This window comes from Cupressus sempervirens, chromosome 5 (assembly GCF_028749045.1).
Source record: "Cupressus sempervirens isolate cs-2001-9-10 chromosome 5, ASM2874904v1, whole genome shotgun sequence".
Taxonomy (NCBI): Eukaryota; Viridiplantae; Streptophyta; class Pinopsida; order Cupressales; family Cupressaceae; genus Cupressus; species Cupressus sempervirens.
Genome location: NC_143122.1, coordinates 562478923 through 562767280, shown reverse-complemented (window position 1 = coordinate 562767280; position 288358 = coordinate 562478923). Strand labels below are relative to the sequence as shown.

Below are 288358 nucleotides of genomic sequence, written 5' to 3'. Positions count from 1 at the left end.
CTGGATGGTAAATTTCATACAAACCATTAGGATAGGAAGGATAAAAATGTATTGGGCTATGATCGTTAGTGACAACTTGGATGAGAATCTCATCTCGGTAAAGAATGACCCATGATTCTACATGATCTCCTATGTCATGTACCCCCTAGCCAAAAGGAAAACAAACTATCTTGGTTTGGTTAAGAGAATGTCAATGGAAGTAGAAACTTAAATATTAAAAATGGGAGATTCCTTCATTTAATTTAGCACACAGGGATATTCAAGAAATAAAGAATAAAGCTCAAAAGTAATTTTTAGAAGCGGATAAGTACTATAACATTGCTAGCGTAGAGATATTTGAGGATGAGTCAAGAACTTATCTTTCTTTAGTGGAAACAATAGTGCAACAATTCAAAGCACTACTTGAGGTAGCTTCATCTAAATATGATATTAGAGAGATCTTCAAAATGGAAGAAGCATTAATGAGGTTAGATTCTAGGTTAGAAGATTTTGCAGATACAAGGTTAGTGATTAGTAATTACCACCAAGTAGTGCATAATAAGTATGAGTCCTTAGATTTCTCAAAAACTCAGGAAATCATGGCTATAATCTAAAATTTTAAAATAGAAAATCCAAACATCATTTTGGTCTAGATGGAAGAAAACCCTAGTGTTGGAAATTGAGTTTTGACAATTAAGAAAATTCTGGCAATTTTGGTCCTATCACCCAAAGGTGTACTTTTTACAAGGTCTGCTTTTTTAGAGGTGCACTTTCTACAAGGTGTGCCAAATCAAGAGGTACATGTTGACACAAAATTTTTCAGCCCTACTTGAGCTGTGATCCTCCAGCAACCTTGATAACATGGAAATAATCTCATAAGTGTGGGACTTTGCAATCAGTGATTGAATCTCCAGAGAAGGTTGGCTTCCTCACAATCTGGATGTACCTAACTAAGTCTAGGAAGGAAAAGGGAAGGAGGAAATAGAAAAATAAAATTTTGAACGAGAAAAGTGGTGATGCACCAAATAGATTGTTGATCTACTTCTTTCCAATAACTATACTAAAATCCAATAGACCTCACAAGACATACCAGTATCTGTATTCCTTCAATCTTAACACCATAGAAAAGCCAAGAAATAAAATAACCATGCAAGAAATATAAAAAATTCACTTAACATATTAGTTAATTGAAATTAACATAATCATACAGTGTTGCAATTGCTAAAATACGTCCAAGAAAATGAGGTATAAAAAGTTACACAAATTTAACTGGCTGAGAATGGATATAATATCAATAATTTATATTTAACAAGAGGTAAGAGAATTTATAGAAGAAATCTATTAAAGACTAGAAAAATAAGAAAACTTGCCTTTATAGGGTGTAGGCATAACCTAGATACAACTTTGAGTTTAAACTTCAACGACCATGGGGGTGGATTGCAGATGAAAGCAATAAGTTATAACTAGGAATCAGAAGAGAAATATAATCATGAAGTACAATTTCCTATGGAAGTGACAGGATAAGACAAAATGAGTGCACCTAACTACAAGAGATAAAATCACCAAAAATTTAATCATTTCATGCATTAAAGAGGCATGGAGTGCATTGGCATTATGCCAATCAAGCCCAAGAAGTAGTTGGACATTTAAAAAACTGGCCCTAATGGCATGCTATGGTAGAAGAAAACTATGTAGAGGGAAACATGCAGAGTTGACCATGGTGGGAATCTAGTTTTTTAAAATTTAATGCTTACTGTTAATGAAGGTTGTCTCTTTGAAATGGATGGCCAAATGTTGTGGTAAATCTCCCTAATGAGAGAGTAAGTCCTAGTCATCATTGTAGATCTCCTCTGCCACATGGCACCATTCTAGATTCTAGAGCATCAAAGAAGCATTGTAGTGTGAAGAAATTTTGAAATGGAGACACATGGCAACCTCTTATGTAACTTGTTTGATAGAATGGTCAGTGATCCATTAACCCTTTGTGGAATCTCTACTATCGATGTGTGTATATGCATGTTAGGCCAACTTAAGTTAGAGATAGGACCCTCCACCATGTGGTGCAATCTCATGTTTCTATGATAATTAGTAGGTATATTGCAAAAACATGAGGGTCATTGATCCTTTACTACATGGCACAATCTTACACAATTCTGGGCTTTAGAGTCTCGCACAGGTATTGTGATAGGAGGAAGTGTCAAAATGGTGACACATGGCAACATCACTTCAGATGATGTGTTGAGCCAACCACCTACACAAAAGAATGGATGTGACATAGATAATGTAGGAAGTGGAACCCTTTTCCACGTAGCAAGATTATATAGTTTGGATCCCTAAATAAACATTGCAGTGTGTGGAAAAGCCATAATTTTTACACGTAGAAGCATCTCATGTATCCAGTTTGATGGGTTGGTAGCCCATGAAAGAATAAAAATCTTTAGATCTCAAAATAAAGAAAACAGCCCAACAAAGAACAATATGAGCTAATCATGAAATGTTAGCTGCCAACTTTAGCCCCATATTATCCCCTACAAGGAACCAAGCTCATTGAAGGTTTCTCTAATGGAATATTAGTGATGGGTTGAATGGAGGGAAAAAGAACCAACATTCTTGGTAAAAAAATAGGATACTTTCTTACTAAGCAAAGACCAGTGGCCTTAAGCAATCCATTGGACATGGAATCACCAAAAGAAAGACATGTGATCCCACCTACAACTTCACCAAAATTCTGCAACCAGCAAAAACAAAATTCTAAGGAGCTCAGGAAAGCTCCAAAAAAGGGAGTGAATATGCTTGTGCACTTCTTGGAAAATAAGAAAACTATTCTAATATGTACAAAAAGAAACTTTTAACCTCCTCTAGAAGCAAGATTTAAGGTGAGCCCCATTGACTAGGATTGGAATAACTTCACCATTAGGCCTAGATAGATGAAAAGAATTGGCCTCTTTGTAGTTGGTGATAATATATGGGCCACTCCACATAGTATCAAATTTGGAGTGCCTAACAGGCTTGGCTCTATCAGCATCCCACTTGAGAATAAGATCTCCCTCTTTGAAGATTCTAGCCTTAGCCTTCTTGTCAAAACTCCTTTTGACATATTGTTGATGTACCTCAAGTGTATACATAGCTTGTTGTCTTTTTTCTTCTAGTTCCATTACTTCAACCAACATGATTGTCATAGCATCATTCTTAACTAGCTCTAGTTGATGAGCCAATTTAAGAGAGGGGAACTCAAGAAAAATAGGAATCCTTGCTTCTCGTCTATATACCAACATGAAGGGTGAGTTCCCAATTTCTCTCTTAGGTGTAATTCTATTAGCCTAAAGGGCAGTCCTCAACTTGGCATGCCAACACCTCTAATTATCTTCAATTGTCCTCTTTATTGTTTTTAATGAGGTTCTTATTGGATGATTCAACCAAGCCATTCCCTTGTGGATAATAATTTGAGGAAGTGCTCAACTACATCCCATGTTCAATAACCCAAGAGCATATATGAGTCCCAACAAAAGACTTAGCATTATCTAATATGATAGTTGAAGGAACACCAAATCTAGTCACAATTCCATCAAGGAACTCAACCACTAAAGCCTCTGTTGCATCTCTCAAAGCTACTACTTCTGTCCATGTCGGTGAAGTAATTTATGGCTGCCAAGATCCATTTATGACTAAAACTAGAGGGTGGTTTTATTGGACCAATGAAATCCAAACCACTTTGAGAAAAGGGTCAATCCACCTAAATAGGATGAAGAGGAAGGGCAACCAATCTTTGTTTCTTGAGAAGAAGGCACATTTCTCACACTTCCTTAACCAATTATGAGAATCATTGAATAAGTTTGGCCAATAATAACTGACCCTCATAATCTTCATTGATGTAACCCTAGCTAGGAAATGACCACTAGCAGAGCCATCATGGAACTTTGTTAACAACCTACTAATTTGATCTATTTTGATACACCTCAATAGGACTCCATTAGTATCCTTCCTAAACAATATTTCATCCACCAAGACAAGAGGAATAGACTAATCTAAATTGTCTTCTCTTGTCTCTATTTAGACCTTGGGGATATCTTCCTTCTACCAAGAAGGTAGTCATGTCGTGCAACCAATCATTCTTATTTTCATTCTCCATTGGTTTCTCACCTTGTATTAAGAGGGTAGCATCCTCAAGTGTCTCAAAAGATGCGACCATTTTCTCACACTCACAAGCTTGGTGATTTTAATATCGATAGCATACTCCATGACCTTGGTGATCCATCCAACTCTCTTTTCATCGATATCCTTGTTCAAAAGGAAATCCTTTACACTTGCATGTGCAACCAAGAGCTAGACCTTGTTATGGGATAGAAGATGTCTGAACTTTTTGAGAGCCCTTACGATAGCAAGAACTTTCTTCTCTACATAGCTATATTTTCTCTCATAATCTTTAATCCCTTCACTAAAGAAAGAAATGGGCTGCTCCAAATTCTCTACATTTAACTATGTTAGAATAGTTGATATACTTGACTCTCCTCCAAGAGAGTAAAGGATGAAATCCCTATCAAAGTTGGGATTAACAAGAGTGGGATTTGATGCAATTAATTTCTTGATCTCCTCAAAACTAGCCTTCCCTTCCTTGGTCCAAGTGAACATCATATTCTTCTTCAACATGGTTGTGAGAGGTTTCACCATGGAAGCAAGATTAGGGATGGACCTTCTCACAAAGTTGATTGTACCAAGAAAACTATGGTTTAACTATATAGTATGCTAGAATAGGCTTGGGTCAAAACCCATTAAGTCCTCAAATGTCCAAGCAATAACATCACTGAATTCTTGACATAAATTAATGAAAACTTCTTGTTTAGTCTCAGTGCATACCTTTCCAATTTAAGAGTCTTTCCATCAGTAATGGTGATAAGCATGTAATCATCCCTCCTTGTAGTTAGGTTTGAAACCGTGCTTCTCACTCAATCAGTAGAGTTGAATATGACCTCTAAAATGTCTATACCTTTAGGCAATTTGTTGGAATTAAGATTCACAATCTAATCTCCATACTAACTTTATAGCTTAGACTAATTTTTAGCAGAGAACTCTATTTCATTTTACAGGAAATTAATAATTTGTAAATTAGAATCAAATACTTTCCAATTTGTGCAATTATATGGGATAGTAGACCTTACAACAAGTTCGATCTATTGTTCCTTTACATTAGCAACATGTTCTAGTATGTCATAATGAGCACCAATTGTTGCAAGTCTATCAACATGTTTATTTTTATTCCTGGGAACACTCTAATATTGAATGCTTGGAAGCCTTCAAGTAGATCCCAAACTTTGTGTTTGTATGACTTGAGAAGGTTGTTCTTTATGACATTCTAATTTATGATTTGATTGACAACCAACTCATTGTCCCCAAATAATTTCAAGAGCTTTATACCTCTTCTTTGTACAAGTTGGAGACCTTGAATCAAGGCTTCATACTCGGCCACATTATTAGTGCAGCTGAATTAGAGTCTATATGAAGAGTAATATTTCTCCAAACTAGGGGAAACAAGCATTACACCAGCACCTCAACCATTTTTGTTCCTTGAGCCGTCAAAGAACATATTCCACAATTCATTTATATCTTCTTTTTCTTTTATGAGATTGGGAATGGGAGCACCCTCCTCAAATATACAATAAGTTCCAAGGCCTATCTCTTTAGCTTCTTGTATTGGGTCAAGTTGGAAAGCATCAACCCATTCATCTCAAAGATAGTCAGGAACCTCTATTAAGAGTGTAGCATGTTCATGAGTTATGCATTCTTCATCTTCTTCATGGATTGTGCAATTCATATTTATGGGGCTAGGAGTATAAGTTTCTATGTGATTAAGGGCCAATGGTTTAGCCTTTATGGAAGTCTTTGTTCTATATCTTGTCCTAACAAACATGTTGTACCAATCAGACACATTATAACCACTAATTTGTGTAGTAAAGTCCCTAGATAGGCAAATAGCAAAATGTGGAGGGAGCTCAATAACTAATATGTCTCGTATGACAGTAAAACCAGAACATGCATATAATGTCATCTTTATATTTTTAAACACTCCTACTATTGGAATAGAGATACCATCCAATTGAACAACTCCCTTAGACATTGGCTCATATTTAATACCAAGAAGATAAGCTATACACCTTGGCATCACTAAGCTACTAGCTCCAAAGTTTATCATGCAATTTTAAACCAACTTCTCTCCTATAATAAAAGAGAGGTAAAAGGGGGAAGGCTTAATTTTCTTACTTGTCTCTTCCTCCCTTCTAGGTTGCACAAAGTTTGTTGCTCCATCCATGGTAGCCGGTCTGTTCTGCACTTTGATAGTCTTTAATTCTTGTTGTAACAATTCCAATTGAGATGACATTGCAAGAACACACCACATGAACACTGATATTGGTCCTCTTCATTTGATCTAAAATGTTGAGAGGAGTGTGTTTTGACTTGGTTGAAACCTTGGTGACTATAGGTTCTGGTATGTGAATGGGAGCAGCATGTAGCTCTTTAATCTTCTTGTTGTTCTAAGTTTGCAATGGAGCAACAACATTATGTTGTACATTTTCACTTGCGGCATGTGGAATAGTCTTCAAAGTTTTAGCTTGATTTGATGACCAAGATGGAGCCTTTTCTACAACTCTCCTTTCACTTCTAATTTTATGAGGAATTCCATAATTACCATCATGATTTACATGGCAGTAATCTTTAGGTTGATAATTCATGAAAGTCCAGTCCCCTTGTTGTTGGGATTGAAAACCAATAGTGGGATGATTAGTGTCATATTGGCACCTTGTTGCTTGTTCTTGTGTAGCCAAGACTTGAGAAGGTTCCACTCTATGGCAAATACATTTCTCATATGAAAAGCTACAAACTAAATAATATTCTTTTTCTTGAGCTAGATTATTTTGAGCAACTACCATCCTTACTAGATTTGCACTTGTAACTATAGAGGTTGTATTACCCATGAGTCCATTTTAGTTTTATGGAGCTTGACCAGGATTTGGCTACCTATTGAATGAGTTATTGTGATAATTGGGCTGAAAAGGCATGCTACCTTGAGCTTGTTGTCTCTCCCAAGTCACTAGCTTGTTGCTCATTTTTTGCATTACTACATTTTGATCTCGAAATCTTTTATCCATATCTTGCATTAGTACCAACATCATGGCCTTGATTTTATCTATTTTCACTCAAAGATGTAGAAGTTGGAGTAGCAACAAAAGGATGGCTTGTATTTGTAGTTATGATGGGAGCCATTGTGGGTTGGTGTATAGGCATGTTAGGAAATAGTGGCATTGAAGTAGAGTGTTCTCTACCCTTATAGCAATTTTATATGTGGCTGGAAAAGTGTCTGTTGCCATGCTTTGCAGTGTGGTAGAAATATCACTATTAAAAGCTCTAAGGTAATGCAAGAAAGCATTACCAAGAGTAGGCTTCACTGCAACAAGGATTATATCCCATATTTTTTGGAAACTATAATTGAAATCAGTCATAAACTCATGAGCCACTCTTTTAATTGTAGTTAGTTATTCTAAAAGTGATAGATGATCACTCTTTTAATTATAGTTTGCACAATCTTTCTCCTAGCTCATCCCAGTTATTAATGGAGTTATGTGGCAATCCTCTATACCATTGTAAGGATTTCACCTTTAGTAATGAAGCTAACAATCTAACAACAATATCACCTTTTGTAATACCATGTATATTGCAAATATTTGAGACTTCCTAAATGTGTTCTATTGGAGAAATTGAAGTTTCACTTGTAAAATTTGGTAGACTTTTAACAGTAGATACTAGGATATCATGTCTTTGGGATAAAATACGAAGATCGCCACCATTAAAGGTAGCAAACACCTAATTTTTAGGGAGGGCCATGTGGAATAATGATATTCAAATGAAAAGATGTTACCCTAGGTTGTGACCTATCAACTAGAGGAGTAGAAAGAGATCTAGGAGGTGTATGTGCTACCTCTAAACTCCTAACTAGAGATAGAGAAAGTCTACTTCTTTTTCTTCTAGGGTTTGAAAATGAAATTTTAGTAAACTAAAAGTTACCTCTAGAAGATGCCCTTATTTGAACATTGGGCATGAATTGCTATAGTTCTGGTCTGAGAACCAAGATGTAGAGATGGAGTCTCTAGGTGCTTGAATGTGAACCTCTCGAAGGTCAAAATGCTAAGAGCAACACTATCTTCTTAGCATAGAAGTTGAAGTCCTTTAATTGACACCAACAATCTAGTAGACTTCTTCGTAAGCTTGAACGTAGTCCCACCGGATGTGCCAAAAACTATTGACACAAAAGTATACACCCCTACTTAAGCTGTGATCCTCAAGTGACCTTGTGTAACATGGAAACAATCTCAAAAGTGTGGGAGTTTGCATTCAAATATTGAATCTCTAGAGAAGGTCGGCTTCCTCACAATCTAGATGCACCTAAGTAAGTCTGGGAAGGAAAAGGGAAGGAGGAAATACAAAAATAAAATGCTGAAGGGAAAAAGCGGTGATGCACCAAATAGATTGTTGATATACTTCTTTCCAATAACTACACTAAAATCCAATATACCTTACAAGACATACCACTATCTATATTCCTTCAATCTTAAAACCATAGAAAAGCCAAGAAATACCATAACCATGCAAGGAATACAATAGATTCACTTTAAAAATTAGTTAATTGAAATAAACATAATCATATAGTGTTGAAATTGTTAAAATACATCTAGGAAAATGAGGTATAATAGGTTACACAAATTTAATTGGTTGAGAATGGATGTAACATAAGCAATTTCTATTGAATAAGAGGCAAGAGCATTTATAGAAGAAATCTACAAAATACTAGAAAAAAAAAAGATCCCAAGAAAAATAACAAAACTTGCCTTTATAGGGTGCAAGCATAAACCAGATACAACCTTGAGTTTAAACTCCAACAACCATTGGGTTCGATTGTAGATGAGAGCAACAACTAGGAATCATAAAGGAAATTTGATCATGAAGTACAATTTCCCATGGAAATGATAGGATGAGACAAAATGAGTGCACCCAATCGCAAGAGATCAAATCACCAAATTTTTTATCATTTCATGTATTAAAGAGGCATGGAGTGCATTCGCGTCATGCCAATCAAAGCCCAAGAAGTAGCTAGGCATTTTTTAAAATGGCCTTGATAGCATGCCATGGAAGAAAAAAATTGTGTAGCAGGAAACATGCAGAGTTGACCGCAAGGGGAATTTGGTTTTCTCAAATTGAATGTTGACTGTCAATGAAGGTCATCTCTTTAAAATGGATAGCCAGATGTTGCAAGAAATCTCCCCAATGAGAGATTAAGTCATAGTCATCGATGTAGATCTCCTCTACCACGTAGCACCATTCCTAATTTCAGAGTGTCAAAAAAGTATTGCAATGTGTAGAAACTCAAAAATGGAGATGTGTGGCAACCTCTTACATACTTCTTTGATAGAATAGATAGTGATCTATTAACCCTTTGTAGAATCTCCATCGTCGATCTGTACATACGCATGTTAGGTCAGCTTAAGTCAGAGATGGGACCCTACACCATGTGGTGTAATCTCGCATTTCTGTGATGACGAGCAGGTATATTGCAAAAATATGAGGGTCATTGATCCTTTGCTACGTGGTGTAATCTTGCATAATTTTATGCTTCAGAGTCTCATGGAGGCATTGTAGTAGGAGGAAGCATCAGAATGGTGATGCATGACAACATTGCATTGGATGACACGTCAAGCCAACTACCCATGTAAAATCATGGATGTAACATAGATAATGTGGGAAGTGAGACCCTCCACTAGGTGGCAGGATTCAAGACTTTCAAGCCCTTGGGAAACACTGCAATGCATAGAAAAGTTGGAATTCTAACATGTGGAAGCATCTCATATATCTGGGAAGAAGGGTGGTTAGCCCGCAAAATAATAAGAGCCGTCAAATCTCAAAATAAAGAAAACAACCCAACAAAGAACAACATGAGCTAATCATGAAATGTTAGCCACAAACTTTAGCATGATATTATCCCCTGCAAGGAACCAAGCCCATTGAAGGTTTCTTTGATCGAATATCAGTGATGGGTTGAATGGGGGCAAAAAAGGCCAATAATACATCAAAAATTTTGGAGATGAAGTAGAACACCAACAATTAACTATCAGTTGCTATTTTTGAGCATTCCATGAAACAAAAACACATTTTAACAGTCGTTCAACTCCCAAAAAGCTTCCATTTTTTGCACTTTCAGTGGTTCCTAGATCAACTCATAGATTTTATCTTCTTATCTTCTTATTCTTTTATTGTTTTTAAGTCATGTAAAGGCTCATGCACCCATTAATTGATATAAATAATGGTAGAGACCTACTTAGCACCAACTAGAGAGTTAATTTGTCTATAATTAGCTTTATTTTATTAATTAGCATAATATTTTCATTAGAAGAGCTCTCGCTCCTAACATAAAACAATGAGAGGGTTTCTTATAAATATATGGATGTAATATGTACTCCTGGCCAATATTTTGAATCAATAATAATTCCATTGGTGCTCTCATTCTAAGTGTAGTAAATCTTGTTGTAGTGTGTTATTTTTTCATGGATTCACATTCATGAATAGTAATGGAACCAATGTTTTATTGTGTTGTGATAATTGTGTAATCTCTTAATTTTGTTGTTTGCCTTATGTTAACAAATTTCATTGTTGTGAGAAATTGGAGAAAGGATCACTATTGTTCTTGCATAGCATTTTGTCTCATGTGTGTGCACTTTTTGTGGCTGCATAATTTGATGAGCCATGAAAAAGTTTTCAGTTTTCATTGAAGTTCTCATTGACAATTGCATCAATGGAGTTGAGGAGGCATTGCTCCAAATTTCATTAGTTTCCTACTAGAATCTTTTGATAGTTTAATTCGCAGATGTGTTGTTGTTTTGGCTTATGTCCGTTAGGAATTTCCCTTTTAGTAATTCACTTTAAACCTCTTGTTACTTTATCTTTTTTAATTTTATTTGCAACACATGGTTAAAATAGGAATTCATATAGTTCCATTAATAAGAAATTACATTCATCATAAAATATAAAATACAAAAAATAAAAATAAAAAATAATTGTGCTTATGTTTCAGCAAAGTTGTGCAAAATTGGTAGATACTAGAAAATGCCTTCTTGAGAAAATTCACATTTATCTTTGTTTGAGCTACCCAACAGGTTGAAAAATAGCCATCCAGAAAGTTAGAGTTGATCAGTTTTTTAGGACAGAGGTTCATAAGGATTTTTATTGTTAGCATCATACAAAATGATCACTCAACACAAGGTATAATATGGCAGTTTGGCATGCATGTTGTACATGATGGACATGCAAATTCCTACACACTAACAAAGGATGGGATGAAACATAAGTTGAATCCATTGAAGGATACAGATGAAAAGGTATGTAGTGCTTCTAGAATGTGTTGTTGATGGAAGATAGTTTCTTGAGGGAATGAGTTAAGAGCATATGTGTTTTTCTCTAATTCCAAATGACGCTGAAGAAGAAGTAGAGGAGGTCCCCACAAAAGTTATAGATTTGATGGAAGAGTTTCCAAATATTGTTTTAGATAATGTACTAGTGTAGAAGATTAGTCACCATATGGACTTGATTCCAGTAGCTAGCTTCCAAAATAAGCAACGCACAGAATGACACTAGTAGAAAGTAAGGAGTTAAACAAACAAGTGCATGAGTTGTTGCAGAAGGGGTTGATTTGGGAGAGTCTGAGTCCGTGTGTTTTACTAGGAGTATTGGCACCAAAGAAGAATGGAGAATGGAGGATGTGTACAGATTCTTAAGCTATCATAAAGAAATAACAAATACATCATCTCATAAGAAAATGTATGAACACAACTAATACAATGAGAATACATCAAATGAATAGCATCCACTGTATATGTCACAGGGTATGTGAGAATAGATACAAGTACATTAGAATACAAGATACATGATAACATGCATACATCAAATGAATAGAAGTCTCTGAGATATGCATAAGAATGATAATGGTACATTTGCATCCATGAACATCGAACATCTATCAAACTGAGGGGGACTCAAATGGTAAGAAGACACTACCTCCCGATCGATGGGTCACCTAATCAGGCTCTCACTCCTAATGTGTAGGGAAGATAATGTAAAATCCACACACAAATAATCAAATCATAAAACAAATAGCCAAATCTAACTCAAGGGCACGCAAACTACTGATAAATAAAAATAACCAAAGTCAAACAAGATGCTCAACCAATCATACACCACATACCAAGGTTAACGTCAAACATCAAGTATAAATCAAGTCTCAAAATAAAGAGATTTAACACTAAATATCCATTCCTAAACCAAGAGTCAAATGTAAAAAGCACAATAACTGACAAATAACCAATTGTCATCAATGAAAATAAATCACTAACAATAAGTAATATCTGACAATAAACACCACACATGAATAGCTAACACTCATCAATAGAAAGTCAACTATCAACAATAAATGACATCCAATCAATAACTAATAACTCATAATAAATACACAATAAAAAGTAATATCCAATAACTACACCAATAGAGGCAAATATTTTTAAAAAAACCATGAAGGAGACTCATGCTACATACTAGGGAGTGTCATCACATGGTTAATTACTTGAGTTACCCTGGCCTGGTCTCTCATTAGACCTCTAACCCTCAAGCATTGAGTTACCCTAGACTAGTCACTATGGACCTCAAACCCTCAACATGACACATATAGAACCAAAATATGCTCTCATGAAGATGATGAAAACTAGTCATACCTCTCACTAGGTATCATCTCATTCCCATCATTAGCCTATACAAGCACTCAAGGAATGAGTGAGGCAATATCTCTAACTTATCTTTTAATGTGTATCTAAATATTTTAAATTACTATGTTATCACTTATTACACAATTTACAATGAGTTACCTTGGCAACTACTTTGGGCCTCAACCCCCATTTCAAGCCACTCCCATAGACATGCACCTAAACCACCTTCTCAAAACTCACAAACCACAATTGTATCCCATACCACAAAAGAAATACTAATCAAATTAATTTTCTTAATAGGCAACTCAAAAATAACATTGGTTCTCAAAACCCAAGTTCTTATAAATGCTCATCAAAAGAAATCTCATAAAATAAATCTTAATTTGAAACATAAAATACATCATGAGATATAGTCAAATAATCATTAAAAAAAAATTCAAAAACATGTCTAGGGCACATCCTAACTTGGCCAACTCAACAACCCATAAATAAAACCATCACAAAAATAAACATCACAAGACTATAAACATAATATCTAAGAAAATACATAGTTTACAGCTATATGATTTAATTCTATTGTGATGTGGAGCCTAATTAGACTCAAAGGTTTATTCGACATGGTTTCCCTCCAAATTATTTTGACAAGTTCAAGGGGTAGCACCCTTGCAGGGTCCTAGGGCAGCGCCCCAGGTGTGCTCCCTCATGCAGTACAAAGTGGGGTTGAGGGGCAATGCTCCGGCGAGGGTTTTCAAGGGTAACACCCCCAAAGCCAAAAATGACCTTATTATATAAAAGGCATTGGCTACTATTTTTCTATTATTCTAACCCTAATTTTGTAAGTGGCAAAAGGTTTGTATAAAAAGGGTTAGGGTTTTTATAAGGTATGATGCAAAAATTAGTTCTTGCAACAGTATTGAGTTGTAAGGGATTACAGATTGTAATCAAGTTGTAATCAATAGATCATAATAATAATATTGGACTTGTTGTTGGTAGATGTAGCCTAGGAATTGGGTGAACCATGTTAAATCTTAGTGTCTTGTGTTCTCTTATGTATGATCTATTATTTTCTAATATTGGTTATATTTGCATGTAACTATTATTTCTATCCGAGGTTAATCCTAACAAGTGGTATCAGAGCTAGACAGTCATCATTTTTTTTTTTTAGCCAGACCATTGTCATTTTTTTTAGCAATCCTTTACAAGAAGGTCTCATGGTTGAGTGGAAGTCTCATAGTTGAGTGGGAGCAATGGTAGACAAGGGTAAGCTGAGGGTTGACAAGTTTAATGGGTAGAACTTTTAGTTATAGAAGGTGCAAATGGAGGACTATCTCTATCAGAAGGATTTATGGAAGTCGTTGGAAGGAAAAACTAAGAACCAGGGAACTATGACAAATGAGGAATGGGAGATTTTAGATAGAAAAATAGTTGGAAGCATTGGGTTATGCTTGGCACCATCAGTAACATTTAACATTACAAAAGTGAAGACGATAGAAAAGTTGATGGAAACCCTAGCGAAATTGTATGAAAAGCCCTCTACTTCAAATAAGGTATTTCTCATGAAGCATTTATATAATATGAAAATGGTAGAAGGTGGATCTATTGCAAACCAATTTAAATGAGTTTAATACTATTACTAGTCAATTATCTTTTATGGGTATTAATTTTGATGAATAAATTAGGGCTCTCTTGATTTTGTGTTCTTTGCCCAAAAGCTGGAATGGCTTGGTAATGGTTGCGAGTAATTATATTTTTAGATCTAATACCCTATAATATGATGATGTAATCAGTGTTATTTTGAGTGAGGAAACTCGTAGGAAAACCTTAGGTGGATCTACATCAAGATGTGTTTTGAATGCATAAAGAAAAGATAGAACGAATAAGAGAGGAAATAATTCCAAAAATTATGAGAAATAAAGAGGAAAGTCAAAGGGGAGGAGGTCTCAATCCAGAGGACCAAGAGATTGTTGGTACTATGGTAAAACAAGGCATAAGAAGAAAGATTGTTGGACTCGAAAGAACAATGAAGGAAATAAACCATAAGGGAACAAGGAGGCAAATGTGGCAAGTAATAAATCCAAATAGGATGTTTTGCTTCTATCTTTAGAAAGTGTTGATGATTCATGGGTTTTAGATTCTAGTGCTTCATTTCATGCTACACCTCATAGAGTTTATTTCATTGATTATGTCAAACAGGATTTTGGGCTTGTCTATTTGGGAAATAATGAACCCTATCTTGTTGGAAAGGGAAAAGTTAAGATTAAGTTGTAGAATGAGAATCATTGGCTACTACATGTGGTAAGATATGTTCCAAGGCTGAGTAGGAATCTAATTTCAGCAAGAAAACTTGGTGATGAGGGTTGTGTAGTTACTTGTAATGATAAAAAAAGACAGGTTCCAAAAGGTTCCCTTGTATTAGAAAAAGGTGTGGAAGTAGGCACATTATATCTTTGTACATGTCATATTGTTCCTTCTACTTTGATTTTTTCAAAGAAAAAAGAACGTTCAGGAATAGTTACTGCAGTTGAGCGGGGATAGAAAATAGTTGTTATAAATTACAATACAACATTTTGGCACAATAGACTTGGGCATATGAGTGAGAAAGGTATAAAAGTACTTCATTCAAAGCAAGTTTTACCAGGTTTAAAAGGTTTCAATATGGATTTCTATGAAAGTTGTGTGAATGGGGAAAAAAAAAAAAAAAAGTGTGTGTTTTGTGAAGACTGTAAAGGAAAATAAAAATAAGAAATTAGAGCTTGTGCATACAGATGTATGGGGACTAGCTCAGGAATATTCCCTTGGTGGCTCTCATTATTATGTTACATTTATTGATGATGCAACTAGGAAAGTATGGGTTTATTTCCTTAGATAGAAATCTGATGTGTTTCAAACTTTTAAGAAATGGAAATGCTTGGTTGAAAATGAGACTAGTAAAATAATAAAATATCTCAGATCTAATAATGGTAGTGAGTATTACAGCAAAGAATTTGAAAATTATTGCTCTACTAGTGGTATCCATAGACAAAAAATTGTTTCAAGGACTCCATAGGAAAATGGAGTGGTTGAACGTATGAATAGGACTATAATGGAGTGTGCAAGAAGCATGAGGTTACATACAGGGTTGCCCTTAAACATGTGGGCAAAGGCTATCAATACTGTTGTATATTTGATTAATAGACATCCCTCTACTCCTTTGGGTTGTGGTATTCTAGAGGAAGCATGAACTGGTAAGAAGGTGAGTTATTCTTTTCTCAAAACCTTCAATTGTGAAGAATTTGTTCATATAGATTCTAAAAATAGAACCAAGTTGGAAGCTAAGTCAAAGAAATGTGTATTTTTTGGACATGACATTAATGAATTTGTTTATAGGCTTTGGGATTTTGAAAATTGTAAAATTGTAAAAAGTAGGGATGTCATATTCAATTAGAAAGTGTTGTACAAAGATTTGTTGTAGCAACATGAGAAGAAAGAAGATGATTATGTAGTGTTGGATGATACTCCAAAAGCTAATGTTCCAATAATTCCTCATGATATGCAACAACCACAACAAAAAATACCACACACCCCAGTGAATGTTAGATGGTCAACAAGGCTAAGTAGACCTCCAGAAATATTTTTTCCCTCTTTGTATTCTATTTTACTTACTAATGTTGGTGAACCTAAATGTTATGATGACGTTGTGCAGGTGGATACAAAGATTTAGTGGGAGTCTACAATGAAAGAATAAATGGACTCTTTGCTGAAAAATAGGACATGAGATTTATGCAAGTTGCCTATAGGTAAAAGGTCTTTACAAAATAAATGAGTTTATAGGTTAAAAGTAGATGATGGAGATAAGAAAATATTTAAAGCTAAGTTAGTGGTAAAATAATTTGCATAGAAAAAAGGCATTGATTTTGATGAGATATTCTCTTCTATTGTTAAAAAGACTTCTATTCACATTGTTTTAAGTATTGTAGCTACTAAAGATTTGTATTTGGAGTAGCTTGATGTTAAAATAGCCTTCCTTTATGGTGATTCGGATGAAGCAATCTATATGGCACAGCCACAATGATTTGAGGTCAAAGGTAAGGAGAACTTAGTGTGTAGATTGAAGAAAAGTTTATATGGCATGAAGCAAGCACCTTAGCAATAGTATCTAAAATTTAACAAGTTTATGCATGAACATGGATACAATAGGTGTCATTTAGATCATTGTATTTATTTTAGAGGTTGTATGATGAAAGCTACATTATTTAATGTTTATATGTTGATGATATGCTTATAGCTAGGTCTAACATGGATCACATTAAGGTATTGAAATGTCAATTAGCACATGCATTTACTATGAAGATTTGGAGGTAACAAAACAAATCCTTGGTATGAAAATTTGTAGAGATAGGAAGAATAGGAAATTGATGCTATCTTAGGCTGATTATATTGAGGTGTTGCAATGTTTCTCTATGAAGAATGCTAAAGCTATCAGCACACCTTTACCTAGTCATTTGAAGTTGACTAAGGAGATGTGTCCTAAGACACAAGAAGAGGAGGAAAAAATGTCTAAGATACCTTATGCTTCAGCTATAGGCAGCTTGATGTATGTTATGATATGTATGAGGCCAGATATTGCACATGCAATAAGAGTCATTAGCAGGTATACGAGTCATCCAAGAATTGAGCATTGGAATCCAGTTAAATGGATTCTCAGATATTTGAGAGGTACATCCAAATAAGTGTTTACACTTTGGGGGCTCTACTACTGATTTAAAGGGCTATGTTGACTCAGATTTGGTAGGAGATATTGATACCAGACAGAGTATTATAGGTTATGTATTTACTATTGGTGGGGCAATCGTGAGTTGGGTTTCTAGGTTACAAAAGTTTACTGCTTTATCCACTATAGAGGCAAAGTATGTTGCTACTATAGAGGTACCCAAGGAGATGATATGGCTTCAATTCTTTATGGAAGAATTGAGACATCCTCAGAAGGATAATTATTTGTTCACAGATAGCCAAAGTGTCATTCATCTTGCAAAGAATTCAACTCTACATTCAAAGATAAAACACATACACTTGTGATACCATTTCATTTGGTTAATTTTGGATGATGCACAATTAAAGCTAGAGAAGACATATATATATATATATATATATATATATATATATATATGATCCAATAGATATGTTTACCAAGGTAGTAACAAAGGAGAAGTTGAACTCCTCTTCAACCTCGGTTGGTTTTCTAGACTAAACAAAATAAAAGAATAGCAGAGTCAAGGGTGGTTTGATATATTCCAATGGGAGCTATAGGTTTAGTAGTGCTATGATCAATCTCCAAGTGAGAGGTTATTACTATGGAGTCTGATCAATGTCCAAGTGGGAGATTATTGTGATGTGGAGCCTAATCAGACTCAAAAGTTTATTTGGTGTGGTTTCCCTCCAAATTATTTCTACAGGGGTTTGGGGGTAGTGCCCCCAAGATGGGGTCAAGGGTAGTACCCCTGTGGGGTCCTAGGGCAATGCCCCAGGTATGCTCCTTGTCACAGTATAGGGTGGGGTCAAGGGACAATGCCACCATAGGGATTTTTGGGGGCAATGCCCCTGAAGCTAAAAATGACCTTATATTGTCAAAGGCATTGGCTACTATTTTTTTATTATTCTAGCCCTAATTTTGTAAGTGGAAAAAGGGTTGTATAAAAAGGTTTAGGGTTAGGGATTTTCATAAGGTGTGATGCGAAAATCGATTCTTGCAGCGGTATTGAGATGTAAGGGATTATAGATTGTAATCAAATTATAATCACTAGATCATAATAATAATATTGGACTTGTTGTTGGTGGACATAGCCCAGGGATTGGGTGAACCATGCTAAATCTTGGTGTTTTGTGTTCTCTTATGTGCAATCTATAATTTTCTAATATTGGTTATATTTGCATGTAACTGTTATTTCCATCTGAGATTAATCCTAACAAATTTCATCAATATTTTTGGTTTAGTTTGGGTCATAAGGATGTGTTCAGAAATAAAGTAAGAATATACATATTAATATAAATTGTTACACTAATACACTTATTTAAATCAAAAAATATTTAAATATCAAATCTCTTTGTGCATATAAAATATCATGCAATATTATCATGTTATTAATTTAAATAATCTCAAATCATGAATGATTTAATTAAAAATGTAAATGCATATTATTAGATTAAATATTAATATCAATTTCATTTCGAAAATATTAATTTGACTTCTTTTTAAGTCTAGTATTGATATTTACTTTTTCTTTAATTCATAATGCAACTAGAGACATCTCAAACTTGAAATTATAATTATAATTAAGTTATTTACAATTTCTCTCATAATATTGAATATTTGTAACTAGATGATTATAGAGTGAGCTCCACTATAACTTCTCTTAAAATATAACTACATCATAAATATATATTTATTAACTTATAACTATACTTGCATTAATAAATATATAACAAGTTATAACCCACAAAGAGTTTTTTGCAATTAAATTATTTTATATATAAATAGAATAATTATCTTTATTTAAAAAATTCATGATAATCACATGGTTCTAATGAAAATTTTAGAGTTGAAACAATAGATGTCCAATTTGTTGTTTTCTTCAAATTTTATATAATCTAATTTTTCATATATTATAAAGGGTTTTAAAAGAGTACAGTCATAATAATTTTCTAAATTTTTCTACAGTTTTCGTTAGTCAAGTTTTATTGATCAATAAGTTTTCCTTTTCAAAATCTACAACATAATTCTTTATCCAAAAATTAATACAATAAATGAATAAACATTATGCAAGCACCCAGAAAGATATGAAGTAGATAGACCTTTCAATAAAATTCTACAATGGATTTTCAAACCCTACTTCAAAACAATAGCTAAAATCTGATACAATATGCGAATGCATGCAAATCCAAACCCTCTAAAATTTTCAACAATTCTTTTACTCCAATTTTAAATTTTTCTCACAAAAACTTGTGTGCTGTTCAAATAAACTACTAGCCCCTAATAAAGAACCATAACCCTAACTTGTTCTCCCATATTTCAAAAGCCACTAACTATATTAAATAATAATTAGTTCAATTAAATAATCCTTTCATGCACACTTAAAGAACTTTTTAATTAAAATATTCTTTTCTTTTCCTCCACTTTATTAATTAGTGCAACTAGGGAAGAGCCTACAACACAATGGTAACTTGTGAGCTTCTCATGTGGGAAGTCTTGGGTTCAAATCTACTCGAGCTTAACACATCATAATAATTAATTACAACAAATAATAGCAATAACTAATATAGGCTTTGGCCCATTAAGAAAGATATTAGGTAAGAGCCTACAACACAACGATAAATTATGAACCAAGGGTAGTGATGACTCAGATGAGTTAGGAGAGGACTATACTCCTTCGGATACTAAGGACAACCAAGAGATGCATTCAAACATGGAGGAGGATGCTACCCCACAGTACAATATTGTTAAAAAGAGTATCAAAAAGAAGAGAAAGGAGAAAAAAGTGAATCCTGAACCTAAATAGGGTTTTTAGATTTCATCTAACAGGGACTACAATGAAGGAGTGGAGAGCATGGACATGGAGAGCGGCAGTGTTAAGGGAGAAGAGGAGACCAATCTCAAAGAGAGGGGAGACAAAAAGAGGACAAGTGGTAAGAGAAACATCACCATTATCATGATGGCCAAAAAAGAGGAGGATTTTGAGGACAAGACTTATAGGAGTGAGAAAAGAGGGAGAGATTTTGAATCTAATGAGGAAAACCAAGAGGTGGGGAAGGATAGGGATGAGGATGATTAGAAATAGGGGTATGGGGATGAGCATGAGCAGGATTATGAGGAGTTGGGTTCCAGCCATTACAAATGCATGATTACGAGCAAAGACAAGAATGTGGTGTGGAGGAACTTTGACATTATTTATACAAAGATGGGGATCAACAAAAGATTTGATAAGAACTATGGTCAAGGAGACTAAAGAGGGAAAAATACAAATGGAGTTGATCAACCTAGTGTAAGGAAACTTGCAAGAAAGAATATAATTATTTCCACATTACCCATAATAGATCTGAAACAAATATGCAATTGAAATCCACATGCAAGAGAATAGACAACATACCCACAGAAAATGTGACACAAGATATACCCTAGAAAACCCTCATTGAGGGAAAAAAAACCCCAAAAGCATCCATCACCATGTATTATTTAGCAAAAGCACTATCACAATGCAACCATGGAAGCCTGCAATGCCATAGCCACAACCAAGCAATCCATGCGAACAAGCATGAATCCACACATTCCATGTCATGCTTCCAACCTTCACAAATGCTCCCTTGGCTAGCCTATCAAACCTTGTCTCACTCGACTCTTGCATTTTTTCCTTCTATCTTCTCACTCCAACAACTACCCTTGCGGTTTCTTATATAGTAGCAAGTCCCACAAAACCATAATGTGATATTACATAAACCATGTGCTAAGATCATGTGCTACCTAATCCATTGACCCCATATTTAATATTGGAAATTTAATTTTTTTTTCCCTAATATTAAATAATTGCATGAAATATTACCACAATGTTACAATACAACTCATCAAATATATCCCATGGGAATATTTACGTGTTGCACATCCATCTAGATGCAACATTACATATTAAAATAAAATAAGACAATAAAGCAATATTATGCAATGTTTGCAACACCCATTATCTCAACAATCTCCCACTTTTTGTATACATTGTATAGGGTCAATTCATAGCCACATAAATGAACAAGGAAATAATCCCTCCTAGCACATCCACCATCATGGATCAAAGTACATGAAGTGCTCCATCCTAGTACCCGCACCAAAATCAATGTATCCAACATCTCAAACATGAATGATCTCACCTCCTATTATGCCACTACCACCAAACATATATAGAATCCATCTAAAGAGAAAGCCACCCAACCTATCACATTAGAAGATCATAAAATCTTGTACCAAATGAAATGCAAAGCACAAAAAATCTAATCCAAAGGTAATCACATGTATCTATAGTTGCTAAAATATCCATAATTGAAATAACACCCATAGCAAGTGTCAAACCCATCCAACTATCCATACCTCCAAAGGTATACCAAGTGAATCTCACATTATCAACATATCCAATCTGTAACCTACAATCACAAGCCTCAAGAGCAATACTTGCCACATATATACCAAGAAGCTCTCACTAAAAAATATAATGTGAAATCTATAACCAATCCACTCACAACATCTCAAAGAAGTGAATCCATGTAGTATCAAGGACATCCAAAACACATAAACCAATAACCTGCAAGACCAACTCTCATAACCAATCTCCAATGCTCTCCCAAGTTCTCCAAAACTAATAGAGGAAAGAAATAAAGGAATAACCATGTCATCTCTCACATGACATACATGAGCACAAACCAGTGATCACAATCTCTAACCAATCTCAAATCCAATGTAAGTGAAACTAAACATCTAGGAAGATAACCAAGACTAGAGAGAAACCATGCCAATCATAACTTGTATCAAGTCCTTCTACACACACCTCTAGATGTAAACTATGCAAGTATGATCTCCTCTATAAAACCCCAACAACAAGCTTCAACAACACCCAAACCATACCATATAACTAATCATGGATGTAGGCCTCTCACAAGAAGATCAAACTCATAAACCATTCCTAATCCAAAGAATATGTCCAATATAAAACCATCTCCCAAATTTAATCAGCATAACAATATATGTAAATGGAGATAACCAATGCTAAACCATCTTTCAAATGAACCCTCTAGAACTAACTCATGTACCATAGCTCAAGATCCATATCCATGAAAGACAAGCATAAATAAAATGCACCTAAGAGAAACAAAGGGCTATACCTCTCAAGTAGAAAATTGCTGAGTATACCAAAAGTGGGGAATGAAAATGCTCACCAAGATATCGAAGTCTCAAACCAAGACTCATCTAAGAACAATCTCCTCTCAAGTCCATATCAGGTGAATGCCCCTCAGCTTTATGGTTGAAACCATCAACTATCCCAACAAATACTTCTCTAATCCAAGAGAAACCAACATCACCATTGTCTCTAAGTATCCATGAGCACCTGTAACCAATCAATCCATGCCAACTCCAAATGTAATATAGCAATATCATGAAGTATCTAACTTATGTTCAATGTAATCAATACCAAGAAACTAAACCAAGATCATTGTCAACATTCCAATCATGGCCTCAAGAACATAAAAATGACAATATGATTGTACCATCTCAACCAAAGAGATAACATGCTCCATATGAACACACTATAACATGTCACAACTCTAAACATGTATCAAGAGTATACTATGACATAAAAATGAAACCATTCTCACACCAAGGATAACATGCCAAATGAAAGCATAAACCACACCTTTACCAAGAACCCCATTAGTCCTCAAGATGCAACCATCTCCACATACCATGAAGAACCATCTCCACAAACCTCCAACATTTGCAAACACTCAATAAATATATCAATACCAAAAAAAATCCCACTCAACCATGGTACCAAGTAACCTATAACATCATAAAATCCATCTCTTACGTGAAGATCCTCCAGGTCTACACTCACATAACCAAAGTGTTAGTACCAAGTGAGACCAAGATCTCCAAACCCAAGAAGATACAAACCAAACTAGAAACTAATCTTGCACTACCACCTAATCACTGTCACAAGCTCCCACTAAACTGTGTATCCAAGCTATCCATGTTATCATGATGAAAAAACTATCCTCTAACCATTAGAATCAACCAAGGCATCAAACCATCAAAGAATTCAAAGTGCACATCATTAGCTCCTCAAAAGAAATCAAATAATCATGATCCTCAACCAAGAATATATACCACCATAACCAAATCATGAATCCAAACCAATGAAAATTAAGGATGTACATGTATATCCAATCATGCCATGACAAAATCTATGGCACCATGATCACATCCATTAATCGAGAACCTAACTCTCAAAGTGTTCAACCTGTCAACATAAAATAGCTAACCACAATTCTCCACCATGATTATGGTAACAACATCTCATCCCTTCTATATGAAGAAAAAATTAGCAAATCATGTGACTTAGAGCATAGACAACCCAAATCCAAGCCCCCAATATGAATATGCATCAATAATGAAAGATCAATGGGCAAAGACAACCCATAACCAAACCATATATGCAACCTATAAGTATAGACTGATTAGAAAAATGCACAACTTGTAGACCCAACAAGTCATCATACATATCCAAACCAAACATTGATAACCATATCATCATGAGACCAATTTGAAATGTGAACTGAGTATACAATGATGTCAAATCCAAATCTCCAAACATACAATGTCATAAACTCACAATGTTACCATGGTCAATATATATCATAAATTGTTCAAATTAATATATCACCAAATTAACCATGCCAAATCTACATCAAATCTAAACCAATCTATAGAACTTTCCAAGAGCTTTTCGTTGACTACTCGAAGTCCAAAATCTGACTCCATATGTCCAAGTTATGCCCTAATTTGTGCTCAAAATAAATACCATGTGACTTTTAGGATCTTAAAACCTAACAAAATGTCAAAATCATAGAACCAAACCTACACCAAGTTGTAGTGCTCTAAATTAGCTTTCCAATTCCTATAAGAAGTCTAAAATCTGATATCCTGAGAGAAGGTTATGGTCATTTTACTAAGATAGTCTTTTTACCATTTTAACTGCAAATTTTATTTTTTATGTGATGAAAATTCTCACAGAATTAAATTTGACAGCCATCATGGGTTGAAACTAGAAAACTCTTTCATTTCCTCTGAATATGGCCAAACTAAGGTCATATTATATATCAAAATTCATGAAAATGTTGACCCAGATCCAATGGTGAGGTATGTTTTTACCCAAGAGGTTATTTTTGTAAGCTCCCCCCCCCCCCCAAAAAAAAAAAACCCTCATTTAAATGAAACATCTAAAAAAACCTTTTGTCCAATAATTTTACATGCCCAAAATCTACCAACATCCCATCGTAATAGCAAACCCAAAACCCTCAGATCTACAATAAACAACACATATATCTTTTCCTTTCATTTATCCTCTCATGCATTCTCATGGATTCAATCTAAGGTTACAATAATGAAACTAGGCTCTGATACCACTTGTAAGGAAACTTGAAAGAAAGAATATAACCATTTCCACATAACCCATAATAGATTTGAAACAAATATGCAATTGAAATCCACATGCAAGAGAATAGACAACACACCCACAAAAAATGTGACACAAGATATACCCTAGGAAACTCTCATTGAAGGAAAAAAAAATCCCCAAAAGCATCCATCACCATGTATTATTCAACAAAAATACCATTGCAATACAACCATGGAAGCCTTTAAAGCCACAGCCACAACCAAGAAATCTATGTGAACAAGCATGAATCTACACATCACATGTCATGCTTCCAACCTTCACAAATGCTCCATTGGCTAACTTGTCAAACCTTGTCTCGCTCGACTCTTGCCTTTTTTCCCTTCTATCTTCTCACTCCAACAACTACCCTTGTGGCTACTTATATAGAAGCAAGTCCCAAAAAATCATAAATTGGTATTACATAAACCATGTTCTATCTAACCCATTGACCCCACATTAATATTGGAAATTTAATTTATTTTTCTCCAATATTACATAATTACATGAAATATTACTACAATGTTACAATACAACTCATCAAGTATATCCCATTAGAATCTTTACATGTTACACATCCATCTAGATGCAACATTACATAATAAAATGAAATAATACAATATAGCAATATTATGCAATGTGTACAACATCCATCATCTCACCACCCAGCCCTAGTGATTTTAAGAGATTCCACTAAGGAAAACCCTCAAATGGATGTTCTCAACAAAGCTAAAAATAGTGTGATGGATAGTTATCATACCACTAAGTGGATATTCTATGAAATTTAGGAGCTCAAATATAGAGTGAGCCATTTGGAGAGGGAGAATTTCAACTTGAAGAATAGGAAAACAGAGGAGGAAAAGGACATGGATAACAAAGTGGAGGAAGTAAAAAGTAGGGTTCAAAACATGGAGGACTCTATGAAAACTATTGTTGAGCAAAGCTACAACATCCCCAAAGAGACTAATGAGAACATAAAGGTGCTCATTAACAAAATTGAAGAACACTGGCTCAGCAAAGAGGATGATCTTTCTTCTAGCAATGCCAAAGATAGGTCTCTTGAGGATGGCTCGAGGAAGAGAACCAGATCCAGCATAAAGAAGAAGGATATCTAAGAACCTGATGAAGATCTATCTAACATGAAAGAGGCAGTTGGAAGAATGTCAGAGCAAGAAATTTGTGCTATGGAAATACTCAAAGAAATTATCTAAGTAGCCTTCCTAGCTTTTGGGCCTCTCCTAGTTTTTTGTTCTACTATCCTATTTTTATATGGTTTATATATTTTCCTTGTGGCGGGTTGTTTCATCTTAATGCTTTTAGTTTATCTGATACGATAAATGTTTTATTTATGTTATACTATTAGAAGTGTAAGGGTTTTAGGGCCCCATTAAAACCTATTTTCCTTAATAAATAATAATAAATTGTGAACCTCTCATCCGGGAGGTCATGGGTTCGAATCTATTTGAAATTAACACATAATAATAATTAATCTTAACAATAATAATAAATAAATAATAAATAATCGAGGCTTCAACCAATTACCTATCAAAAAAAGAAATAGTACAAACACTATTTAAAATGTAAGTAATTATTTAAATTAATAATAATAATTAGAACTCACTATTTAAATGCAACCCGAATTTAATTATTATTTATTTAATAACTATAATAAACCAATATTAAATATTTAACCTTTTAATATTCTAATTCTTTTTTAATCCAACTTCTTAAATTAGACGTTAAAATTAATTCTTTTAAACTAAAGTACATATTTAATTGATTTCTAATAAATTAAATATCACCATATTTTAAATTTCTCTTTAACCAATTTTCCAAATTAAGTATTTTAAATTAAAACACATATTTAAATAGTTTTTAATTAATTAAATATTTTCATATTTTTACATTTTCTTTTTAATCAAATAATATTTAATAATTCTCAATATTATATGATTAACTCAAATATTACAATTAAATCATTTACCAAATAAATCACATAGTCAAATCCACATAAAAGCAACATTACCAAAATCCTAAATTAAATGACTCGGGCAAAGATAAACTTATGGGTTTTAAAAGGGTGGAAAGTCAAATACGTGTCCTCCTTCTTAGGACAAGTAATGAGGTTATGGTTGGGATTGGACCTGAACATTATCTCCCATTCTTACCATTGAGTTATTGTGATAGGGCACACTCATCTTAAAAATTCATGGAAGTTGATGCTCAATACCTCCAAATATGTATAAAAGATGAGCATGTACATGGGTGCACACACAGAAGCTAAACTGACAATGGCAGGGAGTGGTACATTGTGTAGATATTGACTAGTTGGTGACTACAACTTCCTCCCCCAACCATATTAGGTACATCAAACATATATGTAAAATAGACACAAACACCATACACATGCAAGTATGGGGTAAGTATAATAGTAAATCATAGATATAAATAATATCATATTCTAACATGAATATCTCATTATCATGATGACATAATAAACATCTTTGTGAGACATGCTATATGACATCATCATAAAAGTAATTGCATTGACTAACTAAGAGAAATTAAAGCATCATCACTACAAGTAGGAAACTGTTACAACTTAACATAATCAATTACTCAACATATCAAAGTATTGTATTTCAAATATCAAATAAGGGCTAACACATCTATATAAGAGTCATAAATACTTTTTAACAACTAAGTCTACAATGTACCTTGTACTATCGATTCCAGGTCCTTGTAAAACCTGGGTACTTTATCTGGACTTTTTTAGTGGTTTCAGGTCCCTGTAAAACCTGATTTTGGTTCTACGTTTCAATAGGTTTATGGGCTCTTTCCTGTTGGATGGCTTGTTTTTTCCTTTTTTGAGGATGTGAAAGGGTTTCAGGGTCCCTTCAAAACCTGTTTTTACCGTAATCTAAAACTAAGTCTACAATGATAGAAAAGGAGTATTACATCCTCATCACCTTAAAATAGGCTTACTCCTAGAAATCGACTATTGTTAATAAGATAACAAAGATGAAATATGCATTCAAAACCTAGCATTTAAAACACCAAGTGTTATGAACCCAAGTTTTAGTTTGATAGTTCTATTGTTTCCAATTTTGTTGTTTATATCTTTTTGTTGACAAGTCTTGGTTAATCTTTTTGCAAGTTTAACTAATTGTTAACTGATGGCACACAATATGCCCAGATTTCCCAATGTTCAAACTCGGGCTCTAATACTAGATATAACAGCCTGCTCCAGAACCTAAGAGAAATAACCTATCATGATTTAATATTTACTAAACTATATATATTTTTAAATTTAAACAACACAATATAACAATGTCGGAGCAATATACACATGCACATCAAGTACACATTAGAAATTATAGATACAATTTTCCATTCCTCAAGGGTTACTTCACGCTGAGTTACATTTAAGAAGTTTATTTTCATTAGTTTAAGTCTCAAGTACATTTTCATGATCATAAAGAAATAACAGATACATCATCCTATATGAAAATGCATGAATACAACTAATAAAATGAGAACACATCAAATGAATAACATCCATTGCAATGTCACATGGTATACAAGAATAGATCCAAGTACATCAAAATATAAGATACATGATAACATACATACATCAATTGAATAGAAGTTTCTAAGATAAGAATAAGAATGATAATGGTACAACTGCATCCATGAACATTCAACATTAGTTAGATTGAGGGGGACTCAAATAGAAAGAACACACTACCTCTTGACCATGTGGTCACCTAATCAGGCTTCCACTCCCACCGTACAAAAGAGATAATGTACAATCCAGACACAAAATAATCAAATCATAAAATAATCCTAGGCAAGGAATCCTGATAGCCAAATCTTTCTCAAGGGTACATAAAATATTGATAAAGAAAGATAACCAAAGTCAAAGAAGATGCTCAACCAATCATACACCACATACCAAGGTCAACATCAAACACCAAGTCTCAAAATAAAGAGATATAACATTGAAAGAATATTCATCCCCAAACCAAGTGTCAAATGGAAAAAAACACAATAACTAACAGATAACCAATTGCCATCAATGAAAGTAAATCATGAACAATAAATAACATTCGACAATAAAATACCACCCATAAATAGCTAACACTCATCAATAAAAGTCAACTATCAACAATAAATGGTAGCCAATCAATAAGTAACAATTCACAATAAATACACCATCAAAAGTAATATCCAACAACTAAACCACTAGAGACAAATATAAAAAAATGATGGAGACCCATGATACATACTAGTGAGTGTCATCACATGGTCAACTACTTGAGTTACCCTAGACTGGTCTCTCATTAGACTCCAAACCCTCAAGCATTGAGTTATCGTGGACTAGTCACTCTAGACTCTAGACCCTCAACATGACACATGCGAAACAAGAGTACCCTGTCATGAAGATGAGGAAAACTAGTCATACCTCTCACTATTTATCATCCCATTCCCATCCTTAGCCTATACAAGCACTCAAGACATGAGCGAGGCAATATCTCTAACTTATCTTTTTGACGTGTGTCTAAAGATTTTAAATTACTATGTTATCACTTATTACACAACTTACAATGAGTTACCTGGCCGTTGCTTTGGGCCCTAACCTCCATTGCAAACCACTCCCATAGACCTACACCTAGACTACCTTCCCAAAATCATAAACCACAATTGTGTCCCATACCACAAAAGTAATATTAATCAAATTGAGTTCTTTAATAGGTAACCCAAAAATAACATTGGTTCTCAAAGCTCAAGTTCTCATAAATGTTCATAAAAATAAACTTATAAAGAAAATCTCAGTTGGAATCATAAAATACATCATGACATCCAGTCAAATAATCATAAAAGAAATCTCAAAAATGCCTCTGGTGCACACACTAACTTGGCCAACTCAACAACCCACAAAGAAAACCATCACAAAAGTAATCAACACAAGACTATCAATAGAATATTTAAGAAAACACGTTTTCAGCCATATAATTTAATTTCATCAAATTTTCTTGTTGAGTTTGGGTCATAAGGATTTGTTTGGAAATAAAGTAAGAATATAGATGTTAATATAAATTATTATACTAATAGACTTATTTAAATCAATAAGTATTTAAATGTCAAATCTCTTTGTGCATATAGAATGTCATGCAATATTATCATGTTATTAATTTGAATAATCATAAATCATGAATGATTTAATTAATAATATAAACATATATTATTAGATTAAATATTAATATCAATTTCATTTCTAAAATATTAATTTGACTTCTATGTAAGTTTAATATTAATATTTACTTTTTCTTTAATTCATAAGGCAACTAGAGATAACTCAAACTTGAAATTTTAATTTTATTTAAGTTGCTTACAATTTCTCTCATAATATAAAATATTTGTAACTAGATGATTATATAGTGAACTCCACTATCACTTCTGTTAAAATATAACTACGTCACAAATATATATATTTATTAACCTATAACTCCACTTGTATTAATAAATATATAACAAGTTATAACCCACTAAGAGTTTTATAAAAATAATTAATATTAAAAACTCACTAATAAGAAAATAAATAGTATTTATTTATTTAATTTTCAAAATAAATAAATATATTTTTTATATAATTTTTTTAATTTATGAAATTAATAATGAATCATAAAAAAATGTTTTAAAAAAATTAAAAATCCAAAATTTAAAATATATGTTTATAGAATAAAAATAAACATGAAATTAATATTTTTGCATGCCTTTGATCTATCAAATCATGCACCCATAATATACTCTGTTTTCTATCTTTAGTATATTTGTGTTGACATGAAAGTTTGCACCCTTGCCTAAAGTTTTATGTAAAGGCAACCTCGTGTAACATGGAAACAATCTTGAAAGTGTCAAACTTTGCAATCAGAGATTGAGTCTCTAGAGAAGGTCAACTTCCTTACTATCAGGGTACACCTAACTACTGTTGAGAGGAAAAAGGAGAAGGAAATGCATGAAAATCAAAATACCTAATCTAATCTAAAGGGGTGATATACCAAAATAGTTTGTTTAGTCTTATCTTTGCCTAATAATGCATTATTCACCAATATAGTCTCAAAATACACTGATTCAACCCTTGCCTTAATTCAACAATCATATGCAGATCAAGGACCAAATGAGATGCTATAAGGAAGGAACTTCATTATATATTATTCAAGGCAAAATAGAAACATTCATACAAATTAAAGAATGGAAGCAATACACTAACAAGGCAATGAGGTTTTGCACTTATATTAATGGGAGAATGAGGTAGAATAGAGAAATACATTCACTCATAGGCAAAATGAAATTACAATAGTAGAGCATATGATACAACTGTTATAGAATCAGACAAAAAAGATTGACCCTTGAAAGGGTTACAAAACTTTCTTTTATAGTTCAAGCATAACTGAGACAACTTCAACTAGAAGCCAAAGCCAACTACTACCATTAAAATTGCAGAGAATAATCACTGCAAACGTAGCAAAGATTTGATCAAGGTACACATCCATATGCAGGAAATTTGATCTTTTGTGCAAATCTAAGCCTCTAGGCCTTGAGAAGATAGAAATAGCAGCCATAACCATTCTAATTGGGTAGATGGATAAGCAAGTGGCAGGAGGAAGAAAACTACATTAAATAGGCATGGAGAACAATTAAGAGTGGTTACAAATGATCAAAAGGATCTGATTGCCATCAACAAGCTCCTTCTCTTTGTTCTCATCATATAAAGTCAGCCATGTCATCAAGTCAAAATGAGTCCACCATCAAACTTGCCACATGGTCCAATGTCCTTTCAGCATCCTGCCATCTCACCAAGCCTTCTATCTTATGTTGAGCTTGTATCTTTGTTTTATGCTTGATCGTTTCATCGCATCTCTTTAACACTTTAACCCATTAACCACAATGACCCAACAATGCCATGATCCCTACTTCAAGGTCAATTTATACCTTTAGCTTCTAAAACTAGCAACTAGGTGAACAAGCATCACCTTAGGTGTTCTTAATTATTTAATACAAAAAACATCTAGGCACTTTACTACCATGACTCGGTGACAAAAGAAAAAATTGCCTTTTTCACTGGGTTGCAGCATAAGATGTTGCAGTTAAGAGGAATGACTCGACCATGCGATCAACATGAAATTGACCCTTCGCAACATCGCCACGGTTAGGGCTTTAACATTCATTTTATCTACAAATGTGAAGCCTCCATCATGATCGCCATCACCTAGTCACAAGCTTAACTTAGGTTTGTATTCAACTCCTTGTGACACTGCAAATAAGAGGATTGCCAATTCATTGCCCTAACTTTGAGTTAATCTTAACCCTTTGTTGTGGTGTCCACAACACATGCCCCATTCCTCACTAGGAATGGGGACCCCCTACTTTTTTTGACTCTAGGACTCATAGTTTGGGAGTCGGGAGAAGAAAATTTGATTAAATAAGTTAGAGTAAAAAACAAAACAAAAAAAAAAAATTTAAAATAAAAAGCCTTGTGCGCACGCATATCGAGGGATGCATGCTTTGCAAAGGCAAAACAAGAAGGGAGGTTATAAAACCCCCTCCCCCCCCCCCCTTTTTTTCACCTCATTATTTTTTTTAGTTGTATTTGAAGGAGTAGAGTTGAGGAGACAAAGGTATGGAAACCTTCCCCCCTCCACCTTCCATGCAGACCTAGCACTGGCGCACGCACGCGCCATCGTGGCGCCCTTCTCGGCCATGCACGTTGCGTAGCCATGGCACCCTTCTGGGTCATACGTGATGCACCACTACGCACATCCTCTGGGCCGAGCAGCACGACCGCCGTCGTTGTGCCCTTTTGGGGTGCGCGATGCGGCCCTTCCACATGCCCTTTTAGACAAGTGGTAGCGCAACACTACGTGCGCCTTCTGGGCTGCGCGCGGACCGCTGCGCACCCTTCTGGATGAGCGCACACAGCCACTGTCGCTCCCTCTTGAGCGCGCGGCCACCACGACATTTTTTCCCTCATTTTGTTTTTTTTAAATTAGTTTTTTTTTATATATATAAGATCAAAAAACCCAAAGTAAAATAATAATAATAAAATAAAATCACAACAAATTAAATAAGTTCTAGGAGATCTTTTTTTTAATGTTTTATATATATCCAATAATTAATCATTCTTTCTCTCTTTGTGATGTGCAGATAATATAATCAAATGGCATCCACATTCAGATCAACAACAAAGCTAGTTGTGTACAAGTTCCAAGGCATAACCTCGAAGTCACGATTGCACGATGAACACTCTGATATCAAAGACATAGAACTTGGACACACAGACTTGGGAGAGTTTTTGAGGGTTTGTAACAACCCAACTGAAAGATCTTCTTTGAGATTTGCCTTAATTCGGTCTGAATTGGTAAATGTAGCATCACATCCTAGGACTATTCAGTCAACTGAATTGATTATGACCTTATCTCGACATTTTGTTCCTGAGGAAAGGGTGGTAAAGAGCATCACTAGGGAAGTGGTCTTAGATCTACAACCTGATAATATCGAGAGGGTTTTGCACCTACCTAGAGTTGATTAGTTTATTAGGCTTTCATATGAAGCAGCTGAGAGGTGGTATAAGGATCATCACCAGGATGCCATCGACATCATATATTCCTCATACTTCATTGAGAAGCCATCTCGAGGAAAGACAATAAGTAAAGTAGATATGACTCAAGCATACATGAAGGATGACATTAGATATTCAATCATTCTCCTAAGCAAAGTTATGGGATTGCCTACAACAGGTCATCTCGCTCCATTCATGGTTAACTTCATTGAGACCATCAGACATGCAAAGATGCCACTGGATTGGGCCACCACACTTAGTGAGAGTGTGTGTGATCAGTTGCAGATAGTAAAGAACAAGAAGAAGTTCTACATGACTTCTTATGTGGTATATCTACTTGCAGCAAGAGCCACTGACTATCTCGAGTTGTACAAGAAGGGAAGTATGCAGGATCTGAATGCATGGCCATATATAGTTTATCCTTAGCTAGTTAAGAAGAAGCTCTCGCCACAAAGCAAAGAGTACAGGATTATGAATGATGCCTTCATCTTTACCATCATTTGATTCATCGAAGGAGATAATGGGAAGAGATTTTCTGATGAGGCCAAGGTATAGATCACAGCTCTTGGTGCATATTTCATCCAGTTCCAAACATTCACATACATTCAGGTTGGTGGTGCATCCATCCATCCAAAGAAGCTCCCAAGGTACCCAAGTGACAAGTTGGTTCTAATGGAAATTTCTCAGCAGATTGAGTTAGCTTATGAGAGGATCAAGAAACAACGAAGGCCTTGTTGGGATTGGCCATTTGTAATAGGAGCATACTAGGTAAAGAGAAAGTAGGATATCCTGACTTTCGAGTGGGAATGGGAGAATTATCCTCTCAAAGAATATAACTCTCCCTGGCCGTTCTTTGACAATATTGGTAAAGTGGAAAATCTGGCAAGAAAAGAGTTCTACCATGAAGACGTCGTTGAAGATCATTGGATGAATGCCACAAATGACTATGATGTTTGTATTAGGACTATTGTAGAATGACTTTGTATTTAGCAGAGAAGGCTCTCCATTTGACCATCCCAGATGAGATAAGGTTACAAGATTTGCAAGAGCTATTGGATCCCTTATTAAATACAGATAAAGTTGGTGAAAGGCCTATCCTAAATGCAAAAATTGATAGAAAGGAAGGAGATGATATTAATCATCAAGCAAGACATGTCATCAGAATGACAAAGAGTTGGATCAAGAAACCCTTTCCATTTGATCTAATTTCGGACATAGTGATATTCCATGCACATGCTCACCCAGAAAGGGTAAAGGGGAGGAAAGTCACAGTTCCTATCTTTGCGCTCTAGTCTCCTATTAGGCCAGAAATAGTCTACCAGCTTGATCGCCCAGTGGGATACTACCATCCTTTAGAGAAGAAGAAAGAAAAGAGGAAGAGAGCCTCTCCTTAGAGGATCCAGATAGAGCATGTTGAAGAATAGGCCCCTTTGCAGCAACATGAATCTACTCCCCAAGACCCCCCAGACCTTGGAATTTCTCATATCCAGGTTGATTTTTCATTGCCTCCTATTTTGTCAAGCCAATAAGAAGAGGGAGAGATTCCAGAGACATCCATTCATCCGATGCATGAAGAGCTCGCTTCTTCTATGGTTCCACAAAAGCAAAGGAGGGTTAAGGTTAGAATGAACAAGAGACAGAGAGTTCATAAAATATTAGTGCCTAATCCATCTGTTCCTGAAACCATTCCCAAGGAAGAATCAGATGAGGATGAAATAGAGTCAGATGGGGAGGAAGAGCAAGTGCCTCTACAAGGGAGAACTCGACTGGCCAAAGCCATGAAATTGGAAAGAAAGAAGAATGTCACAAATACCCCACCACCCACCCAAGCTGAAATAGTAGAACTCTCTTCTTCGAAAGACAAAGTACAACAATGGGTGAATGAGCAAAGGGAGCTAGGTGATGATATTCTCTCCATTCCAAATTTTGATTTCATGCCAGTAGGTACAGAATTGGTTGGAGATAAGATTAGAGATACTCCTACAGGTGAATTTCAACAACAAGATTGGACGCAGATGCCACCTGAGACACAAGGTCCTCATCCAACTCCCTCATCTTCACCTCAGGTTATGATGGTAGATAAGGTTTCAGTGACACCTCCACCTCCGAGTTTAGAGGAACATGTTCAGAAGGAATCATCATTACAAGGAGAACCAGAACCAAGGGCTACTAGTGAGCCATCAAAAGAGGCATAGGTAATGGAATGTATACAATAGCCTTCCCAGGAAGTTGAGGATCAAACTATGGGATCTATAGAAATTGAGACTACAAAAGAAGAACCCTCACAACAAGAGACTCCAAGCAAGAGTGAAAAAGGGAAGGAGGTAGTTGAACACATCCCTTCATCATCTAGAGCCAAGGTTACAGAAAGACGTATCCTGAGATGGTTCTAGAAGGAAATAATGAGAAGTGCTAAGCATCAATTCCTTGCTTCAGAGGATGATATTTGTGACATTGCAGAGATTTTGAACAAGCCTGACTCTCCATTACATGATGCAACACCATTTGCATTCATTAATACTACTTGGAACCAAGACTTATTTGCACAGGTGGCTCACCCTCTAAAAGGTACAGATGAAGAAGCCCTCAACCTTTAGGACTATGAAATGAAGGATATCATGTTAGGAAAGCCTACACGGGATACTTCTTGACAGATGATGACTATGGGAGTCAAAGAGGTTCTTAACCATATGGAACATGATGAGATTGAAATCAGAACACTTCGAAGGCAAGTTGAGATCTTGAAACGATATCTAGCTGAAGTTATTGGTCCTCTTGATTCTGAATGCCTTGAGGAGACTTTGACTACCATTCTTAAAGAAAGGGAAGGTGTACAGCTCAGTCCATTCTTGAGAGTTTGTCAGGATTAGCGACACAACCTTGAGGATAGGGGTGTCACTATAATTACAAGAAGTCTGAAGTTATTACATGCTACACAAGACAATGTTGATAAGATCATGGCAATTTTGAGGCAAGACTTCAGTATTATGAATGAGGTACGGGTTTGGAGCAAGGATTTGCAAATTCTACAGGCCATAAAAGGACAAAGGTACCGCATTCTGATTGATGTATATACTGGAGAAGAGCTAGACATGATAGATGATTGGATAGAAAAGATTGTAGAGGGAAATAAAGTGATGGAAACATTGCATGATGAGATACATAGACTCAAGGACCAAGCCCAAGAGCGAATTTTGGAAGCAGAAAAGTTATATAGTGATGCATGCTTGGATATTTTGGAAGATGAAGAATGAGAGAAGCTTTTACCAGTTGAGGTAGTTGTGGAAAACTTTAGAAAGACTTTAGAGGAAGCATCCAATGATGAAGACATCAGACAAGCCTTCAGGATAGAAGAAGCATTGTTAGAGTTGGATACCAAGCTCGAAGATTTTGCAGAAACTCGAATTGAGGTGGACAACTATAAACAAAAGGTCAAAGATAAGTATGAGGCTTTAGATCTTCCGGATGCTACTAAGATTACTAAGATTATAGAGAAATTCAAGGGCAAACATCCAAACATATTTTTAGGATAGAGATGAGCAAAAACCAGATGCCAGAATTTCAATTTTGACACTTAGTAAAATTTTGAGATTTTGACCCAGTTGAGGTCCGTAGCTCTGCAGCTCCATAGCTCTACAATTCAGAGGTGCTCTGACAGTTGACTGCCAGTTCCAAAAATAGCACTTTCCATGCATTGGGAACGCATTCTGATGGCAAGTTAACTCCGACACACATCAAGTGAAGGGCCAGCTTCTATTTTTTGTGTCTCTATGCACTTCTACTTTGACTGATGGCTTCCTCCTACTTTCTCTCTCATGCTTTCATTGTTTTCAACATGTAAAGGGCTCATGCATCCAATTAATGAATAAAATATGGATGGAGTCCCTCTAAGCACCAGTTAGATTGTTAGTTTGTATATATTTAGTTTGTTTAAATGTTTTAATAGCATTTTATTGCATCAAGATATCTCTCACTCTCAACACAAATTGAGGAGACGATTTCTTATAAATGCCCCATTGTAAAATGTAACAAGGGCTGCCGTTATTATGCAATAAAGATATGCTTTTGGTGCTAGCATTCAGAGTGTAGTTATTCTTGCCTGAATGTGTCATTGTTTTGTGAATTTTATTCATGAGATTGTGATTGAGCCAAAGGTTTATTGCGTTGTTTCTGGTTGTGTGATCTTTTAGTTTTGGTGTTTGCTATAGATATATGAATTTTGTTGATGTAACGAGCTTGAGAAGAGATCACCCGATTGTGTCTACATAGCTTTTTGTCTCGCATGAGCGCACTTTCCGTGGCCTTGTGATTTGATGAAGAGTGAAACATCATTCAATTTTTTAAAGATTCTCACCAATGATTGCATCAGTGGATTCTAGGAAGCGTTGCTCCTATTTTCATTGGTTTCCTACTGATTTCTTTGAAGGTTTAACTCGCAACGTGTTGTGTTCTGTAACTTATGTCTGTTTAGGAATTTCAATTTCAAGTTATTTGATTCCATGTTATTTACTTTCAGTTTCGTTATTTTCTTTGTGCTGCATTGTTAGAGTTGCATACATTGAAAAACAAAAAATACAAAAAAAAAAAAATTTTGGTGTGATATTTTGAGACAGCAAACAGATTTTACTTGATTCCAAGGTAAAAGAGTTTTTGGAACTAGCAAGGCCTCCTCGTGAACATTCATATTTATCTTCTACTGAGCAAATTTTGGTACGTCGCAAGATAAACACTGAACCTTGGAGTAGATCCTTAAAAAGATTTGCTTTTCAAGAGAGGAATTACACTATGGATTCCTATTGTTGACCTTGTGCAAAATGAACGCCCAACACCTTCCATAACCAATTGATCAAGATTATTTTACATCATCGCCAATCTTACCATAGTTTATCCTTAATCCTTTGTGATGATGCTTTGAGCTAAAATTGACTGTGGCCTATTGACTTTTTCACATAGTCACAACTTAAAGCTCTAAATCTCTTCGATGGATTGCATCGATTCAATTGATTTTCTTTCATTTGATGAACAATACCTTCAACATTGATTCTTGCAATGCTACAACTAAAGGAGTCCTCATGTGCACCTAGCCCACAATGACATGCGTCATCACATCATATTCCTACAATGGCTAAACATAGCACATCTTCAAAAAGTACACATACACCAACCATCAATCTAACAAGATCTGATGGTCGTGAAAATCATGAGCCCCCTGATGTATTCTTAATGCAAAACATTACCTGCGACAATGCAAATAGAGTATAAAATAAATTGCTAGATTTTGATTTCACACGGTTGTAGCTTGAGACTACCTAAACTCAAAGTTGCCTGTGATCATGTGACTAAAGGTTAATCACATGGTCACCACTGAAATTTGATTGTTGGTCTTTCAAGTTGTTGCACTAACATTGAGGTGACCATTTCACACATTTGCAACCTCCCTAATGGTTAAGTCTTGACTACCTGTGATCATGTGAACAAGGATAATCACACCGTTGTAACTTACAATCTTCATATGATGTAAAAGTTCTCAAAAGACTTAGGGCTAAAAAGGGAAAAGTCAAAGCCCTTTGTCATATCCCCATTGGCTTGCATGGAAAAATGAATAGTTCAACAAACATGCACATGGTTGCCACCCTGAATATTCAAATTTTGGAAGGGTGGCAAAAATGGTGAACATTTTTGGTGACTCAAAAGGGATGCTTGTTTGCTAAGCATGGACCAGTGGCCTTTGAGAAATCCATTGGGCTAGAGTCACAAAAAATGAACTCTGTATGCTACCTAAAACATCACCAAATTATGCCTTCTTTGTAATTGTAAAACCTCAAAACTTTTCATCTCATAGGGAAACTACTTGTGCTCATGCACTTCTTGGAAAAATAGGAAGAAATGAAAAAAAAACACCTACTCTAATATATATAAGAATTTACAAAGAAAATAAGTCAAACAATGCCATTGACTAGCTTGTTGAAGTAGCTTCCCTTCTTTTTTACTTTAGAATGCTTGACATGTTCAAACATCATCCTCTTATCATCATGTGGATGACTATAATACCACACTCCACCAGAATCTAACATAAGAGGTGGCTCACCCTTGTATTCATATCTCTCACCTTGATGAATTAAACCATCTTTTATATCTTTGAAGACAAAAATATCATCATCAAATCCTTGAGAGAATAATATTTCCTCTAGTCGGTCTATTTGTTCTTGTTGCTCAAATAATTTAGCTAGTGTTGACTCAAGTAGAACCACCTCATTTTCAGTTGTAAGGGTAGGGAGCTTATTGAAGAGAGCATTTTCCATTTCATCATTTTCATGCACTAACAAAATATTTTGCCCCTGCTCCTCCTTCATTCCTTGGATCAAACTTGGGACAACAACATCTCATTCATGGATAAAATAGGCTTTTGGTTCAGCTTCATCCACATGCTTGAATGGATCCAAATGGTCTTCATCTCTATTGAAGAGAGCATAATTCATGTATGTAGGGGCAACCATGTAAGGGTCAACATGATTAGCATTGAATGCCTCTACCATGATGAAGATCTCTGAAAAACATTTGGGACCAATCAGTAGAAATACACCCACCACTAATCTTAGCAGTGAAATCTACAAATAAGCAAATGGTAGATTGTGTAGGGAGATCTATAATAGTTATATCCTGCAACATAGTGTATCCAAGACATGCATGTAGGGTCACTTTTAAATCTTTGAATACCCCTACTACTCTACAAGAATTGTCATCCAATTGAGTAAATCCCATTAGTCATAGGCTCATTCTTTATGCCTAGCTAATCAACAATCCTCTTAGGCATGATTGAGGTACTAGCACTAGAGTCTATCATGTAATTATGAACTATTTTATCTCCTATGACTAAAAAGATATAAAAGGGAGGAGGCTTCATTTTCTTACTTTGACTTTCCTCCTTGTAGGGTTGTGCATGGATGGCTGAATTTGAAGATCCACCCTTTATTGATATAGGAGCAACCTTAGATTCTTCCTCCTTCTTATGTCAACTCAGTGACTATGTTGTTCATGTTGATGAAAAAGATGTTGATGAGGAAGAGGATGTAGAAATAAAAGATGATGAGTTAGATGGTGTCAATCTAGATGATGATGACGAGGAACAAGAAGTTACTAGAGGAAATCTTCCAGAGATACAAGGTATTGAGGAAATTGATGCAAAGAAGATTGCAGCAATAGTCATGGCCTCATTCCCTCACTCTCTGAGCATAACCTTAGTGCAATCTGGCTCCAAGAAGGCTTATACCAAGTTGATTGTGGATACCACTACTATAGCAAGCACCCAACCAAGCTTTAAATCAGTTCGACTGAATATTTCATTGACTAAAGTGCCCAACACTTCATCTATTGAGCAACAAGTCCCTCCATCATCAGGCTTGACCTATTTATGTTTCAACATTTGTTGTTAGTCCACCATTTTCCACTATTGTTTCCATTCCAAGAATATCCATAGCTAGTACAATGATAGTTGAGAACCAGTCTCAACCAAGTACTGAAGTCTTAGACAAGGAAAAATAAATCATTTCCACCATTTTGAAAGAAAAAGCCAAATAAGCAGAAGTTATTGATTATATGAGGAATAGTTATTCCAAATTGGGATATCTCTACCCTCACTCCTAATCAAATGGACACCATAGGTGAATTACTGAAGAAGAGAGCTAAGCAGCAACATCTCAAAGAAGAAAAGAAGAAAGAAAATCAAGTTTTTAAAGACATCAAGAGCATATTTGTTGATGCTCTAACTATTGAGGTTGATAGTACTCAACCCATTCTTATTAGCTAGTAGAAATTATTCACAAATTCAATGAAGACTTGAATGGACAAGAGAAGCTACTTTAAAGAATAGAAAGGAAATTTGAGATCAAAGTGTTAGAACAAGTTGCACAAAGAATTGCAGTAGATCAAGTAGAGTTAGCTACTATTCTTGGTTCATTAGAAACCTCTGTCAATAATGTTGTATCATTATTTATCAAGCGATACATCTATCTTTACAAAGGATATCAAGGAGAAATTTTCCAAGATAGATAAAGACATGAAGGCAAGTGCACACCAATTGTCACTTGACCCAAGCCATAATTTTGCACATTGCACAAAGATAAGATATTTGACAAACTCTCAGGAAAAATTATTGAAGGAAGAAGCTAGGATGAGGGCCATACTTGTAGAAATCCAGGGCATGATTCTTCCAAACATAGATACAATGTAATAAACAACATACCTACTTGTGAGGGAAAAAAATGGGAGCGCATGTTCAAAATTCAAATCTAGAGATAAGCGGGAAGTCACAAGGAAGCAGATCTTGGACACCAGGCACGCAGGAGGGGATCCAACCAGGCAACGAAGAGGAGTCAGGGGATGGGGACCCATGTGAGGACATACCAGGGAATCTCCCAAAAAAATGGGCCTCACTCTTTGGTGTCAAGCCATCTGGTAAGTCCTCTTTCCCTCTGGTTAAGGTTGTGTCAGGTCTAGAACAGGGTTCTTGCACGATTGTTATTCCAGATGAGATTGTTGACCACAGTATTGCCTCTATGGCCTCAACACTCATCGAGAAGTTTATTAGCCCAAGACCAAATATTGATGTTGTTCGGGCCTACACTTTGAAAAAATGGAGCTTGAAAGGTCAGGTCAGTGTCACTACAATGGCTAAGGGTTTTCTCTCTTTTGAGTTCACCTGTCAAGAGGACATGGCTGACATTCTGTGTGAAGGCCCCTGGAGCTTTGGGAGGGCCACCCTGGTGCTTCAAAAATGGTTGTCTAAACTGTACTTAAATAAATCCTTCTTTCAGCAAGCTCCAGTATGGGTCAGATTCCTTGACCTGTCATTGGAGTTCCGGAATGAGGATGTCTATAAGGGAGTGGCCAACTCTTTTGGAGAGCTTCTCTCCATCGACCCTATTATAGCTTCTAAGAGTAGGCTGACCTATGCAAGGATCTGCGTAGGTGTAAGGGAAGGGGATGATATGCCTGAAGTGGTATGTTTTCAGTCCAAACTTGGCACTCATATCTAGCAGATGGACTATGAGAGTGTCCCTTTTGGGTGTTTTCATTGTCTTAAAACAAGTCATAAGGCTTTTTAGTGCACGAAAGCTAAGACTGCTAGGAAGAAGAATCCTCCTTCTTCTTCTCAAATGAGGGTGAAGAAAGTTTGGAAAAAGAAGCCCTCTAAACAAGGCTAGAAGGGCCTTTCTCCGATGACCTAGAAAGCAACAGATGCTCCAAAGATGACTAACCAAGAGCCTCAGGGCATGGTAAGAAAAGAAGGGGAGTTAGTCAAGTCAGGACTGAGTTCCTCTTTATCTTTAGATGCCTCTCAACAGATTGAGGATGACCAGGTTGAGGAAAGGATCCTCATGCTTGGAGAAGTGGAAGGTAAGGCTACCTCACAGAAAGGTTTTCAAGAGTCTAGGATGGACAATTTCCCTAGTGAGGAAGAGCCTGAACTGGGTTCCACAGAGGAGGAAAAGGAGAGAGAAGATAAGGAAATTATCATCTTTTAGGACCCAGAGGAAAACTTGGTTTCCACCAGAGAAGGAGCGACCAGAACAAGAAAAAAGGAGGACTTGGTGAAGATCTGGACCAAAGGGTAGATCTTCTCAATGCCCCAAAGAATGGTCACAAGGCTTCTAGATCCTTGAAGTTTGAAAAGAAGGGAGAGACACCCAGGAAGAAACAAATCAGAGATCCATCTACGGCTTCTCCTGTGGCGACCAGGAGCAGCTGCAAACTAGATGTGGGCTCTACTACCAAAGTAGGTAGAAAATCAAAGAGGGAGTCCAGAGAGGAGGAGACCAAAAGATGCTTGGTGAATGGGCGCCAAAGCACTCTGAAAGATTTTCCTAAGAATAAAAAATGAAGATCATCTCATGGAACATTAGGGGCCTAAATGGTGCCCATAAATAGGAAATAATTAGGAATCTGATTAGAGACCAGAGACCTGACATTTTGATGATCCAAGAAACAAAAACGAAAAAGGATTCATTGAGAAATATTAAGTTTAGTAACCTGATGAGGGGGGAGGCATGGGACTCTGATGGAGCCTCTAGGGGTCTACTGACATTATTCAAGATCAAACTTTTTAGGGTGGAATCAGTCTTCAATGTAGGTAACATTCTTTTTTGTAAAGTGTCCCATATCCATTCCAATGAATTTTGGTTTTTGCTCAATATATATGCTCCCAATAACAAGAGAGATAGAAAGTCCTATTGGTCTAGAGCATAAGGGCTGGTACAAAATAGCAACATGAAGAAAGGAATCATTATGGGAGACTTCAATACTCCTCTTTTGGACAAGGAAAAGAAGCATGGTCTGCCTTAGGACTGGGATAACAAGCATGACCTTTCTAACTTCATCAATGGATTGGCTTTTTTGGATCTGGACCTAATGGGAGGTGACTTCACTTAGTCCAATAAATGCATAGACAAAGATTGTATTTAGGTTAGACTGGATAGAGCTCTCATTTATCCTTATTGGCTAAGGTCTTCCTCTTGCAAGTTAGCTCTTTTGCCTAGAGTTGGGTCTGACCACTCCCCTATCTCCCTCTCAATTGTTCCTTCTGATCCCTTTAGACCTCCTCCCTTCCATTTTGAGAAAATGTGGACTTCCCACCCTGACCTTTTAGAAAGAATTAAGGTCTAGTGGAGTATAGAAGTGGAAGGCACTGCAATGTTTAGGGTTGCTAGAAAACTCAGCAATGTTAAAAGGATGGTAAAAGCTTGGAATAAGTCATATTTTGGTCACATATTCCCTCTTAAAGAGGATCTCTCTAAAAATCCCTCTTCTATCCAAGCCTCCATTCAGGAAAATGGGTATGATGCCTCGAATAGGGAAGAAGAGCTATCCATCCTATCTGATTTACATGACATCATTAGCAAAGAGGAAAAGTTCTGGAGGCAAAGATCTAGAATCAACTGGCTCAAGGAAGGAGAACAGAACACAAACTTTTTCCATTTAACTACTCTTAAACATAGAGCAAATAACAAGATTTCTAGCTTGAAGAAAGACCAGCGTGTGCTGACAAAGGAAGTAGATATATCAAATGAAGCTATTTTTTTTTCTCCTCCCTGCTATCTTGGGATCCTTTTCTCTCTAAAGTGGACCAAGATGATATTGTTTCTTGTATTCCTCAAATCCTCCAACCGCACCATAATAATTTGCTCCTGGCCATTCCTTCTGATTCTAAAGTAAGAGAAGCTCTTTTTTCTCTTCTGAGGGATAAATAGCTTGGCCCTGATGGTTTTCCCACCTTCTTTTTCCAAATGTACTGGCCTATCATTATGAATGATGTTGTGAAGGAAGTTCAAGAATTCTTTGGAGTCATAAGTATTCTGAAGGAAATAAACTCTACATTCTTAGTTCTTATTTCCAAAGTGCCAGGAGTAGACACTTTGGATAAGTTCAAACCCATCAGTCTATGCAACTCTTTTTATAAAATCATCTCGAAGGTGCTCACTTCGAGGCTGCTTAAGATTCTCCCCCTAATTATTTCTTAGCAACAATCTGGTTTTGTTCTGGGCAGACAGATTTTAGATTCGATTATTATGGTGCATGAAGTGATTCACTCTATGGAAGCTAGAAAGAGAGAAGGGATGTTACTCAAACTAGACATGTCCAAAGCTTATGATCGGGTTGATTGGTCTTTTTTGGATTTGGTGTTGAAGGATTTTGGCTTTGATGTCAAATCGTGTAAGCTAATCTCCCAGCTAGTCACCACTTCCTCTCTAGTTGTTTTAGTTAATAGATCCCCCTCTGATTTTTTCAAAGCTACCAGAGGCCTATGTCAAGGGCATCCTCTATCGCCTATTCTCTTTATTATCCTAGTGGAATGCATTGGCAAACTCATGGAGAAGAAAAAGAAAGAAGGGAGGATCAAATGTTTTAAACCTTCTTCCAAATGCACCCCCTTTATGCATCAGTAATTTGTTGATGACACTATTATGGGTGGAGAGGCCTCGATCAAGGAGGCAAAGGCTATGAAAGACACTTTGGACACCTTTTCTAGAGGGTCAGGGCAACTCGTCAATTGGGACAAAAGTTCTATTTTCTTTATCAATACTTCGGAGGAAAGACAAAAGAGAATCTCTAGAATCCTAGGATGTTAGGTGGGGAAGCTTCCTTCTACCTACCTTGGTCTCCCCTTGGGAACGACCCCTTCAGATTCCTTCTAGAATGGCATCATGGAAAGGTTCAGTAAGAAACTAATAGGCTGGAAAGGAGCCATTTTTAGCCAAGCTGAAAAATGTCAACTAGTTAAATCCATCCTTCAAAACTTACCGACATATGCTCTGAGCCTTTTTACCATACTAGTGAAATACGCTGAGAGGATGGAGAAAATTCAGAGGGATTTTTTGTGGACAAGAGCTGAAAGGAATAAAAGGTACCCCCTTGTTGCATGGGACAAAGTTTGCTTCCCCACGAAGAATGGAGGTCTGGGAATCAGGAAGCTCATTCACCTCAATAAGGCCCTCCTGGAAAAGAAAATCTGGTGCATCTTTAGTAGCATGGGGGAATGGAGAGACACTATAGTAAATAGGTATATAAAGAGGCCCTCTATTCAGTTCACCCTCTTCAATGAGGATATCCCAAGAGGTTCTGTTGTTTGGAATGGTTTCTTAAAAGCTAGGGACTTGGCTAACTCAAAAGTCTCCTTGAAGCTAGGTAATGGGGAGGACATTTTGTTCTGGTCTAACAGTTGGCTTTCCTAGGGCCCCCTTATGAACAACCCTAGCTATGGGTTTTGGGCTAATGATTGCATCAACCTTTATGGGCACAAAGTCAATAATTATAGGACCGAACAAGGTTGGAGGGACCTTTCCATTATCTCAGATGACCTCACACCAATCATGATCATGCTTAATTCCTTGTCCCTTAGCAAAAATAAGGATGTACTAGTTTGGAGGGATAATGCCAATGGGCTCTATTCGGTTGCCTCTGGGTACTTAGCTTTTTGGAGCTTAATAGAATCTCCCCCTTGGTTAAGGGCTTGGATCCTTGGCCTCACGCCAAAAGTCAATATTTTTTTTGGTTAGCTCTTCAGCACAAAACTCTAACCCAGGAAAATCTCATCAAAAGAGGTTACATCATGCCTAGCAGTTGTGTTTTGTGTAAAGAAGAGTCAGAGACAGGCAACCATATTTTCATTCACTATTCTTTCTCCAGGACAGTTTGGGGCATCCTCACCCAGGACTTAGGCCACAGCTGGTGCTTTCCTTCTAACCTTATGGACTTTTTTTGTCAATGACATGGCTTGTTCAATGGATTTGTCTTGCAGGAAATTAGCTCCTGGATCCTTCCCCGTTTTTGTTGGAGCATATGGAAGGAAAGAAACAATCAAATTTTCAAAGATAGGGAGGAGCCGACTTTAGTTTTTGGGAGAAAGATTTTCAGTAACATAAAGGAAAACTTTTCTGTGAGGAAGAGGGGAGAATTTGAGATAGGAGGCAGAAAAAAGGAGAAGGTAAAAGATAGATTGAGGAAAAGACAGGAAGCCAAGTGGCTCCTCCCCCCTAAAAGCTAGCACAAAGCCAACTTCGACGGAGCCTCCAAGGGCAACCTTGGCTCCTCGAGTAGTGGAGGTGTGATAAGGAATGAAAATGGAGATAGTATTGCGGCTTTTTCTCTCCCACTGGGATTTCAAACCAATCATTTTGCGGAAGCGAATGCCACATGCAATGTTGTTAAACTAGCTTTTGAAATTGGTGTTACCAATTTATGGCTCGAAGGGGATTCGACTAACATTATAAAGTGCATCATTGGCAACTCACATCCATCATGGATGATTGCAAATCTAATTGATGAGACACATGGGACCCTTGCCAAATTTAATAGAATCTATGTCACTCATATTTTTTGGGAAGCAAACCCGATTGCCGACAGGTTTGCGAACATTGGGGTCAGCACAGACCAAAAAATGACTTGGCATCCCAAAATTTTGCTAGCGGACGTTAAAAGTTTAATCGACTTGGACAAGATCCTAGGAAGTATGGAGAAAATCAAGCTATAATTATGATTATAAAGGTTTTAAGAAATAAGGGTACTTTTCAAAATGGAAGCATGGGAAATCATAACTGCAGTGATTCATTTTTGATTAATCGACATGCTTTGTGGGTTGCTTTTCACACTCACTTATGGAGCAATAGTAGGGCTATTTTTCTCTATTTATTGCTTGCTCTCAAAGGTCCCTTTCAGTCACACAGTGAGGAGCACATGAGCAAAGAGGGTGTGTAGTGTGCAGAAATGGTAGGCGAAAGGTGCAGAAAGGAGCCGATGGGAGATTTTGAGAAATGGAGAAGTAGGGAGAAAGTGTGGGAAAAGCTAGAAGAGGGTGGGGTTACCAATTTTATCATGAATTTGCATAGATTCAATCAAGAGGTGACCAAAAGTATGGTGGGGTCCTGGAAGGATGGCAGGGTGAAGGTGAACGGGGTCTACTTCTAGATAATGGAGGAGGTGATTGCGACTGTCACCGAAATCCCTATCGAGGGTTTTGAATTCTTCAGGGATAAGAACCTCTTGGCCAATGTAGTTAGGGACTTTGTGGAGAGTGAGAAGGAACTAAAGGTGCTGAGAAAGATTGACACCTACTATGTCCTTGACTCCATGAACAAGCGGTGGAGGTATGTTCTAAGAGTTGTTATCGAGTACATCATGTTGGACCCTAGGTTTGATAAAGTTCGTACCCACCACTTTGTTATATTGAATCATTTTCGGCATAATGCTAATATTTCCTTTCCATATTATCTGTTAAACTCTATGAGCAAGGTGGTGGATAGCTTCAAAAAGAATCCCACCACAAACCCAGCTCTGCACGACGGGCTGCTGCTACTTATCCATGAGCACTTCAAGGCTTACTCTATAAGCATCGCTCCCCCTCAAGAAGAGAATGTGGAGTCTGGTAGTTCTAGTTACTCCTCTGACTTAGATGAAATCTAGAGCTTTAGCTCTGAGGAAGGAGGGATCTCTTCTTCGAGGAAATTAGCGACTCACCAAGCTAAAAAATTGCCCTCCCCCATAACCCCTAACAGAAAAAGCCCTAGGGATCTTGGGTAGAAGCCTCCTGAGAAGGATGAGGAGGGAGATAGCGATGATGAGGAGGAGCTAGAGTCTAAGGAGGTGGTTAAGGAGATGTAGGAGGAAATTAAGGATGAAAGTGGAAGGAAGAAACACAAGAGGGAGAGTTTGGAGGAAGTACGCTCTTAGTTTGAGGAGGCATTTGTGCTGCCCCTAACTCCTATCCGCCTCCAAGCCCAACCTGAGGAGCAAAAAGATGAGAATGTAGGGTATGTGAAAGGGGAAGTGCAGGTCAATGATAGGAGGAAAGCTTGGATAAACTTTAATGTCAAGACTTCAAAGACGAGCATCTTCAAGGAGGCCATGAATCCCCAAATTCTCGTGGAAAATCAAGAGGAACAGCAGCTGTAAGAACTCATTGACCTGGTGATAGTGGCTATTTCAGACAGAGCCAGGGAGATAGGGATGAACCTGTTGAATAATGCTCGTAACAGTAAGATTGACAATTTTAGATCAATCAAATGGCTTTTCCATGAGCTGGAGGAGGTCAAAGAACAAGTGAGACATATTGAGGCAATAAGGAATGGGATGGATGCTAATAGGAGGACGGATTTGGATGATAGGCTTAGTCTGGCAGAAAGAAGGATACACAACCTGGAGAATTACAATCACAACCTTGCAAATCAGATGTTCTCTTTGTTAAGCTCCATTAAAAACAACATCATCTCTCTTATGGGCTAGATCAAAGACAGAGAAATGCAGGATGATGAGGAAGGAAAAGACAGGGATGAAGCCAGAATGGAGGATGACTCTGCAAAGGACAACATCATTCCTGATCAGGACCAGGGGGACCAAAGGACACAACAGCTAGAAGCAGAGGAGGATCAACTGGCCTTCGAGGCTGCTCAGGTTATGCAAGAGCTACAGCGAAAGAGTGAGGAATAACTCTCGCCTATTCTTTTGTTTTTCTTTGTCTTTTGGCTTTTGTTCTGGCTTTAGGCCGTGGTATTACTTGTCTTTTTTCTTGGTCTTTTCTCAAAACTCTACTTTTTGGCTGGGCTCTATGCTTATTATCAGCCTCTAAACTTATACTTTTTTGGCTGGGCTTTCACGCTTATTATCAGCCTTATATGTTTTAACTATTGGGTTTCAGGATCCCTGTAAAACCTGTTTATCTAATCAAAAACATGGATGCATTGTAGAAACACATTGCTCATGCAAAGACACTCATCCATGATAACAAATTCTCCATTGCTAATCACATGATGAAATTATCAACAAAAGTTTAGATTGCATTGCATGCAAGCAAGGTATTGTAGAAAATTTGCTACAAGACAATGGTACTTATTCTGAAGGTACATTATGAATTATTGTCACATTTTGGTATTATCATATAGTTATCATACACCTTTGGCATGTATATCAAAATGGGGGAGAAGTGAATATTATATGAATAAGAATGGGAGAGAAGTAATATCTAAATAAGGAGAAATATACTATACTCCATTTGTATGTTTATAGGGGAGATATATGTATGGGGAACAATATAGTATAGTATGGATAAGTAGAAAATCCCTTTACAAAAGCAATTTTGAAAAATTAGAAAAATAGAGTATGTTATTGAGCCACAATAGATGGAAGCAGAAATTGAGTTGAAGACACAAAATGATGGCAAAGAAAGTTTTTGACTTATAGTTTTAATGATCATAGTTTTTTTTGATAAGTCTTTTTGTCACTAATGCCAAAGGGGGAGATTGTTGACATTGAGGTCAATTTGTCAATCAATGACTCAACACTTAGTCAATTGGTTACATGACTACTGAGCTCTAGAGTTGCTACCAAGCTTAACATTTAGTTTGCAGTGTTAAAGAAGTGATTCAATTTTTCCCAAGCTAAGTAGTCAGAATACAGTGTCTACCGAGCACCTGAGTCAGTTTGTAGTGTTTGTCGAGCTACACAGTGTTTACCAAGCTTCAAAGACAAAGTTCAGTGTAAACCAAGCATAGTAGAGGCTACCAAACTAGTAAGTGGAAGTGAAGAATATCGTAGTGTTAACCAGGCTCTATAGTGTTAACCAAGTCCAACAATGTCTATCGAGCTCATAGGGTTAATGAAATGGATCTAGTGTTGACTGAGTCATATAGTGTCAACTGAGTGATCCAATTGCTACGAATTTTCTAAAAGTTCACCAAGTTACACAGTATTGACCGAGTTCAAGTTACTTGGAAGTGATTAGTATGGACCGAGCTTCAAGTTCAACTAAGTGCCAAAGTTTTTCAAGCATTGACAATGTTTGCTGTGTATTAGAACATCACCGAGTTTGTCTTCAGAGCTTTAGTTACAACAGTTGGGCTAACTTTGTGTATTATGATGAAATTGGTATTGTAGCTAACTCTAATAAGTTATGATTTAGATTGATATATATATGTAATACATTGTATCATATCCAAATAAGAAGTATGTAAAGAGTATATGACAAGTAGAAGTGAGAATAAAAGAAGGCTGCAAGCAGTATAAGGGACAACAAAGATTTATCTATCACAGTCAGCTAATCATTGAAATACAAGGAATCTCAACCAGCAAATTAGAGTTGCAAATTAGAAATTAGCCACTAGTTCATCTTAATAGGTGCATTAGTCAAATCCTTTAATGTGGTAGACTTAACAATCTTTGCTAAATTTCCTAATCGAGTGCATACTTCATTGTATCTTTGTAAATCCTTTAACAAGGTGGACCTCATAGTCCTTATTGCTCCTAACAAGGCAGATCACTAGAAGTGGTCAATTATAAGCCTAAACAATTTAACTTTATACTGTAGTACTAAATCTTGTGGGTATCATCCCCACCCTAGTTTTACTTTCTAATTGGAAGGTTTCTGGGTCACAATATCTTGTGTCAAAGTGTTATGAGTGTTTATTTGCTTTCATTCTTTCATGCATACAATTAGATTAGAAAATTATATGAAGGATTAATTGGTGGAGTAAGTTAAAATTTCATTAGTTCCAAATTCACCCTCCCCTCTCAGTAACCTTTACTACCTTATGTTTCCAACAATGTGTATCCTTTTTGTTCTTCAGTGAGGTTATTATGATGAACAATTGACCATGATTGATTTGGGGATGCATAGGGCACACCATTGAAAGATTTATTTTGGGTCCATGGATCCAACCCTTTATGTAATGGCTTATTTGATTGCAAATTCCGATTTCCAGGTTGTGGGGACCTAACAATTTGGAATTGTTGTCCTTTGAGGGTTGTCACCTCATTTCCAAGGGTCTACATTAATAATTGTTGGTGACTAATAGCCTGTTTAATAGTTTATCTTTCTAAGCTTTGATCTTGGAACTTCCTATCCATAGTTTGCATTAAAATATGTATCATACTCTTCAATTATCCCATCTGATTTGAGGATGTAGAGGCTATTGGGGTTATGACAAGAGGCTAGCTTGTGGAAGTGGTAAGAATAGGGGCTACTATAGGCTAATGATTAGGCATGTCAGGAAAGAAGGGCATTGAAGACCTTGGGGCTAACTTCCCTCCTTGAATCAAGATAATTTTTGCTCTTATTGCAATTTCATGTGTAGTAGGCAAGGTGTCTCCTCCCACAGTCTACGAATTAGTAGCAATATCACTGTTAAAAGCTCTAAGGTAATGTAAGAACACATTACCAGGGGTAGGCTTTACTGCAACAAGTATTCTATCCCATGTCTTTTGAAATCTGTATTTAAAATCTGTCATATATTAATGGGGTGCTCTCTTGATGGTAGTTAGTTGTTCTAAAAGTGATAGGTGATCACTTTTATCTTCAAAATTCTTGCATAATCTTTCCCCTTACTCATCCCAGTTAGTGATAGAATTATGTGGTAACCCCCTATACCATTGTAAGGATTTTTCCTTTAGAGATGAAGCTAAAAGTCTGATAGCAATATCATCTTCTATAATACCATGGATATTACAGGTATCTGAGACTTCCTGAATGTGTTCTAAAGGGTAAATGGAGGTTTTGCTAGTAAAACATGGTAGACTTTTAAGAGCAACTACGGGGATATCATGTCTTTGACCTAAAACAAGAGGACTCCCACCATTGAAGGTAGCAAAAACATGTATCCTAGGGAGGGCCATGTGGAATAATGGTCTATTCAAATGAAAAGTTGGTACCCTAGGTTGTGATCTATAAACATGAGGAGTAGAAAGGATCTGATAGGTTTATGTACTACTTCTGAACTCCTAACTAGTGAGAGAGAGAGAGAGAGAGAGAGTCTATTTCTTTTTCTTCTAGGATTTAAAAATGAAAGTTCAATATATTTAAAAGTACCTCTAGAAGATGCCCTTGTTTGAGATTTGGGCATGAATCACAACAACTTTGGTTTGGAAAACAAAATGTAAAGATGAAGTCGCCAACTACTTGAATGTGAGCCTCCTAAAGGCTAAAATGTTAAGAGAAACACTATCTTCTCAACATATCTTGAAGTTCTTTTCTTTGACACCAGTAAACTAGTAGACTTAAGAAATGCTTCAATATTAGTCCCACTAGGCATGCCAAAAAAATTTGACACAAAAATTTTCACCCTTGCCTAAAGTTTTACCTAAAGGCAACCTCATGTAATATGGAAATAAGTGTGGGACATTGCAATTAGAGATTGAATCTCAAGAGAAGGTCAACTTCCTTACTATCAAGGTGCACCTAACTACTCTTGAGAGGAAAAGAGAGAAGGACATGCATGAAAATCAAACTACCTAATCTAGTCTAAAGGGGTGATACATCAAAATAGTTTGTTCAATCTTATCTCTACCTAGCAATGCACTATTTGGCAATATAATCTCAAAATAAACTAATTCAACCGCTACCTTAATTTAATAATCATATGCAGATTAGGGACCAAATGAGATGTTATAAGGAAGGAACTTCACTCTATATCATTCAAGGCCAAATAGATACATTCATACAAATTGAAGAATGGAAGCAATACACTAACAAGGCAAGAAGGTTTTACACTTATATTAATGGGAGAATGAGGTACAACAGAGAAATATATTCATTCTTTGGCAAAAGGAAATTATAGTAGCAGAGCATATGATACAACTGCTTTAGAATTAGAGAAAAAAGATGGACCCTTGAAAGGGTTACAAAACTTTCTTTTATAGTTCAAGCATAACTGAGATAGCTTCATCTGGAAGCCACAGCCAACTACTACCATTAAAATTATAGAGAACAATCACTGCAAATCTGGGAAATATTTGATCAAGGTACACATCAATATGCAAAAAATTTGATCTTTTATGCAAATCTAAGCCTTTAAGCCTTGAGAAGACATAAACGATGGTCATAACCAGTCTGATTGGGTAGATGGATAAGCAAGTAGTGGGAGGAAGAAAACTCCATTAAATAGGCATGGAGAACACCAAAGAGTGGTTACAAATGATCAAACGCATTTGATTACCATCAACAAGCTAAATCTATTTGTTCTTACCATGCCAAGTTAGCCATGTCATCAAGTCAAAAGGAGTCAACCATCAAACTTGTCACATGGCCCAATGTCCTTTCAGCATTCCACCATCTCACCCAACCTTCTAACTTATGTTGAACCTGTATCTTTGTTTCATGTTTGATTGTTGCATCATAGCTCTTTAACACTTTAACCCCTTAACTGCAACGACCCAAAGACTACCATGATCACTGCTTTGTGGTCAATTTATGCCTTTAGCATCTAAAACTAGCAATCAGGTGAACAAGCATCCCCTTAGGTGTTCCTGATTACTTTTGCCTAGTCATGGCTATCTCAAGCCCTTCAATCTTCAAGGCTTTGACCATGCGAACACAACACTTTGAAACATTTTTACACTTAGGTGACTGTGTGACTAAGGCCATGTTGATAGCTTCACTCAATTGCAATACAAAAAGCATCTAGGCACTTAACTACCATGACTTGGTGAACAAAAGAAAAAAATTGCCTCTTTACTGGGTTGCAGCATAAGATGTTGCAATTAAGAGGAATGACTCGACCATGCGATTAGTATGAAATTGACCCTTCACAAAATCATCGCGGTTGGGTCTTTAACATTCATTTTATCCGTGAAACTACGAAGTCTCCATCCTGACCACCATCCCCCAGTCATGACCTTAACTCAATTTTGCATTCAACTCCTTGTGACACTACGAACAAGAGGATTGCCACTTCACTGCCCTGACTCTGAGTTAAGGTTAACCTTCCACGACCAAGCAATCAGGAGTATTTCACATCATCACCACTTTAACCATGGTTTATCCTTAATCCTTTGTGATGATGTGATGAGCTAAAATTGACTGTAGCCTTTTGACCTTTTCACATGGTTGCGACTTAAAGCTTTGAATCTCTTTGCTGGAGTGCATCAATTCAACTAACCTGCTTCAATTCAATGAACAACTCCTCTGAAATGACCTTTGTAATCCTACAACTAAAGGAGTCCTCATGTGCACCTAGCCCACCATGACACACATCATCACATCATATTCTCGCAATGGCTAAACATTGCACATCTTCAAAAAGAATGCATACGCCAACCATTGATCTAACAAGATCTGACAATCGCGAAGATTTGTGGGCCCCCTAACGTATTCTTAATGAAAAACATGACCTATGACCATGCGAACAGAGTATAAATTGAACTACTAGAGTTTGATTTTGCATAGTTGCAACTTGAGATTGCCTGAACTCAAAGCTACCTACGATCATGCGACTAATTGTTAATCACATGGCCGCCACTGAAATCTGATTGTTGGTCTTTCGAGATGCAAAGCCACACTAACATTGAGGTGACCATTTCATGTGTTCACAACATCCTAATAGTTAAGTCTTGACTGCTTGTGATTATGCGAACAAGGATAATCACACCATCGCAACTTCAAATCTCCATATGATGCAAATTTTTTGAAAAGACTTAGGCCTAAAAAGTGAAAAGTCAAATCTCTTTGTCATATCCCCATTGGCCTACATGGAAAAATGAATAGTTCAATGAACGTGCACATGGTTGGCACCCTGAATATTCAAATTTTGGAAGGGGGGCAAAAATGGTGAACAATTTGTTTTCACATGCATGTATAAGTTTAGTTACAACATGTTTTCCTCTCATATTAATCTTTTCCTTTCCCAATAAAATTTGTAATTGAATTATTTTAGATGTAAGAAGAATATTTATTTTTATTTAGAAAATTCATGATAATCACATGGTTCCAACAAAAAATTTAAAGTTGAAACTCTAGTTGTTCAATTTGTTATTTTCTTCCAATTTTATATAATCTAATATTCCTTATATTAGAAAGAGTTTTAAAAGAATATAGTCATAATAATTTACTAGATTTTTCTACAAAATTTTTCAGTCAAGTTTTCTTTTTCAAAATCTACGGCACAATTCTTTATCCAAAAATCAATACAATAAATTAATAAGCATTATACAAACACTTCAAAAGACACAAAGTAGACAAATCTTTCAATAAAAGTCTACAATGGGTTCTCAAACCCTATCTCAAAACAACTAAAATCTAAGACAATATATGAACACATGCAAATCTACACTCTCTAAAAATTTCAACAAATCTTTTACTCCAATTCTGAATTTTGCTCCCTAAAACATGTATGTCCTTCAAATAAATTACCAACCCCTAATAAAGAGTCATAGCCTTGACTAGGGTCTCTTTCTCCCATATCTCAAAAGCCACTAACTATATTAAATAATAATTAATCTTAATTATTCAATCCTTTCATGCACACTTGAAGAACTTTTTAATTTAGCTGATAGGCTATTTATGGGAACAAATTTTGACAAAAAAGTTGTCAGTTTGCCGAAAAATTTGTCATTTGACTAGAAAATTGTAAATCCTTCCTGTTAATTATTTACCGACCAATTTTTATCTCACTCCACTTTTAACTCTTGTTTTGATATTTATTAGTTGTTATCTCCACTTTTAACTATTATTTTTTCTTTTTCTATTTATTTAAAAAATTAATTGCTTGTGATTTCCAATTAGCTCATGTTGTGATCTCTATTTATTTAACTTTTGATTTTTAAAATTGATTTACAAATCTTGGACTAATCTCCCCTTTTGCGACCTCGTTATTGGCAATTTTCCTGTTATGGTCCAAGGTTCTGTGGTCTTCAGATCTATTTGGAAGGCTTGGGACCATGTTAGGAAATTCATCACTAACAAGGATTTTCATTGTGATAATCAACTCCATGATGAAAGATCCATTTGGCGGAATCTTCACCTAAATGGTAAACCTTTGGCCCTTACCCAAGGATGTTCTACCAGACTATGGGCTAAGAAAGGTATTAAACAGTTCATAGATCTATTTTAGTAGAATCTAATCACTCCTTGGGATGTGCTTAAAAATAATTATGATATCCCTGATTCCCATAAAAGAACTTATAACATGATTGTGCAAGCTATTAATGGTCTTCCCACTATATGCCATGTTGATTCTCAAAGGCACCTTAAGTGTAACTAGCCTGGTGGAGTTGTCCTGAATCTACTTAAGGCCAAGAATATATATAGAATCCTTGATTGTAATACATATATTATTGATCATGTCAATGTTGTTTGGTACTCCTCTTATGATGTTGATGTTTGGAAAAAAAATACTTTGATATCTTGTGGAAGAATTCTGTTGAGCCTAAAATTAGATGCTTTAGATGGTTAGTCATGTTGGACAAGCTCTCTATTAAGAGAGATTCATCTAATTCTGATATTTTAATTTATGCAGAGTTCCTAAGACTGGTAGACATATTCTTTTAGATTGTATTTTTGCTAAAGAAATATGGAGAATGTTTGACATTGTTTATCCTATTGATGATAATATTCTTGATATAATCACTAGTCATATTAATGGTCTTCCTAAAGATACTAATTTATTTTGGAATATTTTCTCATCTAACATTCTCTGGTAGATTTGGAAGTGCAGGAACGAGGAGAGGTACCAAGGTAAGCCAAGGGATCTTTCTGAGTTTTTTCGAAAACTCACTTATTTTAATTTTTTTTTGCAGGTGTAGGCTACTATGCTGATCGAGTGAGACAAGATGAGAAGGTTCCTTCATGATGAGCATGTTACTTTTTTCTGCCATGAGTTGAAGCATGGATGCCAATAGCGTAGAACCTTGGATGATCTGTAGGCTTTTGAGCAAGCTTGCATTAGGCTGAACAGAGAAATCAACAAGAAAGTGAATGCTAGAAAAGGAGATTTATTTTGTCATTTGGATGGAGGGTCCCTTAGGTTGGACTGCTTGGGTGGTCAATTACTATGATGTTCTTAGTTAGATAGTCCTTCTCCTCTTTTTGTTATGTTGTATAGTTGATTTTGTTCTTCCTTTGTGAGGCTTGGCCTCCTTGTTGATTTTCATGGTGGTACTTTGGTTGCTTTGTATTTTCTGATACTCTTATATCTAATAGAAAAAAAATTGATTTAAATTTTAGTTTTAAATTATTTTAATTTATTATTTATATTAGTTTAGTTCTTTAAATATTATTTTTTAGTTTCTATAATTTATTTAGTTAATAGAATATTTGTTAGAGACATTGCTATTTTTCATATTTCCCTTATTAGTTTTTCATAATAGATTTTTTAATGAGATTTTTTTAAATGATTTTTTTTCATATTTGATAAATTGAATTTAAATAAATAATATTTATTAATCCATTTAAAATATTTTAGTAAATATTATGTTATTTAAATGGAATATTATTAATAATTTAATTTGTTCACGTAAGATTATATTTTAAGTCTTCACTTTTAACCAATATTTTTCTTTTCATGTTTATTTAAAAATTAATTCCTTATCATCTCCACATTAGCTCATGTTGTGATGTGTATTTATTTAACTTTTGATTTTTTAAATTGATTTAGGTTTTAGTTTTTAAATTATTTTAATTTATTTTTTATATTAGTTTAGTTTTTTTTAAACATTGTTTTTTAGTTTCTATAATTTATTTAGTCAAATATAATATTTGTTAGAGACGTGTTATTTTTTCATTTAAAAAAAAAATCTTATTAATTTTTCACAATACATATTTTGATGGGGTTTTTTAAATGATTTTTTTTTCATATTTGATAAATTGAATTTAAAGAAATAAATATTTATTAATCTATTTAAAATATTTTAGTTATTTTATTTAAATTGAAAATGATTAATAATCTAATTCACATAATATTATATCTTAAAAATAATTATATTATCGAGCACCTATCAGCTTATCGTTGCAAGCACAAAAGTGTGCAACTGCTAGTTAAAATATTCTTTTATTTTCTTTTCCTCCACTTTATTAATTAGTGCAAGCACTATTTAAAGCGTAGTTAATTATTTAAATTAATAATAATAATTAAATCTTATTATTTAAATACAACTCTAATTTAATTATTAATAATTAAATAATTATAGTAAAACAATATTAAATCTTTAACCTTTTAATATTCTAATTCTTTTTTTTAAGGCAAAAGCCTCCGACACAATAATAAATTGTGAACCTCTTATCGAAGAGGTCTCAAGTTCAAATCTACTCACACTTAATAAATAATAATAATAACTAGCAGTTGCACACTTTTGTGCTTGCAACATAAGTCGATAGGTGCTCGATAATGAAATTATTTTTAAAAATATAATCTTATATGAATAAATTAGATTATTAATAATTTTTAATTTAAATAACATAATCTTTATTAAAATGTTTTAAATAGATTAATAAATGTTATTTATTTAAATTCTATTTATCAAATATGAAAAAAATCATTTTTAAAAACTCCATCAAAAAATCTATTATGAAAAATTAATAAGAGAAATACAAAAAAATAATATGAAAAAATAACATCTCTAACAAATATTATATTGACTAAATAAATTATAGATACTAAAAAGCAATATTTAAAGAAAAAATTAAACTAATATTAAAAAATAATTTAAAAACAAAACCTAAATCAATTATAAAAGTTAAATAAATAGAGATCAAAACATAAACTAATGTGGAGATCACAAGTAATTATTTTTTAAATCAATAAGAAAAGAAAAACAATAGTTAAAAGTGGAGATATAAAATATAATCTTATGTGAACAAATTAGATTATTAATAATTTTAAATTTAAATAACATAATATTTACTAAAATATTTTAAATACATTAATAAATATTATTTATTTAAATTCAATTTATCAAATATGAAAAAATTATCATCTAAAAAAATGCACAAAAAACTATAATGAAAAATTAATAAGAAAAATATGAAAAGATTGCAATGTCTCTAACAAATATTCTATTAACTAAATAAATTATAGAAACTAAAAAAATAATATTTAAAGAAAAATTAAACTAATATAAAAAATAAATTAAAATAATTTTAAAACTAAAATTTAAATCAATTTTAAAAATCAAAAGTTAAATAAATAGAGATTGAGCTAATTTGAAGATCACAAGTAATTATTCTTTTAAATAAATAGAAAAATAAAAACAATAGTTAAAAGTGTAGATAAGAAATAATAAATATCAAAACAAGAATTAAAAGCAGAGTGAGAATAAAACTAGTCAGAAAATAATTACCGGGAAAGATTTATAATTTTCTGGCCAAATTAACAATTTTTTTGCCAACTGACAACTTTTCTATCCAAAATTCAATTTTTGGGAACAAAGTTCCCAGAAATAGCTAATCGGCTAAATTAATCACAATACATAATAATTAATCTTGGCTTTGGCCTCTTACCTAGGCTTGGAATTTGATAGCCGCCCCTGCCTGTCATATGATTTTTTCATAACGGTTAAATATTTTTCATACCTTCATTTTACGTTTTAAGCAAAAAGTTGATTTTTATTTTTTTTGGTTTAAAATAATTTATTAGATCATTTTAAGTTTAATATTTAGAAAATAATAAATATTACTTAGTAATATATGTAAAATTCTCTATGAATAACTTATAATTATAAATTAGTAATCTATATAAAAGTCTCAAATAAAAGAAGTAAGTTTCTAAATTCATGTATATACTTTAACATATTATTAAATTAATATAATTATATAAAAAAAAGTTTTCAAAATTCATTATATTCTTTTTTTTTTTTTATTAGTAAATAGTCGTAGCCTTCTAATGTATTATATTAATAAATTTAAAGAAATAAAAGGGTTTCTTTGTTCTGGTGGGCACTGGTAGGAAAGAACGGAGTAAGAAAACCTCCAGTCTAGCCTAGGACCAAAGCCCTATATTATACATCAATAAAAGGGGCATACCCCAGTTTATAAAAGTTAGACATTATGTCAAGGTGATTACATCATAGTATGCTAAAAATTGATCTTTAAACCATCTTGGTTTTGGGTGTTGCATAAAGAAAGTCCTGATCTCTTATAAGACATCACAAAGTAAACAACAGGTGGTGTAAAAGTTAGTAAACCATGATTAAATATAATAATTTGTGTTAATGTTTCATGGAATCCGTAGGGAGCAAAATCCATCATACAGCTGATAATCTTAAGATCACGAGATTCAAAGAGTAAATTATAACTAGATTATCGAATGATCAAGGGAACAGACATGAATAATCCATAATTATAAGTGCATTCTACTCTGCAAAGTTGATACAAATAAACGAAGGAAAGATGTCAAAAACTATATGTGGCAAAAAAATGATTTGGAAAGTGACACACATGCAATCGAAGGAAAACCCAAACTAGCAAACTGAGATGATATCCACATGCCAAAATCACAGAGACCATAAGTCAAATCATGAAGTTGGAAGAGATGTAACAAGTCACTATCTTTATCTATTTTGATAGCAGTATTTACATATCAATTTTGTATACAGGATAGTTTTGAGCAGATAAGAGGACTACTTATAAAATGCAGCCTTACTAAAAACTTGTCAAATAAGAAACTATAATTGGAAACTAGTCAGCGAGAAGTAAATAACCAATACCTATATGTAAGTACTATGCCCTATATTTAATTGGGTCGAAATAATACTACCAAAATGACCTAGAATTACAGCTAAGTATGTCAATACTATTTCTTAAAAACCATGATAATCTCCGAAGCCTCATGCAAATTTGTGGCCTTTGAACCTGGAGGAAACTCGTAAGTTGTCCTGCCTCTGCTTGATTTATCATAATTTGGAATGCAGAATTCCACATTATTCAAATCAGAGAGATCTGCATCCGGGTGAATGTATGCATCAAAGGCCCTCAAATAATTTAAGAGCCAGTCTCTACCAGGATCCTCAATTATTCTTCTCCGTCTTAGCAGGAAGTTAATGCTTGTTTCCATCTTCGACCACTCTTTGAAGAATTGAATGTTGTCCTTGATTACCAGACACAGTTGCCTTGGGCTTCTTGCTAGCTCTAGACTATCCAATTTGTATTCCATGTATCCTTCAGGAAGGGGGATCCATAGCCTTTAATCAATGTTAGCTACCACTATCTCAAGCCTTAGCAACCAACAGGGGTCAAAAAGGTTGTAACTCAACCTAACAATGTCCCATTTTTCCACCCCTTCCCTAGCAAGGCAACGTACCCAAAGCCCCATAATATCACTATTTGTCCTCCATGAATACTCGTAATTGAAAACCCCCTCACCCAACACTCTACTAACTGCAATTCAGCTCATATCATCTATTGGTCGAAATAACCTATTCCATCTTTCTTGCTTAATAGGGCCATAAAAGGCCATAGTGCAGCTTTCGAAAGCATGATACAAGCAAATATTTGTATCCATGGAGAAATAGAGTTACAAACCAAGGGCTACAATGAGAATTAATGCTTCTGAGCTGAAACCGCTAGTTATAGATTTTAGGAGTAAAAATCTAGAATTGAAATGATGATGAGGATGCCCTAATGGGTTCGAAAATGTCACTCGAAATCATAATTAAGTGGATTTTCATACATGAAGAAAGATATGCATCATAATCTAGTACAAGGCCCGATTTAATGATAATTAAAATCTTGAAATGGGAATAAGTTGGGCAAGAGAATAAACAACTAAGGTGAAAAATTATCCTATTATGTTTTGGTTATATATTAATAAGTTTCCCCATCGGTACCTTTATTAGCTAGGCTATCGACTTCCTTGTTACCTTCTTTGTAGATATGCAAGAATCTTACTTCTTCAAATTTTCCTAATAGTTTGAGGGTTGTTTCTAATTTGGAATTAAAGATCCAGTTTGGCATTCTCGCTTTTCTGAGAGCGTTTAATATGATTTGAGAATCCCCTTTGATCATGATCTTCTTAATGCTAAGGCTATTGCATATTTTTATACCATCTTCTATTGCTTCAAGTTTTGCTACATTATTGGTTGTTGTTTCCAGTGATTTAGATCTTTTTGTTAACGAATTTCCTGATTCATCCCTAATAATACATCCTATACCTGCCTTACCTAGATTACTTCTAAATACCCCGTCGAAATTTAGTTTCTTTCATCCTGGTGCTGGGGGTTCCCATTTACAAGCTTGCCTAGCTAGATTATTTTTCTTTTTATAGTAGAGAGCAGGATTAATGAGAAGAAGCCATAATTTTTTAATCTTTTCATCCCATTCTGTAAATGATCCTTCTTCTCTTGGTCTCTTCCTAAGATCACTGCTCATAACTTTTGGAATATCTACTTCAATCTTTGTAAGGAGAGCTTGCACATTAATATCTTGATTTTGAAAAATACGTCGATTTCTTTCTTTCCAGATTTCCCAGGTTAGAATTCCTTGGGATATATTCCAAAGTTTCCCATATACTTTATTAGGAGGGTCTTTAGGCGAACCCATTAGATGATCTATCCATTTACTTGCAAGAGGGGCAGTCTAATTGAGTTTGTATTGTAGCCACCTCCAGCATTCTTGAGTGTATTTACAACAGTATAGGAGGTGTTCTACAATTTCTTCACTTTCTTTGCATAATATGCATCTTGATGGTCCCTCAAGACCCATTTTTAAAATTCTATCTACTGTTAGTATTCTCATTTGCATGGTTGCCCAAAGAAACATACCTGCTTTGGGGAGTCCTACTAGATCCCAACATAAATTCAGTGGGAGGGTAATAGCTTCCCATCTTTGAAAATTCATTATATTCCATTTCAACAAGTTTCTAAATTAATATAGATATGCAATCATCAAAATGCAAAATAGAAACATATCTAAATAGAAAGAAAAACAGAAACATATAAATATAAAATACTATATATGTATCATGTATATATTATACGAGATTGTTTATGTATGCTAAATAAAATACTTTGTTGTCTATAACAAATATTGATGGTTTAGTAATAAATTTAATTATCATATTGATGGTCCTCTAAAAACTTAACCTATCAATTCATACGGTCTTACAATTTTTTAGCCCATCATATATGGTTCAGAAATACAAAAATGACCAATACAACCATCAAATTCTAGGCCTGCTCTCACTGATCAAAAAAAAATATTCTAGTTCTTTTTTAATCCAACTTCTTAAATTAGATTTTTAAATTAAATATTTTAAATGAAGCACACATTTAATTAATTTCTAATAAATTAAATATCATCATATTTTAAAATTTTTTTAACCAATTTTCTAAATTAGACTTCCAAATTAAGTATTTTAAATTAAAGCACATATTTGATTAGTTTTTAATTAATTAAATGTTCTCATATTTTAATATTTTCCTTTTAATCAAATAATATTTAATAATTTTTAATATTATATAATTAACTCAAACATTAATTAAATTATTTACCAAATAAATCACATAGTCAAATCCACATAAAGGAATATTACCAAAACTGACCAAAACCCTAAATTAAATGACATGTGCAAAGATAAACTCATGGGTTTAAAAAGGATGGAAAGTCAGATACATGTCCTCCTTCTTAGGACAAGTAATTAGGCTATGTTTGGGATTGGACATTAACATTATCTCCCTATTCTTGTTAGAAAGGACAGGGTTGTTGTTGCACCAAAAGATCAACCTATTAATGCTCGATACAACCAATAGTCTTATAGAACCATAGGAGGCAGTTAAGTCATATCGCGAATCTTGCGAGGGACACTAGCCCAGTGCCAAGAATCCCCCTCCTAGCATCACTCATCTTGACCAATAGGATTTGAACCTGTGATTGAGCTTTGATACCAATTGTTAGAAAGGATAGGGTTGCCGTTGCACCAAAAGATCGACTTGTTAATGCCCGATACAACCAATAGTCTTATAGAACCACATGAGGTGGTTAAGCCATGTCGCAAATCATGCAAGGGATGTTGGCCCACTACTAACAATTCTTACCATTGAGTTATTGTGATGAGGCATGCTCATCCTTACAATTTAGGGAAGTTGATGTTTGGTACCTCCAAATCTATATAAAAGATGAATATGTACATGTGCATATATATCTAAGCAAAACAAACAATGGCGGAGAGTGATATATTGTGTAGCTCCCGACTAGTAGGTGACTACGACTCCCTCTCTCAACCATATCACACACACACACACCATACACATGCAAGTATGGGGTAAGTACAATAATAAATCCTAAATATAAATAATAACATATTCTAACATGAATATCTCATCATCATGAGGACATAATAAAAATTTGTCTAAGAAACACCATATGCCATTATCATAAAAGTAATTTCATTAACTAACTTTCATTAGCTTGTTTTCCATTTGCATTGCACACCCATTTGAGGATTCTTGGATATTGACACTCGTTGCTTCTACTCTTTGAATCTCTTGTTCTATGGTGCATCTTGCATAGCTTGGTTCATTTGAGAGCCATCATACTACCATTTTGCACATTTGCACATCATAAATAGAGAGCTATAAGCTGCTTCTTGAGGTACTCTTTATCATGGGTATTCTCAAGAATAATGGTTTATGGAAGTGTGACACATTTTCATACACAGCGATGGCAAACATATGAGAAAAGAAAATAATAGTGACACTTTCAAAAACATAATATTTATTCTATTACAAATGATAGAGCAAAACCATAATTGTTTTGAATAAATAAAAGCAACAAGACAATTAGCTATCCATCTCATTTGGTGTTGTCTCACTCATAACTAGACAACAAGTAGATTGGTTGTATTTGATTTATGTAAATAATCATGCTATGCCATTCTTTCATTACTATTATAAAATACCTATACAACAACTATAATATATAAACATATAAACATAATGAAAAACCCCACCAATAAATAAGGTAATTTTTTTTTGGATTGGTAAGAGGCCCAAACTAAGATTGATTATAATGTTTTGTGATTAATTATTATTATTATTTATTAAGCTGAGTAGAGAACCCAAGACCTCTTGCTGTAGGCTCTTGCCTAATAAATAATGTAATTTTTTTAATAATTCAATTTTAAAATAAAATAATTCATAAATCAATAAAAATAAATTTTAAATAATAAAATAATCTTTAAATAAAATTTATTTATTTTCACACAAATAAAAATTTATTTATTTTCACACAAATAATGTTGTTAAATTTATTTTTCTATTACATGTAGTAATTTAATTAATTTTATTGAGTATAATTTATATTTTAAATTTTATCTTATAAGTTAATAAGATTATTTAATTTAATTTAATTTATTTTGAATATTTAAATTAAAATAAATAATTCCTAAGAAATTTAGGCAATAAGATTATTTAATTTAATTTAATTTATTTTGAATATTTAAATTAAAATAAATAATTCCTAAGAAATTTAGGCAACAATCTACAATACAATGAAAAATTGTGATTCTCATCTCCAAATCTTGGATTTACTTAAGTCCAACAAGAAATAATTAATGTCAATAAATAATTATAATTAATCTCAAAGACTTAAATATAGAGTACAATATCAACATAAACTATCAGTAAATTTTTTTTTAAAAATCAATTGTTAATATATATGTGATCAATATCTACGACAAAATTATCATGATTTGTTAATATATATGTGATTGATATCTATGACAAAATTATCACAATTATTGAAACTCAAGCCCTCCCCTTATACAAGTAGTAGTTAATAAAGAAAGAAGTGCTACTGCCGTCCATTAAAAAATGACAAATTCTTTCATTCCCTTTTTTACGAGAATATTTAAATTAAATATATAAAAAACCTAATTGTATCGAATTTTCCAGAGTCTATGAATATTATTGAATATTTTGTCAAATTAAATCTTGTATTTTTTTTTTTTTTTCAATCGACTCCATCATCTCAAAAGAACAAATCATAAAAAGATATGTTCCCAACTTAATCCAAAAAATTACTGAAAACTACAAATCAGATTCATCATCGCATCCAAAGGCCCTTTTCACTTTACCAGCGAGGGAGGAAACATTTTAAAAACATTGGGGAGGGGGGGGCGGTAACAAAGACAGGAGGACCATCTCAATCCACGCTCTTTACACCCTGCCATCGTAACATATGTCTTTTGACTTGCAATTTTTAAGAGACCCATATTTTCTTCCGTGTCTTTTGCGGGGACAGTTTTTCCCGAATGAAGAAGAGTGGTTCGGAAGAAATCAATTTCTTAGCTCTCTCGATTCCTGCGGATGTGTTTTCTTTTGATGAGCTGAAAAACAATCAGCCCATCGACATTATTACGCTTAAATTATTATTTCATGGGGATCTGTTATTGCTTGCCAACAAAGAAAACAGGGGAGCCAAACAACCCCGCAACCAGTGATGAAAAAAATCGCCAGAGAAAGAATTCTAAGTATGCCAACGCCCCACTGGGCAAACGGACAGTGTTTGGATATGACAGGGATTTTGATCAGAAATATATGATTGGTAAATTGCTGGGACACGGCCAGTTTGGGTACACTTATGTTGCCATTGACAAGGTTTCCAATGAAAAGGCCGCCGTAAAGAAGATCGAAAAGAAAAAGGTGATTCTTGCTTTATTTTTCTTTCAAATGTCAATTACATTGTGTGAATTCCTTTCTTTCATTTGCGATGGGCGGGTTTTAAACAAATTTCATGTGGCCAAAGGGGTGCCAAAGTAGTAAATAAAAAAAACCCATATATGTAAATATACACTAGTTTAATATACAAGATGCTTGAAATTGTGTCAATTCTGTTGTTTTCTTTGCTGGAGCATTGATAACTTTTTCTGAGACCTAGTACCAAGCGAGCGATAACGCAGGAATTGGACTTGTTCCACACTTCTGTTGCTTCTACATTTAATAATACGAACATCGCTTTTTCTACTATCGGAATTTCGTTGGATGCTTAAATTGGAGATGCCTACTTCAACTTTTCTGATGATGATGATGTTGATCAGGAGAGCACAGTTGAATCTTTAAACTACAAAGTTTTATACAGTTGTTAAAAAGCTTTTGGATAAAATTTCAAGTATAAATGTTTTGGGTCAGGCTTCTTGAACCGTGGTCTAGATAAGTTGCAAATTCAACGATCATCTGAATCCTAGCCTCATTTGTAGATTTGCACAGTTTCATTGTCGCTTAAGCCACATTGATGAGTATTTTACTATTTACTTTCTTAGGACTCTGGTTCTGTGGGTACCGAGATCGTACTCGTGAACATGATCTAGGTGAGTGCATTTACTTATTTAGATACCGTGGATGTCTATTATGAAAATAAATTCTCTGAGTCTTTTTTATTCTATTGGTTATTATGAATTAGAGTTGTCTTGATCTAAGATATCATGTGATGCGGAATTGTATTTAGAATCATAATATATTGGCTTGCTTGAAAGGACACACATCTTATTCTACTAAAAGTAGAATTTAGAATATACGCTTGATACAATTCAGGCTAACCAGTGTGGACAGAGAAACTTGTTAACGATATTGATTACCAGCTCGATGAATTCAAGCTTATATACAAGCACCATCAGAAAGCTAAAACAGATGAAGCTGTTAATAGTTCAATTTAAGAAGCTGAGATGCAATACTGGCAATTGGGAAACACCTAGAATGGATGGGAGGAAATAATATATTTGTGTTATATCTCAATGTTACCGGAGACAAAGGCATTATGTCATGGAGAGCTCAGCCTACATTGGATCTAAGATGGGTAAATCATTTCTCTGATAGTTGAATCTTGAAATGTCTCCTTTGAAGAGAGGATTTAAGAAAGGCAAGGGAATTTTTGACCTAAATTTACTTTAAAAGTCCACCTTTCAGAAAAAAACTACAATGGCTCGATTCCAGCTTTGCTTCCTTTTTAATTTTGTTGTTTTGTCTATTATCACTTTTATAATTATGTATAAGAATGCCAGTGAAATCCTTCAATTACTTAAACAATTATGTGATTGGTTTGTAATAAGGACAACCTCACATTATTAAGATGTGGGAAAGCAAGGGTGATCTGGACAGCATTGTCCTCTCCAAAGCCTTTTCTAGTGGGGAGAAAGTTTAGAGGTTGAAAATCCTGAAGTGACCAAGTACATTCAGCATTTATCCTCTTCGCTAACAAATACCTAAAGATACTTGTGTGCTAGTGGCTTCCCTTACTTTATAATCACATGTGCCAATGCCCCCTTGCCTTCAATTACTTAGCACCAACATGGCAACACACATGAGAAAATTTGTCCTTAGTGTAATGACTTCTCATAGAGGTCATCATGAGGTGAGTTAAATCACTCATGTATCAATGCCCACATAAATTAAAAAATCTTATGTATAAGAGTGCTTAAGCTACATTCTGGTCTCCAATAGGCAATTGCAAATAAAAATCTTTGATAAAGATACCCACTTTATGGATTCCATTCGAAGATGTATATTTGGCTCTATTTACTTGTTTAGTTATGTCGTTTGTGTAAGTTGGCTCTTGGGTTTACAGTGACAATTTTCATTGCATGCATTGAATGCTACAAGTGAGTCAACTTGATGCAAATAGGATTGATTCTCATTTAATATTTGATGATTGATTGATATATAATGACAAATTGTAGGTTGATGGACAGATTTCATAATGTTTAGGTTGGAGCAATTTGTGATTTTCAGAGCAAATCATTATTCAGAGCAATTTGTGATTTTCATGCAAATCATAATTGAAAGATGAATGTATCATTGATCCTTATGGGATAATATGTTTCAATGTATTATTATCAAATTTGATAATCGCTTCAATGCTATATTTTGATGAATGACTTGAATGAATTGACGATAATCGTTTCATTTTTAAATGCTCTTCCAGATCTTTGACTATTATTGAACTCTTTTAGATATTTCTTTTCTTTGAATAGCATATTCATTAGTTCACCTTTTCCCTATAGGATGACAAGATCATTACTTGAATACCAATTGTGATCTCCCCTAGTGAGGAAATAATCTAGAACTAATTTATTTGTGAATCAGAAAACTAAGCTATTTCAATTATATTACTGAATTAGGAAGAAGGTTGGGATATAGCGGACTGTGTGAAATCAACATCAATGGCGTTCTTCAAGGTTTCTGGGGATCCAAGCCCTTAATTCCATCCCAGAATGACCTTGAGGCAACTTGATCCCATCTTGGTCAATCTTCAAGGCATCTTACAGGGACTCTAATCCTTACCCATCTCGGAACTACCTATCAGATGTATTAAACAGTCCTTCACTATATCTTGTTCTTCTAATTCAGAATTATAATGAGTATGATGATTATGTATTGAATTAATATTAATGATAGAGGGTGAGCGGGACACTTACCTCAATATTTTCCAAGTCAAATTGGTGAATTAGAGCGTCTGCTATGTATAATTATGTTCTTACATTCGTCTGGTTATACCAGATGAAGATATTGGTATGGGAATTCCCTTAAAACCTTTTGATGGCAAGCTCACTGAACTATACCACAACAAGTCTACTTGAATTCTGCAGAATAATTCCAGTCTCCTTAACTGTGCTTTATCTCTGTTCGTTACTGTTTGATTCATGTCCTTATTGTATCTTCCCATGTCTGTTTCCCAGCGCCCGTTCTTGCTATAAATGTGTTTCCTTATTCCACACAACTCAAAGGAGGAGTCATAACTCTCCATATCGGTATCTGACTCATTTTCTAATTCCGTTTTCAGCTTGTTTATTAATTTAATTGCTGCCACCGTGGACAGAGATACTGTTATGTTTTTTTCTTTGTCCTTTTTTATCTCTCGCAGTGCCCCTTCTTTTGAGCCAGTTGTTATTATATATTCTTTTGCAGTAAAAGGACACGACTCTTATCCCCGTTCTGTCTTTATGCATAGCCGCACAACGTTAGGAGAACTTTAGTTTGTTTGATTCTGTGTTGGTGTTAATCCTTTCTGTGTCAGATGTAGCGATCCAATTTTGACATTATGGATAATTTTGGCAATCAACACTGATGGTCTTATATACTTTACATTGTATTGGTCTTCAGTAATGATATCATTGTTTCATTGGTTTAATAATTACTTATTATTCTCATTAAACCTATTGTATAATACCAGGACATTCGATAATTAATATTTAATTATTTATCAATGACTATTATTTGTTTGATTTGTATATTAGTCTAATTCCTTCATTAAATTATTTATTTTATTAATAATATTGATGATTATTAGTAATAAAAAAATTGTTACGGGTAGGGGATATTACAATGTGAAATGACTGCAGTTTTTCATTCATTTACAAATATGATATCGATTGGTTTGGTCTCTTTGTAGCATGGAAATCTTTCTTTGCATGTCCTGCTTGCCTCTATTCAATTCCTCTCTGCTACTACAAATCTTTATTGGTTAAGGATAGGGTCCAAGACTCCAAGGATGATCACAGAATCTTTCTGAAAGTATTACTGGTTGTTGTTTTGAATTAAAAATCTTCACATCACAAGTGAAAGACTCATTTTCTTCTCATGATTTGTTAAGGTGGAAATTTGTGCGGCTTGTCTTTGATCATTATCTTTTTCTTCTTTGAAGGATTTTACTACCAAAGATAATTCTGCCGCACCTTACATGATCCTCTACTGCTCAGGTCAAATCGAAGCCTAACTCTGGTTAACATTTCCAGTTGTCCCTCATTGTTTCTTTGAGCTTAGCGGTTATTCTACTCAAGTCTAATGAAATTGAGCTTGGAAGGTGGTATGATCTCATGCTTCTGGACTGCTGACTTTTTACTCAGTTTTATTATTGTGGTATAGTTATTTTGTTCAATAACCTTGGTCAGCAAGGTGAGCTTAGTTTTGGTGGCTTCATTCAATCTTGCAACGGCTTTCGCTTTGCCCAGGGGTCCCTTATGCTAATCTTTTTTGGTGGTTGTGAACTTTTCACCTTCCCCTTTAGTAAGGTTGCCTATGGTCCCTTCTAATATGTCACAGTTTCTACCCCGAATCTATTTTGGCTGCAGTTCATCATGCTTTTGCGTGTTGTCAATCTATTTCTTTATATGATTCTCAGCTCAGCCCAGTTTTTTTCTTGGTGGCCAACAAACTGTCCCCATTGTTTCTTCTTCTTGTTGAAAATATCCTTTAGCAGCTTCTCCCACTTGAAAGTTTAGGCTTCCTTAGCCTTCTTCTGTGCTTGTAGAATATTCGCACAGATTAAACAATAAAAATCGGTGGCATTAATTTATTTATGCAACATAAGTATGCATGACAAACTAAGTCACAAGGTTTAAATTCGAATTCGAGTTCAAATGAAATTTGGCAAGAATAAAAATTTGAAAAAAAAGAAAAAGATATTAAATTGAACTTATATATATTTCTCAATCCGGATGAAATGGCAAGGGTCAAAATTCGGAAAAAAAACGACATTAAATTGAACTTATACATATTTATCAAATTTTAAATATAAATAATATATCCACAAAATTCTCAAAATAGTTTGACATTGCTAAATAATTAAACTAAATAACTTAATATTTTTTTTTGTGATCGGTAAGAGGCCGGAGCCAAGATTAATTATTAAGTATTGTTATTAATTTCTTATTTTATTAAGCATGGATAGATTCAAACCCAAGACCTCTTCGATAAGAGGCTCACAATTTACTGTTGTGTTGTAGGCTCTTGCCTCTAAATAACTTAATATTATTTTAAAATAAAGTAATCTTATTATAATTAACAATATTATATTAAATATCGTAAAAGTTGGATGAAGTTCAGAAAGGGTAAAAATTCACTGCAATTCGAACTTCATGGATGAAATTTGGCTAATCCTGTGACTAGATGACAAATATTGTAGCTTCCTCAAACATCGTGAGTAACCGCCCTCTAACTAGGTATGGTTAATGAAAATAAGCCACCCTCTAATTGAGAGTAACCACCACCCTCTAATCATTGAGTGTTCCTTTGTTCCTCCTTAGGGACATATGTTTTGGCAGTCATTTAGTTGTGGAAGGGCATCAAACAGAAGGAAGCAAAGGAAATATAGATAAGAGATGTCTTCACAACAGTCAGAGTACATACAGCAGTATTGAAGGGAAGAAAAGACCATTGGTATTGTTGAGCAGCGATACCCATTCAATTATCAGAACAAAAGCAATCATAGTAATACCCAGATCAGGCATAACAGACCCCCCTCGATATTTGAGTGCTGTTATTACAGCATTTAGTAACTAATAGTCATCTTTGTGGTATTATCATTGCCTATGCATTTGTCAATCACTTATATATATATATATATATGATTTGATGTAAATGCATGTAACAATAATCTGTTTGTAAACTTGCATCATTAAAGAAGGAAGGAGGTGTAAGGTAAAGAGGAATCATGAGGATTGACATGTATGTAGGGACCCCAGATAGATGTCCATGTTGCTTGCCACTAGGGCCAAGAGGGCCAAAGCTCTGCTCTTGGACTTAGATAGGACAATCAAGGAACCTCCTTTGCTACTTTCTCTTCAACTCTGTAATGATGGCTTTTGAATCTTAGGAGATGCAACATGGATAGGGAAAGAAGGTACAAGCAGCCTCGTCCATGATGCCTACCACTAGGGCCAAGAGGGCCAAATTGCCACTCTTGGGAGTAGAGTGGGATGGCTTCGAGCGGACCTATCATGATTCTTTTCTAATGTGTTTGCATTGATGCTATAAATATTATATGAATATCATGTGTTATGGACATACCCTAATAATAGTTACATATATATCATACGTGTACATGTTTCTTATGTTATGATTGCAATCCATGATTACACTATTCGAATTTTGAAGAGAGATTAATTTGGTAAGATGTACCATTAACCCTTATTTATTTCCATTGTGATTTTTAGGACAAATTTGAGGACAAAATTGGAGATCAAAATACACAAGTAAAGATTGGGGACTTTAAGGACATTAGTAGGCTAAGGGACAAAGCTAGACAACGAGATACGTTTTATTCCCGAGTAGAAACTGCGAAAATATAAGAATAATCTAAAAATAATTTTTGGGGGGTACGCCAATCAATTAAAAATATACTAAAGTATCAAAATCCTTTAGGATGGTCTTAGATATTGGACCTCCATTTAGTGGGTAGGCCTTAGGCGTTGGATTTTAGGTTCAGGAATAAGATAAACAACAGATAAAACAATAATTAACTCAAGACACAACAATGTATCCTACGAAAACCCTCCAATCTGAGGGAGAAAAACCAACCACAAAAATATATCTTTATTAATGATAGTCAAAAGTCTGATTTATAACTAGTACTAACAACACCTTTCTTAATGTTCATTCACAGACCATGATCATCTTCATTATTTTAATATTGATGTCTCTAAGGCAAATAAATAAAACTACATGCATATCATCTCACAATCAAAGAATATTAAACTGTGATTTGCCTGACTGAATGCCTGCCCAGACTCATCAAGTTCTCTTCCTCATGAAGAGTCTGACTCTTCATTGCTGGACTCTTCATTGTCTGAGTCTTCTGTTACAAAACATTTCAAATATGTCTGCCGAGACATTTGAAAATTCTGCAGTTACAAGGATGATGACTCGTCATTATAAATATTCTTTAGTTACTTGTAACATTACCTCAGAAATTGGGAGAAAAATATCTCGTGAAAGCTATATCTCCTACACTCCTCCTCTTAGCTAGGGAAGGATTTTTCTAGATATCCATGTCATGGAGTCTCTTAACATGTCACCTATAATGGCTACACCCATTGTGGAAAAAAATTTCGACACAAAATCTCTCAACATGATAACACCATGGAATCACTCAACATGACATCCACCATGGCTACTCCCATGTGTGGGAAGAAGCATCTACAACACATCCCAAGCTCACATCGTGGAGTCACTCAACGTGATGTCGTCACAAAATCTGTCAACATGACATCCACCATGGCTACTCCCATGTGTGAAAAGAAGCATATATACAAGTGCCCATCAAAAAATCACACAATGGATGTCGTAATGAAATCTCTTAATATGATATTCACCATTGCTATTCCAATGTGGAAAGAGGCTCATCTATCAAGGGATTTCACCTCACATTTCACCATCTCAAGAAGTATGCATTACATTGGCTTTCACCTCATATTTGTCTCTCACAAAGAAATATCCACCAAGGGCTTTGACCTCATACGTCTCTCTAAAAGAAAAATATACATAACAAGGGCTTTCACCTCATATTTCTTTCTCACATAGAAACATACATTACAACAAATCCTTATGATGATGTGACTCCCTTTGAAGCTCCAAGCACTTGCAGTAACCTCGTTACCTGTGTTTTCCTGCATTTTGTCACCACAAAATGTAGGTAACAGTACGAAACTTTTTCAAACTAGTTTTGTATTTCTCTAAGCTTATCTTCAGCAACTCCTTCTATTTTAACAAATGAACGATATGAACATTTGGGAAATGTATTCGAAGATTTTCCAATTCTCACAGAGGGTCAAGTTTCTCAATTTGATACATCTCTGACAGGTTTTGAGTTATTCATGACATAATCCTCTCATCATGCACCTATGAATTGAGGTGTGCAAACTCAATCTTGCTTAGTTACCATGGATATACAATCAGGATCAATGCCAATGGTCTCCACTGTACCTACTTCCACAGATGAAAGTTTCAGCTTGCCTACATGGTTAAGCATGATCACAATGAAGAGAAGGAAAGTGGTTGTACCCCCAGATAACCTTCTGGCAAAGAAAACTAAGTCCAAATCTTTGAAAGATAAGATTGTTTGAAGGATCTTAGTTGATTAGGAGAAAACCAAGTTTGTAGAGGTTGTTGAGCCCCGGGTGGACAAACCTGTTGAAGAGCTTACCCGTTTTGATTACAAGTTGACCAAGGTAGAGATTGGAAAGAAGTCATGACTTAGTTGCTTACAGGATGCCCAAGATGCGCTTGCCAATTTATCAAAGAGCAACCATGAATTATGGGAGAAGAAAAATCAGTTCAAACATGAGGTTGCTTGCTTAAATGAAGTTATTTGGCAACAATCTTCTCAAAATGCTGTTGTTGTGTCTATGACATCTAGGTAGAAATGGATAGTTGAAGATGCCAAGTCTTGGGTAGGAGAAGTCATTAATGAAGGAGTCCAAGCTATTACAAAAATACAGTTAAAGTCCTTAGACGTATCAAAGACATGGATGAAATGGAGCAAGATTTGATTTTCTCCTTGACTCAAGAAGATGATTTGAAAGGGATTCTTAATGACTGGGACAAGATTGCTAAGTTTGATCTAGACGCTATGGTTTCATGTGACATTCTTCCGTCATGTCAAATGTTCTTCAGATATCAAGGACTTATGGGCTACAAAGAATTATACATTGAGAAAACTGATAACAAAGTTGCAAGCAGCCCTTGGAGATTTCCAAGCAATAAAAATAGGGATCACATTTGACTTAGAGCAAATGGGATGTCAGATTCTTGATGAACATGGTAATCTGATAGCAGTTGAAAGAATGACTTCAGAATATACAATCACGGTCAATGCTGATATAGATTTTGAAGATTTTGGTTCTCACACAATGAACAAATTTGCTTTGCATAAATCTTTGGCAAAACACTTACAAGATTCTATGGTGGCAAATTCCAAGGTTGTGCAATCAGCATATGCAACTATAGTAAGGATAGAGGCGATATCGAAGTCAATGGAGATTTTTGGTCTTCCTACAATGCATGATGTTATCATCAAATTTAAGGCACTAAAGAACAATCTTTAAAGATTGTTATTTTGTTTTTATTTCTATTTGTAGATCAAAGAGGATGCATTGCATGAAAAGATGTAATTACATGTAATGCGAGTTGCATGTGCAATTGCATGTAACCCAATAATTTCTCTTCTAGTTAGACTTGGTCAAAGTTGATTGAGTTTCTCCCACTTTTTCCTCCATTTTTTCTCAACTCCTTTGCCTATATAAAGAAGTGCCCTCTTATTGTAAAATCATCTTTTATTTTATGCAAGAGAGCTTTGGAGAAATTGTGCCAGTAGAACTTTGATTATGTAGCCCTATTTTGATAGAAAAGTGAATACAAAGGAGCAATTGAAATTGAACTTTGATTGAGTGCAATTGTTACTTGTGCGGATTGGAAGCTTTGTTTGTGATTTGCATATGTTATCTTTAGTTCATGTAATCTTGTGTTCTTGATAATTGAGTATAATACGAGTTAAGAAGCAATTGGAGCCAAAGCTTTGACTAGGAGCAATTGTCGAGATATATAGACTAGAAGCTTTGTTTGTAGCTTATATCTCTTTCTTGATTCACAAAATAATTAGGATATCTTTACTTTTGGAAGTCTTTGTGTCTTATTAGTAAAACTTATTCATAGAGAATTACGACCAGACTTAGAGCCAAATTGGTATACTTTTAGCTAGCCTTTGAGTTAGTGTTAGTTTTATTGGTATCAGCTTTTTCAGCTTTTAGATAGAAGTGTAGTTAGAGATTTCACCCTGCCCATTACTCGCTCCACAGGTAAGTGGATTCTCTCCTGAAAGTTAAGAGGGAAGAATATTGGCAAAACTCTTTTACAAAATCTCTCGACTAAGGACTTCTTGCTTACCTTGAGTAAGTGGATTCTCTCCTGAAAGTTAAGAGGGAAGAATATTGGTAACGCTTTTTTACAAAATCTCTCGACTAAGGACTTCTTGCTTACCTTGAGTTGATCCAAGGAATGGTGAGAAGGGGGAGCCTTCCCTTTAAGGTAGGAGAGACTTTGTCTCACACACTGTGGCTGATCTTCCTATTTTGAGACTAGATTTTACCCAAAACTGTCAGTTGCAAAATATCCATCCAACAACTTGCTCGTTCAAGACTGTTTGCAATGCTTGCCTTATAGGAACATTTTTCAACACACACCTTTGAAACTTCTGACATGCTAGAGTTTAGGACTGTCTTCCTCGACCTCATCCCAGATCACTCTATTCTGAATAAGTTTGTAGAGCTACCAATGTCAAATCGAGATTAATTGTGCAATTTTGTTCTCTGTAGCTGAAGTGTTTTTCAAGGACTTCAGCACTTGGCCTTGCAACAATGCAACTCACTTAGCTAACATATTCACTTCTTCATAGAAATCCATCTTGATCCCTACCTTAGAGATTGCAAAGAATCTCTTTGGAAGCGAACTCCCCTCTATTGATCTTAAAACCTATAATGCACTCAACACATGCCTTGAATTCTCGGAATTTAACTCCCTTTGAATGTCATTGTCATTTCCTCTAGAAGAAACTGATCACAAGACAATCTGAATAGGTTCTTGTTCTCCGAGACAAGTCTCGAGTTATGTACCACCAACTCAGTCCTATGACAACAAGCTATGTCTCCAGTCTCCAGCCTACATGTCTTCCTCATAGGATGCATCAAGTTCTTCCTCTCTTGAAAGTAATCTCTCATCATCCTTATGCTCCTGGATCTGTCCTGGGCATATTTTAGAGAGGTTGCTAATAGTTCATAGAATCAGTCTATCTCGAAGAGAGATACCATTGCTAGCAACATACATGATTCACCATTCTAATGTATGAATTAATAACTATATTAAAGATTCATGGACATTATTCAAGGTTATAAATACTTATCTCTTTATTGTCTAATCTTTGTCACAATCCACCAATTGTAACACACATATGCAGACCCCAAGAATATGCATGAACACCCTGTATTGCTCATTGGGCTGACTCAACAATATCAATCCTGTCAATGTGGCTCTACTCAATTGCTGGAGAATGGCTTTTATCTTTGCTTGAATCAACAATAGTATGATGATTCTAGTCAAATATTTTAAGGCACGGTTCTTCCAATATGCATGGTGCTTGCCCACTAGCACAAACACGAATACATAGCTGACCTCTGCCACATATAAGATAATTTGCTGCAAAAAGCTTGGAATGAGCATTAACCTGGGACACAAAGACCTTGACGAATGGATTGATATGAGGTCGAAAAAATATAGTAGACTTCTGATAAATCAACACTTAATGTGAAGTCCTAATAAGGGTTTCCCTAGCTCCATTATGAACTGATATAAAAAATCTTTCAATTGGTCATGATGAGCAGGATTAGTCACCATGGTACAAATTTCTTTGTAAGGATTTGTATACATTGTTTTATCCAAATACACACTCACAGTCGCACTAACAAAAACATTGAATAGAATCCCTAATCAAAGCCTTACACTTGTTGCTGCAAATTATGTCAAGAAACCCGAGATTAGGCCCCAGTGTTCGGATCTCCAGCTCTCCAGGTTCTAATACCTTGTCCATAATTTGCTCTGCAACTCTAGAATCTTGGTCGTACTCGTTATGAATCCTTAAATATATTTTCTAAACAATAGTAGTCTCAGCACCATAACATCCCACAATCTTTGAATACCGTGCAAGATTAAATCCAACTGCAATACAGAAAAACAGACACTTTATTGAAAGACTGCTGCGTCAAATGAAACTGCTACCCTTACACAAGAAGGCACTCTTCAATATCACGAACGACTGTCCATTTGATGCCTCCAATGTATAGAATAATGAAACGATGACTGAATCAATTTCTTGACCCGATGGAGCATATGACCAGTTCAGATGTCACCAACTAATATTGACAGCAGCAGAGAATGAAAGGTTGTGAAACACATCACATGAGTGCCGAAGCAGCAACCTCAGAATAAATAACTATCTTAGATATAGACAACAATCTCAGGTATGGAGGAAAGATGTGTAGGACACAGGTTTACTACTGGGGGTGGGGGTGGGGTGAATTAGTAGGAAAGTTGTCCAATTCCAATCTTCAAACAATTACTTCAGATTGAATTGTAAAACTAAAGTATCAAATGAAAGATATAAGAGAAGCACCATAAGATCAAGAGACAATGCACAAGAATATGATGCGGAAACCCAACAGGGAAAAACTACGATGAGTAATGCTGCTAGGATCTACTGTCCTAATCCAGTGTCACAAATTTTAAATCCAGTTGCAATTTCAAGGGCTCCAATCCCAAGTAATCACCAAACCCCTTGTATGAGCTTTAACTCTTTCACAACTTGAGGACCTACTCTATCAATCTGAAATCAATTCAGTTGAAAATACAAACTTTGAGTGGTTTGAAGATCAAATTACACTTCTTTGATAGTAGTGTAAACTGTTTGCAATATTACTCTGCTTAATATAATTTGAGATGAATTTGTTTTCAGGCCGAATCAAATTAGGCATAGTTTATATGAACTTCAACACTGTTTCAACGAAGCACACCTTTAGTGGCTTCAAGGAAATATAGGAGCACCAATAATATTACCTTATGATATAATCAATTTGATTTCTAACAGTTTGTCCACTCTGACTATTTCTGAGATTGACAATCAAATTTCTAAAAGTATTATGCCTGAAAACTTTGAGACACAATTAATCACCAGATGAACACACTCAAACCAACGCAACTGTTTCTGAATTAGCCACAAAAAGCTAAGTTACTGATGCTGATGCGGGTGGGGGGTGCTGATGCGTGGATTTTTTTTTTTTGGGATTTTGGATGTGTTTGGGTGTGTCCATACATAAATATATGTGTGTGTGTGTGTGTGTGTGTGCGCGCTATAATTTATGTATACAAAAATATACAAGAAATATACAAAAATAAACCATTCTGTAGCAATTAGCATAATCAAATTGAAATAACAGTAATAGGAGAATGAATGGCCTCTTTTAGGGCCGTTTTAGGGTTGTGAGGAAAATAGGAGAAAATATATAATAAAAAAAACCTATTTAACACATGTTTTAATAAGTCACTTAAGTGACTGGGCACTCAAAATGGTTGGATGCTCACGGGTGCGCCCAGATGCTCTCCCAAGCATCCCGTGTGCATCCGCAGGAGGGAAGCAAGATTCCTGGCAGCATCCACGGCGCATCCTAACGCCTTTGAGCATCAAAACTCATCCGCACCCGCATCTGCCCTATTTCCAGACGCATCGGTAACTTAGGCAAAAAACAGTGAAGACACTTTCTTAATGCTCCATTCTTATGACATTCAGACGCTGTTATGTCTGATCTCCAATCCTCAAAATGTCTCTACACTGCTGCTCCAGTTTTCTAATAAACACTCACACAACTTTGCTCTCCAGTACTGTATTTCAGATATAAACATCTAAGAATACATTAGTGTCTTAAGTGGACTTAATATTTTTATTGTGCACTCTTCAGCAACAACCTTCATATCACAGCAATCGAATGAATGACCATTATAATATTTATTAAATGGTTGACTAACTGTAGGCAGTGAAGAAGTTCTTGTTTTGTTGCAAATTAGCACCAACTTCATCTTACATGGATGCCTTTCCATCGTGACTTTTTAACGAAAACAGAACTTTTAATGTGTGGTGCATTTTGTCTGTTAGTTACAAGTGTATAAAGGCACATCCTGATAAACTCTTATTGCCTCTGTAGATAACATATATATATATTTTAAATGCTGTGGAGATCTCCTTGTCTATCTACGCGAAGCAGAAATTTCACGCCTCTCAATATTTCACATAACAAGGTACAAACTTTTTCAAACGCATCCCGTTAATTTTGGATGAATGACTATTTTTTGTATTACCTGCACACATGGCATCAATCGGTACTTCTGGCACTCAATTTTACTGAAGGCTATCATTCCTGAGAGCAGCGATTAAACTCTTCCAACTTTCAGATGCAGTCTCTGTGACGTCATTTCCAAACTCAACTCAGTTAATATGTCTGTCTTTGAGTAATAAATATTTTGCCTGTTGGTCATGGATGAACAAACCAAAAAGAATATATTAAATAGTGAATGTCACAGCTCAAATAGACGTTTTGCAACAAGAAGTCATTACAAGAGTCTTTCCGTTAAGCACATTACTATTCTGTGTATTATGACATCAATGACTAATGCAATGTCTAACAAGATGTATCAATATTAAAGCATGGACACAGTTCAGACACAACTTGGAGCCAGGCCAGGCACAAGATAGGGACCTCTTCTTTCCCCATGACAAATCCAGAGGCTTCATCACATGGATAAATTATTCTGAAGGAAAAAGGTAAAGAAGTTAATGATATTCTTATTGCCCAACAGTAAAGCCCAGACTCACAAGATTTAAGAACCACTAGCACAACTGAGCAGCTACAGAAAACCAATGCAATTCTGTGCAAGGAGAATACACAGAAACGATATCTATGCATAAACAAAATCCACCTGAATGTAATGCACCCAGTCTTCCAGTATCAGGAAGAATCTCCAATGATGATTCATGCTGAAATGCAATAGATCACATATCTGCAAATTATTCCATGTAACAATTTTGAATATTAAATAAATTACAAATAATAGTGCTTCATAACTTTGCTCTGATTTCATTGGGCATAGATGCCTCATATACTATATGGATAGTCACCTTGTACACTTTATGGATTTTCACGTAAGTCTTTGATCTGCAAGTTATATGAAGACTCATGGCATTTCACAGACCATCTCCAATGGGCACGGATGAGTGTTAGAAAGAAACCTGGCTCTGATATCTTGCTGTTTTTTAGGATCAGAAATAAGATAAATAACAGATAAAATAATAATGAACTCAAGGCACAGCAATTTGTCTTGGGAAAACCCTCCAATCTGAGGGAGAAAAACCCAGCCACAAAGATGCATTTTATTAATGAATAATCAAATGTCTGATATACAATCAATACTAACAACACCTTTTTTAATGTTCATTCACAGACCATGATCATCTTCACATTTTTAATATTGATGTCTCGAAGGCAAATAAATAACACTACATTGGTGTCGTCTCACATTCAAAGAATATCAAACTGTGATCTGCCTGATCGAATGCCTGCCCAGACTCATCAAGTTCTTTTCCTCATGAAGAGTCAGACTCTTCACCGTTGTTCATTGTCCATTACAAAACATGTCAAATATGTCTGCCAAGACATTTGAACTGCAGTTACAAGGATGCTCAATTGTCATAATAAAGACTCTTTAATTACTTGAAAGGTTATCTCAGAAACTGGAAGAAAGATATCTCTGGAACCTATATCTCTAACACTATATCTCTCCAACACTACAGATGTCAGTTTGTGGAGGGACATCTAGAGTTTCTTATGGATGAGTAGGAGGCTGCAATGTCTTTTAATTCATTGTGATCTTTAGTCTCCCTTTTTGGGCCATTGTTTTGCTACTGGTCTATTTCTGCATGTGTATCCTTGGTTATTTGTGTCGTGCCCCTCTCTCATGGGTTTTTTATAAGCTAAGTTTTGTTGTTTGGTTTTAAGAGGGTTGAGACCCCTTTCAAAATCCCTTTTTAACCCCTAATAATTTATTTATTGTATTTGTTTCATCAGATAAGTGTAGTTTATTTTTCTTAGATAAATCAATCAACATAGTGTTCTCCCAAAATTTTAAAATTCAGGCTTCATAAATACAGATCAAAATCTTGGCTTATAACCTACTTGGCTTCCTTTGGAGTATCTTTGTTGTTGACGTCTCACCCTTCTTTTTGTTCCCAGTTGGTAACTAATGCAACTTTTGTACCTAATAAGCAGTGGTACAAAAGTTCACATAATCCCCGTCCACTCGAGTTGCGTGTGTGTCTTTTTCCCCAAGTCTATCCTTAAGACTCATTGTTGTTGGCAAGTCAGCAGTTTTTTGAACTCTTGTACCCTTGCACTCAAAGTGTTTTGAAATTCCTCGACATCCCTGACTTCTCTTGGTGGTTGGTTCAAAATGCTACCAAATCTCCTACTACACAGGCTGCACAATTTTCAAGGTATAATCTTTTCAAAATCTTGAAAAGTACTCTTTTTAATGACAAGTGTGATGAAGTAAATACACCAAAGGCAAGGGCATGATTTAAAGGGCAGAAAGATGTTATGGTTTGCCACTGAAATTTATTTAACTTAAAAGCTTCATCCATAAGCGAAAGGTGGTGACATTTCTGGATTTATTTTCACACTGATAGCTAAAGAAAACATACTCAAAATGGTGCTTCATGCTGGTAAGGACTTCCTTTTTGAAGAACAAGCTCCTTTAGTTCAGCCCTATTTGAATTGAGTCTAGAGGGAGCAAGAAGACATTGTTGCCCAGCTACTCATACTTGCATGAAGGGAGAAAGTCAGTTATGCCGATTACCGAAGGGTGACATTTGTCCTGGAGGAAGAAGAGAGACGAGCTGAACTTCACAATCTTCTCTTGGAAATAGAGCTAGCTGGAGCTAGGAATCCTGCCCCTAGAGACAACTGGTTATATTGTAATAATGTAGGAAGCTCAATAGCTATGATAATGGTAAGAATTCAGGTATTTAAACGGTCTTTTTGTTTTTGTGGACCATGCTCCTTTCTTGGTTTAGTAACGCTTACTTTCCAAGATCTTTATCTCTAAAGGTAGCAGTTACTAACACATATAAGGCCTTTTTAGGTAAGGTTAGAAAGGAGCAGGCAATATGGGGGACAAGAAGGAAACATTTCCTATTATCTTTCATACATGGCTACTGTTCAGGGTGGAAAAGAATAAACATCTAATCATTTTGTTATCGAATGAACAGAAAAATAACATATTTAAATTAGCTTTATATGTGTGTCTTTCTCTAGGAATTTTCCTTCGAGCAATATCAATTTCTCTTTGATACTCCTCTGTTATGTCTAGTTATGTATGCACTCATTTATGGAGGCTTTGAATTCTGAATGTTTGTGTCATAGTTGGAAAACAAGGGCCTAGCAAAAATTTGTCAAGCCCTGAAAAAAAATTTGGGAAAAATTCGTCCAGTTTTTGAAAAAACTCAGAACTTCAAAAACAGCTAAAATTTTATTAGAAATGCACATTTTTTGCAAAATTCAATGAGAAGATATAATCCAATGAGTCAATTAATGTGAACACAAAAGAAATAAGTTGAGTCTAGGTATAGATAAAGTTTAAATGCGAAGTGGGTACAAAATCACATTCTTGTGGGGAATTATGATGGCTGGAAGCAAAATAGTAAATAGTTTCTACAAAACTAGAAGTAAATACATCATTATAATTACATCTTCCTATTCCCAGCTCTACTAGCAAATAAGGGAGAGGAACTAGAGGGTCCAGTCCTAGTGATAGAAGCCTGTGCTGGGTGTGATTATGCTTCCTTGCTCAGTATCTACTGATGCCTGTGGCTCACCTCCACCTGGATGTATCTCTTGTCACTGGCCTTAAATTCACTCGAACCCGCCTCCAATACTTTGCAATCACCTAGCAAGGGCTTAGAAGCCCACTTTCCTCCTCTCTTCATTCAAGTCATCACAAACAAGAAATGAAAGCTAACTGTGCCGTTTTTTTCATCTTAATGCTTCCAGTAAAATGTGCGAGAGTTTTTTAAAAAAACTCACCGACTAATCAACAAGTTTTTACTTAAAACTCTGCGAGTTTAGTCTTTGATTTTTTCTCCTTTTAACTTGCCATCTCAAAAAACTCGGCAATTAATTGCCATTCAGTGATTCGTCAGCGAGTTTGCCATCTCAAAAAACTCGGCAATTAATTGCCATTCAGTGATTCGTCAGCGAGTTTTCCATCTATGGTTTGTGTATATAGAAATAATTGTTGGGTTTCATTTCGTTTCTTCAGTATATGTGGGCAATGGATAAATGAATTCACATTATTTGTATGTGTTTCTCCATCCGAAGTTAGATCTATATTTACATTTGTATCACAGCTATGTACAGATGTTAGTTTGCCTTTCTTTCTTTCTGTTTAAAAGCATATCCCACAGAACCAAATAAAATCATAAGAGGGAGCTGTACCTCTAGAAGTTCAGAGGAAGATCACCCACGTAACAGTGATCTCTCCAACTGTTAGTTTCTAGTTGTCTTTTGTCTCGGGTATCAGTGAGTCGTTTCTTAGGTTATTTGAAGAAGACAAATCTAGTAAAAGACAAACAGATCCACAAGAAACAATATAAAATCCAATGAAATTGAAACAAATCAAACCAAGACATTCAAACTCTCCAAATGAGTAAAATGGCATTGAAGAAAAAAATCAAGAAAACAAATTCTAACATTCATGTCGACAGGCCTAATAGAAGCACAAAAGCAATTTCAATAGTTAAACTAGCATTTAATGTGCCTAGAATCACATTTAAATCAAATGAGACTTGTGGAAATAGGTTTATCTTCGTTTCCAATGTTCTCTTATATAAGCAACTCTATATCCTATAAGATCATCTAATATAGCAATCCTTACAATTCCAAGAACTCTGCTTCCCATCTAAATTACACCTTAATGACCTATCCATTTATTATTACCATGCTCACAAGAAACACAAAATCAAATAGATGATTTAGTCATATGTTAAACACGACCACCACTTCACTTGTTTTCATCTTGACCTTTGGCATAAACATCTTAACCATCCATTCTAGTGAATGATTCCATGTGTGATGATTTGCATGTATACATATTTGGTGAACTTGATGTGAAGCACAAATCCTTTTATATTCTTTCCTCCTTCCTGTTGCCTTTACTTTATCTCTCCCTGTCTACCATTTATTCTACAGTGCTTATAACACCCTCAAATATTTTTGGATTCGAGAGACTTCAAGAGCAAATTCCTCCCTTTCCCAAGATTTCAATGCCATCATCATTAGGTACTGGGAGTTTGATTCATATGGACTCAACAAAAATTATGAAGATAATATAAGCAACATGACTTTTGAGAAGGCCATGTGACAGGTTAGATTTCAAGAGGTTATACTTCCATTATAACATGCAGCCTTTCACCTCCCTAGAGCTCTCACACATGTCTCATGACACCTTGAAAAATTCATCAGTACACTTCACTAAAGAAGAGTGGGAATGGGCATCATACCTTATAGGGAGAGGGCTAGCTACATCCAGCAACAAGCAATTGACATAGCTCAAGCTTGTATCATTACCATTCTTAGCCCTTACGGTACCATGCCTCTTGAAACACCTTATTCTAATGTGTGGCTTGAGCAACAAGTAATGGCATAACACCCTTCACAACCTAACTAGAACTACAATATGCAAAACCATCCTTTACGTGATAATCTTGTCAATTATCATCACCCTAACCTAGGACAAGCTCAGACACCCTAGTTGTTCTATAGTTTGATCCAAGTCAAGTTCACTGCAATAGGAGAATACTACCAAAGTCAAGCTTCACAGCTACTTGTCAATAGTGTCTTCAATGCCCATTTAAAAATAGAATAAAACAATAAGAAAAAGATAGTGGCATATGGAAAATACAGACCTTGCACACTCCAATGAATAACATATGGGTAAAGAATTCATTAAAACATCATAATGCACGCCAATCACGAGTCATCATTAAAGTGAAATAAGAAAAAAACGTACAAAATAGGATGCATGATATATAATGATGTCAAAGGCTTTTGATCCACACTAGAGTTGGTTAAAATCTGCTGCCAAATCCACCTTTCAAGAGCAACATGACAAACCACATCCTCTAAGGAAAAAAAAGAGCTTGTACCTCTTAAAAACACCACCGGTTCCAATTAGGGAAAAATCTTTCATAAAGACTGTTGATGCATTAAGGGAGTTGCCTTCAACCAGAATATTCTTGAAACCAAGGGAAGAAGCCAGAAAAATCCTGGAAATCTCAGCCTTTCATTCTGTTTCATTATTCGTTGGGCAGCCAAGAAATAGAAAACCACCTTGAACAAATCTACTTCACTCATCTTTTAGCACCATAGCTACACCAAGAAGACTTGGATTATCCCGACTCCTTATATGCTCCATCAGATTCGATCTTCATAATTCCTTCCAGGTTTCTCAACCATGACAAATGTTTTCTAAAATTGAATTGCTCTAACTCCATTAATAGGGGAACGGATATGCATTTTAAGAACTTAATATCAGTAATACAAAATAATCCTTAATAAAGATGCATTTATTAATATATACATAGAAAGCGTTTAAGTACATTTAAATTGTATTATGGTTTCATAAGTGTGTTGTTTATCATTTTCACTTCAAAAATCTTATTGAAGATGTTTCTGCTTTAAATCTTTACTATATATTCATTTTCGAGCTCATCAGCGAATCATAACTTGGGTCCTTTATATATTATTAATGTTGTTTTGATTCTAAACATTCTTTTTTGGTGAATATATATATATTTTTTAAAAAGAATAACCAAATTTGATTATTGAGTCTTTTATTAAATTTTAATCATACTCATTAACATTTTTGTATATATTTTATTTTCAAACAAACATAAGCTTATGGTCCTCTTAGGTTTCATGAATGAATGCTGTCAATGTGAATTTTATGCATTTGGAGTTTTATTTAGTTATGATTTAGATATTATCACTGAGAGTATGTCTCCTGGACGTGCAGATGCTTCTTCCTGTTGCTGTCGAAGATGTGAAGAGAGAGGTTAAAATATTGCAAGCCTTGAGTGGGCATGAGAATGTGGTCCATTTCTACAATGCATTTGAAGATGATGATTATGTTTACATTGTAATGGAGTGAGTATTTGCAGGTTGATATAAATCTCAAATTATAACCAGTTAAATATTTTCATTATCTTTTTTTTCTGAACATTCGAAAATTTGCAGTTATTAGATACATACAGGTCGTAGTGATCATTAAATTCATTTGGAATATTCATTTTGGAAATTTGTAATTCTTTAAAAAATCTGTAATTATTGTGTTCCTAATTCAATATACAGGTCCATTTGAATCTCTAGCTTGTAATAAGTGCCATCTATTCTTTGTAAATAAAATGTTAATTTTACCCGGGGGGGGGGGTGTGTTCAATCATTGAAAAAGGGGGTGTATTGAGTCATTCCTTGAAGCACTTCTTTGAGTTGTCTTTGAATGCTTACACATTTCCCTTCAATACTTTCTTTTTGCACTTCGAATTCTGCAACAAGCTTACTAAGGATGGAGCAAAATTGTCTCATTAAGCCTCTCACACCCTTCAATTATCATGAATGGAAATTGGCCATTTCCCTTATCCTAAAGAATCAAGGGCTATATAGGGTAACTATGGGAAAAGAACCCAATGCTGTAAAAAAATGAGGAAAAATGGTATATTAAGTGCTATCAAGCCTTTGGACTATTGTGTCTAAATCTATTTCCAAAACTTTTATTTTATGTGGAAGCCTTGAAAACCCCTAATAAATTTTGGATAGCTCTGTAAAAAATCTTTGGGAAGATTGACAAACTAAGAAGTAAGGAGCTAGAAAATGAACTCGTAAGTTTGAGTCCATTTAATTTTGATACTTTGTAGGACTATTTCACAAAATTCAACTCAGTGGCATAGAGAAAAAGAATGATCAGCTCCTCCTTTCCATTCTTTCTAGATTATGTCTTGAATACTTTGTTTTTGTCTCTGCCTTTTATTCCACCAAGAGAGCTCTTGGAGCCACATGGAAAGTGCCATCTTTTGATGATTTATTGTAGACTTAACAAGGGAACAAGACAAGTTAATCCAGATGGGGACCTTGAAGTCCTTCAAACCACAACCCCTCATTGCAGAAAAAGGAAAACAGAAGGCTTCACACAAAGGGCAGAAACAAAATTATCAATAAGATAAAGAAATTAAGGATGACAAGAAATGTAACAATCAAAATGACACTTTTTCAAATCAAGTTACAACCAAGACAAAAAAGTGAAATTTACCTTTTGCAAGTAATGTGGACACAATGACCACAAATGCACGAAGAAATAGATGCATCACAATATGCATCTTCTTGAGTAGCATGGGCTCCTTCAATCCATCACAGAGTCTTCATCAAATTCGGACTCTTCTAAGGCAAAATAAAAATACGAAGGCAACACTCTTATGGCATTTGTAGTATGAGAGATTTTTGAAATATTGTCATTGATGTCAATGATGTATTGAAGATTATTGGTAAGCTTGTTGCTATTACTTAATAATGGATGTTTCCTTTGAAAAATTGCCTTTCGACATGAATGGATGACTCTCCTCATAAGACCATGCAGTGGTATAAATAGAAGAAGAATGGGAAATAAAATAAGTTCATGCTTTGCGATGAAGATTATTTGAATTTAAGAAGATATAAAATCGGATTGATTTAAAGATAAATAAAAAACATTTAAAAAGACAATTAGCACAAATAATTGTTAACAAAAGGTGATGTCTTTCTGAAAGGTCACCTCTTTACAAAGAGATGTCTCTTTTCATGAAAAGGCATAGGGATATGCAGATAAAAGGTGATAGTGAAATGTGGAAGGTAAGATGAGTGAGTAGCAAGAAAAGAATATTATTCAGATTTGAAGAACAGACCCTTGAAGAGAACTAAGAGCAAAAGTTTGAAGAAAATATGAAGAATATCGCAGATCTAAAAGAAAGACGTACAGATCTCTGAAAAATTTATAGTAGATTTATAAAGAAGAGTTTTATGTAGATTTGTAAAGCATATATAAAGAGTTGATTATGTAGATTTATGGAGCATTTATAGCAGAATGTTAGGAAGTAATAACTATTCAAGTGGCCATCTCCTTCAAGAAGGATCACATCACTTCATTGGAATATGAAGATATATATTGGCATAAGACATGTCTATTTATATAGATCACAATAAAGACTTTAAGATGAATAAAATATTCATAGACCATGATTAGTATATAGAAGTTTGCTATCAAAGAACATACCTATTGGGAGTCTTTCACACCATTGTCACATTGCAAATGGGCCTTCCCACTTTTTTCTTTAGTAGTAGTAGTGCTCTTAAGTGGTCTTAGAGGGCAGCAATTTGCAAGTCTCCTAGTGAAAGAGATGAGTTTGGGCAACTTTGGCCTACTGAGTAGTCAAGTTTGTTAAGGATGTGAGTGAGAGTTGGGCTAAGCTAGTCAGAGATATGGAGTTGAAATCAAAGGACTTGGGATCAAACTGTTAGCATGAAGCTGATGGTATTCCTTTGGGGGAGTATCTTAAGCATTGGAGAGACTGTTTATGATTGACATGTTGCATTCATGATTGCGTTTGTCATTGATGTCAACATAACATTGTTTCTGTGTAGATTGGCAAAGTAATAGACAAAAAATGAGGTCGTACAAACTATGTATTGATGATTAGGTCAAGCATAGTTAAGGACGTGTTCTACACTATATCCTGATGACGTGGATAAGTGCACATATAGAGAGTTGAAGACATGCAGAAGATATGCTTGATTTCAAAAGGCAGTAAGCAGATAGAGTACCTGACAAGTGATTTCTGATGATTGATTTGTATCTCTTAACAGGGATAGAATCTTGAGGAGTGCAGTTAGACAGAGACAGTAGACAGCTTGATGATGATGTTAGTGAGTGCGCAAGGTCTGAGGTTGCATGTGTGGAAAGTTGTAAAGACCTGGGTTGACAGTGATTTGTAATTACGAAAAGATGTAAAGTTTTGTAATATCTTAATGAGGTCCTATCATAATTAATTGAGAAAGCCTTATTGCTGACTCAAGGAATTGTTTTGAGGATATCATATGAAGGAAGGTTATTTTCCTTTTGATGAGGTATGTAATTGATATGTGATTGATGTATGAAGTATGAATTGTGCAAGTGATATGTGAAGTTGGTAAATGCGTGTAAGCGATCTAAGGGATTAGTTGGATGCAAAGTTGGTGATCTGGTATCGAGATCAAAAGAGGACAAGTCCGGTCAAGTGGATAGAGGAGTTGAAGACAATTCTAATCCTATTATTCTACAAGGAATAATACAGAGACTAGTTGGACAACGAGTTCAGTGGTTTTGCCCCTAAAGCTGTTTGGACAGTGGGTCCTTCTGCCTTCTAGAACTCCTAACAAGAATTCAAAGTCTCCTAACAGGGACTGATATGTACTGAATGTATTTCATTGGCTCCTAACAGAGTCCATCCTCTTACAAGGAACATTTATATTAGTACGTTGTTTTGTGGGTACTATCCCCACTGGGGTTTTCCCTCTAATCAAGGGTTTCCCTAGTTAAAATATCTGGTGTTATTGTGTATGAGTATCTTGTTATGGTTGCTGATTATATTGTTCACATGCTTAAGGATTAATAAGGTTGATTAGTTTTTTAATAGTTGGATAACTGATTCATCCTCCCCTCCCCTCTCAGTTATCTTGGTGGACTTCACTTTCTAACAATTGGTATCAGAGCTTTAGGTCCTTGAACAAAAAGCTTAACAACTTTGGGAGATCAATGACGGGTCACTTCAGAAAAGAAAGTCCTAAATTTGATGGAGATAACTATGATAGCTGGAAGGAGAAGATGAAGACTCATTTGCTATGTATGGGTCCAAGATATTGGCTGATGACAAGGAATGAAAAGGAGATTGTGGAAGAAAAAATACTAGAGGAATGCAGTGAAGCATTTAATCATGTGCAATATGCTTGCCAGAGAAGCATTATTGTCAGCTCTTCCTGAAAATGAATACAATCAGGTAAAATCCTTAAAGACATCTCATAAAATTTCGACAGCCTTAGAATCTACTTTTGAAGGTGAAAAAAATGCTAAAAGAATCAAACTACAAAATTGGATATGTTTATTTCAAAATGCTAGAATGATGGAAGATGAATTAGTGAGAAGCTATGTTGGTAGGATACTAGAAATTGTTGCAGGAATCAAAACTTGCCAAGGATCTAAAGTGGAAGATGAGATTGTATGGAAGATTTTGAAACTTGACACCACCATTCAAGCAAGTAGCACAGATGATTGAACTAGTGATACCCTGCACTAAGAAGTTTACCAGAGAAACTTTACTTGGAAGATTGGAAGCAGCAGAAGCAAGCTTGAAGCAATCTGGAGAATTGCCTAGAGGGGAAACAACCTTTAGTTAATTAAGTGTTTGTCATTCTTTATCAAGAAGTGTAGGCACTAGCGGAGATTATGCAAGCAACAACAAATTTGAGGAAGAGAGAAGAATTGAAGAAGGAATTGCCCTGCTTGTAAGAAGAGAACTAGATGGTAAGAGAATTTTTAAATGTTGGACTTGCAATGAATTTGGTCATACACTTTTAAGTGTCCTAAAAGAGAGAAAAAGTATAAGAAGAACTTCAAGCTTAGAAGACTTAGAGATTGTTTGTATGCAAATTAAGATGATGAGTCTGAGGAAAGAGTTTAGAGTGAAAGTGATGATGAATTAGGATTTGTGGTTTTAAAAGAAGAGAATCTTGAATAGGAAGTTAGAGAAGAAAAAGCCCTAGTTTTATAGGTTGAAAAGAAATATGATTGGATTATAGACTGTGGGTGTTCACACCATATGACTGGAGATATTAATAAGTTTGTTAAGTTAAAAAATCATGGTTCACACAATATGACTGGAGATATTAATAAGTTTGTTAAGTTCAAAAATCATGATAGAGGAATTGTTAGAGTTGGTAACAACACAACTCGTCATATCACAGGAATAGGATATATCACTCTTGATAATGATGTTTATTTTGTTGATGGATTAAAGCATAACCTGTTGAGTGTTGGACAGTTGGTTGATAAAGGTTATTAGTTGCAATTCACAAAGAATACATGCATTATCAAGGATAAAGATGGTAAGTTGATTGGGACTGTTATAATATCCAAAGGTAATGTATTCTAGTTGAACCCTATAGAGAGGACTTGTTTAGTTGCAAAGGTGGATAATAGTTGGCTATGGCATAGAAGATTTTGTCATATAAAATTTGATAACATTGTAAAGGCTAGTAGTACATTTGTTGTCAGATATCTACCTAGAATCATGAAGCCTACTAATGTTGTTTGCAAAGAATGTATTATGCTAAGCAGAAGAAAGTTTCTTTTCCCAGCAAGTTCACTACCACAACGAAATTGGAGATTGTTCTTATAGATTTAAGTGGTCCTACTAGAATAAGAGGATTCTACGGTGAAAGGTACATTATGATTTTTGTTGATGATTTCACTAGAATGATGTGGGTAGCATTTTCTAAAGAAAAATCAGAGGCATTTGAAAAGTTTAAGTTGTTCAAGAATAAAGTCGAGAATGAATCTGGTGTAAAGATAAAATGTTTGAGATTAGATAGAAGTGGAGAGTTTACTTCTAAAGAGTTTAACATCTTTTTTTAAGAAAATGGTACTAAGAGACATCTATCAACACCTAAGACCTCTAAGCAAAATGGGATTGTTGAAAGAAGAAATAGGCCTATAACAGAAGGAACAAGAGCAATGATTTTTGAGAATGATGTATCCAAGACATTTTGGAGAGAAGTAGTCAACATAGCAATATACACCATGAATAGAGTACAAATTAGAAAAAGTACAAATAAGACTCCCTATGAATTATGGTTTGGATATGCATCTTTAGTATAATATTTTAGAATTTTTGGAAGTAAGTGTTACATAAAGAGAGATGATGATATTGGTAAGTTTGATGCAAGAAGTGATGAAGGTATGTTCCTTGGTTATTCATTGAAAAGCAACGCTTATAGATGTTTTAATCAGAGAACTAATACAATTGTTGAGTGTGCAAAATGTGACAGTGGATGAAAAGTTTGGAGTTAAAGAGAGAATGCTGGATTATATTTCTGATGAAGAAGAAGGTAATCCTAAACTTGTTGGAAAAAATATTGAAGTTTTCTTTGAGACTAACAATGATTTGTAGAATGATGTTCAAATTGTTGAACAAAGGAATGAACAGAGATATGAACCAAGAGAAGAAGTGAGAGTTGAAATAGCAACTCCCACACCAAATAGGAATTTAACAAAGAACCACCCTTAGAATCTGATTATCGGAAGTAAAGACAAAGGAGTGATGGCAAGAAACAGAGTCATGAGGAATTATGTTTGATTTCTCAAGTTGAACCGAAGAGTGCAAATGAGGCATGCAAGTATGATCATTGGATTCAAGCAATGAAGGAAGAATTAGAGCAGACTGTGAAGAATGAGACATGGGAATCGGTTCATAGACCTAAAGACAAGAATGTTATAGGAACTAAATGGGTATTTAGAAATAAGATGAATGAACAAGGTGAATTTGTGAGGAATAAAGCAAGATTGGTATGCAGAGGATATTCACAACAAGAAGACAGATTATGAAGAGACATCTGCCCCTATTGCCAGAATTGAAGTAGTAAGAATGTTTTTGGCTTATGCAGCAAATAAAAAGTTTAAAGTGTATTAGATGGATGTAAAGTTAACATTTATGAATGGAGAACTTGAAGAAGTCTACATTGAGTAGCCTGAAGGATTTCCTTTGACATAAGAAAAGGATATGGTATGCATATTGAAGAAATCATTGTATGGTCTAAAGCAAGCACCTAGAACATGGTATGCAAGATTGGACAAGTATTTGGCAAAATTAAGATTTGTTAAAAGTACATTAGACAGTAACTTATATTTGAGAGAAGTTGAGAATGGATTGCTAATCATTGTGTTATTTGTTGATGACATAATCTTTGGAGGTAATGATGAAGCAAGTGATGAGTTTGCTGATGAGATGAAGAATGAGTTTGAGATGAGTATGATTAGTGAGATGAAATTTTTTTTGGGTCTATAGACAATATAGAATAGTGATGGTGTCTTCTTATCACAAGCAAAGTATTTAAAAGACTTATTGAAAAGATTTGGCTTAGAAAGTTGTAAGCCTATTGGTACACCTATGACAAGTGGTCACAAGTTATCTAGCAAAGATGAGAAACCTACAATTGAGCAAAAGAAGTATAGATCTATGATTGGAGGTTTCGAATATCTGACTCACACCAGACCAGATATAGCAAATGCAGTTGGGATGGTAGCAAGATTTCATGCTGATCCTAAGCAATCACATTATGCAATAGTAAAAAGAATATTTAGATATTTAAAGAGTACACCTAATTTTGGACTATGGTATGATAGATCAAGTGATTTTATTTTGTGTGTATATACTGATGCGGATTGGGCAGACAGTTTGGATGACGGAAAGAGCACTAATGGTGGAGCATTTTTCTTTGGAGGAAGATTGGTTTCTTGGCTAAGCAAGAAACATGATTGTATTTCACAGAGTACAATAGAAGCAGAGTATGTAGCAGCATCAAACAATTGTAATCACATCATGTGGAAGAAGCAGATGTTGAAGGATGTTGGGATAGAGTTTTTAGAACCTGTTATCAATGATCATACATTGTGATAACACAAGTACAGTGAGTATGTCTAAGAATCGTGTATTGCATTCTAAGACTAAGCATATATCCATTAAATATCATGTTTTGAGAAAGAAAGTTGTAGAGAAAGAGATTGGATTAGAGTATTTAAGTACAAAAGAGCAAATTGCAAATGTCTTTACAAAGCATTGCCAAAAGATGCATTTGTGTATTTGTGAGGTATACTAGGGGTTATGCCCCTCCCTACTTCCAAATAAATGATGTAGAGAATGCATCAGTCCAGTGGTATAGAGCACTACTATTTTTCTAGACTGAATGCTGATGCTTCCTCTATGGGGGAATATTTGTGATGAGATGAGTCAGCAACGACTCTTGTTTGATAGTTTAGAACAGTGTCTTTGGACACTTGAGCTGATTGTAGACTTAGAGCAGATGATTGACATAATGAAGCCTTTGTCATTGATGTCAACGGGGGAGAAGTATACATGAAAAACATCTCCTATGTATGGGGGAGAAGTGTTATACTAGGGAGAGAGATTATAACAATGAGAGAGATGCACCAATGAGAGTGATTGATCAATGGGAGAAACATTGAATTGGGGAGGAGTGTGAAAACTAATGACCATCCATGAAAGAATGCAAGTTGTTCCTGAGAGTTAGAATGTGAACTATTGATGTCGATCCTAAGAATGAGAAAGCACAGTCAGAGCAACATTTCAACGATTTTCAGATTTGATTGACGAAGAGGATTTGAAAAGAAAAGAACAGTAGCGGCAACAATAGAGTTTGATTTGGTATTCTTGGAACTTTGATGTTTTTCATCTATGTTGCCATCAATGCCAAAGGCGGAGATTGTTAGCATGAAGGTTGATGGTATTCCTTTGGGGGAGTATCCTAAGCATTGGAGAGATTGTTTATGATTGACATGTTGCATTCATGATTGCGTTTGTCATTGATGTCAACATAGCATTGTTTCTGTGAAGACTTGCAGAGTAACAAACAGAGAATGAGGTTGTACGGACTATGTATTGATGATCAGGTCAAGTGCAGTTAAGGACTTGTTCTACACTGTATCCTGATGACGTGTATAAGTGCACATACAAAGAGTCGAAGACATGCAAAAGATATGCTTGATTTACAAAAGATAGTAAGTAGATAGAGTACCTGATAAGTGGTTTCTGATGATTGATTTGTATATCTTAACAAGGATAGAATCTTGATGAGCGTTGTTAGGCAGTGATAGTAGATAACCTGATGATGACGTCAATGAGTGTGCAAGGTCTTATGTCGCATGTGTGGAAAGTTGTAAAGATTGTGAGTCGATAGTGATTTGTAATTATGAAAAGATGTAAAGTTTTGTAATATCTTAATGAGGTCCTATCAAAATTAATTGAGTAATTCTCAAGGCCGACTCAAGGAATTGTTTCGAAGATATGATATAAAGGAAGGTTATTTTCCTTTTGATGAAGTATGTAATTGATATGTGATTGATGTATGAAGTGCGAATTGTGCAAGTGATATGCGAAGTTGGTAAATGTGTGTAAGCAATCCAAGGGATTAGTTGGATGCAAAGTTGGTGCTCTAGTATTGAGATTAGAAGAGGACAAGTCCGGTCAAGTGGACAGAAGAGCTGAAGACTATTCTATATCTATTATTATGCAAGGAATAATACAGAGACCAATTGGATAATGAGTTTGGTGGTCTTGCCCCTGAAGCTGTTCTGACAGTGGGTCCTTCTGCCTTCTACAACTCCTAACAAGGATTCAAAGTCTCCTAACAGGGACTGATATATACTGAATGTATTTTATTGGCTCCTAATAGAGTCCATCCTCTTTCAAGGAACATTTATATTAGTACATCATTTGTGGGTACCATCCCCACTGGAGTTTTCCCTTTGATCAAGGGTTTCCCTAGTTAGCATATTTGGTGCTATTGTGTATGAGTATCTTGTTATGGTTGCTGATTATATTATTCACATGCTTAAGGATTAGTAAGGTTGGTAAGTGTTTTAATAGTTGGATAACTAATTCACCCCCCCTTCTCAGTTATCTTGGTGGACTTCACTTTCTAACACAAACATGCTAGATCTTTTAAAAAATCCTTGTTCTAATTTTAATTTCCTTATAGGTCATGGTTGTGGGAAATAACATTGTTGGAGGCCTGCTTAATCCTAACATTTGGCTAAGCCTAGAATATTTTGGAAGTTCCCAAAAGCTAAAATCTTTATTATAACTCTTGTAAAGCGGAAACCTATCTCAAGCATCTTGACAATATTTATATAAAATATAACTTAAAGAATAAGAAAAAACTTATACTAAATGTTATATTCAAGGTTGCATGGGACGGGTACAGGTACTCATATTTTTCAAAATAGGGGACAGGGTACGTGTGTATGCCTATTTTTTTTTATATAATTAATATTTTATAGAAAATATAAATATCAAAATATCTGTCATGAGTCATGACATTGGGCATTCAAAAAAAGAAATTTGAAAAAATGAGCCATAAGTCAAAGATATATATATATATATATATATGCTATTGCCGAATGTTTAAAGTTAAACTGTAGAAAGTAGATGCTTAATAGAGAAGAAAAACATTAAATATGAACATGTAATCATAAATCATATAACGACATATTGCAAATGATAAACTTCTAGTTCTTACTTGAACAGTGAAAATCAGAAAAAGTTTATAGTTTACTTTTAATCAGTATTGTACCAAAGTTTTAAACTGATTACATGTCGAATTAAACTTGATAAACAACAAGCTGATATGCAAATGAAAAACAAAAACAAAAACCAGACGTCTTAATCTACTGTCTAGTCTTCTATGCCCTAATCATCCATATCAAGGTCCTCACTTATGATGCTGTCCAAATAGTCATCACTCTCGAGCTTAGGTTCCTCTGTTGGTAGAATAATAGTAGGAAAGCCAACAAGGCCATCTACTTCAGCCTCTCCATTCACGAGGGTAGCAAGTTCTCCATTAGATGGGATTCAATCCCATTTTGATGAAGGACCCTCATTGTATCTAGGATCTAGGCGAGAAAGGAGATGAAGTAAGCTATGAATGTACACCAATTTCTCTACTTTCTTTAAACTTAAACGGTTCCTCAATAGTGAATGAATGAACTCGTAAGTGCTCCAATTTCTCTCACAAGGTGAAGAGCTAGCTACTTGCGAGAGCAATCTTATTGCAAATGATTGCAATTTAGGAGCTTCACCCCCATGGTTCCAGTACCACTCTATAGGGTCTATCTTTAATTTCATATCATATAAAGTTTCCACAGAACCAAACTCACCTTGTCCACGTGAAAACTTATTACATTGACTCCTCAAAATTGAAGCATCCTCACCTCGGCCATAAATCTTTTTTATTGCAGCCCAAAATCCATTCATTACCTCTCTATCCTGATGTGGAACCCTCTTCTTAGTCACTTGTACATCATGCCATTTAGGATTAAAAGCATATGCAACACAATGAAGAGGTGTGTTAAGCTTGTTCCATCTTCCATGTAACTTCTCCTCTGTCAAAGGATATAGAGAAGGATCTTTTTTATCAGTTATTGTCTTGATTTTTTTCATGCATGGAATCTGTTGCTTCATAGATTTCTCCCAAACATGCCTTATCGGAATCTGCAAGTCTGATCAGCTCACATATGGGCTTAATAAACTCCACAACAAATTTCACATCAGCCAAAAAATGCTCATCAAGAATCATACCTCTCACCTCAATTGGAGTATCTGATGTAGATTCTCTCCAAGTTGTCCATGCATCACTAACAACTGTAGAACACAAAGCTCCTTTGACTTCACAAAGGTGGTCAAGAAGAATGAAGTTAGAAGCAAAACATGTATCAGCAGGTTTGAGTAGCTCCACGTTGGCAAATTTACGATAGATGGCTTGTGTGTGGTGGTGATTGCATATAAACATTTGTATTTTCCTCCCCTTCTCAATGAGACTTGTAAATCATTGAAACTTGCCAATGTCTTTGAGTGCATTATTCAACAAATGCACACACGGTGTCCAAAATATATGCTTGTACTTTTTTTGCACCAACATATCTGCTGCTTTACAAACAGGGGCAGCATCAGTAACAACTTGGACCACATGTGTAGCCCCCACCTCCTCAATGCCCTCACATTGCTGGGTATGTAAAAATTCAGCATTCTTTTCTTGCCCTGAACAATCTATTGCCTTCAAAAAATAAGGCCCTTTGCTGCATGTTACCATGATATTGAGTAGTGGACGATTTCTAGCATCTGTCCACCTATCCATCACAATACTGCAATCGTCTGTAGCCCACACTCTTTTCATTGGTATAGTTTGTTCATCTAATCAATTTTTTTAATCAAGTCAAGTAGTGCGAAGCTTTTCATATCCAGGTGGTTTATACCCTGCTGATGCATTATGGATAGCTTGGACCATCTCAGTGTAGAAAGCAAAGCGAGCAACATTAAATGCTATTCCATTTGCATAAAAGAATTGTGCAATTGCTGCATCAACATCTTGACCTTGCACATCAAACAATCTTCCAATGGGGTTTGAGCTGCCAATGTGTGCTCTCTTGCAAACATGTTCTGCTGTTACATCTGTAGATGAGACATCCACATTTGAATCTCTATGACGACTCTGTTGATGATGCGTGAGAGCTCTTATTAGCAACTTTCCCCTCAACCCTTTCTTGCTCCCTTATAAGATCATACTGTTCCACCTCGTTTGTACAAGGATCAACACCTACCCCAGCTATGTGAAGGAAATGAGCCTTCACTCTTGTGTAAGAACCCTTCCATCTCAAAGGACAAAGCTTGCATTTGACCTCAATTGATCCACCTGGACCTTTTGGTCCTGCAACACGATCAACATACTTTCACAAAGGATACATCCCTTGCTTTCCTCCGCCTGACATTCTACATGGAAATAAAAATATTAGACTGTTAGTATCAAACTGATAAACATTTTCATTGTGTCTTAACTTTAAAAATAAAATAAAAATACATTTGTTAGTTTCAGATTCTTTGTCAAATTTTGATTATAAAAAAATAAAAAAAAATTGAATTTATTATACAATTTTTTAATAATTTTAAGTTTTTATTAATTTATATTTCAGTTTTTGTTGTTTAATGTTTAGTTAAAATTTTATAACTTTACTATTTTTGTTTGCAATTATTTATTTTAATTGTCTGTTTTTTAAATTTATAATGTTATTTAATAATAATATTTCTTTGTTTCTTTTACATTATTAATTAATCTAAATTAATTTTTTTATTATTAAATAAGAAAATAAAATAATATTCATTTATAGTTTAAAGTTAAACTGGTAACAATAGAACAATAATTTATAGACTATATGTTCTATAATTATTTTAATTAAGATTATGAAAATTAATTAAAAATTCAAATGTGAATGAGGTCATTTAAATGTTTAAAGTTTCGATATAAATATTATAGTTTAATAAATTAAAAGTTTTATAGCATTGGCAAGTCTATTTAAAGTTTATTTAAGTTTAAACTATACAACTAGGCTATTAAAATAAATAAAATAATGCTTACCTCTGCTTGTTGATGTAGGATACTGGTGAAATAAAACAAATGTTGCTATCGATGCCATCTATAATAGAGGTCTTGTTGAATTGATGCTGTCTTAATTGATGTAGTTAGAAATGAGTGCCATCTAAAATAATCTGGGTTGATGCTACTTTGAATAGTTTGGAATGATGTCGTCGATAGCTTAGTGTCAGATGAAATGAATACACAGGTATTAGGTCTTGCATTTTCCCACTTTAAAGTAATCACATTAGCTTTTTCATTAGATGAATATCGACTTTTAGGTCTTCCGTTTTTCCATGTAAGCCGTCACGTCCAATAATATATTTTTATCTTGGGCCCGGGTTCTATTTTCTCTTGTCCACATTCGTTAACTTTTGCAATTGATATTGCGTTAAACCTTGTTGCCCATTTTCTACCAATGTGGTAGTTAGTGTTCACTTTTTGTAAAGAAAAAATTGACATAAGTTTGAGATGGCATTTCCAGTTGTAGGAAACATAACTAGACAAGTATTAGGTATATGGGAAACGTGTAGTAGTACCCGATACATGTACTAGGGCTCTAGGTATGAGTACTCATGCAACCTTGAATTTAAAATTTCGAGTATCATTATGTTTTTGTTTCTATCATAACAATGAAACATATCCATTAAATCATCAAAACATATAAGATAGGTCCTAGTACATAAGATAAGTAAAGATCACAGAAATGTAAACATCACAAGTAAATGGATAATGTGAGTTGCTATCTAACCAATCAAAAGTGTGTCTAAACATCGAGTTATAAGGTGTCATAATGTGAATAAATCATCTATGCTATAATGGGTTGGGGTGAGGCCTCACATCCTCCCCTACAGGCATGAACCTCCTCTCGGAGTTCATCAAAAGGATATGGTTATTGAGATCTCATTTGTGTTGCATCCTCCCATGAAGCTGTAACCTCATCATAGCAATCCCACTGATCCCTAACCTGGTCCAACTCTTTGTTCAAAGTGTGAGGGTTTGTCGGGCCAAAATGCGAATGGGCTCCAATGCTAACTGTCTGTCCCACTCCACCTTCAAAGCATCCCAATCTTATAATGTGAGACTTGTCATAAATGTATTTCCGCAATACAGAAACATGAAATACATTGTGGATGCCTAACAAGCTAGGTCGCAGGGCTAGACGATAAGCAACTGGTCCCATCTGCTCCATAATCTCAAAAGGTCCAACAAAGCGAGGTGCTAACTCAGAGCCTTTTTCGTAACGGATCAGACTCTTGTGCAGTTGCACTCTCAAGAAGACTTTGTCTTTGATTGTATACTCCCTATCTACTCTCTTTGCATCTACATATTTCTTCTGTCAGTCTTGTGCCTCTCTAAGACGCTGCCTAATTAGTACCACCTATTGCTCCATATCCTTGACTAACTGGGGTTCAATAGATACTCTATCCTCGGTCCTATCCCAATTCAGTGGTGTTTTGCAAGGTCTACCATACAAGACCTGATAGGGTGGCATGCCTATGGATGAATGATGCCCATTGAATATTTCTATCACTTTTTAATGTCCTTATTTATAGTCCTTAACATGGTGTCTATCTATAGCCTCAACAAGTTTAAGAAACAATCTATCTTTATGCTAATAGCGGTTGCATGAGTTCGACCATTCCCCATATTAACGACATAGGAAAGGATGTCTTGGGGACATTATCTAATAGCTTCATATCTTATAACGAGAAGATTTTATAGTAGTCTAATTTCTCAGATGGCTTATCAAGAATCCTTCTTGGGTATGGCCATTTCATAAGTCACAATACAATATACTTGCCAACATATTTTCAAAAAAATGCCTCATAAAATCAAAGATAAAAATAACTAATTTAAAGGAAAACAAACACAAGTGTGGCTAGAATGATAAATCCCAATTTAAACAAGGCATGTCCCTAAGGCAAAATGGGACCATAAACAAGAAATCTAGTTAAGTAGTGCAATAATAAACTTCACATTGTTGGCAAAACATATAAATACAAGAATTTGCAACAAAGAACTAGCCATTATTCACATTGAATAACAATTTTCACAGTACAAGAATGACGCAGCTGTACCAAGGTTTCCTAATGGGAGAAGAGGAAATGTTGTTTTATAGCCACAATAGAAATTATTGGTATAGGAAGAAAACTCCCTTATACTCTCAGTCTTTGTAATAATTTGGACTTGTATTTTGGAATCAAATTACTGTATTTTAGCTGAGAGGAATTTAATCAAACAGTTTCCAAGAAACCTGGTATGTTCTGATGCCATTGTAACAAATATGCAAATGCTACATGTATATACAACTGAAGAAATTCTTTGTTTACTCACATTAGATTCCAATATAATGTCAAAAATTTATCAAGTAATCAGTCATTCTCCCAATACATCAGAATATATATGTTTGTAATACCAGTTTCCATAAAGGCATTTGAACAAACGGTTTGCAGGCATTCATACAACAGTGACAACCTCCCTTATTTGAATATAAATAAACACATTAAAAGTCCCTTCCAACTTGAAAAAAACCAAACACAATATACTTATATTGCCATCGTTCACAGGTGGATTTGTTATGACAAATCCCAAAATGCATGAAAGGAGTTTGGCACTTGTGTGTGGTGGTCGTGGCCTGGTCCGCGACTGTCGGAATTGGTTGTGTTGTCTGCGGACTTGGTGTTTTTCCCGGGCTGTAAAATCTCACATTCCCGTGTGAATTGGAGGTGTCTATCTCCGTCTCCTCGCGCGCCTTCCTAGCTATCACCATGGATGGTTTCCATGGTTTGTATGTAATGGGCACCCCTGGATGTCCCAAAAAACTAAACCAAATTGCTGAAAGGAATTATGTCAAACAGTTTGCATTCAACTTCTTATTTCTCCGTTTAATGTTTTAAACCCCTTATAATTCCGGAAATCAAACATTTATTGTTTGTTGTGTTTCGTGCATGGAATTGGTATCATACAACATAAACAAGAAAGCAACTACAATGATATGCAAAGTGGAAATGAACTGCTGCTAATAAAATGTTATTTTCAGAATTCATAAAATCAAATACATAGCAGATTTATCGACTCACTAATTACTTCAGCAATATTGTCATAATACTCCAGCCCATGCTTACGAACTTGCTGCTACAATACTTTGTCCTCCAATCAGTCCACTACCTTCATAATACCATTCCCTCCAAGCGGCATAAGCGTCGGACAAGTAGTGAAGAAGATATGAGCAAAATATCAAATCTGCCTGTAGCCGGAAATGCAACTAAACTGCCTGATAATAAAACCAATAAGAAAGAATTCCAAAGGCCAAACCCCAAGGGAATGACGTCTAGAATGTTACAAGAGAGGATAGACGTCCTCAAATGCCAAAAACAAAGCTGCAACTCACACACCAATTTCTTCTCATATTCCACCTGTCTAATGAAGCCACAAATGCTTCCTTTTATTCTATTCCCACGGGTCCCCTCAACTCATATGGGCAATGTGGGATAAAAGATGTGTAATATAAAACATATATTAAAATACCCCTTATGTCTCCCTTGGGTACACATCACCATAAAATATATATTAAAGTAACACTTTAATATTTTACAATTAAATTAGACGTTACTTTAATAAAATTTCAGGCATTAAAATGTATTAGCAATCGGACTCCGAATAATGCGAGTGATAGCTCATCGGAAAGCTCTCACCGAGGAGTATCGAGTCCAATCACCAAAATTGACCTGCACTGTGTCCTGCCGACTTACTAAAAATAGTAAGTATGCCTGAAACTAAGTAAATCAACTTCGTTTTGGCCCAAACTGGAAATGACTAGGCCAAAACACTCCAAGATCCCATTAAACCCTTCGTTAGCCCTCGGGACCATGTAGAACAAGGCTAACGCGCACACACTTGGTCAACTGCTAAAATGGGGACATTACAGTCCGCCCCCCTTGAAATTGCTTGTCCTCAAGCAACCTCAGTCCAGCCTGCTGAATAACCTGCTCACTCTCCCATGTAGAATCTTCCTCCGGCAGGTCTTTCCATTTGACCAAATACTCCTTCACTATCCTGTTTCTAAGCTTCCTCTCTCTGGTATCCACAATAGCCTCAGGTACTAACACAAGCTTCCCCTCCTCATCCAAAGGGGGTAAATCTACAGAAGGCACTACACTCTGACCAATGGCTTTCTTAAGCCTAGACACATGAAACACATTGTGCACTCGATTGCCCTCTGGAAGCTCAAGCTCATAGGCGACTTTGCCCACTTTGCGAATCACCCTGTAGGGACCATAAAATCTAGGTTTCAACTTTTCAGCTCCGCTCTTCTTGAGCGATGACTGTCTATATGGTTGTAGCCTCAAGTAAACCATATCCCCTACCTCGAAGCTACGCTCTATTCGGTGCTGATCAGCATACAATTTCTGTTGATTCTGGGCCTGTTGTATATTCTCTTTGAGCACTTTCAGGATGTCCTGACTATCCTGCAATAAGTTTTTGGCTTTGGGCACTCTACTGTCCCCCAAAACTAAATCCATGAAGCTAGGTGCTTCATAACCATAGAGTGCCATGAAAGGAGTCATCTTGATGGACATATGATAAGTGGTGTTATAACAATACTCTCCCATATGCAACCATCTGATCCAAGCCTTTTGTTGTGTAGTTACATAGTTCCTCAAATATCCTTCCGCCCATTTATTCACAATCTCTGTTTGCCCATCTGTTTGCGGATGATAACTAGTGCTAGGTGTAAGATCTGTACCACACAACCTAAACAACTCTTGCCAAAAAACACTCATAAACTTACTATCCCGGTCGCTGACAATGAATCTGGGCAGCCCATGTAACCTGAATATCTCTTTAAAGAAAAGATCTGCCACCTGTGCTGCTGTGTAAGTGGACGGAATAGCAAAGAAGTGAGCAAACTTCGTCAAGCGGTCCACCACCACATAGATGCAATCCCTTCCCTGCACTCGTGGTAAACCAGTGATGAAGTCCATCGAAATACTTTCCCATTTCCTATCAGGAATGGGCAAGGGCTGTAATAAACCTGCAGGAAATGTGTGTTCTCCCTTATTCTGTTGACAAACCATACACTCCCTGACATACCTCTGAACATCATCCTTGAGCCCTTTCCATGAAAATCGCTCTCGGATTTGCCTGTAGGTCTTGAAGACCCCCGGATGTCCTGCTGTGGGTGCATCATGAAATGCCTTCAATATCGCCTCTCTCAAATGTGATGACGGAATCAAATAAACCCTGTCCTGAACTCTGATCAATCCATCTATCACCTCATAGCGATCATCCTGTATGGTACCTGAAATCAATCCAGAAGCCCAAGCATCTCCGACATACTCTGCTATAATCCGATCTCTCCAATCTCCTGAAATCTCTGCCAGAGCACATAAGTGAGGTCTCCGAGATAAGGCATCAGCCACCACATTTTTCTTACCTTTGACAAACTCTATGTCAAAGTCATAAGCCTGCAATTTAGTCACCCATTTTTGTTGCCGGTCATTAAGATCACGCTGGCTCATGAAGTATTTAATACTGTTGTGATCAGTCTTGATCACAAAACGTCCACCTACCAAATATGATCGAAATTTGGCCAATGCATGCATTATGGCCAACATCTCCCGGTCATAGACAGAATAACTTTTCTCAACTCCTCGGAGCTTCCTACTCTCGAATGCAATGGGATGCTTCTCCTGCATCAATACTGCTCCAATCCCATCACCTGATGCATCACAATGAAGCTCAAAAGGCTTTGTGAAATCCGGTAGAGCTAGAACTGGACATGAAGACATTACCTGCTTGAAATGCTCAAAACACCTCTGTGCTGCCCCTGTCCACACGAAGGCTCCTTTCCTGGTAAGATCTGTCAAGGGTGTAGCAATCTGTGAGAATCCCTTAACAAACCTTCTATAAAAACCACATAAACCAAAGAATCCCTTAAGCTGTGTAAGGTTTGTGGGAGTAGGCCACTCTACAATAGCTCTAATCTTTTCGGGATCAACCCGAACGCCATCTGCACTAATGATATGCCCCAGGTAAAGGAGCTCAGTCATGCCAAACTCACATTTAGATTCCTTGGCATACAATGACTCTCTCTCCAGAATAGATAACACCTCCTCCAGATGATGTAAGTGCTCCTCCCAGGTCTTACTGAAGACCAAGATGTCATCAAAGAAGATCAAGACAAATCTCCTCAGCTGCTTCCTGAATACCTGGTTCATACAACTTTGAAATGTAGCAGGTGCATTGGTTAGACCAAATGGCATAACCATGAACTCAAAGTGGCCATAGTGACATCGGAAGGCTGTTTTCTCAATGTCTTTTGCTCTCATCCTGATCTGATGGTATCCGGATCGCAAATCAATTTTGGTGAAGAAGCATGCCCCATGCAACTCATCAATCAGCTCATCAATCCTAGGAATGGGATACCTGTTTTTAATTGTTTTCTTATTCAGTGCCCTGTAATCGATGCACATGCGCATTGTCCCATCCTTCTTCTTTACCAATACTACTGCTGAAGCAAAAGGGCTCTTACTGGGCCTGATATGCCCCATCTCCAACAAATCCTTAATCGCCTTCTCTATCTCATCCTTGTGTTTCTTAGGATGACGATAGGGAGTAATCATAACTGGTTTGGCTCCCTCCTCGAGCTCAATAACATGTTCCATCCCTCTGTCAGGAGGAACCCCATGAGGAATATCGCTAAATACTTTAGCGTGTCTATCAAGTATCTTCTGGACATCTAGTGGATGACTCTTTTCTTGTGGCTCTGGTGAAGTTGGCATAATGTGGCACTCTGCTGCCCACTCTATGTCATCATGACGAAAAAGTCTCTGCATTCTCCTCAAGGACACTATTCTGCAACCTCCATCTGAAAGCCCTCTAAGTACCACAGTTCTCCCCTCATGTTGGAATCTCATCTCCAATTTCGCTAGATTGAGTGTGAACTCAACTAGTGAAGCCATCCATGTCATGCCGAGGATGACATCATAATCTCCCATGTCCACAACATAGAACTCATCTTCCAACTCGTAGCCATCTCCAAACCTGATGCGAAGATTAGATATCTTCCGAGTGCATAATAACTTATCACCGTTAGCCACCATGACTCTAAACCCATCATGCTCCTCTGTCTGTAACCCTCTCCTGGCTACCAACTGTGCATCTATGAAGTTATGTGTAGCCCCAGTGTCAATAAGAGATATCACTTTCTGCCCTTGGATAGTACCCCTGACCTTAAATGTGATTGCCTTTTGGGCCCCTGTCAAGCGTGCCAACGATCTATCATCCTTAGGAATGTTGCTCTCCTCTATAGTGTTACCCTCATCTGAATCGGAGTGCTGATCCTCCCCTTCTGACTCTGACTCTTCTGCTGAAAAATACTCCATTTGATTTGCCTTAACCTTGAGAGAGCATTTATGAGATAAGTCCCAAGGCTCTCTACAATGGAAGCACAGCTTCTTCTTTCGAAGTTCATTCAAGGTTTCATTGTCTAGTCCTTTTGATCCTTCTTTGGGTTTGCTATACTCTTTCTGAAATGATTTTTTGTCTTTGTCCTTGCGGTAGGAAGAATCTGTTGAATGGTTTTTTCCTTTGTATACCGAAGGGGCTAAATCTCGTGCCTTTTTAGTTGCTTCAGCTAACGTGAGTGGATCATGTCCCTTCACCCAACCTCGTAATGGATCAGCAAGACCATCACAAAATAACACCACCAATCTCCTAGGAGAGATATCAGTAACAAGTACAGACAAGCGCTGAAACTCGGCAATGTAAGCATCCACAGAACCTGACTGTTTTAACTGTGCTAGCTCCTTGAAATGTAACTCGGGATCCTTAGTGTCAAATCTCCCAATCAATGTTTCAGTGAATTCCTCATAGGATGTAATCTGATTATGCCCCAAAGTCACCATGCCATGATGCCACCATTCATGTGCAACGCCATCCAAGTGCATAGCCGCATACTTGATAGCCTCCTCCTCAGGCATAGGATTAAGCTGCAAGTATGTATCTACCTTCTGCACCCAAGCTCGTGCAGTCATCTTCCCTGAAGCATCATAATAAGGTAAAGAAAGTTTTCCAACTTTCTTCCTCAGCTCAAAGTTTTGATTCCTCCCTCCTGCTTTAGGCATGTGTCTCATCCTCAAGTCCATATAATCTCTAAGAGAAATATCTGCCTGAAACTCTGGTCCACTAGCCTCCCAGTCCCTCCTGAACTGATCCTGTAACTCGGTAATCTGCGGTTCGTTTACTAGATGAACCGGATCTCTGGGTGGAAAAGTGGGTAGAAGAGGTCTCGAGCTCACAGTCCGTGCTGGGCGTGCAACGTGTCTAAAGTTATCAGCCTCATTCCCATTGTTGCCGTGTCCATTATTACCATTAATGTTATTCTCAGGACCATTGTTGTTGCCTTGGCCTTCATGGTTATTGTTTCCCCCGTTGTTATTGTTTCCCTCGTTGTTATTGTTTCTGTTGTTGGCATCACTTGGATTAATATTGACACCCATCTGTCTAGCCATGAGCTGCAACATCATGTCCATTCGCCTATTCTGCTCCTGCTGCATACGGTGCCCCTGCTCTAATGTATCCAGTAACTGTCGGAACAGTACCTCCCCTTGATCTGGACCAGCATTTCTGCCTCCGCCTAATCTTGTATTCCTGTCATCTCGATCACCCATATTATTGTCCTGATCACAGAATATCTCCTCTGTGTCTGTATGGTTGAATTCAATGTCCCCCTGCACGGATGTACTAGACTGTTTGCTTTGCAAGTCTGAAATCCTATTTTGTCTTGCTCTGGTATCGCGAAAATTATAAGACCCCTGTCGCATGCTCAAACATAAATGCTTAGCCTGTGTTTTTTTACTTACTTTTTCCCTCTATCCGGCTGTTCCAAATTCCCTATAAGACCTCCACAGGATGGCAGGACTTATAGCTCTGATACCACTGTAATGGGCACCCCTGGATGTCCCAAAAAACTAAACCAAATTGCTGAAAGGAATTATGTCAAACAGTTTGCATTCAACTTCTTATTTCTCCGTTTAATGTTTTAAACCCCTTATAATTCCGGAAATCAAACATTTATTGTTTGTTGTGTTTCGTGCATGGAATTGGTATCATACAACATAAACAAGAAAGCAACTACAATGATATGCAAAGTGGAAATGAACTGCTGCTAATAAAATGTTATTTTCAGAATTCATAAAATCAAATACATAGCAGATTTATCAACTCACTAATTACTTCAGCAATATTGTCATAATACTCCAGCCCATGCTTACGAACTTGCTGCTACAATACTTTGTCCTCCAATCAGTCCACTACCTTCATAATACCATTCCCTCCAAGCGGCATAAGCGTCGGACAAGTAGTGAAGAAGATATGAGCAAAATATCAAATCTGCCTGTAGCCGGAAATGCAACTAAACTGCCTGATAATGAAACCAATAAGAAAGAATTCCAAAGGCCAAACCCCAAGGGAATGATGTCTAGAATGTTACAAGAGAGGATAGACGTCCTCAAATGCCAAAAACAAAGCTGCAACTCACACACCAATTTCTTCTCATATTCCACCTGTCTAATGAAGCCACAAATGCTTCCTTTTATTCTATTCCCACGGGTCCCCTCAACTCATATGGGCAATGTGGGATAAAAGATGTGTAATATAAAACATATATTAAAATACCCCTTATGTCTCCCTTGGGTACACATCACCATAAAATATATATTAAAGTAACACTTTAATATTTTACAATTAAATTAGACGTTACTTTAATAAAACTTCAGGCATTAAAATGTATTAGCAATCGGACTCCGAATAATGCGAGTGATAGCTCATCGGAAAGCTCTCACCGAGGAGTATCGAGTCCAATCACCAAAATTGACCTGCACTGTGTCCTGCCGACTTACTAAAAATAGTAAGTATGCCTGAAACTAAGTAAATCAACTTCGTTTTGGCCCAAACTGGAAATGACTAGGCCAAAACACTCCAAGATCCCATTAAACCCTTCGTTAGCCCTCGGGACCATGTAGAACAAGGCTAACGCGCACACACTTGGTCAACTGCTAAAATGGGGACATTACATTGTATGTCACCAATCTCCACTACCTGTGACTCCCCAAACTGACAGCGTTTACTGTATTTGCACCTACCGTTGCCGGTTTCCTATGTTTGATTCCGAGCATTCCCATTCAACTTTGGCTTGCCTTGAATGACCACGTACAGTTGTTCGACCCGGTCCTATTCCTATGTTCTCACTCCATTGCATAACACTTATACCAGAATGAAGACACCCTTCGACTGCCCACACTAACTGGAACTCTCGTTTGGCTTCTCTGTTCATACACAACCTGTGACCTTCATGGTAATGGCTACGTCTTACACTCTCCCATTCTTAGTCGAAACTATTAATATCCTTGCACCACTGCCTTGGCTTTAATGTTACAAAAGTGGCGAGTTACTGGGGCTACGTCCAGTTCCTCCAAACTCTTAAGGGTTTTCGTCCTTAAGATACACTAGTCACATTTAAGCAACCAAAGATTTATTAGAGCATTTAATTCTCATTTCAGTGTGTCAATCCCAATGCAAACTTCTCCCTTTATAACCTTGAAGTGCGCCCAAAACAAAGAAACAAGGGATGTGGGATAAAACACAAGTTTTCGTCCTGTAGTCACTTAAGTCACTTCATAAAGTGAATGACTTAATAACATAAAGTGACTTTAAATAAAATACTGAAATATATAAATAAACCTCTGATGTGACTAGTAGGCATCTTGTTAACTCATGCCGTTAATCTATTTGGATGTGGAGATAGATTGACCTGATGCTTGACACTAGATACGAGAAGGGGACGTGACAGTCCTCCCTTCCCAGGATTGCTTGACAGTCCTCCCTTTCCGGGATTGCTTGCCCTCAAGCAATCTCAATGCTGGATGCTGCAGTATTGACTCACCTTCCCAAGTGGCGACCTCATATGGCAAGTCTTTCCATCGGACCAGATATTCTTGACGGTTCTATTACATAGCTTCCTCTCTCTGGTCTCAATCACCTCCTCTGGAACCAAAATAAGCTTACCTACCTCATCAAGCGGAGGCAAACTCTCTGAAGGTACAATCTGCTGACCCACTGCCTTCTTGAGGCACGAAACATGAAAAACGTTGTGGATCCGGCTGTCACTTGGTAACTCCAACTCATAAGCGACCTCTCCTATCCTTCTGATGATACAGTAAGGTCCGTAAAATCTGGGCTTAAGTTTCTCGGACCCGCTTTTCTACAAGGAACTCTGTCTATAAGGTTGTAGGCAAAGAAAAACTTTATCATCCAATTCAAAACTCTGCTCTGTACGATGCCTATTAGTGTATAACTTCTATTGGTTTTGTGCTTGTTAAATATTATCCTTGAGAGCTCGGAGAATGTCCTGTTGGTCCTTAATCCAATCTTTGGTCAATGGCGCCCTACTGTCTTGCAAGGCCAAATCAATAAAAGAGAGAGGCTCGTAACCGTAGAGGGCATGGAAAGGAGTCATCCGAATGGACATATGATAAGTGGAGTTATAACAATACTCCCCCAAATACAACCACTTAACCCAAGCTTTTTGTTGGCTTGCAGTGTAATTCCTCAAGTACCCTTCCACCCATTTATTCACTATTTCAGTCTGGCCATCCGTTTGCGGGTGATAGCTAGTGCTGGGAGTCAACTTTGTACCTGTCAATTTGAAAATCTCCTGCCAAAAGGTGCTAAGAAACCTATTGTCCTTGTCGCTCACAATAGTCTTCAGTAGCCCATGGAGATGAAAAACCTCCCGAAAGAACAACTCGGCTACCTGAGAGGCTGACCAATCTGTGGCAATCGCGAAGAAGTGTACGTACTTTGTCAATCTGTCTACTACCACAAAGATGTAATCCCGACCCTGGACTCTAGGCAACCCTGTAATAAAATCCATGGAGATGCTCTCCCATCTCTAAGCTAGAATAGGGAGAGGCTATAGCAATCCTGTAGGAAAACCTGTTCAGGCTTGTTCTGCTGACAAGTCTGGCATTCTAACATGTTGTAATACATCATCCTTAAGCCACTTCCAAGAGAATCTCTCCCTAATCTTCCTGTAGGTTTTAAAGAACCCTGGGTGACCTACTGATGGTGCATCATCTAAGGTGTGCATAATGTCCCCCTTTAATTTAAATTTGGGTACTAGGTAGATTCTATCTTTGTAATATATGACATCATTTAACACCTTGTACCGCTCATCCTAAAATATACCATCCATAGTCTAACATGTGTGTGCATTTTTGGAATACTCTACTAATAGCTAGGACCTCCAATCTGCTGAAATCTCAGAAGTGGCGTAACACTCTAGCACTGGGGGTCTTCGAGAAAGAGCATCAACAACTATATTATTTTTCCCCTTGACATACTCAATGTCAAAATCATAGGCTTGAACCTTGCTGACCCATTTCTGCTGTCTCTTATTCAACTCCTGTTCTAGGAAGTAGCGTAAGTTGTTATGATCAGCCTTTACTATAAATTTACTCCCCACCAAGTACTGCCTAAATTTTGCTGAGGCATGCATTATGGCCAGCATCTCCTTATCATAAGTGGAATATAGTACCTCGCTGCCCCTGAGTTTTCTACTCTCAAAAGCAATGAGATGGTGATCCTTCATCAATACAGCTCCTATTTTGCTTCCAGAAGCATCACACTCTAAAATGATGGGCCTAGAAAATTTTGGAAGTGCTAGTATTGGACATGTGCTCATCACTTGTTTTAGTTTATCAAAAGCTGCCTCTGAATCTTCTGTCTAGCTGAATGCCCCTTTCCGTGTTAGATCAGTAAGGGGTGCTGCTACTTGGGAAAAACCTCTGGCAAACTGCTGATAATAGGAACAAAGGCCAAGGAAACCTCGTAGCTCAGACACATCTCTCGGTGGCAGCTAATCCAAGATTGCCTGTATCTTCTCCTGATGTACCTTAACCCCCTCGACACCAATCACATGACCCAAATAAAGAATCGTGATTAACCCAAATTCGCACTTAGACTCTTTTGCGAATAAACAATGTTCCTCCATGAGACTAAGGACCTCATCCAAATGCTGCAAATGTTCTTCCCAAGTCTTGCTAAAAATTAATATGTCATCAAAGAAAACCAACACACTCTTCCTTAGCTATTTTTTAAAAATATGGTTCATTCATGACTGGAAAGTGGCTGGTGCGTTAGTGAGCCCAAATGGCATCACAAAGAATTTGTAGTGTCCGTAGTGGCATCTGAAAGTTGTCTTGTGCACATCCTCCTCACGGACTCGTATCTGGTGGTACCCTGACCGAAGGTCTATCTTAGAGAAATAAATTGCCCCATGAAGCCCATCCAGTAACTCATCAATGTGGGGAATCAGATACCTGTTTTTAATGGTTCTCTTGTTCAAGGCATGGTAGTCCATACACATCTGGAGAGTGCCATCCTTCTTCTTAATCAACACTACTAAAGAAGCAAAGGGGCTAGAGCTGGGTTTGATATGTCCCATATCTAAGAGTTCTTTGATCGTCTTCTCTATCTCTTCCTTGTAGTGCCTGGGGTGACAATAAGGAGTGGTAATGACGGGTTTGGCACCCTCCTCTAGCTCAATGATATGCTCAAAGCCTCTATCGGGGGGAATTCCCGGAGGTATATCCTTAAACACCCTCCTGTACTTGTCTAACATTGTTTGAATGTCAAAATGATACTGCTGCCCTATACCCTGTGTCTCCTTTGAAGAGATGAAACACTGTGTTGCCCACTCTCTATCATCATGTCTCAAAATGGCCTTCATCTTATGGGTTGAAATCACTCTAGGACCACCATCTGGTATGGCTCTAAGGACCACCAATCGATCATCCAGTAAGAACTCTAATTGCATAGTCTCATGGTCAAACATATATCTACAGAGAGTCCTCAACTATCGCCTTCCCAAAATAGCATCCAACCCATCCAAATCAACCACGTAAAAATCAATCTCTAGAAGATAACCATCAAATTGTATTTGCAAACCGGCTACCTTCTCTGTGCACTTTAAAACTTCATCGCCTGCTACCTTCACCTCAAACTTAGGTATGTCAACTGTGTGCAAACCCCTCTTAGATACCATCTGTGTACTAATAAAATTGTGAGAAGCTCCTGTATCCAAGAGGCAAACAATACGCTGTCCTCTAACAACCCCCTTAACCTTGAAAGGATGACATGTTGGATCACTAGAGAGGGTGGCTATCACAAGAGGTTGTTCAATAGTGGGTTTCTTCTTCTTATCTTTACTGGGTTGCTCCACCGCTTCTTCTTCCTCGCTGTCCTTGTCTTCCTATGGCTCCTCTTCCTCCTCTTCCTTTGAGTGGACCTCTGGGATCTTGCCTTTACCTAAGCATCTGTGGTCAGGAGTCCAAGGCTCCTTGCAAGTAAAACATAACTTCTTCCTCCTAAGTTCATTACCTGTCTCGAAATCCAATCTGGGGGTATTTGGCTTCTGCTGGTTTTTGTTCCCCTGAAAAGAAGTTGATCCTTTATAAGATTTCTTAGGAGGTTGCAGCAGTGAGGAAGGTGAATCCAAATCATGAGCAATCTTAATAGCATCAACCAAAGTGTTTGGTTTAAGGACTTTAACCAAACCTCTAAATCTGTCCTACAATCCTTCTGTGAATAACATCACCTTACGCTATTCAGACATATTTGGCACCATCACTGATATCCATTGAAATTCGTCTATATAGTGATCCAAAGTCCCACTCTGCTGTAACTGAGCCAAATCCCTGTAGTGTACCTCAATTTCCTTCCTATCAAAATGAGTAATCAGCTTGAAACTGAAAGTCTCGTATGAAGTGATGAGACTGTGATCCTGGGTGACTAGTCCATGATGCCACCAATCATAAGCTGCTCCCTCAAGGTGCATCGTAGCAAATCTAATAGCTTTCGTTTCTAACATGGGCTTGAGTGTTAGGTAAGTATCCAGCTTATGAATCCATGCCCTGGGTGAAGTTTTACTACTGCCATCAAAAGTGGGAAGGGTTAATTTATTCATAGCATGTTTTAGGTCCCTATTTTGCATCCTGGGCCTCCTGTCCTGTTGTGGTCTCTCTGCTTCCCTCTTTTGGTTTATATATTGAACAAAAGTTAGATTTTGCTTGACTGGATCTGGAAACAAATCCCATTCATCATACATGGCCATAACATTGTCCGGTAATAGAGCTGGGGTTGTGGGTTGAGCTACTTCCTCCTCAACATTATTTGCCATGAAAATGGGCATCAATGGTCTATCAGTATTCTGGGTAGGAGCTCTTGCTGCATGGGATGACCCTCCTATACTACCACCTCCACTATGGTGACTCAGTGCTCCCCTATTTATCGGAGCGAACTGCTGCATGGCAGCTGTAAGCTGCTGCAATGCTGTATCAATATTATTTTGCCCATCTCTAATAGCCCGTAAGGTTTCCATTTCTTCCCTGTCCTGTGCTTCTGCATTGCGTGCCATTTGAGTGGCTGGTGCTTGTTCTTGAACCTGTTCATCTTGAGTAGTTTGTTCAACCTGTACTTTTGGCCCAAAACTTATCTCCTCATCTACTGAATCACTGCCTTCCACTACAAGATGTTCTGAAGATTCTGTCTGTTTCGGTTGAAGATAACGAAATTTATATTGTCTCTTACTCATTCCTAGCTATCATTTTGTTTAATGAAGTCTGGAATTTATTATTTTTCCCACAAGCTGGCAGGATTTGTGGCTCGGATACCACTGCAATAATCTGGACTTGTATTTTGGAATCAAATTACTGTATTTTAGCTGAGAGGAATTTAATCAAACAGTTTCCAAGTAACCTGGTATGTTCTGATACCACTGTAACAAATATGCAAATGCTACACATATATACAACTGAAGAAATTCTCTGTTTACTCACATTAGATTCCAATATAATGTCAACAGTTTATCAAGTAATTAGTCATTCTCCCAATACATCAGAATATATGTTTGTAATACCAGTTTCTGTGAACGCATTTGAACAAACGGTTTGCAGGCATTCATACAATAGTGACAACCTTCCCTATTTGAATATAAATAAACACATTAAAAATCCCTTCCAACTTGAAAAAAACCAAACACAATATACTTATATTGCCGTTGTTCACAGGTGGTTTTGTTATAACAAATCACAAAATGCACGAAAGGATTTTGGCACCTGCGTGTGGTGGTTGTGGCTTGGTCCACGATTGTTAGAATTGGTTGTGCTGTCTGTGGACTTGGTGTTTTTCTTGGGCTGTCAACTCTGACATTCCTGTGCGAACTAGAGGTGTCTATCTCTATCTCTCCGCGCGCCTTCCTAGTTGTCATCGTGGATGGTTTTTGTGGTTTGTATGTTGCCAATCTCCACTACCTACGACTCTCCAAACTGACGGCATTTACTGTATTTGCACCTACCGTCGTCAGTTTCTTGTGTTTGATTCCGAGCATTCCCATTCAACTTCGGCCTACCTTGAATGACCACGTATAGTTGTTTGACCCCGCCTTGTTCCTACGTTCTCATTCCATTGCATAACACTTATACCAGAATGCAGACACCCTTCAATTGCCCATCTCTGTTCATACATGACCTGCGACCTTCATGGTAATGGCCACGCCTTTCACTCTCCCATTCTTAGTCGAAACTATTAATAACCTTGCACTACTGCCTTGACTTCAATGTTACAAAAAAGGCGAGTTATTGGGGCTACGTCTAGTTCCTCCAAACTCGTAAGGGTTTTCGTCCTTAAGATACACTAGTCACATTTAAGCAACCAAAGATTTATTAGAGCATTTAATTCTCATTTCAGTGTGTCAATTCCAATGCAAAGTTCTTCCTTTATAACCTCGAAGTGCGCCCAAAACAAAGGAACAAGGGATGTGGGATAAAACACAAGTTTTCGTCCTGTAGTCACTTAAGTCACTTCATAAAGTGAACGACTTAATAACATAAAGTGACTTTAAATAAAATAATAAAATATATAAAATAAACCTCCGATGTGACTAGTAGGCATCCTGTTAACTCATGCCGTTAGTCTATCCGGATGTGGAGATAGATTAATTTGGCGCCCAACACTAGAAACGAGAAGGGGACATGACAATCTTTCTTGGCAAAAGGGAGGCAAGAGTAGGATCAAAGCTCTTACTATTGACAGTGTTGTTATGTCTAGGTTGTATCAGGAGTCATATGTACATTTATGTGTACCAACTTGGAGCTGCCAGGAGCTGCCAGGAGTTCATTCTCTAGTTGCCTATGGTTGCTTTCCTTGCAGCATTTTAACGTATTATAACCCTCAGAAGTTTCAAAATGTTACTATGTCCGAGAAATGTTATCTATTTAAATTGTATAAATGACTTTTGTTTTCATGAAATAATGCTTATATGGCTCAAGTATCTTAGGAGGACATAATCTATCTTGCAAATGGTATATTATTTCCTGTATTTTATTATGGTATCTTTGTGTCATTAATACAAGATTATTTGCACTCACTAATCATTTAAGATCATTCAACATGAATTGTTTACCTAAAGACATAAGTTTTACTCACCTATAGAAGTCACAAGCTTAAAAGATAATTTCATCGAAGTTTGGTTATAATGAGTATTCTACTTTTCTTACGGTAACTTATAAATTGTACACTTAATATGGACCCATTAATGCCCATGTCTTGTGAAACTTGGCTCTAATACCTGAATGTCATGCACAAAGTCCAAGGCAAACACAACTACAATTTATTTTTTTGAAAGGTAAGCCTAGGTTACACATTGGCCTTCACACAATTTAATTAGGTTATTGGTCAGCTGAGTATGCAAGAAGCATCTGCTCAAGATCCTCGAGGTAACTGTTACGTTTGTTAAGTGTACAACGTCTTGATGCTTACTCCTTAATAGGGGGGGGGGTGTTGAAGATTTGCTAATGTCCCAACTATTGTGTATAAATATAAAGCTAGGGTAGATTTCGATGTTGGTTGTGGTAGTTCATAAACATGTCTCCTTAACACTTAATTGAGGGTAACACCTTAATGGTTGAACTAGTAAGGTTAACATTCCTTTTAGAGTCATCTTATTAAATGTCTTATTCGACACTAAAATGTCAGTACCAACATGTTTAGAAATGCAATTCTTTGTTAATTCCTGTTCCGACAATAAACCTTACTATAGAGGTCTTCCTATCCTCATTGTGAACTACATCATTTTTTAATAACGCAACATTTCATCTAGGTTTGCATTGATGTATATAACTAGGTCTTAGGTACCAAGTATGCATTTGAATTCAAGTATGCTTAATGTTTGAACAAAACAAATAGTGCAAAGGAAGGTCTATATGCAAAGTGCCTTACCCTTGTCTTGCATCCGAGGTAATGGTTAGATAGAACTCAAGTCATAAAAAGCATATTTAGGGAACAACGAATTTAAAGATGACGTATATCATTGGTACACTAACTGTGCAATTATCATTTGGAATCATAACCTACACGCACACGCACATGCACACGCACACACATGCGCACGCACACGCACACGCACACACACACGCACACACAGAGACACGCACATGCACACACAGAGACACGCACAAGCACGCACACACACGCACACACGCACACGCACGCGCACACACACGCACGCACGCACGCACACACACACACAACTATTATATATAGAAAGTTATAATGTACATGTATGTAACAACTATAATACATTTCATTTTTATATTGGTTTTATGTTTTCTAGATACAAAGAAATTAAATTCATAACCGAAATATGTGTGTATGTATCTAAAGTAACCTTATAAACTTGCATTTGGTAAGCGCAACCCAACCATACTATATATAAATGTGCTCTTAAATTGATATTATTATTATTATTTTGTTTGTTTATTTATAATGTTGTATTTTTTGATATATGTTATTCTACACCTTATACAATATAATTTAAATATCTTAGATAATGTTCTATATATATGTATATATATGTTAATTACTAACTATAGAATTAGGCAAGAGCCTACAACACAACGACAACTTGTGAGCCTCTCAGGTGGGAGGTCTTGGGTTTGAATTCACTTAACACATAAAAAAATAATTAATTACAACAAATAACAATAATTAATCTAGGCTTCGACCATTTATCAATCAAAAAAATAAAATTACTAATTATAGAATTATTATATATATATATAATAACATATAATATATATTGTATTTAATATAAATAATAACCTATCAAACTAACTAACTTACCAAATAAAGCTCAATATGCTATCCACCTATTAGCTATGGTTAGCAACTAGCTAACAGTCCTACTAAATACTTTATGAAGCCAATATACTAAATACAAATACGTGTTCTTGTTTTAAACACCTAACACTAATCATGATGCATTGCTAAATACAAATTTTTACTTTCTAATTATCCTCTAACATCTACCAAATTTACTTCTACTACACCCTAACGCTTCCTAGCTGACCTCCACTTGTCATGTGGGCCTAGTACCTAAGGTGGGTGCTGCCCAAGGAGACAGGCGCATCACCTGAGGCTTGCATGCGTTGAGATGGAGTCAATGCCTAATGTGGGGGACTAAGACATTAGGTATGTTGGGGGCGAATGTGCATGCTTCCCAAGTAAAAGTGGAAGGAGGGTTTTTTAGCAATGGGGATGAGGAACACTTCCCAAGGTCTACCTTCACTAATGCCATGTAAGATTCCACTCCAGTCAACGCCCAAGGGAGAAAATGGGTACGTGCGACAGGGAGGAAGAGGGGTGACGTGGAGTTGGGAGATGGTGGGGACCACATCCCTTATCCTTTACCCACAGGCGTAGTTGTGATTGTATATATATATATATATATATATTTTGAAGCTCGGTTCTTTTGATAGGACAGAATGTAACCCCATTGCCATACGATGGATGCTTAGGGGGTGTGTGTATCTATTTAGATATACATGTGTATTTATTTTTTTGTTTTATAGGGAGTCCTAGCATAGTCACGTGACTCTCTTGGTCACCCCATATTTTTATTTTAGACTAAGATTTTAGTGTATTTAATTTTCTTTCTAGGTGTGAGGATCTCTAGGGATATACTCCACAAATATTTTAATGGTCTGTAATAGAGGCTTTGATAGTCGGGTTATATTTTTTTCACTTACCATACAAAATCCAGAGAGTGAAATGCACTCTCCTAGGTTTATTTGCTCAACCATTTTTATGTTCTAATACTCTATGTTGATACTTAAGTTTATATTATTTTCATGGGTGTAAATTACAAGGTTTTGGTTGATTATTAGGGCTAACTTCCTATTAGTGTTGTTGACATAATGCACCTACTTAAATGTCTTGTGGAAACCTATTGGATTCATTTGGAAGCTAAAACTTGAGAATTCTTGACATGCTATTTTCTTGCAAACAATGTTCTATGTCATACTTGAAACATAGAATAACTATGAAATCATCTAGCTGTTTTCTTCATATTTACCAATGAATCTATGAATTTAATAGCATATTAAACCAATACCTTAAGAAAATCATTTATAGGACCAAGCATATTTGAGTGCAATTTTCTCATCACACTTCATAAATCAAAGAACATAATCCAGCATATACTTATTCATTTCAAAGGAACATTGAGTACAAATGATTATCTACTTGGAGTGATTTCTTGCAACATTACAACTACACCTACAATGACATTTCAACTTTTCGAATTCATTACATACAAATTTATATCAATGAAAACAATGATACAACTACATATGATCTTCCCACAAGTCCTACATTGCTACCATACAATCATGCATTACAACAATGTGAACAAGGTGGAGAGTTCTCCATTTCAAGTGCATGACACAATGACAAGTTTCCTCTTCATACTCCATCAACATAATGATGAAATCTGAACTTCTCCTATTGAATTCCTTGAGCACAAAACCTGCAATGACATTTAAAACAAGAACCATGGAGGCTCACCTCCCAACACCCTCCGAGCTAGGAGAACCAAGACTCAAATTTGTTACAACCATACAGCTCACAAATGCATAAGACATCACGATTACAACATTGAACTTCCTCAACCATGGCTTCACAATGATTCACGAATGGAATCATAAACATACAGTGAAAGTGGGCTCTTCAAGAGGAGAATGTCCATAGCTTTACAAATAACATAACATGAAGATTACCATGCCTCTACAAGGCTTTCACAATACATTCTTCTCTCCATAAACTTCCCTTATCACCACCAAAACTCAATATTGATACTATGGCTTCAATGGAGCCCATACTCCATGAAATTTTTCCCTTCTCCATGAGAAGAGGCTCTCAACTACATTGTCAAGCCCAACTAACCCCTTCACCCAAGGCCTCTCTTCCCTCCCAAGGGTGAGTGAAGCCTTCACACTCAAAACAACACTCAAATCCAAAACCAAAGAAAATCAAGAAGGAAACAAAATGCAACATTTCCTCATACATATTTCAAACACAACACAATAACAACCCACTTACAATATGCATTCACATTCCTACATGATCATAATTGTAACACCATCATTTCAAGAATCAAATGAAGAACAAATTCATGGCATGAAACCCCAACCTTGGTCCAATACAAATGGCAATGAAAGTTGAGAATAGCTCCCTTTTCCCTTAGCTTCCAATTCTCGAAAAACCCTAGGTGTCTCTAAAATTAGAGAGTGGGTGGACATCCCATTAAGTTTTTCAAAGCCTTCTAAAAAGGCCTCAAAAACCTTTAACCCACCCACTATCTCAAAAATGGCAAAGACATAAGCCTCCTTTCTCTTACACTATTGTCCCTTCCAAAAATATAAGCTTGGCCACGTATGAAGGTGAGGAAAGTGCTATCAGACAACTCCATTTTCGAATTGCTTAAAGAATGACTTGTTCAGAGGGTCTCTAAAGTTATCTACACCTTTAAATGGTGAATTTTAGACCCCTAACCTGTAATACTATCATGTGGGCACCTAATTTCCACTAAAATGACACTTTGGGACCACTTTTAAGTCCTCTAAAGTCACTAGGAAGTTTGAATTCGAAATTCAACATGATGGTGACTTCTCCTAACAACTCTTTCAAGTGGGGTTAACTTGATTACTTCATTGGGGTTAGTTTTAGGTTAAGTGACTTCTAGCCAAAACCTTAATTGACATTTCATCCAAACATGGACATTACAAGTGTTAAGTGACACCTTAAGGCACATTACACATCAAAATGACACGTCTCTAGTTACAATATGGATTTAAATCTATTACACACACAATTCACGTTTACAAAATAAAACACATAACAATGAGATTTCAAATCTTTCCAATAGATTCAACCATGGCTTTACTGTGTTCACATAAGTTTGGGCCTTGGTTCTCCAGTTAAATTCCATGGTTCAATTCCCTGCACACTAAACTCGAGCATCAGTAGTCCAAGGAAAAATCATGCAAAGATATATATAGTACATAATGGCATTCAACATAGACATTCATATTAATTCTTTCCAATTAACTTTCCTGTTCTAAACAATATCATATGAAATACTTGCAACATTAAAATATCATGATCTACTCATCCATATTAATTCCTACTTTAAACATAACCAATATAACATTTCGAGTATCATCATGTTTCAGTTTCTATCATAACAATGAAACACTGAAAACATATCCATTAAATCATCAAAACATATAAGATAGGTCCTAGTACATAACATAAGTAAAGATCACCAAAATGTAAATATCACAAGTAAATGGATAATGTGAGTCGCTGTCTAACCAATCAAAAGTGTGTTAAAACATCGAGTCATAAGGTATCAAAATGTGAATAAATCATCTATGCTATGATGGGTCAGGGGGAGGCCTCACAATAACGAAGTAATTTTGACATCTAAAGGCAAAAATGTGTTCTTCAATAGCAAATATATGGATCAAAACCTCAAAACGACTTCTATTTGAGTCAAAACATTATCAAAATTGCCCCAAATTTGGGCGTTTTGACCAAAACATGGCTTTAAAATACAAAGATATGAATCATTTTTGTTTTGGATATGCAAAATCATGACCCCCAAATGCTTGTGTATGCATTAAAACTCAAAAACGCCCCCCTTTGATGGATTTAAAGCCATTATATGGGCAGATCTAAGCATTTTTGATGAAAAACGTGTTCTTGGAGGAAGAAAACATGAAGCTTTTTGCCCTTGAATCGCCAAATTCGGGTTCACCTTTTGCAAATGCATGAAATACATGCAAAACACATTCTCTAGGAGAAATTTCATGTTTTAAAACACACGCCTTTTGCCTTTTTCATTCCAAACGCACTCTTGAGGAGTGTTTGCATGTTTTAAAATATGCATTTGGTACAAAATGTACTCTTAGAGTGTCATTAGACATTTTAAAAATATGTCATATGACTTGCCCAAGTAAAACATGCTCTTAGAGTGTCATTACACTAATTAAAAATATGTCATATGCCCTCAAGGTGCAAAACACACTCTTGGAGAAGCATTGTATATTTTAAAAATTCGAAATTGATAAGCCATTTAGTTCAAAACGCACTCTAGAAGGGTGATTGCACATTTTAAAAACTTGAATATGCATTGCCCTCAAGGTGCAAAACACACTCTTGGAGGAGCATTGCATATTTAAAAAATTCGAAATTGATAAGCCATTTAGTTCAAAACGCACTCTAGAAGGGTGATTGCACATTTTAAAAACTTGAATATGCATTGTTCACTCTGCATTGCTCACTCTAGAAGGCTCATTGCATATTTTAAGTTTAAAAGCCTTCACATGCCTTTAGTTCAAAAACACATTCTCTAGGAGCATTTGCATATTTTACATGCAAATGAGTTAAAAGACATGTTTGCACAACTTAAGTGATTAATTAAGTACACGTTTAATTTATTTTTTAAGAAATATCCTTTAATTGGGTCATAAATAATATTTACGCTATATAGTTTAGTATATAATGTGCAAATATCATTCAAAAAGTAATATTTATTTAGATGGTTTAAATTAAAACATAAAGTAAGTAAAAAATTAAATCGAAGTATATAGTTAACAAAGTCAGTCAGGTGAAAAATTTAAAAAGCTACTCAACATGAAAATATAACATCAAGTGCACTATAGTCACTTAAGTGATAAATTTTAGGTGATAAAGTAACTAAAAAACATAACATGAAGTGGATTTATGTTATACTTTCCAAAAAGTGAATGTCAATTTTAAAGTATAACATGATATTTTAAAATATGTGATTGCATCTGGAGAGTCCACCTTTTGGGCACTAAAATGATCATATCTTTTGACTGCAAAGTCCGATTGAACTCTAATATAGACCAAATTGGAGGGAAAACCGAAGGCAATGATTTGAGCAAAACCAAAAGACCAAAAGCTAACAAACACACACTCAAAAATGAGAAAAAGGATATTGAAGGCTTCAAAAATCAAGCATAGGCTCAACAAACAAAAAAGCTAAAAAGACTTGATGAAAGCCTTCATTAAAAGGATTCGTTATATCAATTAGGGTTGATTGGTTGATCAATATTATCCAATTAAATAATAAACTAACTCAGAGAAATGAGAAACTAAATTGAAAAAGTATTTACTATTACTTGCATTTTGTGGTAACAAAATACAGGTAAACACCTTGAGCGACTACTTTGCTAATTATCTCATCGGGCCTCATGTCACTGTGGTGGCCAAATTTTAATATTATATGTTTACCACTTCAGTCAATGTCTCTTTGTTTTCCTTCGTAACTCTCTCCGCCACCCCTATTATTGTTCTTGCCATAACTGAGCATGGGGAGGAAGCAAGCATTTATGCAGTCAGTTCATCATTGGGACAGTCCCCCCAATAACATATTTCTTTACCAAATATTGAAGCACGGAATGTAGAGCTATTGTTTTATTCGAATGTGAAACTTGTCCTTTTTCATCAATAGAAATGAGAGTGAGTATTGATATACCTCTAGCATCCAATACTAGGACGGGGGCCATTCTTCTTACATGGAATTGCTGGTAGCATATCCAGCTTGGCTATTCCAAATTGTGCTTCATCGGGCTTTACCACTTTTAGGTCATATATTATATAAATTCTTTCTCATGCTTCTTCGAATTTGAGCATAGTGATCCAGTTTCAGTCTACCAAATGAAGGAAATGATTCCATTATTGATGGAAATGATTTATAGTCTTGCACATATCTTTCTATTTCTTTTTATCGGTGTTGATTTAGAAAATGTTTCCTGCAATTATGCATGAGTAATTCTAATCTTTGATAAGAATTGCCGACTTGTTCAAACATATTGCCAATATACCTTTGAGGCAAGTACGTTAACATATGATAATGAATCTTTTTAGGAAGAACAATATTTCACATCAAATGTGCCATACGCTAGGACTAGGCATAATTGAGATGTCAGTATTTTATAATCAATAAATCAAATTCCACTCATGAAAACACCCAAGAATTCATCCATGAGGACCAACAAGGTCGAGATGAAGGGTGAGAATGGGATTATTCTTGCATAATGAAGTAAACATAAATCAGTAACAAATAATCATATCTAATAGCTAAATCAGCTCATGGTAGCCCAATGTTTAGATCTTGTTGCCTAGTCAAGCGATGGGTCGATACTCTATTACTAGGATGCTCAGTGCTTGGACAGGGTGTCCCATGTCCATTCTTGGGTAGGGATGGCCTATCTCGGTTGAGGTTGTGTGGGGATGTTTAAGGGTCCATGATTGGGAAGTTAAGCCCTTGACAATGCTTCTCCTCTCCACCAAATGCCAAGGTTTGTACAAGACAGAGATATGACCTGCATATAATATTTTCTGGTAACGGGTATTTTGCTTTATATTTGTAAGCTCAAGTTGAAGAAATGTTAGGTGATTAATATCGTTTAATCAGTTATTCCCTTTAAAGCTTATAAAATCAATTTCTTTTTAAATGTATTAGGAAATCAGTGAAATCAATTGATTTTGAAATTGATTAGGAAATGTAACTCCTGTAGGAGATAAGCTTATTTGATGGTTGTTATAACTGTCCTTCATTCATGTGAATATGAATATAAATATATCTTTTATTGATATTTAATTGCCATAATAAGCAATGGGAAAACAAGGATGTTACAATGGTTTTGTTGCCTTGAATGGTAATGGTTATTATGATACAGTGGTCTTTGATGCCCTAAGTGGTATCTGTCATTACAATACAATGGTATAACTATTGGTGCCTTAAGTAGTATATGTGGACTAACCTGGGTTTTGCAAATGCTGCCCTAGGGGGATTCCATTTTCGGAATTTAGGGTATGGAAAACTTTATCATCTATTTAGATTTATTGATGATGCCTTTAATTATTAGTTATGATAATTCAATTAAACTGATGTAATTGTTTAATCTCTTTTACATGAACATAACTGTTATAATTGCCTTCTCATGAATGTGAATTAGTAACTGCAATTCATTGATTTTCTAGTTGTTAGCTAAGGCTCGGGAAAAGGGGATGTTATATAAATATTCAGTGGAAAGCTCTTGAATTCAATGCATGTAGTGTCATTACAACTTGAATGAGCAGTTTGTGTCTTTAGTAGGTTGATGCCTATAAAATTTGTAAGAGATTATCATATATGAAGCAAGTAGTTTAAAGTAGTTTTCTCTTGTAAAGGTTTCCATCTAAAATCATGTATTCTTGTGTTCTTATTGTTGCATCTTATGCTATTATTATTGTTATTATCACAATTAATATTCTTGTGATTTTAGTTTGAAAAAGTAAAGATGGGTTATATTGATTGTTGTTACATTTTCTTAAGTTTACCTCATGGGGTTGAGAGGGAGGTAGTTGTCCTTTCATCATTGGAGAGGGAGGTAGTCGTCGTTTCCTACTTTTTTACTTCCACTACTTCGCCTACATATGCAAGACTTCTATGTATATTCTAGTCAGCTATTTGATAATATCATAATGGCTTATTTTGTGTGCTCATATTTTCTGGAAGTTTATCTTGGTTTTTGTTTTATGTTCTTGTCTAATTCAAACAAGCATAAATATTCAATGGAAAGCAATTGAATTCAATGTATGTATAGTCATCAAATCATAAATAACAAAGCCTTTTTTATTAACGAAACAATGATGTACACTATTCGAGAGCTAGGCCTGATGACATATACAATGATATAGCAATGGAGTACTAGTTGGAAATCTCCAATCTATTACATGTTTTCCTTAAACATATTCATCAAGGAAGTGAGTGCAATGGTTGGCAACGTACTACCTTAAGACTATCAAAAACTAGAATTAAACAATTATTTGTACAATATTTCAAAACAATATCTCTCTTTATCAGGTTAATGTTTTAGATTTTAATTCCATATTTATTGGCCATGGACATAATAATTCTTATATTTATCCACCATTTTAAGTATGATCATCATCTTGGACGACTACCAATGATAGGTTAGGAGGTAGGGGATGAAATAGTACCAATGATGGTTTCACCATTAGAGGGTGTAGGCTGGTCATGGAGACTTAATTGGTTGAGTTGAGGGACTTCGAGGTGGAGGGAATGTTGAAACATACAACATATACCAGGTCAATTCCTTTATTGCTTGTAAAAATTCTCTTATTGTAGTCATTGCATATGTGTGAATTTTGGCACTCTTCCCATCATAATATCACCTAAAAATTTGCCCTTTGAATCTATTTTTGCTTCAGGTTTTGCTTCCTTCTTGTGAAGTTTGGCTAACACTGATTCAAAGTTTCAAGTTTTTTCTGAAGCAACTGTACTTTTCTTTACACTCCTCATAGTCACTTCATTCTTCAATTGAGTATCTCCCAACAATGGTTGCTTATTGTTTTCGTTGGTTTTCTTCTTCAATTGCTTTGACATTTTCACAATCAATTCAATGGAACTCTTATTTTCTTGAGTTTGCAACATGCTTGCCTTTTCAGTTGGTTGATTGGATTTTAGCACTGTTCTCAAGCTCTTTCTTTTCTTCATTTTCTGGTGTTATCATTATATAGTACTATTTTTCTTGTAGATTACAGTAGGCTATCTAATTTAACACACTCTAGATCATCTTATTGTTCACATCCTAGGTGAGTACTTGATTGCTCTTCAATGTGGAGCAATTAGCATTGGGCCAAAATCTCATGGAGTTTAATTAATCATCAAATTGTCCTTGCTTCTACGTTTGACATCGGTGTATGATTTTTTGATCGTACATAGTGTCTCAACCTTGCTCTTCCATTGTGCTGTTTTGTACTCATTTCATCCTCCAATTTGGTATCCAATAATTAGAAATATCAGTTCAAGTTAGCCCATCCACCAGGCTCCCTTCATCCTCTCGTAAGTTGTTGAAACAAGTATATACTATATATCCTTAGTTGTATCCTTACTCTAGTCTCTGGAATAGTTACTGTGGGGTGCATCCTCCATGGTTCCTCTGCGCTTTTGGATGACTGCACCCCATGAATGGCATTTGGTACTTCTCATCCAAGCGACTTTTAATTTAGAACCAATCTTGGATCAATATCAACGAACTCATTTTCAAGACCAACATTTCCCAACAGCTCAAGAATAGTATTCTAAACAGTTTGTTTGGAGATGGAGTTGGGAAGCTACAGCTTTGTGAAGTTGAAGTAGCTATATGATCCATATTTTGCTTTGTATTATTCTATTAAAGCTTTCTTTGTACATGATGGGGATCGTCTGATTCATATATTGACTTGGTTCCACTGTTTACTTTATTGTAATTGATTATATCTGGGATTCTTACCTTATCTCAAAATTTAAGGTTTCTGTTGTGCACCCACACATTATATATATGTAGTTATGTATGTACATATATGATATATGGATATATATTTGTGTGTGTCATACACACATACATACGCATGGTTAGCAATTGGTGTCTATTACTAAATGACCTTGGCATAGTATATGTTGTAGATGATTGTCCATTTAGACTATGGTGCATGATGTGCATTTTTTGAAAATCATGATTTATTTTGAAGTTGCATTTTTCTTTGGTATGGCCTTACACATTGATATTTACTTTTTTATTTTCAGAAATCTGACCCAACTTTTGATTTGTGGCAGGTTATGTGAAGGTGGAGAGCTCCTTGATCGAATATTGAGCAAGTAAGAGTGCATATTCTTCCTTGTTTGAAATATCCCAAGTCCTTTAATATGTTTCAGATACTGACTACGTAATTCAATACCAAGCTGCTCTTATTTTGTACCATTGAATTGGGAAATGTGAAAAATGAAGTATATGCTTCATTTTAAAGACATTGATCTACACAAAAAACATCTGGATCACTTGCATTGTGCTTGGGCATACAGATGAAAATGTGGTGGTTTTGAACCAGTTTCGTAGAATGAAATGATGGGGAATTTTTGAGTATGAGATGTGATGTGAATTCTGTCACAATGCTAGTCTCTACCTGATTATGAAAATGGATTGATTGGCATTTGAAATGTTGCTCAGATTGGATTTGCTAAATGGTATCACAAGGTTTTCATTAGACGTTGTCTTGAATCTATTAATGTTCTGATTAATACTATAATCCTGAAGCATCCTTTCAGTAACTTCCTATGCCTAATACTACTCAGTTCTATTTGTGTAATCTTTGATCCTCATTATACCCTAGGGCCTCTGAGTGATCTCTTGGGGATCAAAGTGAATAAAGTCATTGAAGATACAAAGGAAAACATTAAACAGAACCTTTCTAGACTAGATCAAGAAAGCTGCGAATGTTCCAAATCTATAGAATGGATAAATGAGAATTCTAAAACTATGTAAGGGTATTCTGATAAAAATAAGGAGTTTCAGATGTGTTTAGGAACTCAAAGAAAACACTCACTGATGTAAGAGTTATATTACAAAAAATAATGAAAGCTTTGCAAGACAATATGCATCATTTAGCAAAATTGTTTAAGATAAGAAAGACAGAGATGCTCAACAAGAATAAGCAACAGATAGAAAGTTGACAAACTATACTGCATGATGGAGAGAGACATAATATTTCGAAGATTGATTTGGGATCTCAGTATCTTCAATAAATTTCAACTAAGTGAAAAAGAAATTGTAAGAGTATCCTAGTTTGTGGTTGAGCATACACAATCTAGGGAAGGGTGTGTTGTAATGTCCCCTTTTCAAATGGGATTGTAATAATAACAAATTAATATATCAAAAATAAAGTAATATAAAATTAGAGTTTAGTTGTATCAAAGGTCAAGGGGCCAGTGAAGAATCATGACTATTGAAGCAAAAAATATATCTAAGTGACTTTAAACAAGAAGGGAAATGATATGAATACTACATATTTTATTATTATCTGATTGCTGTTCCTTTGGAAGATGGAACTGTGGTTCATTAAACCAAGGATGATACCCATCATTTCAAAAGTTAAAGAATGAAAACCCTTTTATCTTCCTTTCTGAGTTTGTGGACGGAAATACTTGACTCAGGCAGATATAACATTTTTTTTTACCAATTTAAACTTAATTAATCACAACAGCAATACTCACTTTCAATAATCATGCACATAGGAACACAAAAGGACAACGTTTTACATGACACCCTTATGGGAGAAAATTACAGCATGATAATGTTCTTGCATAAATTCTTCTTACAACTTTGTAGGCACCATCCCCCAAGTTTGTGACCATTAACCTTGTGGAAGCACCGACTCCCACTTCTGAATGTAGGCGCCAACCTACAAGAGACACCAACCTCTTTATTTTTGTAGGCTCCAACCTACTAGAGGTACCAACCCCTACAGCTAAGCACCCATTTAGCTAGAGACACCATCTCTCCTTCGGGAAGCGCTGAATTCCAAATGAGCTTTTTTAATGAATGATGATCAGAGGCTATGCCTTCATAAAGATCTTCTTGTCATAAATCTGATGCAATCATATTTACATATTTTCCATTCTCAGTCTGCTTAGACCTCTTCACAACTCTACTCCAAATTCCTTTACAGCTTTACTCTAAATTCCTTCATAAATCTGCTCTTATTCCTTTCACAATCTTGTTGAAAGTTCTTTCATAGATCTGCACTAAAGCCTTGCATAAATTCGCATTAAATTCTTTCACAAGTCTGCTTTAGAACTATTCTCAATTCTGCCTTGAAACCATTCATCTCCACTGTGTGTCCTTCCTGCATATACTTTTCATTGTACGTGAGACTTCTGGTGCATATGAGATATGTCTTCTTTATCACACAAACCACTCCAGCTATGTGTATTCTTCTCTTATTCTGCTGTCTTTTCAGAGATACATTTCCTCTTGTCCTCCTTTAGGTACACAGATCAGAGATGTGTTGCTCTTTATCTTTGAGAGGCCTTTCGGTTGTGGGATCACTCTTTTCGGCTCCCCTTTGTGCCCTTTATCTGATCAGCTCAACACCTCCTTTTTTTCTGGGACAATGTGTGGCACCACAAGGCACTTGGCCTCATCTTCTCAGTGTAGGTTTATGAGAACCCACAGATCCTACTCGTAGAGATCCACTCCTCCTAGCCAAAGTAGCTCACCATTAGAGACAACATCATCGGCATCACCCACTTTCTTTTCTATGTATTATCCTTAGGTTTTGGGGTTTTTCTTTGTCCCCTTGGCTTCCTAGTTTTGTTTGGTGTGGTGGGGCTTCCCTCTCACCCCTTCTACTCCCCAATGTTTCTTAGGGTCTTGGTTTGTTCTTCCTTCTTTCTTCTATTCATTGTTTAGTGCTCCTTCTATTGGTTCTCTTTGTTCATCTCCTCAGTCCCTTTGACCTGGTGGTGCTCATGTATTGGACATTAATAAAATTTACCATAGTTACACTGGCTTAGGGGATGCAGGGACAAGTTTCCGGGATGGGGGGATAGAGGGGCCTCAATTTGGGGACGGCGGGGGCATGGGAGGCGGGGATGGGAGTTATATAGTATATACTATACATATGATACTTAAAATGCTAATTATGAAAAGATGTATAACAATATAAAACATAAATATGAAGTATAAATTCATCAAATCTGCTATTGCTAGTTTTGGTTTACATTGCATTGAACATTGAACAATGAACTAAGAAAGAGATCTATTATGATATATCATATTATCAATTTAGCGAAAGTAAGAGTAACATTATCTCATCAATCATTCAATGGCATCATACACTTAATTACATCAAATAACAACAACCATGATATTGTAACATTTGCTTTTTTCAGAGCTTAACTAACAACTAGCGTATCAAAGAAATACAGTTATTACTTCATATTCATAGAAAGACAGTTATATTAATTATGTTCATATGAATGAGATTAACGGTTACAATCACTTAAACATAAATCTCATAATTAACAATTAAAAATACCATCAATGAATTTACCAAGGAATTAAAAATCTACATACCCTAGAATTCAAAATTGAAAACCGTCTAGGGATGCTTCTGAAAAAACCCAGGTTAGTCTATAAAATACCTCTTAAGGAACAAATAGCTTTGCTACTTCATCGTAATGACAAATACCAATATATCATTTAGGGCATCAAATACAACTGTATCAATTAGGGCATCTATTACATTGGATCATTTAGGGCATCACATACCACGGTATCAATTAGGACATCAATTACCATTGGATCATTTAGGCATCACATACCACTGTATCCATTACCATTGGATCATTTAGGGCATCACATACCACTATATCAATTAGGGCAATAACATTCAGTTAGGAAAATACGCTCATATTCATTATTCATATAAATGAAGATAAAGATAACAATCCATTAGATAAACCTATCTCTTGCATATAGTTATATTTCATGTTCAGTTGGAAGATCAACCGATCGAATTGGTTACCAATTATATTGACAAGAAAAGTTGCTTTCAATAAAGGAAAATAATTGAAACAATGATATATATCAAACCTATTTTATCTTCTTACTTCAATAAACATCACAAAAGTAAAATATCTGTTACCAATGAATGTTTGAATGCTCAACTTATCTTTGTTTGATGCACGTTCTAGCATCTTGTGGAGAGGGGGAACGTTGTCAGGGGCTTAACCTCTGAACCACAGACCTTAAACTTATCCCCACACTTTTTCTAACTAGAAAGACCCTCCCTACCTGGAATAGACATGGAACACCTTGTTAACCACTAAGCATCTTGGTACTTAATCACACCACTCGTCTTGACAACAAAGAATGAATTGGACATGCATGAGCTATTTAAAATTTCACTTCAAATGTGTTAAATTTAATGAATCTTTTTTGATTTTGGTTTCTTGTTCTTACAGATTTTCTCTCACCTCTTCACCCTCTATCTTGGCCATTCGGCCGAGTGAGTCCTAGGTGTTAAATCTCAGAGTAATTCTACTCCTTTGCTGAATTTTAGCTAGTGAAAAGGATAACATATTTTTCTTTACTGTCATAAAGCAATTCCTATGACTTGAGAACTTCTTCTTATGAGCTTACAAGGAAATAGATTGAACATGAAAATCCAACTGAAGACAAGAGGCATCTTGACAAAACAAATACATTTGATTTAGTCTAAAATGAGGAATAGACGGGTTCATTGAATATACTTATCAATATTTAGTTAGCAATGAGGCATCGAATTACATCTACAAATTTTAAAGCATACAACAACAATGAAAATGGAGAAATTGACCACGTAACTTGATCAAATTAAGTATGAATCTCGTCTTGATTTTTGTATAGATGTCTCTCTGAAATATGTCTCTCTATGTAGAGCTCAATCGGGTAGGACTATGACTTGGACTACCCTCAAGCAAAACACAGTAAATAGAATATGGTGCAGAAGAAATGAAGTAGAGGTAATAATGCAGAACCTATGGTTTTTTTGCTCTCCCGACTTGTATATAAAGGAATGCATTCGAAAGTAATAAAGGCTTCCAAAAAGTTGTGACTCTTGAGCAGTTATAAAAAGGAGAAGAATCATCTTCTTGAATCACCGATGAAAAATGCGAAGTGTACATTCCTGCCTCTTATAAGGAAGTAAATAAATATGGAAGAGAACTCGAAGGTTACTTATTCAAAAGAATAATTTATAAAGTTATATATATATATATATATATATATATATATATATATATATATATATATATATATATATATATATATATATATATATATATATATATATATATGTATGTATTATGATGGCATCATATTTAATATTTATCCAAGGTTGTACCCCACTAAGGTATGCATATCTAAATGCATGTATCACCTGAAATATTATTTATTTCCATAGCTTCTCTAGGTGTACACATATTTAGATATAAGTATTTAATAGATATTAAGCTTGTATGAATTAATACTATGGTGGCACCTTTTATATATATATATATACGTATGTATGTATTATATTGAAGTGATGAGAATGTCAATCATAAACCATTAAAGGTATGTACTTTGATTAAGATAAAATGTTTAATGTTTTAAAGATTATCCAATAGGTCATGTGTGTCCAATGATTGTATCCTGTTATACGAGTCGCTAGGTCCTTAACCATGGTGATTCAAGATTCATGCCCAATTGCCTAGTGATGGTGATGCTCTTGTGCCTAATTTTTTTCTTACAATGCTTCCACCCCTTTCACGTGCTCCCTACGAGGAAATTCTCCACAGTTAAATCATATTTATCATAACAAATTATTAATCATCGATGATTATAATGGCTAACTGCCTTTTCAATTCCATGAATTCATGATAAATAATCAATTAGCATGTTATCTTCATATGAAATTATAACGATTACCCATCTTACCATTTCACCATCTTACCATTTCGCAGGATTATAACAAATTTTAACTGTTAACTGACTTCATGTGAACCTCAACGGCTATATGAACATTTTAAATTGGGTCAAAAATTGAAATGTAACAGATATGATCACAATGTTCAATATTCAATGTTTCAAACTTTAAATATCCAAGTCTCAAATACAAACTACAAACTTAGAAAACTAAGAAATCTCTTCTTCTTACCGCTGTTGCAAAAATTATAAAACTATGAAATGGATAGAAATGAGAAAACGTAGAGATTTAATGGGATTTCAACCTCTAAATGGGCCCCACATACCCTAGGGTTATCAAACAATAAAAAACAATAAAACAAGAAAACCCTTCTAAATTTTATTTTTTTTGCATTTTTTTATGTGCTGAAAAGGGTGGGTTGGTGGCGCTGTTGGGGACGTGGGAACGTCGTCCCCCCATCCTGGGTGCGTCCTCATCTCAGGTGTGGCAGCCAAAAACAGCGGGGACGTGTCCCGTGTTACTATGAAATTTACTTTTATCTTTATCTTATCTCTTTCAAATCTGTATCTTCAATTATGTCTTCTTCATAAATCTTCTTATGGCATGTTCTTTATATTCAATGATGTTTCAATACTTTTCTTTATCCAATTTTTTTTATATTACTTCCATTTCTTACATTCTTGTAATTTCCCCATTCTTGGCAAGTCTCTATAGTTGACTCAGTTAGTTCATCATAGCGACTCTCATGAGCTAACAGTGAGGTTTGAGGGTCTCAGTTGTGGACTACCATTTTTAGTAAGTCTATTTTGGATAGTTGCCATTTTGGCAGTGCAGTTGGTGGCGTTGGAAGTTGGTCATCATCTTCATTGGATGGGGCTATTTATTGCAGGGGTTCATATTTATTAATTAATTATCAAGGTTTTATTATTATAATGACACTTTATAATATTTAATATTATAAAATGGTGTTGTGTTGATGAAGCTTCTTAAGTGAAAGGTGCGATGAAGAACCTAAGTGCTCTTTGCTGCTATAATATGAGCCCATTGTGAGGGAAAAAACCATCCAGTTGTCTATTTGCTTTTATTATCTTGTGAGGTTTTATGAGTTTGGTGATTTCAATTCCTTTGCTGAGATATGAGGGTTTGAAGCTAGATTTTGCCTTTAATCCATAGCTGAGGTACTGTGGATTAAATTCTGAGATTTATTATTGTCTTCCATTTCTGTTTCTATAGTGGATAGGAAGATAACTAGGCACTCAAGTTATTCGAATTCTGCATTTATTAATATGTTTGGAGGTTTTGTGTGGTGATAATTATTGTGCAACCTCGCGTCCATAGTCTTTGCTATTGGGCGATCAGTATCTTAATTTTTAGATATCAAGTATTTGCTGTTGGAACGATTGATTCTACTTGGCTGTGAGACGTTTGGTTACAAATTTACATTCTATGCTGGAGCATCCATCAAATTGATATACAGGAGGCTGTAATTCTGATTTTAGGCGGTCCATTCTCTGAAATTTCTAATGCCACCATTCTGCTATTCATTACAGTCGAGGGCGTGGAGAGGCTTGGTATTATTTTCTGGGTGCCAAATTGCTTGTGCGTCTGGAGTGATCATTCTGATTTGTGTGGAGCTTGTCATTGGAGTTTACTGCGGTTCCAGGTGTGAGATATAGTTGGAAGCTTGAGGCTCCATTTTAGCCTTTCTACTGCTCATTGGCGGTCTGAATTGGGAGGGATATTGGGCATGTTAGCTGGTGATCGCTGGCACAATTGGGAAGAGGATCGGGCTGGGGAAACACCCTGTTAATTTTGCTGCTGTTGAGTGCCATCACTGGTGCCACCCAGGATTGCTGTAGCTCACTGTTAGGGCCTGCGATGTTGTGCTTTGGTCACTCTTGTTCATTGAGGAAACAATCCCAGGTTCACATTATTGTTATTACAATTTCCTGTGAATTGCAGCAATCTTCTTCCAGCTAAGGAGTTACCAGGCTCTTTCCATTGTAAAATCGATTGTTATATTGCAGTATAGTTTATTAATGAATAAACTCAGAATTTGATGTGAATTACTTATCATTTCAGAATCAAATGTGAAAAACTCATAAGTCAGAATTATATATCAGTGTTTGGTATTCATAAGGCCAGATTTATCTGTAAATTGTGAGCAGTTTATTAGATTTCCTAGAATTGTGTCTGAAATTTTTAAAATATTATATTTTCAGTAAGTGCGAACTAGTTGGGTTCATTCCAATTTCACACATGCTCATCTCATGCGTGTCTTATTCTTTAATGTTGAAGGGTTCACACTTTTTCTATATAGTCACTGCCTTTGGAAACTTAATCTCAACTTTTATTAATAATCACTACCTTTTCATAATGAACGGTTGCTACTCTTTTATTCTATTTTCACTATTGCTGCTTTACATTTTATATATTATCGCTCCTCCCATTTAATTTTAGCTCCTTTTGGTTTCAAACTTCCATTCCTTTATATACTCTATTGCCTACATGAAGAGGGGTGAGTCTTTCAAATAGAGATGACTTTCCAAGAGTGGCAACTAATCCTACTTCCTCTATTTATCATTTGTTTATTTCTGTAAAGTCAAACTGGCCTTCTTATCAGAGAAAATAAACTTGCTAGTGTGCATGTATGCTTGGGAATGATAACTACAACACATGTTACTACACGTTGCAAATCGGCACCCTTGGTGATAAATCTCAAAGGCAAGATCTTTCAGAACTTCTCTTTTAATCATACACTTCCATATTTGATATGACAATCATGAAGGGATGTGACTGTTCAAAGGGAGATGTTTTAAAATATTTTAGACTTAAAGCGCTAACTTAACCTTTAACTACTGCTTCATATTAAATCAATATATCTTTTTATGTTTATTTTTTTTCTCTATATGGACTGGTGTCTTTAGACGAGCAATTGTTGCCTTGCTTTAAATAAAACATTGTCTTTCTTAATTTAACAAATAAACAAATGTTGTTCTTTGTCTTGATCGCTGCCTTAGTTTGTTTTTGTTTCTTTTAATTTTAAAAGAGTTGACATCTCTTGTCTTCTTCTGTTTTTTCATTTTCTATTCTTTTGTCGTCTGTTTTGTTTTTGTTTTATCTGGTCGTACTCAATTTTTGTTTGTTGTTTATCATACAAATCATTATTTTTTACCATAGTTCTCTGCCTTGTTAAGATTACTATATGGATTGGGCCATCTTATATTATCACTGTCTTGTTCAGTTATATCATTACTATCTTGTTCTATATCAACGTCTTGTTCCTTTATTTAATTGCTTCCTTATGAGATATAAGCATTGTTGCTTCTTCATTTATTAATTTCTGCTCATATAATCTTCAAGCATTAATCTGTTTATAGAGATCCATTGTTGCTCATCATAATTTGTCTTTAAACAAATATAATTGCTTTTTCAATTTCTTTATCTCTTAGCTTTTTGTCAAGCACAATTGATTTGCCATAATTAGTTGGCATCTCCATAATATTCTTCCATCTATTTAAACTTGTAATCTGATTTCGCTTGGTCTTGTATTCTACCAAGCATTCCATCGATTAGTGGCCCAAGGCCTTTTGCGATGTCCTTGACATAGATGTCATTTGACATGAGTGACGAGTTCCCTTGATATCAGTTACAAATTTTTCAACACAGCGATCCACTGGATATCTTTGGCATGTAAGAAGAACAATTTTTTTACTCCATCTATTTTTGAAGGATTTATCTTTGCAACATTGTCCATTATCACTTCTGAAAGTTATATCCAGTTGTAGTTTTCTTGACTAAAGAGTATCCTAGTTACTAATTTTTATATTTATATTATAATATAATATTATTAATATGCATTAAATTTAATAAACATTAATATTATTAATAAATTTTAATTATATAACAAATTTATTTTAAAATTATAAAAATTATAATATTATAAGTATAATTTATGTTGATAGTATTTGTAATTATAATTAATAGTATTTGTATGTATGCTATTTTTAATGTTCTAAGTTGACCATTTGGGCTTGGGTCCAAGTTCGGGTTCAAAGAATCGGTTTGCTAGTACAACAAACTTTTGAAATGGGGTGTGGGCTTGCTAGTACAAAAAGATGTAAATTTTTTATATATATGCAAGGAATGCAAGAAAACACATGCTTGTGCCATTTTTTGGTGAAGAGGTGATCAATGGGCTTCCTATCATTAGAGTTGATGTGGCTCGCTGTGTCTACCAAGATGTGGTTGGTCTGCACAACAACGCGATCATTTGTAGAGTGCTTGAGAAATATTTGACTTAGGAGCGGATCCATGAATGGGTGAAAGAGAATTGGGGTAGCGAGTATTTGGAGATCTACTTTTTACCACTTAAGTTTTCATTGTGGATTTTGGCGGAAAAGAGCAATGTGACAAGATTCTAGGGCAATCTTCATGGGTGATTGACGCTCGCCGTATTTTTGCATAGGAGTAGGACTTGTGATCCTTATGATGGGCTGATTTGGGTCCAACTTAAAATTTTTTCCTTTAAGTTTTGGTTCGAATTGATTTTGTCCTCAATTGGTAACTCCTTTGGACGCACGATTGTTGTGGACATGGGTGTGGATGATTCCATCTGTGCTGCAAAGATTTGCATTTTGGTAGTCCATTGGGTCCCGAAAGTGATATGCATCAAAACCTTTGATGGGGATTGGTTGCAGCGTTTGGAGGTGGAGATACTGGGAAATTCTTCCTTTGTTGCCTTAGTAGGAAGCATATGGAGTTGAATTGCTCTGCTGCATCAGCTACTTGATGGACTCTATAAAAGGATTTGGGAGCCAACTTGAAATCTCCACCTTCTTAACCTATTAATAATGGGGCCCTTCCTCTATGCAATCCAAATTTGTATTCCTCAACCAACACCCTCCTGCGATCAAAACTTTGATATTGTTGCACCTTTGAACCATGAGGTGGCCTCTGTTAATTCAAGGACACATGCCTCTCCTACCTCTTCGAAGGCACTTGCTTTAATCGTGAATCCTCCATCTGTGAGCGTTGTAGAGGATGATTTGGACCATGATTATGTCATGGACAAATTGGACATAGTTTAGCCTTGAGCCATTTCATATTCAACGACTTAATTGTTGCCTATTGTTGTTGTGCGTAAAAGAATAGGTTGAAAAACTAACAAGCAAAAGTAGGAGAAAACTCAATTCAGTGATCAATCTTTGATTAGATCTCATTGTATGTGCTCGAAAGGGGTTTGCCCCTCTTTAGGTAATAAATGAAGACTGTGACCTAGAATGTTAGGGGCTTAAATGCCCCTAACAAAAAATGCATGTTTAGGGATCAATTGGATCACTAGTATGTGATATTGTCCTAATTTAGGATGCCAAGCTATCTAGTGAAGCTTGCGATAAATTCTTGCATACTTTGGAAGACTGGGGTGGGAAGCTCAATGATTTGTCTGGTACCTTGGTTGGTTTGGGTATACTTTAGAAGATTAACTGAGTGGTGGTTTCAAATTTACTTTGCAATAAACAATGGACTATTGGCAAAATTTCCAACCTCTCCTCTAACATTTGTTTCTTTATTTTTAATTTCTATGATCTTGTCAAATGTGTGGATAAGAAGCAACTCTGGGATGGTTTGTCTAGGGTATGATCAGCATGACTGATCCCTTTGTTGTTGTTGGTGATTTTAATTTCATCTTGTCCAACAATGAGAAATTGGGGGGAATTGTAAGGCTAGGTCAGTCGTAGATGGATTTCATGGGCTCTGTGCAGTTGACAAGCTGGTTTCACTGGAATTGCCGAAAGATTAGGCCATTTTTTCATCTCTAAAGGTTTGAGTGATGCTCATCCTCTTCCAATCTCGTGCATTCTCCCTTGTCCTATCTTGGAGCATTACCGTGTTGTCATGGGGTGGCTCTCTAGATGGGAGTTGTCGGTATGGTGTAGGGGACCAAAAATGATGCTGAATTTTTTGCTCTACCTGAAGGTCTTTGTTTATGTTGCAAGCTGGGTTTAAATCATTTAGAGATCAAAGGTGATTTGATGCTGCTCATTGATTCATCATTTCCAACTAGAAATCTTGCCCTTGGATTACAACCATCAAGAATTTACCATCTTCAATTGAATTCACATTATCACACATGTATTATGAAGGTAATATGGCCACTTATTTCAATCTAAGGAATCTCTTAGGGCAACTGATAGTACAATATGCAATTATTTGTATGGATTGTTCATTGGTGGACTATTCTTTCATCTTTGTGTTATCTGCAAAGACTATCTTGAACGTTATATGGTTTCTTCGTTTGTGTTGTTTAGTTCGTTCTCACTCTACTTTTTAAATTCTACCCTAATTGTTTGTCTACTTGTGTATGTGTGAGGAGCCATGTTGTCTCATTGTTTCCAACTCATATACCATGGTGTACATCTCATAATTGTTATGGACATCGAATTAGTTGCTTTTGTTGGTTTTTGAAGGTGAAACAACATTCATACGTAACCACCACCATTCAAGATTTATGAAGATGAAGGTTGACTATCTTAATGTGATGAGGTTGTTTGAAATTCTATGCTTGCCAGAAGCGCTCAAGATGGGTTCATCTTCCACTATTATGGGGATTCATTTTGTATTCTTTTTGTCTTTCCATAACATTGATGATCATTGTGATCATGTGGTTATTCATAAGGACAAGTGGTATAATTGCATTGGATTCTTTTTGGTGCTTCAATTTTTCCTTTTGAGTTACATTCATAAAGACTTCTTTGTGGTGTCTAGCAACGAGAGAGTTTTTCTGTGTAGTGATTAGTCAAGTTTAAGGTAGTGTGATATGATTAGAATAGGCACAACGATCTTTGGTCTATGAGACGCCATTATATTTGATCAAGTGGTCATTTGTATTTGCTTCAGATATTATTTGTGTATAATTTGTATGTAACCTTTTGATATGCTGATCATCCTTGTATTGAGAATTGGTGAAATACATAAGGCTTTCTATGTATTGTTTTGCTGTAAAATACATAAGGCTTGCGTCATATTGAATTAAGCTTCTGAAGCACTGTATCCAGTTTGAGTTTTGAAGAAATGATCAAATTTTGGTGTGTTTGGGTTTGTCACCTTCAAGTGGACAGTTTTCCTGGGATAAATAATTTTTGAGATTCTGAATATTATGTCTTGGTTTTCGGTTTCTCATTTAAACAAGACTAAGCTTGACAAGAACCTATTAAGAATGTTAGAATGTTGCCATTGACGTCAAAGGTGTATAGACAAAATTGTTAGATATTTCCTAGGGATATATTTTGTTTTTACTTTATGGGGACAATTATGTAGTTTCTTATGCGGACAATAATGTCATTTCTAGAGATATAGTTTTGCGTTTACTTCCCTCATTTCTAATGTGGAAGACCTTTTGCATGCACCTATAGTCCTACTCCTAAGGGAAGGAATTTTGTTTAGTGAACATGGATCTTCATCAATTTGTCATTTATCCTTTATCTTTCCATTTTTCGTTTGGATGGTATCATCATACATTGGTGCCTAACATTTAATAGGGTAGGGTGAGTGGGGAGAGGGTTGTTGGTATAATCTTATGCTTTGCTTAGGAGAGCATACTATCTTAATTGTAGTATTGGACCTAGTTTTAAGTTTACTTAGAGTAAGAAAAATTATTCTTTATCCTCACCTAGGTAGCTAAGAAGGATATGTTTAATCCCTTGATTTGAGGTTATCAAGTGCTACTAATTCCTCATCAATTCTTCATTTATGGAAGTGAACTGCCAACTTTGTCTAACTAATGGTCACCCTAGTCTCAAATTATTGAGTTTACACAACCCTTGATTGGGACAGATTAGGATTTAGCTTGTTTATCCCTAATCAGATATTCTCTAATATAAACTGATAATTCATGCCATAACATTCAGATTAATCAACAATAATACCATATGTTCCTAGATATACCACCTATCCTACAATAAATCATAACTGCCCATCCTAAACTACTGATGTAGTAAGGAAACTACTTAATAGCTGAGATCAACACAAAAAGGTGCAGGAAGGCTAATACTACAATCATCAATCTGAAATGTCCTTGAGTTCATAGGTGTCATGAGTAAGAAAGGGGCTGAAAACCCATCCCCTATGATCAAAAGATAACTCCCATCAATCCTCAACCAAGATCTATTTAGGTGTTGGGGCATAAAATCCATCCAACTCAAAGTAGAATCTGAAGCCATGTATGGGTCAATTGAAGAATGAACAACAATTACTAACTTTGGAAACCATTCCACCACTCCAGTCTTGTGACCAAGACTCATCAGTAGAAGCTGCTTCTGGGTCCCAAATCTTGCAATTAATCCCATCCTTGTCATGGAAACCGGAGACCTTCATCCAACTCAAAAAATGGATTATGACATGTCAAATCAGCATCCACCTCAAACAAAAAATTGTCAACCAAATGAAAGTTTTCCAACTCTTATTGTAGATCTAGCGGCTCCAACAATTTGTTACTTGATCTCTTGGCACAGCTATCCAAGTCACAAGTCTGCTGAATGCTATCCAGTTCCTTGATTACCTCCCTGGAAGACTCGGCCCTTTCCTTGTTCTCTTATTCCTTGAATAGACTAATGACCAAAATCTGATTTTCTTCTTCTTGAAGGGCAACCTGAGTGTTATCAAATGTTTTCTGAGCAACATTAAGCTCCTTTTTGAGCTTATTAATCTGAATTTATCAGCATATATTTCAATTACCTTTAAAATGTAATCCCATTCTGAAAGTAGACATAAATAATCTGATTTCAAAGATTCAAAGTCTACTTTGATCCTTTGTAAATTATTAACATAAGAATCATCTTCCATTCCCTTTTGCCTCTTTTCCATTTGAGCCTTCCTATAAAGATCCTTAGTGGTCCTGTGAGTGCCATCATAACGCACTAAGACTGCAACAATCATATCTTCAGTAACTTTCTGCTGCTTCTTTAAAGCATGCTTGTCATCATTCTCATTGTGAAATGCATTTTTTGATTGGTCATCCAATGCACCATCATCTTGGAATGCTATCTTTGTTGGATCCTCTAAATCACTATTCCACATAAATGAGTTGCTTCTATAAAGAAAACATGATTCATCATATTGTCCTTAAATGTTATCAATGTCATCATAGGTCTTAAACTCCTTGCTTGATTGATTGACATGCAAAATCAAAGTTGTTTCTATGTCATCATTTTCAAGCAAATTCTTATCATTTGAAGACTCCATCACACTCTCCTCTTGAGTAAGATCTTCCTCATTGAAATGGTTTAAAATAGCAACCTCCAATTTACCAATAAAGAGGTTTGTATATCCCTTACAATTAACAATAACTAGATCCATTTCATCACCAATATTACAATTAACAATATCTAGATCCATTTCATCACCAATATTTGTATTATTTTGTAGTGGCAAAGTGGTGAGATTCTTATCCTCTTCATTTCTGGTTCATTGGCTACCTTATCTTTATTATGGTCTCCACAAATATGATTAGATGTCCACATTTGCTGGCATGAGAACCAAATCTGCTCTCTTCTCATTTGGTTCTTGCTCTTCTTTTTAGAGATACTGCAACCTGTAAACTAATTTTCTTGAGAACTCATATGCAACTGGTGGCACTACATATTTCTTCCTCCAAATGACCAACAAATCTGACTGCAGCTGTTTGCATATATCATCATTTTCATCTAGGATTAAGGACACAATAGTGTGCATGCAAGCCATACACTCTGTGGATGATACATCCCGATTTCAAGAAAGAAACAATGAAACATGTGAAGAATCAAATCGTTACATTCAAAGTTAATCATAATGGAATTATCTGACCTTTGTCATAATTTCTAAGATCTTAACCTTTTTGAGAAAGGAAGGGTCTTTGTCGTCATGTAACCCTTGAAAGCCCTTCAAAATCAATTGTAGAATCCTCCTCAGACCATCATCATTATATGCTCCTACAAGAGCTGTGTTGATGCGAGTTTTGTATCACTTACATAACATATTAGGATTTGAATATTCGATATAGGATATCAAACATACAACTCCTCTCTTGAAAAGTTAATGCTCATGAGACATGAGTATAACTCCAATGTTCCTTACTCTTGTGGATACTTGCTCAGTTTTATCGATGTGATTTGCTGATAATCACATAGGCGGCCTTACACAAATTGTTGAGGATGACTTGGACTTTGGTGGGATGAAGGTGACGATGACTCGGTTTGTGAAATGTGCGGAGGCAGATAATGTTGATGGTGGCGATGATGGAGGATGTGTCTGCCAATGGTGATGTTGATTGGAAAGCGATGGTGGTGGAAGGTGAATGGATGTGTTCTAATACTCGACCTACTCCTCTAACTTCTTTCCCCAAACTTCGACTACCCAATTACTCACTATTCTACTCCTACTCCTATGAATGGAAGGTTAGCAAATAGACGAGGATCGAACCTAATGAGAGCTAACCAACAACCTCACTTCCACAGGTGCAATGATTCAAAGGAATAGTAAACTAGTTTACCACACAAAGCTTCCCAACTAGTCGCTAGGATGCTAGTGGTCTAGTATTGATACCTATCAAACATTTACCAAAGCTACCATACAACTATCCATCTACTTCACCCCTACTTAGCAACTTGAAATGAAACCAACTTTAACAACTTGAAAGGAAATCTAACTAAGTGGAAGTAAAAAACATGCAATAACACTCAATGTTCTTAATCAACATGCCAATCACAACAATGAAAAAGAGAGCAATTTTGGTATTATCTTCGCAACAATTTCTCCAACCTTTTACAAATGAGAGCAAATGGCCATATATAGGGGCCAGAAATACAATGGACGGTGGAGATCAAAACAAGATCAACGATCCAGATTGGATCCTAAAAACCCTAACCCTAATTAGGGTTGCCACCCCATCGGCCAATGAGAAGACGCCACCTCATCAATGAACCAATGAAAAAAGTGCAAAGAGTGGCAACCAATGAGAAGACACCAAAATAGTGGCCAATCAAAAATAGGCACTTGTTCTATTCTAGAAGAAAGAGAAATTGCCACTTGGGCTTACATCAAATGATCTTCTAATATAAATCTTCCTTTTTCTTTCATTTTCTTAGCTAAGGAAATGAACTTAGCTAGCCCTTCTTTAACTTCTTCCATAGGAGGACAAGGTGTGTGCTTCGCCCTGAGTTTCGCTGACTTCACTACGCTACTTGCTCCTTGTAGTATCCTTTCATGATCCTTCTCATATTCTTTCGCAATTCCAATAAAAGCATTGAGAGAGGAAAGGGTGCCCAAATGCTTCTTCTTGATAGCAACCTTTCCCAACTCATCCGACCTCGATCCAAAATCTGTCTCGTTGACATCCTGCTCCGTGATGTCTTCAAAATCAAGGGCTGCTCTGTTGTTGCTCATCATGGTTGTAATGGAAGTGTCGATGCCTGGGCGGTGATGTGCAACTGCCTTTTGTATATCCTTTTATTGTACCGCCATTGGTATCGGTTATTCGCCTCATTTTCAAGAAGAAGGGTTTTTTGGGCATCATATCCTCCTTGTCTTTCTTAGTGTTTGTTTGCTTGGGATTCTTACTTGCACCAACATCCTCCATGCTTGTTGCCCTATTACGAGATGGTAGAGTGGTGGACAAGAAGGCAAGTAGAACCAAGGGAAGCAATCCTTAGACTAGAACGAAAGAAGGAAATCTGCTTAAGGACCCTTTTCAACTCTAAATGATTTGAAATTACCTTTACCAATAGCCAAGTTCCTTTAGTCTGTCCTTCATCCGTATCATGTCTACTGTACCGATATTGGTGTCGGTTATTCTCTTCATTTTTGAGAAGAAGGGCGTTTTGGGCATCATATCCTCTTTGTCTTTCTTAGTCTTGTCTGCTTGGGATTCCTACTTGCACTAACATCCTCCATGCTCGTCGCCCTATTACGGGATGGTAGAGTGGTGGACCAGAAGACAAGTAGAACCAAGGGAAGTAATCCTAAGACTAGAATGAAAGAAGGATGTCAGCTTAAAGACCCCTTGCAACTCTAGATGATGAAAATTCACCTTAACCAATAATCTTACAACGACTTTTCGAAATTAGGACTTGACCTTAAGAACTTCAAATCCCTTGCAAATCAGAAATTTATCATGCAATTCACCTCCAAATAAAATTACCCAACCTAGGGCAAAAATCATAGCCTCTTGAAAAAATCAGAATTTTATCTTCCACAAATTTCGGCCTCCACAAAATTCGGCTCCCACAAATTTCGGCCTTCACAAATTTTGGCTCCCACAAATTTCGTTTCCACAAATTTCGCCCTCCACAAAATTCGCCAAGCAAGAAGAGTGCAGATCTGCTCTTGCAAAATCACCAACGCCTTGAGAAGGAGAAGTGAGAAGTGAGGAAGAAATGGGAGAGAGGCCTCCTCTTATACCCAACTTTCTTACTCCCCCCAAGCTAGCCGACTTAGACCCTGGGAGCAAGAAAAACAATAATTAATGCAAAATTATGACTCACAATTAAATACTTAGCTAAAATTAATTTTGCCATGATGAAAATTAACTTTTTAAATTGCCAATTGGACCAAAATTGCAAAAAGAAAATAAATAATGCCTTGGAGATGTTAAATGCTTCCTTATAATGAGGATTTAGTAATTAATACGTCATTAAAATTGTATTTTGGATAACCAAAAGCCATTTTTCAATATTAAATTACCAATTTCATTAAAGGCAAAAAGTTTTCAAGGCAATTTTAATCTATTAAAGCCAATTTTTTGCAATTTCTCTCCAAATCGATTTAGCTAAGCAATTTTAGCTTTTTAACACAAATAAAATTATTTCTCTAGAGCCTAAAATCGATTTTGCAATTTTATTTGACCATCACAAAAATTAATCTTTTTCACCAAAAATAATCAAGATTTTCCAAAAGACCAAATTTAACAAAATTTTCATTTTTGAAAATTATCCAAATTTACACAATTATATCCAAATTTTCAAAAAAAAATGTCTGAGTACAAAATTTAATATTTTATCCTGCCAAGTGTTACTCTTTTAAAATTTTTAGGCTTAAGGATGAAATTGGTGGCTCTGGAAAATCAAGTTTTGAAAAAAAAGGGTGAAAATAAGTTAAGTATCTCTGATTGGCCTGAAGGTGTCCAAGGCTCAAAATTTTCAAAAAAAACCAAAATTGTTGGACAAAACTAAGAAATTGCCAAGGTGATAAAACAAAAGGAGGGGGGTCCCCAAAGTTTGGGGCGATGGTGTGAGAACCTCACAACAAGCTGTTATCCATGTAAACTTGCTGAGACATGTAGCGACTGCAAGTCTAACATCTTGATGTGGATGTTCTATAAACCTGTGCTGGACTAAAGCAACCATTGAGGTCTGCAAGGCCCAATTCGGGAGCCTACAATCTTATAGATCAACTTTAGATAGAGATGAATTTAATTCTTCCAATTTTGGAAGAACAACATCTAGGGATTTCATGGACTACAATTACAATCTATTGACATACAGCCTATTCCCTATTTCTTCTTCTTTCTGTAAGTCCCATAGCTGATTAGCATTGAACATATCACTAAATTCCTTGAGAAAACACCGCTTTTCAGATTTTCCATTGTTTTAATTACGATGACCCCAAACTGGCTATCATTGTAGTGTTCTACCCTTGTTTGCCTCTGAATTTTTAAAACAATACTTCCACAGTATCACTTTAATGATCCCAATTTGTTGGCTTCACAGTTTTTGCAGTCTTCTCATCAACTCAGTAATCAAGCAATTTTGACAAATAGTTTGTATATACGCTTTGTTTATTTGCTACTCAAGTGCTTCCCAGAAAAAGAATGCAACAAAAAATTAATAACAGTATTGGAAATTAGATGGTGGAGGAATAATCCAGAACCTGATGTTGGATTGCAGAAATATATTTTGTTGAAGAGAGACATTGTCCAGGTGATAAACTCAGAACCTCTTTGCTATATGCAACAATACTGGTAGAATGAGGACTCTACCCCCCACAAATGAATGATCTTGACCTTAAGAATATCATACCCGATACCCAACAATTGGCTATCCACAATCCGACCACACCCAGTTTGTATGCGCTCTACAAATGCAACTTTTATCTTTAGTGGTATTGTTGACAACTTGACATAGTAGTTAGTGCACTCAAAGTACACAAATGGGCTTTCTCACTGCTATCACCGGAACTCCTCCAACTAGTAAAAATGCTCACCAAGTCAGGTATAAAATCATAATGGTCATTTTACAGACAATGAACTGAACTGTAGCTGATGCTGATAATCATAGTTAAGCTTCAACTCTGTCTGCTACTCCAACATTCCTTACACGTAGACAACTATGGAAGGGAATTATGGTCCAACCAAATGAGCATGCAATCCATTATAAGGTTCACTCTGTTTAGCAAAGGTATTCTCTTGGGGCCCGTTTGTTTGCAAATTCCAAAATTTCTAATTCTCAGTTTGGGTGCGCCAAATCAGAATTGGGAATTTGAATTTGTATTCCCATTTTGGACTTAAAAGGAGAATTTGATATTCCACCTAAATAGGAATTTCCTTTTTGACTATTTGATAAAATTTTAGAGTCTATACTAAAAACATTTCCCAAATTCGTCTCTCTTCCTTTATTGCCAAACATTTTCACTCGAAAAAATACAATCAAAGAATATAACAAATCACATTTGAATTTTTCGTAGCCATGTTTACATTGCTGTTAACGACACTCCCTATTTTTGCAAGTCTTCACCGTTTGCAGTGCCAGACGAACAACCACCATTTTGGTGACCATATTAACTGCAACGAACTCCATGCAGGAATTTGCGGCAATGAGGCTTTGAGCCCGTGTGGTAGATCTCCCATTCATCATCCCTTGTATGTCTAATACCATGGAATTCAAGGCTGTTTTGGAGTTATTTATTTGGATGTGCCTGATTTCCAGAAGGCTGAGGCTGGTTTCGATGGCCTACGCACAACACACAAAACGATCCTGAGACTGCACTTTGTGCAACAAATTGGTGTGCTCATTCATAATGTTAAAATTGAAATTGTTAACCAGTGGATTACAATCTCTAGTGATTTAAATGGCAAAAATGGTTCAATCTAACATGGAATCAAAATTTCAACTCAAATTCCAATTTTAGTTCTGTAGAACCAAACAAATTCGAGAATAAAAAAGCCCAGCAGCCAAACAGGCCCTTGACTCATAACATTAACGATAAGCTTCAAAATAAAGCAACATCTTCATATTAATATCAGCGGCAGTCACTTTCGGCTCCAGTTGATGTGTACGATAATGGGAATCTCTCACTCTGTTTAACCAAATTTCTATGCAAAGGCCATATGAATATATCAGTAGAATGCTATTAATCTCTATGAATCCTGTCAACTACTTTTCTCTTCCCAGATTGTGATGCAAGTGCTATGCTATAGTCTGCAACACTCATCAATAAAATCGCTGCTAATAAAACTCCTGTTTGCACTTGCAATCTACAAGAACATTAAGGGATGTAAAACCATATAATAGCCTTGTTAATAGAGATATAATCCATGTCCACTAAGTGCGACATCAAGCTGCATCCAGTTATGATGGAACAATTTCATACAAATGAATGACTAAAAGACTCCTAAAATCTTTCCCTCCTCTAGTAGAACTAGCCTGAAACAAATACTCAGCCAATGCTCATAATGTAAGGGATTTTGTAAGTTGTCTCAGCTCCAAAATATTTGATGTTTGTTCAATGACAATGACACTTAACAACAATTATAAATTTATGACCAATAATAATTAAAGCCTTCTTCCCTCTATTCTACTCATGATACAACCACATGCTAAAATCTGAAAATATGTTTATCTTTGACTTCTGGAAGAGCTTAAACATTCATGATGCCAAATAGTTGGATGTTTGAAGAGCTAGAAGTGCCTGAATGCAAATTTGATGACAACCTACAAACTTGGATTTGAAACACAAATTGATAACCAACCTCAAAAATGATGCAACTCTTACATTGTGGGTGCTAGAGAAATTCACTCATTCGATCAGTTCCTTCATCCTGAACTGCTCCTTAGAGAGGTTATGAAATGACTCTTGGGAGTGAACTGTCCCAACAAAAATTCATGAAAACTTATATTGGATAACACAACACCATTGAATCATTACATGAGCTTTAATCACCACTGTCAATAGCAATACAAACCTCCCGATAAATAATTGATCATCAAATATTAATAAATAATATCGATGGCATTGCTCTTCACCACAATACCAAATACATTTCCATTTCAAATATTTATCGGCAAATATTCGATTAAGACTACAATCTTTGAATTATTGAACCATGGACACTTTGTAAGTATTAATCCCTTTTGCCTAGGCTCCTTTAGAAATTTTAATATATGTTGGGCCCACTCTATCTAGCCATCTCACTTGTAAGATTTAAAATTCTATCCTTTGTAATTGCAAATATTTGATGGATGTATTAATTCTTTTTCCAATATTGGTATTCGCAAGACTTAGTCCAGCCGAAAAACAGATATTGGAAACTATAAGATCTCTCAGCAATATTATTATTTTTAAAATCATGGCCTCTCATCCCATGCTAATGTCTCCTCAACAAACAAGGAATATTTATTCCAAATTTAGCAGTCCCAAAACCCAATAGAGAAACAATCAAGCTACAAATCTCTGTTACTTGCAAATATCTTTATTGCCTACAAATTAGTTTTCTGAATTTGGTTCTGATTTTTCTTCTTAAATGATAACCCTTGAGGCTGGTAGGATAATTCTCTTTGATACCACTATAACCTCCTCAATCGGATATTCTCCCAAAATATCTCACAAATGTATTCTAGAAATATAAACCGATAATTCATGCCATAACTTTCAAATTAACCGTCAACAATACCATATGACTCCCACATGAAATAACCTTAGTAGTATTATTGCATTAAATCATCAGTGATACAACAACATAATGTAATCCAATCTTAAATATAGAAGTATTAGTCAGATTAGAAAACTAGAAAAGAACCTTAAGTACAAGACATAACCCAAGCATGAAGAGAATGAGCCTTTGCAAGTCCTTTTGTAACATACCATCACGACTCTTCAATTTCTCATCTCTTCATATTTCTTTCTGTCTTTTATCCATTTAATAAAGTGGCATAATAATAGACCATTATATTTTCTGGCATTATAATAAGAAAACAATCAAACTTGAAAACCCATGTACAATAGATTGTCGGAAAGTTTTGAGTAATATGCCCCAAGTCCAATACTGAACCTTGTAGACTTAATATAAATAGTGAGTACTTGGAAACCCTACAGAATCGATTTTGATTGGCTTGGAACTAGAAGTGCCTAGGCCAAAACTCACATTGACCCTTGTAAAAGTCCGGGTTAGCTCGCGGGACCGTGGGGAAAAGGGCTAACGTCTCATTAGGAAAATATGGCAAATAAAAGGGGACATTACATCATTGATGACCTCTATGACATTAATCTAAATCATCTATCCTTGTGGCTTGTATATTTGTACTTCATAGTTTCTATTGTTGCTCCTTCATAGTGACAATATATAATATCTTTACTCTTTGATCTGATTATGCTAGCTAATAGACATTAAGCCCTAGATAAATTTGTTGTGTTTAGAACACATGGAATGGTGGTAGAAGGGGTAATAAGATGGGATTGATTGATGGTGGTAAAAGGGATAATGCTATGGGATGGAATAATGGTGGAAGTCATTGGAGATGTTGATGCATTAAAAAATGGGATTGATTGATGGTGGTAAAAGGGATAATGCTATGGGATGGAATAATGGTGGAAGTCGTTGGAGATGTTGATGCATTAAAAAAAGAGGTAGACGAGTAATTATGAGCTTTAACAATGTTTGATCTCTTAAATCCATGTGATTTGTTGATAATTGTACCATAAATGATGTTTGCTACTTGTGTAATATTTCTAACATTAGCTAAACTAGCAAATTTCGTATAAGAAATCCTTTTTCTCTACAAATATCCCAGTTGGATATTTTCTCCAATTTTTCCTCAAATAAATTTCAGAATCATAAACAAAACTTTATACAATACTAACCTATAAAGAACCAACACAATTAACCAATAAATACTCTAGAATTTGTTATTGCATTATAAACCAGGAATACAATAACAATCCAATTGTATAAACAACAATAACAATCAAATTGGATAATCAGAAATGAACCTGAAAAGCAACTACGAACTCCGTTTTGAAATCACCACAAAGATGAATGAGGTCTACATTCAATCTACCAAAGATGAACCTGGTTGTTTGTGTCCTTAGATCCTCAAAAGAAGCTGAAGCTCCCTAATTTCTTCAAGAGAAATTTCAAACCAAGTCAATATCCAGGCACACCTAAAATGCATTTTCCACCCTTCTAAAGCATGAAGCTGTAACTCTTCAGTTTCCACTTCTCCATCTTTTGTCATCTTCTTCTTTTGTCACCATTTGACCCCCTTTATTATATTAAATTGATCGACTTTATTTATTTGCTTTCAACTCTTTATAAGCCAATTTTAATATTATATGGATTTAACTTCAAAATTACTAATGTCCCAAAAAGGGGACATTACAACATCATGATCTTAATCATCCAAATTATTCTCAACTTGAGCATGTAAAGTTTAGTATCATTAATTTGATTGACATAGTGGGGCTTAAATATATTAGAAAATTGTAATGTTTCATTAACAAATATCTTACTCTTTAGTTCATAAAGTAGTATCTATTGTCGTCCTTAGTTCAAGATTGTTTCTTTTAGAAACATTGTCTTTGTAAATCTATATAAGGAGCTTTCTTCTTGTTTGTTTAATACAACAAGATGACATCGATTTACCATAACATGGGACCGGAGCGGGTCTATTGAATTTGATAATATTTGGAAAATTTTTAAAGAAAAATTGGAGCCTCTTTTGATCTGGAATATTTTTCAGAAATTTGTTTTTGAATTTCTTGAATAAAAATTGTCAAAAGTATTCAATGAAAATTTTGGGGTTCTTCGTCGAAGATTTTTGCTGAAAACTACAAGCCTAGTCGAGAGTTTTGATTGTACAATTTCTTGGTTGGAGCAATAGTCTTTGATTTTTGAAGGTTGCACGTGATTGCATGTTGCTTGTATGTGTTGTTTTACTACGTGAAGTCTCATGTTTTGTCACATGAAGGTTTCTATCATGGGTTTGTATAATTTTTTCACTTGAAAATTTATCTATTGGGTTTATAACTTTTTCCTCAAAAATGATGCTTTGTATTCTGATTTCTATCTTGGATTCTATTGTTTGGGTTTGATTGATTTTTCACGCAAAAATTCGTGTCTGGTTTTTTCTCCTTTAAAAAGTTGTGGCTTTGTGCACTTTGTTTTGGGGCATAGTGCTCATTTGCAATAAGGGTTTGGTGATTTTCCACAAAATTGTGGTTTCAACTTCATCTTAGTGTCTTTGGCTGCAAGGAATAATACCTTTGGTACCCAACATCAAATTGAATGGCTTCATGGTCATCAACATTTTGTAGATCTAGGGAGGGTCTCAATAATAGCAATTTTTTTTGAAAAATTTGTGACCTAAAGATAGTATTTAGACGATGAACATTAAGGGATGATACTAGAATATTGTAATGTTTCTTTAATGGTCATCTTAGTTAGTCTTTAGTTTATTAAGTACTTTCTATTTTCGTCTTAGTATACGTTTGTTTCTTTTAGAAACATTGTCTTTATAAATCTATATAAGGAGCTTTCATCTCTTCTCTTTAATACAACAAAATACCATCGATTTCTCATAACAAAATAAGCATTCCTTTACAAAGGAGGATTGGGATCTTAAGTATCTCATGGCATAAAAAATGCAATATGGCGATTAGAGATTGGAAGCTAAAGCAATATAAATCACTCTTACATTTTAAAATCAGAAAAGTGAGTGATATAACAGATCTGATGATGAAACTTTAATCAGGTATCTAAGGGTCACACAATGAGGAACACACCCTAGAAGGGAAAATATAACAATGAAGTAGTAATCAATGAGGGCACAAACCTTGATAGATATGAAAAATGATTAATTAGTTATAAGTGCACATCTGAAACCCTACTAGCAATGAAGGTATAACCCTGAATCAAATCCTAAGGTGTGTTAGATCAGACATGTTCATAAAAAATCTTAATGGGAAAGCACTTTTCCTTATGTAAATATAAGCTAATTAGATAAATGCATACAATTTAAGCTAAGTATCTATTTAGGTGTGGGTACAAGTACCTTGTATGTGGATGCACAACTTTTTATTTGGTGGGGCGGGGGTGGGGTTTGGATATGTTTGGGTACGTGTGTGCATACACACTACTATTGTCCTATGGTCATTGTGGAGGATAAAAATGAAGGCATATATGATCTTTGATGTTATCGGATTAAGGGATATTATATCCCTTAAGACATTGCTACTATATAGTCTCAATGCAATAACAAACAAGACACAAGCCTAACATGACATATTGTTGTTATACCAGTCCACATCTGATGAGCACCCACATTGATTTCAAAGGGCTTTAGGACACATTGGGTAACTGAGAAATTAAGCATAAATCAGCATAGATAAATAAATAATTAGTGACAAGTGGCAAACGATAAATATCTTAAAAAATGTTATTTTGCATAGCCAAAAAAGTTATTTCTTTGGTGTGCTGATTTTCATGAACTCTGTGCAAACTTAGGACCCTTTGTGGGTCAATCTCATGGCTTGAGATCAATCCCAGACAACACAATTGATTTTTGTGGTATGGTTTTGATCAACGCTATTGCAGACTTTTGTAACCTGTCCTTTTCAAATTTCTGTTGTGTGCTGATGTGTAAGGACTGGCAATATTGGAAAATACCTGGGGGAGATTGCAAAATCACAAGGGTTGTGATCCCTTAGGCTGACCCCCTTCATTTGACTGGCTTTAAAATCATGAAAGGGTATCAAAGACTCTCACACATGGACATGTCCTAGATGATTTTGATGGAAATTCTGGACCCTTTTATGCTTCAAATCCAAATGTTACTATGAAGAATACTTGCAATCGCTTAGGATGTTTAAATGATCAAGGGCGTGCTTAAATTCGCAAATGAATGTCTTTACCAAGTCATAGTGAATAGTCACACAAACATGTATGAAGTTGACTCCCAATGACTGGTAGGAAAGGGTGGGAGTTGGCAATTTGAATTTTAAAAAATTAAATTGTGGGACTGTTTTGTATTGAGAAAGATATAACTTGCTTGCTGCAGGACAAGGATAGGTATATGGAAATGTGGGCTGACGATAAGGCAATACATGGAAATAAGTACAATTGGACTAGGATAGGTTGAATGTATGGAAATGTGTGAAGATGAGGCTAAATGAACAAGAATAGGGATTGGGAAGGAGCCTTATCCAGCATAAAAGGGCCACATATCATTATGTAATTCTATTATCACATTCCATCAAAATAGTCTCAAAACTAAATTGGAATCAACACTGGCATGCAATTTCTGCTATTACGGACAGTCACAGATTACAGCACTTTTTGGATTATTTGTTGTTTCACTTTGGTCAGCATGTATAGTCCAAAATTGAAGTATGTTTCATAATGCCTAGTTATCATTCTGTCAGCTTTTTCTTGCCCACTAATGTTTTAATTGTCATCCAATCAAAAAAATATTTTGGCTAAGTAGAAGAAGCAGGGCATTTTTGACAACTTTACATAGTCAGAACTGCTGGTTGGCTTCTTTTTTTTTTTTTTGCCTTGGTCAACTTATATCCATACACCCATAATTATTATACAGAATGTTAATACATGTATACACATAGATGGACTTTATACACACATATAAGCTACCTGAGAAGAAAACTAAAAGTGAATAAAATTCTTTTGCTGCTTGATTTAGGATATTTATTTTGATACATGGGTTCATATACCTGATAAAGTCAGAGAAATTAGAGCCTAGAATAATAAATGTTTTTTAATGTAATGTTACTAGGAGTTTGAGGCATATAAACTGTATAATTTATAATCTCAAAAAATCAACAGATGAAATTATGTGCTTTTGAAGAGAATCACCCACCATCTAAATATTTTTCTCATTCCATCTCACATCTTTCAGATCTTGACAATGTTCAGTTACATTTTTTGATAGATAAACAAAGCTTAATTCTTACCATATCTATTGCAACTACACCTACTTGTCTTATGTTGCAAGTGAAGCTAATCATCCATTATGGGCCCATGGGACATGTCAATATTATTGGCCCACTTGTTAGTTTTATGAATTAAACTAGTTAGGCTTGCACAATGCCTAGGGAAACTGTTTACACATATTAATGTTAGTCACAATGCACTTCTTTCCACAAAAGTTCACAAGGATCCTAGGATTTCAACGAGTTGATTGATGCACAAGGTTTTTGTTTACATTTGGAACAGACCTAGCATTCCTCACTGTAAATTATTTGTATCTCATAGAACAATTTGAATCTCTTCTATCTCTTCTATTCCATGTGTTCTATGATCTCCCAAACAAACAAAATTTGGGGAACCAGAATCATCGATAACCTTGACATACTAGTCCTTGGCATAGGTGCAATGTCAAGCTAATCTAGAATCAAAGAACTCAGAGCTTGTTGCATTATAATTGTCTCAACAAGATGGCATAAAAGTATTCCTCTTCAAAGTTCTGCTCCTCCTTAATTGCCACATGAGTCAGAACCCATAACTTATTATGGGATGGATAATATTGTTGTTTCCGAGATATGTTTTTTGCATAGTTACATCACCCTGGGGGACGGGGGGATGACGAGATGGGGGGACAAGTTTCCGGGACAGGGGGACAAAGGGGCCTTATTTGGGGATGATGGGGGGATGGCAATGGGGGACTAGGGGGTTGTATATACTATACATATGGTATTTAAAATGCTAGTTATGAAAAGATGTATTGCAATATAAGATATAAAGATGTAAAAGAGTAAATACTTGAATATTGCATTGAATTGAAACAAATAGTCAACATCAAGATGTCCTCTCATCCTCGGTAGATGTGGTAGAATTTGGTGGCACCACTAGGTATGGGGGAATAGAGTCCCTAAGTCCTTGGTGCATCCCCATCTCCGGGATGTGGGGCAAAAAGTGGGGGCATCCCCGTGCTACTATGCTTTTTTGATATGCCCAAATATAATGAATCAATGATAATAGCACTTGACATTGTGTCTAGATAAGGATTAGAAGTCAAAATTTCTTTGCCTTGCATCTAAGCAGTCTGAAATTGGACTCAGCCATTTCATTTGTTTCTATTCTTTTTGCAGTACATCTGAATTGTGATCAGCTTTTCAAAGGCGAGTCTTACACTTGGGCAAAGCATACAAAGACTTTAGAATACTTTAATTGACGGTGGCAAACTATTGATGACTAATCCCACCATATAAGTTTTATATATTAGTTTGTTGACTACAAGGAATTTTTCTTTTTATTTTTCCATGCTAAGAAGATGTTTTTGAAATGACGTATTGTTGAGTTAACCTGGTTTATTATTTGTTTCAGTGGCAATAATGTACAAAAAGATAGTATCAATACTAAATAGCGTGAACTAAAACAGATACATGGGTGGAATTGCAATCATTTGATCATCATAAGAAGGTTCTACTTAAATGTTTAGTTGGTCAAATTTGTTGGGATTGGTTATGGATCCATGCCAAGCTTCCAACTGCTGGTCAACAGCCATTAGAAGAGGCCTAGCTAGTTCAAAGTGTGTTAGGATACTGGACACTCCCAGCCCCAATTCATAAACCAGGACAATTACGGACCTTCAAACTGAGGCTAGGCCATTTATACATATAGGTGGAATTGAATGTCTTGCATTTTGCTAGTTGTCACCAACTTGAACATACCTACTTGTGTGCATAATAGAGGAAGAAGAGCCTATAGAAATGAAATGGGATAGATTCTTATTTTCTGTTTGATACCAAAGTCCTGTATATTTGCATAAAACATTTCGTTCTGTTGGTTTGAGGTGTTCAAAACTACTTGGCATGCATTTAACTGATTACATGGCTTTTGGAATTTCAATTCAGGAAGGATAAATGCTACTGTGAAGCTGACGCGGCAAAAATTGTACACCAGTTGCTCAAAGTTGCTGCTGAGTGTCATTTACATGGCATTGTCCATCGGGATATGAAACCTGAGGTATTTACAAGATAAACTTAATATCTATATACTGCAGAAAAGATGAATGTTTCTTCCCTTTCTGTTTGTATTCTGCAGTAAATTTGGATGTGTCCATCTTTTGATCATTTTTCAGAACTTTCTTTTCAAATCTCCGGAAGAAGACTCAGTTCTAAAGGCTGCAGACTTTGGGCTATCAGATTTTATCAAACCAGGTATGAAAGAGTGCCACAGACATTATATCTAACTAGCTTTGTCAAATATTCCTCTATAAATTGGTTTTAGATGTTCTTTACTAATAAATCTTGAATGTAGATAATTCCTTAAACTTTAAGGGATCAAATTCAATGCAACTTAACTGTATCAAATATACTCTTCCCCATGAACTTGTGGATCATGTAACTTAATATGCCATTTGCATGCCGTTGATGTGAGTTTTATTCCACTACAACATGCAAAGTCAAAGACTTAATGTTTTGGAGTGATATACCAAATATCCGATCCTCTCTTTATCTAAAGTCATTTCTTATGCTAAGGCTGCAAAGTTCGTTCACAAGGTGACTTCAAGGCTCCTTTACTGTGGATACTCGCTCAGCGAAATGATGTTACATGCTGGTAAACACTTGGAGACTTATATTGTTTCTCAAGATTTAACAATGCACTTCTAAAGATATCGCCTCGCAATGTGCAATGAAAATATTGTTCTTTGGTTTTCAACACTCATCTGCTTAATTCACTTAAACTTGACTGCTACCTCTATTCCTACGCTAGAATGCAAGGACTTGTGCATGACTTGGACTCTACTAGATAGAGCTTAATCAATGACTCAACTCACCTAGTGCAAGCTTCTAAGTGTACTCAGATGGTTTTCATATTGACATCTCCTCTTCAATCCCATTAAGTGGATGCAAATTAAAGACTCAATACCAAATGAAGTTAAGTGTTAATATTCATCAGCTTACCCTGTAAGGCACTCTTACAATCCATAAGAATGCTAGTGGCCCATATTTGTTCGAGCCATACAAGTAAACATCCACAGCTACTCTCATTCAACTAAACTAAATTACTTGAAACGAAATCTACTCTATTTTATCTCAACAACTTGAAAATGGAAATCAGCTTTGAAATGAAAATCTTCTCTACATGAGGATGAAGACAACCATGTAATAACACAAACTTGGTCACGTTCAAAAACAAAACAATGATAAGTAGAGCAAGTTGGCATTATTCTTGCAACAATTCTCCAACTTCTCCCTTTACAAGTGCAGGGAGCAGTCCTTATATAGGGAGATCAAATACAATGAATGACCAAGATTGATTTGGAATGAAGGGCCAAGATTAACCCACAAAAGCCCTATTTAGGGTTTCATAATCTCTTGCTACAAATATAAAATGTCCACCCAATTACAATGAAGCAACACCTCGCAGGTCAATGAAAAAATTACAATGCCCTCTTGGACCAATGAGGAAGTTCAAATCCATAACAACTTGATAAGGATGAATGCCATGTGGACTAATGCGGAGAGACCCCATTGTAGACAATGCCACCTCATCACTTCGGGGAATGTGTCCCTTATCTTGCAAGGCAAACAACCGCTTGTAAATAATTATAAAATTTTAAATAATAATTGCAATAACACTTAGAAAATCTTCATAGACTTTCCATTGTAATTTTCAATAAATCAAAATAATAATTCAATGGGGTAGTGCAAATTTGACTGGAAACTATTTAACTATTACCATTTATGATTTATTTTCCATTACTTCAATTTTCCATCGATGTCATTTGGATAATTTCGATGTAACAATGGATGAATTAATTAATTCATTTAAAATCAATCCATAATTTGTTAAATTTAAATCTCATCTCAATTTAAAATCCATTTTTATTTTATTTTATTTCTAATTCTCATAATTTTCTCTCAATTTTTTTTTTAAATTTAAAATTTTTTACTATACAAAATAGTTGTTACCTCGATTTGAAATTAATTTCTTTATAAATATTTAATCCAAGGCATATTGATCCCTTGTGCTCATACATTATTTTTTATGGTTGTTTTGCCTCAAATTTTGGGCACAATGCCATATATAAAAATGGCCACACACATTTGAAACAAATTTCTAGTCTTAACTTCCCATTTAAAGGTTCAATGATCATTGCTCTAAGATTGGGTTGCAACTCCAAGGCTTGGGATGGGATGATGCTTCCTAAACTTGCCTTGATATGAGACAAAAATTTAGAGGCAAGGAAAAAGGCTTGGCTCTAAGATGAGACGAAATTGACATAGGCAGAAATTAAGTCTTAGATCAAGATGAAGCAACATTTACTTGGGTAGCAAAACATGTCTCGACCAAAGTGAGACAACATTTACTTGGGTAGCGAAACATGTCTCGACCAAGCTGAGACAACATTTACTTGCGAGTGAAACACGTCTCGGTCAAGCTGAGACAACATGTACTTGGGTACCGAAACACTTACTTTGCTAGCAAAACACGTCTCGGCCAAGCTTAGACATCATTTACTTGGGTAGCAAAACACGTCTCCACCAAGTTGAGTTTTATACTTAGCCGAATTCAGTACCTTTTTAAGTATCGCTCCCAACTTTGTTCCATCTCTCAGACTTAGCCAAAATTCTCATTTTACCCCAAGCATTAACCATCCCTTGACCCTTAAGCACAATACCAAATCTTTAAAACCAAACTACCCCAACTGCCCAAGAAAAAAATAAAAAAGGGGGTCCTTATTTGCAATGGGCCGGTGTTGTGAAACCTCACAACACATGCTTATTAGAATTAGGCTCAAAGCAAATAGAATATTATTTTGTGTTGTTCAAGCTTTGAAGCTTGCTGAAAACTTATATTTGATTATTCAATACAATAATCTCAATCTTAGACATGGCCATATGAAATTATTGTTGTCATAAAGTGACAAAATATGGTTGATATGGTGTATGTCTACTCGTTTCAATCTGTAGTAGGATGGCTCTTGACTTTTAATGGGCTTTTCCAAGGGAAAAGTTGATAGATTGCAAAGAGTGGGACAAATCTACCTTTTGTGTCTTGTTGGGTGCATATTTTGCAACCGAGAATTTTGGGTAAAAATCCAATCGCAAAATAGGATGACTAGTCACAAGGTGTGAGACAAAGTCTCTTCTACCTTAAAGGGAAGGCTCCCCCCTTTCATTGTTCCTTGGATCAACTCAAGGGAAGGAAGAAGTCGAGAGATTTTATAAAATGGGTGTTACCAATATCCCTTCTTCTTATCTTTCAAGAAAGAATCCACTTACTCGTGGAGCAAGTAATGGGCAGGGTGAATCTCTGACTACACTTCTATCAAGAGCTAGAAATAATGATACCGATAAACCTTCACTAACTCAAAGGCTAGATGAAAATGTACCAGTTTAGCTCTAAGTCCAGTTGTACTTCTATATGGAAAAGCTTTACAATTAGGGCACAAAGACTCCTAAAAGTAAGAATAGCTTAACTATTTTGCGAATTAAGAAAGAAGCATAAGCTACAAACAAAGCTTCTAGCTATATATTTCCACAACCGCTCCCAGTCAAAGCTTTGGCTCCGATTACTTCTTAAATCACTGTGCTCTTTTATTAAACACACAATAATAACATGAATAAAAAAAATAGGCACTAATTACAGCCAAAGCTTCTAATTTTCTTTATCAGAATTGCTTCTAGTCAAAGCTTCGAATCCAATTGCTTCTTTTATTCACTTTTCTCGCAAATTCATACTACACAATCACACTTATGCTTGTACAAATGTGGCAGAGCTTTTTTGCATACAATGAAAGATGATTTTTACAATGAGGGGGCACTCTTTTATATAGGCATAGGAGTTGAGAAAAAGGTGGAGGAAATAGTGGGAGCAAACTTTGGCCTAGTCTAACTACAAGAGAAAATATAGGGTTACATGCAATTGTACATGCAACTCTCATTACATCTTTTATATACACATATGCACGCAATTCGTATTACATGTAGACTATATTTTTTCATGCAATGCATCCTCTCCAACTACAAACATGAAAGAAGAAGAAAGCAGAAGGAAGAGAAGAAAACAATCCTAGGGATTGTTCTAAAGGGCCTTGTACTTGATGATGCAATCCTGAATGATCAAATGATCAGAAGTTCCTATACTTTGTACTGCTGCATTCACCTTGATAACCATGGTGTTGCATCTTTTGATAACCTTTGACTTTGATGAATTGTCCATTGTCATGTGGAAACTTTATGTGATCTAACTTCTCTTGCTCAAGTTGTCGTGAATTCCCCCTTTTTAGATCAGCACAAACTAGAGTCTCTGACATTTTGAAAACCTTCTTGATGATGTCTAGATGTAAACTCAGAATAACTTTTCATCAACACCTTTACCTCTTTTCTTTTCAAAATAAAGTGCTTGGCGCATGGGAATGTGTGCAAACGGAGATTGCTGATTTTCAAAATGTGACTTAGGGTTTTCAAGGTGTTTTGCATGAAAAATGATTACATGTAAGTGCAACATGTAACAAGGGATGAAAGATGAGATGAGATGCGAATGCAGATGGAGGATGCACTTTACATGAAAATGTGAATGGACGATGAGATGGAAAGCATGGAAAGATGCGGAAACATGTATTTGGTCATGGAGGTGCGTATGCATATGGAGAGATGGAAATGGAAAATGGAAATGGGATAATGAGCATTATAGTTACTTTTGGTAAAAAGGGGAAGTCAAAGTTCATGGAAATGAAAAAGACATCTTTTTGACTTTTCAAAAAATGACAATTAATCAAAATCAGACCTTTGAGATGTAATTACACATAAGGCTTTTCGTGTTATCGTGTCATGCGAATGGATGCGAAAAGTGAGATGAGTGAAAATGGAAGCGGAAAATGGGGATTACATGCATGTGCAGATGGTGAATGAGATGGAAAACATGTAATCGCATTTGTCGGATGAGATGTTAAGTGTTCTGACATGGAAGATGGGAGTGAAACGTGATGATACTTTTGCATGAAGTGAAACAAGAAAAAGTTGTTGAGAAAGAACTTGCAATTTCTCCAAAGTGGAGAAAATCGACAAGCAAGCATAAAACACAAAAACATAGAGAAAAACATACCTTTGGAAAGCGACTCAAACATGCCAAGATGCAAAACACTTCAATGCTCAAATTTGAAGTTGGAACTTGGGAAAGAACCAAAAACATGAAAATGAACAAATTCTTTGTTTTTAAAGGAAAAATGCACTTTCCATTGCATAAATTTCAACAAGTGGCAATCATCAAGCAATTATGTGCATAAAATCAGCAAGAAAAGCACAAATTAAATAGCAAGAAAGAAAGAGTCCACTTACATGAAGATTAAGTGCCAAAAATGAAGGAGAAAGATGCTCCAATGTTGCAAAATTCTCCAAAAACATTTGAATCTTTCAACCTTTTACAAATTCAATGGGAAAGGGCAGCAAACAAGGAATAGTTGTTAAAAGATGCCAAAACTTGCCCTAAGATTGCTACAAGATCCAACGTTTTTGGGATGTTCATGCTTGGAACATTTTGGTGAAAAGCGTTTTTCACCAAAATGCAAGACCAAATCGATTTGGTGTTTAAACACCAAAATATGCATCAACATGCAATGTAATCAGCAAATAAGCTCAAATCGATTTGTACTGGAGCATAAACATTGATAAAAAATAGAGTTATTTGCTTATTTCTTTAAAAATGTGCCCTAGATTGGAGCTCTCAAAATCAATTTTCAGCATGTTGAATCCATTTTTGGTGCAAGGAAAATCATTGCCAAGTAAAAATGCTTCCAATAGAGAAAATCCCATGCAAATCCATCAAGAAAATCTCCATTTATGATCAAAATCGGGTTCTTGGAGGGCAAAGACATGTATATCTTCAAAATCAGACTTTTTGGAGGCCAATACACATTTTAAAACATGCGTTAGTTTAAAATCAGACCTTTTAGAGTCAATAGCATATTTTAAAATGTGCAAGCAATCAAAATCGGACCTTTTAGACGCAATTGCACATTTTAAGTTACATCTCACATTTTGGATGCAAAGTCATAAAAACTTAACTTTTAATGCAGTGACATTAAAAAAGTCCACTTTTGATAACCTTTTGATGTAATGACATCAAAAAGGTCCACCAAGTTGAACTTTATATGCAGTGACATGTGAAATGTCCACTTTTGATGGATTTTAGATCTAATTGCATATAAAATGTCCACTTTTGATAATTTAAAGCCATTAAATCCACTTAAAGTTATAAAAATGTCGCTAAATGGGCCATAAACAATATTTATTTGTTATATTTAAAAATATAACATATAAACATCATTTAAATAAGCATTTGATTTAAAAATAAAAAATTAAACTAGAACTATATAGTTATATAGTCACTTTAAGTGAAAAAGTAAAAAGTAACTCAAATTAAAATTATAACATAAAGTGCACTATAGTCACTTTATGTTAAAAATTTAAAGTTAAAGTAACTTAAAAGCATAACAAAAAGTGAATTTAAGTTATATTTATCAAAAAGTTAAAGTCAAATTAAAAATATAACATCATATTTTTAATTCGTTTTATTGCACCAAAAAGGTCCACTTTTGAGACACTAAAATAGACATATCTCTTGACTGACAACTCCGATTGAACTCTAGATTAGACCGAATCAAAGGAAAAAGCAAAAGGCATGATATGAGCAAAACCTAAGGACTAAAAACCAACAAATGCAAACTCAAAAGAAAAGAGAAGGATGATGAAGGCCTCAAAAATCAAGCATAGACTCAACAATCAGAAAAATGAAAAAGACTTGATGAAAGCCTTCAGTAAACGGATTCATTATATCAATTGGCATTGATTGGTTGATCAATACTAACCAATTAAATAACAAACTAAACTCTGATAAATGCAAAACTAAGTTGAAAAAGTTTCGTATTGGTACTAGTATTTTGTGGTGACAAAATGTAGGACAACATGTCCCTTGTAGAGCACACTAGTAGACATGTATATATAACATGCATCTTTGCATAAAAATTGCAAAGTGAATGAGAAAGAGGAATAACCACCTGTCAAAAAGGCTTTAACATTTGCCTATTTTATTGTTGCGCTCCTAATATCATATATTAAGTCTAATAAGTTGAGCACTCGTGGCATATTTAACCTTAACATAAATATTAAATAAGAGACTAATTTTTGTTAATTAAAATGAGGAGATATGTTAGTACATATTTATGTCTATAAATTAAGAAGAGAAGTCTCTCCCATATTTATGGAAGCCATGTAATCCTTTTTTAAAACAATTAAGTTCTATAGTTGAATTTAGTGGCAAACATTTGAGTTTGGCACTTTGAGCTTTTGAAGTGACACCTTTCTGAAGGCTACAATTGTACATCAATGGACCTAAGGATCAAAGTTAACTTGATGCTTGTTTGTTGGAACCTTGTATAGTTAGGAAAGCTATGCAACAAGTATTGTATATTGAGAAACAAGACACCACCAAAGGTGAAACAATGAGAGTAATATGGACAAATTCTTTAGTCTAAGAGAAAGTATCAAGCTCTCTCCTCAAGAAGGGATAGAGAAGAGAAAAATGAATATGTTCACATTGCGATAGAAAAGGGTTAAAAGTGTTCTAGTAGTGAGAAAACAAATGACGTTGAAGAAGAGAGAAAAACTCTTGTAGAAGAGCGAAGTATAAAACTTGATAATGAAGAGTCTAAGGAAAAATTAAGCACTTTTGTCTCTCTACATGCATGAATCTGCAAACACTCAAAGTAATTGGTAATATTTAAAATTGAAAGGTGAAAGTGTTGGTTGATAGTGGAAGCACATAAATTTATTGATAGAAGGTTAGCTCACAAGATCAAGTGTTTTGTTTATCTATTCTCTAATCTTCAAATCATGATAGTTGATGGAAAACAACTCTCTTGTGGTGGTAGCTACCATCATATTAAATTCTCAGTGGAAAATTATGAATTAGAACAATAAGTTTCAATTATCAAGACTTTCCATGGATTGTAGTACACATGGGAAAAAGTATGAACTTATGGGGATATAATCACCACCAAGTGTAATAATTGGCTCCCATTGGATGGAGAAATTTCTCAAAAAGGCTCTTATGATATAAGTGTTAAATATTGTGGATCTCTGATAGATAAAACAATTACAAATAAATATTTGTAGAGAATATCTTAATTGAATAATGCAGAATATCTTTGCTCTTCTATGGCAGCGATCTTGGTAATATATTTGTTTATCCTTCTCCTTCAACAATAATTATAATAATGAAATGCTGTGAAACAATGGTGATAACAAAATGATGCTTATACAATGCTGTCGCTGACTGCAGGAACTTGGATGCCGTGTGATTAATGCTTTCCTTGCAGCAGCTGATGCACATATGTATAATGGTGAAAGACATGACTTCGACAGTCATGTCTCTACGTGGCCCATGCCTCTTCGGAGGCATGTTAGTTAAGTAACAACCAACCTTGCATTAGTTAGTGCTCGATAATAAATCAAGGCACGATAAGAATTAACACCCGATACAAGGCATGATAAATATTGACACCCGATACAAGGCATGATAAACATAAGTGCCTGAACATTATGAAGTCTGCCGATTAATCAATAACATGATCTTAGTACTGCTGCTAATCCATGAACTATTATAGGGATGTAAGCATATGTATGTGTATACGTACATTAATATATATATATAAATATATGTATGCTTATATCTCTGTGATTATGGAATTAGCAGTAGTTTCAGAATATCAATTAATTCATGTTTTGCTTCTTCTGACGCTAAACATTAACACTCCCTCTTTAGCTAGGGAGAAGTAAAACATTAATTAAGTCAGAACGATCATATAATCAACATAGTAAATGATCTCTACTTGCACTTAAGCAATGTCTAGAGATATCCATATAATCTGTACTTGCACTTAAGCAATGTCTAGAGATGCCCATAGAATCTCTACTTGCACTTAATCAATGTCTAGAGATGCTCATAATAGATTTATTATTTACAAGATCGTCACCTTGTAAATAATTTTCTACAAATGAATATGTCCATGCAAGATCGTCACCTTTCACTACACATCAAATACTACTAAGTAACCAATAGAAGTATAAACTCAAATGAAATAAATATTTATTTCAAAAATTTGTCATTACAATTGATCATACCAAGTTTTTCTCTGAAGTATTTTAGTTTCACTTTAGCAAGAGGCTTGGTAAGGATATCAGCCGTTTGATCATTTGTACATATGTATTCCAATTGAATAACTCCTCAATTCACCATATCTCTGATGTAATGAAATGAAATTTCGATATGTTTGGAGTGGTTGTGAAATACTGGATTAGAAGAAAACTTAATACAACTTTGATTATCACAATAAATCACAATGGGCTTCAAAGGTCTTTTGAAGAGATCTGAAAGCAACTTTCATAGCCATATTGCTTCTCTAGCACCCAAGGAAGACGCAATGTACTTAGCTTCGCTGGAACTCAAAGCTACTAAAGTTTGTTTCCAACTAGACCAAGAAATCATATCAGATCCAAGACTGAAACAATATCCTGAAGTACTCTTTCACTCAATGGAGCTTCTAGCCCAATTAGAAACTGAATATCCAAGTAGTTCAAGGTTGACTTTATCATATTTGATTCCCATTCCAATAGTACCCTTCAGATATCTTAATATGTATTTAGCTGCATGTAAATGTATCTTCTTAGGAGCACACATAAACTAACTCAAGGTGTGGGTTGCGTAGCATATGTCTGGACAAGTATTGACCAAATACATTAGCGATCCAATAATTTGTTTGTAGTAAGTAGGATTTGCAGCCTTAGATTCGTTCATATCATCTTTTAGTTTGTGTAGATTTATTTCCACAGGGGTAGTAGCCGGTTTACATTCCATCATTCCAAATTTGGTTAAGATATCAATTGTATATTTCTTTGGTTTATTATAATACAGTTGTCTTGCTGCTAGATTTCTAATCCCAGAAAGTAGTGAAGTAACCCTAAGTCCTTCATTTCAAATTTTGCAGTGAGTTCTTGCTTACATTTCTTTATGAGATGTTCCTCACCTGTAATTAGCAAAGCATCAACATATAATACAAGAATAACCATATCATCACCTTCAGTTTTGAAGTATAGATTTGGGTCAGCTTCATTTTTGGCATATCCTAATTTCAGTAGGTGATTATCTATTCTTTCATACCAGGCTTTGGGAGCTCGTTTGAGTCTATAAAGTGCTTTCTTTAATTTGCAAACATGAGTCTTGCTGTCATAGGTATTGAATCCTTCTGGTTGTTCAATGTAAACTTCTTCTTCAATCTTACCATTGAGAAATGCTGTTTTGACATCCATCTGATGTACTTTCCATCCTTTGGATGCAACAATTGCTAGGATTGTTCTAATTGAAGTATACCTAGCAATAGGGGCAAAGGTTTCTTCATAATCAATACCTTCTTTCTGAGAGAAACCTCGGGCTACAAATCTTGCCTTGTATTTTTCAGTACTACCATCTGAAGCATGTTTAATCTTGAACAACCATTTGGAAGAGACAACTGATTTGTTCTTGGGTCTAGGTACAACATCCCATACATTATTTTTTAATATAGAGTTATATTCCTCAATCATTGCTTCCTTCCATGATTGATGTGAAAGTGCTTCTTCAACATTAGCTGGTTCAGATTTTACGAGTTCAAATAGTAATGCAACATAACAAGATTGATTTTTGGTCCTTTTGCTTTCCTGAATTACTTCATTTGGTTCAACTTGATTTTCTGCTAACATTTTTCTAGCCCAAAGGGGTCTCTTCTTATTGTTGATGTTTTTAGGTTCTATATGATTAGACATGGAAGAGAAGTCAGAATTATCCTCCCTCCCAATTTCTGTAGGTTGATCTTCTTCTGAAATAGATTCATTACTATTATTAAAAATTTTAAAGGTTGCGTCTTCTTCAAATATTACTTCTCTGCTAATTTCAATTGTCCTTTGCCCCGGAATGTAGATCCTGTATCCTTTTGTAGTTTCACTATATCCAATGAATATTCCCTTTTTCCCAGAAGGCTCCAATTCGGTTCTTTTCTCTTTTGGTATGTGAACATAGACTGGACATCCGAATATTCTTAGGTGGCTTAAATCTGGTTTAATGCTTGTAAATACTTCATCTGGAGTGGTATTTTCTAATATGGAGTGAGGGCATCGATTTTGAATGTAGACAGCAGGATTGGATGCTTCAGCCCAAAAAGAGTAATGAAGATTTTGATCATGTAACATGGCTCTGGCTGATTCAACAATAGATCTATTTTTACTTTCAGCTATTCAATTCTATTGAGGATTATAAGGTATAAAAAACTCCCTCTTAATCCCAACAGAAACAGAGAAGTTTTTAAAGATATCAGATGTGAATTCACCTCCATTGTTAGACCTTAGGGTTTTGATCGTTTGACCTGATTGGTTTTCAACTAAGGCTTTAAATTCTTTAAACTTGCATAAGACCTCAGATGATTCCTTTTGTTTCAAAAAATAGATCCAGGTTCTCCTATAGTAATCATCAATAAAAATTATATCGAAAAGACATCCACTAAGAGAGGGGACTGACATGGGACCACAAAGATCTGTATGAATCAATTCAAGAATGGATTTAGATTTATGATCACTTTTGGTAAAGGATTGTTTAGTATTTTTTCCTAATGCACACCCTTTACAAATACTTGAATGATTTGCTTTCAGATTAGGTAGACTTTTTACTATTTTTCTTATAGATGATAAGGCTCGAAAGTTAAGATGACCTAGTCTCCTATGCCAGATTTCAGAGGAGTTTGATTTATCATTACTAAGGGTTAAGTTTAAATTAGGATTTTGATTATTACAAAGCTTATAAAGACTTCCATCTCTTATTCCAATAGAGATAACTTTCTTAATAGCTGAGTTCTTAGGCCAAGATAGAACTCTATCTTCTTGAAATGCAATTATGTACCCTTGATCAGCAAGTCCGGAGATGGAGACAAGATTTCTTTTGATTCCTGGTACATATAGGACTTCTTGAGTTGAAGTGTGATTCCAGAATTCAATTGTATAGAACAAGAACCAATTCCTTTAATAGGGCGAGAGGAATTATCTCCAATAGTTACTTCTTTTGACTCATGTTTTGAGAAGGTTTCAAACTTATCCTTAAATCCGGTGATATGATGAGAAGCTCCACTATCTATGATCCAGGTATTGTGATTAGTGTTTAATTCGCTTGAGAGAGCTACGAGGAATGCATAATTTTCTTTATCCATTTTCTCAATATTTTCTTCTTTAACTTCTCCTAAAGTTGCTTGAACTTTTTGCTTTTCTAGACATACATAATAAGAGTGATCAAGTTTATCACATTTAAAACATCTAACTTTGGACCAGTCACATTGTTTGTGAGATTTGTGATTTTTGTTGAAATCTTTCTTGTTACTCTTAAATTTTCTTTTCTTATTTGATTTGGTGTATAATGCTTGGATGTCTCCCTCTTGATTTGAACATAGACCTCTGGAAGCTAGTCTAGACTCCTCTTGAGTGCATTCATTCTTTAGTTGATCAAATTTCGGAAGTTCGGGTCGTGAACTTAAACCTGGTATGAAGGTTTCCCATGATAGAGGAAGACCTCTAAGAGCAATCATGCTTAGTTCCTTCTCATCCACTTAGTTTTGCATAGTTGCAAGTTGATCTTTTAATTCAGTAATTCTTAAGAAGTATGAGGTTATGTATTCTCCACTTTTCATCTTTATATAAAGTAGATCTTGTTTTAAAGTTAATAATCTACTTGTATTGTTAATTTCAAATGTATTTTGAATGGAGGAGAACATTTCAAATGCAATTTTAAGATTAGCTATAGATGGAAGCATATGATCCTTTACCGAGTCTATGATGATCTTCATTGCTTTATTATTATGCCTTTTCCATGTTACTTTCTCGGATTCATTTTCAGGCATGGGTAAATTTGATTCAATGTATTTTTTTAATTCCATCTCTTTTAGCACTATTAATAATCTGATTTTCCAAGATGAGAAGTTTGATGCTCCATCTAGCCTATCTTCTATTCTTACGTGATTCACCATTTTAATGCTTTGAATTTAAAACCTCTTCTTTTAACTTTTGAAATTCAGATTAGAATGAGTACTTTGTAAAAGTTTTCCTATCAGTAAAGCTCTGATACCATGTTAAATATTGTGGATCTCTGATAGATAAAACAATTACAAATAAATATTTGCAGAGAATATCTTACTTGAATAATGCAGAATATCTTTGCTCTTCTATGGCAACGATCTTGGTAATATGTTTGTTTATCCTTCTCCTTCAACAGTAATTATAATAATGAAGTGCTGTGAAACAATGGTGATAACAAAATAATGCTTATACAATGCTGCCGCTGACTGCAGGTACTTGGATGCCGTGTGATTAATGCTTTCGCTGCGGCAGCTTATGCACATATATATAATGGTGAAAGACATGACTTAAGTAACAACCAACCTTGCATTAGTTAGTACCCGATAACAAATCAAGGCACGATAAGAATTAACACCTGATACAAGGCATGATAAATATTGACATCCGATACAAGGCATGATAAACATAAGTGCCTGAACATTATGAAGTCCGCCAATTAATCAATAACATGATCTCAGTACTGCTGCTAATCCATGAACTATTACAGGGATGTAAGCATATGTATGTGTATACGTACATTAAAAAATATATATATATATATATATATATATATATATATATATATATATATATATATATATATATATATATATATATATATATATATATATATATATATATATATATATATATGCTTATATCCCTGTGATTATGGAATCAGCAGTAGTTTCAGAATATCAATTAATTCATGTTTTGCTTCTTCTGACGCTAAACATTAACAATAAGGGATCAATTACATTTTTCAGAAACAAGAGATGTGACAACTCAAGATCACCCAAAAATATCTAGAAATCATTGAACACCTGCAACAACTATTTTGAGAAAGTCGAGGTTGTATCTCTAATCAAAGACCACAGTGATGATATCGAATAGATACTAAGAAGCATTTTCCATCACAAAAGATGTACCTATTTATCTCCTATGATTATTCTTGACAAAAAGGTTGATGCATGGAGAATGTGCATACATTACAAGGAGCAAAACAATATCACTTAAGTTTCACATGTCTCTCGCAAATAAATCAAGAGATAATAAATCCATTACATTATCTATGTAAAACAATCCAAATGTGTCATTGGAGTGAATAAAGTAGAAAGAAATGTGATGTCATCTAAAGTTTAAGATGGACCCTAATAAGATAAGATTTTGGGGACTCTCAAGATACTATAGAAGATATGGTGATAAGAAAGATTTATTTTAGTAAAGTATTAAAGTGATAATCTAGAGTCCTAGACCTATTACAAATATTAGACGTTCCAAAACAAAATTGAGATGAAATATCAAGTTTTTATTTTGGTGTTAACAAAGTCAAATGATTTTATGTCATTTTTCTTTTCATTTATAGACTCATTAAGTATCTACATTTATGTTGATTCTCTCATCCATTTCATGCTAGTACAATGGAAAAAGTTGTGCAAAATATACTAAACTTCATGGAAGTTTCAAGATTATATTGCAAAATAGAGCCACCTCAAAATCTAATCAAGAGGAAAACATTGGCAATTGAAGATACAAAATGGAATGGTAAACATTCCATACAAAAGATTAGCATTGAGGGCAATGATTTTTTGAAGGGGAAGGGAATGTTATGATCTTAAAATCATATTTTCCTAAGTCTAGTAAGTTAATCACTTGTGGCATGCTTAACCTTAACATAACTATTAGTTAAGACACTAATATCTCTTAATTAAGATGAAGGGGCACGTGCCTACATATTTAAGCCTACGAATACAGAAGCGAACTCTCTTCCATATCATCATATTTTATTGAATTCATATGTTATTTTCTGTTTATTGGAGGTCACGCCCTCAAAGTGGTCTTCTATTTTTCTGATGTTTGGATTTATTTCCAAGAAGTATCATAATATTATTTAATTTTTCAAGGAAGCATTAAACCAAGAAAATCTAAGCCTGAACCTCTTTCCATGCTGGTTCCAATGTCAGAATTAGACAGCAGGCTTAAGGCATAAGAAATTTAGGTCTGTGATAAAGACGCAATAACAAACATGAATGTCAGAATGAGATCAAATAAGTTTTTAGCCATCCCTTGCATTGATAACCGAAGTATCTCATAATACAAAAAAAGGAAATAAATTTTATTTTTAATAATATTTTATATTATTCTAGTTCAGGCGTTCAACAAAGGAAAATGCGAAACTTTACCTGTTGTAATTTATAAGCATCATCCCAAAATTTTATCCTGTATAAACTGCATTTGAAGCTTCATCCATCACCAAGCAAATGCTTCCTCCAATAATCTGTTGGAGAACTTCATTGCTTGGAAGTTTTATGCATAGGCTCTAAGAATGGAGGGAGGATAGGTCAACAGTCTTCTGCTTTACTGCTTTTAGTTTCATTGAAGTGCGGATTTGGATGAACCAAGAGAGATTTATGTAGAAAATGCCATGGCTATGCAGGTAAAAAATTTCACGATATAGTGGGGAGTGCATATTATGTTGCACCAGAAGTTCTGAAGCGCAGGTCTGGACCAGAATCTGATGTCTGGAGTATAGGTGTTATAACATATATTTTGTTATGCGGGAAGCGTCCATTTTGGGATAAGACGGAGGATGGAATTTTTAAAGAGGTAGGTTGCTTGTTGAACCTTTGTAACAATCATAATAAGGTCAATCTATTTTTTCTTTCATTGTATGAGAAATAAGCTCAATTAGTTCCACTGTATATATCAACCCACGGTAAAATCCTTATTATTTTGCAAGTTCTGTTGATATTTTATTATTCCAAACCTTCCACATGTTCATTTAATATGAAAATTCGTGTATTATTTAATAGTAATCTCGTCTATCCTGATTATAAATTGTTCTGGATTCTAGAAAATAAAAACATTAACATTAGATCATTATTCAATCTGTTCAAACAATAAGTCCGATTTACCTTTTCCAAAGAGGATTTTGTAAAAATTGTAGACCTCTTACCTTCCACATTTGATATCATTTTATCCTACTATTGGCCAATCTCTTGTGGGTTGTGTTGACAATGCCTATCCCTGTTCTATGATGAGTGGTGAAATAAATCTGCTGTTTTTACATATGTAGGCTACTTTGAAGAGGCCAATCAAACTTGAACAGTTTGAGTAGGCAGACTTTTAGAAAAGAAAGCAGGTAGATGTGGTTTAACTTTTCAAGTTAATCTAAAGCTTAGAGATTTTGTGGGGATGTTCATACGTTCATTATATTTGTTTTTTTCGAGCAGCCGTGTGCCTTCCTAATTGATTTGTCGAGGTCAGTATTTTTAATAACTATATTTTTCACAGTGGAGTTAATAAATTATTTTCTTCTTTGCAGGTTCTAAAGAAAGAACTTGACTTTCGTGAAAAGCCATGGTTAAGCATCAGTGCTAGTGCAAAGGATTTTGTCAGGAAGCTGTTAATGAAGGATCCTGGTGTTAGGCTTACTGCAGCACAGGCATTATGTTAGTCCTAAATGATTTTTGTTGTGTGAGGATATAGGTTTTAGATTTTTTATTGGGTTCATGTATAAAGTTCAATATTAACTTACATTTGGAAAAAATAGAGCTTAACTGAAAACCTAACATGTTTAATATTAACTTCCATTTGGAAAAAATAGAGCTTAAGTGAAAAATCTAACATCATAGAACGTTTCAGAGGATGCCTACATAGGGCATGATTTAGTAACTAATTGAATAGAATTGTGCTAAATGCTAATAATCTTGGCGGTAAAATGCTGAAAATGTGCACAGATCTTCAATTTAGTAACATTTTGGAATGACAATATCCTCATATCTATTTTTTATTCAGCTATGTTCAAAGCAAGCTACATTTTGATGCATACGTCTTTGCTTAATTGTATAAAAATGATGTTTTACTTTTTGATTTCCATGTCCTGAATATTTTGCAGCACATAAATGGGTTAGAGAAGATGGAGATGCTTTAAATATTCCTTTGGACATATCAGTTCTAGCAAACATGCGTGAATTTGTGAAATACAATCGACTGAAGCAGCTTGGACTTCGTGTAAGTTCTGTCAACAGATTGCATATTGTTCTTCTAAAATTAGTTGTTAGAATTTGTTCAGGTCTAATTTCTTTTCTATGCATCCATTCCAAATCAATTGTACTTAAACAACAGTATCACATTGTGTTGTTTCAACAATTTAGTTAGAATGAAGTAGATAAATATGAATTCTTCTAGTGGCTGCACTTACAGGCGTTGGCAAGCACACTTGATATTGAAGAGCTCGCGGACCTTAAAGACCAATTTAATGTGATTGATATAGACAAGAACGGGACAATAACACTTGAAGAGATCCGCCAGGTGTTCATATCTTTGTCAGTGTGGTGGTGTTATTTTTGTTTGTGGTTAAAAAGATGATCATCTTACTATTTTTTGGAGAAATTTTAAAAGTTAACTAGTCATATTCTTTTTTCTGTAAGTGTTTTATCTTGGCTTATGTTTGTTGTATTTTGTTTTGAATATGCACTTAATTCATATTTATGGATGGTAAAATGAAGCCTAAATATTATCTACGTGTTGGTTACAAAGTAGGATCATTAGATATACAATTTCAAACATAGAGAAACTATCCTACAACAATGTCACAAGCACAAATGTAGTATAGATTTCACATCATGACACAGAAGAAGAGAACACTTGAGGAAATACATAATATCACTGATGGTGTACTATCTGGACTATGATGAAAACTGATGGAAATCCATGTTGGTAACCTCACGTCCAATTCATCTTCTGTTAGTGTGCGAGATGTAAGAATCCCTACTAATTCTGATATCAACTTTTCAATGCTATCGCCAAATTATTTTAGTATGCGAGATGTAAGAATCCCTACTAATTCTGATATCAACTTTTCAATACTATCACCAACTTTTCAGCATGCGTTCAATTGAACATTTGGCTGATAATAACTTTCACAATTACAGACTGATATCATAGAGGCATCTTGACAAACAGTTTGCATATTGTTGCATAATTTGAGATATTTATGTTTGCAATTTGGGGTTTCAGTTTTGCATCCGTTGAAAAGCTCTGCTAATCTAAGTTCCAGCAAAAATTATATTCAAGATTTATGCATGGAAAATGACAAACATTGATATGAGACCTGTGCATTCACTGATATAACTGAGATAAATAACCCAACTCTTCAGTGAAGTTTGCATCGACAGAGCTCAAACTTACTCTGATAAATTAATGCTGTTTATCGTGTAAATTATTGGATTAAGCATAAGATTTGTTTCTGAATATTAAACTGCTGCTGAAGAACAGAAATCAAAGGGGGTCCCAAGACATTCTCTTGTTTGTTATTGTGAATCAATGTTGTTGTAGTTGTATTAACAAAAGAGATGAAAGCTCCTTACATACATTTACAAAGCCGATGTTTCAACAATTGTGAACCAAAGACGGAAATAGAAACTAATTAATAAACTAAAGACTAACTAAGATGATCATTAAAGAAACATTACCACATTATAATATTGTTTCCCTATTACATAAATTCGAGACTTATAGGTGATCCAATACAAGTTCTCTCATAGAGCTCATACTATCTTGAATTTGAAACTTTTAGAAATGGAATAGATTGTATTAATAACACACTCTTAAATAGAGCTTACAAATGCTTTAAAAAGCATTAAGTATGTTGGGTGGATATTTTGCAACCGACAGTTTGTTTAAATTCAGTTACACAATAGGATGACCGGACACAACATGTGAGACAAAGTCTCTCATACCTTGAAGGGAAGGCTCCCCCTTCTCACTGTTCCTTGGATCAACTCAAGGTAAGCAAGGAGTTAGAGATTTTTTGAAAGGTGTTATTAATATTCTTTCCTCTTGTGTTAGGAAAGAATCCATTTACTCGCTAAGCGGGTAATGGGCAAGAAGAACCTCTAAAGTACACTTCTATCTAGGAATTGGAAACAGTGATACTAATAAACCAACACCAACTCAAAGAGTGATTGAAAGCGTATTGACTTGGATCTAAGTCTAATTTTTCTACACTATAAAGAGTAAATCACTACTATTGAGGCACAAAGACTTCCAAAAGTAGATGATTTCTATGCTATAATCCTATAAGCTATTTCAGCACAAAGACATGAAAGTAACTTAAATTTAACGAAGTGTGTGAATAGCAGATAGCAATACGACCTACAGTCAAAGCTTATAGTTTTATATTGCCACAATTGTTCCCAATCAAAGTTTCGGCTCCAAGTGTTTCTTTTACTCAGTTTCTTTGATAAACATACAATAGTAACATGAATCAAAGACGATAGACACAAATCACAATCAAAGCTTCTAATTTGGTCTATCACAATTGCTCCCAATAATAGTTTCGGCTCCAATTGTTTCTTTGTATTCACTTTTCTTCCAAATTGGCACTACACAATCAAAGTTATGCTTGCACAAGTTTGTCCGAACTCTCTTTCATGAAATAAAAGATGATTTCTACAATGAGGGGGGGCACTACTTATATAGGAAAAAGGAGTTGGGAGGAACTCAACCACCTTGACTTGATCAAACTACGAAAGAAGATATATTTGACTACATGTATTAAAGGTTTGTGTAATCGAATTACATGCAATTGGATTACACGTAATCTATCTTCTGCAACTACAAAGCTGAAAAACACTTGACAAAAATATTGAAGTTGTTGATTTTGAATGAATCAATCTTGCAGATTATCAACAAAGACCTTGTACTTGATGATGCAGTCGTGGATGATTGCTGATTTGGGAGTCCTTGTACTTCGCGTCAATGCATTTTCTTTGATGAATTGCTATTTTTCATTTGAAAATTTGATGTAATTAAGCTTTTCCTCATTCCACATGTGTTGTGGATTCTTTGTCAAATTTGCACATTTGGAGTTTTCGACACTCTGAAAACGTTTTCAATGATGTCTGGATGTAAACCCAGAACAACTTTCCCATCAACATCTTTAATTGATTTTTAAATTTTTTAATATTTTTCAATCAAAATGCTTGGCGCATTCCCACACGAACTCAGGTTCTAAGGCTGACATTGGGAAAGTGGAGACCACATGAATAATTGCTTCTCGAGAATCAAAGCATGTCTTCTCGATAGGATGTCTTCGTTCTTTGAAGAAGTTTTGACATATCTTGAAGAGTATGCCGCAACATGAAGATGAAAACGTCTTCTAATGAGATTGGATCCATGGAAACTTTGGGATTTGAGTTAACAATGATAGATCCATGAGGGATGAGTGTTCAAAGTATGGATTAGATACTTGTTAAACATTGTGGAAGGTAGTATTGGGACAACTTGTATTTTGGGCAAAAATGGCTGAGAATCAAAGCATGTCTTCTTGATAGGATGAATTTGTTCTTTGAAGAAGTTTTGACATATCTTGAAGAGTATGCCGCAACATGAAGATGAAAATACCTTCCAATGAGATTGGATCCATGGAAACTTTGGGATTTGAGTTACAATGATGGATCCATGAGGGATGAGTATTCAATGGATTAGATACTTATTGAACATTGTGGAAGGCTGGGAATGTTTAGAACAACTTGTATTTTGGGCAAAAATGGCCATAAATTGGGTCTAAAATGGTGGATTGCATGTGGGTAAAATACGGTTTTTACTTTGGGTGACCAAGAATGGAAGTTGAAAGCATACGGATATGTGCAAAATGAGAGTTTTGGCATTTAAAATTGTGAGTTATTACCGAAATTCGGGTTTAGAAGATGCAATTACATGTGGTAAAAAACTCATCACTTATACTTGGTGTAAATATTTAATTGGGTTTGTAGAATGTAATTACATATATAGGAATATGGAGTTTCAATGTATTTGGATGATGAATTAACATGAAAGATGAAAGCGTGGATATGCACTTGCATTATTGGGTGAAAATCTTCAAGTTTTCTCCAAAAACAAACCAAAAGAAGCAACAAGGTATATACAAAAACTTGAAAACAACCTCTTGCTTTGACTCAAACTTTAACAAACTTCAAAACTTCACTTTGCATGCAATTTCATTTTTCAGATGGAAGAGCTTTGCATTTGCAACAAAGATAAAGATTTTAAGCTAATTTAATAAAAAAAAAGGGGCTGCATTTGAACAAATGAATGACAAAGAGCCAAATAATGCAACAAATTAGCAAAACGAGCAAGAAATGCAAGCAAAACCGAATTCTCACACTTATTAGGAGAGCAAAGAGTGAAATTTGGAAGAAGAAGTTGGAATGAATTGGTTCTCTCCAAAATCGGGTTTAGCAAGTGTGTTTGCATGTAATGACCAAATGCCTTTGAAAGATTCAAACGTTAGCTTAAAATAATGGTTTGTAGATGCAAATTCATGTGCAAGCGATTGCAAATGATCTTGCAAATGTCTTCCAAATTGCAGCTTGCATTTCTCCAATTGATTTTCATGTTTGAAAAAGTCTCTTCAAGGCAAAATCGGGTTCTCCAACTTGCATTACATGTGCATGTATTGGCTGCAAATGCTTCAAGGATCCTTTTCCTTCCAAGCTGCTGGGTAAAAGCATGGTCTAAATGCCCTTTGAGATGATTTTTTTGTTTTGGAATGCCCAAAATCAGTTTTAGAAAGCCCAAACACGTGTAAACTAGGTAAGACAAATGCATAATTCTCACGTTGTAGCCAAAAATCAGGTTCTTCATGAGCAAATGCATGTAATGTTTTTGACCAAAACACACTCCTTCAAGGTAAATCAGGTTTATGAGAGGCTTTTGCATGTTTTAGATGTGTATTGGTAACGCATAAATCTGTTAGTTTTTCTTCATCTCCAAGACCTTTTACATGTCATGATGTGTTTGCATGTAGAGGAAAAACGGGTTCTCCTGGGCCAAATGCATGTGTAAAAAAGTCAACACAAATGCATGTATTTGACTTAGATGCCAAAATCGGGGTCTCTACATGTCATTGCATGTGACATTGTTATATGCACGAGCAAAATTGGGTTAATAAACCTCAAATACAAGTTTAAAATGTGCAAGGCAAATGCATATGACTCATACGTAGACCACAATCGGGGTTAGAAGAGCCCATTGCATGTTTTAAATATGCAAGGCAAAGACATGAAACTCATCAAATAGACCAAATCAGGTTTATGACGGTCCATTAGGGCCCGTTTGGTTGCTGGAATACAATTAGAATAGGAATAGAAAATTAGAATTCATTTTTAATTCTCTGTTTGGTGTGCCAAATCGGAATTGGGAATAGGAATACGTATTCCCATTTTGCCCCAAAATGAGCATTTGTCCATTCTCCAAAATACTTGTAATTGGAATTGCTATTCCCATTCTCATTTTGAATTTTTCTTATTTGAAAATGTTTTCAGATCCGTTTCATTATAACTTCCTGTTGGAGCTCCCCAAAATGAAAAATCATGGCCATTTTCAAACTGATGATACTGAAAATATATATGTTTGTTATACAACATCACCTCATTTGGCTCGCCATGACTGTCTTATTCTCCACTACCAGACGCAATGTCGAATGGATGGATGATTTAGGGCAAGTTTGAGGTGAGGCCATTTTCGTTATATTTAGACTGCCTAGAAATATATTTTCATTTGTCTGAGTAGGGGCCACAAAATCATACCATGCATGCGAAGTTTTTGTGGAGAAAGCAACCGTCTTGTAACCTACGCAGGCTACAACTTTATTCCATTGGGAAGGTGAAGGAAACAAATGTGTTTGATCTTCAAAATCGCCATGAAGGCCGATTGATCCTTGCTTGCGTCGACTACAGGTGCTGCAATGGAATTCTTTTTCGTTTGCTTTTCTGGGTTTTAGAGGATTCGATTGGCTATTTTTGATGGGGTTAAAACCTTCAATCTTCAATTCAAGTTTGTGCAACCAAACAAGAGATAAATGAAATTGGATTGTAATTTCCTATTCTCATTGCCCATTTCCATTCCCATTCAAATTTTCTCTTCTAATTTCCCATTCCTATGCCTGCAACCAAACGAGCCCTTACATATCATGTTTTTATGTCTTGCATTTGCATGTGTTTTGACTGAAACTTTCAATGCCGAGCCAAAATCCAGGTCTTGAGAGGTGATTGCATGTTTTAAATATGCAAGGAAAATACACGTGTTTAAGTGTTTTTGGACCCCAAGAGGAAAAATGTGGTCTTGGAAGGCATTTGCATGTGCACAAAGCCAAAATCCCACTCTTAAGATGCATATGCACGTTTTAAAATGTCAATAAACATGCTTGTATTGCAAAATCTGGGTTTTGAGTGGTGATTACATGTCATATATTTGCTCTTAGAGGCAAATCACACTCTCTAGATGTCATTGCATGTTTTAAATATGCAATGCATTTGCATGCATTTACATATTTAAGCCAATATTGGGTTCTCTAGATGCATAACTCATTTAAAAAATAAACATGAAATGAAATTGCATCACATAAGTTTTCTATTTAGCACATATCTGTTAAATTCTAGGATCGGTGCAAATGTACTAACAATTGCCATTTTTTATTGATTGTGTTCCAAATACAAATGAAGGCTTATAAATAAGAGAGGAGAAGACATGTCTCTACGGTTAATCATCACTAGTTAACATATTAATATATTAGTAATATAAATGACCATATATATATAATATTTATTATTGTATATAATATATATTATATACAACAATATACATATGTATTATATACAACAATATATACTATTTAACATGGATAAGTATATATAGCAAATGATGATTTACCAATAACAATAATGTATATCAGATCGAATCAATCCAATTGAAGCTACAACTTTAATACTCCCTCTTGGCTAGGGAGGATTTCTAGAACACATTATACTCTCAAGTATATGAAGAGATATCATCTCAATATGATATTCAATTCACTATAAGGCTAAATTTCTCAACACTCCCTCTTTAACAAGGAGGGAGTGGAAACAATTTCCATAACTTTAATATAAGCTTAAACACCACCTAATGTGGTCTATAATAGTAACTATATCATGGTGTTTGGCAGGATCCGGCCCAAAGAACCATAACAAGTTGTTTATCATGGTGTTCAACAAAATTTGGCCCAAAGAACCATGATGAGTTGGTTATCATGGTGTTCGGCAAAATCCGGCCCAAAGAACCATGATAACACTTGCTCCTAGACATCCAACACATTTAGGTGCTACAAGTTAATGTAGTGCATCTAGGAGATAGGTCAAACTATTGATAAGGTCGTCACCTTACAATAGTGACCTTACACATGAAAGATCATCACCTTTCATAACACACAAAAGCAAAAAAATAATCTTTCTATGACAACAACTTAATGAAGTCTGTTATGATACATTCGTTATCATGACTTTCAACACTCTAGGACAACAACTTAATGAAGTCTATCATGATAACAGGTCTACCATTTATAAGATTGTCATCCTACAATGATTATTCTGTTTATATGTCAATGAAAGATTGTCACCTTTCATTACATATCATATGTGAAATAGTAACCACTATGAATCAAGTTAGAGGGTGGTACAAAGGCTTTCACCTCAATTCTCCCTCACAGAGAAGATTGCATTACAAGGAATTTCACTTAGAACTTCGCCTCATAGAGAAGATATCATTTACAAAGGATAACAACTCAAAATTCTCTCTTTGAACACTGATCTTGGGAAGTCACGTCCAATAGTTACTTCTTTAGAGGCTCTCTTCCCCCAAGGATTCTTGTCAAGCTCACTTTGAATCTGATATCAATTTTCTGATTTTTGGTGATAAGTGATCACTTCCTCATGATATACATAGGAGTAGGCCCATCAAAATCATGCAGTCACATGCATGTATTTTTAGACTCCCTTTAAGTATCAATCTTCTAAGCTCCTACTTTGCTTTAGAAGAAGTGTCATACTCCCTCTTAATGTAGAAGAATCTCATAATTTCAATCATCAAAGATGTTTGCTCTGATGGCTTCACTTTATCCATCTCGATCATTAGGATCTTTGGAGCTACTATCATTAGATTGAGTCTGCACAATATTTGGTAGCATATGTAAAGTACCAACCTTCTTTTCCTGTAAGAATATCCTCAACATAAAGGAAAATATGAAGGTAAATAACCCTTATAGTATGTATAGGATTACAAATAAGAGAGAGACTACAAAGAGTAGATAAATGTAAAAGATAAGAATCCTTATTTGCACATGAAGATTCATAAATTGTCTTCTTAGATTATTTGAAAATGGAACGTCTCCCCTCTAAATAATGTTCAAGTGTGAATGGAACATTGACTATTATTCACCCCACAATGTAAAATTTGCACTCATTCTTATATTGTTGAACAATTTTGTATCAAATATGACAACTTTTTCTAAATTCCAACTTGCTCTTTTCGTCCATTGAAGGTCCAAACATTCATTTAGCTTAACAGTAGAAGTGAACATGTCCTTCCATTTTATCAAACTTGTCCACAATATGCCCATATCTTGATTGAGTTTGATTTTTCCACATGAATGAATCTACAACTCATACGTTGAGTTTCATTCATCAAAGAGAGACTCGTAGATGGTTCAAATGAATTCTTAAAAGCTTCATTAATGTCTCACAACTCAAATTTCCTTTGTTCATGCAAAGGTATTTGTTTGATATTTTGATTAAACCTTTATTACACACATCTTGCAATCTGTGTATTCCAAATTTATATCATTTACTGAATCTATCACAACGTGGTTTACTCCCTTTGAATTAATATGGTCAAGATCACCAAAGGTAGATTGAGTCATATCCTCTATATGCTCCCTCTCTTTTAAGGTTGCCTCAAATGAAAGGTCAAGCCCCCTCTGAATTTCAATATCCTTCTTCCTGTAATAACGTTCTTGGATGAAAAAAATCAAGGCACATATTTCTTATGGTACATAAAAAACACATAGAAATACAATAGAGAGAGACTACAATGACTATATATATATATATAAATAGAGAGAGAGAGAGAGAGAGAGAGAGAGAGTAGAAATATATATATATATATATATATATATATATTTCTTATGGTACATAAAAAACACATAGAAATACAATAGAGAGAGACTACAATGACTATATATATATATATATATATATATATATATATATATATATATATATATATATATATATATATATATATATATATATATATATATATATATATATATATATATCAACTATGAATTTATATTGTTTCCAATATAATATAAGAACAATCAAATTTAATAATCACACCTTTTAATTTTCTTATTTCTTAGTTTACCTAAGGGCATGACTCCATATTCTATAAGGTCTTTATATATATATCCCAAAAATATAGAGAAACCTTAAATAATACACCACTTAAAATATTATTCAATAATAATGATAATAACTAATGCAACTTATTATACCACCATATAATATTTTCCTATGAGAACTAAAAAATATACCATGCCGAAATCACCGAGCAAAGGAGAGGCCCACCATCTCATATACGCTGGGGAGAGTATAAACAAATTAAGTAATGTTAATTTGATACAACACGTACCTTGAAATACTAATTACCTTTGTCGGTCAACATTGATCACCATGAACATACTAAAGAAGAGTTGGCGAGAGAATCAGGTCTGCAAAATACTCTTGTCTACTCAAGGATGTTCTAATGGGTATATGGGTGTTTAATTTACTTGTCTCTATTATTTTCAAATGATTCAGGGATTGTCATGTTATTGGCGATACCCGATACCTTGCACATTTAACTTCACATTATCCTTTGACAGGTCCCGAATTCAATCTCCACATTATTGTTGACACTAGAGCACTTGCCATTTACTTAAAATGGTCGCGGCTATGTAATCGACTATACTCACTTCTAGAGTGCCTTTCTTAGGCCTTCCTTACGCTCCATGGTGGCAGTTGCGTGGAACTCTATCTTTCATTTCATACTCATACTTGTTCTCCTCAAAGCCTTTGCTACCTCTTTCTTCACTCTGACCATCAAAAAGATTTAAAAAAAACTTTTTGGTTTGGTTCGATACAAATTAAGGTCATTGGAGGACTCTTGTTTTGGCAATGGCTTATATTCTAGCATCTACCCCTACACTTGGAGGTGGGTATCTGTACGGATGTACTATTGGCTTTATTGCAAATTCAATTGGGTCAATAGCTGGTGCAACAATTGCATTCATTGTTGGTAAAATGATCAGAAGGTCTTTTTAGCCTCTAAGTTGAAGGATAATCTTCAGTTTCAGGTTGTTGCTATAGCAATTTAATGATTTGGTTTCAAGATTGTTTTGCCTTTTTTTCATTTTTTTATGTGAGGCCATGTCACATTGATTGGATGATTTTTTAGACTTTCATTTACTAATCTATTTCCATTCAAAGTTAGGCACCTGTGTTTTATGTTTTCACAGCTAAAGTTAAGTGCCTGTATGAAATTGTGAGTATCCTCTCATCCCTAAATATCATCGAAAAGGTAAATAAATGCATTTTCATGAAGTCTTGTGCTTAGCTTTGCCGAAGAATGTTCAATGACTTGAAACCCACCATTGCTGAAATAAACCCACAATGTTGAGAACATAAAACTGATATTCAAATTATTGGGTGACAAAGACAACACAAATATCCCCCAGGTAAACACTGCGTTCTAGTAAATTTCAACTTGTCAACTACAAAGATTCTTAAGGACATTAAGTATCACATGTGCATATGGCTTCGGCTTAACTTATTTATTCCTTCAAAACTCCAACATAGAGGATGCTCATTTAAATCACTTACGTTGCTTGAAAAAATATATCTTTTTCATCAAGGTAACTACCATGTGACACTCATCCATTTGGATAGAGCAACCACAAGTTAGAAGTCCTGTGTGGATCACTGCAGAATATTATATTTGAGCTCCTCATCCATAGCACGAGTCTCCTTTTGAGATCATATTTTATTTGAATTGACTTGGTCTGATCTACAAAGAACTCGAGTCTTATCCCTTCTCAATGTGATCTTCATTTTTTACATTTGCAACCTAGCTCTGATACCATGTTAAATTCTAGGATCGCTGCAAATGTACTAACAAATGCCATTTTTTATTGACTCTGTTCCCAATGCAAATGAAGTCTTATAAATAAGAGAGGAGACATGTCTCTACGGTTAATCATCACTAGTTAACATATTAATATATTAGTAATATAAAAAATCATATATATATATATATAGGATTAACCAGGGACAAAAATAATAGTTACATGCAAATATAACTAATATTAGAAAATAATAAAGTGCACAATTGAGAATACAAGACACAAGGATTTAATGTGGTTCACACAATCCTTGGGCTACATCCACCAAGAACAAGTCCAATATTATTATTATCGAGCGATTACAATCCGCAATCCCTCACAACTCAATACCGCTGTAAGAAGCGACAATATTAGCATATGTTATCAAACCCCTAACCCTAAGACACTTTATACAATCTTTTGCCGCTTACAAAATTAGGGCTAGAATAAGTCATCCAATAGAAAAATACCAGCCGACGCCTTTTACAATATAAGCTCATTTATATATTGTTAGGATTAACCACGGACAAAAACAATAGTTACATGCAAGTATAACTAATATTAGAAAATAATAAAGCGCACAAATGAGAACACCGGCACAAGGATTTAATGTGGTTCACACAATCCTTGGGTTACGTCCACCAAGAACAAGTCCAATATTATTAATATCGAGCGATTACAATTTGCAATCCCATACAACTCAATACTACTGCAAGAAGCGACAATATCATCATACGTTATGAAACCCCTAACCTAAGCCATTTTATACAATCTTTTGCTGCTTACAAAATTAGGGCTAGAATAAGTCATCCAATAGAAAAACAACAGTTGACACCTTTTACAATATAAGGTCATTTTTGGCTTTGGGGGTGCTACCTTCGAAAACCCCTACGGGGGCGTTGACCCTTAACTCTACCCTGTACTGCAATAGGGAGCACACTTGGGTTGCTGCCACTTGACCCCGTCTTCGGGGCGCTGCCCCCAAACCCTTGTAGAAATAATCTAGGGGGAAACCGTGCCAAATAAACTTTTGAGTTTGATTAGGCTTCATATGACAACATGTATTATATACAATAATATTTATTATTTAATATGGATAAGTATATATAGAAAATGATGATTTACCAATAACAATAACGTATATCAGATTGAATCAATCCGACTGAAGCTACAACTTTAACAATATCTAATTAATTTATTGAGCGAATATCACTTATAGGGGCCAAATATCATATTTACATATATTTTACATATTATGTGCAAACGTGTTCAAAAAGTAACATTTCATTTAAATGTTTTAAACTAAAACATTAAATTAGACTATAAAGTGCATAAAATCACTTGAGTGAAAAATTAAAAAGCAACTCAATATTAAATTATAACATAAAGTGCACTATAGTCACTTAAATCACTTAATTGATAAATCTAAAGTGATAAAGTAACTTTAAAACATAACATAAAGTCATTTTTAAGTTATATTTTTCAAAAAGTGCAACTCAAAATTAGAATATAACATCCATAGTTTAAATATGCAATTGGACTTGGAGAAGCCACTTTTTAGACACTAAAACCTTGATATCTTTTGATTGATAACTCCAAGTAAACCCCAAGAGATATTGAATCGAAGGGAAAACCGAAAGCAAGAGATTGATGGAAACCAAAATATTTAAACAATCCAAACAAACACTCGAAAACGCAAAAGGGGACTTTGAAGGCCTTAAAAATCAAGTATAGGCTTGATGATAGACTTCAGTAAAAGGGTTCATTATATCAATTCGGAACGATTGGTTGATCAACCTTGACCAATTAAATAATGAATTATCTCAGAGAAACACAAAATTCTATTGGAAAATTTTTGTACTATTACCTAAATTTTGTGGTGACAAAATGTAGGACAACAAAGTAAAAAGCAAATTTGTCTTAACAAAGACTACGTCTAAAAATAGAACTGATTAAGTGAAGTGAAAAGAAAGCCTAAATGACCATTTATTAAGGTTCTAAACTAGCTAAATATAGTAAAAATCTAGGAGACTAAAAAAATTCTAATACCATCCCTTAATAGTCATTCTATCAACTACCCTGTAGAAGACAATTCATGTATTGGACTTACAAATCTTCAGAACATTCTGCTGTTGCTGAGACCCTCTCCAGATCTGCAGAATGTCAATAACCAAGAGTAGCCTAGAAAAAAGAGAAAGAAGTCCTCTTCTTTAGTATGATCTGTGACAAGAAAGTAGGGTCCGTTGGGGACACTACCATTGAGATGCCACTGAGATGAGTCTGGCACGAACCCTTCCAGAATTTGCAAAACCTCTTACCAGAAATCATCCACAAAACATCCAACCTAGTGTTGAAGAATACAACTGTCCTTCCTTGTGTTAAAGTTTGTAGTTGCAGGAGACATGCTTTTCTCTCACTTGCAACAACTTCTATGGCGGATGTATGCGTTGCCTATTTCCTGCGATATTCAATCCTTCTTTGATCAGTTGTGTATTCTAGTAATGGCTTCATCATAATCAAGTTGTGTGTACGTGATACGTACTAAGGTCTTTAGAGAGTCTTCAACACTGTAGGATCAATGAAGAGTCCTCAGTGTTGAAGTATGAAAGGTCATGTGCGTGTGCTTGCATTGAGCACTAAAGAGACAATTATCTTGTGTGATATCTGACTGGTATGTGTCACGTCTATTGAAGACTAGTAATTGCAATCAACACTAGTAACTAAATAGTCTCATGCTGGTGTAGTAGTTGGAAATTAAAGAGATTCATGTGGTGGAAGACGAAAGTTTAAGTGCCACACTTCTTTGTCTTATGTAATGTATTTCTATTGTAATGAGTGGTCTTTATTGCGCCACAGGAATGCAAAGATGGAACAACTCAGTTCATTCATCTATGCATTGGTTCCTGTCATTGATGATGGTGATTAAAGACATGATGCAATAACTGCAAGGGTCTTGTCTTATTCATTGTTTTATGTATCTATTGCAGATTGTGAGGAGTTTTTTGTAGACTTTCTGTATATGTTGTCAAGCGCCATCTGTAGATGAGTTTTGCTGTGCATGTTGTCAGTAGTTTATGATACTTATCAGTCTGCGAGTAAACAACATATCTGAGTCTACATTATTGTAGAAGGTATTCAGTTTAGTGTTCGTTCAAGCCTGCAATCTTAGAATTTGTGAGATTTGTACTCAGATTCATCCATTATTTAATAAAGTGACATTTCCATGTGTGGCTGGGTTTTTCCCTTGGGGAGGGTTTTCCAAGGATAAATTGTCATGTTCTAATGTTAATTAATTTGTTTGCCGTTTATCTTTAATTCTGGTATGAAAATTGAACATGGTATCAGAGTGGGTAGGATGACAGAAAATAAGGGTATTCAAGTTTAGACAGTTTTCAAGATTGCTTGGGGGCAGTATCAGACTGCTTTGTATTATTTGGAGGAAAGTAAGTTAACCGATTGCAGATCAACATCAGGAGAAGAGGGAGTGTGTCTCTTGTGGGGGATGAGACACCTTCATCTTCCTATGCTTGGTTTTGATATTTCTTGTGGAAGTTGGAAGCTACAAGCCTTCAGTTCAGTATTAATTCTGAGGATGAAACCCAGTTGATTTGAAGGTATTATTCAGATATCTCACATTGCTTTGTAAGCTCCTATTTGAGGGGATTCTCATAAGTTTGAAATATATTGAGTGGACTAGCAAATCAGTCTTATGAATTCAAAGTTGAGTTTTTAATGAATTGCTGAAGTTGGTTGCCATAAGCCTAAGGATAACAGGGAATAATAATTGTTGAAGTTTTTTTAAGAAGAGGAAAGTTACATTCCTGAGTGTTTCATCATCATACTCGGCTATTGGCAATATTTTCTTCTAGAATCAGGCTTTACTACAGTTACAGAGGTTCAAACCTGATTGAAGACTATCAACATTCAGAATGACTCTTCTGGGTTCATGGTCTACAGAGGTGCAGCAGAAGTCACATCTGAACTATATTAAACAAACTAGCATAGGCAGATGGGAATTTGGGAGAGTTTTTACAACTTCTCTGGTCATGAATATTGTGCTATCTTTTTTTTGGTAAATGAAGTACAAACTATTATTTGAAACATTTCTGTCTTGACTGAGTACCACATGGAAACATTGCTGGATATCACTGATCATTGAGTCACTACTGCAGTTCTCTGTCATCTTCATCAGAACACATTGCTTTATTGTCTATGTGACTTGCCTGCTGCTGCGTCAATAATGTAATAAATTTGATAAAGGTGTTGTTCATGGGACTTCATATTCCTGTGTGCTGATGTGGTATCACTTCAATGGACTCATGGTCAACCAAGTTTGTACAGCTTCTCTGGAGAGTTCTTTGAATTTCTCCCTTATAGGGTTTGGGTTTAAGCAAAAAAATAGAACTATTGGTAATAATTTTGATTGGTAATAATTGTTCGTTTAGATAAGAGTTAATTCAAATTTCCACATTGGATGAGGAGACAAAATTTTCTTCTAAGCCCTCGAAGCCTCCTAAATGCCAAAATGAAGCTTTGTCATACTTCCATAGGGAAATCGGGGACGTGGATCCATCTAGTTGCAGAGGATTTATAATCATTGGTATCAAGGTTTTGTTTCCAATTATAAAATTTTATGCTTAAACCTTTACAAAAAATAGTCAAACCATACAAAATTTTCTTTTTCAAGGTAAATTTCTTGCAATCGACAAAAAGAAATCCATAGTCCAGTGAAGCAATGCTTACCTGGTTCTTGTAAGAATCTTTGAACCATTTGATGATGCTAAACCCAAAGATATCATGTCCACCCCATTTCGCATATGCAACATATATTTTTTATAGTGGTTCCAAAGACCCTCATAGTAGATGTTTCTAGTGATGTCCCCTTGTCTGGATCCTGGATTAAATGTTGGAATCTGCAACAAATCGTTAGTACAATAGAAAATGTATAATAGTATGTTGGAAATATTGAACTAAAGACTACCCCATCTAACCCTTCCTAATCCTTCGGAAGAAATTTTTCTCAAATCACCTAATCCTCTAGTGAGAATTGCTTCCCGATTAGGCAATCATCATATCAAAAGCATCTTCCTAAGGCCTCTTACAAGATCTCTGATTAATCACTTGGTAGAGATCCCACCTCTACCAAGCCTCGTTTCTGACATATGCATATGTTTAAACACTACAATATATATTGTCTCTAAGAGATTCTCTACAAATCTCTCGCTGGGTTCCAATTTGGAATCCCGACATCCAATCAAGAATGCCCTCTAATCTCTGAGTTCTCTTAAGAGAAACTCCACATCTATAATAGATGCCCTCTACCAAGATTAACTTGGTCTCTATAAGAACTATAAAGTTCTTAACTCATTTTTTTATTTCTTCCATCACATAAATATTAAATATAAAGATAATTTAACTCTAGTTGTCTCTAGGCCTGTAATTGAATATTCCCTTAGTACGTGTTCTCTATCTTTGAGGTAATATAAATCCACCAGTAGTTCATTACAACTACCCATCTAGATATAGTCCACTGAAATGTCCCCTCTTTTGAATTACCTCAGATTGGAACAATTTCTTTATTTCTTCACTCTTATTCTTCCAATTTCTTGTATATGAAATAAATACTGAAAGGATGTGCAGAATATTACTTCTTCCTTCCCCAATCAATAACATATGTGGAGAATTGATTTGGTCTACCAATCGTTTCCAATATGAGTGCCAACTGTAGTGATCCCTTCTCAGTTAACTGCTATATATGTCATGTATAGTGTGAATCATGTATATATACTAAGACCTTACTTAGAAACTGCAATTTCCTTGGATGAATGGTGAATTCTTGTATGTATTGTAATCTCTCTATAATTTGTGATCAATGCTGGTAACCGTTTTGCTGAGTTAGATATCTATTCACCATCGTAGATAATTTTCCTGAAGTGAATTGATAGTACAAATATGTTCATATGTTTTCCAATATTCTCGAATCTTAAGTAATATTAGACATAGTGCGATATAATGCCAACGCTGAATTTCCAGACTATCAAAGATCATATCAAACTCAGAACGTGTCCTCCCCTCGTCTTTCTATTCGCTGCATTTTTAGGGAAAATGTCTGATGTGATTGTAATGAATTGAATTTTTATTAAATGATTGTGATCCCTGTATACTCATGAATTCCTCCCCTTGCATAATCGACCAAGCCGATTCTTTCACTTGGTTCATGAACTTATTTGCCCCTTTAATATGGCCGACTGAATTAGGCATTTTAAATATCAGAATATCATTCGGTGTTTGTCTCCATTATCATCATTACACATTCCATTTTATCTCTGTCTCTCATAACCTCAATCCTCTAATGGTTGATGCCCAAGTCTCTTCATCAGGTCTCTAAATCAGTGGTGGTAGGAGATGGGTTGTCTTTTTCTGTTGACGTAATGAAAGGAATGATTTGTTTATTTCCTTCCCTTGTGGATCAATTCGTATCTTCCCCAAATTATATGAATATTTCTATAGTTCTGAAACAATCACTTGTGTTGCAGTATAATGACCTTTTTGCTCATATATATATTTCTGAAGATCTTCCTCCCTTATATTGTTTGCTGACTGTATTGTCCTGAACATATATGTGAACATCTTCATTTATCTTCCCATTCTCTTCTCTGAGTTTTCACTCTATCTCCTCTTCTTCTGCTCATATTCCTTTCCTGCCTGTATCATCCTCTCCCTATTTGTGTTCTGATATTTGTTCTCCCTTTTCTAATAGCCAATCAATATATTTTCTCCTTTCTTATATATTGTTGATTCTGTAGATTCAGTGGTCACAACCTTTAGTGACTAATCAATCAAGTTTGTATTATAATTCAATTTGTTATTAATGTATTTAATATGAATTTATATTATAAATTTTTAGGCTTATATAATTGTTTAAATATTGATCTTAAATATATATGTGTGTGTGTGTGTGTATAATCATATTTCAAATTTATTTAAATAATATCAGGTATTATCAATACATAATTATCCTATAATTATCAGTCTCTTAATCAATCAATTTGTCATAAATATTATTTCTTCTGACTTCAACTGTTTATAGATTTATATTATAATTAAATTTCATTATTAGCGGGGATATTACAGTCCTACCCTCCCCAAAATTGCTTGTCTTCAAGCTATAATTCTCTTCATGTTTTTGACCAAATTTTGAGCTATGTTTCTCTTCATGCTTAAGGAACCAATATTTTAATCATCTCTTTGACGTGAGTTTTTCCAAACCATATCCATATAGTATTTTATCTCCTTTTATAAATAGATACATATTTATCATTGATAATTTTAATTATATGAGTGTATATATTTCCATTCTCTGGGATAGTTCTTAGCCCTATAGGATGGCAAGATCATGCGCTGATACCACTGTGATGTCCCCTCGTCTAGATCCTGGATTGAATGTTGGAATCTGCAACAAATCGTTAGTACAATAGAAAATGTATAATATTATGTTAGAAATATTGAACTAAAGACTACCCCATCTAACCCTTCCTAATCCTTCGGAAGAAACTCTTCTCAAATCACCTAACCCTCTAGTGAGAATAGCTTCTTGATTAGGCAATCATCATATGAAGAGCATCTTCCTAAGGCCTCTTACAGGATCTCTGATTAATCACTTGGTAGAGATCCCACCTCTACCAAGCCTCTTGTCTTTGACATATGCATATGTTTAAACACTACAATAAATGTTGTCTCTAAGAGATTCTCTACAAATCTCTCGCTGGGTTCCAATTTGGAATCCCGACATTCAATCAAGAATGCCCTCTAATCTCTGAGTTCTCTTAAGAGAAACTCCAAATCTATAATAGATACCCTCTACCAAGATTAACTTGGTCTCTATAAGAACTATAAAGTTCTTAACTCATTTTTTTATTTCTTCCATCACATAAATATTAAATATAAAGATAATTTAACTCTAGTTGTCTGTAGGCCTGTAATTGAATATTCCCTTAGTACGTTTAGTTCTCTGTCTTTGAGGTTATATTAATCCACCGGTAGTTCACTACAACTACCCATCTAGATATAGTCCACTGAAATGTCCCCTCTTTTGAATTACTTCAGATTGGAACAATTTCTTTATTTCTTCACTCTTATTCTTCTAATTTCTTGTATATGAAATAAATAATGAAAGGATTTGTAGAATATTACTTCTTCCTTCCCCAATCAATAAGATATGTGGAAAGTCGATTTGGTCTACCAATCATTTCCAATATGAGTGCCAACTGTAGTGATCCCTTCTCAGTTAAATGCTATATATGTCATGTATAGTGTGAATCATGTATATATACTAAGACCTTACTTAGAAACTGCAATTTCCTTGGATGAATGTTGAATTCTTATACGTATTGTAATCTCTCTATAATTTGCGATCAATGCTGGTAACTGTTTTGCTGAGTTAGATATCTATTCACCATCATAGATAATTTTCCTAAAGTGAATTGATAGTACAAATATGTTCATATGTTTTCCAATATTATCTAAACTTGTCATGTCCCCAATTTCTGCCCTTCCTTAGCGACAATATTTCTAGCAGGTTTGGTCTTTTATTTGGTTCCCATAGGCCAGCACAGCTTAGAGGGAACCAACCTAGGGACTTTGAGAGTCATGCATGAGCTTCCCAAGTAGTTTGGAGCAGTAGACAACAGTTTCCTACAATTTAGGAGGGATTCCTAATTTGTAAGAATTGACTAGGAGTGGTCTAGGAGGCGTTTGGAGACCTCGACGAACGTTTTGGAGACTTAGAGTGCATCTCCTATTTTTTAGGAGGCATTCTTATTTTTTAGGAGGAACTCCCAGTTCAGTGACAGTTCTCTCAGAGGTGCACACAACAGGGGAGTCATTGGGACTCAATTTTGGTTGATTGGGGTTGTCTCCTACTTTTTAGGAGCATCTCTAGATTTTAGGGATGGACTACCAGTTGACACAAATCTTGTCTAGCATCAGTCACAGACAGGTGACAAGGTCAGATTCATGTTTGATTGGTCATTTTGGGCCTTTTGGGACCATTTGGAAAATATTTTAATATATTTAAATATTTCTTAAGTTGGTGATTAAATAAATTAAAATAAGGTTAATAATATAACCATTTTGGGTTAATAAGGGGATTTTGGCTTCAGTTGATCAGGTACACCTATGTGTTATAGCTCGTTGGAAAGGTCTCAAATTATTATACATGATTTTTACTATCAGTAGACTTTTTGGTGCCTTCAGCTATGGAATTTTAATAATGTTTTTCCTATATCATGGACGGCTTTAATTGGGAAAATGTTATTTTATTATATTTTATTTAAAGGGCAAAGTGTAATTTCCCTTTAGGGTTCGATTTGCAATTGGAAGGGGATATAAGGAGATGGAGACCTAATTTCTTATTACCTTTTGCATATTGAAAAGCTTGTTTTTGTGAATTGGGTCTGAGAGAGCAATTCTTCCTCTGGGACGCAAACCCCAGGTTCTGGATTGGCTGGGACGTAGCCCTCAGCAGTTATTGGCATTGGATTCTTCAGAGAGTGTGCGTTCCTATTAGGGATAGGGTACGCCATTCTTTATTGTGGATTCAGGTTGCAGATTTATAGTTTCAGCGTTGCAGATTGATTCTTTCAGCTGGGACGTGATTCCTTGGAATCTTAGGGCCGCCATTTGCAGTAGTTTGGCATCATTGTTGGATGTAAGCTCCTTGGAATTGCATTGGATTTATTATTTGGCTTTATAAATCAAAAATCTGTTTGGTACGATTTATAGCAATTCTGATTTGGCTCTATGCTCTTATTTACTTTCAGTCTCCTCTTATGTTTATTGTTCATTATTCATTACTATTGTGAAAACTATCAAAAAACACAAAACAAAAACAAAACCTTCTGCAACTTCCGTCTATTCTCAAAGACCATCAAAGAAATCACAGGAAAATATAGTTTATTAATTTAAAAACTACAGCAGATCAGCAAGGGCATCCATCAGGGATCTTTCAGTGGTATCAGAGCCTACATCCTGCCAGCCTGTAGGGTTTGTGAGAAATTGTCACAACAAATTTTGGCATCTGGGTATTGGATAAAAGGTTTTGATAATTCATTTCAGCATTTGGGTACTGGCTAAATTTTTTTGATAATTCATTTTGGCATCTGGGTACTGGATCAAAAGTTTTGATAATTCATATTAGCAGTACAGGGTCGATTTTTGCTCTGGCATGTTAGTTTCAGTTGGTCAGCGTGGTAATTCATTATGGAAAAATTGTTAAGAGATATAACCCTGAGGAAAGAATGGGAACAGTCACAACAAAAAATCAAGCTTCAACTGCAACAATTCAATGATTCTATGTCAAGGAAATTTGGACATGCTAGTGGATTATCATCTTCTTCTAGAAAGGATCCAGTGCCACTAGACAGGAAAACGGAAGTAATTAGCATACTTGCGGAGTATAATACTCTTCCTCAATATGTTATGGAGAACTTTCATTTCAAAGATTACATTGACATGCATCCAAAAATTTGTCATAAGGTTAAGCTTGCAAAAAAGGAATACCATGCCATAGTTGATGATATGTTTTCATGTGAGAAAGAAGATTTGTGTCAACCTATCCATGTTCATGATAAAAACACCGTAATGGATCAGTCACTTGCAGGGTATGCAAAAGAAAGGCATGAAGATGTGTTATCATTTGAGTTGCAGCCTATGAAAAACAAAAATCAGTCATCATGTGGGATTCCTAAAGAAAAAATAACTCTAGATCAGGAGGAGACACATAGCACACCATTGATTCATCAAGTTGATCACAAAATGGAATAGATTACCATCATGGATCGGTCCATTAGGGATGCTGAAAGCATGTCTCCAAGGTCTGATACCTATTCTAATTTTTGCAACGTAGCTCTAGTCATGTTGTATCATCCATTTCACATGAAGGTAATGAGGTTGTTGAATCTTCCTATGATGGTACTTAGGTTAAGTGTATTGCACATGAGATTTATATTGTGGATTCAAACCACAAAGGTTTTGATTGTGTTTACCCCACCTTGGAAGATATGAAAAAGGCTCAAGAGACGTGCAATGGATGGTCACATAGAGCTAAGAAGGCCAAGATGCTTGCTGCCCAAGCAAGACAACACTTACAAGAGGTCAAGGAAAGATGCAATCAACTTGATAATGCAAGAAGACAAAGAAAGTCATACATTAGATCCTTATTTCTTCCAAGGGAAGAAAGTGAGGATGTTGAGCATACAAGGGAAGAGCTTCTTGAGGTAAGGCCACAGGAAGAGCATGTTGAGATGTGTGAAGAGGAAAATAGTTATGATTTAGAAAACTCAGTTTGGTCTAGTTTGCATCATGAAGTTTATGACGTTCCTCTTTTAAAGAGCCCCTTAAAGGCTCCAAACAATGATGATTTTAGTTTCACACTTGATGGACCAGCCACAAGTGTTATTTTCATTTTTTTGGAATGGAACATTATTGATTCTGATTTGGTTAGTCATGCATCATCTACAATGGAAGGCTAATTGTTAAGATCATATGAAGCATCTTATCTTAAAGAGATGATTAGGGAGACTAAGAGACTGTTTACTAAGAAGATATTGCATTTTGATAATGTTTGGTTTGTTTGGCATACTACACCTTGGAGTTTGTTAGTAATGGAAAACATATCAGTTATGGAGGTAGAGGTATGGATCAGATTTTGGGCAGCTAAGGCAGTTAATGGGACATGTTATATTCGTTTGAACACACCCCATGGACCAGCACCTTTAGAGGAGTCACCTACCTTGGGATCATTCTTGGTTATGGTATGGACTTGCCTGATGTTTGTGGAGTTGGATTGACATTGCTTGAGGACAACCAATCTTTGGGAAGGGAGGACTGTCATGTCCCCAATTTCTGCCCTTCCTTAGCGACAACATTTCTAGCAGGGTTGGTCTTTTATCTGGTTCCTATAGGCCAACACAGTGTAGAGGGAACCAACCCAGGGACTTTGAGAGTCATGCATGAGCTTCCCAAGTAGTTTGGAGCAGTAGACAACAGTTTCCTACAATTTAGGAGAGATTCCTAATTTGTAGGGATTGACTAGGAGTGGTCTAGGAGGCGTTTGGAGACCTCGGCGAACGTTTTGGAGACTTAGAGTGCATCTCCTATTTTTTAGAGGGAACTCCCAGTTCAGTGACAGTTCTCTTAGAGGTGCACACAGCAGGGGAGTCATTGGGACTCAATTTTGGTTGATTGGAGTTGTCTCCTACTTTTTAGGAGCATCCCTAGATTTTAGGGATGGACTACCAATTGACACATCTTGTCCAGCATCAGTCACAGACAGGTGACAACGTCAAATTCATGTTTGATTGGTCATTTTGGGCCTTTTGGGACCATTTGGGAAATATTTTAATATATTTAAATATTTCCTAAGTTGGTGATTAAATAAATTAAAATAAGGTTAATAATATAACCATTTTGGAGTAATAAGGGGATTTTGGCTTCAGTTGATCAGGTACACCTATTTGTTATAGCTCGTTGGAAAGGTCTCGAATTTTTATACATGATTGTTACTATCAGTAGACTTTTTGGTGCCTTCAGCTATGGAATTTTAATAAAGTAATGTTTTTCCTATATCATGGACGACTTTAATTGGGAAAATGTTATTTTATTATATTTTATTTAAAGGGCAAAGTGTAATTTCCCTTTAGGGTTCGATTTATAGTTGGAAGGGGATATAAGGAGATGGAGACCTAATTTCTTATTATCTTTTGCATATTGAAAAACTTGTTTTTGTGAATTGGCTCTGAGAGAGCAATTCTTCATCTAGGATGCAAACCCCAGGTTCTGGATTGGTTGGGACGTAGCCGTCAGCAGTTATTGGCATTGGATTCTTCAGAGAGTGTGCGTTGCTATTAGGGATAGAGTACGCCATTCTTTATTGTGGATTCAGGTTGCAGATTTATAGTTTCAGCGTTGTAGATTGATTCTTTCAGCTGGGACGTGATTCCTTGCAATCTTAGGGCCGCCATTTGCAGCAGTTTGGCATCATTGTTGGATGTAAGCTCCTTAGAATTGCATTGGATTTATTATTTGGCTTTATAAATCAGAAATCTGCCTGGTACGATTTATAGCAATTCTGATTTGGCTCTATGCTCTTATTTACTTTCGGTCTCCTCTCATGTTTATTGTTCATTATTCATTACTATTGTGAAAACTATAAAAAAACACAAAACAAAAACAAAAGTTTCTACAACTTCTGTCTGTTCTCAAAGACCATCAAAGAAATCACAGGAAAATATAGTTTATTAATTTAAAAACTACAGCAGATCAGCAAGGGCATCCATCAGGGATCTTTCAAATCTAAAGTAATATTAGACATAGATAGTGCGATATAATGCCAACGCTGAATTTCCAGACTATCAAAGATCATATCGAACTCAGAACGTGTCCTCTCCTCGTCTTTCTACTAGCTGCATTTTTAGGGAAAATGTCTGATCATGATGTGATTGTAATGAATTGAATTTTTATTAAATGATTGTGATCCCTGTATACTCATGAATTCCTCTGCTTGCGTAATCGACCAAGCCGATTCTTTCACTTGGTTCATGAACTTATTTGCACTTTAATATGGCCGACTGAATTAGGTATTTTGAATATCAGAATATCATTTGATGTTTGTCTTCATTATCGTCATTACACATTCCATTTTATCTCTCTCTCATAACCTCAATCCTCTAATGGTCGATGCCCAAGTCTCTTCATCAGGGCTCCACCCAACGTTGGTAGGAGATGGGTTGTCTTTTTCTGTTGAAGTAATGAAAGAAATGATTTGTTTATTTCCTTCCCCTTGTGGATCCATTCGTATCTTCCCCAAATTATATGAATATTTCTATAGTTCTGAAACAATCACTTGTGTTGCAGTATAATGACCTTTTTGCTCATATATATATTTCTAAAGATCTTCCTTATATTGTTTGCTGATTGTATTGTCCTGAACATATACATGAACGACTTCATTTATCTTCCTATTCTCTTCTCCGAGTTTTCGCTCTATCTCCTGTTCTTCTGCTCATATTCCTTTCCTGCATGTATCGTCGTCTCCCTATTTGTGTTCTGATATTTATTTTCCCTTCCCTAATAGCCAATCAATATATTTTTTCCTTTCTTATATATTGTTGATTCTATAGATTCAGCAATCACAACCTTTGGTGACTAATTAATCAAGTTTGTATTATAATTCAATTTGTTATTAGTGTATTTAATATGAATATATATTATAAATGATTAGGTTTATATAATTCTTTAAATATTGATCTTAAATATATAATGTGTGTGTGTGTGTGTGTATATATATATATATAAAATCATATTTCAAATTTATTTTAATAATATCAGGTATTATCAATACATAATTATCGTATAATTATCATTGTCTCTTAATTAATCAGTTTGTCATAAATATTATTTCTTCTGATTTCAAACTGTTTATAGATTTATATTATAATGAAATTGCATTATTAGGGGGGATATTACATCATGGTGTTTGTTGTCTTTGTGATTGCGTTGGGGTGTACTTGTTTTAGGGTAATCAAGTGGCTCAGGATACAACTTAGGGTTTGTGTGCCAAGAACCAGAGCTTGATGATATTAGGAGAGCCCTAGAATTGGGCATGAGGATATCCTTAGCTAAGTATTTGGTGTAATCATCTATAGATGATTGACCTTTTCTAGGGATTTTACGGGAGAAGGGAGGGAGCTTTTCCTAATAGAAGATTGTTTTCCCCTTGCAGCATAGTGGGGGATTTTGCTAGTAATAGGAATCACCCACAAACCCTTATGATTTTTCTTCCTGTAACTGTCCTTATTGGCCGAATCCCTTGTAAGAGATTTCTTCTCTTTGCAACTTTGCACCAAATGCCATCTATTATTTGTAGATCTGTTTAAATATGTTTTAACAGAACTAGGGATCCTTTGTTCCCAAAAATCGTGCCATATAAGTCTTCTAGGAGACTCCCTTGTGTCCTTTTGACTGTATAGAAGGTTATTTCCTAGGTGACAAGAACTTTGGAACCCTAGTCTGATCTAGGGTAGCAACAACCATAGATAATTTCTTACCTTTTCCAAAACATGATTCCAGCTTCGATGAATCAAGGGTAGAAAAATGATTGCATAAAAACCTCATTTCACATTATTGTTGCCATACTTTGTTTTGCCAAAGAATGATAATTGTTTCGAGAGCAAAACCATCTTTTAAAAATTGGTCTAATATTTTTATTCATGGATTTTTCCTATTCAATAATTATTGTGAATCTAATTATATATATATATATATATATATATGGATGGGTAGTGGGTCAAAGCTGAGATTAATTTTTATTAATTATTAAATTTGAGTAGACTTAAATCGAATACCACCCAAAAGAGAGGCTCACAACTTTATCGTTGTGTTATGTAATATCCCTAATAGGATATTTTCTTTGAAACCCTTAATGGAAACACAAATTTTTTAAACAAATAACTTCATGCAATGATTTTCATATTTTTCCACCAAAACTCCAATAAACAACCAGATAAAGCAACCCTAAAATATTACTGCATTAAATCCCATATAGAAAATACACATATCTCATTGAAGTTCTTAAATAAAAATAAGCTAGAAATCCAATCATAGATACATAAACTACAACAAGATTGGGTAATAGAAAAGATGAACTTGGAATACAATGTTAAACACCTGCTCGATGTCTCCAATGGATAATGGGTTTTCCTCCATTGCCCAAGCTTGAGGGTTTTCGTCCTCTGACCTACTGAGAGCTAAAGCTTTCGAAAATAACTCTCCAAGAGAGAAAAATGAAATCCAAATCACAAATCAAGTATCCTGGAAATGAGCTCCTTCCCTTTTAACAAACAAATAGGCGACCCTTCGCATACCCCTTTCTGTTTCTTTATTTCCTTTATAAAATAATACTTTAATCCACTAGGGAAATAAAGTGTCCATAATAATAAAGTGACTATTAATAAATTGAACTTATTTTATAAAGTTACTTTATTAATTAATCAATTAAATCTCTAGACATTAAAATCTCCAACCAAATGGACTCAAATATGCATGTGTGATAGCTTGCCGAAAAGGTCTTGGCAAGATGTTCTTTTTCAAGCGTGCAATGCCAAAAATGTTGAGTCGGCTAACTTTGCCAAAAATGTTGAGTTGGCTAACTTACTAAAAACAATAAGTGTTTGGAATCCCCATGAAGCAACCCTGATTGGCCTACAATTGAAATTGCCTAGGCCAAAAACTGCTCTGATCATATAGAAGAATTGGTTTGCCTATGGGACCAAGGCAAAACGGGCTAATGGCACAACAAAATTTACTAGCTAGAAAAGGGGACATGACAATCCTCCCTTCCTAAAGATTGCTTGCCCCCAAGCAATCCACATTTGTAAGTTGAAACCAAATGCCTGGATCCCAAATCTGCCTCAAAGATGATACTCTGTCCAATCGTTGTGTTGCACTGGTGTAAGCATCTCTAATCTCAACATTATTCAAGACACCAATCAACTGGATACCGGAAATCCAAAACTTCTCATGTGTATACTCAATTTGGACAACTTGCCATGTGCTGTCATGAAAAGTGCTTTCTACACCATTGAGTACCTCATTCCAGTTGTAACAACATACACCTCTAATACCGCAAGGTGGCAAGACCTCAATGATAGACCAACCTCCATCTAGAATGGAATGCAATAAATCACTCCTCCCAACTCCCTGATCTGTAACCATCCCTACAAAAGCTCCACTTGGATCTCAAGTGAAGAATTGTGTGACGTCCGCGATATCACCCACTAACTGATGTAATACTTGTGCCCATGAAAAGAATAATATTTGACAGGCTAGCTTATGAACCATACCACCATGTTGAAAATTGTGGAGTAATCCAATAATAGGTGTCACAAGAGTGAACATCTCAAAAGAGGGTGACTAAGAAAGCCATCCTGTCTCGCCTCCCTCAACCGTGTAGCACCATACACCACGCCAACTATCCAAATTTTGCGCACAAGAGGAATCTATCAAAATCAAAGCATATCCAAGAAGATCATCAGACTCCTGTCACATGATTCTGACCTCATCATCACCATACGAAGATTGGTGAAGCTCATTAGTGGTACCCAACCAAGCTATACTGCTAACTCTGTCAATATTTGGGTCCCAAAGAAAACAACTCTCACAACCATCGTCCATAAGGAGATACAAATCTACAACCTCATAACTACAATTGACCTTTGTAAGACACCTATGGATGTGCTGACTCTGCAAGTAATTGAGTTGGTGGCCACTGCCACCATAATCACCCAGTAAACATGTATCTACATGACACCCTTTATTCAAATACGTGTAGCCTTTATTACCATCTTTCGAAGATGATAGACCTTTATCCCAGAATGGATGATACAATCTCTGAGTCAACCCAAATCTACATCTCATTAGATCCTCTATGTGTAGATCAAATCTAAAATGATGAGCACTCCTCACTGTATATTCACTCTGCATAATCTCAACCTTAATCAATGACATCATATGGTAGTATGTTCTCCCTGAATGTGGATGAAACCTGTCCATGCTGATCAACCCTCACACTATCATCACTGACAACCTTCTCAGTGTTAATATAATAGAATAGTAACATTGATAAAAATAATATTAAAATAGGTAAAAGCCTATAGCACAATGATAAAGTTGTGAGCCTCTCTTCCGGGAGGTATTGGGTTTGAGTTATGAAAAGTTGTTAGAATTTTTTAAGGGAAAGATTATGAAAACCCGCTAGAGAAACCATCATGTGGCAAAACACAAGACTTTGTGTGGTGAAATAGCACATGCAAGTTGTATGCAACTCACAAAAAACACATGTAAGAAACATGCAACTCACAAAATGCACATGCAACATCATGCAAGTACATGCAACCTTCAAAAATCTGAGACTTTTGCTCAAGCTAGGAAATCACACAATCAAATTCCTTTACCAAGCTCGCAATTTTTAGCAAATATCACTGAAGATGAACCACAATTTTTTCATAAAATATCTCCAACAATTTTTATTTTGAAAAATCGAATACAAATTTCTGGAAAAATTCTCAATTAGAAGAGGCTTGATATTCCTTAAAAAAACTCACCAAATTTTATGAAATCCCATTGACCTACTCCAGTACCATGTTATGGTAAATCGATGTTGTTTTAAACAAAAGAGATGAAAGCACCCTATATGAATTTACAAAGACAATGTTCTAAAAGAAACAATTGTGAACTAAAGATGAAAATAGAAACTGCTTAATAAACTAAAGACCAAGATGACTATTAAAGAAATATTACAATATTCTAATAAGAAAGCACATGACACACTCTTTGCGAGAGGCTGGTTGATCATGCCAAGACAACCCATAATTGGAAGCAGAATATGCTTTTGATCGAGAGTGAAGGGAAGAAGTATTTCATTTACCGAATGTACTTCTCAGTGGACCTTACATTTCTAAATTATAATACATGTTAAGGTTGATTACTAGACAAACGTAACTGCTTTAACAAAGCTAGTAGAGGTTGAAAAGTTTAAGACATAAAAAATATCTAATTATTATAATAAGTCATTAGAAGATGATAATTCAGAAAGCAATTAACATAATAGAAAACCAGATCTGGCATTGATTCAATCTGCAAGATAACAGCTAAAGCATGGTACTCAAGGGCATAATATTATCTGTGATTTGTTTAAGATATAACTTAATTGATTTGATAAGTATAGTTAATGTACTATTGCATGTATGGGAGTAAAGAATGGACTGCACTTTGTTGTTCAATTCATGCTTTAATGTTATATGGTGTATGAGTTTCTAATACTTATTTCTTCTATAAGTGTGCCATGACTTATTTAAGAGGTATATTTTACATATAAATTTCGTTTGGCAAAAGGAAAAGATTATTTAATATCTCGTTTTTTTCGTTTTACCTAATTATTACAGCTTTTTTCCCTTCTGATTTCAGGCACTTTCCAAAGATCGACCATGGATAGTGAGGGAATCAAGAGTCCTTGAGATCCTTCAAGCAGTAAGAAAACATTTAATATACTCTTTTAGATTTAGTTGTTACATGTGCTTAAGTGTTAGTGTCACATGATAAAATAAAATCCATGTAATCTAGAAGCAAAGAAATGACCTGGATATAGAAGTTAACGATATGCCATTTATACACTATTGCAAAGAACTTCAAATTTCTAGTATGCTTGAAAAAGCAATTATTTTGTCTTTATTGTTTTAAACTAATTTAAGGTATTTAGCTGTTAAAAGAGTATGTCTTACAACCAAAATAATTATGCTAACATTTTGCTTTAAATGATGATTTGTTACCTAATTTGAGAAAGGCATTCATACCATAAATTCCAAAGTGCTAATATTGCTCTCTTTATGACTCAATTGGGACTATACTTAATCAACTGTGCTTGCAGGAGCTTCACAAGTGATTTTACATAAGGGTTGTTTGACAAACTATGATGAAATTATTGTAGACTTCACTATAGCATCATAATTTTGTTGAAATAAAAGGTGATACTACTGCAATCAAATCTTCTACAATAGCATGCAAATCTGAAATTCCAAGGCAGCTCTACTTCAGCTCGTGTGCCCATGTGGCACTACCGCCTCTAGTTTTTGACTTTGCATTTCTGTTGTAGATTCATTAGACTCACTAAAAACACATAATGCTACAAACCAAACCCATCAAGACACATATCACAAACATAACACAATAAGTGATCTATTATGTAAAGTTCAAACAACTAAAATAGTCCAAGCTTAAGGAAAATATTTTTACGTGATGCAAGATTGCTTGAGCTTAGAATGCTAGTACATCAAGACCCCTATATTTGTTGTCATCTCCACTAGCACGTCTAACTAGCAAGAGGAGCTTCTTCAAGATTATGCAAGTCAAAATTTTATAGCCTAAGTTAAGACGTTATGTGCAGTGTAGGGACAAACTGTGGTTTAGATATTAAGAATAACTGATAGATTGAACTTCTAAGTATCCTTAACATGATTGAAATATTGAATTAAGAGGGAGTTCTTTATTATATTCATGTAATGTAAATAAATGTTAAATATTATAACTCTAAGATAGAGTCTTAGAATATGAAATAAATTACTATACTTTTATATGCAATATTTGCTTCTCATGTAAGCTATGTGCTTTGACCTTTCTGTTTTGAAATGTACTACAGGAAGAGGGAATTAAATGAGTCCTATTTATCATTTAGAGGGAGAAGACTGAGGATGCTATTTTGTTAACCTCTGTAAACTTGATCTTATTGATTAAGAGGGAGTAAACCATGTTGAGATGGTTTCTCTAATGACCATAAGTTATGATAGTCATGAGGACTATGACAATGCGACTTTTGTATGGGCCTATCCCCTGTGTGCATCATGAGGAAGTGACGACTTCCAAATGATAATCACTTGTAATTGGAGAAGTTGTTGTAAGGTGACGATCTTACAATAAACTTGTATTATGAGATCAAATAAATTGAGTAAATGGCGAATGTCTTGCATCTCAACATTTTGGGAGGCCATTACTCTTAGAGTACTTGGTGAATATCATTGATTTTCTAGGAGGCCAATACTCTTGATATCAAATGTGATATCTAAAACGTTTTGAGTAAGCGGTGAATATCATTGATATTTTGGGAGGCCAATACTCTTGATATCAAATGTGATATCCAAATGTTTTGAGTAAGTGGTGAATATCATTAATATTCTAGGAGGCCAATACTCTTGATATCAAATGTGATATCTAAACTTTGTTTTCAAAATGAATATCGGATGTCGATATTCTGGGAGATCAAGACTCTTGATATCAAATGTGATATCTTATCCTAGTTTAAGTAATTGATGAATATCATATGTTGATATTCTGGAGATCAATACTCATGATATCGAATGCGATATTAAATGGTGGAAAACCTCTAAGATATTCTTAACATTAACAATGGTGTAACATTTGTCTTGTGTTTATCCTCCCTTGCTAAGATGGAGTGTTAATGTTTTATAGCTTCAGTCGGATAAATCTTAAGGTGTAAGCTTAAAGGTCAAACTCTTTATTTAAATATTATATATATATATATTCACATAATTGTAAAAAATATATATATAATCCTTCTATATATATATGTGAAATCAAGTTAAAGTTTTATTTATCTAATTTCATTGATTAAATATTATTAAGTATATAGTTGTGTATCTTAATCATTATAGATATTATACTAATGTTCTTATTCATATTATATTTTCTTGCATCCGAGGTTCATACACGTGATTGTCTTTCTCGAATGCAAAGGTGATCGGGGTCTTAGAGTGGGCTATTCTTTAAAGTCCTCGATGTTCTTAATTATGTTTTACTGTTCATATGCATCGAGTGGTTAATTCTTTTCTTTGACCGACGTGTTCCTTGTCTCGAAGTGGTGGGTTTTGTGGGCTCTCTTCGTTCTTCTCACCCTCCTTCCTTTCGTATATATAATCGGTCTTTTGATGCCTATGGACAATGGATAGACATCACCGAAAGGAGATCTTGCATGTTTTATACATAAGATCGAACACCGGTTCAAATAAAATATTAACTCAACACATCAAAGGTGCTGCTAAGGAATATACTATAATATGAAATTATATTGATACATATGGAAGGGATTATTTAAGGATCTAGTTCATAAGAAGATATGTATGATATCTCTAAATTAATATAGAGATATAATTGAAAGCCCTAAGACATTCATAAAGACAATTATTTTAATAAATCTAATCAATAATTTTAACAAACTTGAGTAGGGTAGGAATAATGGAGATGATAGGATATAAGATGGATATATGGGTTGTTGTGAGCATGCATGATTACGTTCATTGTGTATACTAGGTGGTAAATTATGCTTTAAAGAAATATGTTGTCCTTGCAATGCAAAAGAGTAATGATTCATACCTCGATCTTCTTGATTTGTTCTTTGGAATTGCTCACTAGTTATAAACAATACTTTTTTCACTTGCATACTTACCATGGTGAGGCTCACAAAGGTCTTGTACTTTATTCACCATGTGTTCTTCATTGTTTGGGCATATGCATTTATCATCTTGCCTATAACAACAAATGGTTAACTTGTCATTAATGAAATCATATTGTTCTAAAAATTTATCAATTATAACCTCTTGTTTAGACATAAAAATAATAATTGGACATACTTGCGACAATGGAAGATCAAGATCATTTAAGTTGCATTCATTAGGTAGAGAGTATATAAAAATATCACCTTTTGTTGGTGCAATGACCTCGCCAATTTCTTCTTTTGTTTTTAAATTTGAAAGTAGGGGTCTGGGGATAGAAACCCCTGATTGGGTGAAGGGCGTCCTTGTCACATTTTTGTATTTTTGAAGAATTGTTTTTCCAAAATTGATGTTTGTGAATTACCTTGAAAATGCATCATTTTGACATTGTTTCTTCAAATTTCCCTTTTCGTTTCTAATTACTCACAATAGCTAGTGATAACATAAAAGTGAATCTAACTTCTAAGACCTACTTGCAAACTCTAAAACAATGGACCTAAATGATTTACTACAGCGCAAACCTAAGGTACCAGACTGAGCAAGGTCGACACTTGATCAAACACTCTCTAAGGTGCACTGTTCCTAACTTGGCTCACTACAGCTTCACTCCTTTAATACTTTCCCCGACAATGGCACCAAAAATGTAGGGGCAAACTATTGTTTAGATATTAAGAATAATGGATAGATTAAATGGCCTGTTCATCTTGGGGTAAAAGCACAAACCTGTGTCATCTTGTACAAAGAAAAAGGACCACAACATGCAAATTGTTAAACTTAAATGACATAAAAGTGATATTTTTGTTTAGAATTTGAAGACTATCTAAACTAATGAAATGTGCAAAATCTGATTTTGTGCCTATAATTTTTAAATTTTTTTAGAAATAATTCATTCATTTAATTTTTTTTTTAAGTCCTTTTAACTGCAGAAAATATAGGGTGCAGTTCCTGTCAAACAAGTATATGCAAATAGTCTTTTTTTGCCTTGGTTTCAAAATCTGTTATAGGTCGAAGGTATAGCCAGTGGAAAAATTAAATAAATATTGGTATTTGATGTATATTTTGTTTCTTATAAGTACTTGAGGTCGACCTTATTAGAAATTAATGAAAGACCTTTTTGAAAAGCAATTAGATATTCTTGAAGAAGAGTCTCTCCTCTAGTGCTAAATGTAAAGTAATTTTTTTTTTTATGACTTACTAATTTTTTTTTTCCTTTTTCGAGGTAGCATCTTCTCGAATGTTAAAATATCTACTTACAATATTTTTAAATTATAACATATTATAACTAATCAAAATGCTATGAAAACTCTATCATGATTATATTGAATCCAAGATCTATAAAAGGGTATTATTAGTTTTTGAAAAAGTTTGAGTTTTGATAAAGAAATGAGATTTGATGAAAACAGGTTTAGAGGTCCTAAAAGGTGACATAGGTCTGTGCTTTTACCCCTTGCATTTAATATCAATCCTGCATCGTAGACTAATGAAAGGTGTAGTGGCTGTCTGGTCAAGGGATGAAGATAGCATGCCAAGTGGGGCTGAGTGCAGCTAGAACACACGGAAATAAACCTAGAACAAACTAAAACAGAACTGGTGACAGGAACTGTCACTTCTTGGCGACTGGAGCTAAACTAAAACCTAAAACAAACTAAAGCAATTTTGGCAACATGAACTGTCACTTCCGGGCCACAAAAACTATCACTTCTGAGCAACAATAGTTTTAAGTTAACAAATGTAATGAATCTAGGTATAAAAATCAGAAATCCGAAGAAAACTAATCTATAGACCACAAAAGTGCGTAAGGTATGAATGGTAAATCTTATAAAAATAATCCTTCATGCACAATTGATATAATTTTCTATTCTATATCTGTGATTAAAATGCGATAGGAACTACACAGAAACTAAGACAAATTCTGAAATAAAAACCATAGTATCTAAATTTGAAAAACACAAATTATATACACACAGCAAACATAGAAATGTAATATCATAAAACTCAATCAACTAACACCAATTATTGACACATGTCAAACATACAAACACAACAATATAAAACACAATGAATTAAAACCAAACAACACAAATACAGTTTACAGAATATTTACAATCCATCAGCTGTTGGAGAGTGGGCACCCTTCATCTCAATCAGTTGACAGAGATAAAGCTCACAGAACTATGTTGGAACTGATCAACACAATGATTTTATTCCTTAAAATTTTGGTACAAAGGAAATTACATTCAAACGTTTACATATACTGCTTATATTATTGCAGCCTGTAACAAATAATTTAAATATAGTTTATTTGTTTTTGAATGTGGCCAACAAACTGAAAATAATTGGTTTACATAATATATTATTTGCTGGCCACATAATAAAATAGATTTGTTATAACCATGGCTATAAATGGGAATAATCTGCATAACATCTGGGACACCAACCACCTGTTAAAAATAATTTTATAGTAGCAAATAATAATAGGAAATTAGTACAGCTGCAGATCCTCCATGTAGGCAATGAATGCATCCTTTTCCATAATCCTCAATAAAGTTGTTGGAAGAACTTGATAATCAAATAACATGTATGAGAATGGTAAATAACAATATACCTATGCTCCACGGGGACGCGTTTCCTGCCTCTGTACCCTAGTACCCGTACCGGGTACGAAACGGGGACGCGGGTACGGATTTTGGCCGTACCCTGCGACGTCCCTTTTTTGAAGAATTCAGAAACGTCCCCGAAACGGCCAATTTTTTTGGGCAAGAAACTTGGGGACGGCCAGCAGTATCGGGGACAGTTTTGCCGTCCCCTATCCGTCCCCGAAACTGCTGGCCGTCCCCTTTTTTCCAGTCAATCTGGTAAAGGCAAACCATCCCCAAAAAAACATTTTTTCCTAATTTTTGTTGTTCGTGTGGCCCCTAGTCATCTTAAAGACATAATAACAATATGCAACCCATATTTGGTCTATTAAAACACTAACTCTTCTACTCATTTTTCGATTTAACATACTTGCTAAGAGGAAGGAAAAAAACATAAGAGCAGTAGCAGCAATGAGCAAAGATTGTGTTTAGTGAGGCAAGACTGCGTTCGGTATTTACTATTTACCAACTATTTTAGTTGGACTTCTCTTTATTTCATTCTGATTTCAGCATGATACTTGAAGCCTTTAGGCATTTTAATTTTTGCTATATATGTATGTGATATTGTTATAATGGAAGCACTTAGTATTTGCCATTTGATAATATTCCATGTATTTATCTTCTAAAATGTCTATGGTGAATGGTTTATCAATGTTATGATATACATATTTGAATTTTGTCTCTATAGTAAAAAAAATCCCCTATGTTTTTAATCGCCGTCCCCTGATGTCCCGTCCCCTAAATTTTGGCTTCGACCCGTACCCGTACCGGAAACACGTCCCCGTCCCCTAAAACGTCCCCGTCCCGGAAACTCCGTGGAACATAGCAATATACGAAATGCTGAAGTGGATAATCAAATAAACCACGTGGCTGTAAAAGGGACTGAATTGGAAGATGACAGGAACAATTGTTTAAATAGCAGATTCTTGTGAAGAGAGGGACGGGAAGAGCAGAAAGTTCTTGTAGCAGAAATTTCGTGTAATATGTATGAGGCAAGCTTGATTTTCCGAAGGCTTTAAATTATAGTTCTTATTAGTAAAAACAATCAATAATGTATATTTCATATTTTAATCCCAAAACCATATTAAATACTATCTACACATTTAAATCACATGCAACATAAAATGGTAAAATAGAATGAATTAGAATAGAAATAATACATGGAAGTGAGTATGAAGGTACATGAAATGGATTAAAATATGGCATAAAGATGGATCATAAATGGCTCTCATCATGCAGATGAAAGAATGGTTAAAGCTTGGTTAGTTAAGAGTAATATCATAAAGCAGTTCTCTCTTATTTAGAAGTAGTTAAACATGGGCATGCATCCTCTTCCACAAATTATTCATTTTATACATAAGTTGTGCAAATGCAATGTCCCCTTTTTATGGCCTTGTCAGTATCTTTGGAAACTTCAACTTTCATGGAGAGCATCAACCTTTTTGGGATGGAATTTCAGCAGTGGCAGTGAATTCAGGAAATCAATTCAAGTTCCATGATACATTTCGAATGCAATTCATACATTTTGGGCGCATTCAACATTTCTTGGAGGTCTGCCATTTTTAGGAAAATGCCAATAGACTTTAAGATTGATATCCTATGAACTTAAAGGTTATGTTGGCATGGACATAATTCCCAATTGGCCTATTTTAGTATTTTCTACAACTTTGTGGTTGTGCAGAAATATGATTAATTTAAGTGACTCATGGTTCAAAAGTTCTTAAAAAAAAAAGTCACTCTATAAGGAGATAAAGCATGATTTTTGTAGAATTTTTTTAAATGATTAGAAAAAATAAGATATTTGTGTGGTATTAAAGGAATGAAGGTATTAAGCAGAAAATAAGATATATATTGGTCCACCAAAGAAGGAGAATTATTAGGCTCCGATCAAGGAATACGTATTCAGAATTACAAGCAATAAAAAATATAGTCGTTTTACATATTGTTCAAGGAAGGATAAGTTCTATCTTCTGAATTAAATTTAGAATTTTGAGTTGAATACTATAATGGAATGCCTTAATTTTTGATTTAATTATATTTATAAATGTACTGCAATCTCAAGTTGAAATTATTGTTTCAGGACTAAATTAAGGTAAACCCCCAAAAGTGACACTACCTACAATCATATTTCTAGCTGCCTCATTCGGTGTCTTGCTGGCTGCTCCATTTTATGATAATATCTATTCTTTAGTCTAGTCACTCATCTTGAAGATGTTTCTTTGCATGAGATAAGATACCTTGTGAAGATTTAGAAAGGTAGAAGTGTGTACGTAGAGGATAGCTTCCTTTACTTTGAGTTTCCAGCAGCCATAGTACTGTAACTACTGTCCATCCAGCTCTTGTTTATAGGGTCACTGCCATTTTGGAAAAGCTTACAGTGCCAAGACTGTCGTAAAAGGGTTTTTGGAGGACAATACTGCTTTTTTCATAGTGCTGTTCAGATTTCCATAACATTGATTGAATGCTTTATATTTCCAGTATTCATAGTGGGGTTATACTCAAACCGGCATCATTTGCAGACATTTTTAGCTTCACATTGAGGTTGGAAATTAAGTTTTTCATTATTACATGTATTTCTGATTTTATATCAACATTTTCCAGTATTTATTGTTTATAAGCCATCACTTGAGGATAAAATTTTACCAATAAAAATCAGTGGATGAGAAGTTGTTTGTGAAGTTGCCTAAGATTACTATTATATTGTGCAGCAAATCTTGATATTCAATTCAAAAGTGTTGAATATTACAATGTTCCATCAACTGTTTGATGGAATGTCTATGTGCTTAAGATAAATAATCTAAAAGTTTTTTAAAATTTTGAGCAAGGACATTGCAACAACCCAATTATTAAAGTTTTAAAGTTTTTGGCTAATCAAAACCAAGTTATATGTAATATGGCTGATCAAAACTTAAGAGGTATGTAATATAGAAAATATGTTTTTGAATTATATGAATTCGGGCTTCCTTTCATTAACTAGGTGGAATAAGGTGAAGAATGAGAAGATGGGAGTGTGAACACTTGTTTTTAATATTTTATTGTGTTTTCTTCTTAGTTGAATGTAATTTTTTAGTCTGTGGTTTGTATTTATATGGATTTCTTGTATAGATATAATCTTGGGTCCTTTCCTAAGCAGATCTTCTTCTTGTACTTGTTGGCATGGCATGAAAATCCATGGTCCCTTAAAGTTTAATTTCGGAACTTTTTTGACATGGTACTCGGCAAGCTTTTTTAAAGTCATTGAAAAAATTAGATCCTAGTAGAATGATATATTCAATTCTTGAGGCACCATAATGATCTTTTTCTACTTTTTTTTAAAAACCCTTGTATTTATAATTTTATTCTCTTCTCCTCCTACTGCTTTAATTTTTTGTTAAAATTACTCTTTATAACTATAAGTAGACATTGATTTTGTGCATGTTGAAAATCAATCAAGAACTTCTTTTTTGATGGTTATTAATAATTATAGTATTTTTTCAAAATCTATATTTTTTGAAAAGAAATCAGTTTGAGGGGTTTTAATTTTAAAATTTTAAAAATCTCTATTTTGGGAAAATCTCAGTTTTAGGGTTTTTTCCATAGTTCTCTATGCCAACTTCTAGAAATTTTTTAATTATCATATTTGTGTGGCATTTGACCTTTTTTCTCCCAAACAATCATTTAACTCTAAAACCAAAGTTACTTGCCTTGCCCCAGATGCCTTGGCCTTGACCATCTACTCCTTGCCCTATCCCATTTCTTCCCCTTTGGTTCCCTACCTTGCTTGCGAAGGCTTGGTTTGGGTGACCTTGACCAACCCAAACACAGTTAGAATTCAACACAGGGATGTGGCAAGTGTCATCAAACCCTCAACCAGGATGCAGATCCCTCTAAGCTAACCCCAGATACCCTCTTCTAGGCATTGGGCACACTTATTCAAGGCACAATGTTCTTTTAGAGTTCCAACCAGCCGTATTTATGGTGCAGCAAACTTCCTTGTATTTAATCCATCAACTTAAAACACAGTCCACTTCTTTAAATCATTTAAGGACATAACCCCACTGACCTAGCCATTGTCCTAGGCTGTCCAAGCCCTTCTAAGCAATTTTCCCTTCTAAGCAATTTTCACTTAAGGAAGAAAAACACCCTTTTCTTATTAGTGCACCCTTCTGAAATCTAAATAATATTATTTGGAAATGTTCTGTATAGGCTTGTTGTCAAAGTCTAGTGGGCGGGCTTAGTTCGATTAGAGGTTGCACCCCACAGAAGAATTTTTTACACCCCTTTTCCCTGTTTACTAGTGACAGCTTCAAAATTCTATTGGCCATACCTCTTTGGTTAGAGCTTCATTTTTGGTGCCACTGTTGAGAGTATTTTTTTTTTGGGAAGAATCTAGATTTTCCATCAAATCATCATTATATTGTTTTGAAAATAGAAATTTTTCTATTTTACATTTTTAATGATGTCTGTATAGTACAAATAAATGTTATTTTCTGCATCATAAGGAGTTTTAGGGCGGAAAATATGTTGTAATTGCACTATTCTATAAGTGCGCAGTGTGAATCTTTATAAGACTATTCTAAGTGCCTTTCTTTTTTGTGTGTGGAACACTAAACACTGTTATTTTTATAGTGTGGATTTTGGCTTATGAAACGACATAGTACTTTCTTCCAGTAATATTGGATGGAGCAAACTAATGCTTATGAAAATCCCACACCGAGACACTTTTTAGTCAATAAGGTCTCTATCCTTATGTTCTCAGACAAATTCCATATGAAATTGATTTTGAAAAGAAAACTCAGTTGCTTAATAATTGTGACATTTTTATGGTCACACATGTATGTCATTTTCCATGGAATTCCAGTTATCTCCTTGTATTGCTTAAACAAATGATAGCTTGCGATTGCTATAGGTTTTCTCTAATGACACACCTCTTTTTACCTGATGATGCTATGATTTTGATGATGATGACATATAGTATGAAAACTCATGCAATTCATGATAAACTTGTGTTTCAATTTGTGATGTCCCACTTGATACTACCTTTTTGTAGGATTGTTCTCCATCAAAGAGACCTTTTTGAGGTTCTTGTTTTTGTAATGCTGGTTGCCTTTTTATTGAATCTTGTACTGATGATTATCCTCACTTCTTGGAGAACATTTCTTTGCTATGCGATTGAATTTTCGTTTGTACTCTCCGACCACTTCATACAACTTTCTTGCCTTTTTGAAGAATTTGAGTTTTATGATTGCTCTTATTATCTAGAGGACTTGTTTAGAGTTTCTACGAGTGTTTTGAAACTTCAACTATTCCACTTTGTAATTTACCTTGTCTTGGGAATCCTTTTTTGAGTGGATGTATTGAAGGTGCTTATTATGAATTCTCTATCACTATTCCACTTTGTGATTTACCTTGTCTTGGGAATCCTTTTTGAGTGGATGTATTAAAGGTACTTGTTTTGATTTACCTTGGCTTGTGAACCCTTTTTGGGATACATCAAGGGTACCTATTGTAGACCCTCCTATAATTGTTGCATCTCTTTTGGACAATCCATCTGCATTCATTGGTTCCTTCTTCACGATACTTTTCCATACTTTATTTTCAAAATCTCTTCATCACCACATATAATGAACATTAAATTGATATCAAGTTCCAACACGTTCTTCATGTTTTCTTTATATATTCTTTTCAGAGTAGAAAGATTTTCTGCATACACCTCTTGCAATACATCTTCCTACACTAAGGAATGTTGTTTGATGCAAGCAAAACTTCTTTGATGTCCAATATTTGCTCTTTTTTTTCCATTTGTGACTATTTGGTGCATCAATTCATCTTTCAAAAGCCTCAGAGGAGGAATGACCCTTTTTTCTAGTGATTAGTTTTTATCATTGCTATTACTGGACGAAGTGGTCCTTCCCAAGTCTTGTATTGAGATCCATTACTTAGGTTTTAGCCTTTTTAGTGTATAATAGTCTAAATTGCACCTACCATGCTACTTACACTTACATAGTTAGTTAGTTTATTAAAAATTAGTATTATTAGTTATTATCCTATTTTAGTAATTAGAAAATTAAGAAAAGTAAGTTTTGTAAGTCAACTAACCAGTGTTAAAGCTAAATCTATCCTTTCAGATTCGAGGGTGATGTAATATGCCCAATAGTATTATTTAAAGGTTAGCTTGCAATTTTACAAATCAAGGCTTCCTTATCTTCATAATGTGGAGAATTAGAAGATAGGAGAGAGCACACAAGTAAGAAAACACTTTATTAGATAGGATAGAGCACAAAAGTGAGAAAACACTTTATTAGATAGGATAGAGCACAAAAGTGAGAAAACACTTTATTAAATTATCTCCATAAGGTAGTTAGTAATAACTATGATGCTTTCTTTTTAATTGAATATGAATTTGTAGCATTAATTTTGGTTTGTGCTTTTAGTGATTTCTTGCGGAGATATAATCTGAGTCCTTTTCTAAGCAGATTTAGTTCTTGTACCATTTGGCATGACATGAATGTCAATGTTCCCTTAATATATGAGGTTGAAGTTTCTCTACCCTCCAACGTGACTTAAGGTTTTTTTAAACATTGATTAATAAAGGATTATGTCAGAATTTAGTAAGCTTTGTTTTACAACTTTATTGTAAATTGAGGGGAAACCCTACGAAATGCATTGTTACACATATTAATAAATTCTAATACAAAGAGCCATCTTTTTGTGACCTCTTATGTATCTTTAGTGAGATTAACATGTCAGGTGCCTCATTATTTTTACATATCAACTTTATTTCAACTTTATATTTTGCATCTTTAAGTTTTGATCATAGCCAAGTGAAGATGGTAAACAATTGTTGTGCCTGACTGAAATGAATTGAACCATTGGACCAGTTGACGTGTAAGTTTAGGATGGCTCTTGTTGAGCTAAATGCAAATAGTGTTACACTTTGAAAGCAAGCTGTTCAAGAGTTAATTGTCAAAGAAATGATTCATGAAAACTCAAATGTTTTTGTAGCCCATAAAGATTTTTTATGTGTCTAATATCGATAATTAGATTGTGCACCGGTTTCGACAATTGGTGAACCATGATTGAGAGTGTATTGTCCCCAACTCTTCTCAGACATCACCAAGAGACGCTAGGAGGATATCTTTAAAAAACCACAAATACAAAACATTTGACATGGTAAATATGACAATAAGGAATTATTGGCAAAAACAAATATTGCTGCACAAAGAATAAGCTTTGGTGCATAGAAATGAGAAGACATAACCCTTTATAATGTCCCTTTTTAGCCAGTGTCAGTTGTTGATGTTGTTAGCCCATCTTTCCAACCCTTGTGGGATAATGTTGTGGTTTGAGGGTCTCTGTTTGATCTTTACCCTTGGCAGAGGTGACATTACCTCTCTTCAATGTTGTTGTGATGAGAAACTTGCCTTTGCATATTTCTGTTTGGCTCAGTTTGGGTGGAAAACTGTTTAGAGTAAAACATGTTTAGCCAGTTTCTATTTCTAGTAGAGCACCTAGGCATCTGGCTCAGTCAATGAATATTTAGGTTTCGAGTTTGATCATGTGGAGGAATTAGTAAGCTATTTATTTGATTATTAATTATCAATTAAGTTACACCTAGTTAATAATTAAGTTAGAGCTTATTATAAAGTAACATCGAGAGGATTAAATGATCATATTAAATATATGAGTTATGGAGTTCTAATTAAATATTATATTTTGAATCCAACAAAAGCAAATAGCACAAAATCTAAGTATGATTTTAAGTTATGAGAAGTGTGTGATTGAAGACACTTGATCGATTTCCTACATGAGAAATATAAATGCTAAGGGTAGAGAAAATTGATTCATCCTTTGATATTCACTTTTGATGATTTTGGTGAAGAAAATTGAGACAAGGGTTTGCAGATTTCAGACTTGGAGAATTGGTGATTCTACTGAGATTTTTACAGCACTTTGAATTGGTTGAATGTACAGTGAATTGTGCACGGGCTTTGGTCTTATTCAGAAGCCAAGATTGAATTAATTGGTTGTAGAAATTGGGGTTTGGATATTATATATTTTCCAGAACTAATTGTAGAGGCTGAAGGACGTCATTAATGTGGATCACAGCACACAACGCCAACATTTGAAATAATAAGGTGTCTGTGGGTCATCTAGAAGCCATGATAGCCAAAGAAAGGGTGACATTTTGGCTCTAAGAGGCACGTTTTGGTAGTTTGGTACCTTTCCCTTTCAGTTTCCAGCCTTGGCATCAATTCCAGGGTAGCCATGTTCATCTTGGTGGTGTTCAATAAGACGTGCGATCAGCTTCCAGGTTCCAACGTTTTGCATTTAATAAATTCTAGATGCATGTATTTATCATTGTAAATATTGCAGTTTGGTAATTAAAAAATAAGGATTTCTTCTGCACAGTTGGTGTAGTTCATTCTGAATTTCAAGCATTTTTTTTCAATATTTTCAAAACCAAAATATTTTGAAAGTACAAAACTTCAAAACAAAAACATATTCAACAGAGATTTGAAACATAAGACAAAAACATATTCAACAGAGATTTGAAAGATAAGAGAACCTACATGGTTCTAATAGTGGTATCAGAGCAGTTTCCTGCCATACTACAGGGAATGGACTCTATATGCGGCCACAGAAATTTGCACCTTACAAGTATTACACTCGCAGAAATACAACACCACAAGTATAGTTACCATCAGTGGATAACATGGGTGATAAGGTGGTAGCCCTCATAGGAAAGACGGTGATGAGAACATGGAAGCTTTTGATATATTTAGAGGCTTGGAAGCTGGACAACAATAGGTTAGCAATGTCTTATAACAGCTCATCACAATCATTCAGTAGATAACACTTTCCTGGGGTTAAAACAGTGAGTAGGAGGAGCATGGTAGCTCTATTGGGTCACCTACACCACACAGGATACATACAAGGACATATGGAAAATCTACACTTCCTACCTTTTTGAGGCCTAATTCAGAGGGTGGTAGTGTAGAAGAGGATGAGAATTTGACATTTGCAAATAAATTTCTAGCTTTCAATGCAGAGTGGGACACACTACCCAAACCAGTTAAAGGGCACCTGCATTTTGATAGACTCATGTCATAGAAGAGAGATCATCACAGGGCTAGCAAAGACAAGAGACTAAAGAACAAAAACAGTGATCTCAAGCATGCCACAAGCAAATTGTCTCTCTAGTTTTGATGGCACGGTAAGATTTCAGAGAGAGCTTGAATTCACAAGCCAGATACCTTCCTTACACTTCATCCTGTATCTGAGGAAGATGCCATTAGATTTGCATTTCTACATTTAGATGGGTTAGCTCAGGATTGGTGGTATCATGGGTTGGTTACACTACAACATGACTATATCACTTCCTATCAGGGTTTGTGGATAAGTTTGTTGAGATTTGATAGGAGAGATTCTGAGTTGTACTTTAGGGACTTAGCTCAAATAAAACAATCTGGTAGTTTGGAGGCTTATATCAGTGTGTTTCAGAAAATTTCAGTCATGGGCATAGAGATTTCTGAGAGGAGGTTGGTTGTCTTGTTTGTACTGGGATTGTTATGGTCTAAAAGGTTGGGTTAGTGCCTTTGAACTACATACTTTAAGGAAGCAATGAAGAAAGCACGTAACACGGAGATGTCTACACCTCCCAATATATTCATGACATAACCTTCTATTTAGCAGGTGGTAGCAAATCAGCCCCTAAAAAGGGAGAGAGTTCAGAACCAAAGAGATCATTTGCAGCCTCTTTAGGTCAATAAACACAACAACTTACGTAGGAAAAATGTGTTTTTATTGCAAGGTTCCAAATTATGAGAAACGTGATCATCGCTTGAGGCCTAAAGGGAAGCATAATCAAATGGAGTGGTATTATGCTGAGGAAAACCAGTCTGATTTTTAGGAGCAGCAGGCTGTCCATGTGGATTCAGGGGCTGAAAGTGAAGATAGTGATGGTCAAGATGCATACACTCTTGAAAAGGGTCATTTCCTTGCTTGACATAGGTGCTACTCATAATTTAATAGATCCACGTTTAGTGGCTAAGCGTGGGATATAAACACAAGAGTTTGAGGGTATAAGAGTCAAGTCAAGTTGCTGATGGTTGCACTCTCAAGCTTGATAAGATGATTTCAAATCTGCCCATGCACCTAAATAATTTTGACTTAAAGGCTATTTTTATGTGGTAAATATGGGGAACACAAATGTTTTGGCTATGAGTTGGTTGTTGGACTAATTGCCAATGTTTCCCTACGGGATTTGTGAGATGGCTTAATTGCCTCTTGTGTTCTATAAGTCTAGTGGTTGTTCGTGCATTGACAGGTCGATCTTTTGGTGCTGCGACAACCCTAGCTTGTATCAAGTGGTATTAGAGCTTGGTCACAAGCTCAAATCTCTTCGGGTAACACCGAGGGGGGGATTGTTAGACTAATAGCCAACGTTCCCCTTCGGGATTTGTGACATGGCTTAACCCCACCTCCTTGTGTTCTATAAGTTTAGTGGTTGTATCATGCATTGACAAGTCAATCTTTTGGTGCAATGAAAACCCTAGCTTGTAACATTCGGTCCATGATATTGGAGAATTTTATTTCAATCTCAGGGACATGGAGATGAGGTTTGAGGTTGATAGAAAAATTCATGTACTTAAGGCTATTTGGGATAGTAGCCTGAGAATTTTTACATTCAAGTGGATGGAGAGGCTTACTAGATATGATACGTTTGAGTGGGAAATAGAGTGTAGATTGATGCCTACCTAAGATGAGATACCAAAATCAACACATCCTCTGGGTATATAGGAGCTTAAAACTAAACACTCGAAAGCATTTAATGACATACCATATGGTAGACCTCCAGATAGAGGTATAGAGCACATTATTGAGTTGGAGGAGGGTTCTAAGAATGTTACGATTACCCCCTATCAGCATCCCAAGAGGTCTAAAGATAAGATTGAAAAGACGATTAGTGATTTGTTGGCTATGGGACATATCAGGCCGAGTAAGTCACCCTTTGCTTCATCCATTGTTTTGATGAAGCGGAAGGATGGAACACTGAGGATGTGCTTTGACTATCGAATGTTGAATAAGAGGACAATTGAAATAGGTGTCCTATCCCACGTATAAATGAGTTAGATGGAGCATGTTTTTTTGTTTAAAATTGATTTGAGGTCAAGTCTCCATTAGATCAATGTTAGAGAGTGGGGAATAGAGAAGACGTCTCTCAGATGTCACTATTGAGATTTTTGAGTTTTTAGTTATTCCTTTTGGCCTAACCAACACACTTGCCACTTTCTAGTCCACTATGAGCAAAGTCTTCTAGAATTAGTTGAGGAGTTTTGTTCTTGTGTTCTTTGATGACTTACGAGTATACATTAAGACGAGGGAAGGACACTTAGATCATTTGGATACTGTCATGCATATACTTGACAGGGAGTTGTTGTATGCCGAGTCCAAATGTGTACTAGGCATGACTGAGTTGTTATACTTCGGTCACATTATTAGTGCAGAGAGCATATGCATGAACCTTGGAAAGGTTTGTGCCATTATCCAGCGGCCTAGTCCTGAGAATTTGACATGGCTTGGAGGTTTTGTTGGATTGCGTGCGTTCTACTATTGATTTGTTAAAGGTCTCTCATGACATGCTACACCACCTAAAAACCTTGACATGGAAGAGGGCTTTTATATTGACTCCTACACAAGTGTGTTTTGAGAAGTTCAAATAGTTGATAACCACTTGCCCATTTCTAACCTTGCTAGATTTTTCGAAGTCTTTCGAGCTTCATTGTGATGCCTCAGAAGAGGGCATTGTTGTTGTGCTTCTGCAATATCGTCATTCTATATCTTTTGGAAGAAGGAAGCTCGAAGGTACTGAGAGGGTTTACAATGTATATGGCAGGGAACTATTGGCCATTATGTATGCTTTGGTCAAGTTCAGGCAATATTTAGTGCGCAACAACTTTTATATCAAAATTGATCATGATAGCTTGAGACATTTCCTTGGATAGTGAGAATTGAATGGGCATCAATAGAAGGGGTTTAGTAAGTTGCAGTCCTATGACTTTGACATTTCCTATGTCAAAGTTACACAAAATGTTTTAGCAGATGCTTTATCCAGACAACCCCATTTGAGCTCTATAATTGGGATATTGAAGGATTGGAGGCATTTGATTCTTGCTGATTATGCTGAGAACCAATGGGTTTTTGGGATTATTGATGGGACTATACAGGACAACATATACTCTCTTGTGAATGAGCTGATCATTTACAGAAGGATCCTATGATCCAGTGTGTAGAACAATGCCGCTGAAAACCTTTCATTATTCACCTTTAGCTGGTCATCTTGAGTACTTTAAGACTACAGGCAGTTACAAGAGAGATTCACATGGAAAGGGCTTAATGTATATGTTCTTCGATATGTTAGGGAGTACTTTGTCAAAAGAATAAACAAGAGCATAAATTTCCTACTAGATTGTTATAGTCACTTCTTATTATTGAGAAGAAGTGGGAATGTTTAGCTGTGATCATTGTGGGCTTGTCAAAAGCCCAAGGTAGGGATTGGACATATATGTTGTAATAGATCAATTGAGGAGATATGCACAACTACCCTGGTGGCTGATTTGTTTTTCTGGGAGGTATTCAGACTGCATGGCGTACCTCAAAACATTTTGAGTGACAAAGACAGCTTATGAGCCACTTTTGGGAGGACCTCTTAAGGTTATGTAGCAGCTAGTTGACTCTGAGTACAAGCTACCACCCCCAGACAGATGGATAGATTGAGATAGTAAATAAATGGGTGGAAGGTTACCTTTGGAACTATGTAGTAGGGCAACAACAAGATTGGGTGAAGTGGATACACTTATGTGAGTGTTGCTATAATTCCACTCACAATGTGTCTATTCAGATGAGACCATTCAAAGTGGTATATGGTTATGACACGCCTAGCTTTGTTGACTTATCGTTTAGTGATAGTAGAGTGCCCGATGCTGGTGATCTCTTACAATAGAATCAAGATATCATGAGAGCTTTATGTGATATCATACTGAGGGCACATAATCAACAGAATCAATATGCTGATCAACGGAGAATTGGGTGGTCATTTGAGATAGGGGCTATGGTTTATCTTATGTTGCAACCCTAGAGGCAATCCACACTCATGAAGAGTGGAATAGAGAAGGTTAAGCCATGCTAATTTGCTCCTTTTATGATTGTTTGACAAGTTGGCGAGGTGGATTACAAGCTTAACCTTCTAGTACACAGTAGAATGCCCAATATTTTTCTTGTGTCATGCCTCATGCATGCATTAGGATGATATATTGTTCCTTCTACTACTTTACCACATTTGTATGATGAGGGGAAGTTGGAACTAGTACCTAAGGCCATTCTAGAGTTCAAAGAGAGACATCTTTGGAGATGGGTCATTCACAGAGTAGTTGGCAAAATGGATGGACTCGCTGGTGGAGGATGCTACTTGGGAGTCTTGAGGATATTTTATAGCATCCAACTTTGGGATTGCTTGATAGAAAACATTCTTGGGGAGAGAGGACTATAATGTTCCCTTTTTAGTTAGTGGTAATCGTTGACGTTGTTAGCTCATCATTGTGATCCTCATGGGCTAATGTTGTGGTTTGAGGGTCTCTGTTTGATCTATTACCTTTAACAAAGATAACATTACTTCTCTTCAACATTGTTGTGATTAGGATTCTGCCTCTGCATCTTTTTGTTTGCCTTGATTTGAGGGACATACTATTTATAGTAAGTCATTTTTAGCCAATTGTTATTCTCTGCAGAGCACTTAGGCTAGGCAATGAGTATCTGGATTTCAAGTTGATCACGTGGAGGAATTAATAAGCTATTTAGTTTTTGATTACTAATTAATAATTAAGTTAAAGCTTATTAGAAAGTAACCACTAGTGCATCAAATGCCTATTTAATAAAGTTGAATTCGACACCTAAGTTATGGAGACTTAATTAAATATTGTATTTTGAATCCAACAAAAGAAAATAGCACAAAAGCTAAGTATGACTTTAAGTTATAAGAAGAGTGCGATTGAAGACACTTGATTGATTTCCTACATTGATAGGCAAAGCAAAAATTGATGCATCCTTTGACATTTGCGTTTGTTGATTTTGGTGAAGAGAATTGAGACAAGGGTCTGTGAACTTCAGACTTGGAGAATTGGTGATTTTACTGAGTTTTTGCAGCACTTTGAATTGACTTAAGTGTTCAGTGAATTGTGCACAGGTGTTTGTCTTATCCAGAGGCCAAAATTGAATTAATTGGTTGTAGAAATTGGGGTTTGGATCTTATATATTTTCCAGAACTGATTGCAGCAGTTGAAGGGCTTCATTAATGCAGATCACAGCATACATAAAAGCCAACATTTGAAATATTAAGGTAGCCATGGGTCATCTAGAGACCTTGATAGCCAAAGAAAGGGTGATGGGTCATCTAGAGACCACGATAGCCACGGATGAAGGAAATGATCTAGGAGGAGGCTTGTTTTGATGGTTTGGTGCCTTTCTCTTTGTTTCCAGCCTTGGCAACAATTCCAGCATAGCCACATTCATTTTGGTGGTGGTCAATAAGACCTGCGATCATCATCCAGGTTCCAGTGTTTTGTATTTAATAAATTCTAGATGCATGTAATTATCATTGTAAATATTGCATTTTGGTAATTAGGTAATAAAAATTTCTTGTGCATAGTTGGTGTAGTTAATTTTGAATTTCAAGTTCCATCTTTTTAATAATTTCAGAAAAACCAAAATATTCATTTTTTTTGAAAATACAAACTTCAAAACAAAAACATATCCAGCAGAGATTTGAAATAGATGAGAACCAACAGTGTACCTACAGACTTAAAGTCAGCAGTTAAATGGATGAAGGAAATGATTGTCATGAAGACTGTCAGCTTATGGCGAGAACATTTGATTTGTTCATTTATTTGACACATCAATATTAAGGCTTCCAATGGGCAATTAGTGATCGTGAATCGTGATAAGGAGATTAGAGTTAGTCCAATGGTGGTAACAAATTTTGTATTCCAACGCTTAGAACCAAATGAAATTGATTGCCTGACCACAACAAAACTGAAACGAAAGCAAACTTAAACATAACAAGTATACCATGCAAGTACACATAACATCATATATTTTTCGTGGAAACCCTGCCAAGGGGAAAACCACAATGGGAGTTGTGACCCACAAAAATTACTCTGCAGAAATAATTATCCTGGTTAAAGGATTAAGTGCAATAAGAACCCTTTTAAAGGTTTTGAGAGACTGCACAAGGCATTAGGCACTCACCTAGAGCACACTGCTCAATTAAAATAGTCAAGGCAACATCCCTATGAGCAACAACTCATTCAATTGCAAAAGAAAGTGAGCTACAACTCAGATTTGGACTACAATCCAAAATAGAACTGTTATGATCAGTTCAAGTGCAAGTACACAATCAACCTGCTAGTCCTCTGCCTTTTCACATCATCAAGAGATCACAAACACTGCATATTATTTTCTGATCCTATCGCTTGCATATCCTACTCCAAAATCCCAAAAAAATGATATCATATATGTGCCAAATACACAACTTAGTCAGCCCAATAAACATATAATGAAACGCCTAGAAGATAACATTATTCCTCAAGTAATTTATCATAATGAATTGCTACATGAATGGAGTACTCTCCATAGTCAGCTATATCATGACCAATCACCAAAACAAATTAACTCATCGATTTTAAAAACAAATCTGGAAGGTTGCTTCTAAGAGCTGCCAAATCTACATCCGAAGTCTTTCGAAGACTTTCCACAATCGGAAGCTGTCTACACATAGCATATGCTGACTTCTCATCCTCAACAGGTTCGGTGGACTGAAGTATTCATAGGCCTTAACTGCCTCTATCAAAGCTCTCTGCATCAAATCAATCTTCAGAATATTTAGATTCTCTAAATCTGAATCTACCTTTCATTCTTAGTCTCTCAACTTCAAGTGTCTTGATCTTAAAAATCTCTGACTTTAAGAACTTCAGCTACATGGTCTGATAAATATCTTTTGACTTGATAAAAAATCCTTGATAACTCAAGAAGTTGATTTTCTTGTTCCTCAATAAATTTGTCAATATCAAAAAAGTGTAGGAAAGCTTACACACAACCTATACACCCTACTTCCAATTGAGATAGCCTCCTTCAATTGAGTAATTGCAGTATTAAATGATGGCCTGTCCTTTGAATAGAACACAGTTGATTATACTTATGCTGTATGAATTCAATCTGTACTTTCATTAGGGCTAAGTTCTCCATAGTCTCAAAATGTGCATCAAATAAGTCTAGTCGTTTCTCTAATTTTGATCAGCAGAAGAATCACTGGTCTTAAACTTAACAGGCACAATCTTCTTTAGTACATTTGTTTCCCTAGACAACAATCTTCCTTCCTTTTCACTGTTCTGCAAGGCTCTTTTCTTATCCTTTGTATGTGTGATTATTGATATTTTCATTAGCTCATCTATATCCAGATTGCCCAAATCTTTAGGTCCTTGAACTTGTTTATCAGATACATCAATAGATTCACTTGAGTCTCTTGCCACAACTTCTATCTTTCCAAGTAATGGCTCAACCACTGACTGCATTTGCTTATGAAATTTCTTGAAATAGCCAAAGAGTTCTTGATCAATGGATTCCTTCTTCAGCATTGTGTTAAACCGATTGTATGTCCTTATGCCAGGCAAAATTCAAAACACGGGGGAAATAGTTCATTAGATAGAAGAACATGTGAATGATCAATGATCCATACTTGAATATTTGTGTCCTGTTCTTCTTAATCTTGCTAAGATTCTCCATCAATTGTTTTCTCAAAACCAGACATTAATATGAGCATCTTTATTTAACATTCTATAAAGAGTATGGATAATTGTTGTAGAGATAGAGTTGATTCTGCTACTATGATATAATTTAATACCTTCAATGAAAATTTGGCATCAGGTTGCTTGATGTCATTTACAGTAATAACTCTTCTGTCCCATTTTGAATTGATAAGCTGCTCAATAATAATTTTCTTTGAAGTTTTTGGGGCTGGGGTTTCACTGGTTGCATTAAATCTAGTAACAGCATGAATTAACGCCCTAGTAACCTTATTAGGTTTATCACCAAGTCAGAAAAACTGACCAATCCTCACCCATTTGTGCTCATCAAACACATAGATGTCTTTATGCCATGCCCATTTGATCTGATCAACCTTCCTAAACTCATCCTTCGTATTTGATTCTCCCACAACAATTTATACTGCTTTTATATCTCAAAATTGTAAAGTTTCTGCAAATTCTGTGAGATCAAACTGAAATAATACCTTCTCCAATGCTTGCTGAAGATTATCTTTATTCAGACTTGTATAAGAGATGTCAATAATGAAATTATTATTCTGAAATCTTTTATTTCTGGAAGTGATCGAATAGGGCAGACTTGCTTAAAGGAGCAGACTTGATATTCTTTGTGTGTACGTTAACTACAATCACACCCTACCTAAATACCATACCAAAAGGGCATGTCCCTTGAAGGGACATGACCTTATCTAGGTCGGCCTAGAATGCTTTCTCATGATCGCCGCCCAATCAAGGTAATGAAGATGTAAATAGACTTAACTAAAACTAGTTAAGGTTAACACAAACATTTCAAGAAGGGATGCCGATCATGCCTAGAAAGAGCAATACAAATCTTAGGCATTTCATAAGGTATTTCAAGAATGCTAATGTCTGTGCAATCTGCACAGTCAGATCAATATGTGATTAGAGTCACGGATTTAACACTTCCTCTTAACTTGATAATCATATTGAGAGATAACATATCTAGCAACATCAATTAAGATGAATAAGCATAGATTAATACCCTATATCTATCTGAATCTTCTTAGCATGTGGTATCATCAAACACATGATACTTATGTCATATTACTATATCTATGATATGACTTATCACTGATACTAGTGATAACAATATTGCAAAGAATACAATATACAGGATAAAATCCAAAGAATGATTAAATTCTCTATTTATCGAGGTTGTGACTCGTAGGTACTAGCAATCCTATATCACAACATGATCCCGAGTTAAGATTTATCAGAACATAGGATAAGTCTGAAGAACAAATTCGTCCTTTATCCATGTTGTGATTCATAGGCATAGAAATGTCTATGTCACAAATGATCTTGAAGTCATCTAGATGTAAGAATAGTTCTCTACTGTTCAACACATTATCTAAGAGATTGTCATCTCTCATAATGTCTTTCATACAAGTGTTCATTATCTCAGAGATCCTCACCTCTTAAATAATGAATACAAATGGTGGAGCCAATAACAGTCAATAGCTTGACAATAAAATTATTTTATTAATAAATTTAAAGCATACAATTTTTTTATAATTCAACCATACCAAGTCTTTTTTTGAAGTGATCCCTCTTCACTCAAGAGAGAGGTTTGTTAAGAATATCTGCTATCTGATCTACAGTACAAATGTATTCTAATTTTACAATACTCATGTCTGCCATATCTCTAACATAATGGTAAGGAATTTCAATATGCTTGGACCTATCATGGAAAACTGGATTCACAGGAAGCTTGATGGAACTCTGATTATCACAATGAATAATCGTAGGATTCATGGCTTAACCAAATAATCTCACTAGTAACTTTCTAGCCAAACTGCTTCCCGAGAGGCCATCACTGCTGCAATGTATTCGACTTTTCTGGAACTTTGTGCTACTGAAGATTGCTTTCTACATATCCATGATATCATTGTTGATCCTGAACTGAAACAACATCTTGAAGTACCTTTTCAATCCTTAACACTTCCACCCCAATCTGAGTTTGTGAATCCATGTAAATCGAAGTCAACTTTCTCATATTTGAGCCCAAGGTTAAGAGTGCCTTGTAAATATCTCATAATGTGTTTGACTACAACTAGGTGGATCTCCTTCGGTTCACACATAAACTGACTTAAGGCGTTAACAACATAGCAAATATCAGGTCTTGTATTTACCAAGTACATAAGGGACCCAATCATTTGTCTGTAGAGAGTAGAATCTATGGAAAGTGATTCTGCTGCTGCTTCTTTAAGTGTATGTAGATTAGTCTCCATTGGAGAAGACATACACTTGTAGTTCCACATTCCAAATCTCTTCAAGATATCTAATGTATACTTTTCTTGATTACGTATAATGCTGTTAGAATTCCACTGTACTTCCAGTCATAGGAAGTAATGAAGAAGTCCCAAATCTTTCATCTCAAATTCTTTGATTAGGTCTTTCTTGCATTAATCTATGAGATGATCATCACCTATTATTAGTAAATCATCAACATATAGTATCAAAATTACCATATCATCTTTATCCCTTTAATAATATAGATTTGGATCAGCTTCATTCTTGGAGAATCCTAATCTGGTGAGATACTTATCAATTCTTTCATACCGAGCCCTTGGATCTTGTTTAAGCCCATAAAGAGCTTTTTTGAGCTTGCAAACAAAAACTTTAGGGTCATGAGTTTCAAATCCTTCAGGTTGCTCCAAATATACCTCTTCTGTGATCTTTCCATTCAAAAATGTCATTTTTACATCCGTTTGATGTACTTTCCATCCCTTCAATGCTGCAATAGCTAGGATTGGTCTTACAGAGGTGTATTTGGCAACAAGAACAAAGGTTTCTTCATAATCAATCTCTTCTTTTTGAGAGAGTCCCCTTGCTATGAATCTGGCTTTATATTTTTCAATGCTACCGTTAGCAGGATGCTTTATTTTAAATATCCACTTGGAAGAAAGAACATATTTTCCTTTAAGTCTTGGAACAATTTCCCAAACATCATTTTTTATAATGGATTTGTATTCTTTCGTCATAGCACCCTTCCAAGCTGTATGTTTAATAGCACCTGAAACATTGGTTGGTTCTGATTTAGACATTTTTCATGTTTGCTGCATCACTAGAAATTTTTTTGGGTCTGTTGCTTTCTCTGACTGTTCCAGATGGTGCAGCGAAGTCTTGTGCTTCCTCTACTATCTTAATGGCCCAAAGTGGTCTTTTCTTAGAATTTTGAGTTTCTTCAAGATTGAGATTTTGAATTTCGTCTTCAATTTCTTCAATGTTCTCCCTCTGAGTCTCAGATTCATTATTTTCTTCAGAACTAGGTAAGGTAGAGGGATCTCTAGAACTTAGGGCTCTTTTGAATGCTAAATCTTCTTCAAAAATTAGATCCCTAGTAAGTTCAATATTTTTTTGACTAGGAATGAAAATCCTATATGTTTTAGATGTTTCACTATACCCTACAAAAATACCTTTCCTCCTGGAGGGTTCTAACTTAGTTCTTTTTTCTTTTTGGGAACATGTATGTATACCAAAGAACCAAAAATTGGAATAAGATCAGAATCGACAAGGCTTACTCGAATTGTGAATCGCCTATGAATTGCCTAAATTGCCACTATGAATCGACAAAGTGAAGAAACCCTTGAAATTTAAAGATTTTAACGATTTAAAACTTGTTTCATGCACCCTTTATTGAATATAACTAAAAAATACTATAACATCATTAAGTAGAAGTTAACATATATAAACAAGAAACCTAATTGATAAATCCATCACATACGTATAATGTAAAGTGTAGCTTAAGTAAATAAAAATCATAGAATCATAATGAGTCATGACATAGATATATAGAATCATAAATGTGTGTAAGACGAAGATCCATAATGACAATCATAAAACCAAATCAAAATGACATCAAATCATAATGTATGTAAGATGAAGATCCATGATGAAGAATCATGAAACACATGTCTATCTGTAAAGTCAAACTGTAAACAAAATGAAAAAACAAGGCTCTAGCTCAAGCCTTGGGCTCATCATCATCCTCAAGATCAGCTGTAGCCTCAGGGTCAGCCTCAACCTCTAAATGCCTTCTACAAAGGCGTCTAAGGTAGGTCCTAAAGGACCGCTTAGCCATAGCCCTTGCATGTGCAATGGGTGCATGAACATCACTAGGACCTGCATCTGTGGCGTGCACGCGTGCGTCTGCCAATGCCTGAACGTGCTTTAGCCTCCTCCTCTGTCGTGGCCATAGCCTCGGCTTCTATATCTACCTGGTCAACCCACTCATGGTCTTCCTCAGTGAAGATTGTTGCATCTGTGGCCTTAGTGAGCCACTCTAACTCTGGATCAATCTCCTCTAGAATCATCAGAGAGGAGTAAATGGCCAAAATCTGTCTGGCCCTAAGGTGGAGGTTGTAATGAACAAATACAAGATCATTCAAACTTTGCACAAACAACCTATTTTGCCTCTTTGAGTGGGTATGCTTGAACATGGACCAACTGTGCTCACATCCATAAGCATTGATAGGTTGACTCAAAAAATGAATGGCAATCTTTTGAAGATTTGGGGTTGATTGCCCAAACATTTGCCACCATCTATCCGAAATGAGGGAAAAGAAAAACAATTAGTCTCATTTACAAGCACAACTTTAAGGCTAAAATTTAAATTACAATATCAAAAACTAAAATGCATAAGTCATAACAATTATGAATTAACTTTAAGAATATATTGTTTTTACTTGGTTGTAATGATGTGTGAGCCTCTTTGGCCATCCTACTAGAGAAAAGTGGCCCCTCATTATTGAGTTTGTCTAGCTCAATGGTTGCAGTTGCGGCACTACCATCAAGACTCAACCTCTGCATGACTGTGTATAGGCCGGTAAGAACCTCCTCATTTGCCCTGAAGTTAGGAAGGAAACGATATGCTGGATTAAGGTAATAGGCAGCTACATGGATGGGCCTATGGAGCTGATTTTTCCATCTCCTATCAATAATGTCCCAAATGGGGCCATACTTCTTCGACACTCCTACATACTGAGCTCTAATGGCCTCCTTGGCCCTATCCATGTCCTCGTATATGTAGCCTATAGAGGGCTTCTCCCCATCAGTAGTTCGTAGGAGAGATACAAGGGGCTTACTGATATGCATATAATGTAAAAATATAAATTAAGTCAAGACTCAAAACTAAATTATAAAGCTAAATCATTAAATAATTGAAATTATGAAATATTAAATAACAATACTTAATGTTAAATTGTAAAAAATTTATCTTGATTATTTCTTGAGTAGGTGCTCAAAAACCATCCTCATCAAAGAGGATATTCCCCACATTATACCCACAATGGTCTTCGCATAGGAAGAAGAAACAAACTCCTCCCCAACAATCATGCACCTCAACTCTTCCCTTGAAATCATCAACGACTTTAGTGTGATGAAATTCGAGGCAAACCTTGTGATGCCCGGATGAGCTAGCTCCCTATCTTTTGTGTATTTCCTCATTGTGGCGAGGACAAATGCATGGTTGTATATAGAGTTGCATATACTTTTTGCCCTTTCAACACATGATTTTACCCACTCAATCTTACCAATGTCCTCCAACATGAGGTCAAGGCAATGTGCAGCACAAGGATTCCAAAATATAGTGGGGGGTCTCTTCATCAATAGTTTGCTTGTAGCAATTTTAGAATCAATTAGAAAAGTTCAAAATTTGATAAGTTAAAAGTAAAAAACTTAAATTGTTAAACTTAAAAGTTTACCTACAACAACATAACTTGCTGCATTATCCGTCACCACTTGCATTCACATGTTCTTCCCCCACCTCTGCTATGACTTCTTCAATAACTTCACACAAGTATGTGGTGTTTTTGACTTGAGAGGAAGCATCAATAGATTTGATGAACATGGTGGATCCTACAAAATTGAAATAGAGTGAAACATTTAATTATCATGATTATGATCCATGGACCATCAACAAATTAACAATCAACAAATTAGCAATCAACGAATCAAAATTTAAATTAGCATGTAGGAAAGTAGAATGATCAATCATCTCCATAGGAAACAAGAAAATTGAGGAGTGTTCTTCCCCTCCTATCTGTCCAACCATTAGTCATGATAGTGCAACCTTTTATGGTCCATTCCTTTTGGTGGGCAGCTAGCTCAAACTTCATGTCCTCTACCATTTCATCTAAGAGGTAACCACTCAACTTAGCCTCAATAGGGGTTTTAAAGCTGGGACCACAAATAGTTACGACATCTATCATGCTTTGCCAATAAGGAGTCCTGCCACAAATAGATTATGATTAGAAATTTAGTCTTTAGATAAAAAATCATTATGTAATATCAAATATGAATCTAGGATTACACAAGTAGAAATATTAAATAATTAAAAAAAAGAGCAAATAAAAAAGAAATAATTACCTCACTGCAATAAATGGAATGTTGTAAAAGTACCAAAACTTGCGGGTTTGTTTTTTGACAACATCATGAATTTCCTTGTTCAAACTACCCATGCTCTCAAGTGAGGGTTGTGAGCCAGGGGTAGTGCATGGCACAGAGTAACTATCCAATCTGGACTTCCGCACTCTAGGCTGCAATATAATAGGCCCAGACTCATTATAAGAACGACTAGCACTAGGACTAGAACTAGCACTCGCACTCGCACTAGGACGAAAGGGAGGCCTAGAAGAACCCTCTCCAATGCAACCTGCGGATGCGGATGCAGGTGAGGGCGCATGGGAGCCAATAGCACCTAACTGTTCAAGTTGTCATTTCTTATTTAACTTATCTTGTTCCAAAGCCTGTAATGCCATATAACATTTTCTTTTTGCCTTAGTGGTTTGTTTAGTGCATGGGGTAATATCATGTCCAGGCTTGTGATATGATATTTGAACCTATAGATGCCAGCCGAGTTTATTTCTTTACAAAAGAAACATTTTATTTGATATTTTGTTCTTCTAGGAAATTCTTCAGTATAGATCCAAGCCTCATTCTTTTTAGGCATTATGAAAAATGAAAGCTAAGGCTACTGGAATAAAAAAAATCCATTACAAACTTAAACTTAAAAAAAAATAGTAACCGTACATTATGTTTGAGCAAATTGTATTATAAAAACCAATTGTAGGGTTTCCAAAATTACACCTTGCAATTTAGTAAAAAAACATGGAGAAAGTAGAAACTAAAAGACATTTATGATTTATAAATGAAAACTTAAAAAAATTGACAACAAAATGAAAAATAAACTAACATACAAAAAACAATCAACACTTACCTCTTGCAAATGAGTTGACGAGTGTTGCTATTGGCTCCTTAAAACTCCCAATGCAATCTTATGCCCTCCCCAAACTAATTCTTGATCTCCTTGATGCTCTTCTTTCTTGCTGTTTGCAACCCTATTGTTTCTCATTTTTCTTCTTCTCTCTCACTTTTCCTCTCTTCTTGTCATACTAAACAATTAGAAGGCCTTTTAGGGTTATAAGAAAGAGGAAAGACAAAATAAAATATTATAAAAGTGTTAAATTTTTTATGTTTTTGAGTTGCAAATTCGTGCTAGCCACGGCCGATTTCACGTGCCGATTTTTGGTATTTTTGCAAGAATCACGATTCAGGCGATTTTTGTCCCAAAAATTGGCGAGCCGATTCACCGACTCACCAAAAATTGCCTGGCCTTAGTCGAATCGCCAAATCGCCTAAATCACTTGAATCACGACAATTCACCTTACTCTGATGTATACTGGGAACCCAAAAATCCTAAGATGACTTATATTAGGTTTAACCTTAGTAAAGACTTCTTCAGAAGTTAGGAGTGAGGACTCCTATTTTGAATATAGACAACAGTACAAGAGGCTTATGTTGAAAGATAAAATTCTAGATTTTGATCAAATATCATAGCTCTTGCAGGTTCTATAATTGTCCTATTCTTCCTTTTTGCTACCCCATTTTGTTGTGGGTTATAAGGAATGATATACTCCCTTTTAATTCCTATTTCTTTACAAAACTTTTTAAACAAATCTAAGGTATATTCCCCTCCATTATCAGTACTAAGAGTTCTAATTTTATGTCCTGATAAGTTTTCAGTTAAGGTTTTAAATTCTTTAAATCTCTTAAGGATTTTTTCTGATTCTTTACATTTTAAGAAGTAAATCCAAGTTTTCTTAGAGAAGTCATCTATAAAAAGTATATAGTAGTAGAATCCTCCAAGAGAAGGAACAGACATAGGTCCACATAAATGTGAGTGGATTAATTCCAAAACATTGCTAATTTTTCTAGTGCTATCATGAAATGGACTTCTGGTGTTCTTACCTAGAGTGCATCCTTTGTATATGCTTAAATGATCTTTATTTAACTTAGGTAAACTAGTAATCATCTTCTCCATAGTAGATAAGGTTTTGAAATTTAGATATTCTAATCCTCTATGCCATATTTTGTTTATATCAACAGCTTCATAAATTAAGGTTTGAATGGGTTGACTTGGTTCCAAATTTAATTCATACAAGTACCCCTTTCTTTGATCAATTAATTTTGCTTTCTTAAATGAGGAGTTTTTAGCCCAGGTCATTACTTTACCATCCATGAATACAACATTATGTCCATCATCTTCAAGTGCTGTAACCGAGATTAGATTCCTTTTTATTCCTGGTACATAGCGTACTCTTTTGAGAAGAAGAGACCTACCCGACTTTAGTTTCAAGTTGCAATTTCCAATTCCTTTGATGGAATGCGCTGAATTATCACTGATGGTGACTTGGCCATTAATTTTTTTCTGATATGGAGTCTAGTGCTTCTCCGTATCCTATAATATGTCGAGATGATCCACTATCGATCACCCATGCCTTACTTGAGACTTCATTTGATAGTGTCGAATGCAATACATGATTCTCAGGATCATAGTTATTTTCTTCCCTAGTAATGTTTGTACAACTTATTTGCTGTTTAGAATTCTTAGGGCAATTAGATCTATAGTGTCCAAAATTTTCGCATTTGAAGCATTTTATTTTGGATAGATCTTTCTTAGGTTTGTCATTCTTTTGATTACACTTTTTCTTCTTGAAGTTCTTGTTCTTGTCTGTATAGGAATTTTTGTTAAGAACATGATGTTCTTCATCTTTAGTTTTCAGCTTTCCCTCATTCTTAAGTTTTCTGGATTCTTTCTAAAGACAATCTCCCTTAAGTCTGTCGAAGTTAGGAAGATTGTCTTTAGCACTTACTCCTTGTGCGAATATTTTCCACGGATTTGGTAATCCATCTATAGCCATTAATGTTAGTTCCGTGTCATTAATTATGGTTCCTATACTTGCAAGTTCATCTCTTAGACTGACAACCTTTAGGAAGTAAGAATTCATTGATTCTCCCTTTTTTATTTGTATATGATTTAGTTGCCTTAGTGCAGAACTCTAGTTGCATTGTCAGCGTCATATGCATTTAATAATGCATTCATCATATCAAATGCTGTTTGATGTTTTGTTAGCATGGGTACTATTTCATTTTTCACTCCATCTAATATGATATGTATGGCTTTCCTATTTCTTTTACTCTAGATAGTTTTATTAGGTTCAACAACAGGTTGTCTGGATGCTGAATCATTTTTCTTCAAGAATCGTTATGATTTTGAATTTCCAAGCATCAAAGTGTTCTTTCCCATCAAACCTATCCTTTGATCTGATTGTGTATGCCATTGAAGATAGAAGAATGATGCTAGATATATATCAAGTTTGATTATTTAATTTGCAGAGCGTAGGTTCAACTACTAGAGCTTTGATACCATGTAAAGTTTCTGCAAATTCTATGAGATCAAATTGAAATAATACTTTCTCCAATGCTTGCTGAAGATTATCTTTATTCAAACTTGTATAAGAGATGTCATTTTGAAATATTTTATTTCTGAGTAGACTTGATATTCTTTATGTGTCGTTTAACTACAATCACACCATACCTAAATACCATACCAAAATGGTATGCCCCTTGAAAGGACATGACCTTATCTAGGTCGGCTCAGAATGCTTTCTCATGATCGCCTCCCAATCAAGGTAATGAAGATGTAAATAGACTTAACTAAAACTAGTTAAAGTTAACACAAACGTTTCAAGAAGGGATGCCAATCATGCCTAGAAAGAGCAATATAAATCTTAGGCATTTCATAAGGTATTTCAAGAATGCTAAGGTCTGTGCATTTTGTATCATCTTCCATTGATTTAAATGGATCTTGCTTAACTCATACCTAGGCTTCTCAACAATAATGATTTGAGGTGTATCTATTCTTCTCTAATAAACTCAACCAGATCCCAAAGAGATAAATACCTTTTTTTACCATTCTAGAGTTTTCACGCAAAAATTGATGGGATGCTTGAATGCAAGTTAGATATCCTTCTACTCATCTAGGCACTCTTTCTCTGGATGGCAAGGCATCAAATGAAGTCATAAAATACCTTTTTATCCTTGAATTCCTTCATTTTAACCTCATTTAATCTTGTTCAAACCCTAGCTTCCAAAATCTTGATATTTGCCAATGAATTAGATTCTACCTATGATACTCGATACAATCATGAACTGCGATTGCAAACATAGATTTGAAATACCATTTTCCAACTCATGTTACCATCGCTATCTCCATTGTTAGAACTTCTAGGGTAAGGTATGATTTTTCATTAATATATCCCCCTTAGGTCCTACGACCTAATTAGGTTGACGAAGAAGTGCCTACACCAAGAGATGGTGTGACCTGTCCAGTTGAATCAATTTGCTCCTTTCTAACTTAAGTCTTATCCATTTCCATTAAGATCAACAACCTTTCCTTTTGTTTCGACTGACTAATTTGTCCATTGTACTTGCAATTCTTTGCAATATGTCCTGTATTGTTGCATTTGTAACAAATAACATTTGGATTTCCATACCTCTGATTGATCTGATTAGTCTTCTACTTGCAATCCCTTGCAATGTGGTCAAAGTTGTTGCATTTAAAACACGTAGGATTACCTATTTTTGTAGATCTTGCATTAGGTATAGCTTTAGATCTACATTCATTAGATTTGTGTCGATACTGCCAACATGTGAAACAATATTTTGTAAATGGTGTGATAGAAGTATTGCCCTTGCATTCTTTTTCCATATGACCAAATGTAATATCCCCCACATTAGAAATGTCAAAGACATTTGTATAATATTAAAATTGACTTGGAGAGTGTGGACTCAAATTATAAAAGGTCAATTTAATATTATAAAGTGGGGTAAAAAGGACAAAGAGAGATAAGACGAAAGGCCATGAAGGGAGTCGCAGAGTCATAGTTGTGAAGATAAAATGAGATAAAACTCATTCATTTGGTATGCTTGATTGTGATTCAGATTTTTAGTTCTCTCTTGTGAGAGTTATATCTTTTAGCTAGTGTGAGGACGTAGCCCCTTGTGTAGACAGACAGTGGATGCAAACCCATTGTCTGTGGAGACGTCACTTTAGGTGTCTCGTATGTGCTTATAGGTTCTTCCTTTAGTATTCCAATCTAACTATACAACTGTGTTTAAGATTTTGAATGCGGGTTATTGGGTTGCTGTTGTATAATGCAATAACATGTTGTTGAGGAATTTTATGATAGTTTTACTGATTTGTACTATTGGTTGTAATGCTTTTCATATGCTTGAATCCTGAATATTATTTTGAAAGAATGAGTTAATATCTATTGGAGTTTCTACTGGTTCCTATTGTGTTTCTTAATACATCTGCCTATGTTTAAGTCTTGACTATATTGTTGAAAAGGAAATCGAGTAAATATCTGGTTTGGGATATTTTAGTAGTATCAGAGCTAAAACATCCTGCCATCCTGTGAAGTCTATTAAGAAATTTTATTTGAAACAAGTATTTGTAGTTCTAAATTTTTTATCAGAATTGGATCAAAAAATGCTATATAGTTAATATTGCTGCTCGTTCTTCTACACAAAGAGTTTATTTGCTGGAAAAGGAATGACTAAGCATTGGAGATTAGTGCTTTTGAAATGGGCAACAATCTTAATCACTGCTGTCACACTTGAGATCAGCAAATATATTGAAGACTTTAACTATGGCAAATATATTGTAAGCGGCAAACTTAATATTTTGTGAAGCATTGGAGGGGAAAATTTTCAGCTATTGTGAATGAAGTTTAAATTGATACGAATTTTTAGATGTTCTGTTAGGAAGCTGATAAGACAAATATCGGTGGCTTATGCCCAATTTGCACAAATTATTGAAGAGGAGCAAATTTTTATTAGTGTTGAATAATATCCATATTGGAGAACACAAAAACGTTTATTTTATAATTCATTGGAAGATTTTTTTACAAAAGATTCAATATTCTATCGATCAATTGAGGATATTTGTGGAGGCTAATTTCTGGTCAGAAATAATAAAGACAGAAGTTGGAACAAAGAATGCAGAAAATCTTCTACCACACATATCTTCCAATCTCATCATAGTCAGATAGAAGGAAATTTTGATTAGTGAAGTTTGTTTCCTTTAAGCAACTCAACGAAGATTAGAATATCATGTATTTGGTTAGAACGTGAATGACACAGCTTGGGAGAGGGGTTGGGTGATTAATTGAGCTTTCTTAGAGAATCACGAAAACTGAGCAAGGTGAAACGACATATTTTGGTAGTTATTCTCTGTTGGCGACAGGAACAATTATATTGGTAGCCGAGAATAATTTTTGGAGCTGGAGACTATACCTGTTGTTGAATATAAGAGTCATTGCAATATTTTGTTGAAATCACATAGGAAGTTGGAGCAACAAAAAGAGACTTTTCTATTTCATATATGTCGTTAAGAACAATGTCCCGATAGGATTGAAATTGCCATACAAAAGATGGAGTATTGTTGTTTCCTAATGCTTGAAAACAATTTAATCAAGTGGAGACATTGAGTCGTGATATATCTCTGAGCACTTGATAATGGTGTGGACACAATATTGATCAGGGAACCATATTTTAGTGAACCATATCAAATATATTTCAGCATTTGAATATACTGAAGCTGGGCGGTAAACATTATTGAATGCTTTATATACCATCGAAGACTCTTGGAATTCAGTAGTTCAAGTTAAGATTTCTCTTATGCTCTATGGAATTACTCAAAACCGTCGGCTCCAGTAAATGTTAGATGACAGACCCAACGTAGCAACCTCAAATGCTGAAGAAGTTAAGTTTGGTGTTGTCTTTTCATATGCCTAGTGCTCTGAAGAAGTATTTTAATGACTGCAAGACATTTGTGAAAATCGAAAGGAATTGAGTTTTGTCATCACAAGGATATTTGGGTGTGAGTTGTAATGAGCAGACACAATAATGTGAACACATTGACACATTTTGGGAAGACATCTTAGTAACGCATATTGTTACAAATAAGTCGGGTGATGCCTATGCGCCTAGCAGGTTCTATGATTAGAAAAGCAAAATGTATGAATCATTTGATAAATAGGTGTCATGGAAGGTAATGGCCAGACATCATGCCATGCAATAGTCAACTCAGCCTGGATAGTTACAAGTGTGGGGAATGTGTGGTGGAAGAAAAATGATATGTTTTAAAAATAAAAGAGTTATGTCTATCAAAGAAGAGTATTATATTTTGTGCATATGAATTGGAAAGGGCTAGTGATGCTTGTCATTATTGGAAATCATTTTCCTTAGCATTCATGTTGTGCGTGGTGGTTGCTATTTTTGGAGGACGACTCACATTCTTGGTGTTTTTTTGTGTGTTTTGAAAAAGTGGGTGCAAGTTACAGTTCGGGACAACATAGTTCAAGCAAAGGAATCACAGTATGATCATTCTTGTGATGAGTGTCTTTCTTGAAAAGAGTTGTATGGTTTCCAATCACTACAGTTGTTAAAAAAATCAGTATGTTTGTTTTTTGGGTGGAGTGGCTAACTATGCATGAAGGAAGTCCATCGAATCTCTCTTGTTGGGTCTATTAGTATGAATATTAAAAGGGGGATGTGCATGTTTATGGTGGGATGAAGATTTTTGTTCCAGCCCATTGTGTTGAGACACCAAAGAGGAACGAAATTTTGAGGCAATAATCTTCATCTGGAACACAACTCAAAGTGCAAAGTTTTACCAGAGCCGATACTTAAAGGTGATTACTATGCGAGAACCAAAAGATACTTAATAAGCCTCATCAAAGTTACAAAAATCAGATCTCACAGTTTAGTGTGCAAGTCTCTAAACAATCTAAAGTTTTCGGGTATATGTTGAGTCAAACTATGGTATTTTGATTATACCCTCAAAATATCATGGCTCAGATGGATTCTATGTGGGCACCAAGTAGCACTGCAAAGTCATTAATGAAACACGAGCCAAGGTTATAGAATGCATATGGATCGCTGGCAAGAGAAAATTTGTCAAGTATTTCAATTTCATTGGCATCCACAAACGTCATAGATGCATTTACTCACAAAGATGGCAGAAGTCTGCAGCAATGTGATGATGGTGATAAAGTAAGGAAGGTAGGAAAAAAAAAGCATAAACTATCACAACTTCCTGAGCATTCAATGATAAAGGAATCAGTTCCCTTTCAGCCACCAGTGTCAGATTATTCGAATGAATTTCTCTTGCACGATGTCTCTATGAGTACTTACAAAAGGAACGAAAGGCAAGTCAATAGGCAACCCTTCATGGGTTATAGCAATCCTGAGGAAAGAGTTGAATATTCTGGACTGTGTGTGCCCCAATCAGCAGATATAAGAACATAAATAGTCAACATTCATAGAGAGTATTAAAAAATTCCTACCCGAGTTTAGAATAACTTACTGTTCAATGATTACTTGTATTTTCATCTATAGGAGCAAAATAAGACTGCAAAAGGGAAGTATTTGGAATTGGTTCAGGAGCTTCTTGCAAGGGTTTAGGGCAAAAATGTGTATGAGGAATTTCCGGTAGATCAAGATCATCAAATAGAGGTTCTTGAAAAAGAAGAGCAGTCAATTACCATTGATTTACAACCTTCTAGCGATCATGTAGAAAATGTCATACAGGGTGAAAGTTTCTATGTGGTGAATTGGAGGTTAGTGTTAACAAGTAGGTTGATGAGGTCAGTTGCATACAAGGTAATAGCAGGTTGGAATCTTTGTATGATGAACCATATATTTCTGATGCCCACGACATGAATTTAGAGGAGCAATCTAAGACGACATTGCAAGACGATGAACTGCTTCAACATGACAATAATGAATTGCATACCTTAAAGAACCAGCTGAAGGTTAGTGAAGACATGGTTGTGGCATCTTTGGTACATTATGACAACACTCACAAGATGGTTGAGGACCTCTACATGAAGGTTCAACAGGGGGAGGAAGGAGATTGGCTTGTTGCTGATTTGCAGGTGATCAAAGCAACTCTTGAAATTATGAAATCTGATTATTTATGTTTGCTTTCTGATAGGGGTTATATTCTTAAGGTTGCTGAAATATATGCTGACCAGTCGAATAGAGAAAGGAATGAGATTAAGAAGCTCAAAAGGGAGCTTAAGTATGCTCGTGAGGCATTGGATGATACTCAGTTTTCTCTTCAAGAAGCATAAAATCAGATACAGATCACAAACCATTTTCGGGAACATGAGGGTAAAGAGAGATAGGAGTTTTTCTAAGAAGTAATTGATGAACTTGATAGCATTCAGCAGACGTATGACTTGGATAGCTACCCCAAACAATCAAGTACCAAAACTTTAGATCACATTCAGTTTCTAGACAATCCTTTGTTTGAAGTAGATGTGGATTGAATTTATGATAATCCTCTTTTTGTGATAAACGAAGGAACTTCTTTTGATTGTCATGAAGAAGATGATTCTGATTTCGGAATATGAAATCTTGGTACAATTCCTATCAATGAATTTGAGTCACAGGATGGGAATAGTGATTCAACTACTGTCATGTCATTGAATCAGTCCAAATATGGTTTCCAATTTCACCCCATATAGGAGTTGGAGGGGTTTCCTACATCAACCATTGAATAGATCCTGGTGGAGTATTGATGAGAGCTATGTTACCCCAGGTTTCCGGGACTGGGGGATGGCAATGGGAACAACTATATAAAAAATAGGGAAAATTTTAAATATATAGGGAAATTTTAAATATTCATATAAAAACATGGATAATGCATGCTTATATAAATTATAGAACCTTAACATATAATGTTTGTGTTAAATAATTTGACTTTAGAGTTCACATGAGAGTGGAAATCAAACAAATTATCAAAACTGAAACATTAATTTTATGGGACAGCCAAGGGAAAGGTTTTCAGAAGTTTCCGAGTTTCCGAGACGGGGGGACGTGGGGATGGGGTCAATTTTTGCCGGAAACGTGTTCCTAGGTAACATAGGATGAGAGCTATGTTGCAATCATAGCGATTAGCTTTTCAGCTTCATACCTACTCATAGCACCTATGTCCTTGGGGGTTCTCCAAACTAACGACGACACTATGGTATTTGACGCACCCATGGTGTTATTCTCAGCTTTTCAGCACCTTGTTTCTTACACCATCTATTTTGGTCGGGTCGTCACCATCTACTGGGTTATACATAGCTCTTGGATACACTTCTACCTCATCATATCAGATGGTCATGGCAACAGGGTTTGGGATCTAGGTGTTGACAATATGTACCTATGGCTTTTTGAGGATTTTGTTACAACTCTGCTCAGTTTGAGACTAGATGCGAGGATAATTAGAGTTGTACAATCTACAGGTGCAGTGATATTTCATAGATTTATATGGGATCCAGGATCTGATTGATGGATGGATGGCAGAGTGACACCTTACTTCGTAGTATGGCCGGATTGGTTTCCATTTTGGGTTGCAGAGCTACCTGCAGATTCATATGGGATCTTGGTACTGATTACTTGAGGACAAGCAATTTCAAGGAGGGGAGATTTGTAATGTCCCATTTTTGGGACATTAGAAAAGTTAAAGACATTTGTATAATATTAAAATTGACTTGGAGAGCATGGACTCAAATTATAAAAGGTCAATTTAATATTATAAAGTGGGCTAAAAAGGACAAAGAGAGATAAGACGAAAGGCCTGGAAGGGAGTTGAAGAGTCATAGCTGTGAGGCCTCGCCTCGACCCTTCGTAGCCTTAGCTGTTACATTATTATTTTGATACTTATGACTCGATACGTCGAGACACTATCAGATACACTGAACATATCGTATTATATTATTTCATGTTGTGTGATGTTTACTTCCAGATATTTGATGTTCGTCATTTAATGTTTTATGTATATGTATGTTGATGAAATAAGTAAATGCAGAATTAACAGATTGATTATGGAATTTTTTTATGATTAAGGATATAAGTAGGATGAAAGAAACCCTGATTGATTTTAAGATGTATGTTTCAATTTATGTGATTTCTGATACGTATATATACATATGTGCATGTGATTTTATGGGACTACTGATGTGTGCAATGAGTGTGCAGGATATTTAGCTGAGAAACCCGACGGAGGAACAAAACTGATCCTTATGTGCTAATTGTGGAAACCTTGTTGTTCGTAACTAAATTAATTGTGAGATGTATGTATCTTTCTGTGATCAGTAATTGTTAATGTTCTTAACTGTGTTCTTATAGTGTCGCTTGACACTCGTGAATTTGCATATGTATTCCGCATGCTAGTTAGGGTTAATTGTGTAACCTTTAGACCTAAGTCGGATTCAGTTAGTGTCTCTTTTTGCTAATTTGTTTCTTAATCGAGTTTAGTCATCCCTTAATTCAGATTAGTGTTTAATCTGCATTTTTAGAGTTGTTAGATGGTCCTAAATATTTCCTAGCTTTTGTTTGGTTCTAAATCTATTCCTAAGGTTTTAAAACATGAAATTTTTATACCCAAGGGGTATGGGTATGGGTTGGGGACATTTTCCAACCCCTAAGCCCCTTTTGTTGATTTTTGAGGTCACTCAAAAAGTCTATTTTTGCCTTTGTGCGAAAATTGCAAGTGGTTACCATGAGTTGCATCACCTCAACTCCACTTAGTGGTTAACCTTGGTATGGGTTGAGTTAGAGACTTCTAGATTTGTAGGTGGGTGGGAGAAGTAATTGCCCTTTTTGGTGGTTGAGTTTGAGACTTATTTAGAGGTCCTTCTTGGAGTAGTGTGGGATGTTACCCAATTTCTACTTTTAGAGAGGAGTCTTGGATGATTGAAGGCAAGGAAGGGAAAAGCTCTACTCAAATTGTTCATTTACCATTACCTTTTTGTGAAGGTAGTAGTTCTTCATCTCCCTTGTTCAGATTTTTATGCTTGTTTCATGCTTAAATGCTATGGTGTTGTTATTTGGATGCTTGTATGTATGTTGGGTATGTTGGGAAGGATTCCAACCATGTTTCTTGAATGCTTTTCTTTCATGTTTATGTTTAAATTTTGAAGTATTCTTGTATGGGTGTTTTGGTATTACTCACCTTTGGATAGGGTAGAAGTGACCAATTTCGGGAAAGGTCCTTTTAGTTGGACTCCAATAGTGTAGAGTCTCTTCTCAGGACGAGAAGATAGAGAGAGGGTAGGGTGTTATGGGCCCCTACTTGTCAGCACAAACCACGTATGAGTTTTGGCATGTAAGAATGGAAGAGCGGAAGTTCTTGATTTATAGCGCCGATTGGGCACTTGGTTTGGTGTTGTGTCTGACATCTCTTGTTGGAAAAATCCACCTTTCCCTAGTTTTGATTCATTGTGAATCTTGTTGTGAAAACCTAGTATGAATATGCATGTTTGATTTGTCTTTTGGTCATGCTTGTTGACACCTGATCAGATTCTGTTCTGTCCACAGTTCTTAGAAATGTGTTGTAGAAATTGATATGGAACCCTTGATGAGGGTCATGAAGGAAATTCAATTAAATTGTTGTAATTTTGGAATTGGAATCCTATGTAATTTGTATTTCAAAACCTTGTTGTAATGGCAACGACGCCTGGTTTTCTTCCTGGTTCTTTCCCGGCTGAGCCTTTGAATCAGGTTTGCCAATAAAATGGTGATTGAGTATTATTGTTTCTCATGAGATTTTTGGTATCTTTCGTTATATGATGCACATCAAAAATAAGATGAAAATGATGTTGATTTAATTAAGGCAAAATTTCAAGTTTCCTTATATGTTGAAAACAAAAAAAATCATATTATGAATGAAGATTCAGTTTTGTGATTATTGGAATTAAATCATTTCTTGCATTATGGCTTAAATGGATAATTAAATCTCTTGGTTTATTTAGTTGCAAGAAGCCCTATTGGATTTGCTTTAAAAAAAAAACAAATAATAATAATCCCTTCTTGGATAATATATCAACTTCATAATGTATGCTTAGAGAAAATTATGACTTCAAAAAAAATTTTTGTTTGCCCAAGAGCAAAAGCCCTCTGGATTTTGTATGGGCTTGGGATTTAATTGTCTCTTTGTAACAGAGAATATTCTTAAGAATATTCTTGTATTTAAAATTAGTAAAAAAAGAAAAAAAAAGAGGAAACATAGATATATATGTTTATAACAACAAAGTAAATAGCATAAAAAAAAATAAGTCATAGAACATACCATCTAAAATATCTATTCTTGCCTAATAAACTTTTTGCTTTTAACCTCCAACTTGGCATCAGTTTGGGTCATGTTTTTAAAAAGTTGTTTTGTTGCAAAGTCAATTTGTCATCATGGGTGATGACGTCACCCTGCCCCATAGAATTCGACCACTTGCCAAGGTATGAAGGAGGATTAAATTTGTTTTAAATCTTTTTCACCCCTTGCAAACTTTGGTCATCACCTTTTTAGGATGGGTCCGCGCATGTTTTATTGACTTGGGCAGAGCGCTGTACCCTGGCCAGCGCTTGGGAAGCGCTTGGCCTTGGGAAGCGCTTGGGTAGGGTGTAGGGGGGGTATAGGTAGGGGGTTAGTGTTAGGTTAGTGTTAGGTGTTAGTTGAGGGTTAGTGTTAGGTTAGTATTAGTGTTATAGTTAGTTTCTAGTTTAGTATTAAGTTAAATTGTAATTTAATTTAGTTTAGTATTAATTAGTTATGTTAATATTGTTACTTTTTATTATTATTAGTATTTGTTAGTAGTTTTGTTATTAAAAGATAGTTTAAATTTAATTAAGTTTAGATTTAGTTAGTTTAGTTTTAATTAATTTAGTTGTTTAATTATTTTAGAAAGTTTTAATTAAATGATTCGTTAAATTTAGTTAGTTTTTTTTTTTTTTAAAATTAAATTTATATTTAATAAGATTTAGTTGATGTTATTTGGAGTAGTATCAGTTAGTAAGTATTTTATTTAAGTTGTTTTAGATTTTCATTTTTGTTTTGTAAAGTTAGTTTATGTTTTTAGTTAGTGTTCTAAACATTTATTTAAATGTAATTTTGTTAGTTTTAATCGAGAATTAGTTAGTAATTGTTAAAATTAGATTCAAATTAAAGCAATTTAAATTGAGTATAATTATGTAGTAACGTAACAAATGTCGATATCATTTTAATAACAAAAGTTCAAATCTTAACGATGTATGCCTTCACAAGTTTATAAACTTAAGATGAAATGTAGAGAACCTCTACTTTAACTATGATCACAACCATATCGAACTTAGAGCATTTTAATTATTATTCATTATTTAAATTTTTTTTTTTGTATTTTTACCCTCATAGTTTGGGCATGACAATAGCTGTGAAGATAAAAGGAGATGAGATTCATTTGGCATGCTTATTATGATTCAGATTTTCAATTCTCTCTTGTGAGAGTTATTCGGAAAGCTTCATGTTTCAGCCAATGTGACGACGTAGCCCCTCATGCCGGCAGATAGTGGACACAAACCCATTGTCCATGGAGATGTCACTTTAGGTGTCTTGTATGCGCTTACAGATTCTTCCCTTAGTATTCCAATCTGACTGTAAAACTGTGTTTAAGATTGAATTCTGAATATTGGTTATTGTGTTGCTGTTGTATAATGCAATAACATGTTTTTGAGGAATCTTATGAGGATTTTACTGGTTTTGTACTATTGGTTGTAACACATTTTCATATGCTTGAATCCGAAATATTATTTTCAAAGAACGAGTTAATATCTATTGGAGTTTCTACTAGTTTCTATTGTGTTTCGTAATACATCTACCTATGTTTAAGTCGTGAATATATTGTTGAAAAAGAAATCGAGTAAATATCCAGCTTGGGATATTTCACCAAATTTGTTATATGTGAAACATTTGTCATTGAATCTCCGTCCATTTGCTTGCCTTTTAGGTGCTTCTTTAGGTTGCTCAATCTCAATTACCCTTTCTTTAGCAATCTTAGAACATTCTCCCTTTTCATATCCCAATCCATGTTTGTCATGATTGGTTTTTGCCTTTCCAATTGTTCATCAAGCTTCTCTATGCTGGTTTTGAATTAGTTCTCGAATTTCTTGGCTTTTGCAAGCTCATTTCCTCAGGATTTCATTCACTTTCTCAAGTTCTTTCACATTGTGCTTTGTCTCATCAAGATCGAGTTGCATGTGACCAACTTGAATGTTCAGTTTATGGCATTCATCTGATTCTCTTTCAAACGTTTCTCAAGTCTTTTTGTATTTTTCTTAGTTTCATCAATTTCTTTTGACATCCTTAGGATTGTTATCTCCATTTCACATTGCTTTTCATCTTTCTCCTTCGCAAGCTGATCTGGTGTAGATTTTTCGTTTTCAATCACCTTATCAATATTGCTTCCATCTTTCTCTATCTGATCTACGAGTCCTTTTCTTTTAGATCTAGATTTGTCCAACTGATTTTGTCCAACTGATTCCTAACAGTTGTGATAAAGCTTTTTGCCACCTTAAGCTTGTCCTTCAATTCAGCATTCTAAGCATTTGACTTATCAATATCCTCGAGTGCAATCAAGAGCTGCTTTTAAATGCTACTAGTTCCCATCAAGATTCTCCTCAAGTTGTTAGACTTTGTCCTAGACTGAAAATTCTGATACCAATTGTTAGGAATAAGGAATATTGAGAGGGAGTGTGGGGAGGTGGGTGAATTCGTATTCCAACACTTCAACCAAATTAAACCAATTTCACAACTACTGCAAAACTCAAACATAACAAGTACACCATGCAAGTACACATAACACCATATATTTATCGTAGAAACCCTGCTAAAGGAAAAACCACTGTGGGAATTGTGACCTGTGAAAATTTCTCTGCAGAAGTAATTATCCCGGTTAAAGGATTAAGTACAGTAAGGACACTGTTAACTGTTTTGAGGGAGTGCACAAGGCATTAGGCACTCACCTGGAGAACACTGCTCAATTACAATAGTTAGGGCAACAACCCTATGAGAAACAACCCATTCAACAAAACAAGTGAGTTACAACTCAGATTTGGAATACAATACACAATAAACTGTTATATAGCATCGTACATGTGTGAGCAGTTCAAGTGCAAGTACTCAATCAACCTGCTTACTCTCCTATGCCTTTTCACATCATCAATAGATCACAAATACTGTATATTCGTTGCTGATCCTATTGCTTGCATATCGTACTTCAAAATCCCAAAACTTGATCTCATCTATGTGCCAAAAAAACAACTTAGTCGACCCAATAAACATATAATGAAATGTGTAGAAGATTCCATTATGCCTCGACTAAATCATCACATAATAACTTGCAATAAGAATGGAGTTTTCTCCATTGTCGACTCTGTCATGATCAATCACCAAAACAAATCAACTCATTGATTTGCCAAGTGTACTGATGGAATCATTCAACTCTGTTCCTGTTCCAGACAGTTTACAGATAACACGATACTCAAAATAGATTATCTCCTGTATCCTACAACACTATATCCTGCGATGATCGGTCATTTATTTGCCAAGTGTACTGATGGAATCATTCAACTCTGTTCCTGTTCCAGACAGTTTACAGATAACACGATACTCAAAATAGAATATCTCCTGTATCCTGCAACACTATATCCTGCGATGATCAGATTAGGTACTCCAATATGTCTACTATCAGAATCTAGCTACGCAGATCATAACTCTCTAATCTCTGTACTGATGCAAAATATCTGCTTGTATCCTGCACTGTTCTTCATACTTAATTGATTTTCATCAACTAATCAATTGGCAAGCCAAAATTTTGTAGGGTGGCTAAGAGATAAGTTTGTAGTTGCCATCAATGCCAACATACCATGTATTGTCAGGTGTCTCTTGCCAACAGATATAAGAAGGCAACTCTTATCGGTGACGGAGGCATCATTCAATACTTTGTCTTATTTATTTTTACTTTCCAAGATTTGCTCTGTTTAGAGCGATTTGCCTTTAAGACAGTCCTGGTGCAAGTACAAAACAACTTAATCAGGGATGACACTTAATATCATTGCATTTATTTTTTGGACGATCATATATATTGGTCACTTCAAGTGATTATTTGTAACACTGCATATCATACATTGGCATGTTTAGAAATCGCAGGATCATCTACTGCAGATTGCATATTTTATATTGTACAACAGATACAGCATCATAGATCTGTTATGATAAGATTAAAATACATTAAATAAGTTCTTTGCCACTATCAAATTGTAATTGTGAACTTTATATAGCACATCAGTCCTGTCATTATTATTGGATATATTATCAAGAAGCTTAAAATGTTTACTTATCTACCATTACTTGCTTTATCTATATTAGATTAATATAGCAAGGTCTGATTATTAGAGTAACAGTCCCCACATTCATTATATACCCAAAAATGGGACATTACAGAGAGCTTGATTTCCAGCCATATGCATGAACTTTTGGTAGTCTCTGTCAGTAACAATGCAACATATCAAACACCATGTCCATTAGAATAGTCTTTAATGACTTGGTCTACATTTTTAGACCTCTTTTTGAAAAAGAGGTCTTAAGATTCACAACTTCGGGGCTGCAAGGAACATGTTGATTTCCATTATGGAATGGCTAAGCTAATTTGTCTTGTATTTGATTATTATATGCAAATTAAAGTCAGTAAAAGCTTAACCAGATATTCTGCAACGCTGCCATGTAAAATGATCTGATTATTAATTTAGAAGCAAAATCCCAATGCTACCTTTTACATGTACTAGAATCTAGAGCTTAAAATGAGGTTACAATTTTAATGAGGTTAAACGAAGGATCCTGACAAATTTGGCTACATATGAGAGCCTCTTAATTTTTAAATGGACGACTCCACTCTGTTTGAATCACAAACGAACTAAAATTAAGAAGTAAAATCTTTTAAGTATGTCAATCAGGGCTCGTCTGTTCTTCAGAAACCTTAGTTTCTATCGTATGATATAACCAATTTAAAGTGTTGATCTTTCTATCATCTGAAGATTATATTTTAAAGTTTTGTAGTGAACACGTCTATTTTATGAATTTTAATTTGGAACATCAAACTGCTTCTTTTCTGCTTTAGTTATTGAATTTAATTCTGTACAGGAATGAGTTATGGAACTTATATTACCACACCTAAATACACGATAAAGTTTTTAGCAGGTCATCTAACACTATTTTTCCTTTTATTTTTGCATTAGATGGACAGCAACAGAGATGGGCTTGTAGATTTTGAGGAATTTGTGGCTGCTACATTGCATGTGCATCAGTTAGAAGAGCATGATTCTGTAAAATGGCAAAGGCGCTCCAAAGCTGCTTTTGAAAAATTTGATTTTGATAAGGATGGATACATTACTACAGAAGAACTCAAGATGGTACATAATTCAAAAGTCTTATTTAGGTTGTATGGAACTACAATTTAACAGATTTATTCCTTCAAAATTGATTTAAGTGTGATGATTGTGCATATGATATGATATCTGTATTGCAGCATACAGGAATTAAGGGATCCATTGAACCTCTTTTGGAAGAGGCTGATATTGACAGGGATGGGAAAATAAGTTTACTTGAATTTCAGAAACTGCTCAGAACAGCAAGCCTGGGGTATAGAGCCAAGTGAGTTTATTAAATATCCTCAGTCTCACGATACTTGTCTGAATCAATTCATATCATGAGTGGAGATCTGGAATCCTGCCTACAGGTGTCAGTTTCACGGTGCTACCTGAAATCAAATGTGAATAAAGCTTGTGTTAATAATTATCGACAAATGCAAAGATGCTTTTGGCTGCAAACCATTTCTTATGACAGAAATCTCAAGAAAAAGATTGTCGCACTCGATTGGAGGTTCTTTGTTTAAAGGCCTCCTCAAGATCATTTGTAAAAAGGGATGCTACAGATATGTTGAGTGAATTGCATTGTTAGGTTCCGGAAATCATTTTTACATAGGTGCTGTTGGAATTTTCAAGTAGGTTGGCATCCAAATGCAAAATGCCTAAATATTATATTAATTATGATATTTGGATTATGGTCTTTGGACAAACCTTCCTGGGTTTTGGAAATTGTCTAAGCATTTCAGACTGCAACAGACATAATATCTGGTATGCTTACCTACGGTTCTGCAGCTCATATTAATTAGATTCTTTTTCTTTGCTTTTTGCTGTTTAAATTTAAAGATATGTTCAACCAATCAAATTGTAATTCCAATGTATTCTAGTGTACTATGAGTGGAGTATTAATAATTCTTCTCCATTAGTGAGTACTAGAAGTGTGGATTGTTCTCAGGGCTACTCCTATGGGAGGCAAATCTGTTACTGCATTTGGAAAGAGTATGGTATGTTGAACTAAAAGTTCTTGATTCTCAGTAAATAAAAAAGTGACATAGTGGCAAGTACTTGTCTTTGCACTGATGTTATAAAATATTTGTTGCCAAGTTGATATATGAGTCATGACACAATGATTTGGAGGAAGGCTGGATAACAGGTTTTTTTTGGTTTTTGAAAGAAGGCTGGATACAGTTTGAGAATAAGAGATACTTGCAAGCTGAACGTATCATGATTTTATTAAGTCAGTAAGAATTATATTCGTCAGGTTTGACCTTGACCCCAAGTTTGATTGGTACTAGGCAAAACTTATGACAGATAGTTAAAGTTACGATTGTTACTTTGATTAAGTATTTGTTAAATATTAATGAGAACATGATATGTTAGTAACAATCCCTGATAGAGAAATTAGCTGATTTTGACTTTGATAGCCAAATACTTGGTAGAGTGGTTGGAGTTCCTAATAATTTTACCAGTAGAGTAGTTGGAATTCCTAGTAATTTCAACTTTTCATTGGTATAATATGGAGACACCTAAATCTCATCTATTATCATTCCCAGTGACATTCTTTTGATGTCATCTTACGAATCTTTTCATTGTCATTTTTTATATTATTTATTTAATCTAATCCACTAATAATTAAACAGTGACATTATTTAATCAATTTAGCTCATTACTAATTAATTAAGCTGCCTACTAATCAAATCATAATTGTGGCACCAATAGCTACATGCTCCATCAATAATCTCTGCAGATAACATTAATTACATTTAGTTGATTACACATCTTTCCTACAAGCATGTTGCCATTTTAACACACTTCTGATAGTTAACTCCATGCCACACACATATACGCAGACAGATTGCAGGAGCCATGACTATGCACAAATTTATGACAATATTCCCTTGTGTCCACATCTAATTCATATTGCTCACTTATATTTTTAAGTTGCAATCATCCCCACTTCTCTTGAATTAGTCAATTGCATGTTCAATATCAATAAGGCCACAAACATGTCACATATAAGTAGAAAGATTGCAGGAGCCATGACTATGAACAAATTTGTGACAATATTCCATTTTGCCCACATCTAATTCAAATTGCTCACTCATATGTTTAACTTACTATTGTCGTCACTTCTCTTCTTGAATGAATTCATGGATTGCATGTTCAAAATCAATAACATGCCATCTTTTGTGACATTGCATAATAATATACGCTGTGTTGCCTTTTCTTCCTCCACATTTGTATTCCACTATACCCATAATCACCTCTCTGTTGCTCTCAGGTAAGGTGCCCATTGCAGGAGACTACCTTCATCAATGACTTGGAAGACATTTTGTGGTTGATATCATTTTTGATTGCATGTTCAAAATTAATAACATGGCATCTTTTGTGACATTACTACATAATAATATACACTGCATTTCCTTATCTTCCTCCACATTTGCATTCCACTATACCCATAATCACCTCTTTGCTGCTCTTAGGTGCCCGTTGCAAGAGAATATCTCCATCAATGATTTGTAAGAAAATTTCTGGTTGATATCATGGAATATACAAATAACAATTAAAGATGCAACCAAGGGTATAGAACACTTAATTCTCCCTGGCGATCATCATTGTTTGGGTGATGAAACTTTTCACTTGTGATGACCATTACAACAATATTCTTGGTCTAGGTACGTGAATGCTTTCTTGTTTTCATCATAGTGTGCTTGGCTTGCTTATGTTATCAACTTTCCTAGTTTTTGTCTAACTAGTTGAACAACATTTTAACAATATGTTTCTACCATAGTAGCCAAATAAGGTAGCATAGGCTTATTCATCTCAACATTTGGCATCACTTCCTCTAGTAGGAGGATGAGAAACAAAACTAAAGTCAATTCTTGTAGAGCCACACTTTTAATTCAAAAAGACCAAAATCAAAAGATGAGGCCTTGACTTCAAGTTCATATTTGCCAACAACTTGTGTATCTTCTTAGTTGGAGACAATTCTAGACCTTCCTCTAACTAACTTGGAGGATGATGAGGAAAGAGATGACTCTACCATTACCAACCCAACCTACCCTTGAAGCACAACTAGAACATGTTCTCATGACATCACAAACTTAGAAACATCATTGGCTTAATTTCCAATAGGAGGGTGAAGATAAAGCTGCAAGATTCACTAGACTAGTTGAAAGCTTGGGCAACCTTTCTTGATCACTCTATGACTCTAAAACAACCCTTTGGCATCTCTCCAAGGAAGGGAAAGTAATCAGTGAGAGTCTATGCTAGAGCCAAAAGAATATATTACGTAGGCTTTAGCCCTATCTTTGGAAAAACAATTATTGCAGTGATGTAGGTAGACACTCATTGAAATAAATCAGCTACTAATAGCTACTCATACTACCTTCTAAGATGTACATGACAGTGAAAACTTGGATGCAACTACCAATGCCACATTTACTCGATAGTTGCGAAAATAATTAGCTTAGGCTAGTGCTAAGAGCACTAAAAATGAAAAAAATTCTCACAAGGGACCTACACCCTCATCCAACAAGAAATAGGCATCAATTTTTTTCCTCCATCATCTTGCTTCTTGTTGATCATATCTCTAGTTGTGGATAGAAAACACTTGGCTCCAAAAAGATCTCAAGGCCCTAAAAAAGGAGCAAAGTACGACAAATGCAATGGTCTTTTTAGGTGTATAAATCAGTGTTCCATTCTTGGTCATGCACAAACCCTCTAGTATATATGCATTATTCCTCTCCATACACTTTTTAGATGCAAACTCGAACAAATCTCATCCAAACTTCTAGTAGAATTTGAAAACAATAACAAGTCTATAAAAATATATTTTCAAAGCACTCTAAAGGTCTATGATTAAATGTGTGAGTTATTACAATTTGTGTTCATCTTAGGGCATTGTGATTTTTTAATGCTTAATTTGTATTAATGAATCGCAACATTGAGGATTCATTTCCTTTTTACATGACTCTATTGAGGGGTAAAGTTGATGGAGGAATATCTGGTGGCCTAACAATAGTTTGGAATTGCTATGCATCATGAACATCCTAAGATGACTAACTTCACTAAAGATTCTTAGCTTTACTTTATCAACCTAGTGTCACTAATTAGCATGTCCCAAAATTTGAGCCATCATTGCAACACTCTGAGACCATGAGGGCACTCTTCTGTAAGTTGCTACTAATGCCTACATTACTAGACACACTTCCATAGAAAAGCCCCTATGCTGGTGTGAACCGATTTCACTATCCAATCTTTAAGGGAGTCTAGCTAGAAAAACAAAACTTATCATTTTAAAAATATTTATATGTGATCACCACTAACAAAATCTTATTAGTAAATGAATTGGTCAATGTGTTTTCTTCACAAATTTGCCCAATAGAAGTGAAATCTTTGCAACATTTGGATAAATCATTATGGAAATAAATGAGTGATTTATTTTCTCCTCCCCAAGAAATAAATAATTGTAACAAGTACTAAAATTTGTTAATGCCACAAAGGTACACAAACTGTAGATATTCTTATATATTATTCATTGGAATAACTTCAAATGTTGATAAAACAAAGTTTATCAACATTCCCCTTAAATGTGATGCATAGATTGCTCTCTTTGCCATCGCACAAACTGTTGTAAATAAACTAACTCACAAGGAAAATAAAATATTCTTTGATGCATATATTTTAAAATAGAATGAACATATGAGGATGGTTATAAAATCTCTAGTAGAGAGAGTCCCTCTACAATACAATTTCCTCCATTTAAAGAGCTCACATTGAAGCAATTTGTAAGTCACTCCTTTTAGCCAATCTTCTTTTACTGACATTTCCTCTCCATAATAATTCTCCCTTCTATACCTTTTCAATTTCACATGAGGGAATTTCTACATGGTTGGCTGCAATATTTTTTTCTTGCACATTACAATAATAATTAGTGTTAGAATTCTTTAGAATAACTGAAGGGGGGGGGGGGGGGGAGGGGGCGGGTTGAATTAGTTATCCAAGGTCCAAATGCCCTAATAATGCTTTTTCACTTCTTATAATGAATCCATGAACTTTTCATCCATCCAAACTTAAATCAACCATCTTAACAAATTATAGCAAATCAATATGCAGGAATAAAACATGCAAGATCAACACATGACACAGTGATTTACGTGGAAACCCAATTTGGGAAAAACCACCAATAACATGCTACTTGATTTTCACTCTTCTAAAGTGATGCCCTGTTAAAGACTTACAACACACTGTTAAATGTGACCTTGTTAGAGGATTTCACCATACTGTTAGGAATGGGCCTAATCAAAGGACTTTAGAACATTCACTTGGAATGTCACCCTGTTAAAGGATTTACAACATGGCTATTAAACCAACCTAAGTCCATAGGTTTTAAACTATCTGTTACAATTGCTAGAGAGTAACAATAATGGATTGTTGATCCGATACAACTTACAACATACTTTGCAGATTTCAGATCACTCTTCAATTTAGTCCTTTTGCTTGGTTTTTAATCACTTCAGTTCTTACAGCTTGACATCTCAAGCTTCGTCTCCTTGAGTCTTCTTACTCATCATACCAATGCATCCATATCTGTGGTCATCTATTGAAGCAGAGTAAATGTGCTTTCTTTCTCTTTAGCACCTCCTTCAGCAATTATGCTTTCATGCTTGACCTCCTCTCTCTCTCTCTCTGCTTCATGACCTTATGACTCCTTAAATAGAAATCTGGTTTGCCTTTGCCGCTCGATTCTCCCTTTCCAACTTTAGGGTTTCAAATGGATTAGGTAGGATACAATGTATCTACCCCATATCTTGCTCTTATCTAGAAAACTTCGTCTAGAGTCCAGTTGTAATCTCCAAAAACATTCTACATGGTGTTCTGTGCCACCAGCTCATCATTCTTATCATCTATTTGATTCACAGAATTCAAGATAACAACCTTGTCGGCTTATATCTGGCGAATCTTCGATTTTCGAAATAATGCAGCAACTCGACATTATTGATTTACTGATGCTTGACACCTCTGTGTTACTCGACACTTGATTCTGCTCGGCACTTGATTTTACTCGGCATCTGATTTTACTCGGCACTTGTATCTGCTCGGCATCTGAAGTTCTCTCGGCACTTGAAGTTGAACTTTTCTCAGCTTCAACTAGGAATCTGTTCGACACTTGATAGCTTGCTCGGCTTCCTCTTTACTTAGTTAGGCTTTACAAATGACTTAGCTAAAACCTTACATCTTTGATATGTTTCAGTGTGCCCATTCTCTGTGTCTTAGAGTATGTCATCAATACACTATTTCATCAATTGCTTAGTTGATCCTTGCACTTCATTACAACATCATAACTTCAACCTTACTCTAGGTGTTCTAGTTACATCTTTATTGATTGCCTCCTTGTCAATCAACCAATTGATAGTTTTTGGATCACTAAAGCAATTGTCATTCCTGCAATTAGCAAGTTTGACATCAATGACAAAACAATGATTGAGAACATTCTTTACTAGTTACATATGATCATTTCCAACAATCTCCCTCATGATCTTTTCAATCATTTCTAACAATCTTCCTCTTTGGCATTGATGGAAAACCAAACTAATCAATTGATCAACTTAGTTACCACCAAGATTGTATACGTTGTCTACTACTTTTCTTGGCTGCTGCATCCTTACTACTGATCTCTTATATCTCCCTCTTTCATATATATCTCCCTCTTGCTTTGTATTGATAAGTTTTCTGCATATTCCTCCCTCTTTGACATAAATGCCAAAGATGTAGCATCTTTATCCTGCAAAATATAAGTTTTGGCTTCTTGATGTCTTCTCCCTTTGTCACGATGCTTGCGACTGATTTGAAGTTTCTGCTCCTGCTGTCATCCTCTGCATTATTCTTCTGATATTTCAATGATTTGTTCCTGTTGATGCAGGGCAGCATCCTTGTTATTTTATACTGCTTGAGTTAGGGGTATTACCTCCAACTTTCCTCTAAGATATTCATAAGCATCCTTGGGCAATGGTTTGGTGAAGATATCTGCAGTTTTTTCCTTTGTGTGAATGTATTTCAACTTCACTAGTTTGTGTTCTACCAATTCTCTGACATAGTGATACTTTATTGCAATATGCTTGGTTTTTGCATGCATTACTGAATTTTTGGATATGTTTATAGCACTTGTATTATCACAATACAATATCACAGGTTTTGTTGCCTCTTCTTTCATTCCTTTCAATAGATGTGTGAGCCACACAATGTTTGTGCAATTGACTGCTGCTGCCACATATTCTGATTCTACAGTGGATTGGAATGTGCATGTTTGTTTCTTGCTAGTCCAAGTAACTAGCCTTTTACCTAAAAACAATGCACCTCCACTTGTGCTTTTTCTATCATCAATGTTGCCTCCCCAATCTGCATCTATATATGCACTGAGCTCAAACTTTCCATATTTTATGTTAATATAGACCAAAGTTATCAGTTCCTTTAAGATACCTCATTATTCTTTTTACTGCTATGAGATGATTTTCTGTGGGATTAGCAGAGAATCTAGCCACTATTCTAACTGGTAATACTATGTTTGGTCTACTATGTACAACATATTGTAGTTTTCCAATCATGGATCTGTACATTGTTTGATTGACTTCAGTTGATTCATCATTTTTGGATAGCTTATTTCCTGTTGCCATTGGTGTACTGACTAGTTTGGACTCCTCCAATCCAAACGTTTTGAGTATTTCTTTGATATACTTTGATTGTGTCACAAATATACCATGTTTTAGTTGATGTACTTGTAATCCAACAAAAAAATTGATTTCTCCAAACATAGACATCTCAAATTCATGTTTCATTTTGTTAGCAAAGCCTTTGCAAAGCACTTCCTTTCCTCCAAACACTATGTCATCCACAAAGATTTCAGATACAATAATATCCTTACCTTCTTCTAATTTGATGTACATGTTGCTGTTATCATCAGTTCTTTCAAATCCTATTTGCACTAGATACTTGTGAAGTCTCTCATACCATGCTCTGGGTGCTTGTTTCAGACCATAGAGTGCTTTATGTAATTTGCAAACCATATCCATGTTGTGCTCATCAAAAAATCCCTCTGGTTGTTCAATGTAGACTTCTTCCTCTAGTATCCCATTCAAAAAAAGTAGACTTTACATCCATCTGATAGACTTTGAAATCTTTATATGCAGCATATGCAAGTAGAGTTCTTACTCCTTCCATTCTAGCAACAGGGGCAAATGTTTCCCTATAGTCTAATCCTTCTTCTTGAGCATAACCCTTGCATACTAGTCTAGCTTTGTTTCTAGTAATTTCACCATTTTCATCTAGCTTGTTTCTGAATACCCACTTGGTGCCAATCACATTCTTGTCAACTGGTCTGAGAACCAAACTCCAGGTTTTGTTCTTCTTTATTTGATCAATCTCTTCTTCCATAGCTTTATACCAGTCATCATCTTGTAATGCACCATATACTGTCTTAGGTTTAGATTTGCTAATCAGACATGATTCATGTCTTAGTCTGTTCCTTGTCATTGGTCTTGCATCTTTGTCACCAATTATCTGTTCAACAGGGTGATATCTTTTTACATATTTGGATAATCTTGGTTCTATCCTTGTTTTCATGTTTGATCTTTCAGATTCAGGGTCACTATGCACTTGGTTGTCAGGTTGTTCTTCATCTATTTCATGTGTATTGACTTCAGGATCATATTGTGCATTTTCTTCATTTTGTAACTCAGCTTCTGAATGTAACTCGGCATTCACTGGTTGTGACTCGGCTGAAACTGAAGTTTGTTGTTGAGCTTTAATTTGATTGACATCATCCTTGTCAATAGGCATTCCTTCATAAGAATACACAAAGGTTCTGTATTCGTCCATTTTCTTTGGTTTTTTAGCTTGGATTTCTGTATGTTTATCGAAGTTTACATTTGCACTTTCTACAATTTTGTTAGTCTTAGTATTCAAACACTTGTATGCCTTACTTCTAGTGGAGTAACCAAAAAATATGCCTTCATCACTTTTTGCATCAAATTTTCCATTTTTAACATCTTTAAGGATAAAGCATTTGCAACCAAACACTTTGAAATGTTTTACATTGGGTGAGTGACCATACCATAATTCAAAAGGTGTTGTATTTGTACCTTTCTTGACTTGTACTTGGTTCAGTGTATGAACAGCTACACTTACAGCTTCGCTTCAGTATTTTAGAGCAACAATCTTTTCCATCATTAATGTTTTGGCACAGTCAATCACAGATCTATTTTTTCTTTCAGCAATTCCATTTTGTGGGGGAGTTCTAGGAGTTAACGTTTGTCTTTTGATTCCTTTATCATTACAAAATATCTCGAATTCATTTGATGTGAATTCACCACCTCTGTTTGATCTTAGGCATTTCAAGCTCTTTCCTATTTCCTTTTCAACTCTAGCCACATACCACTTAAACATTTGAAAAGCATCAGATTTTTGTTTTAGAAACATAACAGTCATCAACAAACAACATTATGTACTTTCTCCTCTATAGCTTTGTACTTCCATTGGACCACATAAGTTAGTATGAACTAACTCAAGCACTTCTTTAGATGTATAGTTTTTGGTTTTGAAACTTGACTTTGTCATCTTTCTTAGCTGACATTGTTTGCACATGATATTATCAGGCTTCTTCAATTTTGGTAAACCTCCGACTTTCTTCATTTTACTGATATTGACCAGATTGTCAAAGTTGACATGACATAGCCTTCTATGCCATAACCATTCATCATCAAATTTTGCAACAAAATAAGAAACATCATCCATATCAAGGTAAAACAGATTACTCCTTGTTTGATCTGCTTTTCCTATTAGTTTACCATCAGTATCATAGATTTTTGCAGTTTTGTTTCCAAATTCTACTTTGCATCCTATATTGCCTAACTGTGAGACTCTAAACAAATTGTAGTTTAATCCTTCAACATAGTATGCATTATCACATGAAATTTTTTCTGTAAGCTTAATGGAACCTTTTCCTTTTATTTGACATGGAGCATCATTACCAAATCTAACACTATTTCCATCATACTAATTAAAGTTAACAAACTTACTTTTGTCTCCTGTCATGTGATGTGAGCATCCACTGTCTATGATCCACCTGTCATTTTTTTTCATATATGTTCCCTGTGCTGTAGGTTCTTCTTCATCAAATTGGTCCTTCATGGCTACATAAACAACTTCATCATCATTATCATCAGAATTCTCTTCACTAATATAACACTTCTTGCCTTTGTCTTTGTAATCTTTCTTATCATCTTCTCTTCTGTACTTTTATTTGTTGCCTTCCTTATAATTCTTTTTCTGTGTACATCTTGCAGCAATATGTCTTACTTCATTGCAATTGAAACAAATGATAGGCATCTTTCCTTCGAATTTTTCTTTGCCTCTGTGAAATCTTCTAGCTAGCAATGCTTCCAATTGTTCCACATCTTCTTCATCAGTGCTACTGTTGTTGGATATATATGTCATCTATTTTTCCTTCTTTTATTTCACCTATTCAACATCTTTTAGTGATAGCTTGGCCTTGAAAGCAGATTCAACATTCTCAGGTCTGTAGTTGTCAAAGTTAGATAACTCAAATGCAGTGAGTCTACCCACTATACCTTCAAAACTTAGATTGTTTCCTGGTACACATCTTAGTTCTTGTACTGCTGATTCTCTAATAGCATAGATAGGGAGCAAGGTTCTTAAGAACTTACTATTAACAGTATCTTCATCCAATTGACCATTCAAACATCTTATTGTACTTACCACTTTCTTTATTCTTGTGCCATACTGAGCAACATTCTCATTTTCCTCCATTTTCATATCATCAAACTTTCCTCTGAGGCTTTCTCTTTTTGCTCTTTGGACATTCTGATCTCCTCCATAGATGTTTGATAGGTCTTTCCACATTTTGAATGCAGTGTCACATCTTTTGATATCATCAAATTCAGCATAGTTGAGTGCATAAGCAATTTCTAGCATTGTTTGATTGTGTTCCTATTTGTTTTTCAAATCTTCTGTAGTAAGAGTACTAGTTGGATCAACATGTTTATTAACAATTGAATTTTGGGCATAGTGTCCTATGGATCCAAGATGTAGCTTCATCAAACTTTGCCATGCAACAAAGTTGTCTTTGTTGAGCTTGGGGACTTCTCTCTTAGGAATTTTGATCTTTTCTACTTATAGTCCCTTTTAAACTTAATCAACAGTTTGGCTCTGATACCAATTGTTAGAATTCTTTACAATATCTAATAATACTTTTTTCACTTCTTATAATGAATCCATAAACTTTTCATCCATCCAAACTTAAATCAACCATCTTAACAAATTACAACAAATCAATATGCAAGAATAAAACATGCAAGATCAGCACATGACACAATGATTTACGTGGAAACCCAATTTGGAAAAAACCACCAGTAACATGCTACTTGATTTTCACTCTTCTAAAGTGATGCCTTGTTAAAAACCTGCCTTGTTAAAGGCTTACAACACACTATTAAATGTGACCTTGTTAGAGGATTTCACCATACTGTTAGGAATGGGCCTGATCAAAGGACTTTAGAACATTCACTTGAAATATCACCCTGTTAAAGGATTTACAACATGGCTATTAAACCAACCTAAGTCCATAGGTTGTAAACTATCTGTTACAATTGCTAGAGAGTAACAATAATGGATTGTGGATCTGATACAACTTACAACATACTTTGCAGATTTTAGATCACTCTTCAGTTTAGTCCTTTTTCTTGGCTTTTAATCACTTCAGTTCTTACAGCTTGACATCTCAAACTTCGTCTCCTTGAGTCTTCTTACTCATCATACCAATGCATCCATATCTGTGGTCATCTATTGAAGCAGAGTAAATGTGCTTTCTTTCTCTTTAGCACCTCCTTCAGCAATTATGCTTTCATGCTTGACCTCCTCTCTCTCTCTCTCTGCTTCGTGACCTTATGACTCCTTAAATAGAAATCTGGTTTGCCTTTGCCGCTCGATTCTCCCTTTCCAACTTTAGGGTTTCAAATGGATTAGGTAGGATACAATGTACCTACCCCATATCTTGCTCTTATCTAGAAAACTTCATCTAGAGTCCAGTTATAATCTCCAAAAATGTTCTACATGGTTTTCTGTGCCACCAGCTTATCATTCTTATCATCTATTTGATTCATAGAATTCAAGATAACAAACTTGTCGGCTTAGATCTGGCGAATCTTCAATTTTTGAAATAATGCAGCAACTCGGCATTATTGGTTTACTGATGCTCGACACCTCTGTGTTACTCAGCACTTGTATTTGCTCGACACTTGATTCTACTCAGCACTTGATTCTGCTCAACACTTGATTCTGCTCGGCACTTGATTTTACTCAGCATCTGATTTTACTCGGCACTTGATTTTACTTGGCACTTGTATCTGCTCGGCATCTGAAGTTCACTCGAGACTTGAAGTTGAACTTTGCTTGGCTTCAACTAGGAATCTGTTCGGCACTTGATAGCTTGCTCGACTTCCTCTCTACTTAGTTAGGCTTTACAAATGACTTAGCTAAAACCTTACATCTTTGATATGTTTCAGTGTGCCCATTCTCTGTGTGTTAGAGTATGTCATCAACACATTATTTCATCAATGGCTTAGCGGATCCTTGCACTTCATTACAATATCATAACTTCAACCTTTCTCTAGGTGTTCTAGTTACATCTTTATTGATTGCCTCCTCCTTGTCAATCAACCAATTGATAGTATTTGGATCACTAAAGCAATTGTCATTCCTACAAGTAGCAAGTTTGACATCAATGACAAAACAATGATTGAGAACATTCTTTACCAGTTCCATCTGATCATTTCCAACAATCTCCCTCATGATCTTTTCAATCATTTCTAAAAATTAGTTCTTTTTGAATAAAGTTCACTTTGTGGAATGTTAGGGCTCTAAATGGCCCTAGGAAGAAGCAATTTCTTAAGCACAACTTAACTCTTTTTGAATTAGAAATCATACTACTATAGGAAACAAAACTTAACAAAGAAGAGGGAGAAAGGCTAAAAACGAAACTAGGATACTAGAAATGTGAACTTATTGAATCAACATGAGCATCAGGTGGTTTAGGAATTATTTGGGACCCAAGAAAGGTAGACTTTACTCTTCTAATAAAAAATAACAATTGGATGGGATAAGAATGAAAAGCTTTAGAAGTGATATTCAACTCGACATCATAAATGTGTATGGATTGACTCCAACAACAGATAAAAAAGAAATATGGACAAAGATAAGTAATTGTTTGGACATTAATCCTTCAAAAAACTTTCTCATAGGAGGAGACTTCAATGCATTATTAAACCTAGAAGAAATACGGAGGACTACAGTCTGAGTCAGAAGTCATGAAAGATTTCAAAGAATGGTTCATGGGGAATTCCTTTTTAGATATTTCAACAACAAATGGGGTATATACCTAGAATAATAGGAGGAACGATTTTTGTTTTATTGTAGAAAGACTCGATATATTTATTTGCAAAGAAAAATTTTAGTTCTTTCAACTTCTCCTTGAATGCATCAATCCTGCCTTATGCAGGCTCAAACCATTTCCCTATTTGACTAGAGATCAATGAACAATAGAAGCCTACTAGTAATCCCTTCAAATGTGAAAAAATATGGTTTCTAGATGATAACTTTTACGTGAAATTAAGTAGCGGTAGTCAAAAGAGAATTTTGAAGGATCTAAAATGTTTTGTTTTGTGGCAAAATTGAAGGTTTTAAAAGAAAAAATCATTAAATGGAATAATGAATATTTCCACAATATATTCAAAGAAAAACTAGGTAATGAAGAAGAAATTAAAAAACTTAATGAAGAAGTAATAAAAAAGGAATGGACAATGAAAAAATTATGAAAGAAAAGTAATTATTATTCAAACAAGAAATGATCTTGGCTAAAGATGAAATATTCTAGAAACAAAAATTGAGACAGACATGGTTAAATGAAGGGGATAGAAATGCACAATTCTTTTATGCAAGTATGATCAATAGATATTATATTAATAAAATTACTATAATAAAAGACAATATAGGTTAAGAAATAGAAAATCTAAATCATATAGTAGAAACCTTTGTTAAAAATTACTTGGGAATTTTAAATAATTACGAATATTCAAATCTTGATGCTCAAAACAAAATGCTAAAATCCATTCCTAAAGTACTAACTAATGAAGACAATAAACACCTCAACAAAATATTTACTATAGGAGAGATAAAAGAAGCTCTTTTCTCTCTCAATCCTGATAAATCACTGGGACCTAATCGTTTCCAGGCCTTCTTCTTTTAGAAATGTTGGGAAATTTAAGGAAAGGACCTATGGGAAGTTATAGAAGCGACCAGGAACTCATGATCAACAGAAACTAGCAATACCTTCCTAGCTTTGATACCTAAGAATTCAAACCAAGTAATTCTAGGGGACTTTAGACCAATAACAGTTTGCAATATTATGTATAAAATACTATCAAAGGCTTTGACAATTAGGCTAAAAAAAGTAATCCATAGATTAATTTCAGAAGGACAAACCAGTTGTCCCTAATAGGTCTATATACGATGAATTAATCATGATCCAATAATTAATTAATTCATTACAAATGAATAAGGACTCATGTATGTAAATGAAATTAGATATCTACAAAGTGCATGATAAGGTAGATTGGAGATTTCTATGCAAAACAATGAAAGCATTTGGCTTTTCCCATCAATGCGTCAATTTGATATATAAGCGCATTTTAACACCCAAGATATCCCTACTAATCAATGACACTCCTAAAGGATTTTTTTAATATATCAAGAGGAATAAGACAAGTAGACCCAATTTCATTCTTTCTCTTCATTATTATGGTTGAAGCATTTGGTAGGGCCACAAAGATGGCCCAATCATAAGGGAAAATCATAGGAGTTAAAGTAATTGATGATGTGGTTAGGATCACACATCAACAATTTGCTGACAACATGATAGTACCAAGAGAAAACTCTATGGAGGAAGCCCGCCAATTTAAGAACATAATAAAAATTTATATGGAGGCTTCAGGTCAAGACGTCAATGTAGAAAAATATGTGATCTTTTTCCTTAATACACACTTGAACCTAGAAAGGAATATATGCAATACCATGGGCTATATAAAAAGGATCGAATCAATATTGTTAGCTATTTCTACATATTAGATGTCTTGTCTACCTCTTCCCAAAGGTATCAAAAAATCATTAGACAAAAAGCTAAAAAAATTCTTTTGGCAAGGAACAAAAGAGAAGAAGAAATCAGCATTGATAAAATGGGATCAAATATGTAGACCCAATGAATGTGGGGCCCTAGAGATCAAAAAATTAAGTTGCTAGAACAAGGCATTAGGAGCCAAACTAGCATGGAGAATGTATGAGGAACATGATAGTAAATGGGCTAAAATTTCATATCACAAATATCTAAACAATCTAGATCCTATAACTATTTTTCGAGCTAGAAACCCCCTAAAGTTTCAAAATTTTGGAACTTTATGATGCAAAATCCATCTTATTTTGAACAAGCTAACTTGGGATATAGGCAATGACCAAGATGCTCTTTTCTGGGAAGACTCATGGGATGGTCTCCCCTCCCCGGATAAATCCAAATTTCCTACCAACATTAAGAACACCCTAATAGAGTTATGGGGCCCATATGTTAAATATTATTAGAACATGTAAATGAAGATAAACATGAAAAATGGGATTGGAAAAAAGTGATAGAAACAACCTTATCCAATGAAGAAAAAAGAATCTTTGAACAATTTCTAAGTAACAGATCAACAAACCATAAAGAAATGAGGGATTGACTAGTTTGAAGAGTAGATAACAATGGGAACTACAGTGTCAAAAATGGTTATGAGATTATTATAAACTCACAAGAATGGTAAAAAATAGAAATTCCCCTTAACCTATGTTGGGACCCAACATGCCTCCCGAAGGCAGGTATCTTTCTATCGGTAGTACTACATGATAGAATCTTAACAACTGATAGATTTAATAAACTAGGTTTTGAAGGGTCATCAAGATGTGTATTAAGTGAAAATGATTCTCAAATGATTGGGCATCTATTATATGATTGTCCTTTCTCTATTCAATGCTGGAAATGGTTATGCAACAAGCTAAATTAGAATACAATATTTGCAGATAACCTTTGGAACTTTCTAAGAAGCCAACCCTAAAATGGATCCTCTAAAGTATAAAACATGCTATGGAAAATATCCCCTTCCATCCTTTTGCGGGAAATTTGTAAAAAAAGAAACAAAAGAATTTTTACCAATGCAAAGATGGATAATTGATCTTTGTTGAATAAAGTGGAGGCCATCATTCTAGAAGTTGCTAACAATCGTTTAATGAATTTCCACAAAGAAGAAGGTTCACTTTATGACTGGGACATAGATATGTGGAAGAATTGGTATAACTTGATCATCCCCACCTTCAATGTTATACTCTAAAGCCAACAGGAAAGAAAAGGCTACCTGTAAATGAGAACCTCCCCTAGTAGGATGGCTTAAATTAAATTTTGATGGCGCTTCAAGGGGTAACCTTTGGAATGCATGATTGGGTTGTGTTATTCATCACAAATCATGATCTTGATTGGTTAAATGAACTAAATTTCTATGCACAACCTCATACAACCTAGCCGAATTAGAAATTCTTATAGAGGGCATGAAACTTAGCCAAGAGGTTGGTATTTCTAATTTAATTATTTAAAGTGATTCTCAAATTATATTCAATGCATTAAGAAAAATAAGCACACCTAATTGGATTCTAAAATATAAATTGGAAGAAGCTATCCAACTACAGGATAAACCCTAGGTGACTAGAATTGAGCAAATCTACGGAGAGGGGAATAAGGAGGCAGATGCTTTGGCAAATATAGGTCTAGAAGGTGTAGATTTTATCTCAATTAATATAGATTAGGGGTATAATTTAGAATAAAGTAAGAAGTAGTTAAGGTACAATTTATTGACAACTAAACTTAAAAGCCCTTCTATGAAAGTATTAATACAATACACTTAACTTACGCATCTGAATTTAACAATGATAACTCATGAGAAATGTTAAATTAAATTTTGTATTTTTTTAAAATTAAATTTCTAAAAAAGCTATGAATTTATTTTATATGATAAGGATTTCATGTAATAACTATCTTGGTCAAGATAAGTCATGTTTTGAAGATACAACAAGGTAGGGAAAGGAGCTCTATCAAAGGTACATTTTGTCATTTCCAGGTTCGAATGAGGTTAATATAGAGAATACTCCCCAAAAAAAGGATCACAAGAAAGAAATGTGAGTCATAAATTGAAAACAAATCCAAAAGAAAAAGCATTAGAGGAAAGAGAAATTGAGATAAATACATGCAAGAAATTGTAAATATACTTTATAACTAAAATAAAAGCTCTCAAACTATAAAATTTGTAATGTAAGGTATGTCTTCCTAAAGCTTCCAAAATTTATAAAGGAAGGTATCATGTAAAGGAGGGAATATTAATGAGATCTAATCATTCAATCAACATTTAATGAGATCTAATCATCCAATCAACATTTAACCAACCAACAACATCATTTAACTAATCACATTAGTAAAAATAGTAGTATGAATACATAAATCAGCAAGTAACATGCAAAGTATACAATTATAGTTTGACACCATTATTTTAATGTGGAAACCCAATTTGGGTAAAAAACACCATGGAATTGGTCACCTACAAAGAAATTCACTCTTTTAAAGTGACCTTGAGTTAAGAGCCAACCCTGTTAAAGGTTATATACACATTTGTTAGATGTGACCCTATTAGGGGATTTTCACCAAAGATAAACTAGATCTGTCACCCTTCAACGAATGACCTTATTAGAGGACTTAGGATATTCATTGGAATGTCACCTTACAAAGGATTTACAAATAAGATTGTTAAATCTACTCTATTAAGGGGATTTTTTTTAACAATGGTTAAAAAGCAACAGTGAAATGATTTGATAAAATGTGTAACTACATTTTCCTATTCAGATCTCCTTTCTACTCTTTTCTCTTCTCCAAACTCTTCCTTGCTGGTTGATCAACACACACTTTTCATATCAACACTTTCCTTCTCCAAACTCACACTTCTATTCAACTTTGTTATGCTCGGTGACCCTTTTGTGTATTCTTGCTATCATTAACATCAAACTTCTTGTTCATTCCTTAAATAGGAAATATTTTGCAACTTAATCCCATTGATTAAGGTTTCCTTGAATTAAAGTGAACCATTTGATCAAATCCAAAATCATATTCATTGCATCTTTCACTCAGAAAAACATTTTATGAATCTTTGTAGCTAGATCTAACCTTGGAACTTGAAATTTTCGTGGATTAGAAACCAACCATTAACTCTTCACAATTTCTCTTAAACTAATCCTTTCCATCCATTGATTTTATTGACTGACTTTTTTCCTTCCTTAGAATCTTCTAGATCAATCTAGATCATTACTCAATGTCATCCTTCAATCACTTTTTCCAAAATTGTTCTTCTCTACTGGCCTGTGTTATTGTATCACTGAACAACCTCATTGAATCGGTAAAAACTATTTACTCAATTAGCGTTATGTGCCCAATAACATTACATATTTTTGGTTAACTTCAACCAAAAAGATTATTTTCTTATCGAGCACCATTTATAGTTCAGTAACACAAATTCCTTATCTTTTCACTTCAAAACTTCATTCCTTTATTATCGACCAATACAATTGACTTGTGCATCATTCTAACACTTCATTAAATCATGTAAAACAATCGAATCAATATTACCTTGTCAAAGACCAATTCGTCGACTTCTCGATTAAGCTCATAAACTTAACATGGTGTTGTACAAGGAAGGAGAATCCCCAAAGGAGATGTCCAAACCCCCAGTTGTAGATGCTCAAAAATGGTTCATGTCTACAATTTAATAACATCTTCATAGTAATTCCTCCCATTTTCTCATTCCAATAATTCTAATCTTTTGGCCAACTTGATTATATCTCAACAATGTCTATCATCATTTGTATCCTCTTTCTCATCAATTGTAGACCATTTTGAAACCATTTCAACATCATCAAAATCATATCAAATCAACTCTGAATCACCCCAAATCAACTCGTAATCACTCAAAATCAGTCCCAATCAACCCAAAATGTGTCAAACATCCCAAATCTACCATCATCTATCTAGTCTTAGGCACTAGCACGTCTCTCAGTGCCTTGGAGATCTATCAATCTATCAAACCTATCAATCTAACCTTAGTAATGTCATGGCTCTTAGTGCTAGGTCAAGCTATCATTCACATCATCTAATCTTTGACATTGTTTAGTCTCTTAGTGTTAGATTGTTGCATTATTATATCAATTTAATAACACTGATAGCATCCGTCATTTTTATTATGATCAACTCTATCAATCAATCTCAATCCTATAGCATTTACAATATCAATTAAATGTTACATGTTCTTAATCCATGTCATATGTCCTTAGCATTCTATCAATTTTAATCAATCAATCAATCAATTTGACCATGACCTTGGTCTACCTGTCATCATCCTAGTCGATCCACATCTTCATTAAAGGATATTGTCATATTTATTAATCAAATTGGCCAATCATTTACTAATTTTTTCTATATGATTAAATAACCCATAATTTAATCCTATATCATCACAATCATTTTTCATCTCGCATTACTAAATATTATTCTTAATTAACATCCTCAATTAATTAATTTTATTAATTGATTGATTCATCATTCACAAACTATGGAAATTCTCAATTTCCCAAGTCTCATTTTCCACCTCTAATTTACAAATTACTAATTTCCATTTGTGTGGAATAGACTTTTTAATTCAAATATTTCACATAATATTGACATATTCTTGACAACATCATGACACATGGGCATCTTACATCATGGATTTTATCCTTACACTTGGCTAAGATATGTCATAATCTATATATTCTTATTCCTTATGCATATCTATATTTAGCCATCATCGTCATAGATTCTTGGCTTTAAGTGGCTTTGAGGTGTCACATGACGTGTCATAGATCCTCCACCATTTTAAACCATGTTGAATTCCATGCGTCATACAATCTTACATTTATGTGTCATGGAATATCTTGCCAAGTTGCATATCCAAGGTGACAAGTTCAATAATCTCCTTTTGTGTGTTGGCTATAAATTGAGCATTCTTCGTCTCATTCCTAGCCCCTTGATTCTTAGTCCTTGGTCCTAACACCTAAGTCCATAATCATCAAGATTCAAATCACTTTTATAGTACTCTCATAGCATTATCATATCATAGGACTTTTCTTTTCAATTGTGTGCATTATAGAAAATTGGAGCTACATCATATGGAGAAGAAAGGACATGGGAGCTACAAATGAAAGAGGGAGTTTTAATTTATGTTGCTTTCTTTTTTTATTTGGCTTTCATGGTAGAGTAGATGATTTTTAGTGTATGTTGATTGATTTTGTGATTTTCTCATTGTATTCTAGATGTTTAACCCATTTTCTAGTCCTACATTTGGTGAATCTGACATGAAGATCATGCAAATTAACTAGGGTTTCTATTTTTTGTGCTTGTAGGTGCAAGGAAGGAGCTCATTTGGAGGGCTATAATGCTCCTTTTTTCTCCCTTATCATACCTAGTCTAATTAGGTGGCCCAATAATATGATTTTAAGCTCTTATTTATGCATTTTGTTAGCTACTTGTCCTAGGGTGCACTCTGCGCTATCAGGTTGCACTTGGGACCTCTAGGAAGCATTTATAGTGGCCTAGGAGTCACCATAACCCCCATCTACTATTTAGAGCTTACTAACTACACTTAGAAACAACCAACTACACCCTTCTAGGCCCCAAGTGTACCATGGGTGTAGTTTACACTGTTTGGGTGCACTTGGTTAGGTAGGTTTCAAAATTTTAGTTTTTGGGTCCTTTTTAGGCACCATTTCTCCATAGTCTTCACCTAGTCTCCTAGTTGTGCCTAGAAACTACCAACTATGCCCTTCTGGACCCTAAGTGCACCATGGGTGTAGTTAGCACTGTCTGAGCATACTTGGGGGCATCTTGATCATTCTAGCCTTATGGGGTGTAGTCTTCTTTGTCAAAGCACAATTGGTTCATAGAAAGAACCTATTTTGATCAGATCTGCATCTAGGGTTTCAATTTCATGTTAGGACCTAGGGTAGATGATTTCATGTTACTGATGATCTATTTGTAGCATGTGGTGATCATTAGGAGAAGACATTTAATGAAAAAATTCTAGTGCTCATTTGTAGGCCGTTGTTGAAGACCCATGTGCTTGTCCAAACTCTATGTGTAGTTTTTCTAGATTACCTAACACTTCGTTTGGTGCACTAAAATGAACTTTCTATACTACTTGGTGTATATGCATTATTTATAACCCTAGGAGTTGCATGGACATATCCTCTCCCCTCACCATTCTTGGATCTTGGGTGCAAGAGAAATCCATGTAATTTCTATAGAGAGGCCTGCCTTGGACCCAAAACTCACCACTTGGTGAGCCCCAAGGGATGACCTCGAAGTGGTAACGGGCCAAACCCAGGTCAACTTTCCAACCACTATTAAAAACTCAATATGATTTGTTAGTGCTTATAACTTTTCTTGCAATCTATTATGTTTTTAGTCCCAAGTTTTTCCTGTCTCAAAGTTGAACTTGAAGTTTTTGTTTACCTCAACTTCAAGTTCAGGTCTGCCTTAGTCTTCGTGTGTCAAGTCAGATCTCTTTCCTCGAGTTGGTCTTAGTTTAAGTTGAAGTTGAAGTTGAAACCCGATCACCCAATTCTTCAACTTCAACTTCAGTGTCAATATTGCACACTAACTAAAGTTGTATGCAGGTTTTATATCTTTGAACCAAATCAAGGTGGGTCCCAATGCAACATTTTCCAAACATGCGAAGTTATGAATGAAAAGATTTAAGGCAGTACGTGTTTGGTTATGACACGATTTGGTTAAAGGATAAAATTTTCATGTCATGATCACTTAATGCAGCAGCATACATGCAGATTTGATATAGTATTTAAAACAAAGCACATGTGGCATCTTTTCAAATCCATGCCGCATGAGTGGGTAATTAGTGCACTTGCCAAATCTATTCCTGCGATCTTTCGCACAAATCTTTCCTTAAATGCATTCATTTTAGCCCTTTTCTGCTCATTCCATTTTCTTCGAAGAAATTCCCAATATTATCAGGTAAGAAGGGCCAGTAGCAGGCTTTGTCTTTGTTAAACTGTAAGTACATCTTCATACCCCTTTGTATTTCAAATTGTGTTTGTTTTGTTTTGAGGTATTTCAAGCCATATATTGTAAATCTTGTCTTTATTAGCAGTCATGATGCTTTTCTGCCCAAAATTGCCTAAGTTAGAGAAACCTTCTTTGCTCAGTTACCTGCCTAAAATTCGTGACACATTCATGGTAAATAAAAGTTTATTTGAGTTAATTGAATGAGTCAAGAATACCCAGTCAAGCCCCATTTATCAGAGGTTAGTGGATAGTGGATTATTAGAAGTTGTTTCTTTTCCTGCTGCTATCACATATCCAGAACTTGTCCTTGAATATGCAAGCCATTATAACCCTATTTATGGATGTATCCAAAAAGCCTCAGAGGAAGTGATTGTTAGAATCAATAGAATTAGTGTCCATTCGGGCTTTAGAATTCCCCACAAGGAACCTTATGAGCCATGGATGTTTGAGGAAGTTGAGTGCTTGTATGCAGAAAAAAAAAACAACTATGATAACAAGATAGCTCAGTCTTGGCTTTTGAAACCAGCAGAGGGAGGTTCTAGACTGCTTAAGCCATTGACTATTGAACATTTTATAAAAGAAATTGTAGACATGGTTCTTTTGCTGAATAGGATCAAAGGAAATGAGCATGCATTCCACTAGGAATCTTGGATGTACTTTTTCATACAGAAGATCGTTGAAGGGGTTAAATTCATTGATTGGTCTGATCTCATAGCAGAAAACCTGCATAGGGGTTTAATGGCTATTAACAACTGTGGAACATTTTTCTTGTCTTCTTATCTAATTTACATCCTAGCTGCATCGAAAGAATGGGACTATCTTCCACATGCATGTTGGGTTAATGACATACCCATTTACCAATATTATGATGATCTTCAAAAAGCTACAATATGCAAAGAGTTCAAGAGGGTCAATGATGTCTTTCTAGGGAAATTGGTATTTGAACTCTGAGGCCGAGAGAATTATAGGATGACATAAGAAGCTATGCAAGTTGTGAAAATCTATGGTTGTTATTACATTCAATTTCCTAGATTTACATATATCAGAGTGGGTGGTTTTTCTGATGAACCTTTAAAGCTACCACATTATTGTTTAGATTCTATAGTGTTGTCTAAGATGTGTAGGCAATTTGTTTCAGTGATTGAGCCTTTTCAGATTTCAAAAAGATCATCTTCAACATTCTTCCCAATTAAGATTGGACACTATAGATGACTTAGTCTAAAAGAAGCCATATTGTCAGCAAAATTGTTAACCCGTTTATGCTTTAAACCTTTCATTTCTCGGTTAGACTTTGACTACACTGGCTTTGTCAAAAACCATGTTAAGAATGTGGTATCCCTGGTTCACTCCTCACAATTAGAGAATTTTTGGGCTAACCTCCTTAATGAACTTGAGGTAAGGAAAAGATCATGGTCTTGCTTGACCATTAAACAGATCACTATGTTTAATGTGGAGTTGGATACTTATGGAATAAAAGATGATGATTTTGAAGAAGTGCTTGATCAATTTTACATCGACCAGATTGAATGCATCCCCATTCCTGAAATTGATTGGGAAAAGAAGGAAGAAAATGATGTCTATTCCCGTACCAAGGATGTAATAGCTAGAACTGCCAAGTGGATAAAGTTAAAGGCCATGGCTACTCCAGATCTTTCTAGGAAATTTTCAAAAAGCAAAGATAAAAGGACTGCTAGGAAGCAAACTAACCGAGGTGTTCCTGATTCTACTGCAAGTCTAGCTGAAGTTGAAGTTGAAGCAATTCCTAAAACACTTCAACTTCAAGTTCAAGAAGAAACTCCAAAAGGAAGGAGAGTAACCCACTCAAGCACGAAGAAGGCATCAAATGTCAAAAGAAAGAACACCATAACCATGGACTTGGAAATAGTAGAAGACCTATCTATGGCGGATAATGTACCTGAATCCTAGAATTTTCCAATGGCTACTGAGAACCAGGATTCTAATCTCTCCTTAGTTAAATGTTCCCCTTCTATCGTAAAAGATCAAGCTACGCCTAAATGGCTGGAGACATCAATGGAGAAGAAAAGGAGCATAGTCCCAATATCTATGCCTATTGATTATCTGGTCAGTAAGTGCCTTGGTAAGGCACCTAAAGTGAAAAAATCAAGGATCAAAGCAAGAATTAATTTTGATAAAAGTTCAGGTTGATGGGCAGCAGAGATAGCTACACCACCTAATGGAAGCTCTTGTGATTTCGTAGTGCCTCAAGATTTCCAAATAATAAAGGTTGATTTGGGAAAAGGGAACCACAAAGTAGATATGGAATTCTTTGAAGTTTCTAATAAAAAGATCGCACATAGAGTATGGAAAGATGGGCAAGATAAGCAAGAAATGAAGGAAACAATAAAAAATATGGCGCAGTACATTAACGCTATCTTGCTCCCTGAAGCAAAGCCAATCCATGAGATGTCAACCATTATCAATCATTGGAGAATCTACATAAGTGCAAATCAGTAGCTAAAGTAGCAGGTGAATGGGTTTAGGATGTACTACATAATACTGTAAAGCACATAAGTCACTTGGATGATGCTTCAAAGGAGATATCAAACAATATCAAAAAGGTGGAATCAAGTAATGAAGGATATGAAAAAGAAAAGAACAACTAGGCAAAAGTGGTCATGTGGTTGGAAGACGTGCAAGAGCTTGGCCTACAAAAATTCCAGGCTTAATGTCCTATAGCTGGTCTAGATGAAAAGGCCCTATACATCATCAAAGATTGCATTGAATGGAGAAATGAGGCACTCACACAAGGAGTAACTAAAATTAAAGAAGCATTGCAAGAGCTTAGGGTCATACACTAGATCATTCAAAATGATCTTAAGTGGTTTGCCAAATAGTTCATGGGAAGAGAAGATGAGTCCATTGCCCAATTAGATGAAATAATCAAAGAGGTTCAGAAGAAGTTTTAGGATTGGCAAGACAAGAAGGCACCATCTAATTAGGACTTTTCTAACATGGCGCATACAGAGGCTATATTAATCATTAATCTGAAACATTTGGAAATGCATGAGGAAAAGGTTGCTGAATTGAAGAAGATGAAAGAAATCTGGAAGCAAAGGTTTGCCTACATCGATTTGCCACATCAATCTGTTATCTCGGCCTTTTCAACTACCTACAAAATTTGGAAGACGACGAAAGGCATGGCAACAGGGGACAACGCTATCTGATCAAGACAGGCGGTTACACTTTATCGCTTAGTTACTTTTTCTTTTCAGTTTCATGTTTCTTGCATTTTAGTTATCAGTTACTTTGGCAAAAACAATTAACTCTTGGCGGGGTAATTTTGGCAATGGTCCAGCCCCATGCCTATATATATGTAATAATTAGTATGGTGAAGGGGTTAGAATTCTCCAGCAGATCAATAGACAAAACTATTTTTGTTTATGATTTTCGAAGTTAGAAGTAACATTTCAGAATTTCTACGGATACAATGAAACTCTACAATTTGACTTATGGTTAAAAGCTTTGTAAGTGGATGCTATTATCTATCTATTTAAATCAGCATTTTTGAAGATACTGTTTAAGCTTTTGGCTATGTCTGTTACTTATTTTGAAATTGCCAATTCGTACTTGGATGCTGTGAGAAATTAGTTTTATCAATTTTCCTACTCGGTAGTTTTAATTTTCAAATATGTGGATCATCTTGATAATTAAAATCGATTGGTTCTTTTTAATTAAAGTTTATTTTGTATTCATGAGATAAAATAAGTTGATTCAACATTTTTAGCAGATTATTTTCCTGAAAGGTCTTTCTGTTGAGTTATTAGATAAAAAATCTCATTGCAATAAAGGTAGCTGCGCCTATTTTCAGTGAAGAAATATCAAGCAGAGAATTCCTCAATCTCTTCTATAGGAATTCATTTGTTAGTTTACAATGCTTTTTCTCTATTTTTACATATGAATACATGTGGGAAAAATTGTTTACTAACATGATTAATGTCATGTCAGCAATATTTCTACATGATAGCTCTCCTCTAGTATTCTTTTGGTGCATCAAACCTCAGTTCTCGAGACTGGGAGACCTTATGAGGAAGTTTACCATTCACTTGCCAAACGTAATGCCCACACAAAATACCTTGTTTTAGAGGCCAAAAACCTTTCTATCCAATGGCTTAGGGGGTCACCCATGCCCATGAAGACATACCATATTCTTGCAGTCCTTAGTAGAGACAATAGTCCCTTGGAAATTCATGCCCCTTGGGAAGCAAATCTTGGAATCCCCGAGAAGCAAGTGCATCATAAGGGGGATCTTGTGGTGCCAAGATTTTGAGTTGTTCGCTCTGGATAAGCACAACTAAACTTTGGTTCAAGTGGGAATTCAATGGATACAATCTTAAAGCCTAGGTTATGGTGTGTCTTTTCACTTTAACAACAACTATTCTTGCTTATTATGTCTTGTGTGTGTGTGTGTAAAACATTAATCAAGATAAAGAAAACTTAAAAAATTTACAGCTTGGATACTATTTAAACTTTGTCAAAACATTACACATTGTCAAAACATTACACCTCTTGTCAAAACATTGCAAACTTTGTCAAAAACACTTGAACCTTGGAAAACATGGCAACTTGTAACCTTAGAAGTGCTTAACATGACTTAGATTCCACCTTTGCATAGCATCTACTTACATTTATCATCCTTTGATCCTCATACTTTCATTCTCTAGGCCTCATATTGCATCTTTTTAGTCCTCATTATGCATCTCTCATTTTTCATATTGCATTCATTAGGGTTTAGTTCGCATCCCTTAGTCTTTGCATTTCAACCCCAAAATTTGCATCTTGCATCTTGCATCTTGCATCCTTGCATGCCTAACCTTCATCTTGCACACTTTAACCCTCATTCCATGTGTCCTAACCATCATTCTGCACCTTCATTCTGGTCTTAGTATTGTCCCCTGCCCTTTGGCTCTCTGGAACATAAATATGGAAATTACAAAACCCAAAAACACCTTAGTTTTACCTTGGCTTACCAATAGCACTCTGAAACTATTGATTGCGCTCTAATTGGCCCCAAGTGGACCATGGGTGTACTTGGCTTTTTTTTAGTACACTTGGTAGTCTAAGAACCCAATTGAGACTTCTAGACATCATTTTGGGACATTTGGAGTGTCATTAGGTACTTGGATAGGTCCCCCTTTCTCAACATGTCATGATCTACATTCTGCATGTCTGAACATTCATTGTCTTCACTTAGAGCTTCATTCATTTTGTCATAACCTTCATTATACATCTCTTATCCAATCATAATGTCATCCTGAACATCCTAGCTCTCTAGTATAACAACTTAGCAATCAACCATCTCAGAATCAACAGACATTCAACCTAATCTCCCAATTGCACCATGAAACTACCAACTATGCTCAAATTGGCCCCAAGTGAACCATAGGCATAGTTGGTGATTTTAGAGTGCACTTGGTGCTTTCAGAGTGAACTTGGTCATTGGAAAGACCATTTTGGGCCTCCAGCTAGACTACATTCTGGGACCCTAAAATTGCATCTAAAAGTCTCTGTAGGTCCTCATCTTGCACATGACTCAAAACGTCATCTTGCACCCAAAACTTCATTTTTCATCTTAGGACCTTTGCATGTTTCATATCCAATCAACATAACCATCATTTTGATCACCCTAAATGTCATTTTGAACCCAAAACCTTTGAACTTAGTCAAAAATTAGAACAAAGTATGAGTCCTAGCATAGATCCTAGTGTTGATGAATGATGGATCTTAACTAGTCCTTTTGTAATTTTTATCACTTTTGTTTGGTCAAACTCTATCTATGTCTTGATGTATTTGACCTTTTCATCTTTATCAACTTGATGTTTTTGTCTTTTATCTCTTTTTGGTCAAGACCTAAAGTCCATCTTTACAAGGTTATACTCTTAGAAAAAATACTTTCCAAAGATTTGATCCTAAGCTCAAAAACATTTCATACACCCTTTTCGTAGCATTGTCACATTCCTAGTCTCCCTAAAACTTATTTTGACTTACCTTAGTTTCATATTCATATTTGCTTCATCTTTCATTGTTCAAAACCCTAGCATCATTTCCAATATCGAACCCTATCAAATTGTCCATCAATCCACTTGTCTCCTTGATATCATATCCTCATGTTGCACATCCTAAATGTCACTATCAACCTTATAATACCATCCTTTCATGATCCAACTTTCATACATCAACCTCTAACATCATTCCAAAGTCAAAAATGTAACCCTAATCTTCATTTTGCATACCATAGAATCATTTTCATACCCTTAGTCAAAATATAAAACATCATTTACATTTGCATCTGTATAACTTCCCTAGGAAATTTTCACCTTGCATATCAAAACCCTAGTTCATTTTTAGCCTCTTCATAGTGAATAACATCCCTAAGCACTTGAAAATCCAAAAAACACTCATATCTTGTATACCTACTTCTAGATTTCTAGGTTTTGCCCTATTTTACCAATTGCACCCCTATTTTACCAACTGCACATTTTAGGTTTATAGTTGGTAGTTTCAGTGCATAGTTAGTAGTTTTAGAGTGCACTTAGTAATTAGGGATTTCATTCTAGGTTCCAACACCCTAATCTACACTCCCATATCTTGCATTACATCCCTAAACCCTAGAAAACACCTAAGAACACTCAAATCATTCACATTCTACATTTTGGTCACCCTAACACCTCTTTTTACCAATTGCATACCTTCTTCTTACCAAATACTTACATTTAGGTCACCAAATGCACTCATGGAACACTTGGTACTATTTGAGTGTAGTTGGTAGTTTAGGTGCACACTTGGGAGGTAGAACGTCCATTTAGGATTTTCTCCATTGCGTCTGCATTCTTAGGTATCATGCCAACACTTACAAGGACAAAATCAACTCAGAGACCTGAAGCACTTTGTCAACCCTTGTTTTTTGAGGTACAAACACAACCCAAAGTGCAACCAAAAACTCATCCAAGGCAAATGAAGAACAAGAAACCCCAAGAAACATTTGACGAAGAACAAATTGAAGCATCACAACCCTTACTTGGGGACCCCTTAAGCATGTATCTGCAAGATCACAACCATCAAGGAATGAGACAACACACCTACTATGAGGTTTACTTAAAGATCTTCCCCCACACATAGAATGGTCCAATGAAATCCTAATTTCAAACCCATATTCATACCTATACAACCTAGATGTGGAAGTGTATCTACAACCCTCGAGGATGAAGAAACTCACCAATTCAAATTTAGTAAATCTAACAGAAGTACCTTTATCCTCTGAACATACAATGTATTTTATACCTTAGTGATGATTCCAACATAGATTATGGCATAAATGATAAAGAAATGGCTAGGGCTTTCCATGATAAGACTTTCTGCAAAAACTTCAAACTTTTGGCACCCCAATTTTTTTTCAAATTTAACCCAAACATGGAGGGACCTAAGTCCAAACATCAAAACAACCCAACACTTGAAAATATACAACCCATGATTACTTTGAACATGGATAAGGGAAACAACTTTTGGAGTTTTCAAGTACAATGGTGAGACCTATAAGATCCCATCAAGAATCAACCATTAAAATCCTCCAAAGTACATTTAAACTCATCAACATCAATCCCTTGTTTGAAAAACCTCCATCTATCAATGAAAAAAGACTCTTCCTAAATATCCCAAAAGGACATTAAGACTTGATCTCAATCACATAATGCAACAAGAAGACATGCCTAAAGGGAATTTTACTCTAGGGATGTCAAACATACCTCCTTTGGAGGAAAATTGACAAAGTTTACCCCTACTCCTAACTTTACCAAATGTTATGAAATCAAATGTTATGGAGTCTCCCATGAGTATACCATGTGAAACATCAATTGCAACAACTCCTATTTATATACAAAGGAAGAGCCTTATTGACATTTCACCCATTCCCATAAGGAACCCATCTCATTGCCAAATCAATATGATGCCCCAAGGAGAAATATCTAACACATAAAGGTATCAAAACAATAACCCAAACATGATGTTCAACTCTCAAGGGCATAACCAACTTCCAAGACAACAACCTACAATGATACAAGGACTTAACATTTCTCGTACACAACCAAGAAAAAATCCACTTAACACACATTCAACATATCAACAACATCATCAACCACAATAACAACCTCAAGTGGTGTAAGGATCCAATGCCCCTAACACACACTCCAATATAAATCCACTTGAATTACATGCAATGTATCAACAACAATTCCAACAACAATAAGCTATGTTCACTAAACAACAAGAGCAACTAAAACAATAGTTGGAATACCAAAGACACCTTGGGAAACAAATTACCTATCAAAAAAATTTGTTATACAAACATATACCACAACAAACTCAATAGATACCTCTACAACAATAGTCACACACATGGTCTCACATACAACCAACATAGGTATCTCAACAAAAACCACAACAAATGGTACAACAAAAACCACAACAAGGGATGCAACAACAACACATGGTACAACAATTATAGTCAATACCACAAAAATTACCAGAACAAGTACCCCAACATGTACCACAACAAGGACCTTTTTGTTTTTGAGGTAATAACATACCGTCACCACCTAGTGACACATCACTAGACTCTTTAGACATAGAATTTTCAGAATCAAGTAGACATAGTTCTCGTAGACACAAAAAACTTGAAGAAAATATTATCATGCAAAACCTTAATGAATAATTACTACAATAATTCAAACAACTTTCCAAACAAGTTGAGGCATTGGGAGTCTAGAAGAAACACACTCTATATATAGAAAGGGACTTATGTCCTAATCCATTTGATAAAAGTCTATATATGCCTCCTTTCCCAAAATATTTTAAGGCACCTAGATTCAAAAAATATTGAGGAAAAGGCAACCTCGTTGATCACATTAGGGAATTCTGTACCTCTTGTACCAAACTTAGTGATGAGCCCATCTACCTCATGAGATGATTCCCTCATTCTCTAGGTAGGTTTTCACTCAAATGGTACTCCAAACTTCTTGGTACCATAAAATCTTGGTCAAAATTAGCAAACAAATTCATCTCTCACTTTGCCTTAAACATTATGAATGAGGTGACACTTTCTGATTTGCGCTCAACTAAACAAAAGATGGGAGAACCATTTATCACATTATTATTGTATTGGAGAAACTTAGTCAATCAATGCTCACTAAATATTCCTAAAGAACAATAAATTAATCTATGCATTGAAACCCTAGTCCCTGACTTAATGTACGCACTCAAGATCACATGTCCAAGCACCATATCCAAGTTGATGAAAAAGGGGGCTAGTATTGAAGATGCCCTCATCCATAAGGGTATCTTTAAAACAAACAAGGAAAACACAAACACCAAGTTGTCTTATAGCAAGACAATTTTTTTCTCCAAAAAACAAGAATGTAACCAATGATGGCATTGTAGATGCATGATCAATCAATGCAACACAACCCCAACTAGCTCTAAAAGGTGCAAACCCTACAAATTCACAAACTCCCAATCAAACACCACCTCAACAATAGAAAACTGAGACTTCCACATAGGATAGACCTCAAAGACATCCTAGAACCAAAGACAAGAAATTCACACCCTTGGGGATACCTCTTGAGACCGTGCTTTAACAATTACTTAGTAATAACTTTTTCTAGTTACCCAAAATCAAAGAAAAATAATTAACTAAGGCCTCTTGGTGGGACGACAAAAAATTCTTTTATTACCATTACACCAAAGGTCCTAGGAGCTTGCCATGCTTTTAGCTAAAACATGAAATACAAGACCTTATTGATGATGGTATAATTACTGTTGATCCTTCCTTACTAGCATCTAATGATGATCATACCATCTTTAAAGACCCTTTGGGTAATCATGACAAAGAAAAGGCCTCTAGTTCAAACTCAAACTCACAGGCCAATGTGAATTACACACACATTGGATATGACTACACCATAAATTACTTCAATGAGTCTGACTCCCACATATCCAAATTCACCTTAAAGGCTAAAGGCTCTCATTATATTGTCACTAGGCATCATACCAAGATCACACTACCTGGAGCTCCTTCTAGACCCACTACCTCTACTAGACCTACACCCCATAGTAGACCTAAAGGTCCTACTTCATCTGATTATAACCTTGTTGAATAGCTCAACAAAACCCCTATGAAAATATCCATCTTGGACCTACTGCATGTGTCCTCCCAAAATCAAAAGATCTTGGATCAAGCCCTTAAAGAGTTAGTGGTCCTAGATAACATTGTTGTTTCCTAGTTCCAATCCATGGTTGGAAACCTGTCTGCATCACAACATATCACCTTTTTTGCTTAAGATATTCCTAAAAATAGACCCAACCACAATAACCCCCTTTACTTGGAATTCTTTATCCATAATTCCAAGGTCAAATGCATCTTGATAGATGCTAGAGCAAGACTGAATATATGTACCATTAAAGTTGTTAAGGGTCTGGGTTACTCTGAAGAAGATGTGAATCCCTCTTGTAGAATCACAATAAAGGCCTATGTTGATGGTATACACTTCTCCAAGGGTGTCATAATATTACACATAAGAGTTGGTCCAACTACTGAGAATACATTATTCCATGTCCTAGATATCAAAATGAGTTGCAACATGATACTAGGACACCATTGGATTCATGCTATGAAAGAAGTGCCATCTACATATCATCAATGTCTGAAGTTTGCCTACAAAAATGTGGAGGTTACTATCGCTACTGATCGAGATCTTTTCTAGTTTTGTGCTAATCTGAGAGATATTGTTGTATACAAAGTCCTGACAAACAATGAAGCACAACCCATAGATTCCTTTAAATATGTGGATGCTGATATACTCCTTAGTAAGGCCAAGGAAAAGCTAAAGATTAAAGACAAAGGTTGTGGAGAATACTTTATGTCTCAAGTATTCCACATTAGGGAGTCACCACTTTCCCCCCTAATCTTATGGTAAATCACACCTATTGCAAGCACAACATTCTAAGATTAGTACACAAAATGCTACTTCTATCAATTTCATTAGTGACAATGGCCTACTTGAATAACATGTCTATGATAATACATCTATCTGTACTAAGAAATAAAAAGTAG

At 35.2% G+C, this 288358-nt stretch overlaps 1 protein-coding gene across 5 annotated transcripts; it reads left to right on the top strand.

The window, feature by feature from the left end:
• The first annotated feature begins 66998 nt into the window (after nt 1–66998).
• On the top strand, nt 66999–255997 carry LOC149557174 (calcium-dependent protein kinase 18-like). 5 transcript variants are annotated; one of them, XM_089831883.1, is made up of 14 exons: nt 67070–67505; nt 81377–81470; nt 88296–88426; nt 130641–130682; nt 160427–160538; nt 160654–160732; nt 176148–176317; nt 177036–177162; nt 177609–177724; nt 177917–178024; nt 207756–207818; nt 254808–254981; nt 255098–255222; nt 255308–255997. In XM_089831883.1, exons 2-14 carry the CDS (start codon nt 81399–81401, stop codon nt 255330–255332), a joined length of 1344 nt encoding a protein of 447 aa, XP_089688009.1. In that variant the 5' UTR covers nt 67070–67505; nt 81377–81398; the 3' UTR covers nt 255333–255997. The 5 variants fall into 5 exon arrangements, 4 of the variants coding, with proteins under 4 accessions (XP_089688005.1, XP_089688007.1, XP_089688008.1 ...); XM_089831879.1 differs by lacking the exon at nt 81377–81470 and having other exon boundaries at nt 66999–67505; XR_016364851.1 differs by lacking the exon at nt 81377–81470 and having other exon boundaries at nt 67051–67505; nt 254808–255007; nt 255308–255538.
• The last annotated feature ends 32361 nt before the right edge of the window (nt 255998–288358 follow it).

Excerpts from the sequence above, each read along its gene's own strand:
- LOC149557174 (XM_089831879.1), top strand. The coding sequence starts at position 67,239 with ATGGGGATCTGTTATTGCTTGCCAACAAAGAAAACAGGGGAGCCAAAC. Across the intron at positions 178,025-207,755 it reads CACTTGAAGAGATCCGCCAG|GCACTTTCCAAAGATCGACC; the intron begins GTGTTCATATCT and ends TTCTGATTTCAG. Across the intron at positions 254,982-255,097 it reads CTACAGAAGAACTCAAGATG|CATACAGGAATTAAGGGATC; the intron begins GTACATAATTCA and ends TCTGTATTGCAG.